The sequence below is a fragment of the Pan troglodytes genome, chromosome 2 (genome assembly GCF_028858775.2).
Source record: "Pan troglodytes isolate AG18354 chromosome 2, NHGRI_mPanTro3-v2.0_pri, whole genome shotgun sequence".
Lineage (NCBI taxonomy): Eukaryota > Metazoa > Chordata > Mammalia > Primates > Hominidae > Pan > Pan troglodytes.
Window position 1 is genome coordinate 137285473 of NC_086015.1, and position 288358 is coordinate 137573830.

The 288358-nt window shown below is 42.0% G+C and overlaps 1 protein-coding gene and 2 long non-coding RNA genes across 11 annotated transcripts; 1 reads left to right on the forward strand and 2 right to left on the reverse strand.

The window, feature by feature from the left end:
* Positions 1–19334: 19334 nt before the first annotated feature.
* LOC134809598 (uncharacterized) lies at positions 19335–24646 on the reverse strand. 2 transcript variants are annotated; one of them, XR_010155795.1, is made up of 4 exons: positions 23446–24646; positions 22267–22972; positions 20516–20609; positions 19335–19783 (listed from the first exon to the last, which is right to left on the reverse strand). It is a non-coding gene; the product is annotated as an uncharacterized LOC134809598 (long non-coding RNA). The 2 variants fall into 2 exon arrangements; XR_010155796.1 differs by having other exon boundaries at positions 22267–22975; positions 23446–23795.
* Positions 24647–76238: 51592 nt separating this feature from the next.
* Positions 76239–205637, reverse strand: RYK (receptor like tyrosine kinase). 7 transcript variants are annotated; one of them, XR_008547108.2, is made up of 18 exons: positions 205198–205637; positions 177220–177341; positions 166335–166434; positions 164521–164655; positions 162301–162354; positions 157583–157727; positions 149903–150004; positions 146671–146804; positions 143672–143758; positions 137842–137911; positions 132782–132914; positions 130775–130884; positions 130454–130613; positions 114095–114231; positions 112977–113120; positions 109998–110226; positions 107066–107342; positions 76239–84262 (listed from the first exon to the last, which is right to left on the reverse strand). XR_008547108.2 is itself a non-coding variant. In XM_054681043.2 (16 exons), the coding sequence occupies exons 1-15, from the start codon at positions 205430–205432 to the stop codon at positions 113009–113011; spliced, it is 1836 nt and encodes a 611-aa protein (XP_054537018.1). In that variant the 5' UTR covers positions 205433–205637; the 3' UTR covers positions 76239–84262; positions 112977–113008. The 7 variants fall into 7 exon arrangements, 4 of the variants coding, with proteins under 4 accessions (XP_054537018.1, XP_054537019.1, XP_016797460.2 ...); XR_008547106.2 differs by having other exon boundaries at positions 108659–110226; XR_008547107.2 differs by lacking the exons at positions 76239–84262; positions 107066–107342 and adding an exon at positions 107503–109660.
* Positions 205638–267881: 62244 nt separating this feature from the next.
* Positions 267882–276908, forward strand: LOC104005754 (uncharacterized). 2 transcript variants are annotated; one of them, XR_001713645.2, is made up of 3 exons: positions 267882–268119; positions 275776–275863; positions 276657–276908. It is a non-coding gene; the product is annotated as an uncharacterized LOC104005754 (long non-coding RNA). The 2 variants fall into 2 exon arrangements; XR_679199.3 differs by lacking the exon at positions 267882–268119 and adding an exon at positions 269191–269362.
* The last annotated feature ends 11450 nt before the right edge of the window (positions 276909–288358 follow it).

Genomic DNA, 288358 nt, shown 5'->3' on the forward strand with positions numbered 1-288358 from the left:
AGATCCTGAATTCTTCTAATTTCCTCCAATAGTTGGCTATGACTAAATGTTGATAAAGCCCCTGGCTCTCTTCTCTCATGCAAAACTAGAGATGCTTCAAGGACATTCAAGGGACATTTTTCCCTACTCAAAATTAACCAACCAGGAGAATTGGATATTAAAATTGGAGACAAACTAATCAGAGCTATGGTCAACACTGGAGCTATCTTGTCCATCCATCCTTAACCCTGATATGCTTTCAATGAGCCCTCCTTCCCAGAGTTCTGAATTCATCCAGATGGTCAAGGTGGCCAATCAGGCTATGATGGTCCCTAAATCTCTACCTATCCCCTTCCAACTAGACCCCTCACTGGCAGTCATTGCCTTTTGCTTGTCCTGTTGGTCCCCATGCACTTCCTGGAAAAGACTTCTAAGAAAGTTACCAGGCTCGTATTTCCTTCTTCCCAAAAGGGGAAATAATGCTGAAATTATCCTCATCAGGAGATTTTGCCACATAAATGGCTTTTACCCAAATTTCCATCTTTTCAGTTAGCCTCACCAATGCTACCTGCCACCCTGCTCTCCAAGAGCTAGCTAAGAGTCTTTGGGCACAATCCAACACCAATGATAACCCTTCAGATCATGAAGATAATAGTTGTGTGGATACTCTCAAGGACACTCTCATTTACCTGGGAGTGATGGGGAGATTAACCCTAGTGAAGAAACTAGATGGGCTTGGCTTGAACTAGGCCCTGCTTGGAATGAATATCTATGGTCAGAAACCTTTCCCACACTATTAACAGAATTGCTTGCCCTGCTGCCTGAACCATAAGGACAAAACAGAGGTCCCTCAGATTCCCTTGCTTATGTGGTCTTCGATAACCACATTGCTTTAGACTATCACCTCACCACACTGGGTGGTGTTTGTGCTGTCACTAACACTTCTTGCAGTACCTGGATAAATACTTCCAGTTATGTTGAATTGGAAACATCTAAGAGCCTAAATCTGGTTAAATCTCTAAAAGGGACATCTTCAGAAAGCCTTCTAGCTGGACTTACTGGACTAGATTTCCAATTTCCAGATATTTTTCAACTGGCTTTGCCCTGGTATAGAATCCCTTCTGCTTTCTACCCTAATGATCCTCTTCATATTTGGGCTAAGCATTTGGCTCCTCTTTAAAATTGTTCTAGCCTGTTTTAACCTCCACTAGGATTGTGCTAACTTGACACCATGAGACTTTAAACTTGCTCCATCCAGACCAGAACAAACTTAACCCAAGATGCTTTAGTCAAATTTGGCAGGTACCTGAGTGCCTCTTATAAGTGGCTCTAATTGCTCAATTGGTCACTGTCCTGCCGTTAGAATTCCTGAACAAGACTAGATGAACCTGGAGCACGTAGCCAACCACTCCAGTGCCACAATGATTGGTTGAACCATCACTGATGATTGAACCAACCTATTCAATCATCAGCATGTCTGCCAACAGGTTTTGATCAAAATGGGGGAATGTGAACAAATGTGAACCTGGAAGAGCCAGTTCTTCAAGATGGATTCCAAGTGGCTAACAGGGCCTAAATTTTAAATAGAGCTAAGTGACCATTTGCTGACTAGAGGTCATACTACTCGCAGTTCCCTGAAAACCCACATCTCTGTGTAACTCTGGGACTTTAGGATCTCAGTTGTATCAACCAATCAGGGCTCAGTTGTATTGACCAAACAGAACTCAGCTATGTTGACCAATCAGAACTAAGTAAGTTTGAATCCTTCACTTGCATAACTAGACCTGATTGGGAACCTGGGCAAGCACTTTCTCTATAAAAGCCAAACCCAGAGGGGCATCGTGGCTCCCACTTGTAATCCCAGTACTTTGGGAGGCTGAGGTAGGAGGATCACTTGAGGCCAGGAGTTCAAGACCAGTCTGGGCGACATAGTGAGACTACATCTCAAAAAAAAAAAAAAAAAGAAAAAGACCATGGTTGCACGTGCTTGTAGTCCTAGCTACTTGGGAGGCTGAGGCAGGAGGATTGCTTGAGCCCAGGAGTTCAAACCTGCAGTGAGCCATGATCATGCCACTGCACTCCAAACAGAGTGAGACCTCATCTCAAAAGTAAATAAATAAATAAATACCAAACTCTTCATTTGTTCTCTGGAGTGCACCTTTATTTTACACTTTAGTCTGTGTCTCCCCAGTTTGCAAACTGTTCCCTGGAATAAAGTCTCTTTCCTCCAAATTCCTTTTCAGAGACCTTTTGTTTATACTCTATTCCAAAACATTTCCTGGGTAACTTGTTTACTTGTCCCTCTCACAAATATTTATTGATCACCTGCTATGCACACAACACAATTCCTGTTCACAAAGGAGATACAGAGGACGTGTGAGAGACCAGCACACTCCGGCAACTCATACCACAGCTCAGCAGTCTCAAAGGGGAGTGTGTGCACCCTGGTGGGAACACAGGACCATTTCTTGGGCAGAGAGCAGAATAGATCACAATGTTTATTTAGAGGTATTTGCTGCCATCTCATAATTTTAAATTTATACTTTTTATACATTTTATAATATACATAATATATTGCTATAGTAATAGCCACATAAAACATATGTGACAAATCCTTGATTGGTGTATAATCAAAAAAGTTTAGGCTGGGTGCGGCGGCTTACGCCTGTAATCCCAGCACTTCAGGAGGCCGAGGCAGGTGGATCACCTGAGGTCAGGAGTTCCAGACCAGCCTGGCCAACATGACAAAACCCTGTTTCTACTAAAAATATAAAAATTAGCTGGGTGTAGTGGCGGGCACTTGTAATCCCAACTACTGGGGAGGCTGAGGCACGAGAATCACTTGAGCTGGGGGAGCAGAGGTTGCAGTGAGCCAAGATCACACCACTGCACTGCAGCCTGGGCGACAGAGCTAGACTCTGTCTCAAAAAAAAAAAAAAAAAAAAAAAAGTTTAGGAGACCCACCAATTTTATTTATGACTCCAATATACATAAAACTGTAAAATAAAAATGCAAGGTTATTTGGAGATTAAAATGAGAAAGAATATAGTAAGAGTTCAAGGGTCAGCGATGCTCAAGAAAGACTCTCAGAGAAGGTGGGACCTGAGTTAGTTAGGGTGGGTGGGCTTTATTCAAGAGAAGAAGTTATCAAAGGCAACAAGAAACAGTCATCAACAGAGGCTTGACTTTGGTGATGTACTGGGCATAACTCAGGGAATGTGATCACAACACTGGCCTGGGACATGGCCCCAAACACAAGGCCTTCAGTTTCTGATCCTCTGCCTCCTTCACCCCTAGACTCCTCTATGATTCCTCCCAGACCCAACCTCCCACTGCCCTGCCCCTTCCAACCCCTTCCCAGCCCCTTGATCCCTGGGTCCACGGTCCATTCCCCACCTCCTCAGCCTCTGCCCCTTCTGCTCTTGCCGCCTTCATCTCTGCTGGAACCCAGCTGCCCTCAAGGGCCCTGCTCCCTGTGTCCTTCTGAGCAGAGGCTGCTCTTTCTCCAACACTCAGGGCCAGGAAGCGGGTGGGGTGTGGGCTTTTACCTGGCTCTCTGAGGCCCCTTCCCACACTGTTTCTTGATCCCTGTCTGTGAGGCTCCACACCCACCCTTCCCCTGTTTGCCGTGAATTTCTCCCCAGGTCCCTCTCTCTCATCCTTCCAGGTTGAGGTTGTAACCTAGAGCACTTCCCCTCAGCCTCCACTCACACCACTGCCAACTGGGCAATGTCCGCGTCCTCAGGGACCGCCATCTCCTGCCCATACCGTCAGTCCCTTGACTTCTTCCGCTTCGGAGGCCATCACCTCCAGGCCATATCAGTCACCTGCACTCACACCCAGGGGCCCGCCCCCACCAGGAGGCACCCCACCTCTGAAATGCCCACACTTTGCTCTCTGGCCTTATTCCACCTGAAGCTGGAATTGCACGTCATGGAGCCATGCAGGGCTTTGGCACCTTCAGTTCTCCCATCTATTTATCCTTCCTATTTTCACTTCCTGTCTGGCCTACAGAGAATTCAGTGGAAAGACAGTCCCCCTTCTTGACTAAGGGCAGCCCCTTGAGCTGTAATCTGGATCCATTCTCCTCATTCTCCTTTCCCCCTCTCTCTCTGTTTCTTTTTCTTCCTCCCCAAGCAAACTTGTTTATGTCTCCATATTAATAACCAAACAACCCTCCACCCCTTGGCTCCCTCTTGCACTGTCCTGTTTGTTGCTGTTTTTGTTTTTGAGACAGAGTCTTGCTCAGTTGCCCAGGCTGGAGTGCAGCCTCGGCCTCCCAAAGTGCTAGGATTACAGGCATAAGCCACTGCACCTGGCCTGACTGTACTGTTTTTTTGTCCACCTTCTATTGTCAGCCTTCCTAAAATTGTCTCTACTTTTCTCACTTAATATTCTCTGCTCAGCCTGCTGCAAACTGGCTTGGAGATTCCCCATGACAATGGAGTTACTGTTGACAAAATCAACAGGGACCTTCTAATCAATAGATCCATGGACACCTATCCCAACCCATTGCAGCTCACACAGCCTGGATCATCCCCTTGTGGAAGGTTTCTCCCCACTTAGTGCCCATCATGCCTCTCCTGCATCTCCCGCCCCCATGCTGGCTGCTTCTCATGCTTCCTCCCAGCATCCTCATCATGCACACCACCTAACCATTGGTGTCCCTGGGCTCTGGTCCTCTCCTTTTCTACTCCACATCCCGTGACTCTGCTAGTAGCCACCTACTGCTAGTGACTCACAGCCATCTCTGTGAGTCTTTAACCCAGACCCTCTCTGACCTCCAAACCTTATGCCTAGGCCTCTGGACCTCTCACCTGGGCAACCCACAGATTCCTGAAACTCAGCTGAGTGCATCCCTCTTCCTCCCCCAAAACTCTTCATCCTCTTGCTCATGTGTTTCCAACCAACAACTCAGAGGCAGAAATCTTGGTGTCTTGCTTGACTTCTCTCCCATGCTTCCCAGCCAAGCAGTTGTAACAGTAGCAGACAGTAGTGGTAACAACCATGGCATTGTTCATCCAAATCTGGGATAACTCATTCTCTGGAACTGAGCTAGAATATCAAGTGTGAGTCTCACTGCCCAGACTGTGAAGATGCCTCCTTGGTGGATATTACATGACCCGGAGGGGAGTGGCCCACATGGGACCCCTCTGTACCTCATGACACCCCCAATCACTCTCCCTTCTGTCTTTTAGAAACTCATTCCAGGCCCGGCGTGGTGGCTCACACCTGTAATCCCAGCACTTTGGGAGGCCAAGGCAGGCAGATCACTTGAGGTCAGGAGTTTGAGACCAGCCTAGCCAGCATGTTAAAACTCCGTCTCTACTAGAAATACAAAAAAATTAGCTGGGCATGGTGACAGGTGCTTGTAGTCCCAGCTACTCAGGAGGCTGAGGCACAAGAATTGCTTGAACCCAGAAGGCAGAGTTTGCAGTGAGCTGAGATCACACCACTGCACTCCAGCCTGGGTGACAGAGTGAGGCTCTGTCTCAAAAAAAAAAAAAAAAACCAACCAAAAAAAAATTCATTCCATTGAAGTCTGCACTTCCCCAAAAGTTAGCAAGTTCACATTTTCCCACTCCTTATAAACTTCCACAGACTCTGCTGTGGGGTTTGAGTCTTCACCATTCTCTCTTTGTACAGAAGCTTCATTAGCCTAGATGGAAGGCGACATCAACTCCTCATGATGGAAGACGGTGGAAAGCTGTCAGAATATCTACTCTGGCTGCAAATTGCCTCTCCCCCTTTTGCTGTGCCTGAAGACCTAAAATATATTAGGGGTAGCTCTTGTGCCAGAGGTAATTCTTTCCAAAGTACAGGAGATTCATACCCTCAAGTCACCTAACTTTGATCTTACTATGCAATCAGGCCATCTGTCTTTTCTCTGACCTCGGTTTAGCTTGCAAAGCTCTCCTACCAGTCTCTTAGAGAAAGCATCATGGTTCTATGGAAGGTGGGCCCATCTGGTCTCTAGAGGGGCACATCTTGGGTTCCGATTGTCTCTGCTGCTCTGTGTTCCTCACTTCCATGGAATTTCAGTAAACGTTGGTGAAGAGAGAAGCCCGTGGGCAGCAGCAGGGCCCTGGTGAGTTCAGAGACTCAGGCCACTGCTGAACCTGGGGATCTGGGTATTCTGCCCTGGAAAGTCCGTGTGGAAACATTTGTGCGGCCTGGCATAGGTGGCTATGAAGAGATGAAAGCAGGGTGCCCATGGAGAGCGTTGGTGCTCATACTTGGGTGTGCATCAGAAACCCCGGAGCTTGTTCAAACACATGGCACGAGGCCCTGCCCTGGGGTTTCTGATTTAGTAGGACTGGAGTAGGGCCTGAGATTCTCCATTTCTTTTCTTTCTTTCTTTCTTTCTTTGTTTCTTTGTTTCTTTGTTTCTTTTCTTTCTTTCTTCTCTCTCTCTCTCTCCCTTTCCTTTCCTTTCTTTCCTTTCCTTTCCTTTCCTTTCCTTTCCTTTCCTTTCCTTTCCTTTTCTTTTCTTTCTTTTCTTTTCTTTTCTTTTCTTTTCTTTGCTTTTCGTTCTTTCATTCTTCAGGGTCTGACTCTGTTGCCCAGGCTGGAGTGCAGTGGCATGATCTTGGCTCACTGCAACCTCTGCCTCCTGGGTTCTAGCGATTCTTGTGCTTCAGGCTCCTGAGTAGCTGGGACTACAAGCGTGCATCACAACACTGGCTAATTTTTGTATTTTTTTGTTGTTGTTGTTTTAGTAGAGATGGGGTTTCACCATGTTGGCCAGGCTGGTCTCGAACTCCTGCCTCAAGTGATCCACCCACCTCTGCCTCCCAAAGTGCTGGGATTACAGGCATGAGCCACTGCACCTGGCCTCTGCATTCCTTTCTAACAAGTCCTCAGGTGTAGCTGCTGCTGCTGGCCCAGTGACCATGCTTTCAGAACCTCTGTTTTAGAGGAAAGCACCTTGTCCCGCCCCCACTCAATGCATACAGGAGGCTCATACACAAGAGGGCCCACTCCAGCCTGAGCTGGAGGGATGGTATTGGCTTACTGGCAATGGCGAGTCCCTTGACACTGGTTTGCTTCTGTGCCTGGACTTTCTTGGCCCATTTTCTAACTTATTCTGGGTCATTGTTGCTGTGGCTGAAGAGCAGAAAAAGGAATTAATGGTGTGCAAGGCCTAGGCAAATGGCAGCGATGGCCATCAGAAGGGCGATCTCCCTGCACCACCCTCTCCTCCCTCAGCATCAGACATTCCTTTTATGATTGTTCTATTTTTCTCTACGCCTCATTCATGTGTATTTTAGAGGACACAAAGCCACACTTCTGCAAAGGCCTAAAAATGTTATGAATTACATCCAGAATACTTTTTCAGTTTCCTCTATGCTCCCTGAGCTCCCCCCAGCACCCACATTCCGGACTGAGAGTCAGAAGGACTTTCCACATAGGGAAGATGCCAGCCCTGGAGAGGAAACGGAATAAACACATTTGCTGATGTAGGAGCAGGAGGACAGCCTCCAAACTGAGGTCAGCATCACTCCCCAGGGGCACAGCCTCAGAGCCACCCTGGCTCCTTCCTCCCTGCCTTTTGTCTGCCCCAGGGACTAAATAGATGGCTTTTACCTTGAGCTCCTTGCCAAATGTCTGCCCTGTTTTCCATAGTCGGCTAGGGCTGATCACATCTGCACAGGAAGAAGGGGGATCATTCTCAGAGGGCTGAAGACATATATAGGCATGACTGTGTGAAGCAGTTGAAGAAGGGGTTGTGTTTCTGTGGACAAAGCCTAAAAATATTATATATATATATATAACACTGTAATAAAATGGTCCTCACTTTTCTACCAAGTCCCGGATCAGATTTAATCATTGAAAACAGCTACACTTTAATAAAGTGGTTGGCGCAGGTCCTGGATCACTGCCTGGCCCTCCAAAGGTGTTCATAAATATTTGTTGAATGAATGAATGTGTTCATCCCAGGATTATCAATCCTGATTTGAGAGGATCTGATGTGATCCTGGCTACTGTCATTTAAACTGAGTTCTTGTTTCTTTTAAGGTTCTCAGATGAGGCATTAAACAAACCATCTTTCATCCTGCAGCTGGCTGCCAGGGGACAATGGAGTGGTCACTCAGCAATGCAGAAATTTCAAAATTCCCCAAGCATGGGCTTCCTGCCCATTTGAAACCCAATCAGCCCTCCACTCCATTGCATCCTGATATGGTCTGGCTCTGTTTCCCCACCCAAATCTTATCTTGAATTATAATCCCCACATGTCAGGGGAGGGACTTCATTGGAAGTGATTAGATCATGGAGGCGATCCCCTCATGCTGTTCTTGTGACAGTCAGTGAGTTCTCATGAGATCAGATGGTTTTTATAAGGGACTTTTCCCCCTTTGCTCAGCTCTCATTCTCTCTCCTGCCGCCCTGTGAAGAGGTACCTTCCGCCATGATTCTAAGTTTCCTGAGGCCTCCCCAGCCATGTGGAGCTGTGAGTCCATTAAACCTCTTTTCTTTATAAATTACCCAGTCTCAGGCATTTCTTCATAGCAGTGTGAGAATGGACTAATACACCCCAAGTCCTACCCCACCTTCTGATGGCTCCCTAATGGGATGCAAGCATCCAGGGCTACCTGCCCTTCTCTGGATGTTTATGTGTCCAGGAATCTGCAAGGGGAGGGCTGTCTTGTAATGACTGTGAAGGCATCCCTACCCTTGTAGGTTCCTGAGTCTGGGGTCCCCTGCCAGTCCCCAGGCCTCAGAAGGTTTGGGGCTTGGAAGACAACTAAAGAAGGGCCAAGGATGGAGGCCAGGGGTCAATAAAGAGCAGATGAAAGATGTTTTTAAAAGATTGATTTGAGCACCAATATGTAAAAACCAACCTGCCTTGTCCAGGGCCAAGAGTTGAAAAGATTCACTTCTAGCTATGTTTCTTTTCATGCCTGGTTCACCTTGCTTATTGAGCTCTCTATGCCAGATCCAAGGGGATGCCACAGAAGTTTAGGAATAGGTCATTTCCTTAAGGAATTCACCATCTCCCTGGGGAGGTAAAGCCATGTTACTTAAAATGGCTAAATAATATGATGATGTGGCATAGGCTGAACAAATCACTCTGCAATATACCATGATATAATAAATGATTATTGTTGATATTAATGTCACACTTTTCTAGTTTACATTAAAATAAACTCATAACCATTCACAAAAATACTACAGTTTGTTTGTGTATGTTAAACCATGTCCATTACTCTCCCCCTGCCGCCATGGGATGTACTCTTCTTTGTGAGATGTTGTTACAGGCCAACGGCCCTGGAAGGATTCCCATGTGTTGCTCCAGCAGATGACTATTGTCTCCCAGGTCCAGCCAGGCAGAGCGGAGTAAGGGGAACAGCTCATGCTAGATGGGGTTGGGTTGTGCTGCCTGTCTGTATTATATGGCCTAAAGGCACAGCCCCAGGCTTCCCGCTCTTTTTTTTTTTTTTCTCTTGAGACGAAGTCTTGCTCTGTTGCCCAGGCTGGTGTGCAGTGGCACAATCTTGGCTCACTGCAGCCTCTGCCTCCTGAGTAGCTGGGACTACAGGCACATGCCACCATGCCCAGCCAATTTTTTGTATTTTAAGTAAGAGGCGGAGTTTCACCATGTTGATCAGGCTGGTCTTAAACGCTTGACCTCAAACGATCCACCCATCTCAGCCTCCCAAACTGCTGGGATTACATGCATGAACCATTGCGTCTGGCCTCCCTCTCTGAACTCAGATGCCAAAGTCATTTCTCAGGGCAGAGCCCCAAGGGTAGAGTAGACAGGTAGTCCATTCGTCAAGTCTACCAAAGCTGGGGTCCACCTGCTGCCCTCCCGTTCTGACCCTTTGCCTGCACAAATAAAAGGCATTGCAACCCCTTTATTCTCTACTGGCTCTTTCACCATCTGATCTAGCTCATGGCCCAGCTTCCTTGGGGAAACCACGTCAAAAAGAAATGCGAGGCTCCCAGCAGGTTTCTAAATCAACTAGCCAAGGCTGCTGTGGAGGGAAACTGTGGCTGCTGACCGGCTCCAAGCTGAGGAGTGGGAAGCCCACAGCAGACTCTCTGAATCAAGGGAAAGAGTTCACATCCATGACCCCCTCCCAGGGCCAACCCAGGTATCAACACCCCCCCCCCAAAACACTGAACAGGCAAACAGGACAGAGTGTGCTACAAACATTGTATTAGGAAGCAATATCCATCCCAAAGAATTTCACAAGCATGTAGGTAAACAAATCAGTCAAAAATTTGACACTTTATAGGATCAATTAACAAGGTTAATCTAAGTTCTCAAATGTTGAACATTTTTCAATAAATATTGATTTTGTTTATATATCTTCAATCCACAAGTATTATTAACAAGTCTCAGAGGTGTTATTGAAGACTAAGAATCAATACATTTTATTTATTATTTAATTGACCGATGTGTACCAAGGTGTCATTAACCTGAATAATGTTATGCAAAAGTCCAGCTCTGCCCTTTCAAAGATGGTCATGGTGTCATCCTTGCTTGTGTGCAATGTCAAAAGGTGGATGCTCTCCTCATGCTGTCTTCACTGGGCTTGCCTTCTTCCTTTCCAAAAATGTATTCGTGGGCCAAGAAGAGAAAGAAAAACACAAGCGGCTATGGAAGTGTGAGCTCAAAGTACCATCCAGCTAGAAACTGTCCTATAAGGCCATGCAATGACCGCTGGGGGCCTGAGGGCTGGGTATCAGTGGGGTTGACCAGAGGTAATCCCACTCTCTAAAACCTGAGACAGCGGGGTTACTGCCAGGAGAAGCCCTAGGCCACACTCTAGTGTAGACCATTGACAAACTCAGCTCTTTGCTATGGGGGTTGCAAGTTCCTTGCAGAGCCTATGATGTGTGATGGCTCATGACAGCGGGTGTAAGCACTAGGTTAGGACCACCAGGTCAAACGTTGATGCCTGGTTCAATTTGAATTTTAGATAAACAACCATTTCTTAGCATAAGGATTCCATACTTAGCAAATATTCCATACTTGGGATATACTTATGTTTAAAAAATTATTTATTGTTTATCTAGTATTATTTATTATGTTGAGCTGAGTGCCTTGTATATTTTCACTTGCTAAATCTGGGGCCCAGTTAATTCATTCCACCAGTGAGATGTCATCATGCTGGCATTTCATTTCAGACACACGAAGAATTTCAGTTGGATAAAAGTAAACACCAGCCAAATTTAATGTGAAGATTAAGGTTGGTAAACTGAGTCTAGATGCTTTATATCAAATGTGTGATTGTTTCTTGGTTCGAGGCTGCAGATGTGAAACATTTAATAGAAGGACTTAAAGAGAGAGAATTCTTACTATTAACTTGATTTCTCCTGTGAATTGGGAAAGACTATCATTGTTTTATCTGAAATGCAGAACATACTCATTCTAACTGGAAGAATGTCAAGAACGCACCAGGACGCATGTTGTTAACACAGGCTGGAAACGCAGATAGTGGCCCAGGAGGGCGGCCTGGGGCAGCCAGCAGGGCAAGCTTCAGGCAGAACTGAACAGTTTACAATGGCCATGAGACAGGGCAGTCAGCAGGGGAGGGGAAGGCCTGAGGCTGCACAGCACCTATAAAAGGTGGGAGAGTGTGAGAGTGCATGTGTGTGTGTGAGCATGTGTGAGAATGTGAGTGTGTGAGTGGGTGTGTGGGGGTGTGAGAGAGAGAACAAGAGAGCGTGTATGTGAGCATGTGAGTGAGCGTGTGTGTTTGAGAGAGTGAAAGTATGTGTGTGAGAGACAGAGAAAACGAGAGTGTGAGCATGTGAGTGTGTATGAGAGTGTGAGTGAGTGTGCGAGTGTATGTGTTTGAGAGTGTGAGTGTGTGAGAGAGAAAGAGAGCGAGAGAGCGTGTGTGTGTGTGTGTGTGTGGTGTTGGCACTCTGGGGCATGCGGAGTCCATTATGAGTGTGCAGCAGGGTCCAGGCACACTCAGACTTGGGAGCAGGGGGAGCTGGGGATTCATAACCCAGGGGAAAGCTGGGTCTGCTGCCATGGCCTTTGCAGGAGGGACCCTACAGGGAACAGGCAGGGCCTGTCTGAAGGGTTGAAGTCTCAGGCTGAGAAGCGGGGGTTGATTACCCTGGGAGAAGCCTGTCAGATGATTGGGGCCCAATTGGAAGTGGTTGGGGCCTGTCCAGTTGGCTGGGGCCTGCCTGGCACCTGACCAGGCATGAAGGGACAGTGAGGGCAGGAATGAAGTGGCCAGGGAAGGCCAGGAAGGCATCTCTGGGTGGACAGAGGTACTGGGAGCTATGCTGTCTGGCATAGGCTGTTATTATGTAGGATAGAAATTTAGCTCCTACCTCTACCTGCTGTTGGCCAATCAGCCAGATGTCTCCCATCAATACTAGGCCTGACAGCTGGCTCTCACACGAACCGTCTCTTTGGATGAATCATGTCTTTCCTCGGAAGCTGCTTTCTCATCAGCCCAAATGACAGGACCCAGAGAGTTACAGTTTGGTGTGCTTGGGGAAGTCACAGCTTCTCTCCTGGATGGGCTGGCTGATCACAGCAATTGGCATGGATCCGCAGGCAGTCCCTGAACCTAGAATGTCTCCATGCAGGATCACCTGACTTGGCCCTGCACCCTCACAATAGTGCCTGAGACTCGGGCACACATCACAGCAGTCCTGCCTCACCTTTCTCATGGAGTCTGAAAGTGAAAATAACTGGCAAGAAAAGTGAAACTGCTTCTCCTCCCTCCCTGGGGGAAGGGACAAGGAGCAAGCAGCAAGCCTAAGTGGCGGAGGAGGCAAAGGTCAATTTGTGCCCCTTGAAATGGAAACCCAGAGGAACCTTTGCGACTTCCTCATTCCTAGTCTCATCAGCTGTTCCTGAATGGTTCTGGTTCCTGGAACACAGCAGGCCCCAAAGGCTATCATTAGAGCCCTGTCAGCCAGGTGACCCTGGTGGCCTGCCCCGCCCATTCTACATGAAGGCCAGCTGAGCTGCTGAAGGTAAAGAGAGTGGCTGTGCACACGAGCCACGGGCAGAATCACATACACACTTGGACATGCGTGGCCATGCTCAGGATCAAACACGCCTGTGTACATGCATCCATTCTCAGGTGCACACAGCTGGAGACACCCTCACCCACAGCTCTCCGACACCACACACACACACACGCACACACACACACACACAGCTCTCCCTAGGTACAAGCCCACACAGACACACATAAACATGCTTTCCCCCCAGCCCTGCCTGAGTAGCATCTCTCCTGGCACAAACACACAGGCGCCCATGGCCACGGGACATAGCGCACTCTTGCATGTACACCTTTTCCTGTCCACACACATGCCCAGTTGCCCAGTTCATAGACACACAGTCAGCTGTGCAGCTTCACTGCTGACATCAAGCCACAGGGGTGCTGCTGTGACTTGATGTCAGCAGTGAAGCTGCACAGCTGGCTATGTGTCCTCTGGACAAGAACACCAGCTTCTCCCTCCCCTCCAGTCTGGAAATGGCCTCCACCACGTCTCCACTGGGCAGCAGAGCAGTGCCCCATAACTGCATTTTGTCCAGTTTGCACTGACCCAAAGGGCACTTGAGATCCAGGCCCTTCAAAGCTCAAGCCAACCATTTGCTGGCTGCTTTTCCCATGTGGGTTTAAATGCAGAGTGGCTACCTGGGCTCTCTGGTATTGAGAAAGTTTTCATTTCCATGCTAGAGAGGCTCTTCCAAGCTGCGATAAACACAGGCACACTCCAGTTACTTTGAGTCACAAATGTTTACTGTAAAGGAGAAAGGACAGACAGATGGGCAGGACACTATCAGTGCAGTTAGGACATAGGGTTTAGGATTCATTCAAAGGCAGCCTTAACAATGATGATAGCTGGCAATTGTTGAGCATTTCCTCTTCCTGAGTGCTAGGCATGGCCCCAGATACTCTGTGGGCTTTATGCTGGATGCTGGCAACAGTCTTTTGGAACAGGTTGTCATCAGCATCCCGATTTGAGGAGGAGGACGTTACGGCTTAGAGAGAGAGGTTTGTAACTTGCCCAAGTCCCACAGCTAGTAAGTTCAGGGCTAGGGTGCAAACCTAGCTGTCAGGAGCCCATCAATGTACCCCAGGAAAACCACTCTGCAGAGGAGACCCTCTATTTTGCTACTGCCCAGACGCTGGCATCCATGGCTCCTGCCCTGGGGGATCTGTCATTCTTATGACACGGCTTCCCTCTGTGTCTCTCTCTGCTTCCCACTCTCCTTCTCTGCTTCTCACTCTGTGTGTCCCCAGTTCAAAACTCCCTGAGAAGCCCTTCAAGGTCAGTTGGATTTCAGCACATGTAGAACCACTCTGAGGCAAAGGAAAGTAAACACTTGCCTAGCTAAACCCACGTGCCTGGGGCTGCCTCACCATCTAATGGCTGCCTTTGGGTGGGACAGTCAGCTGCCATCTGGGCAGCAGGTCACAGCCCATATAGGACCCCTGTGGGTGGAACAGACATCTACAGATCACAGAATGTCTGATGTGCTTTCAAATACTGTTATTGGAAATCCTTACTGAACATGTTTCTTATATTCCTGACTTTGTAAGATTTATCTAGTACACATAATTGAACTTTTAAAAATTGGTCCGGATTGTATGACTCCCAGGATATCATTCTGAATTCCAACTGGATCAAGCTACAAAAGTAGGAGGTATGGAGAGCTATTTTGTGGTGACAACGAGGAAATTCCCTAAACATCTTTTAAAAATACATTCCTGCTTGGTTATTTGCCCTCATTTTAATGTGGAGGCAACAATGAGAAGGAAAAGTCCCTGGCAATGGGCTCCAGGGAACTTCGGCTTCATGGTGGAAGCTGCAAATGCAGACAGGTCCCAGCAGATGTGGCTCCCTTCTCCCAGGTGCTTCCAGGCAGGCTGCTGAGAACCATCTGCCCTGGGGGTCTTCCAGGGACTCCTCAGACATGTGGGCTCCAGGCCAGCTCCTTTGTTGCCTCCCTACCCTGGAGCTGCCTCCACTGATAGAGGACAGAAGATGGATGTCTCTGGTCGCTCCAGCCCCACAACACCCACAAACACAGGCTGCTAATCCAGTCTTGGAACTGTCAGGAAAAGCCCATTTTCATTTGATCCTTTGCACAAATAGATGAGAGGCCACAGACCTTGACGTCTGAGCATTGTTCAGCTTGTGTTAGAAAACATCCATATTTAGGGCGGTTGGGAGAGGCACTAAGGAGGGAGCAAAGGTCCAAAACACTCACTGAGAAGACTTGACCAGGACTGAACATTCACACCCAAAGCTAAAGTCTGAACTCTGAGCGCCATCCTATGTCAAAAAGGATCCCCTGTGGACCTGAAACACCCAAAACCAGCAGCTACTGGGGAATGAATGCTTTTCCAGGATCATCAGCTCCTTTTGGGCTCATCCCTTCCACGCTGACTGAGCTTGGGTGGCTGACCTTTTGTTTTCTTATATGTGGGAGGCAATTGAGAGCAAGGCTGTGAGGCTGGAATTCAAACCCCTCTCCCCATGGCCCCAGGGTGTGTCCATGTGGGGCTGCCAGATACACAGGAAAGGAGAGAAGAGCTGGGAAATGTTGACTCTGGATTTTAGGCAGCCTGGGTCCTCCCTTTTTCCTAAATCAGGACCCAGTCAAGTAAGGAGATTGCCTCTGACCATGTGCTGCAGCTTGACAGTAACATGACAATAGACCAAAACCCACAGTTACTCGAGGCAAACCTAGATTTTTAAGGGGAGTGTATGTGGGTGGCCTTATTTTACTGAGAAAAACCTTGTTTTGTTTATATTTTTCCCCTTACTTTGCAGAAGAAATAAGATCCCTTCTACCAAGGTTGTGCATGATTTCTACTTCATTACTTGACTTGGAAACTCTCCCAAGAGGGTTGATATTCACAGTGTTGACATGTCGGTCTTGTTCTCCTGACCTTTAGCCTATATTGTTGACCAAAGCTGTTTAAAGGGCTCCCTGTGTGAAAAGAAGCTGGGGTCGGGCGATTCTCGGGAAGGCAAGAGAACAACACCCCATCTCATGACTAAATCAAAACTCAGCTCAGGACAGGAGGATCTAGGGCTGAGTGGCTGCAGCAGAGAGATGATCCCTAAGTGGAGAAGCGAGTCTGGCCCTGGCCAGCAGCCTCCCGGAGCCCTTTGCCCTCACACGGGTGATCTGAACATCTGTGGCTCAGAGGTGATCACTTGACACAAGCAGATCTCCCAGCCCAAGGAAGCCAGCGTGTCCATACAGGACATCCAGAGTGCGAGGAAGGACGAGGGAGTTTGGGCCCTGGGCCCTGGGTGCCTGCCCAGCCATATTCAGGGAATTCAGCCTTCTTCTCTCTTCTACCAATGATAAAAAGGAGAGAAGAGGCTAAACTTTTCCTCTCAATCAATGCGACCAAGGCCCTTCCAGAAAGCTCCTGCTTGTGCAACATGGTGTGTTCCTGAAGGTCCCTGCTTAGGGACAGCCTAAGGTGCTATGGGGACTCGTTTTGAGCTACCAGATCTTTCAGGCTGAGAGACCTAGCTGGAAATCTCCAGGACCAGGGAGGCAGGGGCTGGATGGCAGGGGTTGGATGTTTGAAGCAAATGTGTATGCAGAAGGGTCTGAGTGGGAGAGAAGTGAGCAGCGTGGTTCTCTGGGCGTGCTGACATCTGTTGCATTCTGTCCAGGCGTACTGTCTTAGTTTCCCAGGGCTGCCATAACGAAGTACCTCCAACTGCATGGCTTCAAAAAGAAATTTCTGTCTCACGGTTCTGGAGGCTGGAAGTCCAAGATCGGGGTGTTGGCAGGATCCGTTTCTTTTGAGCCCTCCCTCTTTGACTGGTCGATGATCACTTTCTTCCTATTTCTTCATGTTATCTTCCTTCTGAATATGTCTGTGTCCAAAATTCCTCTTCTTATAAGGACACCAGCCATATTGGATTAGAGCCCACCCTAATGACCTCATTTTAACTTAATTACCTCTGTAAAGATCCTGTCTTCAAATATGGTCACCTTCTAAGGTGTACTGCAGGTGAGGACTTCAATGTATGCATTTCGGGGGAACACAATTTGGCCTGTAGCATCTACCTAGAGCAGAAAGCATCTTATCCCAAATGAGCAGCTTCGTAGCCCTGCTGCCAACCGAAGCCATTTCACCCATAAAGGCACAGTCCTATACTGCTCACGAAGCATTTGCACTTGTGATTTCTCCTTTAATCTCTCTGACCCTTCTGAAGTCAGCAGAGAAGACATTCTTGTCCCATTTCACAGATGAGAAGAAAGAGTTCCTGAGAGGTAAAGTATGTGGCCTTGAGCCCCACTGCCAGGAAGTGAGAGAGCTGAGCTGAGACGTGGTATCTCAGTCTGTTATCTCTTGCTATAACAGAGTACCAGGCTGGGTAATTCATAAAGAAAAGAAATTTATTTCTTACAGTTCTGGAGGCTGGGAAGTCTAAGAGCATGATGCCAGCATCTGGTTAGGGGCATCCCATGGCAGAAGGGCAGAAGGTGGAAGTGGGCATGTGAGACAGAGAAAGGAAATTGGCTGAATTCATCCTTTTTATCAGGAACCCAAAACTGTAATAATCAGCATTAATCCATTCACCATCATGACTTAATCTCTTAAAGGTCCTGCCTCTCAACACAGCTGCTTTGAAGATTATGCTTCCAACACATGAATCTTGCGGACACAGTCAGACTGTAGCACCCAGCCTCCTCACTCCTCCTGCAGAGCTCTTTCAAACTCACTGGGTCTGAACCAGAACATTCCCCCTCAAGGAGGGAAGAAAATATTTCATCTGAGAGCTTCCCATCCAAATCAAGTGTGGTGACACTCTGCTTGTCCTGTTTAATTTGCCAGAGCTTTACCACAACATTTATTTGTTAAATAAAGTTGCTGCTCTCTGATGTTAGCCCGAGTCCACTGCTGTAGGCCAGGCACTCTTCTAGGCACTTCATCTGCATTATGTCTCATAGTAGTCCAGTGAAATCATATTTGTGGATGAAAAAGTGGGAACATAAGGAGGTAAAATAAAGCAGCTAGTTAGTGCTGGAGGGGTAAACTGAACTCAGATAAGAGTAAGTTAGAATCCCTTGTTCTTTGCAGGGTAGTGGTCTCTGATAAATTTATTAATTCAATAAGTATCTATTAAAGATAGCTTTATGCTAAGCACTGTCGAAGGCTACTCCAGATGCTTAGGATCAATCAGTTTACAAAACACACACTGGTCCCTAGCCTTGGGGAGCTTATATTCTACCAGGAGGAGACAAATAATAAATATAATAAATGAGTAAATTATGTTACATATTAGAAAGTGAAAAGTGCTATGGAGAATACAGGTGCAAGGCAGGGGTGATCAGAAATACTGGGGGTGAGGGAAAGTTGCAATATGATACAGGGTGGTCAGGAAGTCCTCAAGGAGAAGGTGACATTTAAGTAGTGGATTAGGAGTCCAGCAACCTGCATTCCTGCATCAACTCCAGCTTGGTTTCTCAGTGTACTTGAAAAATGACTTCAGCCAGGCATGGTGGCTCATGCCTGTAATCCTAGCACTTTGGGAGGCCAAGGCAGGTGGATTGCTTGAGGCCAGAAGTTCAAGATCGGCCTGACCAACATGGCGAAACCCTGTCTCTACAGAAAATACAAAAATTAGCCAGGTGTCGTGGTGTGTGCCTGTGGTCCCAGCTACTCAGGAGGCTGAAGCAGAGATCACTTGAACCCAGGAGATGGTGATTTCAGTGAGCTGAGATCGCACCACTGCACTCCAGCCTGGGTGACAGAGCGAGACCCTGTGAAAGAAAGAAAGAGAGAAAGAAAGAAAGGAAAGGAAAGGAAAGAAAGAAAGAAAGGAAGGAAGGAAGGAAGGAAGGAAGGAAGGAAGGAAAGAAAGAAAGAGAGAGAAAGAGAGAGAAAGAAAAGAAAAGAAAGACTTCTCCTGGGCCTCAGTTTCCTCACCTGTCAAATGTAGGTGTTGATCAAGATCCCTGTGCTCCTCTCCAGCTCCCTGGAGGTTTTCTGTGCCTGAAGAGAAGCCCATGCAGTGTGGGGCCATGGATTTACTCACCTACTTATTTTTCCTACAGGATTTAGCCCGATTTCCTGGCATCCCCCTCTCCCCAACTAACCTCTCAACTTGGTCTGAGCCACTTCTGCAGGAAGGCTGTTGGGTTGAGCTGAGCTCAGAAGAGTGCTGGAAGAAATCTGGGTCACACAGTACCACTGCCCCCCACCCCAGGAGGGGAGCTCCTTCTGAGATGTGGGGAGCACAGTCATGGTGGGCATACACAGACCCAACTGGAAGGTCCCTTAGAGACCCCTGTTTCACTAATTGAGCAGCTGAGGCTAAGAGAGGGGAAGCAACTAGTCCAGGGTCTCACAGAGGTCACTGAAAATATCTGACTTAAAAAAAAAAACAGTTTTATTGAGGCATAACTAGCACATATTAAACCACACATATAGTGTACAATTTATTGTATTTTGACACACATATACACCCACTCAACCATCTCCACAGTCAAGATACTTCACATTCCCATCAGCTTCCAAATTTTCTCCTGTTCTTTTGTATCCCCCTTATTCCACACTCCAAGCCCCTCGAATCTATTTTCTACCACTATCGTTTAGTTTCTGCATATATTTTAAAATAGAGCTGACAGGACTGGCTGACAGATTGGGTGTACATTTTGAAAGAGAAGGGTCTAGAATGACTCTGAGAGTTTGGCCTGAGTAACCAAAAGCTGGAGTTGTCATCATTTGAGTTAAGGGTGGAAGGAACCTCAAGCAGCTCCCCATGTGGAAAAGGCATTGGTGGCAGCTTCCAGAAGAGCCTGGAGTTGCAGAGACAGTTTGTCCTGGAGAACAGAGATGGAACTGAAAGTCAGGGCTAACTAAGCCAGGCGTGGTAGCTCATGCCTGTAATCCCAGCACTTTGGGAGGCTGAGGTGGGTGGATCACTTAAGCCCAGGAGTTCGAGACCTCACTATGTAAAGACATAGCGAGACCCTGTCTTTACAAAAAATAAAAAAGTTCTATGGGTCTGGTGGTGTGTGCCTGTGGTCTCAGCTACTTGAGAGGCTGAGGCAGGTGGAATGCTTGAGCCCAGGAGGTGGAGGTGGCAGTAAGCCACTGCCCTCCAGCCTGGGGAACACAGGGAAATCCTGAATCCAAAAAGAAAGCCAGGACCTGAGGGAGGTCTCCAAGGATCAAGGGTACCTGGAGACAGAGGCTGGCTCTGGATGGCTTGTGGACCATCTCTCTAGAAAAATGCACTCTTGTCCACAACTCTGCTCCCCAAAAGGAGTCACAGAGTCCCTGAGCCCTGGAAAGGAGCCCTTCCAGGGCAGACCTGTGTCATTCCATCTTAATGTTTCTTCCAGGGCAGACCTGTGTCATTCCATCTTAATGTTTCTGGTGCCCACACAGTGCCTGGCCCTGGTAAGAGCTTGTACATGCTTATTGAACCACGTGGCTGGAAAAATAAAGGGAAAGTTTTCCCTTCTACAGTTAGGAACCCTCTTCTGCTTTCTTCCCAGAAGGCACACCAGAGGCCCTGAGTCACATGAATAGGATTTGCAGTCCTTTACCATCAGCTGGAGGGCGATTTCCCAGTCTGTAATGACCACTCTCAGGGACTGGGAGAGTTTCCCTTTCTCCAGTTCTCACCTCTGGCCTGTGATTCTGCGAGAAGGAAAAAGCAAAATGACGTTTGATTCAGTAACACCTTTCAAGAACTTTCCCTCAGCTGACCACCCAATAACCTTGCCAGTTAGCTCTTATCATCCCCACTTCACAGATGAGGAAAGGGAGGCTACAGAGAGAAGACAGGAGCAGGTTTGAACCCACTGCAGCCTCCCTGCAAGGAGGACGTTCTGTTGAAGAAGGGGCAGCACCCTTGGTGGCATTGTACAAAGGCTTGAGGGACTCTGCCTCTCGTTTGAGGGTCTCCTCACTGGGCACCGCCCCTGAACAGGTCTCTTTTCACCCCTGCAAACATATATAAGACATTGTGTACCAGGTGGACGACTGCCCCTCTGACCCACCTGCCCAGCACCCTACCCTGGCCTGTTCTCTCATGTCAGCCCCACATCGTCCAGGCCCTAAACTGCCTCCTCCTACCCCGGCTGTATGCAGGACCTCATGGAAGTACCTTCTGAAGACCCCAATCCTGCTAAAACATTCCATTGTCTCTGCTTCCCCAGTAAGCACGGGTGGGCACTCCCACTGTGTCTGGCCAGCACACAGGCAGCAGGCACTGTCCCAGCCCTCCTGCAGCCGGAGTGAGTCAACGGACCACCCCCAAAGAGTCACGGTGGCCATGAGGAGTGCTGCAGAGAAGTCCAGGGCGTGGGACAGAGGGACCAGCCCTCCGGGAGGTCCATACAGGCATCCCAGGGATTGAGGGGAGAGCTGGGGCTGAGGGATGAGGAGAGAGCGGTCCAGGCAGAGGAGAGAGCTGACAGAGGCATAAGGGGAGGAGAGGCCTGTGTGCCTGAGGGTAGACCAGGAAGACCAGAGAGGATGTCTGGAGGGAAAGCAGAACAGGAATCTGTGAGCCTTGGACACCAGCAGAGAAGCCAGCCCAGTAGCTGGGCCCAGGCACTGGGGTCTAGCAGGGGCCTTGTTTTGTGTGTGTGTTGGCAGGGAGTCCAGGCTGGGTGGTCACATGGCAGGCCCCAAGAGCTTTGCCCGTCAGAGAGGAGGCTGCTGATGTCCCCACCCAGTTTATCTCACAGTTTATCTGTGGAGAAGAATTTCTGCCTTGGTCAAAAACTCTCAGTGGACTGTAGCCCAGGCCTTTGGTCTGCTGAGAGTTTTTGACTGAGGCGGAAAGGCTGAGCCCTGGAATGTGCTGACCTCTGACTCCTGCAAGGCTCAGGAGCTGAAGCTCATTCTTTCCAGTGCCAAAGCCCTGCTGAAGATGAGGGTGGGCAAGGCCCAGAGCCGGGCAGGGCTGCTCAGAAGCATCCACTTCCCTTTGGATGGTTCACACAAAGGCCTGGACTCTCCCCAGAGCCTCCTCCCTCCTCCTTGGCATCCTTTCCTGATAAGGAGAGGAAGGCCTCTGAGGCCAGGGTCAGCTATAAGCACACAGCCAGGAAAGTGCCAGCTCATTGCTTCCTGGGCAGAGCCCTGCCAAGAGTCCTGGAAGCCAGAGCCTTTCAGGAAACTTTGCCGTTGGTTTTTGGAAACCTGTCCTGCGGCCGCATAGGAGCAGGGCACACATGGCCTGCGTCGGGAGGGAAGTCCCAGTGGCTGAAGGGAGTGGGGTCTTGGGGGAAAGCTGTCAGGCTGTGCCCCGGGTGTGGGGAGGGCACCAGCCTCAGAGAGACCTCACCCTTGAGCACCATTCGCCCTCAAGCCTCTGGAGCCTCATCTGTAGGATGAAAACCATAGCAGGTCTGCCAGCGCCCATGGAGAGGTTTGAGACAGTAGGAGGAACTAAGGTGCTTTCAAACTGTGAAGGGAGACTCCCCTAGTCCTGTTACCCTGGGGAGAGACACTGAGCTCAGCCAGGAACCACAAGCATCCATGGGAAGCAGAGAATTGGTGAGCTGCCTGGGGCCCTCAGGGACCCACAGCGCCAGGAGTCAGGTGAGGGCTGATGGAGACTTCCTCCACACTAGTGCCCTTGATTCTGAAACCCAGTGTCTGGGATTCTTCTCCACAGATAAACTGTGAGTGCTGAATGCCCCTGTCACGCCAAGACTTGGGCTTGCGTTTGGGCTGGTGACTCTTAGCTGGATCCGTTGAGAGTCTTCTGCAGGGGCAGGGGATGCACACACGCGCATTCTGGGAGTTCAGACTCTCCCCGGGGTGAGGAAGGCACAGGGAGGCTGGCCGCAGAGCCCCGGGAGGTCAGTGTGTGGGTGTGAGGACACAATTGAGAACAATTCCCAGGCAGTTCCCATTGCTCTCTACACTCTGTTCTGGGTCTGCCTCGGTGGACTCTTCCCTGTGGTGAGTTCTCAAGGGTGTGGGTGTGGGTGTGTTTCCTTCTCCTTAGAGCTCAGAGTGTGGGTCACAGAGCAGGACCTCCGCATCTGCTGGGAAGATGAACAGAACACACTCACGAAGAACTCTCAACTCAAGCCTCTTTGTCTCTAGCACCTAGCACAGCATCTGCCATATAGCAAGTGCTCAATAAATACCTGCTAGCTATCTGCTCCCCCAATAAACCCTGGTCCACAGTCTATTACTATTGGACATTTCCCAAACATGCCTCTTGTCTTCCAAACATGCCTCTTGTCTTCTAGCTTCCCAGCCCTGTTCTTTCTGCCTGGGGAAAGCCCCTCTTCCAATGAACATTTGGAGTGTCCTTCATGGGCCTCCTTTTCTGGGCTGACTTCTCTGACCTGTCTGACCCAGACTCAACACCACCCCCAGTCAAAGACCCCCAAGGACATTCCTCAGTCTTACTGACAACTTCCTTAATCTAAGTGCTCACTCACGCCTCCCAACCCCAGCCTTTTCCCTGGCCCTCACCCTAGTCTCAGCACCTAACTAGGGTACATACCAGCAGATGATGTCCAGCAGTTTGCAAAGACGCGTAGGTGTGCACGTGCCCTCTCTGACTTGCAGGGGTACATATTATCAGTGCACACATGCACATGCTCGCTGCTTTTCAGGAGACACCAGGCTGGCTAATAGAGGTGAGAGGTGCTCGACACGTCACCTCCCTCCATTGGAAAGTAAGTGGTGGTTTTAGAAGAGCACAGAGCTGGCTCCAGGAAGCCTAGGCAGGTGACCTTGGAAAAATCACCTCCCTGAGCCTCAGTTCCTCCATCTGTAAAATGAAGGCGTGGGATCAGGTGATCTCTAAGGTCTCTCTTGGCACCAGAGGTCTGACACAGGGACACTGGGTGATCACATCATAAGAATGGGATTCCCCAGGCCGGGCGCAGTGGCTCACACCTGTAATCCCAGCACTTTGGGAGGCCGAGGGGGGTGGATCACCTGAAATCAGGAGTTCGAGACCAGCCTGGCTAACATGGTGAAACCCCATCTCTACTAAAAACACAAAATTAGCTGGGTGTGGTGGCACGCGCCTGTAATCCCAGCTACTTGGGAGACTGAGGCAGGAGAATCGCTTGAACCCTAGAGGCAGAGGTTGCAGTGAGAGCCGAGATTGGGCCATTGCACTCCAGCCTGGGCAACAGAATGAGACTCCATCTCCAAATTAAAAAAAAAAGAAAAGAAAAGAATGGGATTCCCCAGACTGACTGCGTGGGGAAGGGAAGGAGAGAAAGGGGAAAGGCAGCCGGCAGCGTCCCTGCACTCCATGCTCCCTAGGCCCTTCTGTCCGGAATTGGTGGGTTCTTGGTCTCACTGACTTCAAGAATGAAGCCGCGGACCCTCGCAGTGAGTGTTACAGCTCTTAAGGTTGCGCGTCTGGAGTCTGTCCCTTCTGATGTTCAGATGTGTTCGGAGTTTCTTCCTTCTGGTGGGTTCCTTCGTAGTCTCGCTGGCTCAGGAGTGAAGCTGCAGACCTTCGCGGTGAGTGTTACAGCTCTTAAGGTAGCGCGTCTGGAGTTGTTCATTCCTCCTGGTGGGCTCGTGGTCTCGCTGGGCTCAGGAGTGAAGCTGCAGATCTTCCCGGTGAGTGTTACAGCTCATAAAAGCAGCGTGGACCCAAAGAGTGAGCAGTAGCAAGATTTATTGCAAAGAGCAAAAGAACAAAACTCCCACAGTGTGGAAAGGGACCCCAGCGGGTTGCCAATGCTGGCTCGGGCAGCCTGCTTTTATTCTCTTATCTGGCCCCACCCACATCCTGCTGATTGGTAGAGCCGAGTGGCCTGTTTTGACAGGGTGCTGATTGGTGCATTTACAATCCCTGAGCTAGATACAAAGGTTCTCCAAGTCCCCATCAGATTAGTTAGATACACAGTGTGGACACAAAGGTTCTCCAAGGCCCTACCAGAGCAGCTAGATACAGAGTGTCGATTGGTGCACTCACAAACCTTGAGCTAAACACAGGGTGCTGATTGGTGTGTTTACAATCCCTGAGCTAGATATAAAGACTCTCCACGTCCCCACCAGACTCAGGAGCCCAGCTGGCTTCACCTAGTGGATCCCACACCGGGGCTGCAGGTGGAGCTGCCTGCCAGTCCCGCGCCGTGCGCTCGCACTCCTCAGCCCTTGGGTGGTCGATGGGACTGGGCGCTGTGGAGTAGGGGGTGGTGCTCGTCAGGGAGGCTTGGGCCGCAGGGGAGGCCATGGAGTGGGTGGGAGGCTCAGGCATGGCGGGCTGCAGGTCCCGAGCCCTGCCCCGCGGGAAGGCAGCTAAGGCTCGGTGAGAAATCGAGCACAGCGCCGGTGGGCTGGCACTGCTGGGGGACCCAGTATACACTCCGCAGCCACTGGCCCGGGTGCTAAGTTCCTCATTACCCGGGGCCGGCAGGGCTGGCTGGCTGCTCCGAGTGCGGGGCCGCCAAGCCCACGCCCACCCGGAACTCCAGCTGGCCTGCAAGCACCGCACGCAGCCCCGGTTCCTGCTGGCGCCTCTCCCTCCACACCTCCCTGCAAGCTGAGGGAGTGGGCTCCAGCCTTGGCCAGCCCAGAAAGGGGCTCCCACAGTGCAGTGGTGGGCTGAAGGGCTCCTCAAATGCCGCCAAAGTGGGAGCCCAGGCAGAGGGGTGCCAAGAGCAAGCGAGGGCTCTGAGGACTGCCAGCATGCTGTCACCTCTCACTTCCATCCTGTTAGTCCCTAGCCAGGCACCCGCCGAGAACCACCCCAGCGGCTGAAGAGACAGCTAGCAGATAGCCAGGCCCCCTGTCAGGCCTTTGCCTCGTTTTACTGTGTCCATTATAGATCCCCTGGGGTGTGGTGAGGAGGGACCTGTGGTCAGCTGTCCCACTGCATTTCAGGCAGATTTCCTGAGGAGCAAGCCCTGGAGTCGGCTTCTAATTTCAGAGAAGAGAGAACAAATGGATTCCAGTGAAGGGCTGCTCTTTCAAGAACATGAAAGCCAGCTGTTGTTTCTGCAGCCTGCAGACTGCCCCCCTCCCCTGGCAGCTGCTCCCCTGAGGAGGCCGGCACCCCTCACCCTGTCCTTAGAAGCCGGGTCCCAGAACGCCCTCTCAGTTCCAACCAGCAGCACTTCCGGCTGGGATTCTCCATCTTGGACTTGCTCCCGGGAATTTCTGGAAGCATCCAATGGTGCAAACAGATTGTTTTCATTATGATTATTCTGGGTTTAACCTACTGGCCTTGCATCACCAAGATTATGGGCCCGCTCTTAGCACTGCGTGAGGCCAGGGGCCTTTCTTTCCTTCTGCTCACCACCTGAATTAGTCTTTATTTTCCTCAATCCAACCCCGGCCCCTGCCTTGAGAGGCCTCGAGCCTTCCACACACCCTCTTTGCCTCCTCTAGGCTATGTCTGAGGAAGTTGAAAGGCCTGGGGACGGCAGAGAGGCCTGCAAGGCCCTGCCCTCCTGCCCTAACCTGTGACCCTGATGAAATCCTCTTTCTCTCCAAGCCTCTTCCCAAAGGGCTTCCAGGGGCTCTGCCAACATTTACTTTGAATGTTTTTTACTGTGATGATTTTGCTATTCAAAATTGTAATAAATACAACACACCCACACAAATGTGTTATGTATAAATTTTAGTATATTGAAAACTACCAACACATTAACTTGGGCCACTGCATTAATTTGTTTTTTTTTTTTTTTTGAGAAGAACTTAGAATAAAACTCCTGTTTAATTAGAGGTGGTCCTGGGAACATCAGGAGAGCTGATTAAAAATAAAACTAGGGGCTGGGCGTGGTGGCTCATGCCTGTAATCTCAGCACTTTGGGAGGCCGAGGCGGGCGGATCATGAAGTCAGGAGCTTGAGACCAGCCTGGCCAACATGGTGAAACCCCATCTCTACTAAAGATACAAAAAATTAGCCGGGCATGGTGGCAGGCGCCTGTAATCACAGCTACTCGGAAGGCTGAGGCAGGAGAATCGCTTGAACCTGGGAGGCGGAGGTTGCAGTGAGCCGAGATGGCGCCAGTGCACTCCAGCCTGGGTGACAGGGTGAGACTCCATCTCAAAAATAATAATAATAATAATAATAATAAAATAAAAATAAAACTAGGCCAGGCGCAGTGGCTCAGCCTGTAATCCCAGCACTTTGGGAGGCGGAGGCAGGTGAATCCCCTGAGGTTAGGAGTTTGAAACCAACCTGACCAACATGGTGAGACTTCATCTCTACTAAAAATACAAAAATTATCCGGGCATGATGGTGGTCACCTGTAATCCCAGCTACTTGGGAGGCTGAGACAGAAGAATTGCTTGAACCTAAGAGGTGGAGGTTGCCGTGAGCCGAGATCACACCATTGCACTGCAGCCTGGGCTACAGAGTGAGACTCCATCTCAAAAATAAATAAATAAATAAATAATAAAAATAAAAGCATCTTACCAATTGTAAGTACTTCACCATGCAAAACAGGATTTCTTGATATTGCACAATGGAGGTAGACAGCAGTGGTTCTCAAGGGGCGATTTTGCTCCCATACCCCCACCCCCAGGGACATTTGAGTGTCTGGAGATGTCTTTTTGGTTTTCACAAGTGTTGTTACTAATTGCATGAGGTGGGTAGAAACCAGGGTTGCTGCTACACATCCTTTAGGGCACAGAGCAGCCCCACGACAGAGAATTATCTGGACCCAATGGTAATAATGCCAAGACTGAGTACCCTGATATACGGGAAGGCACCAGATGCCTGGGATTGGCACGAGACTCTGTTCATCAAAACTGCCTTAATAAGTCAAGGCGACAAATGGCAGCAAATAATGGTATGTAATAAAACACTGTTTATATGGGATTTCAGGTAAGTTTCCTTTAAAAAAATGTCAGTAACTGAGAAAGTGTGACTGGCTGAGCCGGTTGCTATTTAAGGCACTCCTGACAGCCTGACCCCGCTGTGTGTCCACTCAGCCACTCCCTCGGCTGCAGGGGAGACACAGCCCCTTAGGGTGAGCCTTCCGCGTGGACAGGAGAAGTGGGTTTCTCCTATCACTAGAGTGTGCACTGCACAGGGGCAGAGGTTTTGGTCTGCTCTGTGCCTGGTCCAAAGCAGGCGCTCATTAAATACTCTGAATGGAAGCGAAACTTATTCCCAATGCTTCCAGGACCTGGAGGTTCTCCCTCCATTTGAATGGTGGGAAAGGGGTTAGGCTGTCCTGGGAAGCTCTCTCCTCTGCCACCCGGCTGCTCTTGGCCCAGCTGGGCATGTCAGCTGTGCACGGGAGACTTGCTGCTCGCAGGAACTTCTTGACATCACAGGCACCTTGCCTTCTCCAAGTCCTCTGGTCAGGGAGGGTCAGCATGGACACCTCCAGGAGTGCGCCTTGAGGCCTCCCATTCATCTTTGAAGGCTCCTCCCAGAATCCCATGCACTGTGAAAATCCACTCCACACCTCAAGAGCCTCAGTCTGGTGGGCTTGGGGCTGGTGCTCAGGGGCACATTAGTCCACAGCATCTAAAGGTAAGCAATAAAAATTTCTAAGTTGCCTTCCCTTTCCAGGGCACAGGACAGGGCCCTGGCAAGTCATGGACAGAATCTACCTGTTATTTTTGGAGCCTTCTAGGGTGACCGTCTTGACACAGCTGCCATGGTGACCATGCAGCAGCCTCTTTCCCCCAGTGTGCGAAGCCCCTGCTAGGCACCACTAGCACAACAGTCAATGCACTCATGGCTCACCCCACTGAAGTTCACCATTAACCATTGTAGGGAAGAGTCATAGAGTTCTAAGCCCCCAAAGGCAAGTATCCCAGCCCTGTAATGTTAGCCTCCTGGCAAAATTTGTTTCTTTATTCTTGATCATCCAGGAGCTATTACCAGACAATTACCTGCATGGTGGCAACTGTCAGAGTGGTGGGCTTAGCTCATGGTCTTTACTCTGCTAGACCATGAGCTCTCTGAAGGCAAACTTTGTTCCATTGATCCCTGAACTCCAAGAGGGACCCTGTGAGTGTGTGTGGAAGGTCCTTGTACTGTGGTGCCAGGATGGCGGGTGCCCTAACAGATTCTGGCACTCCCCTACCCTGGCCAAGGGTGGCTGTCACCATGAAGGTGCACATGTTGGGCCACTCAGCTTTCCACCCTGGCCCCACCAGTCCCAGACCTCAGACACAGCGCTAATCTCTCCAAGGCTAGATTTCCTCAACTATCATATCACCCACCTCCTTTGTCAGCCATGAGGATTACACTGGATTATCTGTGTGAAGTGCTTAGAACAGTGCCAGGCACATAGTAAGTCCTCAGCAAATGCTAGACACCACCAGCGCTGCATTCCTGCCAAGTCCAGCAGCCTTCAGGTCAGCATTGGCCACAGGAAGATACCTGTCTGTCCCCCAGTTAGGATACCCTTTTATTCCTTTGAGTCCAGAGCCCCGACATGGTCTCTTAAAGGAGGAGCATGGAAGCATCCCCCCATGGGAGAGAGCTGGTGCTGCTGAGTGGCCAGAACAAAGTCTCAAGCCACAATATCCAGAGACTCAGAGACTGGACGATCCGCCACCTCCCCACACTGGCAGGTCTCCCCACTTCCTCACGGGTCATGCCTGGGAGTGTGGAGCTGCTGTGGGCTCAGCCCTGACCTCTGACTTAGGAGAAGAGCCGCTCCTCAGTTGTCACCGCTGCTATTCAACTTGCAGAGATCTTGGGGGAGGGAAGAGGGGATATCCCTGCCAGGACATCCAAGAGGAAAGGGTGCTGTTTCCATTTCAGCAGGCCCTATTGTTTCAAAGGACACAATGCTTCCCCACTGTGGAAATGTGGACGTTTCCCACAACGGCAGGATTGGCTCAGAATTCCTCATGTCTTGCAGTTGAGGCTGGGCTAGCTGGGCAGTGTGTCTATAACAAAAGTCCTCACCAAATTTGCCATCTAGTGGAGCCTAAACATTACCTTCCAGTATCAAATGTGAGAATTTTGGTCCAAATATGGCAACTGAGCTTATTCGCTTCCAGTGGGGCTCCTGTAGGACAAGAATAGGCTTCATCCAGCTGTTGGAGTCAGAAGAGCAGCCAAGAGGGCCCTCCTCCCCTTCAGGAGACTACAAAGAGAGCGGCACCGCATGGTGGAGCCTAGAAGGAAGGAGACCAAGACTTTGGGTTTTCTTCAAGCTTGTGTCTTTCCCCACCACCAAGACATGGGTGTGGAGAAGAAACTGAGGCCTGTTCTGGAGGCTTGCTTTGCTGCATCAGTGAGGCTGAGAGGAACTATTGGAGAGGTTATTGTAGGGTCTGTCTTTGACATCTCCATGCCTGCCCCTGAGAGGGACCGCCCCCTCCACTTAGCCTGATCCTCCCACAACCTTCCCCATCACCACCTTTCGGTGCTCAGAATGAAACCCTGGGGTTGCACTCATGCCTCTCTCACTCTCACACCCCTATCTCATCCATCAGCATCCTGCTGGCCCTTCCTGCAGCATCATCCCAGAACCAGCCCATCTCACCCCATCCACGGCGGCCTTCCCAGGCCAGGTACTTCTTCCCCTACCTGGGCTATTGCCATGGCCTCCTCCCTGGTCTGGTTAAAAGCAATCATTTTAACATGCAAGTCCAATGTCATCACTGGCCTAGGATACTCCAGAGTCCAGACAGACCTTCCCATCTCACACAGGGAAAACTCCAAAGTCCTTTCTGTGGCCTGCACAATCTGCACCCCCATCCCCACCCCACCCCGATCCCCAGCAACCTGATCTAGGATCCCATATCATATCTCTGTCCCTCGCTTCTCCATCTCCAAATGCACTGGGCTCTGTCAGCCATGGGGCCTGTACTGCTGCCCCAGGCTCCACTCCCAGACATGGCATGGAACCCTTCCTCACTTCCTTCAAGTCCCCATTTAGGTAACCCCTCATCAGAGAGGAATTCCCTGAGCACCCAACAAAATTCCTGGTGCTCACTGCACAGCACACCCTAGCCTCTTGTACTATTCGCTCATAGCATTGCCAACCCACGAGCTGTGTGTCTATTGCTTGTTTATTGTTTGTCTCCCTAGAGTATCAGCGCCTTGAGGGCTGGACATTCTATGGTTCTTGGCTGTGTCCCCTGTGCTTAGCTATCCATGGAAGGAGCTCAAGCAATGCTTGTTGAAAACGTGATGATTAAATAAATGATGCTGAGACGTCAGCTACAGACACCCATGTTTCGGCTCTCCCGCTTCCAGCTTATTGGGTTGGGTACCACCAATCCCCACATAGGCCAGCAACAATAGCATGGTCTAGTGGGGAATGCTCAGCCCATGCAGATGGTGGGGATTCTCTGGACCAACCCCAGGTCTGCCTTTTAGCTCCCTCTCTCTCAGGAGTTTAGAGAGGACTAGCCAGGCAATAGCAAGAAAAAGAAAGCATCCTTAGTTGCAGATGGGGGCTCACCATGGAGAGACCACAGGCTCCAGGACTGGGCCCCCAGGCCAACCCAGTTCTCTGGTTCCAGGTGCCTTTGGAAGCCATCAGACAACAAGTGAAGCACTGTTTTACACATTTAATATTGTGTCACTGGTGTGGATATTGGCACTGGGGTTGTAGTACTGTTGGGTTGCTGTGTGTGTGTAAATAGGAGGGTTCAGGGAAGTCCTGTGTGAGGTAGAGGAATGCCTTCAGCAGCCTTTGGTGGGGGTTGGGCTAGTCTGGGAAAGCATCCCAGAAAGGAGGGTCAAGGAACGTGCTCACAACTTCAATAGATGACAATGGACATGAGAGGGTATTCTAGGGAGAATAAAACACAACAAGAAGCAACAGAACTGTTTCTTGGACAAGGGCTGGGAAACTGGAAAACAATTGCCCAGATTGGCCAGAGTGTAGGATTCACACTGTAGGGGCAGGGCAGGAAGAGATTCTGGAGCACCTACTATGTGCCAGGCCCGGTGCGAGGTGGTAGAGGGTGAATAAGGCCTGATATCCCCACCCCCACAGCCTGCACAGGGAAGTTGGTGTCAGCATCTCTCTCTCCTCCTCTCTCTCTTTCACACACACACACACACACACACACACACACACACACAGAGTGAAGACAATGAAATGGTTGAGTGGCCTCTGTCAAGTCTTTGAAACTGTTTCTCCCAACAGAATACAAGTAGTGGAGCTACAAGACCCACAGGGCAGCTCACAGGCTGCACCAGCTCCTGTTCTGCACTTTCCAAGGGCCACCTCTCACCTTGAAACCAATCCCTTCAGGGGGGTCCTTGTCCCTTCCTAGAAAGCACCCAACTACTTCCTCTCATCAGAAATGTTTAGAGACTCTCAGATATGTTGTTAGTGGGAAAAGCAGGGTGAGGAACAGTGTGTGAGCAGCCTGGTACTTTGTGCAATGTTAAAAGTCCCTGCAACAGTGACATGTGGCTTTGCTCTGGAAGGAAAAAAGATATGTGGGGTGGGGACGAATGGATATTGGATTCTACTGTGTTTTATTACACACATTTGGAACTGTGTAGCAGGCTTATGTTTTATTTAATTGAAATAAGCAATTCATTAATTTTTTAAAGTTTTTTTTCAATTCTCAGGCTATGAGGAGCCAGACTGTTTGTTTCATGAGCAAGTCCTCAAGTGTGGTGGCCCACAGGCCTTCCTTACCATTGGGCATCTGCCAAGTGCTGCAGCCCCAGGCACACCACGGCTGCAGCCAACCATGCACAGAGCATGTGAGCTGGAAGGCACATGGCTGCCCATGGAGGTCGGAGCCTGGACAGCCAGGCTGTATCTGGGCCCCTCCGGCAGTTGCAGCCCAAGTGGGCTGAAGTCTATACATCCGCTCAGACCTCCTGCCATTCTCTTGGAGAATCAGGGGCCCAGGAGAGGAAGTCTCATTTTCCATACCTCAGCCTGGTGCCTACCCTCAGCTGTATTAGAGTGAAAACAGGCAGGGCCTGGGGCTGGGAGCAGACATCCTGCCACACCTGGGAACATCCCTACCAGGGCTGCCCCAGCGGGAAGGCTTCATTCACTAGAGGAAATTGGGTGCTATTAGGTGCCAGGAGGGGTGCCAGGCCACTAAAAGTGGCTGAACATTCTCCCAGAGGGATAATGGAACACAATGCACTTGAAACTGCAGGGAGAAAAATGCAACGGTGTTTGGTTGGATCAAAAGGAGCATGGGATGAGTAACCAGTCACAGGAGACTACACTCACTTCCCATTGACAGACTGCCCTACGAGGGAAGGAGTCCAGAGCTTTGAAGGATTTGTTCAGCTATTTTGAACGTGAAGTTATAATTTCAGAGGCAAGTAATGGGATTTGGGATGTATGACTCAAGTTATAAATCTATTGGGGCTAAAACCTCAAGGAGCCTGAAGAGCCACGCCTGAGACTGTTCCTTGGCTTCTAGCGGGAACCAAAGAGCCAGAGGCCGAGAAAGATCCTCGCCAGTTCAGCAGCCCTCCAACATTGGAAAGGGTGGGTGGATCCAAGCACAAGCCCCACTTTCTGGCTGAGTAGCCTACTCCTTGGCAATCTTGGGGTATCCCACAATCTCTGAAAGGACATTTTTCTATCACGAAAATTTTGAAATAATTGCAGCTGCAAGATGCCATCAGTGACAAATCTGGCATGAAAACTCCTGCCATGAGTCCTAAAGGTCAGGCTACCAAATACCAGTGTTCTCACTCACTTGGTCAGTATTAAACAATGACTAACCCCAATGAATAGAGATGATTAGATCAGTTTCAGGGGACTGCTTTTTATTACATTAAAACCCAATTTCAGAATAGCTAATAAGCCAACTATACACCTCACTATAGTTATCAATAAAACATTAACCTCAACCAATCTTGGACAGAGAAGAGGGTATTCAGTTACAGTTGATATCAAAGGCCAAAAGCCTTGTCAAAAACCTTTCCCAGCCACAGACTGGGAGAAAGGAGCCAGGTGCCCCTGTTTTCCCTGATGGTTCATCCTTTCAAGAGGGCCCTGTTTTCACTTTAAGACATTTCTGGTCCCTTCTGTGACAGAAGTTATGCTTGTTTTGTCCTGCCATGTGACCTTTTGAGAACAGTGGGGTGGAGCTGTCTCCAACCTCTGGCAGGAGTATCAGGGGCCCCTTGACCCAGGCCTGTCTTCCCAATAGGGTGATGAAGTGTCCCAGTTGACCTAGGACTAAGGGGACCCCAGGGTGTGGGACTATCAGAACTAAAACCAGAAAAGTTCAGGACAAACTGGGACAAGTTGCTCAACCTACTTCCTAATCACTCAGTCCTATCATAGCTGCCTCCTCCCCTTGGATCCACGAGGACTGGGACTGAGGAGGGACAGTGCGGTGTCTACAAGAATAAGTCAAACAATTTCTCCCACGTGATGTTCCTCTTGCCCCAGACTCTGTGCCAAGGACTTTTCATGCATTATCTCATCTTACACTTTCCACAAATGCTTTCCCCATGAGTCCCAGAGAAGTTAAGCAACTTGTCCATTGTTACTCAGCCACCAGGTGAGAGGCAGGGGACACAGGTCAATGTGATGTCAAAGCCTCACACTTCACCCAGGAGCCATACAAATATAAACCAAGCAATCATTCTACATTTTCAGACACTAGTTGTCTTTAAAAATCTTTAAAACTTTTTTAAAAATCTTTAAAATTTGTCTTTAAAATTTTTGATTGAGAAACCCTAAAAGTTTTTTTTTGAAAAGCATTGTACTTGCTCAAAATTACATGCAAAGTATTTTATCACAGTATAAATTGCTCCAAATATACAATTTCTGATATATGGTAAACATTAAATGAAATTGTCACATTGCTCTTTAAAGTATATCCAAAGTTGGGAATGCAAAAATGGTCTAAACTCTATGGAGGTGAATTTGGTAACATCTAACAAAATTACAGAAGCATTTTCCCCTTTACCCAGAAATTCCTGTTTCTAGGAAACTGTTGCAAGGATACACTGGCAAATAATGTAAAATGACACATCATAAGGCTATTTACTGAAGCACTGTAATAGCAAAAGATTGGTAATACACATTTTGAGTGATAGGAGACTGTCTTAGTAAATCACAGCATGTTCACACAATGGAGTGCTATGCAGCTTAAAAAGGAATAAGGAGAATTGCTGTATATGTTTTTGGTATAATCTTCAGGGCATATATTATTAAATGAAAAAAGCAAGGTGTAGAATCATGTGTGTAGTATGCTATCTTTTATGTAAGGGCTGAGGGAATATAAAGATTCACATTTGCCTATATTTTAAAATGAAAGAAATAATATTTGAAGAGTAAATGAAAATGGTTTCCCATATGGGAAGGGAGTGTAAAGAAATTAGGAGAAGAGAATGGAAGCTGAATTTCTCTGGCTGTACCTTGCTTTATAGTTTTGACTTTAGAATCATATAAATATTTTACAGATAATTAAGCAAACTTAAAGCAAAAGAAAATATCCCTAAAAATCAAATACAAAACAAAACAAATGAACCTAACTGGATATCAAGTTGGTGGCTTAACCTTACAGAGAATTATTAAAGTGATTTTAAAATACAATAATTTGGTGAATATTCCAAATAAGACATACAGTAAATGAACTGCAAAGAAATCTTAAATTGATTACTTCATCATATTGTGGTACTAATATTAGTAATGTTATGTTGAAACTATTATATATTAGGATAAAATGAATAATTATGTTAGTAAAAATCAAAATGTTCAATGTAAAAGAGATACAAGTACAAAATTTAAAAAGTTAAGTCAAATACCGTAATCTAAATTTTTAATCTAAAATATTAATATTGACTCACAAAATATTTTTATATTTCAAAACAAGTATCTATTTCCTCACTCAGTCTTCTGAAAAGACCTGGAATCAATGACCAACCCAACAGCAATGAGCACCCCTAGCTCCCAGATTATGGTCTCTAAATCCCATCTCCCAAGGAAAGATTCCTTGAGAAAATGTCTGAAGGTCTGAAGCAGAAAATGTACAGGGGAAGCCCACAGCACTTCTTCAAACTAAAAGGCAAGGATGTTATCCAAGACTACTGAGGTCATGTCAAAAGATCACAGGAGCCAAGTCAAAGTGGCTCCACTGGCCAGAGATGGGACAATTTGAGTATTGAAAAGAATAATGACCACAATGAAGGGAAATATATCAAATATATTTTAAAACAACTGAGTCCATACACAATAATATGAAAAAACAAAACACTGTTAGTCTTATGCCATGGGCCCTGAGCACCCTTTCACGCATGCTCAGTATGTAAAGAATGCAAGGCCTTGTCCACTATTTACCCAGGCCATTTAGCCATCTATCAGGGTTATGTTTGCAGACAGTAGCCTTGAGGAATGAGCAATGTCACCCTGCAGGACAAAGGGGAATCTCTCCTATCTCCCAAGCTCAGTGTTTCTCAGCTGCTATGCAACCCTGCTTCTTGTACAGCATCTACCTGGGCCATGCCACATTGCCCTTGTGGAGCTGGGAAACAGGGGAATTGACGTAAATATGAAGTTCATGCTGCTTGCTGTGCTGTGAGTAATAAAGTTCTTTGTCTCTGATCCAGGAATTGCAAGTCTTCTGCTGACATCCATAAAACTGGCAGGATAACTTGGTGGCTTTTAGAAAGAAGAGATCCCAGATACTGACACCCATCTCAATGTCACCTTTGAAAATTATTAGGACACCAGCTCATTATTTTGAAAACTGGTAAAAGGCAAGTATTTCTCTTCAATTCCTGCACAATCTATATTTCGGGGTAACCAAATAGTTGATGTAGAAAAGTTCTTTACAGAAGAATTTTAGCTAATAAATTCAGGAGTGGATAGATTTTGAAAATCACCATTTTACATACCCTAATATAATAATAGATCTATAATAATAGGCAATGCTCACTAATGGCCATCTTTTAAAACTACCAGCTGGAATGTTTATGAAAAACTCTACAAGGAATGCCTAACAAAAACAGAAACAACAGACATTATGTGACTACCAGTATGATAAAATAAGAATGAAATCATGCCATTGTTGAGATATCCTTATAGAAACTTTATCATGAATTTGATTAGGCCTCCAGATCTAACTACCACTGACAAGAAAGACAGGGAATAGAGGAACATGTTAAAGACTCCAAGAGGGAGGTAATCAACAAACTCCAGAATATGGAAAATTCTACAGCAGTGGTCCTCAACCCCTGGGCCTGTTAGGAACCAGGCCGCACAGCAGGAGGTGAGTGGCTGGTGAGTAAGTGAAGCTTCATCTGTACTTACAGCCGCTCCCCATCACTCACATTACCACTGCAATGATCAGCAGCAGCATTAGATTCTTATAGGAGCATGAACCCTATTGTGAACTGCGCATACAAGGGATCTAGGTTGTGTGCTCTTATGAGAATCTAATGCCTGATGGTATGTCACTGTCTCCCATCACCCCCAGATGGGATTGTCTAGTCGTAGGAAAACAAGCTCAGAGCTCCTGCTGATTCTACAACATTATGGTGAGCTGTATAATTAATTATATATTATAATGTAATAATAGAAATAAAGTGCACAATAAATGTAATGTGCTTGAATCATCCCAAAACCATCCCACCCCTCCTGCCTCCAGGTCTGTGGAAAAATTGTCTTCCATGAAACCGGTCCTTGCTGCCAAAAAGGTTGGGGACCACTCTTCTACAGGACAGACAACTTGGTTTCTTCAACAAATAAGTCTGGGGGACCCTCATCAGTACTCAAGGCCTGAGCAGGTTCTGGAGCTCAGCACCCTGAGGGTTGGCCCTAAGATCTCCATGACTTGTAGGAAGCTACTTGCTAGTGTTTGAGGGTTTCCAACCCTTCGTGATAACAGGGCGATAGACCCCTTTCCCAGGACTCCAGTTCCCACAAAGGAAAAAACAAAATTTGGGAGTCTTAAAGAAACTTAAGAAAAATGTCAGCCAAATGCAATCAATGTGTGAGCTGTGTTTGGATCCTGATTTAAACAAACCAACTACAAATGGCCATCAGTGAGGCAACTAGGGAATTTAAACTAGAGATATTTGATGATATTGAGGAATGATTTTTAACTTTTAGGTGTTATAACAGCATGTGGTTATGTTTTTGAAAAAAGAGTTCTTACTTCTTAGAGGTACTGAAGTATTTACAGATGAAATGATATGTGTCTGGAATTTGCTTTAAGTAATCCAGTGGCCAGAGGCAAAGGAAGAAGTGGGAGAGGGAACTGGAGATGAAACAAGATTGATCATATGTTAAAAATGTTTAAAGCTGGTCATGGACACATGGGAGATTTTCTCGATTATTTTCTCTACTTTTGTGATTGTTTGAAAATTTCCATAGTAAAAAGATATTTTTAAACAAATTGGTACTATTCCTTAGCTCCTTAAGTAATGCACCTAATGAAATCCACGTACATAGTAATTATGTAGTTGGCAGAACGAAAACAGTACATCAAATCAGAGAAGAAGGCATTAATCCTATTGAAGCAAAGCTGACTTTCTAAAGATTCTGGGCATTCCATTCCTAAATAGCATTTGGGAACTTTTTGTCCCATGCCCATACCTAAGTAGATGGTCTGCTTTTAATTTACATTTTGGAAACTGTTTGCATAAAGGGAAGGTTAAAATATTACTACTGTCAATCTTATGAAAGAAAACAGATATTTGGATGTCAAAAGAGTTGATTCACTTGAAAAGACTGGAACCCACTAGATGGGGGCTAAGCGGGAGTATGGCCTTTCAGGCACTATCTCAGCTTCCTCTGCCCCGTCTCTGAATCCACTGGGTGCCATCACTCTGCCTCCCAGCCTGCACTGTGAACTTGCCATTGAGCCCTCTGGGGCCAGCATGCTCATGTCAGCCTTCCTTCTCTCCTCTGCTGGTTTGCCTTTCTCTCTCCAGCTCCTGTCTCAGCCTGCAGCCATGGCATGTGGCACAGTGTGGGAAGGGGCCAGACTCCTGACCCTGCTGTAAATCTCCCTGCGAGGAGGGGCTCAAGTTCTCACTTTCCCTTCTCTGAGTCTACAGGTAGCCTTCCTTCACCAGCCTTATCCAGGAAGGTAGGCAGCCTCCTGTGCCCTCCTGGCCTCCTGGGAAGCTGGCCAGGCTGGAACCCACCACCTAGGTCCTCCCCACCCTTTGTAGGGTGCTGCCCTGGATGGAAGGAGAGTGAGGAGGTGCACACAGAATCAGACGGGCAGAGTAGAAGGCTAGCAGAAGAGAGCATGTGGTGGAACCAAAAGGATGGGCTTATATACCCCCAAAGTAGGCACAGGCACAGTCTGCACACACTTGAAGAATGAAAAGGTGAGTGAGTCCAAAATATGGTCAGCCTGATGACAGGGAGAGGCAGCCTGGGAAGGGAGTCAGCCAGTTACTGATTCAATCTTCTAGAAAATAGAGGCTGTGAGCCAGACCCTGGCTGAGCAGCTGGGGTCTGCAGTGCTTGGGACATGACCCTACAGCTGAAGGCTCCCTATTTAGATGTCACAGCTTGACACCTAAAGGACTATCATCAGAGCATCGGCCTGGGAAATCCTAATTGGGGTTCAGGGCCTGGGGGACCCTCATCAGTGCTCAGGGCCTGAGAGAGCAGGTTCTGGAGCTCAGCACCCTTGAGGGTTGGCCCTAAGAGCTTCGTGACTTGTAGCTACTTGTTAGTGTTTGAGGGTTTCCAATCCTTCCTGATAACAGGGCCATAGACCCTTTTCCCAGGACTCCAGTTCCCAAACAGGAAAGGTTGGCTGCCAATGTAGTGAGATCAGGCCAGGTAAGAGGAAAGGAAAGGCCTCCCCAGGACTCTTGCCTATAACCAGCAGCTGAGCCAGCCTCACCCTGCAGAGAGGAGGAGCACCCCCCAGGTGAGGGACTGTGAGTGCAAAAGTTGGCAAAGCACTGCCCTAAGTGGCTCTGATGCCCCTGTTCCCTGACCTCCTCAGCTGGGCTCCCTAAGCTGTGGCAGCATGAACAAGGAGAGTGAGGGCCAGAGGATACTAGGTCCCCAGGAGGAGACCCTGTGAGTCCAGCCAACCCAACACATCCCACTCAGAGGCAAACAGAACCCGACATGAACTCCTAGTATCTCTTTGACCCCACCCCACTTCTGGTTTCTCTAGGGCAGGGTGGGGACATAGCCCAGGAAGTCAGATTTAAGAACAGGCCACGCTAAAGCGCAAACATTTTGATCAGACTGGCAAATGTGCATGCTGTGGCCCGCACTGGCCCTGCGGACCTGCCTTCCTCTGTCCCATTGGATCCTGCACATAGTCTGCCATGACCATTCAACCGTTTGTCATCCATAAGAGTGTGTCACATGTGTCTCATCATGAGTTCCTTGACTCAGCGGCAGCACAGGGCCTGCCACAGAGGCACAAATGAGAGAAGTTGAGTCAATAAGAGGGAGAGAGGAGTGGACGATGCTTGTAGCCTTGGGAGCCCTCTGGGAAGTGCCCTGCTTATTTGGCCGTTGGCTGTATAGCTGCAAAGGAAGGTGGCATTTGGCCGAGCCCAGAGGGTTGCAAAGCCAGACTTCCCAGGAGAAAAGTTCCAAGGGCTGAAATTCCTCAGTCCAAGAAGCAGAGGCTACCCAGGGACTGGAATCAGCTTTCCCAGGATGTGCTCAGCTTCCATCCAGATGTGTGATGAGCAAGGGCCTCAGATGTGCCTTGGCTCTCTAGATGACTCATGCAGCCAGAGTGGGCATCAGAAGTCCACTGAGCAGAGGCCCCATTGGCTCAGGCTCCTCTGCCTGCCCTGGGGATCCCATTTCAGAACCTCCTGCAGGGTCAGGAAGCATGTGGCAGAGGGCAGGGTGGGAGCAGCAGGACTTTATACCATACAACCTGAGTGGCACACTGGAATCACATTTTTAAAAATATTAATATTCTAGTCCCACCCCAGACCAATTGAATCAGAAGCAGTGGGGTGGGGCCCAGGTGTTGATAATTTTTTGAAGTTTGCCAAGGGATTACAGTGTGCAGCCAAGACAGAGAATCCTGGGCCTAGCTCTAATTGGCTCTAACTTCTCATGAAATAAAATGCAAAAAAGTAGTGAGAAGGAGGTGCTTGGAGGTGAGCCTCTGGCCATGGCATCTATGGCGACCTGACTTAGGCTTCATTGTCATCTCTCCTGGACCATGCATTACAGCATTACCTGCCAACTGGTCCTTGTCCCCAAGATAAAATGCAAACTCCTGAGCCTGGCACACAGCAGAATGCCCACTGCCCAGAAAACAACCTTGAGTCATGCAGGGTTTGTTCTGGGAGTACTGCTGGGTCTTGGCTCCTAATGGCGTCAGAGGAGAGGAGAGAGAGTGGATGGCAGGCAGTAGACTGCAAAGGTAAGAATGCAGGCTTTGGGATCAGTTTGGTTTCAAATCAGACACTATGACCTTGAAAAAACCTCCCTGAGCCTCTTTTTCATCTGTAAACTGAGGACAATGATTCTGGCTGCCTCAGACATTGAAGGTGAGAGATTTAAGGAGGAGTCCTCAGTTTTGCCTGATAGCAGGAAGGGCTTGATGAAAGGGAACTGCCATTAACATTAATGTGGGCCCAAACATGTTACTTGCCACAATGGCGAGCTCTCTGGGGGAAAAGTGGTGTTGGCCAGTCTGCCTTCCCTGTGAGTGGCCAACAGAGTTTTGATTCCCACGAGGCTTACGGTGAAGGTGGTACAGCTCACCTGAAGAGGTTTGCTTGCCATAAAACTGCCCCACCTGATTCCACTTAAGGCTGAGTAAGACATCTGCCTGGGTAAGGAAAAGTATGGGGACATTTATGGAACCCACTGAGTCATAGCCTGGGCTTTTGCAACACCTGGGACTTAGAGGCTGCCAGGGTACCACTACAAATGTCACCTTCCCATCCTCAGGTGTGTCAGAGGGCTCGAAGGTAGATCCTGAAGTTTTGTGGGAAAAGCTCATGCTTTGAAGGCTGACAGATCCGTGTGCAAATTCAGGCTTGGCTTCTTCCTAGCTCTGTGGCCTGGAACAAAACTGAACACTTCTGAGCCTCAGTTTTCCCATCTCTAAAGTGGAGGTAATAATACCAACCTCACAAAGCAGCACTGATGACAAGGGATCACACATATGATGCACCCAGCATGGCACAGGGCATACAATGGATGCTCAACTCCCACCAGGACTCCTTTCCTTCCACCTGTGCTGGGAATAAGAACCACAGTTCTTGGCCAGACTGCTAGCCAAGGATGCTGACTCACATAGGATGGCCATGTGGTGTAGGTGTGGTAAGAAGTGGGTGACAGTGCTCAGCTTATCAGAACTGCTGGAAAGCAAACCCTTTGAGTTTCTCACTTCCACCCCTAAAGAAATCAATGAAGTCTGACGCAACGTTTATTCTTCAGAAATTGGGTTATGGCCTTCCTGAGAAGATGTCCCGATTGCCTGCCACAACCCCAGAGTGAGGTGGGTGAGTGCCCACGAAGGGCCTGCTGCTCTAATGTTTGCCCCATGGCCGTTTGCATGTCTGTCTCCCCACTACGTGGTGAGTGCCATGAGGACAGGGCTGTGTCTCATTCATCATGGTGTGCCTAGAACCCAGCACAAGGGTTCTGCCAGTGTAGCCTCTGGGCCCCCAAACATAGAGTGAGAACATTCAAATACCAGGATGGAGCCTGTCCTCCAGATGGCACAGGCAGACACCCTCAGCTCTGCTAGCCAAGGACCATATAGAGTTGACCCTCCATCAAGAAATCAGCCAATTTGGTTGCTGGGCAGACAGGCCTTGTTAGGGTCGCCCCAGCCTCCCCAGCTTGCTGACCTGCCTGTGAGGACAGTCTGTGTGCCCAGCACCCCTTTGAGACTGGCCTGTGTGCAGTGGCAAGGCCCTGTCATCTCAGAGAAGGAACAGGAGTTTGGGCTGCGCAAGAACACACTTCCTGGAGGGGAGGGCAACCTTGCAATGGGAGAGAGCAGCTACCCTTACCTGTTCCCAACAACTCATATAAGGCTTCTTTCTGGCTGAGCTACTGCACTCCCTGTAGCCTACTCCCTGCATAGGAAAGTGTCCTTGAGTCCCCCCAGCTTGGACAAGCAGGCTTTTGTAAGGTCTTTGACTATTACTCTGAATGAAATGAGAACCACTGGAAGGCTTTGAACTGCAGAGTAATATGTTCTGTCTTAGTTTTAACAGGATCTGTCTGGCTGCTCTGTTGAGAATAAACTGAAGGGTAACAGGCTGGAAGTGTGAGACCACTTAGGGGGTTACTTGATACAGACAGTGTGCATTTCACATGAACCAAGGCTTAATCCTCAGCCCAAAAATCTATGAAGTAGGTATAATTATAATCAATCTTTTTTTACACATCAGAAAACTGAATCAAAGAGGTTAGGTAACTCCCCAAATATAAACAGCCAGTAACTGGTAGAGTCAAGATTTGGACCCAGGCACTCTGGCTCTAGAGTCCATGTATTTAATCAGTTCACTATATAGCATGTGTAAGAGGTCATCTGACTCTAGAGATATTTCAAAGGAAGAATTAATATGATCAAATAATAATGTGGTATAAGGTATCAGGAAAGAAACCAAGAATGATCTTAAGGTGTACTTCTCACCACTTCTGTTCAATATAATACTGGTGGTACTAGCCTGGGCAATATGGCAAGAAAAAGAAATAAAAGGGTAAAGATTAGAAAGGAAGAAGTAAAACTATCTTTATTTGCAGACAACACACTCATGTACACTGAAAACCCTAAGGGATCTATAAAAACAGTTGCTGGAAGTAATAAGAGAACTCAGAAAGGTTGCAGGTTACAAAATGAGTATACATAAAATATATATGTTTTATTTCTATATACCAGTAATGAATAATTGGAAAATGAGATTTTTTGAAAAAAACAATTAGGTAGAATCAAGAAATATGAAATGCTTAGAGATAAATTTAACGAAGTACGTAACAAAGTATGTGCAAGCCTTGAAAACTAGAAAACATTATTTTTTTATTTTTTTTGATACAACTTATTTTATTTTATTATTTTATTTTTTTTGGAAGGTTTTTTTATTACTATTATTATTATACTTTAAGTTTTAGGGTACATGTGCACAATGTGCAGGTTAGTTACATATGTATACATGTGCCATGCTGGTGCGCTGCACCCACTAACTCATCTAGCATTAGGTATATCTCCCAATGCTATCCCTCCCCCCTTAGCAAACATTATTAACAGAACCTAAAGAAACAAAAAGATATATCACTTTCATGGATTGGAGGACTATATTTTTAAGATGTTAATTCTCACCCAGTTTTTTCTATGCAACGCCAATCAAAATTCCAGCTGGTTTTTCTTATAAGAGTAGGCAAACTAACATTAAAATGTATACAGAAATGCTAAAGACCTATACAATCTTGAAATAGAATATATTTGGTGAACTTACACTATATTTGATTTTCAGATGTACCAGAAAGCTATAGTAATCAAGATAGTGTGGTATAGGCATAAGATCAAAGAAACAGATTAGATAGTCCAGAAACAAAACTAAACATATGGTCAACTGATACTCAACAAAGATGCAAAAATAACTCAATGGGAAAAAGGATAACATCTTTTCAACAAATGATTCAGGAAGAACTGAATATTTGTAAAGAAAAATTTTAAGGAATCTCAATTCTTACCTCATACCATACACAAAAACTAACTTGAAACGGAGCATATACCCAAAGGTAAAAACAAAAACTATAAAGTTTATAGAGGAAAATATAGGAGTAGATATTTGTAAACTTAGGGCAGGCAATGATTTTTCAGGACATAAAAGGTACTGACCATAACAGAAAAACTATCACTTAGATTTTATCAAAATTAAAAACTTCTCTTCAAAAGACATGTTTGACAAAAGGAAAAAACAAGCCACAAGCCAAGAGAAAATATTTACAATACCTAAAATAGGCAAAGGGTTTGTATACAAAATATATAAATAACTCTTACAACTCAATGATAAGAATGATAAACAACCTATTTTTAATGGGCAAAAGATTTGAACAGATACTTTACAAAATAAAATGTACCAGTGACCAGTAAGCACATGAAAAGATACTCAACATCATCAGTAATCAGGGAAATATGAATTAAGACCACAACCAGATACCACTAAACATCCAATGGAATCATTAACATTTAAAAACTAATAACACCGAAGGTTGGCAAGAATATGGAGCAAACAGAACTCTCATACATTGTTCATACATTGTGCAAGTGTAAAATGATAAAACAGTCTACACATTTCTTATAAAGTTAAACACATAGTAGCCATATGACTCAACAATTCCACTCCTAGGTTTTGAGAAAAAGGAAAACATGTTCACAGAAAGACTTGTACACAAATATTTATAAGATTAGAAAGGGAGAACTAAAACTAGTTTTATTCATAATAGCCCCCAAACTGAAAGCAACCCAGATATACCTCAGCAGATAAATGAAGAAACAAAGTATAGTATGTGCCTACCATGGAATATTACTTAGCAACCAAAATGAACCAACTAACAATTCTCTACAACAGTATGGTCAGCAAAAGAGCCAGAGGCAAAAGAATACAGACTGTCTGATTTCATTCATATGGACTCCTAGAAAGGACAAAATTAACCTACAGTCACAGAAAGCAGATCAGCAGTTGCCTGTGACTGGAGCTGGGGAGCAACTGGCTACAAAGGAATCTGAGGGAACTTCCTGGGGGTGGTGGAAATCTTCTCAGTGTTGATTTGGGTTGTGGTTATCCAAGTGTATACAGTTTTTTAAAATTCATCCAAATGTACACTTAAAATAGGTGCATTTTATTATATGTATATCATAAACGCATTGTTAGGTGATCTCATCATTAGGCTGATCTCACACTAGGGTCTATGGAATAGCCTATTGCTTCTAGGCTACAAACCTGTACAGCATGTTACTGCGCTGAATACTGTAGGCCAGCGGTCCCCTTCCATGTACTAGGGGCAGAGGGATGGTTTCTGGATGAAACTGTTCCACCTCAGATCATCAGGCATTAGTTAGAGTCTCATAAGGAGCATGCAACCTAGATCCCTCGCGTGCACAGTTCACAACAGGGATTGCACTCCTATGAGAATCTAATGCCTCTGCTAATCTGACAGGAGGCGGAGCTCAGGTGTAATGCTCCCTCGCCTGCTGCTCACCACCTGCTCTGTGGCCCTGTTCCTAATAAGCCACCACAGACCGGTAAGGTCCATGGCCCGGGGGACCCTGCTATAGGCAATTGTAATGCTATGCTAAGTATATGTATATCTAAACATAAAAAGGTACAGTAAAAATGCAGTGTAAGAGATAAAAACTGGTATACCTTTGTATACTTGGTATACCTTTGTAGGGTACTTACCATCAACGGAGCTTGCAGGACTAGAAGTTTCTCTGGGTGAGTCAATGAGTGAGTGGTGAGTGAACGTGAAGGCCTTGGATGTGACGGTACACTACAGTAGATATACACTTAGGCTACACAAAATTTATTTTAAAAATATTTTTCTTTCTTCAATAATAAATTATCCTTAGCTGACTGTAACTTTTTTTTTTTTTTGAGACGGAGTCTTACTGTTGCCCAGGCTGGAGTGCAGTGGCACGATCTCGGCTCACTGCAAGCTCCGCCTCCCGGGTTCACACCATTCTCCTGCCTCAGCCTCCCAAGTAGCTAGGACTACAGGTGCCCGCCACCACGCCTGGCTGTTTTGTATTTTTAGTAGAGACGGGATTTCACCGTGTTAGCCAGGACGGTCTTGATCTCCTGACCTCGTGATCCACCCACCTCGGCCTCCCATAGTGCTGGGATTATAGGCGTGAGCCACCGTGCCCGGCCTACTTTAAAACTTTTAAATTTTTTTAACTCTTTGACTCTTTTGTGATTACACTTAGTTTAAAACACAAACACTTTGTACATCTGTAAAAAATATTTTCCTTCTTTATACCCTTATTCTACAAGCTTTTTTTATTTTAAAAATTTGTTTTGTTTTTACTTTTTAAACATTGTTGTTAAAAATGAAGATACAAACTCACATATTGGCCTAGGCCTGCAGAGATGCTACATACAGTAGGTGTTATTATATTAGCAAAACAGAAGCCCCATGTAGCTCTGCTCGGACCCGTTCTCTGTTCTGGATCTGACCTAATGAGCACACACATGTCCCTGGCTTCTGCCCCCCTGTTCTGCTGTTCCTGACATTCTCTGGCTGTGGAAAGCAAGGGCGGCCGCCAGCCCCTGGGTGAAGGTATGCTGTTTGTCTCTCTGTGGCTGCCTAATGGACAGGGATGTGGGATGTCTAACTAGAGTGCAGCCCAAAGAGGCTTGGCCAACAGGCTCCTGATGTAATCTCCACTGCCATTCTTCTCAGGGAATGTCTAAGATTCTTCAGATGGGAGTGGATGACACCCAGGACTTTCCCTTTGGATATACTGTCTGTCCCAACATCCGAGTCCTCTCCAGAAGCAGAGCTCCTGTCCTTTGCCCTATAAGCGGTAAGTATGATTTTTTAGTACACAGAGATAACAGTGGGCAGGGAATAATGACCCTCAGTTATGCTCCTGGTCTAGACTGCATTCCCAGGAAGGAGGAGAAGGCCAGGGAGGGTTACAGATGCAACAAGTGGGGTGGAGCCATAGAGGTCATCTGGCCCTGAGTTTTCCAAGTGTGATACATGAGATCATTGTGGATAGTATAGGATTCATTCTGTTATTTTAAATATGTTTGTTTTTGTAGATACTCTATTTATTCTGGTTTTCCATTTATCATAGTCATACATGAAGTTTTCTTTTTAATAGGCCTTTTTAAAGAAGAGTGTTAAGCAAATAATGGAACCAATTCTATGCAAATGTAGCAAAAATCACAGATAGCATGCAAACAACTGAAATCTAGAGAACATTGATAGAACAACTCCCCATCTGTCAGATGAGGGCATGGGGGCTTCCCAAGATCACACAGCTGTCTTTTTTTTTTTTCTTTTTCGGCTTCAACATTTATTTCTCACAGTTCTAGAGACTGGAAAGCTCAAGATCGAGGTGCCAGCAGACCCAGTGTCTGGCCTGGGCTCTCTTCCTGGAATTTGGTCAGCTGCCTTTTTTTTTTTTTTTTTTTTTTTGAGACGGAGTCTTGCTCTGTCACCCAGGCTGGAGTGCAGTGGCGCAATCTTGGCTCAATGCAGCCTCTGCCCCCTAAGAATCCAGCAATTCTCCTGTCTCAGCCTCCCAAGTAGCTGGGATTACAGGCGCCTGCCACCACGCCGGGCTGATTTTTGTATTTTTAGTAGAGACGGGGTTTCACCATGTTGGCCAGGCTGGTCTCAAACTCCCAACCTCAGGTGATCCGCCTGCCTCTGCCTCCCAAAATGCTGGGATTACAGGCATGAGCCACCGTGCCTGGCTGGTCAGCTGCCTTTTTGCTGTTAGTGCAAACCCAGAGGCACCTTGGAGCCCTGATGCATAAAGGCAGTAGGCAAAGAGGACCTGAGAGGCAGTGCTGAGCTGAGCAAGGGTGTAAGAGGAGGGGCCCAGACCCAGCTGGGCTCTGTCAATGTCAGGGCTACCTCCAAGACCCCCAGAGCATCTCTCAGGTTGCCTGGCCCCTTTGCCTTGGCACCCTGGCTGTTCTCTGACAAGCATGCTTTAGCCACAGAAAAAAAAGTCACTCATCCTCAAGTGTCTCTCCCTTGTCCCCAACAAGGGCCTTGTTCAGACTGGTGAGAGAAGCAGTGTTGCCTTTGAGGTACTCACTCTCTGCTGCCTGAGTGTCTAAGGCCCAGAACCCTAGGAGATCATCTCAGATCAATCCCACTTTTCTCGGCTTATCTTCTAAAGGATCCCAAACTCTTAAAAAAAAAAATCATCTCCATGCAGGGGGCCTCTGAAGGCAATAAGACCTCCCAAACCACTGGCCCAGCCAGGGAGAAGACCCTGTTTCCACAAGGCAGCAAAGAGACCATCTTGGGGTCACCCAGGCATGAGTTTGAATTCCCGCTGAGACACTCACCCATTGTGTGCCTGCAGCCATGTTAATTGATCTCTCTTTGTCAATCTACCTACCTATCATATTGGAATAATAACGCCAACCTCAGAGGGTGGTTAGAAAATATGTAACTGCTGTAGCACAGCTCCTGGAACATGGCATGTGGTCAATAAATCAACAGTAAGAGCAGTCACTGTAGCAATTGCACTAGGGTTAGTCATTCTTTTTTTTTTCTTCCATAGCTTCTAGACCCTACACTTCACTCTCTCTTAATTGGTATCCTAGCTGTCTGTGAACAAACTTTTTAGGGGGGGTCTACAGTAGTCTCCCCTTATCACCAGAGATATGTTCCAAGACCCCTCCCTATGGATGCCTGAAACTGCAAATAGCACTGAACCTTATCCAATATGTTTTCTCCTGAACATACATGTCTATGCTAAAGTTTAATTTATAAATCAGGCACAGTAAGAGATTAACAACAATAACCAATACTAAAATAGAACAATTATAACAATATACTATAATAAAAGTTATGTGAATGTAGTCTCTCTCAAAATATCTTACTGCACTCACCCTTTTTCTTGTGATGATGTGAGGTGATAAAATGCCTATGTGATGAGATGAAGTGAGATGGATGATGGAGGCATTGTGACGTAAATGGAAAACTCCAGAAATAAACAACTCGTAAGTTTTACATTGTGCACCATGCTGAGTAATGTGATGAAATCTCGCAGCCTCCTGCTCTGCTTCTCCCAGATTTCTCCCAGATTGCCTTTAGTCACTGAGTAGCCCTCTGGGTTATCAAATAACATTAATCTTACTTAATGCCCCGAAGTGTAAGAGTAGTGATATAATATTTTTGGACCATGGTTGACTGCAGGTAATTGGGACTTTTGGATAAGAGAGAGTGTGTGTGTGTGGCGGGGGAGGGGGTTAGTGCGTATCTTTGTTTTGCTCTATCTCTTCCTGAAACACAATCCCCCTCTCTTTTCATTTGCCTAAATTTTTTCCATCCTTCGTGGCACAGCTTTTTATGGACCTTCCTTAGGGAAGAAATTGAATTGGAATGAAGGAGCCAAGGACCTGGACATTAGTCAGGCAGCAGATGAGGGACTAAAAACCAGGGCCTGGAGGCCTGGGAGAACATGAGACCTGAGCACCTATGTACTCATCACCCACCCACTGGCCTACTCACCTCTCACCCAGCCACCTGGAAAATCGCCCACTTGCCTGTCTACCTAACCGCCCAGCCACCTGCATCATACCCACGCACTGCCCACTCATCCAGCTGTACATACTTGGGGTAGGCTATCTGCTCAAGCAAGTGGAGTTGTAATATCATCTGTGCTCTGTTTGTTTTTCTCTCTTTTTCTGGTGCCTTCTTTTGGATCGATTTAGAATTTTTCATCTTCTTCTTTGTCAGCTTAGGAGCAGTAACTCTATGCTATTTTAGTTGTCCTTTTGAGTGTAGAGGATACATATAAGATTTGTCATAGTCTGTTTTCAAAGTGATGTCATACCCCTTCATGAACAGGTTAAGACCATGAAATAATATATTTACATTTTTCTCCTCCAGGCCTTTGAGCTATTTTTGTCATACATCTTATTTCTCTATATGTTATAAACTCCACACTACATTGTTTTTATTTTTGCTTTCAAAACATCTTTTAAAAAGATTTTAAAAATAGTTTTTATATTTACCCACATGGTTATTATTTCTGATATTCTTCATTCCTTTAGATCTAGATTTCTAACTGGTATCATTTTTATTTTGCTTGTCAAAGGACTTCTTTTAGTATTTCTTTTTCTTTTTTTTAATTATACTTTAAGTTCTAGGGTACATGTGCACAACGTGCAGGTTTGTTACATATGTATACATGCGCCATGTTCATGTACTGCACCCATTAACTCGTCATTTACATTAGGTGTATCTCCTAATGCTATCCCTCCCTCCTCCCCCAACCCCATGACAGGCCTGGGTGTGTGGTGTTCCCCATCCTGTGTCCAAGTGTTCTCATTGTTCAATTCCCACCTATGAGTGAGGACATGCGGTGTTTGTTTTTTTGTCCTTGTGATAGTTTGCTGAGAATGATGGTTTCTAGCTTCGTCCATATCCCTACAAAGGCCATGAACTCATCCTTTTTTATGGCTTCTATCATTGATGGGCATTTGGGTTGGTTCCAAGTCTTTGCTATTGTGAATAGTGCAGCAATAAACGTATGTGTGCATGTGTCTTTATAGCAGCATGATTTATTATCCTTTGGGTATATACCCAGTAATGGGATGGCTGGGTCAAATGGTATTTCTAGTTGTAGATCCTTGAGGAATCGCCACACTGTCTTCCACAAAGGTTGAACTAGTTTACAGTCCCACCAACAGTGTAAAAGCGTTCCTATTTCTCCACATCCTCTCCAGCACCTGTTGTTTCCTGCCATTCTAACTGGTTTGAGATGGTATCTCATTGTGGTTTTGATTTGCATTTCTCTGATGGCCAGTGATGATGAGCATTTTTTCATGTGTCTGTTGGCTGCATAAATGTCTTCTTTTGAGAAGTGTCTGTTCATATCCTTCGCCCACTTTTTCATGGGGTTGTTTTTTTTTTGTAAATTTGTTTGAGTTCTTTGTAGATTCTGGATATTAGCCCTTTGTCAGATGAGTAGATTACAAAAATTTTCTCCCATTTTGTAGGTTGCCTGTTCACTCTGATGGTAGCTTCTTTTGCTGTGCAGAAGCTCTTTAGTTTAATTAGATCCCATTTGTCAATTTTGGCTTTTGTTGCCATTGCTTTTGGTGTTTTAGACATGAAGTCCTTGCCCATGCCTATGTCCTGAATGGTATTGCCTAGGTTTTCTTCTAGGGTTTTTATGGTTTTAGGTCTGACATTTAAGCCTTTAATCCATCTTGAATTAATCTTTGTATAAGGTGTAAGGAAGGGATCCAGTTTCAGCTTTCTACATATGGCTAGCCAGTTTTCCCAGCACCATTTATTAAATAGGGAATCCTTTCCCCATTTCTTGTTTTTGCCAGGTTTGTCAAAGATCAGATGGCTGTAGATGTGTGGTATTATTTTTGAGGGCTCTGTTCTGTTCCATTGGTCTATATCTCTGTTTTGGTACCAGTACCATGCTGTTTTGGTTACTGTAGCCTTGTAGTATAGTTTGAAGTCAGGTAGTGTGATGCCTCCAGCTTTGTTCTTTTGGCTTAGGATTGTCTTGGCAATGCGGGCTCTTTTTTCATTCCATATGAACTTTAAAGTAGTTTTTTCCAATTCTGTGAAGAAAGTCATTGGTAGCTTGATGGGGATGGCATTGAGTCTATAAATTACCTTGGGCAGTATGGTCATTTTCATGATATTGATTTTTCCTATCCATGAGCATGGAATGTTCTTCCATTTGTTTGTATCCTCTTTTGTTTCGTTGAGCAGTGGTTTGTAGTTCTCCTTGAAGAGGTCCTTCACATCCCTTGTAAGTTGGATTCCTAGGTATTTTATTCACTTTGAAGCAATTGTGAATGGGAGTTCACTCATGATTTGGCTGTTTGTCTGTTATTGGTGCATAAGAATGCTTGTGATTTTTGCACATTGATTTTATATCCTGAGACTTTGCTGAAGTTGCTTATCAGCTTAAGGAGATTTTGGGCTGAGATGATGGGGTTTTCTAAATATCATCTGGAAACAGGGACAATTTGACTTCCTCTTTTCCTAATTGAATACCCTTTATTTCTTTCTCCTGCCTGATTGCCCTGGCCAGAACTTCCAACACTATGTTGAATAGGAGTGGTGAGAGAGGGCATCCCTGTCTTATGCCAGTTTTCAAAGAGAATGCTTCCAGGTTTTGCCCATTCAGTATGATATTGGCTGTGGGTTTGTCATAAATAGCTCTTATTATTTTGAGATACGTCCCATCAATACCTCATTTATTGAGAGTTTTTAGTATGAAGGGCTGTTGAATTTTGTCAAAGGCCTTTTCTGCGTCTATTGAGATAATCATGTGGTTTTTGTCTTTGGTTCTGTTTATATGCTGGCTTATGTTTATTGATTTGCATATGTTGAACCAGCCTTGCATCCCAAGGATGAAGCCCACTTGATCATGGTGGATTAGTTTTTTGATGTGCTGCTGAATTCGGTTTGCCAGTATTTTATTGAGAATTTTTGCATCAATGTTCATCAGGGATATTGGTCTAAAATTCTCTTTTTTTGTCATGTCTCTGTCAGGCTTTGGTATCAGGATGATGCTGGCCTCATAAACTGAGTTAGGGAGGATTCTCTCTTTTTCTATTGATTGGAATAGTTTCAGAAGGATTGGTACCAGCTCCTCCTTGTACCTCTGGTAGAATTTGGCTGTGAATCCGTCTGGTCCTGGACTTTTTTTGGTTGGTAGGCTATTAATTATTGCCTCAATTTCAGATCCTGTTATTGGTCTATTCAGGGATTCAGCTTCTTCCTGGTTTAGTCTTGGGAGGGTGTATGTGTCAAGGAATTTATCCATTTCTTCTAGATTTTCTAGTTTATTTGTGTAGAGGTGTTTATAGTATTCTCTGATGGTAGTTTGTATTTCTGTGGGATTGGTGGTGATATCCCCTTTATCATTTTTTATTGCATCTATTTGATTCTTCTCTCTTTTCTTCTTTATTAGTCTTGCTAGTGGTCTATCAATTTTGTTGATCTTTTCAAAAAACCAGCTCCTGGATTCACTGATTTTTTGAAGGGTTTTTTGTGTGTCTATCTCCTTCAGTTCTGCTCTGATCTTAGTTATTTCTTGCCTTCTGCTAGTTTTTGAATGTGTTTGCTCTTGCTTCTCTAGTTCTTTTAATTGTGATGTTAGGGTGTCAATTTTAGATCTTTCCTGCTTTCTCTTGTGGGCATTTAGTGCTATAAATTTCCCTCTACACACTGCTTTAAATGTGTCCCAGAGATTTTGGTATGTTGTGTCTTTGTTCTCATTGGTTTCAAAGAACATCTTTATTTCTGCCTGCATTTCCTTATGTACCCAGTAGTCATTCAGGAGCAGGTTGTTCAGTTTCCATGTAGTTGAGCGGTTTTGAGTGACTTTCTTAATCCTGAGTTCTAGTTTGATCGCACTGTGGTCTGACAGACAGTTTGTTATAATTTCTGTTCTTTTACATTTGCTGAGGTGTGCTTTACTTCCAACTATGTGGTCAATTTTGGAATAAGTGTGATGTGGTGCTGAGAAGAATGTATATTCTGTTGATTTGGGGTGGAGAGTTCTGTAGATGTCTATTAGGTCTGCTTGGTGCAGAGCTGAGTTCAAGTCCTGGATATCCTTGTTAACTTTCTGTCTTGTGGATCTGTCTAATGCTGACAGTGGGGTGTTAAAATCTCCCATTATTATTGTGTGGGAGTCTAAGTGTCTTTGTAGTTCTCTAAGGACTTGCTTTATGAATCTGGGTGCTCCTGTATTGGGTGCATATATGTTTAGGATAGTTAGCTCTTCTTGTTGAATTGATCCCTTTACCATTATGTAATGGCCTTCTTGGTCTCTTTTGATCTTTGTTGGTTTAAAGTCTGTTTTATCAGAGACTAGGATTGCAACCCCTGCTTTTTTTTGTTTTCCATTTGCTTGGTAGATCTTCCTCCATCCCTTTATTTTGAGCTTATGTGTGTCTCTGCACATGAAATGGGTCTCCTGAATATGGCACACTGATGGGTCTTGACTCTTTATCCCATTTTCCAGTCTGTGTCTTTTAATTGGAGCATTTAGCCCATTTACATTTAAGGTTCATATTGTTATGTGTGAATTTGATCCTGTCATTACAATGTTAGCTGGTTATTTTGGTTGTCAGTTGATGCAGTTTCTTCCTAGCCTCAATGGTCTTTACAATTTGGCATGTTTTTGCAGTGGTTGGTACCAGTTGTTCCTTTCCATGTTTAGTGCTTCCTTCAGGAGCTCTTGTAAGGCAGGCCTGGTGATGACAAAATCTCTCAGCATTTGCTTGTCTGTAAAGGATTTTATTTCTCCTTCACTTAGGAAGCTTAGTTTGGCTGGATATGAAATTCTGGGTTGAAAACTCTTTTCTTTAAGAATGTTGAATATTGGCCCCCCCACTCTTCTGGCTTGTAGAGTTTCTCCTGAGAGATCAGCTGTTAGTCTGATGGGCTTCCCTTTGTGGGTAATCCGACCTTTCTCTCTCTCTGGCTGCCCTTAACATTTTTTCCTTCATTTCAACGTTGGTGAATCTGACAATCATGTGTCTTGGAGTTGCTCTTCTTGAGGAGTATCTTTGTGGCATTCTGTGTATTTCCTGAATTTGTTTTTTGTACTTTTTTTTTTTTTTTTTGAGATGGAGTCTCACTCTGTCGCCCAGGCTGGAGTGCAGTGGCACAATTTTGGCTCACTGCAAGCTCCACCTCCCGGGTTCAAGCCATTCTCCTGCCTCAGCCTCCTGAGTAACTGGGACTACAGGTTCCTGCCACCACACCTGGCTAATTTTTTGTATTTTTAGTAGAGACAGGGTTTCACAGTGTTAGCCAGGATGGTCTCTATCTCCTGACCTCATGATCTTCCCGTCTCAGCCTCCCAAAGTGCTGGGATTACAGGCATGAGCCACCGCACCTGGCCTGTATTTCCTTAATTTGAATGTTGGCCTGCCTTGCTAGGTTGGGGAAGTTCTCCTGGATAATATCCTGCAGAGTGTTTTCCAACTTGCTTCCATTCTCCCCGTCACTTTCAGGTACACCAATCAGACGTAGATTTGGTCTTTTTACATAGTCCCATATTTCTTGGAGGTTTGTTTGTTTCTGTTTACTCTTTTTTCTCTGTACTTCTCTTCTCACTTCATTTCATGAATTTGATCTTCAATCACTGATACCCTTTCTTCCACTTGATCGAATTGGCTACTGAAGCTTGTGCATTCGTCACGTAGTTCTTGTGCCATGGTTTTCAGCTCCATCAGGTCATTTAAGGACTTCTCTACACTGGTTATTCTAGTTAGCCATTTGTCTAATCTTTTTTCAAGGTTTTTAGCTTCTTTGCGATGGGTTCGAACTTCCTCCTTTAGCTCAGAGAAGTTTGATCATCTGAAGCCTTCTTCTCTCACCTTGTCAAAGTCATTCTCCGTCCAGCTTTGTTCCATTGCTGGTGAGGAGCTGCGTTCCTTTGGAGGAGGAGAGGTGCTCTGATTTTCAGAATTTTCAGCTTTTCTGCTCTGTTTTTTTCCCATCTTTGTGGTTTTATCTATCTTTGGTCTTTGAGGATGGTGACGTACAGATGGGATTTTGGTGTGGATGTCTTTTCCGTTTGTTAGTTTTCCTTCTAACAGTCAGGACCCTCAGCTGCAGGTCTGTTGGAGTTTGCTAGAGGTCCACTCCAGACCCTGTTTGCCTAGGTATCAGCAGCGGAGGCTGCAGAATAGCGAATATTGCTGAACAGCAAATGTTGCTGCCTGATCGTTCCTCTGGAAGCTTTGTCTCAGAGGGGTACCTGGCCGTGTGAGGTGTCAGTCTGCTCCTACTGGGGGGTGCCTCCCAGTTAGGCTACTCAGGGGTCAGGGACCCATATGAGGAGGCAGTCTGTCTGTTCTCAGATCTCAAACTCCATGCTGGGAGAACCACTACTCACCTCAAAGCTGTCAGACAGGGACATTTAAGTCTGCAGAGGTTTCTGCTGCCTTTTGTTTGGCTATGCCCTGCCCCCAGAGGTGGAGTCTACAGAGGCAGGCAGGCCTCCTTGAGCTGCGGGGGGCTCCACCCAGTTTGAGCTTCCCAGCCACTTTGTTACCTACTCAAGCCTCAGCAATGGTGGGTGCCCCTCCCCCAGCCTCGCTGCCACCTTGCAGTTAGATCTCAGATTGCTGTGCTAGCAATGAGTGAAGCTCTGTGGGCGTGGGACCCTCCCAGCCAGGCATGGGATATAATCTCCTGATGTGCCGTTTGCTAAGACCATTGGAAAAGCGCAGTATTAGGGTCAGAGTGACCCAATTTTCCAAGTGCTGTCCATCACCACTTCCCTTGGCTAGGAAAGGGAATTCCCTGACCCCTTGCACTTCCCAGGTAAGGCAATGCCTCACCCTGCTTTGGCTTACGCTTGGTGGGCTGTACCCACTGTCCTGCCCTCACTGTCTGACAAGCCCCAGTGAGATTAACCTGGTACCTCAGTTGGAAATGCAGAAATCACCCGTCTTCTGCGTCGCTCATGCTGGGAGCTGTAGACTGGAGCTATTCCTATTCAGCCATCTTGGAACACTTTTAGTATTTCTTATAGTGCAGGTCTGTTGGTGATTCATTCTTTTTGGACTTTTATACCTAAAAAAGTCTTAATCTCACCACTTTTGGAAGATATTTTTACTAAGTAAGAGTCTAGGGTGTCAATTCTTATCTCTCAGTGCTTTAAAAATGTTGTTAGACAATTTTTGGTTTACATTTATTCCAACAAGAAATCTACTGTCTTTTTTTCCCTCTGGCTACTTTTCAGATTTTCTCTTCATCTCTTGTTTTGTGCAATTCAATTAAGTATTTTGGTGCAGTTTTCTTCTTGTTTTTGGTGCATGGGGTTTGTTGTGTTTCTTGAATATCTGGGCTTATAGTTTTTGTCTAATTTAGAAAATTTTTTTTCTTAAAAATAATTTGTGTCTTCACCCCTTTTTCCTTTTCAAGAACTCCAGTTCTGTGTATATTAGGGTGCCTGAAGTTGTCCCACAGCTCACTCATTCTCTTTATTTTATTATTACTTTTTGGAGTATCTTCCTCTTTGTAGTTCACTGTGGATGATTTTTATTTTTCTGTCTTCAAATTTATTAATTTTCTCTTCTGCCATATCTAATCTGCCCTTCATAACATCCAATGCACTTTTTTATCTTAGGCATTATAGTTTTCATATCTATAAGTTCAACTTCAATCTTCTTATATTTTCTGTATCTCTACTTAATACATTCAATTGTTCATCAATCTTCCTGAACATACATAGTTGGAATAACTGTGTTAAGGTCCCAGCCTACGAATTCTATCATCTATGTAATTTCTGGGTTAGTTTCTACTGATTAATTTTTCTCTTCATTATAGATCATATCTTTCTGCCTTTTTTTTTTTTTTTCAAAGAGACAGAGTCTTCTTGCTCTGTCACCCAAACTGGACAGTGGTGTCATCATGGCTCACTGCAGCCTTGACCTCCTGGGCTCAAACAATCCTCCCACCTCAACCTCTTGAGTTGCTAGGACTACAGATGCACACACAACACCTGGCTAATTTTTAAATTTTTTGTAGATACAGATCTTGCTATGCTGCCCAGGCTGGTCTTCAACACCTGGCCTCAAGAGATCCTCCTGCCTCAGCCTGAGTGTTGGGATTATAGGTGTGAACCATCATGCCTGGCCTTACTTCTTTTCATATCTGGTAATCTTTGAGAGTATGCCACCCATTTAAATTTTACCTTATTGAGGACTAGATGTTTTTGTAATCCTATAAATATTCTTGTCCATTGTTATGGAGTATGATTAAGTTACTTAGAGCCCATTTAATTCTTTTAGGATTTGCTTTTGGGCTTTTGTTGTTATATAGGACCAGAATAGTATTTAGTCTGGAGCTAGTTTTTCCCCATTACTGAGGCAAAGTTTTCTACGTATTCTACTGGATGCCCTGTGAATTATGAAATTTTCCACTCCAGATGGTGAGAAGAGGCATCATTTCTTTCCCAGTGTGAGCTATAGGAATTTTCCCTGATTTTTTTCAGATGATGCATTTCCCTGACTTGTGAAATTTCTTCATATGCATGCACTTGTGTCAGTACTCAGTTGAATACTTCAGGGACCTTCCATAGATTTCTAGAGTTTTCTCTCTGTGCAACTCCTCCTCTCTGATAATCTCCCCTGCAAACTCAAGCCGCCTTGGCCTCCCAGCTCCATCTTTTCAAAGTGGAGACTTCTAAGCTCTCCCTAGACTCCCCTCTAGGCATTAACCTGGGGCATGATAGGGCTCACTTCATTTATTTTCCATCTCTTAGGGATCACAGTTCTTTATTGTCTAATGTTCAATGTCTTAAGAACCACTGTTTTGTATCCATGTTCAGTTTTCCAGTTGTTTTGGATAAAAGTAAACCTGGCCAATTAATCCATCTTGTTCAGGATTAGAAGTCTCAAATGTTCACCTTTTAATATTGTAAGTTTGAAATTACTATTAGTCATCCAAGTGAAGATGAACATCCAAAGATTTTATGAGTCTAAGACTTTGTGGGGAGTCAACATGTTCAGTCCATTATGAGTTGTCTGTTTCCTTGGAACTTCCTGCAAACGTCGTGGCTGCTGACAGATAAGAGAAGATCCCAGGATGTTCTGTGCTTGGAGGAATGTGGGGTCCAGGCTTGCTTCTCACTTTGCTACACTGCCACTCTGCTGATTGTTTTGTTTTGAACAGTCAAGGCCATTTTTTTGTCCAGGCTTGTGGTAGCTTATAAAATATAATTCCTTCAAACACTTACTGCGTTGCTAATCTCTTTGCTTTCAGTTCCATGTACTAATCATAACCAAAGTTCTTTCCTGGTCATAGTTCTCAAATCTTGAAATTTGCTTTCTCACCCCCTCCTCTGCATTTCTCTCAATGTAAAGCTGAAGGGAGAGAAAAAAGGGGATGCCAGAAGGGAGGCATATCTTATGCCCATCTAAGATGAGCTTGGCATGACCTGAAGGACAACTCCAGGAGAAGGGGAAAAGTTGTTTGGCATCATAATCTAGACTGCAAGTGTGTACTTGATCATCCCATAGCCAAATCCTACAGAAATGAATTCTTCCCTCTGGCTTCCAGTGTTCAGGGCATAGCAAAGAAGTCACTAGAGTAATTTTGCTAGCATTCAATCTGGTGATGCCAGACTCAGAGAAGAGTCCAAGCAAGTCCCTTGGTGCCATGATGAGATCTATCTGGAAACCTTTTACTGCTTGGGTGGCATCACAAGACACAAAGAGCTTATAAGAACCACCTGAAGGAAGACTTCTTCAACGGAGGAGCCACTGTCCCAGGAAGGGCCAGGGCAGCCTATCTCTCCTCTGGCACTTGAAGCAACACTGCATGTGTCCCTGACCACACAGAATCCCCCAGCGACACCAAAAGAATGTGGATGGCTGACTTAGTCCATTTGTGCTGCTATGCCAAAATACTCAAGACTGGGTAATTTACAATTGACAGACATTTACTTCTCACAGTTCTGGAGGCTGGGAAGTCCAAGAACAATGTGCCTGCAAAATCAGTGTCTTGGGAGGGCTGTTCTCTGCTTGCAAGGTGATGCCTTGTTGCTTCTGTGTCCTCCAGAGAGGACAAATGCTGGAGGAACACATGGCTGAAGATACAGAAGGCAGAAAGGGCCAAGCTAGTTTCTGCCATCCCTTTCATAAGGTCACTAATCCCATTCATTGGGGCTCTAAGAGTCACAGGGGCTCTGCCTTCATGACTTAATCATCTCCTAAAGGCCCCACCTCTTAACACTACTTCATTGGCAATTATGTTTTAACATGTGAATTTTGTGGGACACATTCAGATCATAGCAGTGGCTATAGTGGGGATATGGCTGGCTTTAACATGTTGCATTGGGAGAAGGCTTTTGTAATACAGACAAGTGTTTGCACTTTGGGTACTGCTGAGAGAAAAAAGGAGACACCCACAGCTTTACTTCTATGATATGGTGGGAGTCAGGACATCCGTGAAAAAAATCTCCAGAAGTTCCAGGAACTAGAATGATCTGTCATCCATCCCTTGCATGGCACCAAGCCCTGACTGAGGTCTCAAATATGAGTGAGGGCTAAGATATAAGTCCCCTGTGTAAAAGGGCTTTCTTTGACAAAATCCCACTGGGGCATGCTGGGACTGACTTCAGACTGAGATCCAGGGTGACTCTCCACTTGGTGAGTGGGTAGTCACTGGGAGGTTGCCCTATTCCTCTAGTTCCCAGGACCATGGCCCTTTCCCTGCAGTAACTGCCTCTCTGCCTCCACACCTCATCCCTGTGTCAGCCTCAGTTTCATTCTGGTGCAAGTATCAGTTGCTCCACCTTCCAAAGGGCTGCCTCAAGGCTGTGGTGCCCACTGAGAGCATATACCGTCCTGCACACACAGGTGAGACTGGCTGGCTCTATCTTAGCCTGCTGAGAAAAGGTTCCTATGGAGACCTCATGAGCTAAAAAGCCAAACAAAATAAAACAAAACAAAACAAGAAAACCCAGGGCAGTATGCAGTAAAACCCAAAGATCCTCCAAAGCATGCATCCTAAATGTTAATGTGCAGACTAATCTGACTTCAAATCACAAAGATCTTGTTAAAATGCAGATTGGGATTCAAAAGGAACACCCAGGTGATGCTGACACTGCCAGATTGCATACCACAAAGGAACAATCCTAAGGAAAAGCAAAGCAGGCAGCTGGGAGCATAGCAGGGCCTCCCTCCAAAGTTACGGCTGGACAGGGCCCTTCTCTGAGCTTAGACAGATGCCACCAGGTGGGCAACAGCCCAGGCAAAGGGGCCACAGGTCCCATTTGGAGGGGTGTTCTTCAGGGGGCTGGGTCCTGTTGCTCATAGAACCCAGCTCTCTACTGATACCCACTCCTCAGCCTCTTCTAGTCTGAATTCACTTTCCTTAAAACAAATTCTGGTGGGGAAACTTTTCTGTCCACATTTTTCTACCCTCTGCTTCTCTTCCCTGATTATTAGCAACTCAAAAAGAGAGACAGATTTACCGATCTGATTGACCATAACTCAGACTACTCATTAACCTTCAAGGTCAACTTTGGCTGTGCTGTTTCCTCCATGCCCCTGGCATGAAGGAAATTGGACACTTCTCTTTTCAGTGCGAGTCTGGCCATGACTATCTTTCTGTTTCATTTCCTCTGCACTTGTAATGGGGCTGGGGAGTTATCTGGGCCTGTTCTGCATGCCCAGATATCTTACATTCACTTGGACCTTGAGGCTGAATCTTCCTTCTCCAACCTTCTTTTCTTAAAAGGCCTTGCACTAGGGTGTACCAGGTATTTTTCCAGTGGTTTTTCGGGGCTTTTTTTGTTGTAAGTGACAAAATAAAACAAACAATCAAACAAACAAAACCTGACTCACCTGGTATAAATAATCCAAGGAACTGTATTGGATAACAAATCAAAATGTCTAGAGGTAGGACCGGCCCTGGAATTAGGGAAGGACACCAGGACTGAGGGACAGAACACAGAACAGGGAATGGAGAGCTGCTGATGGACTGGAGAGCACACTGGAAATTTTTAGGAACATGCCCAGTGATGGAGACTGCCAGGCTACATAATGTGTGGAAGGTGAACTAGCCAAGGGTAAGGGGACAGACACCCAGGGCACCAGCTCCATGGCCTCAGCTACTCTGCCTTGCCTCCCCCAACTGCCCATGGGCACCTGGATCCAGCTCTGCTCCACTCCATATGTGCTGTTCCCTCAACCTAAAAGCCCTTCCTGTCCCATCCTCCTTTTCTCTGGCAACACTGTCTCACCTTTAAGGCCTCCCTCATGTTCTTCCCTGATCCCCCAGGGAGCACTTGGGGCTCAGTCAGCTGCCCACAACCATTCACACCTCCAGTATCATCTGCCCTGCAGGTCGAGCCTGTATCACACTGTGGATCATCAACAGTAAGCCTCCTTCACCACAGCTGGCTCTTCCAGTCAGTCAGCATGTTTAATTGACTCCTGAACCCCAAGGCTTGGTACACAAACAGCCAGTAATGAATGGACAAGGCAAGGATCCAATCATAACTCTAATTCCCTAATCAATAAAATGGACGCATTGATATTTTGCATGTCTATTTCTCAGGGTTCTTTCAATAAACAAAAGAGGTTGTATCTATGAAGGTACAGTGTAGATGGAAGGCATTTTTTGTAATGATTAGAATATAGGTGAGAGAGTTTAATAAAACTACCCCACATTGGTTTCTGGTCCAAGGCCCCAGTCTCATTTCTCCCCAGTCTCTACCTCTTCCTTTCCAGACTGACTCTGATTATCTAATGTGCAAATGTTCCAAAGATCAGAAGTGAAGGTGTTGGTTCTGTGGCACACAAGATCTTAAGCTATAAAAGGAAGTGGAGATAAAAAAGAAAGTACAAACTGTATTGTTTTGATCCTAATTATACAGACAATCGAATCCAAGCAGTAAGAGTATGATTAAACCCATAGTGTCACAGGGTCATCAGCTATCAAGAACTATCAGGATGGGAGATGGTATTTGTTGTGATCATTCTTTGCTGCCATGTTAGGAAAATTCTTGAAAGCTTTGCTGAGCCAAATCTCTATCCATCATCTCTCCTCCTTACCCTCGACTCCAAGGCTCACAAGGCAGCAGACATTGTTCTGGCCAGCAAATCTGGCTTAACTAAATGTGGCAGAGTCAAGTTAAGGGGTGTGTGTGTGTGTGTGTGTGTGTGTGTGTGTGTGTGTGTAACAGACACAGACATAAAGACAGAAACACAGAGATTAAGGGGTGGAGATAAGAAATGGAAATAGATTCCCAAGATAGCTAGGTAGCAAGAAACATGTGAAGAGATAGCATGTATTTGGGAAAGACAACACACACACACACACACACAGATGGAGAGAGAGAGAGAAAGAGAGCGCTTTACTATGTTGATATCCACAAGTCAAAGACCACCAGGAGCACAGGTTTCGTTGAACAAAATTATTGGTCTTTGTTGCAACAAGGGAGACCACATACCATGGGGAACTTTGGGGTGTTGCCCTTGTTGCAATAAGTACCAATAAACCAAACTTTGTTTGATGACAAGCCTATTTCTGTTGGTCTTTGGCTGGTAGGCATCAACAACTGTAATGAGATATTAATAATCATGATAAATGTAACTGGGATAAATTCACCTATTTTAAAAAGGCTATTGGGTTACATTTTTAAAATTAAAATTACATAGTTTTGAAAACATAGCCTGCTAAAACAATCAAGGATAGGTAAAGATATAACATGCAAACGCTAAGAGGAAGGCAAGTATAGCATTATTAGTATCAGTCAAAACAGTAAAAATCACAAACTGGGGCAGAGGAGGATATTTGATAAGAGGTATAATAAGAGGTACTTGATAAGTACAATAAAAGGATTATACCCCTCATTAATAAGAAAACATGGCAGTCATAAACCTTTATGCACCAAACATGTTTTGCAATACGTGAAATAAAAACTGGCAGGTATAAAAGGCCAAATTTACATATCTATTATCATAGTGATAATAGATATGTCCCAAAAATCTGAGTCCCAAAAATATTCCTCAGTTTCTCTTAGAAACTGGCCAATCATGTGGTTGAAAATTATAAATAATAATATAGAGAATTTAAAAAGCAAAATTAAGAAGCTTAGTACAAAAGATAAAGTTAGAACTTTGTACTCAAAAAACAGAATACACATAGAACTTCCACAAAAGCTTACCAGGTAATAGGCCACAAAGGAAATCTCCAAAAGTTCTCAGAATAAGAAACACACATGCCATATTTGCTAACCATAATTCAGTATAATTAGAAAATAGAAATCACACAAACACACACACACGCCTACTTGAAAATAATTCAATTTTCTTTTCTTTTCTTTTTTCTTTTTATTTTTTAAGACTGTCTCGTTCTGTCACCCAGGCTGGAGTGCAGTGGCACAATCTCAGCTCACTGCAACCTCTGCCTCCCAGGTTCAAGGGATTCTCCTGCCTCAGCCTCCCAAGTAGCTGGGACTACAGGCATGTGGCACCACACCTGGATAATGTTTTGTATTTTTAGTAGAGACAGGGTTTCACCATGTTAGCCAGGATAGTCTCGATTTCCTGACCTCGTGATCTGCCTGCCTCCGCCTCCCAAAGTGCTGGGATGACAGGCATGAGACACCGCGCCCAGCCAAGAATTCAATTTCCTAAATTATTTGAGGTTTATAAGAACATTCAATCAAAGTCATACCTTAAACTATTTAGAAATGAGGAAAGTGACATCAGCAAGATGATAGGCTAGGAAGCTACAGACCCTCTTTCCCACACAGATATACTGAGTTATCAACAATATATGAAACAGAATACCTCTGTGAGAACTCCAGAGACCAACTGAAAAGCTACAGCACCCACGCCATTGTAAAATCAAAAAGGGATTCCAGTGAAAGCTGTAGGAAATTTGCAGTGTTTGGTGGGCTATTCATGCCCTTCCCCCTGCATAGCACAGAGCAAGCAGGAGGAATCCCCCTCAACTGTCACCATACAAGAGCTCCTCCCTTAGAATAAAAACAAAAGATCAGGGCTGGGTATTGTGGCTCAAGCCTGTAATCCCAGCACTTTGGGAGGCTGAGGCGGGCAGATCATTGGAGGTCAGGAGTTTGAGACCAGCCTGACCAACATGGTGAAACCCTATCTCTACTAAAAATACAAAAAAATTAGCCGGGTGTGGTGGCATACTCCTGTAGTCTCAGCTACTTGGGAGGCTGAGGCAGGAGAATCACTTGAACAGAAGAGGCGGAGGCTGCAGTGAGCCGAGATCAAGCCACTGCACTCTAGCCTGGGTGACAGAGCGAGACTCCATCTGAAAAAAAAAAAAAAATAGATCAGAACATATGTCCAATATTATAGCTTTTCTGGGCCTGCCCAAGGGACTGGTTTCTGTCTCACCTGACTCAGAGTGCTGACAAACTGGAGCAAGATTTTGGAAACCACTGTAAACAGAGGCAAGCATCACATTAGAGCTATAGCTCTACAGGCAGATACCAGGAATAGCAAGAGATCAGAAATTCTTTGAGAGGTCCAGCTGGGCTGAATGATGAAGACCTTCCTCTGCCTGATGCTGATACAAAGCCTGGAAGAGGTGTTTGTTTTTTTTAAATGCCCAAATCGCAGCAAAAAATTACAAGACACACAAAGAAACAGGGAAACATGGCCCAATCAAAGTAACAAAATAAACCTCTCCCAAAAAGCCTAAAGGAAAGCACATCTATGAGTTGCCTGACAAAGAATTTATAATGACTGTCATATACAGAACATTTACCCAACAAAAACAGAATATACATTATTCTCAAGTGTACATAGAACATTCTCCAACATAGATCACGTAATAGGCCACAAAACAAATCTTAACAAATTCAAGAAGGTTGAAATCACACAAGGCATCTTTTTAAACACAACGGAATGAAACTAGAAGTCAATAGAACAAGGAAAACAGTAAGTCCACAAATGTGAAAATTCACACACTCTTAAACAACCAATGTGTCAAAGACAAGGTCAAAAGAGAAATTAGAAACTATTAAAAATAAGAACACAACATACCAACACTTATGGAATGCAGTGAAAGTGCTATGAGGGAATTTCATAGCTGTAAACATGTATATTAAAAAGAAGAAAGATCTCAATTCAGAAAGCCTAATTATATACCTTAAGAAACTAAAATGAAGAACACACTAAACCCAAAGCCAGCAAAGGAAGAAAATGAGTTGGTTTTTTGAAAGATCAACAAAATTGACAAAACTTAACTAGATTAAGAAAAAGAGAGAAGACTCAAATCACTAAAATCAGAAGTTAAAGGGAGACATTACAACCATTGCCACAGAAATAAAAAAAATTATTAGGGAATATTATGAACAATTATACATGAAGAAATTGGATAACCTAGAAGAAATGGATAAATTCCTAGAAACACACAAACCACCAAGACAGAATCATAAAGAAACAAAATTTAATCAGACCAATAAAGAATAAAGAGATTAAGAGATTAAATGAGTAAATCAAAAAACTCCCAAAACTTCCCAATACCAGATGGCTTCAGTGAAGAATTCTAGCAAACATTTAAAGAATTGGCATCAATCCTCTGGAAACTCTTTCAATGAATTGAAGAGGGAGGAACTCTTACAAGCTCATTCTATAAAGCCAGCATTAACCTGATACCAAAGTCAGACAAAGACACTATGAGAAAACTACGGATCACTATCCCCGATGAATATTGTTGCAAAAATCCTTGGCAAATACTATCAAACTGAACACAACAGCACATTAAAATGATCATATGCCATGATTAAGTGGGATTTATCACTGAGATGGAAGGATGGTTTAACACATACCAATCAATAAATGTGATGCACCATATTAGCAGAATGAAGGATAAAATCATATGATCATCTCAATAGTTGCAGAAAAAGCATTTGAAAATATTTAATATCCTTTCATGATTCAAATAATTCACCAAACTAGGAATAAAAGGAAAATACCTCAACATAATAAAGGGCATTTATGAAAAACTCACAGTAAACATCATACCCAATGGCAAAAGACTAGAAGTTTTTCCTCTAACATCAGGAAAAAGACAAAGGTGCCCACTCTCACGACTTCTATTTGACATAGTATGAGAAGTCATCTCCAGAACAATTAGATAAGAAAAAGAAAAAATGGCATCCAAATTGGAAAGGAAGAAGTTAAACTGTCTGTTTGCAGATGATATGATATTATATGCAAAAAACCTGAAAGATTCCACTAAAAAAATCTATTAGAACTAGTAAGCTAATTCAGCAAAGTTCCAGGATACAAAATCAACATACAAAAATCAGTTGTGTTTCTATACACTGATAATGAACAATCCAAAAGGAAATTAAGCAAACCATTCCATTTACAATGGCATCAAAAAAATAAAATACTTAGAAATAAGCCTAAGCAAGGAGGTGAAAGACTTATACACTAAAAATTACAAAACATTGCTGAAAGAAATTAAAGAAAACACAAATAAATGAAAAACATCTTATGTTTTTGGGTAGGAAAACTTAATTTTAAAAAAATGTCCACACTACCCAAAGCGATCTACAGACTCAAAACAAATCTTATCAAAGTCCCAATAGTTTTGTTTTTACAGATATATAAAACATTATCCTAAAATTCATACAGAATCTCAAGGAACCCTGAATAGCCAAAAGAATTTTGAAAAAGGAAAAAAAAAAGTTGGAGCACTCACACTTCCTGATTTCAAACTATGACAAAGCAAAATAATAACAAAAAGTGTACTGCCATACTGATATAAAGACAAATAGACCAATGAATAGAATAGTCTGTCATAAAGACAAATAGACTAATGGTACTGCCATAAAGACAAAATAGACTAATAAACAGAATAGAGATCCCAGAAATAAACCCTTGCACATAAAGTTAAATGATCTTCAACAAGTGTGCTAAGGCCACACTCAATGGAAAAAGAAGTCTCTTCAATGAATAATTCTGGGAAAATTGGATATCTGCATGCAAAGGAATAAAGTTGGGCTCTTATACCATATAGTATTCCCCCCATATTTAAGGTTTTGCTTTCTGTGGTTTTAGTTACCTATAATCAACAGTGGTTTAAAAATATTAAATGGAAAACTCCAGATATGGACAATTTATAAGTTTTAAATTGCACATTTTTCTGAGTAGCATGATGAAATCTTATGCTGTCCCACTCTATCCCACCTGGGACATAAATTATCTCTTTGTCCAGTGTATCTACACTATATGTGCTACCCATTCATTAGTCACTTAGTAGCCATCTCAGTTATCAGATTGCCTCTTGCAATATCACAGTGTGTGTATTTGAGTACCCTGTATGTTACTTAATAATGGTCCCAAAGTGCAAGATTAGTGATACTGGCAATTTGGATATGCCAAAGAAAAGCTGTAAAATACTTCATTTAAGTGAACAGGTAAAAGTTTTCAACAACAAAACAACAATAGTAAGTCCTCACATATAAAATTATTTTAAATGTAAGTGGATCAAATTATCCAATCAAAAGACAGAGAATGGCCAAATGGATTTTTTTAAAAATTCCAACCATATGCTGCCTAAGGAGACTCACTTTAGCCTTAAGGTATACACACAGACTGAAAGCAAAGGAACAGAGAAACTGAAACGCTTTACGCTGTTGGTGGAAATGTAAAATGGTAGAGCCATTATGAAAAACAGTATGGAGGTGCCTCAAAAAAATTAAAATTAGAACTACCATATGATCCAGTAACCCCACTTCTGGGTATATAGCCAAAGGAAATGAAATCAGGATCTCAAAGAGATTATATGCACCTCCACCCCCACCCCCATTCACTGCAGCATTATTTACAATTGCCAACATATGGAAATAATCTAATTGTCCACTGACAGGTGAACAGATCTTAAAATTGTGGTACAAATATACAATGAAATATTTTTCAGCCATAAAAAAGAAATCCAGTAATTTGCAACATGAATGAAATTGAAGGACATTATATGTTAGGTGAAATAAGCCAGATACAGAAAGACAAATATTGTATGATCTTAATATGTTGTCTTGTAACATATAAGTGGTGATGCTATAAGAGAATACCTGAGACTGGGTAAATTATGAAGTGAAGAGGTTTATTTGGGTCTAGTTGTAAAGTCCAAGATTGGGTAGCCTATCTGGTGAGGGTCTCATGCTGCATCAAATCATGGTAGAAAATAGAAGAGGAAGTGGGTATGTACAAAGAGACCAAATGTGAGAAGGAACAACCCATTCTTGAGGTGACTAACCCAGTCCCACAAAGACAAGAACTCACTGTCAAGAGATTGCATTAATCTATTAATGAGAGATCTGTTTTCATGATCTAACAACACCCTGTAGGGTCCAACTTCCCAATGCTGCCACATTGAAAATCAAATTTCAACATGAGTTTTGGTGGGGGACAAAACACATCAAAATCACAGCATATGTGATCTATAAAAAAGTTGAACTCATGGGAACAGAGAGTAGAACAGTCGTTGCCAGGGGATAGGGGTCAGGGGAAATGGGGAAATGTTGGTCAAAGGGTATAACTTTTCAGCTATAAGATTTATAGGTTCTAGGGATCTAATGTACAGCATGTATAGTGATAGATTTGTTAATTTGATTGTGGTAATTATTATATAATATATACATATATCAAATCATACATTATATACCTTGAATATATTCAACATTTATTTGACAAATAAATATTTTAAATTAAAAAGAAATGTAAATCAAAACAATGAAATATTACCTCACACCCATTAGGATAGCAACTATGAAAAACACAGGAAATAAGTTTTGGTTAGGATACAGAGAAATTGAAACCTTTGTGCACTGTTGGCGGGATTGTAAACTGGTCTAAACACTACGGAAAGAGTGTGACCGTTCCTCAAAAAATTAAAAATAGAATTACCATATGATCCAAGAATCCTACTTCTGGGTACAGGTCAAAATAATTGATTGGGAGGCCGAGGCAGGCAGATCACCTGAGGTCAGGAGTTCGAGACCAGCCTGGCCAACATGGTGAAACCCCATCTCTGCTAAAAATACAAAAATTCACCCAGTGTGGTGGCATGCGCCTGTAATCCCAGTTACCCAGGAGGCTGAGGCAGGAGAATCACTGGAACCCAGGAGGCAGAGGCTGCAGTGAGCTGAGATTGCACTACTGTACTCCAGCCTGGGCGACAGAGCCAGATGCTGTCTAAAAAAAAAAAAAAAAAAGAAAGCATAATTTAAAGGGATATTTGCACACTCAGGTTCATAGCAGCACTATTCACAATAGTCAAGAAGTGGAAACAGCCCAGTGGATGAATAGATAAACAAATGTAGTAATATACACAATATTTTTCAGCCTTAAAAAAGAAGAAAATTCTGTCATATGCTAAAAACACAAATGAAACTTGAGGAAATTGTACGAAGTAGAATAAACCAGTCACAAAAGCACAAATTCTGTATGATTCCATTTATATGAGGTATCTAAAGTAGTCAAATTTAAAGAAAAAGAATGTAGGATGGTGATTACCTGGAGCTGTGGGGAGAGGAAAAAGGGGAATTGTTTAATGAGTATAGAGTTTCAAATTTGCAAGATAAAAAAAGTTCCGGAGATCTGTTTCAAAACAATGTCAATATACTTAACACTACTAACTGTACATTTGAAAATGGTTAAGATGATACACTTTATGTACATGTTTTTTGCTTCAATTGAAAAAAATTATTTACAAATGAATAAAAATGAGAGCACTCACAAGATTATAAAACCTATGATTTGCAGCCAAAATATATTGAAAGGAAAATTTGTAGTCTTAAATGCACTGATTAGAAAGAAAGTTTGAAAATCAATGAACTAGGCTCTAAACTCAATAAAAAAGCTAAAAAAGAAATAATAACATAAACCCAATATAATAGAAGAAACATACTAAAGTGAATAAAAGCAGAAACAAATTAAAAAGAAAAAATTTAAAAACAGAAATGCTCAATAAAACTAAAAACTGGTTGTTTTAAAAAGACCAATAATAAAAGACAAATCTTTAGCTACTATGACCAAAGGAAAAAAATGAGAAAACAATTTTAAAAACAGTATCAAGAACAAGATATGAAACATAATTTGTAAAGATAAAAATATTTAAAAATTATTAAAGTATTCTAAGTATGATCATATATCAAAATCAATGAGTAAACCTTTTTGGAAAACATTTTGAGTAATAATTACACAAGTGTATATATACTTGTTAAAACTCATCAAAATAAACCCCTAAAATCTTTAAATTATACTTTAATTTAAAAAACATAAATAATAAAAATTTATTATCCTTCAGCTCTTTCCCTCTACAAAAAGCACTAGGCTCACTACACAGAGAAAAATCTACCAAACTCAAAACAACAGATGACAATAACTATGAGCTTACAAAGTTATTTAAAATGTTTCAAATTTCGCAATACAGCTTGAATATCCCTTATCCAGAATGCTTGGAACCAGAAGCATTTTGGATTTGGGATTTTGGAATATTTGCATTATACTGCTTAAGCATTCCGAATCCCCAAATCCAAAATCTTTCAGCTCCAATGAGCATTTCCTTTGTGGGTCCTGAGAGTACTCAAAAAGTTTCAGATTTTGGATTTGGGGTTTTTAGATTTGGGATGCTCTACCTATATAACCCTGAAACCAAAAATAGCAAGTGTAGTTCAATAGAACATGAGCATAGAGTAAGTGCACTTATGAACTTAGATTAAATGTTTTAATTGTTAAGAAATAAAATCTGGGATTATATAAAAATAAAAAATAAATTATGACCAAGTAGAGTTACTCCAGAAATATATAAGTGGTTCAAAATTAAATAATTTAAAAATCAACTTACTCTATTAAGAGATAGAAGAATAAAGAGGAAGTGCTCTTCTCAATAGATGCTGTAAGCTTGTTTTATTTATTTTTTTACATTTACTTTTTATTGGTGGGTTTCTTTTTTTAAAAAAGTTGTTTATTTTAAAAATAAACACTTTGGGAGGCCAAGGCAGGCAGATCATGAGGTCAGGAGTTCAAGACCAGCCTGGCCAACATGGCAAAACCCCATCTCTATTAAAAATACAAAAATTAGCCGGGCATGGTGGTGGGTGCCTGTAATCCCAGCTACTTGGGAGGCTGAGGCAGGAGAATTGCTTGAACCCAGGAGGTGGAGGTTGCAGTGAGTCAAGATTGCACCACTGCACTCCAGCCTGGGTGACAGAGCAACATTCTGTCTCAAAAAAAAAAAAAAAAAACCCATAAAACTTGTTTATTTAAAAATTTTTTAAGTTCATTTTTATTTCAATTTTTATATATGTAGGAGATATGAGTGCAGATTTTTACATACATATATTGCATAATGGTGATGTCTGGGTTTTTAGTGTACCCCATCACCTGAATAGTGAACACTGTATCCAACAGGTAGTTTTTCAACCCTCATCCCCCTCCAAACCTCCTACATTTTGGAGTCTCCAGTGTCTATTCCACTCTGCATATCCGTGTGAACCTACTATTTAGCTCTCATTTAAAAGTGAGAATGTGAGGTATTTGACTTTCTGTTTCTGAGTTATTTCAGTTGTGATAATCGCCTCCAGTTGTATCCATGTTGCTGCAAAAGACATGATTTCATTCTTTTTTATGGCGGAATAGTATTCCGTAATACATAATACCACATTTTCTTTAATCCTCCATTGATAGACACTTAGGGTGATATCTTTGCTGCAATAAACATGAGAGGAGATATCTTTCTGATACTATGATTTCTTTCCCTTTGGGTATATATTCAGTAGTGAGATTGCTGGATTGAATGGTAGTTCTATTTTTGGTTCTTTAAAATGTCTCCATACTGTTTTCCACAAAGCTTGTACTAATTTATATTCCCACCAGCAATGTATAAGCATTCCTTTTTCTCAGCATCCTCACCAACATCTGTTGTTTTTTGACTTTTTAATAATCACCATTCTGACTGGTGTAAGACAGTATCTCATTATGGTTTTAATTTGCATTTCTCTGGTGATTGTTGATGTTGAGCATTTTTAAATGTTTTTTGGCCACTTGTATGTCTTCTTTTGAACAATGTATGTTCATGTCCTGTGATTACTTTTTAATGGGATGATTTGGTTTTTTTCTTCTTGAGCTGTTTGAATTCATTTTAGATTCTGGATATTAGCCCTTTGTCAGATGCATAGTTGGCAAAATTTGTTTCCATTCTGCAGGTTGTCTGTTTACTCTGTAGATTGTTTCTGTTGCTATCCAGAAGCATTTTAGTTTAATTAAGTCCCATTTGTTTATTTTTGTTGTGTTGTGTTTGCTTTTGAGGACTTGGTCATAAATTCTTTGCCTAGGCCAATGTCCGTAAGTTTTCTCTAGGTTTTCTGCTAGGATTTTTATACTTTCAGGTCTTACATTTAGGTCTTTAATCCATCTTGAGTTAATTTTTGTATATGATGAGAGGTATCGGTCCAGTTTTACTCTTCTGCATATGGTTATCCAATTTTCCCAGCAGCATTTATTACTTAGGGTGTCCTTTCTCTAGTGTACATTTTTGTTGACTTTGTTGAAGATCAATTGGTTGTAGGTGTTTGGCTTTATTTCTGGGTTCTCTATTCTGTTCCATTAATTTGTGCATCTATTTTTATATGAGTACCGTGCTGTCTTGGTTACTACAGCCTTGTAGTATAATTTGAAGTCAGGTAATGTGATGCCTCCAGCTTTGTTCTTTTTGTTTAGGATTCCATTGGCTATTTGGGCTCTTTTTTGGTTCCATATGAGTTTTAGAATTGTTTTTTCTAATTCTGTGAAAAATGATGTTGGTAATTTGATAGGATTGTTTTGAATTTGCAGATTGCTCTGGACAGTATGGCCATTTTCATTATATTGATTCTTCCAATCCATGAGCATTGGATGTTTTTCCATTTGTTTATGTCATCTATGATTTCTTTCATCAGTGTTTTTTAGTTCTCCTTATAAAGATCTTTCACCTCCTTGGTTAAATATATTCCTAGGTATTTTATTATATTTTGTAGCTACTGTAGGTGGGATTGCCTTCTTGATTTGGTCCTCAGCTAGATTATTATTGGTATATAGAAATACTACTGATTTCTTTATACTACTTTTGTATCATGAAACTTCACTAAATTCATTTGTGAAATTTAAGAGGTTTTTTTGGTGAAGTCTTTAGGCTTTTCTAGATATAAGATCATCAGTGAACAGGGATAATTTTACTTCCTCTTTTCCAATTTAGATGGCTTTTATTTCCTCTTGCCTGATTTCTCTGGCAAGTACTTCCAGTACTATGTTGAATAAGAGTGGTAAAAGTGAGCTTCTTTGTCTTGTTCCAGTTCTTAGAGGAAATGCTTTCAACTTTTCCCATTAAGTATAATGTCAGCTGTGTGTTTGTCATATATTGCCTGTATTATAATGAGGTATATTCCTTCTATGCCTAGGTTGTCGAGGATTTTTATCATGAAAAGATGCTGAATTTTATCAAAAGCGTTTTCTGCATCTACTGAGATGATCATGTAGTTTTTGTCCTTAATTCTGTTTGTGTGATGTATCACATTTATTTATTCATGTATGTTGAACCATCCTTGCATCCCTGGGATAAATCCCACCTGATAGTATTTTGTTGAGGATATTTGCATTGATGTTCATCAGGGTTACTGGTCTGTAGTTTTCTATTTGTGTTGTGTTCTTGTCTGGTTTTGGTATCAGAGTGATACTGGCTTCATAGAATGAGTTAGGGAGAAACCTATCCTCCCTGATTTATTAGTATAGATTCAGGAAGATTGGTATTAGCTCTTTGTATATTTGGTAGAATTCAGTTGTGAATCCATCTGGTCCCAGGCTTTTTTTGTGTGAGGAAATTTTTCTGTTACTGATTCAATCTTTCTACTCATTATTGGTCTTTTCAGGAGTTCTATTTCTTCCTGGTTCAATCTCAGGATGTTGTACATTTCCAGGAATTTATCCATTTTCTCTAGATTATCTAGTTTGTGAGTGTATCATTGTTCATAATCGTCTCTGGTGATATTTTGTATTTCTGTGATATCAGTTGGAATGTCTTCTTTTCCAATTCTGATTGTGTTTATTTGGATCTTCTCTCTTCTTTTCTTGGTTAGTCTAGGTAGTGGTTTATCAATTTGTTTACCTTTTTGAAGAACCAACTTTTCATTTTGTCGATCCCTTGTATTGTTTTTTGGTCTCTACTTCATTTAGTTCTGCTCTGATCTTTGTTATTTCTTTTCCTCTGCTATCTTTGGGTTTGTACTTGTTCCTCTAGTTCCTTGAGGTGCAATGTTTGGTTGTTAATTCATGCTCTTTCTACTTATTTGATATAGGCATTTAATGTCATAAAATTCCCTCTTAGCACTGCTTTTGCTTTGTCCCAGAGGTTTTGGTATATTGTGTTTCCATTTTCATTCGTTTCAATTTTTAAAATTTCCATCATAATTTCTTCATTGACTCAGAGACAGTTCAGGCGCATGCTGTCTAAGTTTCATGTATTTGTATAGTTTCTGAAGTTCCTCTTGGTATTGATTTCTACCTTTATCCCCCTGTGGTCTGAGGAGATACTTGACATAATTATGATTTAAAAAATTTCTTAAGACTTGTTTTGTGGCCTAACATGTGGTCTATCTTGCAGAATGTTACATGGGCTGATGAAAAGAATGTATATTCTGTAATTGTTGGGTAGAATGTTCTGTAAATGACTGTTAAGTCTATTTGGTCTCAAGTCTAATTTAAGTCCAATGTTTCTTCGTTAACTCTCTGTCTTGATGATCTGTTTAGTGTTGTGAGTGGGATGTTGAAGTCCCCTACTATTATTTGATTGCTGTTTATCTCTTTCTTTAGGTCTAGTAACACTTGTTTTGTGAATTTGGGTGCTCTGATGTTGGAGATATATATATCCAACACATACACATATATATGATTGTTATATCCTCTTGCTGAATTGATACCTTTATCATTATATAATGATTTTCTTTGTCTTTTATTGCCATATTTAATTTAAAGTCTGTTTTATCTGTAAGTATAGCTACTCCTGCTTGCTTTTGGTTTCCATTTGTGTGGAATATCTTTTTCTACCCCTTTACTTTGTCTATATATGTCTTTATGGGTAGGGTGAGTTTCTGGTAGGCAGTATATAGTTGCATTATTATTTTTAAAAAATACATTCTGCCCATTTCTATCTTTTAAGTAAGCATTTAATCTATTTACAATCAAGGTTAATCTTGATATGTGAGGCTTTATTCTTGTCATATCATTAATTGTTTTCAAGTTGTTTTATAAATGCTTGTTTCATTTTTTTTCTCTTTTTGCCTTTGTGGTTTAATGAAATTTGGTCATGTTGCCATTTAATTCCTTTCTCTTCCTCCTTATTGTAGTTGTTTTATAAGAACTGTGAGTTTTATATTATGTGTTTTCATAATGGTGAACATTGACCTTTAATTTCCATGTTTTAGACCCCTTTAAGCATTTCCTGTAGGGCCTCTCTAGTGGTGACAAATTCCCTCAGCATTTGCTTGTCTGGGAAAGACTTTTTTTCCCCTTCATTTACGAAGCTTATTCTGGCAGGGTATAAAGTTCTTTGCTGATTTTTTTTTTTTTTTTCTTTCAGCACTTTGAAAATGCCATCCCATTCTCTTCTGGCCTGTGAGGTTACTGCTGAAAAGTCCACTGTGAGTCTGATGAGGTTGTCTTTATAGGTGACTAGGTGCTTTTCTTTTTGTAATTTAAAACTCTTTCTTTCACTTTAACTCTAGACATTCTGAATATAATATTGCATGGTGAAGTCCTTTTTGCAATGTATTTGCCTGGGGATTCCTAGGCCTTGTGTATCTGGATGTCTGTCTTGTTAGACTTTGGAAGTTTTCATCAATTACTTCCTTAAATAGATTTCCTAAACTTTTTGATCTCTCTTCCCCATTTGGAATACCAATAATTCATTAGTTTGGTCACTGCATGCAGTCCTAGACATCTCAAAGGCTTTGTTCATTCTTTTTTATTCTTTTCTTCCTTATTTTTCTCCGACTAGATTATTTCGAAAGATTTGTCTTCAAGTTGTGACATTCTTTCTTCTGGTCTAGTTTATTACTAAGGTTTTAAGTGTATTTTATATTTCCTTCAATGAATTTTTTAATTCCAAAATTTCCACTTTTTTTAAAAAGAGATAATTTATTGGTAAATTTCTCATTCATATCTTGAATTTATATTCTGATTGCTTTGTATTGATTTTCAGATTTCTCTTGCATCCCATTAAGCTTCTTTAAAATCAGTGGTTTGAATTATTTACCTGGCATTTTGAGAAATGCTTTTTTATTAAGATCTATTGCTGGACAATTGTTGTAGTAAATTGGTGCTGTCATATTTCCCTGTTTTTTCATGTTTCCTGTGTCCTTCCATTGATATCTGCACATCTGGTGTAGCAGTCTTTTGTTCCAGCTTTTGAAATTGCTTTCATAGGGTAGAAATTTTTCCTGAACACGTATGTATGTAGTTGGTTGAATATGATGATACTTTGGCTTTGATTTTGGGTGCCTGTGATAATGTGATCTTAGTATGACTTCTCTGGCAGCACACAGGGTCTGTGGTATCTGTGACTTCCTTGGTGGCTTCAGGAACAGTGATTAGCTGAGGTTGTGGTGAAATTTTCTGGGGACTTCAATGACAACTGAACTAGTCTTCACCCAACAGCAGCAGCAGTGGGGTGAATGTGACTGTTTGTAGGCTCCAGAGCAACTTGCACTGGCTCCAGTATTAGTGGGTTCTAGAGAGCTGATTCTTGGGCCTCCAGGCGGCTTGTTTAGAAGTTGGTAGTGACAGTGGTGGGCCAGGTGTGTGGGTGGGTTCTCAGTCCAATGGGCAGCTGGTGTTGTGTGGGTGGTGACAGTAGTGGTGGTGGAACATCCAACTTGGATCCAAGCAGTCTGTGTTGTTGCTGGAAGCTGTTATGGGTTGGGTGGGCTAGTCCCCAGGTCCTCAGCCTCCTGCAGCAGGGCAGTGGATATTGTCCTGAATGTTCTTAGGAGAGCTTAATCTCTCCTGTCCCTTTCCCAGCTGGGTGGCAGCTGCAGTACATCGCTTATAACTCAGCTCAAGGATGGGCCCATCCTTAAACTCATTAAACTCAAAATGGTGCCACCTATGAGTTTCTGAACAGATAGGGTGGGTAGCATGGGCTAGACGCTGTGGACAGTGTGTCCCACTCAAGTCTCAGTCTCACAGCAGCCTATAGCAGGGTGGTGGGTATTGTCCTAGGAACATGTAGGAGAGCTTGGTTTTCTTGTCCCTCCTCAGATGGGTGGCAGCTGCAGTTTCATCAACTTGAACTCTGCCTGAGGGCAGGACATAGCCCAACGTTAAACTCTCAAAATGGTGTCAGCTGTGGGCTTGTGACCAGAGAGGGCGGGGCTTCTCTCAGGCAAACAGCAGAAGCAAGAAGCTGTGAAAGCGCAGTACCACTCGTGTCTCAGTTTCACAGCCGCCTATTGTAGGGCAGTGGGTTTTGTCCTAGATGTGCATAGGAGGGCCTGGTTTCCCCAACCCTCCTTGGCCAGGCAACAGTTACTGCCAGGTAAGCCTGAACTCAGCCTGAGGGCAAGGCACAGCCCAGTGTCAAACCCTCAAGGTGGCACCTTGGGCCTGAGACTAGAGAAGGCGGGGTCCCTCCCAAACAAGCAGCTGCAAGGAGTGCAGTCTGCTCACATTCCATTCTCAACAGCAGCCTCAGTAGGGTGATGGAGACCCTCCCAATGGTGCATGGGAGTGCCTAGTTTCCCTCACACCCTCCTTGGAGCAATGCAGTGGCAACAGCCATCATATGTAGATCCCCCGTATCTAAGCTCTCAAAATGGCACCCAGCTGAGGCTGCTCAGGGCTCAGATGCCTGTGAGAGTTCCCTCTCTGGAGCAACATCTCTCTGCAATCTTTAGGCAGCTCCTTATGTTACGCCCAATTTCATAGTGGGTTTCTCCTGTGGCCAAGATTGTAAAAGCCAAGCCCTGGGGGTTTCCGTCTTATTGCTTCCCTGCATCCAGGAGCCTCTCACGATTCTGTCAGTCCTCTGCCAGGCAAGCTGCCTGCCTCCAACCCTCTCCTTACTTCTGGTGATTCCTAACTCTTCTCTGGTGAATCCTAGCATTCTCTTCTAGATGCTCTGCTTGAAATGTGAGTATTGTACTATTCTGCTTCCTCTCCTTAGAGGAGGTACGTACTACCTGCGTCTAGCAGCCATCTCGATCCCTCTCCTGTAAGAACATTTTTAAAATTCAAAATCTGTTTCTGATGGAAACTTTATGATAGTAAGAATGATGAAATTGGAAAAAAAAAAAAGGGATTTCCCAGAAAACTACAGAAGACATCATAGTAAGTGGTGAAACCGTGGAAGTGTTCCCACTAATGTAAAGAACAATGCCAGGATGAAAGTTATCACTGCCAATATTAAAGATTGTCCTGAATGTATTTGCCAAGAGAGAAAAAAGAAATAACATATAAATCCAGACAACATATAAACAGACAAAACTGTTATCTGTTGGCAACATAACCATATACATTGAAAATTCTATAAAACCAACTGTTAAATTGTTAGGACAAGTAAGAGAGTATAGCGAGGGAGCTTAGTATCAAATTTAAGAGTCAGTTATTTACTTTTATATCGGCAAAACCAATTTTAGGGCAACGACTTTTTAAATCCCCATTCATTTTTTCAAAAATCTATAAAATTTCTATTTCTAGGTTCATAATGTCTTAGTATAATATAACAATAGCTAATAATAAAATTTGGAATTATTAAAGACCTATATAAAACAAACAATAAAATTTTGGAGAACATTCAAAAGTTCATTATAATGGGAAAATATGCTGTGATACTGAATAGGATGATTCTAATTGTTAACATGTCAATTCTCTAAAATGTAATTATTATCTACAATTACAATAGAAATGTTTAAATGAATTTTATAAGAGATTCCAAAATTCATCTGAAAAAGAAAATGTGCAAGAATAGCCAAAATTATTTGAAAAGAAAAGAAAAAAGCAGTAAGAGAGGAATATATTCTATAATATTAAAAAGTATACTATCAAACTATAATTATAACTACATGGTACTGATTTGGGTATAAATAAGTAGATAAACTAAATACAAAATAGATAATAAAACTCATACATGTATGGAAATTGAGTACAGTAAAAGCAGCATTGCAAATGAGTTTTTAAAAGGATGGAATATTCAGTCAATGATTTGGGGAGAAATAGCTATCTATTGTAGAAGGACAAAACAGAATCAACTTACCTTTTCTCCTCACAAATATAAATTGTGGGTAGATTAAAAAGCTAAATATAAAACAAATAAAACATGTATGAAAGTACAGGGAGAAAAGTTAGGCTGTGTTTATAAACAGCAGAGAAGGAGGAGTTCTTAGGACATAGTGCAAAAACCACAAAAAGAAAAAAACTGAAAAATTTGACCATAACACTAAGTTAAAAAAAAAAACTAATCATAGACTGAAAATATTTGCATAAGTACAAATACATGCTAGACAATAAATAACATTCAGAATATATAATGAACTGCAGTGAAAATAAGAGACAAAAGAAATAAGCCACCCAATAGAAAAAAAGGCAAAGGTTATAAATAGAAAACTCCAGGAAAGGATATTTAGATAAGCCTAAAACTTTGAAGTGAGGAGCCTTACTCTTTTATTAGAATATCTATGGTCCCAAAAGTGTCCCAAGAGGGTGAGGCAAACTCCTATGGTTGTTGTTGTTTTCTTTCTGTCCTCCTGCCACTTGGCCTAAGATTTTGGTGCAGTTATGGGAAGCAGGATAACTAAAGCCCTAGTGTTAGTTTCCTAGCCAGACAAGCAGAATGAGGAATCCCGGGGAAACAGGAAGTACAAAAGAGATTGCAGAGAGGTAGGAACTTGGGAAATTAACCCCATAGAGTTGTTTATGAAATCTTGGGTTCACCTCTAACTATGCATGCACGGTTTTTATTTTATGTGTATTTTGCCACAATAAACAGCTTACCAAAAAATTTGAGAACTAAATTAGGAGATAGACTGCTTCCCAGGACCCAGACTGCCCACTGGGTGGCACACATGCAGGACAAATCTGAATAGCCCTGCAAAGGTTTTGTAAATAGAATTCATTTGAAACCACCAACTACAGAAGCCTGGTTAAAACCTGCAGCCTGAACTCAACTGAGTTGACTGCCCCTAAAAACAAAGTATCAATATTCTCCAGAGAATTTAAATAAGACTCAGAATTCCATAACATAATATTGAAAATGGCCAGGACACAATCAAAATCACTTGGCATACAAAAAAACTGGAACATCTCAACTCTCATGAAAAAAGGCAGTCAACAGATGCCAACATCAATGTGACATAAATATTAAGATTATCTGACAAAAACCTTAAAATAGCTATTATAATATGCTATAAAAGTAAGGATAAACACTCTTAAAATGAATGGAAGATAGTCTCAACAACGACAAAAAAGTAGCAGATATAAAGAACCACATGGATAGTCTGGAGCTAAACAATACAAGAACCAACAATACAATAACAGAACTAAGCCTTGTTCTGGGTTTAGTAACAGAATGGAGAGGACAGAGAGAAAAAGCAGAGACCTTGAAGATAGGTCAGTAGAAATTATCCAATCTGAAAAACATAGAGAAAAAAAATGGAAAAAAGTATATAGAAAAAAAGTACAGAGGCTGGGTGAGGTGGTTCACCCCTCTAATCCTAGCACTTTGGGAAGCCAAGGTTGGAGTATCACTTGAAGCCAAGAGTTCAAGACCAGCCTGGGCAACAAATGCTGCATGATTCCAATTATATGAGGTACCTAGAGTAGTCAAAATTACAGAGACAGAAAGTAGAACAGTAGTTTTCAGGGAATGGAGGGAGGAGAGAATGAATGGTGGAGGGTTATTTAATGGATGTAGATTTTCAGCTTTGCAAGATGAAAAGAGTTCTGGAGATGGATGGTGATGCTGGCTGCACAATAATATGAATATACTTAATACCACTTAAGTGTACACTTAAAACTGGTTAAGATAGTAAATTTTATGTTATGTGTATTTTGCCACAGTAATTTTTTTATATAATGTGTTGATGGAAAAGATGAAACAAGATTGTCATTATTTGCAGATAATATTATTATATGGAAAATCTAAAAGAATCTATAGAAAAAGTAATACAATTAATAAGAGAGTTCAGCAAATTTGCTGGGTCCAAACTCAGTATAAAAAATCAATTACACTTCTCTAGCAAAGTTGCTGGATACAAGATCAATGTACAAAAATCAATTTCATCTCTATACACTAGCAATAAATAATCTGAAAATGAAATTAGGAAAATAATTCCAGGAGGCTAAGGTAGGAGGAGTGCTTGAGCCTGGGAAGTTGAGGCTGCAGTGAGCCATGATTGCATCACAGCACTCCAGCCTGGGCCATAAAGTGAGACCCTGTCTCAAAAAAAAAAAAAAAAAAAAAAATTAACTCAGTTTGGATGACAGATGTAAATATTAAGAACTAAAACTATAAAATTCTTGGAAGGAAGCACAGAAGTAGATCTTTGCAATCATGGGTGAGGCAATGATTTCTTATATACAATGAAAAGCACAGTTATTAAAAGAGAAGATTGATAAGTTGGACTTCCTCAAATTTTAAAACTTTTGTTTTCAAAGAACATTATCAAGTAAGTAGAAAAGCAAACATAGATTGAAAAAATATTTGCAAATTATATATCTGATAAAAATCTACTATACAGAATATATAAAGAACTCTTAAAACTCAATAATAAAAAGACAACCCAATTTTAAAAATGGGCAAAGATTTGAAGAGAAACTTCTTGAAGAAAGATATACAAATGGCTCATAAGCACATGAAAAAGATGCTCATCATTATTAGCTATTAGGGGAATGTAGATCATTTTTTAAATTTTTTATTTTTTGAGACAGGATCTCTCTTCATCAACTAGGCTGGAGTGCAGTGGTACAATCATGGCTCGCTGCAACCTCCACCTCCTAGGCTCAAGCAATCCTCTCACCTCAGCCTCCTGAGAAGCTGGAACCACAGGCATGCAACACCATGTCTGGCTAATTTTTTTGATTTTTTTTGTAGAGATGGGGTTTCACTATGTTGCCCAGGCTGGTCTCCAACTCCTGGACTCAAGGGATTCTCCTGCCTCAGCCTCCCAAAGTGCTGGGATTTTAGGGGGAAATGTTAATCAATCCCACAATAAGATACCACTTCATACCCCCTATCATATGGGTATGATGAAAAAAAAAAAAAGAAAGCCAATAACAAGCATTGGCAAGGATGTGAAGAAACTGGAAACCTTATACATAGTGGGAATGTAAACTGGAAATCTTATACATAGTGGGAATGTAAAATGGTGCAGCCACTTTGGAAAACATTTTGGCAATCCCTCAAAATGCCAAGAGTTACCACATGAGCCAGAAATTCCATTCCTATATATCTACCCTAAAGAAATAAAAACGTATGTCCACAAAAGAACTTATACGTAAATGCTTATAGTAGCATTATTCATAACAGCCAAAAGCACAACCAACCAAAATGTCCATCAAATGATGAATGGATAAACAAAATGTAGTAGATCCATACAGAGGAATATTACTCAGCTATACAAAGGAATGAGTTACTGATACATGTTACAAATGGATGAACCTTAAAAGCATTATGCTAAGAGAAAGAAGGCAGTTATATATTGTATCAGTGATTCCCAATCTCTGCCACCAGGGACAGGTTTCATGGAAGTCAGTTTTTCCACAGATGGTGTGGTGTGTAGCGGGGTGGTTTCAGGATTCAAGCAAATTACATTTATTGTGCACTTTATTTCTATTATTATTACACTGTAACATATAATGACAATGTACAACTCACCATAATGTAGAATCAGTGGGAGCCCTGAGCTTATTTTCCAGCAACTAGACACTCCCAGTCTGGGGTGATGGGAGACAGTGACAGATCATCAGGCTTTAGATTCTCATAAGGAGCATGCAGCCTAGATCCCTCGCATGTGCGGTTCACAATAGGGATCATGTTTTTATGAGAATCTAATGCCGCTGCTGATCTGATAGGAGGTGGAGCTCAGGTGGTGCTGCAACTGATAGGGAGCAGCTATAAATACAGATGAAGCTTTGTTCCTTCCTGCTGTGTGGCCCAGTTCCTAACATGCCATTGGACTAGTATCAGTTCGTGGTTCAGGGGTTGGGGACGCCTGTAGAGTATGATCCCATTGATATGAAATGTCCAGAATAGGCAGATCTGTAGAGACAAAAAGTAGATTAGTGGTTGTCTGTGAGGGAGAAGAATGGGGAATGATTGCTAATGGGTAATAAAGATTATCTCCTCAACCAAACTCTCTAGTCAGGCTCCTCTGAGCCCTCTTCTCAACTAGGCATCCACCTTGGCCTATACAGACTTGAATTAAACACTAACATGGTTTCCAAAAGTTCAAGGCCACATCTCTAGGATGACCCTGCACCCCCTTATAAAGTGTCTGCTTGAGAAAAGTCAAGGCTGCCAAACAAATTTACTGTTGTTGCAGCAACACCTGAAGATACAGCCCCTGTCTCCCAGACTCTGTGGAAGGGTAGGAATCTAACTTGTTCAATAAGTGCCAGTTAGCAAACCCAGATGAGTTTCACATGGACCAAGTGCCCCTTCCAGCTTTTTGTAATTTTTCACTTCCCTGACTCCACTGAGTTCCCCTTTCCCTGTTCTGTCATTGTTCTTTAAAATGCCCAGTCATCTCTGTTACAAGTTTTTAGTTCACACTGGACTCTTCCCTATTACAATAGTTATTACTGATTAAAACTTGTCCTTACCACTTTAACTACTGTCTAGCTTTGTTTGTCTTTGACATAGGTACAAAGTTTCTTTCTGGTACAGTGAAAATATTCTAAGATTATAGTGATGGCTGTACAACTCTGTAAATAGAACAAAATTACTGAATTGTACACTTCAAATAGATTAATTTTATAGTATGTAAATATCAATTAAGCTGTTAAAAATCAATATTTTTATATTCCAGCAATAGTTAAACTTTGAAAGAAGATATATTTATAATAACACACAAATATCAAGTACCTAGGAATAAATCTAATAGAAGATTTGCAAGACTCTTTAGAGAAAATAATAAAACTTTTTAAAGAGAAATTCAGAAGACCTGAACAGAAATGCCATGTTCACTGGCTGGAAAACACATATTAAAAGGATGAACCTCCAGTTTCTGGTTTGTCAAACAAAGAGCTTGGAAGTTGTCACCCCATCCTCACACAAGAAAAAAAGTTGAACAAACTTAAAATCAACAACTCTTCTTAGATTCCTCAGAGAATTGAGGTCACAGGGCAAACTGCTACCCTGAAAACTAGAGAGATAGACAGGTGGATACAGAGAACCACAGCTCACCAGGAGAAGCTCAGAAGGAGAAGCCTGCAGCTGGAGGCAACACTGATAGCAATCCAGATGCTCCTCAACTCAGATATGGCAGAGATGTTGGCATTATCAGAGCAGAAATTTAAAGTAACTATGATTAATATGTTGAGGGCTCTAATGGGAAAAATGGACAAGATGCAAGAACAGATGGGTAATGTAAGCAGAGAGATGGAAACTGTAAGATAGTAATAAAAGGAAATGCTACAGATTAAAAACACTACAACAGACATGAAGAATGCCTTTGATTGGCTCATCAGTAGACTGGACATGGCTGAGGAAAAAAATCAGTGAGCTTGAAAATATGTCAATAGAAACGTCCCAAACTGAAAAGCAAAGAGAAAAAATGAAAAGAAATGGGACGGAGCCTCCAAGAATTGTGGGACAATTACAAAAGGTGCAACATATGTGTAACAGGAATACCAGAAGAAGAAAGAAAGAAATGAAATATTTGAGATATGTATGGAATGTCCATTCTTATCAGGGGACCTGCCCCTGATAGTCACATAGGTTCTTTTCTATTTTCCCTAAGCATCGGCTGGGTTGAGAAATAAAGGGACAGAGTACGAAAGAGAGAAATTTTAAAGCTGGGTGTCCAGGGGAGACATCACATGTCGGTAGGTTCCGTGATGCCCCAAAAGCCGCAAAACCAGCAAGTTTTTATTAGTGATTTTCAAAGGGGAGGGAGTGTATGAATAGGGTGTGGGTCACAGAGATCACATGCTTCACAAGGTAATAGAATATCACAAGGCAAATGGAGGCAGGGCGAGATCACAGGACCACAGGACCAGGGCAAAATTAAAATTGCTAATGAAGTTTCAGGCACCATTGTCATTGATAACATCTTATCAGGAGACAGGATTTGAGAGCAACCGGTCTGACCAAAATTTATTAGGCGGGAATTCCCTCATCCTAATAAGCCTGGGAGCGCTATGGGAGACTGGGGCTTATTTCATCCCTACAGCTTCGACCACAGAAGACGGCCACACCCAAGGGGCCATTTTAGAGGCCCACCATCAGGGGTGCATTCTCTTTCTCAGGGATGTTCCTTGCTGAGAAAAAGAATTCAGTGATATTTCTCCCATTTGCTTTTGAAAGAAGAGAAATATGGCTCTGTTCCACCCGGCTCACCGGTGGTCAGAGTTTAAGGTTATCTCTCTTGTTCCCTGAACCTTGCTGTTATCTTGTTCTTTTTTCAAGGTGCCCAGATTTCATATTGTTCAAGCACACATGCTCTACAATTTGTGCAGTTAATGCAATCATCACAGGGTCCTGAGGCAACATACATCCTCCTCAGCTTACGAGATGACAGGATTAAGAGATTAAAGTAAAGACAGGCATAGGAAATCACAAGGGTATTGATTGGGGAAGTGATAAGTGTCCATGAAATCTTCACAATTTATGTTTAGAGATTGCAGTAAAGACAGGCATAAGAAATTATAAAAGTATTAATTTGGGGAACTAATAAATATCCATGAAATCTTCACAATCCATGTTCTTCTGCCATGGCTTCAGCCGGTCCCTCCGTTCGGGGTCCCTGACTTCCACAACACATTCTCCCCAATTTGATCTCTAGATTCATATGTTCTCAACCAAAATGTACCATAGAGTTTTTAAAAATGTTGTTTTGTAGAACTTGACAAGCTGATTCTAAAATGCACACAGAAAATACAAAGGGCTATGTAGAGCCAAGATCTCTTAAAGAAGACAAAGTGTATAAAACACTTGCTGTATCAGATAGTAAGACACTACAAAGCAATAACAGTACAGACAATGTGGCATAAGCACAAGCCAGTGGAATGGAATACCGAGCCAAAAAACATATATAGGTAGATTAGATTCCAGACAAATGTGGCACCACAAAACAATGGAGAATGAATGGCCTTTTTTGGTAAATTATTCTGGAACTATAAGATACCATATGAATTACAAATGAAATTTAACTCCTATATCAAACCATGCACAAAAATCAATTCCAGGTGGAATATGGACCTAAATGTAAAATGTAAAACAATAGAGATTTTAGAAGGTAATATAGAAGAATATAACTGTGGATAAAGATTTTTATAGCACAAAAAGCACTACCATAACAGCAAAGATTGATATATTTGACTACCTTAAGGAAAGAAATTTGTTCAGCCAAAGATGCCATCAAGGAAATGAAATGGCAAGCACAGTATAGCAGAAAATATCTGTAGTACATATAACTGGCAAAGGGATTGCATATCTGATATAGAATTCCTATAATTCATAAAGGAAAAGGCAGACAACAGAAAAAGGAGCAAAAGGGGCGAATGGGCATTTAAAAGAGGATATTGAAATGACAGAAAAAGAGACAAAAAGGTTTTTGACCTCATTAGTAAACACAGTGAGATATTACTATACCCCCACATGACTGGTTGAAATATAAAAGTTTCACAAGACCATGGAGAAAGAGAGAATCACCAGTGCATGGTAGAATGTGAAAAGATCAAGCTGCAGGACAGAAGACATACTAAACAAACAATGGTGATAACCTAGGATGGGAGAGATCAGGCCATGCTGTAATAACTCATGGGCTTACAGCCAGTCTGCCTAACTGTAGAGAGCCATGTTATCCCACGTGAATACAGATGCAAGTGTAAACAGCACTTCAGGAACTGGTTTCTGGAAACAACATCTGAAGACTGAAGTGGAGAGCCCTGAAATCCCTTCCCATGGGTTCTCCCCAGAGCCCTTGATTCAGCCTCCAAGAAGGGTGTGGAAATTCTCCTGACATGGGCACTGGGAAGGGTTCTCTCCTTCTTTGCCCCAGGCACTGAGATGAGCCCTTCACGGTGGGAGGCAGGGAGGACCAGGTAGCCTTTTATTAACTGCTTAAAACCAATTCTTTCTCTGAGCAAAACTCCTGCTCAAAATGTATGATGAGTTGATGATTGTTACTAATTGAAATATAATGGGAGAAGGGCTTGCAATGGTTATTTCTTGTGTGCTAAGGCAATCTACAAAGAAACCAGTGGAACAAGTTGTTTTGCATTTTAATCCAAGCAAATGGACAACTTGTCATGCAATATGAAGCACTGTTATCTCTTCCTATAAGTGTGTGTGTAGAAGGGTCGGGGGTATTTAAACACTCTGGTAGAGGTTTCCTACTTTTGGAAGCTAGGGACGAATGTAGGCTTCCTGGTAGGGACCTGGACCAGTAGGAGGCAGGAAATTCTAGAATAGGCAAGAAAGCAGAAAAAAGCCTTCCCATAGCACAGGGTGTAATGGGCACTCAATGAATGGCAGTGATGATGATGGTAGTGCTGTGATGATGCTAATCAATGGGGGGGGTGTGGGAAGAGAAGAGAATTGGTAGAGATGATAGCGGCAATGGTTAATGGTGATAGTGATCAACAAAGTTGATCATGACAATGATGGCATGTTGTAGGAGTGGAGGCAAGTGAGGGCAGGTGGTTGGTGGTGATGGTGATGGAAAAGTCTTTACCCCTGGTGGGAAAATTGTGACTGGGTCCATCAAGGCCACAATGGCTAGGACAAAGAAACCCAGAGAGACCCATGCCACCCTGCCAGGGAGCTAAGTATAGGCTCTGTCTTAGTTCAGGCCTCACTGTCATTCACACTGGCACCCATCCCCTATGGTACCCCTCTGCTTGCATGGTTCATAACCCTCCAAACTGCAGTCCCACACAGCTAGGCATCCAACAATCTTAGCCAGGAGGCATTCAGAATCATCTGGAGAATGAAGGGAACCCCTGGCACTAGGGTCCTCTGACACTTGCCTGGGAAGAAACAAGAATGCCTGGTGCTTCTTCAGTGTCCCACCATGAGTCACAGACTTCATAGTACAAAGGGCCTTGGAGGAAGTAGTCTGAGACTCCAGGCCCTGACTGGGCCCTGCCCCACAAGGCCATTAGGGACACCTTTATACAAAACTGCATGGCCTAGCACAGCGTGAACCTAGCTCAGCCCTCCTGGGCTACATGGAATTGGCCTGCTAATCCCACAGAAGCAGGCTGCTGCAGCTGAAAGGAGGAGGAGGGGTTCAGTCTCAGGGCTTGGTGCTAGCAGATGTGACATTCAGGAGCTGGAACTGCCAGGCTGCCCTGCATACCTGGCACGGCAAGGCTGTGTCAGCTCCAGGGAGGGCTGGGGGTCCTGAGTGAGCAGAATGAGGAGCTCTGCACTATCCTTCAAGGCCTGGCCACACCGCCCAGGAAGTATCACTGATCTGTTCACCTGGGTCCTGTTCCACCTCTCAGGTAAAACTTGGCCAGTCTCTCTCTCTCTCACACCACTCTCTTCTGGGTTGTAGCAATAAAAGTCAGTAACATGATGGCATTTTATTGCGTACTAAGGCCCTCCCATCACTGAGCTCCTGGACTGGGCTGCCCACATCCCAGGGCCCTCCCCCAGCTCCATGCCCAGAACACTTTTAATTTTGACATCAGTTTTTGCTCAAAGATTTGGGAGGAGGACAAAGTTATGTGACATTTTAATGTTAAATACAGATGTAATATAAAGTAAAAGCAAACTTCCTTAAAGCAGAGGCTTTGAGAATTCTCAAGCTTGCCAGGGACTCTTAGCTGCATACCTCCTCACCCCGAAGGGCTTACCCCACTAGGTTCTTGGGCTGCTTCCAAGGAAAAGTATGACAGTGCTGTTTGACACCATCACACCAAATCCTATTAATAATCCAGATGATTTGCATCACTATATCCATTCTCACAGTGAGGATGCTTGGGGTGGTCATGGGATTTGCCCAAGCTCCCAGAGCCAGCAGAGTCATGACTGGTCTGCAAGCCTCCTCGTCCAGCCTCCTTCCAGGTTTCTGGCTGGCCTCCAGCAGAGCAGGCCCTCACCAGCTCCACCCATGGCTAAGTCCCACAGCCAACTCAGGAGCTGTCACATCTACTATCTTCAGGCCAAGGTTGGGCTAAGGGTCAGTGGCAAAGGGCAGCTAGATGGCCTCAAGCTCCCTATCTCCATAATGCCTCCCAATTAATCTCAAATAAAAATAATCATATGTGACAACGGATGTTTTCTCAGTGTTATGGGCAGCATGAGATACCTTTAGAAATCCTGGCTATGTTTGTGGATCTGTGCTTCTTTGTGAATCAAAGAAAGAGAATGCTGCTATGTGAACCCAGTTTCATGACCAGTCCCCCAGTCCGTTCAGATGCCACCCAGACCTTCTGTGCTGATATGGGTGAGTGAGATCATTCCATTTTTTGTCCTCAGAGCACTGCATACTTTTCAGTGGTGTTTATTACTTGTTATAATTAATTACCCCTTACTTTGAACAAGTGGGACAACAGAGGGTACAAGCAGAAAACATTTTTATTCCTGCCCCTAAATCTCCAGTAGTCTCATGGCTTTCCAAACCACTCTTGAATAAAAAGCCTTCCAGTCCCTTCTAATATCAAAATCCTACAATAAAGATGACCAGTCCAGTGCAATCATCAAAACTCCAAACTCTGTTAAAGGATAAGGCTTCTCTCCTCCTCAGCTCAGGCCTGCTGCAGCCTGAGGAGCCTGCAGTGGGTCCAGGTCTCTTTACTGTCAGCTTCTCCTACGCTGCCTGGCAAAAACTGGTGTTCTGGAAGTGTTTTGTGGGATGGATTCTCCATTCTCTAACCTGCAAAATGGAGGTATTACCACTTGCACTGCTTATCTCACAGGGTTGAGATGTAAAATAAGGAGGATAAAGTGGCTGAGCAAGTCATTTCCTGAATATGTACCCTGCGACATCTCTCCAGAACTCTGTAGTATGCTCTCCAGCTGGAAGACTACTCCCAAACCCCTTTCTCCTGGCCAACTCCACTCTCTCTAAAAATTCAGCTCTTGGAAAGCCTTCCTGACAACCCCATGCTGAGTCTGGAGTTCCACTACCCACCATGCTGCTTGACCACTGTTTGTGCTTGTGTTTTCTTATTCTCTGAGATCCACCATCACATTCAGAAGTGGTGTTTGTTGAATAAAAGGAAGGGAAGAAGGAAGGGAGGAAGGAAGGGTGGAAGGGAGGAAGGAAGGAAAAAAGGAAGGAAGAAAGGAAGGGAAGGAGGGGAGGAGAAAGGAGTATAATTGTCTTGTATCAATGGTGATGAGAATTTACCAATGTGAGGTTGGTATTATGTGCAATAAATAATAAAGGGCAGAGGCAAGAAATAAAAGCAGAAAAAGGGAAGAGGCAGGGTAGGAGAGAAAGGGGAAGTGGAGAACCACAGACAGAACCATTTTGTGCAGAAGAGACGGTGAAGGGCAATCTACCAGGATCCACAAGCTTAAAGTGAGAATACACAGAGCAGAGTGGGTGGGGACCAGCTGCTCCCTGGATCTTCTAATGACCAGCAGTAGGAAAGGGGACGGAGAGCGGGGAAAGACTGGGGTTAGAGGGCTGGTCAGATTCTTTCTTTCTCCGCTTCTCACCCTCCCTCTTGCTCACTGGCCTCAATCCTTTTGGGGCTGGCATGTAGGCAAGTGGGTAGGAATTCAGAACAAGATTACCTCTGAAGAAATCCTCCAAATGCCTTCTTTCTCACCCTTCCCTCATATTCTTGAAATGGAACATTATGTGAACATTTTCTTGCAAATTCTACATGTGGTGATCTGTCTCAGACTTGCCTGGAATCTGTCACATTGCTGCTTCAGTCAAACTGAACAGGACAAGAAGAGTCCCATTTTAACATCTATTACACTAGTAAAGAATAGCAAAAGGAAATAAATATTACAGCACTAAGTGTGGGAGAGGGAACCCTCAGCAGGGTTTGATGGATATCAGATAGAACCATCCTAACGGACTAAGTGGGGCAGAGAAAGCAACAAGTAAAGGTGCTGGAGGTGCCTGCAGGTGGTGAGAGCTGCTGCTCACCGAGGTCCTAGGGAGACTTCGTGGTCATAAGGTACAGGCACAGAGGGCAGGAGCCAGCAGGGAGGAAAAGTCAGGGTGAGTCCTGGAAGTGCGATATGCAAAGAGTTGTATCAAAGAGCACATCCACACTACGCTTGCCCCTCTCTTAAGGAGGAAGAACAACAGACAGATGGCATCCAGCCCAGGCCAAATCAGAAGGTGTCCTCTTATAGATATTAGACAGGATCCTCAAGGAAGACTAGAGCTTCTGATGCCTGTGTTGGCATCCCCAAAAAAGGCTTCTGTATTTTATCATGGGTGCATCAGGGGGTCCTGGCCATGGCCCCTTAATGGAATCCTGCAGGTCAATATGCCCAAGCCTCCCACTTAGGGGAGAGGGCTGTTGAATCCCTCTCTACATGACAATCCACATGGTGGTAGAGAAAACCAGCCATCTATATTAAACCACAAATCCTACAGTCACAGATATAAATGGACAGCCAAGGATCCTTAGATCTTTCAGTAAAACCAACAGCCCAACAAAAAAAGAATGAAGATAAATAGAAAAGTGAACTCAGGAGAAATAGAGATAGTTTAGGAAATAACTTTAAAAAAAACCTCCTGTGTATCTTTAGTGAGATTCTAGGTTTTTCTTCCACAGACAAGAAAAAAAGAAATAAGAGAAAATAATAAAATGTTCTTAGAAATTAAAAATGTAATTGTCAACATTTAAAAAGCAATCAAAGAATGGAAAGACATACATGAGAACAGTGGTTCTCAAAATGTGATCCCCAACCAGTAGCACCAGCATCACCTGGGAACTTACTAAAATGAAAATGTCTGGGGTTCCAGCCCAGATTATTGCATCAGACACTCTAGGGTTGGAGCCCAGTGGTCTGTATTTTAATAAGGCCTCCAGGTGATTCTGATGCTCACTCAAGTTTGAGGACCACTGATCTACTTGGAAGGGAAAAAGGAGTTCTTGAGAAGGCAAGAGGGAGTGAGGACTAGAGAACAAATAGAGAGGCTGGCCTTTCTAAGACCAGGGACACCTTCCCATTCTAGCAGGAGAAAAGGCAAAAATGATAAAAATGGGTACAGATGGGCTTATAGATTTAATAGTAGAAAGGAAAAATAAGTTTCCTTCCTACGTCTTCTACACTATCCACAATAATAAGCTGAGGCTAAAAGTGAGGCAGGGGAGGAGAACTGTAAGAAAATGTTTGAAGAGAGAGATAGAGTGTATTGAAATTGCCTAACAAAATGAGGGCCAATTTGAAGTTTGAGGTCTTGAATTAAAAGTGAAACCAACACCAAATAGGCTAATCAATCAATCCTTGGCAAAAAGAATACAACTGGAGGCATCACACTACCTGACTTCAAAATATACTACAAAGCTATAGTAACCAAAGCAGCATGGTACTGGCATAAAAACATACACATAGACCAATGGAGCAGAATAGAGAACCCAGAAACAAATCTATGTATTTACGCCCAACTCATTTCTGACAAAAGTGCCAAGAACATTCACTGGGGGAAAGGACAGTCTTTTCAATAAATGGTGCTGGAGAAACTGGAGATTCATATGCAGAAGAATGAAACCAGACTCCTTTCTTTCACCATATGTAATATAAAAGTAAAGTAAAAATGAATTAAAGACTAAAATGTAAGACCTGAAACTGTAAAACTATTAGAAAACAGGGGATATGCTTCAGGACATTGGTCTGGGCAAAGATTTTATGGAGATCTCAAAAACACAGACAACAAAAGCAAAAACAGGCAAATGGGATGACATCAAACTAAAAAGCTTCTGCACAGCAAAGGAAGCAATCAACAGAGTGAAGAGACAGTCCAAAGAATAGCAGAAAATATTTGCAAACTATTCATCTGACAAGGGACTAATATCCAGAATATACACAGAACACAAACAACTCAACAGCAAAAAAAAATAATAATAATAATAATAATTCAGCTTTAAAAAAATGGGTGAATGATGTGAATAGATACCTCACAAAGGAGGCATACAAATGGCCAAGTATATGAAAAAATATTCAATATCACTAATTGTCAGGGAAATGCAAATCAAAACCACAATGAGATCTCATCCTAATTTGCATGGCTATTATCAAAAAGATTAAAAACAACAAATGCTGGTGAGAATGTGGAGAAAGGGGAATGCTTATGTTCTCTTGGTGGCAATGTAAATTAGTAAAGCCATTATGGAAAACAGTATGGAGGTTCCTCAAAAAATGAAAAATAGAACTACCATATGATCCAGCAATCCCACTATTGAATATTTGTCCAAAGGAAAGGAAATCAGTATGTCGAAGAGATCTCTGCAGTCCCATGTTTACTGCCGCATCATTCACAATAGTCAAAATACGTCGTCAACCTAGGTCTTTTCATCAACAGGTGAATGGATAAAGAAAATGTGGTATATATAGAGGAGTCTGTTCCAAGATGGCTGAATAGGAACAACTCCAGTCTGCAGCTCCCAGCGTGATCAACACAGACGACAGGTGATTTCCACATTTCCAACTGAGGTATCTGGTTCATCTCACTGGGACTGGTTAGACAGTGGATGTAGTCCATGAAGGACGAGCTGAAGCAGGGCATGGCATCACCTCACCCGGGAAGCACAAGGGGTCGGGGGATTTCCCTTTCCTAGCCAAGGGAAGCTGTGACAGACTGTACCTGGAAAATCGGTACACTCTGCCCAAACACTGCACTTTTCCCATGGTCTTAGCAACTGGCAGACCAGGAGATTCTCTCCCGTGCCTGACTCAGCAGGTCCCATGCCCATGAAGCCTTGCTCACTGATAGTGCAGCAGTCTGAGATCAACCTGTGAGGCTGCAGCCTGGTGCGGGGAGGGGCATCTGCCATTGCTGAGGCTTGAGTAGGTAAACAAAGCGGCTGGGAAGCTCAAACTGGGAGAAGCCCATCACAGCACAGCAAGGCCTACTGCCTCTACAGACTCCACCTCTGTGGGCAGGGCATAGCTGAACAAAAGGCAGCAGAGGCAGCAGACAACTTCTGCAGACTTAAACATTCCAGTCTGACAGCTCTGAAGACAGCAGTGGTTCTCCCAGCACAGCGTTTGAGCTCTGAGAACAGACAGACTGCCTCCTTAAGTGGGTCCCTGACCCCTGTGTAGCCTAACTGGGAGACACCTCCCAGTAGGGGCCAACAGATACCTCATACAGGTGGGTGCCCCTCTGGGATGAAGCTTCCAGAGGAAGGATCAGGCAGCAATATTTGCTGTTCTGCAGCCTCCACTGGTGACACCCAGGCAAACAGCATCTGGAGTGGACCTCCAGCAAACTCCAACAGACCTGCAGCTGAGGGACCTGACTGTTAGAAGAAAACAAACAAACAGAAAGGAATAGCATCAACATCAACAAAAAGGACATCCACACCAAAACCTCATTTGTAGGTCACCAACATCAAAGACCAAAGGTAGATAAAACCACAAAGATGGGGAGAAACCAGAGCAGAAAAGCTGAAAATTCTAAAAACCAGAGTGCCTCTTCTCCAAAGGATTGCAGCTCCTCGCCAGCAACGGAACAAAGCTAGATGGAGAATGACTTTGACAAGTTGACAGAAGTAGGCTTCAGAAGGTAGGTAATAACAAACTTCTCCAAGCTAAAGAAGCATGTTCTAACCCATCGCAAGGAAGCTAAAAACCTTGAAAAAAGGTTCGACGAATGGATAACTAGAATAAATAGTGTAGAGACCTTAAATGACGTGAGGGAGCTGAAAACCATGGCATGAGAACTTCATGATGCATGCACAAGCTTCAATAGCTGATTCAATCAAGTGGAAGAAAGGATATCAGTGATTGAAGATCAAATTAATGAAATAAAGTGAGAAGACAAGTTTAGAGAAAAAAGAGTAAAAACAAATTAACAAAGCCTCCAAGAAGTATGGGACTATGTGAAAAGACCAAATCTACGTCTGATGGTATACCTAAAAGTGATGGGGAGATTGGAACCAAGTTGGAAAACACTCTGCAGGATATTATCCAGGAGAACTTCCCCAACCTAGCAAGGCAGGCCAACATTCAAATTCAGGAAATACAGAGAACACCACAAAGATATTCCTCAAGAAGACCAACCCCGAGACACATAATTGTCAGATGCACCAAGGTTGAAATGAAGAAAAAATGTTAAGGGCAGCCAGAGAGAAAGGTCGGGTTACCCACAAAGGGAAGCCCATCAGACTAACAGCAGATCTCTTGGCAGAAACCCTATAAGCCAGAAGACAGTGGGGGCCAATATTCAACATTCTTAAAGAACAGATTTTTCAACCCAGAATTTCATATCCAGCCAAACTAAGCTTCATAAGTGAAGGAGAAATAAAATCCTTTACAGACAAGCAAATGCTGAGAGATTTTGTCACCACTAGGCCTTCCTTACAAGAGCTCCTGAAGGAAGCAGTAAACATGGAAAGCAACAACTGGTACCAGCCACTGCAAAAACATGCCAAATTGTAAAGACCATCGATGCTGTGAAGAAACTGCATCGATTAACAGGCAAAATAACCAGCTAACATCATAATGACAGGATCAGATTCACACATAACAATATTAACCTTAAATGTAAATGGGTAAATGCCCCAATTAAAAGACACAGACTGGCAAGTTGGATAAAGAGTCAAAACCCATCAGTGCGCTGTATTCAAGAGACACATCTCACGTGCAGAGACACACATAGGCTCAAAATAAAGGGATGGAGAAAGATCTACCAAGCAAATGGAAAAAAAAAAAAAAAGCAGGGGTTGCAATCCTAATCTCTGAAAAAACAGAGTTTAAACCAACAAAGTTCAAAAGAGACAAAGAAGGCCATTACATAACGGCAGAGGGATCAATTCAACAAGAAGAGCTAACTATCCTAAACATATATGCACCCAATACAGGAGCACCCAGATTCATAAAGCAAGTCCTTAGAGACCTACAAAGAGACTTAGACTCCCACACAATAATAATGGGAGACTTTAACACCCCACTGTCAATATTAGACAAATCAAAGAGACAGAAGGTTAACAAGGATATCCAGGACTTGAACTCAGTGTTGCACTAAGCGGACCTAATAGACATCTACAGAACTCTCCACCCCAAATCAACAGAATATACATTCTTCTCAGCACCACATCGCACTTATTCTAAAATTGACCACATAATTGGAAGTAAAGCACTCCTCAGCAAATGTAAAAGAACAGAAATTATAACAAACTGTCTCTCAGACCACAGTGCAATCAAACTAGAACTCAGGATTAAGAAACTCACTCAAAACTGCACAACTACATGGCCGGGGAGAATGTGAGGTCACAGTCAAGCTTATGGACCATGTGAGAAAAGAGGCCACCACGATGAGAGTCAGCAAAAGCACAAGCAGCTTTAGAAGTCCAAGAACTTGGCCAGACACGCTGGCTCACACCTGTAATCCCAGCACTTTGGGAGGCCAAGGTGGGTGGATCACCTGAGGTCAGGAGTTCGAGACCAGCCTGACCAACATAGTGAAAATTAACTTAATTTTCTACTAAAAATACAGAAATTAACTGGGATGGTGGCATGCGCCTGTAATTCCCAGCTACTCAGGAAGCTGAGGCAGGAGAATTGCTTGAACCTGGGAGGCAGAGGTTGCAGTGAGCCGAGATCGCACCACTGCACCCCAGCCTGGGCAACAGAGTGAGACTCCGTATCAAAAAAAAAAAAAAAAAAAAAGAATTTTAAGAACTTTAAGAAATGTAATTAACAGACTTAGATGACTTAAAAAGCCTGTTTACAATGATTAAAGAAACAATAAATGCTATAAAAACAAAAGCAATTACTGGGATTAAAAAGATAAGTTTTAAAAGAAAACTTTCAGGAATGAAAAATATAGACATTGAACTTTAAACCCAAATGCATTAAACAGTAGAAAGACAAAACTGAAAAAAAAAACTGAAAAATCAGAAGGTAGGTTGGAAAAAGTACACCTAGAATGCAGTACAGAAAGTTAAAAAGAAGAAAAATATTTTTTTAAAAAGAGGTTATGAGATATGGAAGATAAAATAGGAAGGAACAATATTAGCTTTCAAAAATATTTGTTTTCTCTCTCTTATTGTTAGACTTTAATTAACCCAACAATAAAGTCTGATTCTAAACCCACAGCTTGACATTTTCTCTTAGACAACAGGAAGTGAATCAAATGCTAATTGTAGCAATGTGCTAGTTATAAAATAATATTTTCCTTAGATCTTCAAAAACACTTTCAGCGCAACTTCCTGGTATCTTGTGCCTAGATAAGACAGTGTATTTTTAACAAAGGCACTGTGTACTTTATAATTTTACTGCAAAAAATTTTTTTAAACTTAAAAATAAATCAAGGAACCTAATTCCCAAGGTGGGAAAGAATAAGAGAAGTGTCATTTGTCATGAAATCACCTTCACAGTTGTTGGTACCTACCTCCCTTTCATGGTAGGACAGCCAACAGTGTCAGACCTTCATAATGACACTCTAGGTGATGTTCGTGCTGGCAAAATAGAGTAAGGAGGTGGCAATTAGTACGTGGGTTACTTCCTTAGTGGCTCATGGTCACAGGCTGCAGCCCAACCCCAGCCAGTGCCCTGTGGTCTCAGGTCTGGGTCCAGAGGTCAAGGCCATTGGGCTGAAGTTGTTACCACCACTAGAAAAGCAACTCTGGGACTCTGGCTGGATCATGTACATGCGTAAGTGTAGGTTGAGTAAATAAACACTACAAGCCTGTGCACTGCCATGGGGACACAGCTGGGGGAAAGGCACTCCAGCTGGTGGAAAGGCACTCCATCTGTGGGGCTGGTGTAAAAACTCCCAACACATGGCCATCTCGCCCTGTATGTAAACATTAAGGATATGTGTCCATGTCTGTATTTCTTTTGGGAATGTGTGTCTTAGAAACCAACCCTGTCTCTGGCAGATCTTTCTCCAAGTCTTTTGAAAGCATTTAGGTTTTTTCTGTCAGTAGGAACTCTTTGAATAACGAATTCCATATATATATATTTCTGGGTAAGCTATGGTAGGATTAGCTTTCTTTGGTCAGTAGAAGTACTCTCTCACTCCCAGAAATCATTATATTTAGTAAAGCCTAAGTGCTACAGGAAGTCACAAAGAAGCGGGTGGAGTGGTCCGTCTTCCCTTGGGGAGCTTACAACATAAAATAGGCAAAAAACAAACAAACAAAAAACCCAGTCTTTTTCACATGATTTTATGCATCCACACTTGTTGAAGGAAACCTTTCTCATGACAGTATTATGAATGTCTGAAATAAATGCTTGAGTGATATTCAAAACAGGAAAATGAAGGTAACTCTGGCAGGCAGTGTAGCATCAAGGAAAATGGGGACAGGAGGCCCAAACAGGATGTTACTGACAATGTCTGGGAAAGGGAGTGGAGAGGGTAGGAGAGGCTGGCCCCATCAACCCTGCAGGCACTCTCAAGAGGATTAGGGGCTGGACAGAGCTTGTCAGAGAGACCCTAAGCTCTACCCCTGATGTTTTTCCTGATGACTCAGGAAAAACAACCCAAGGAATGGAGGTGGCTTCCTGGGTGGTCCTGGTAGAGGGCCGGGAAGGGAAAGGATGAGTTTAGCTGAGGTGGCTGTGTGACATCCAGGGGGACAATGTCAGGAAGAGATGTCCAGAGGTCCTGGACCAGTGACCAGGTATGGGGTGCTGGGGACAGAGCAGGTATCTGAGCACAGATGGAGTCACTGAGGGACAGATGTGAGGGAGAAGACTGGGACAGGAACCTTAGAAACCCCTGATATTTTGGGGAGTGTGAGAGAGGTGGAAGCCTGTGCATAAAGTGAGAAGAAGAAAAGCCCCAAGAGAGAAGCGTTGAAGGAAGAGAGGGTTTTAAGCAGGGTGATGTGGTCGGCAGTCAGGAGGATGACTGTGAAAAGGTCACTGAATCTGGTAGCTGTAGTCTGGAGCCTGCAGAGGGAGCAGCTCCAGAAAGTGAGGGCACTGGCCCCAGGTCAGGGGAGTGGAGGGCAGGGGGCCCTCACGGCCCCACTCACATGTAGACAAGAAGAGAGTGAACAAAAATGGGAAAATCACAGATAGAAAAGACCATAAATAGAACAAGGTCTGGGGAACCCAGGGTGGAAGGGGACAGTAGTATTCACAGGAGGGACACAGGAATGAGAACATTCTTCTGAAATAGGGGCAGGCTGACTAGGAGCCCTGGATAGATTTGGAGCTGCTGACTAGAGCTGAGACAAGGCAGGGTTAAAGGGGAACAGGGGGAGAGTCAGAAAAGGAGGGTGAGGGTGAGAGGAGAGGATGAGGGGGCCAGGCAGGGTGAGAGGGTGAGGGAGAGGACAAGGACGACAGTGATGAGAGTCTGTGGGATTGGATACCAACTGGACAGACCACATCACAAACTCAAGAGGGCCCCTGGCCTTACCTGCTGCTTAGAAAATGAACCTGAGGTCACGCTGGGGCCAGCCCTCCTTTTTCTAGAGCCGTGGAGACCTTGAGGTCTACAGAGGCAACCACTCAGCTAGTGGCGGCTTTTCTGGGAACACTCCCGACAGCCCCCAGCCCAGTGAGTCCTTCTGGCTTCTTGGTTTGTTTCTGAGGCTTCCTCCCCTCACCCACACCTTCCAGGGCAGTGAGGTGATGTTTCCTGTGCAATTCCTCCTGGAATTCCTGCCCAGTCTTGTGGGAGTTTCTAGCTATCCTGGAGAGTCAAGCTGTGCCATTCTTGCCCACTGTGATGACCCAGACAGGCCCTTGGATCCCCCCATGATGGGATGGCTCTGACAGCTGTGAGAATAGGCTAGAGTTGGGGAGGCTGGAGGCAGCCCTATGAGGAAGGGTTGTGTGGTCCAGAGGGATGGAGATGGAGTGAAGAGAAGACGGAGATGCGGAGGCAAATTTATAAGTAGTGGATTTAGTACGGGGTGAGAGAAAGAAAACAAGGCTGGTGTCATACCAGTGGCATTGGATGTTGTCATCTGGACGAGAGGCTTCTGAATAAGAAGTGCACTAGGTGAGCGTGTGATATCCGAGTGTGTTTTCTCCAAGCCTGGGAAATCTCAGGGAAGAGAGCAGATGTCTGCTTTCCTGAGAGGGGATGGAAGGTGAACAGGGCCTCTGAACGACAGGATGGAGGCATGAGAGGGGCCACATCTCAGGTCCAGTCTCTGCAGGGACTTCCCTGAGAGATTTGGGGCTGAGGTCTGAGCCCAGTTCTGGGGTGGCTCTAGGAGGCCCATGCTGGTGGGACCATGTTTGTCCCAGCCCCCCATCTCCCAGCTCCTGCCCTGGAAGCAATGATAGCCATCTGGATCTGAAGGACTGGCCAGACCTCTCTCACTAACCTGAAAAAATAAATCTCTTTCCCTGACCTAGTATGATGCAGTTTTCCACAAGAGCTTTTTTTTTGTTTTTACCTCTGGGAAATAAAGCATTTGTTTTCCAAAAAACTGATTCTTGGATTAAAAGACTGGGCTTTGCAAAAAAAGTTTTAATAAAATAAAACTTATCCAGTTGATGCCAGAAGTGATTTCCTTACTCTCAGGCTGAGGCTCACTCCAGGGTGTGTGCAAAGCTGCAGTCACACCCTGAGACCAGGGTAGTATGAGGTTCAGAGATGCAATCTCTCACCACACTATTGTGTCCAATGAGAAAGCCATACCCAAGGACAGACGTGATGGCCACTTGCATAAACAGACGGCCATGCATGTCCTGTTACTAACCCACAAACTCTAGGAGCACTCCTGTCCTAGAGGCAGCAGCTCAGGCAGCTCCCTCTTAGGGCAGGGGGCTGCCTCCCGTCCAGGGATCACCTGTGTTTCTGGAGATACCCTCCCCATGTGCTTAGGCTTCCTAGGTTTTACCAGCCCTTTGGGGAAGGCTCTCTGGGGCTCAAACCCCTGGGGGTGGCCACAGCTTCAGAGCCTCTCTTCCCACATACACTGTGCCGTAACTGGCTGGTTATATACCCCAAACCACCACCTTACTCCTCCCTGCCACCCCCACCAGACAGTGAGGACAGCATGGCCTCCTTGGCTTCTTCATTCCCAGGGCCTGGCAGAGCTCCTCAACTGTTCTAGTTTAATGAACAGACCGATGACTGAATTCTCAACCAGCTGATCAAATCCCTTTTGGTGTAGTATAAACTCACTGTTCCTGAGTGGCAAGGAGACACAGCCAACTTGCATCTCTCTAAAAACCCCTCCCACACCCAAGGGCTGGCAGAAAGATAAAGCAACGATAGTGCTGTACTCCTTTGCGCCTCTGCACCCACAGGGTCATAGGCTTGGCATTGAACCCAACATGGGGAGCAGCTGGGTTAGCAGCCATCTGCCCATTCTGTCCTGCAAGTGACCTGCTAGCTATGGTCCAGTGTGAAAAGATGTGATGAGTGGGGCCAATCAGATTGCCTGTCTTGGGAATTTGGTGTGAAAATAAGCACAGCAACTGCCAGATTGCAGCAGATATGTGGTGTATATGTAGTGGTTTAGAAAGGCCGAACTGGTGTGATCGTTAATATTGAGTGTCAACTTGATTGGATAGGAGGATGCAAAGTATTGATCCTGGGTGTGTCTGTGAGGGTGTTGCCAAAGGAGATTAACATTTGAATCAGTGGGCTGGGAAAGGCAGACCCACCCTTAATGTGGGTGGGCACCATCTAATCAGCTGCCAGCGTGGCTAGAATATAAAACAGGTAGAAAAAAAAAAACCGTGAAAAGACTAGACTAGATGGGCCTGGCCTCCCATCCTACATCTTCCTCCCCTGCTGGATGCTTCCTGCCCTCGAACACTGGACTCCAAGTTCTTCAGTTTTGGGACTCGGACTGGCTTTCCTTGCTTCTCAGCTTGCAGACGGCCTACTGGGACCTTGTGATCATGTGAGTTAATACTTAACAAACTCCCCTTTTTATATACATATATATATGTATATATATATATATATATAAGGATATATATATCTCCTATTAGTTCTGTCCCTCTAGAGAACCCTAATACAACTGGCCATATGTAAGCTTAAGTTACAAACTACAAAGAAGCAGAGAAAGATGCCAGCTGATAGCCAGAGAAACAGAGTGGAGACTTTAAGAGCCTAGGGATCAAGAACAGCTTTGTGGGAGGTGGGTTTTGTAGGTGAGGAGGAGATACCCAGATGCACACGAAGTGGAGTGTGGTACAAGTATATGATGAGAATAGAGTATGTGTGTAGGCAATGTGACTGCTGTGCAGGAACACCAAACATGCTCTGTGCCTGCTTCAACTCTGGAAACCTCCAGCTCACCATGGTTGGTTTCCCAAACCATGGCTTCACTCCAGGTGTTTCATCTCTCAGAACTCTGCCACCTCTGGACTTCAACCCAGATCCTACTCTAGCCACAAATGACTAATCCCATTCCAACCACTTTCTCCCTTAGTCCCACATCTACTCTGCAGGGTTCCAGGTCCTCAATCTCCTGACCTAACTACCACGCCCAGCCGGAGCTCATGGCTATCCACCTGAACTACATCTCACCAACACCCTAAAACTCTCTTGCCCCACCATCCTCACACCTGTCCAGAAAAACTCCAATCCTGCATTAACCCCACAGCCAGCCTTCTCTTTTGTAGCAGACAATTAGCTGGCCCCTCAAATCCATTATCTTCGTCTTCCACAGTAATAGTTTTAGTTGGGTACCTGGATGCCAGCTAGACTCCTTTCTCAGAGGTCCTTGCATCTAGGTGCCTAAATTCTTGACAATAAAATGTGAGCAAAGGTGATGTGTACAACATCTCTGTTATTTGTCTAAAAGGAATTAACTTGCTTTTCACTTCTGCTCCTGCCCCCTCCCAGAAGCTGAGATGTGGTAGAGACTCAGCATTGGCCATGCAGCCACATTAACATGGCCTATGGGATGGCAGGACAAGATGGAAGGGAACTGGGATCTTGAATGTTTCTGGAACATGAACCACACCACCAGCCTGGGCCACTCTCCTCCCTTTGGACTCTCATATAAGAGACAGAACATTCATCTTATTTAATCCACTCTGTATTACAGCAGATTCTATTGCAGCCAAATTCACAGAGAAAAATGCCATAACCAGTCAGGGCAGTACTGCTATAAATTCCTGTCTCTAACCTCAGCTGACCTCACTTGCACTGTTCTTGGTCAGCTCCCTTTCAGATTTCCCTTAGAGAAACCTTCACATTCTTATGATGCTTACAGACTCCTATCCAACACCTCTCACTCTGAACCAACAATACCGTCTCTTATGTCATTAAATGTTGAGACCACCAAGTAGGCTCTCCTAACACATCCTTCAATTCTTTCCTCTCATCCCAACTGTACAGGTGTCCTGTGCGTGCTCTGGTCAGACTCCCTAGATGAGAATCACAGCTCCACTATGACCTGTGCAATCTATCTCAACCTCCATTTCCTCAACTGTAAAATGGAAATTAGTAACAATTGTTGTCAAGATTAAATGAGATCATGCATGTACAGCAATCAGTACAAGGCTGTATAGCAGGCAATGACCACCTGCTACTATCATTGCTAACACAAATGTGACTGCATCACTACCTGATGAAAGCCTTTTACTGAATCTCCAAAGCCTCCAGAACAAAGTCTTAACATGTTAGGCTCTCACAGCATCTGCCATTTACTCTTCGAATCTTCTGCCACCCTCTGCTTCAAACACTATGCTCCAATACTACCAAACTCTCCACAAATCTATTATCAACTTCCACTTATTTGACAGACATATATTAAAATGCCCACTATTGGAGTGCTGGTAAGTACTCAACAAATTAATTTCCCTTCCTGGGGAATTCCAACTACCTCCTAAAAACATGCCAACATGAAAAAAGGCCTATTTTCAATCTCGTATCTAGGAAGTGATACAGAATTCAGTTTCCTTATTTGTAAAATAAAACAGGTAATCCTCCTTTCATCTCAAAAATGTGATGCCCTGCTAAGGTGGCTGTGGAAAAAACTAATCTTTATATCTACTTTAAGTCTTAATACATTGTTTAAATGCACTTGAAGTACTACACCCTGTGGAAAGGGAATGAAGTTCCTTTAAGAGGGACATAAGGACAAGAGCCAGAAGGTGAGGCTGGCAACAGAGGGACACTAAAGAATAAAAGGTCCAGAGTGGACACAGAGGAAAATGGAGAAGGGGAAGCCCCTCAGTGGGAGCCAGTCCAGGTTTCCATGAAGCCCGGCAGTGCCAAGCTCCTGTCTCTTCCTCTTCCTGCCTTCCCAGAAGAGGTGAGAAGGACCCTAAGGGAGTACTTACCACAAGACAAGTCTGCTCAGCTGGCCAAGAATGCTTGTCAGGTCACATAAAGCTGCCCCTATCCTTTAAGCTTAGTTATCTGTGGGCCGTTCTGAGGACTGGGACAGGGGGAAGAGCAAAGGCCAGAGGGACACTGCTTAGAGATCCCAACACAAAACTTGAACACAGATTTATCAAGCACTGCACTTCCTGATAAAGAGATTATGGGTAAGTCAAACCTATTCTGGCTTGAACCACATTGGGCTAGAGGAACTTTTTTCAGGATCTTAATTCCAGTGTTTTTCTAGAATGAGGGCCCACAACCAATTCGTCACAGAGTCTCCAGGACGGTATCCTGTTCTCTAAATTAGGCAATGTCTAAAGTGTTCTTCAGATGCCTATTAAGTAATGCTATGACCAAATAGTATCAATTCAAAAGTCAAAAAACCTAGTAGGAATGCAAGTATTGTCTAAATAAAGGCATATGAAATATAGTACAATAAACCTATGTAATAGATCATTAAATATTTTTTAAGCTCTTTTAATAAGACTTTCAATGGACACACACAGCCAGTCTCTGGCTTACCTCTAAAGGCCCTAAATAGTCAGATCATGAAGCTAGCAAAAAGGTACCTGGTGGTAGATACTGTACGCCAAATATTGAAGAAAATATAACTTTGCAAGCTCAAATCTATAAGGTGGTGGCAGAATTATGAACAGGTGGAAAACAGTGGGCCAGAGGCCAAAGTAACAGCATTCACAATGGAATACAGCAGTAGAGTTTTCTGGTCAAAGACTTAGAAGCTAAAGGTGAGGTAGTAATTCCTACCAGGCTTTCATCTCAAATAATGGCAGGACTCACCAACTTAAACACCAAGCTGACTGGACACTCCCTACAGTCACTAAGACTCTTCACAATCACTGTACTTTGACAGAACTTTTGAAGCATTAAATATATTGCTAAAGGAAGCCAAATACCAGCACATTTCTACAAAGCGGCAGACACTGCTAGCCGTTCCTCAAGAGCCATCGCCCATTCCTTACCAATAGAAGCCCAATTTTGTATACAACAAGAACGTGATCAACTCAAAACTCAATTTCCTCCAATATGCATTAACTGATGAATGGTTTATATCCATACAATGGAATATCTGTCAGTAATAAAAAAGAATGAAGTACTGATACATGATACATGAAGGAATTTTGAAAATCCTATGTTAAATGTAAGAAGCCAAACACAAAAGACCACATGTTGTGTGATTCCGTTTATATGAATGGTCCAGAACAGGCAAATCTATACAGACAAAAAGTAGATTCGTGGTTGCCTAGAGCTGAGGGTGAGGGTGGAATTGGGAGTGACTGCTAATGGGTATGGGGTTTCTTTTTAGGGTAATAAAAATGAATTAGATTGTGGCGATGATTATACAACTCTGTGACTATACTAAAAATCACTGAGAATTACACACTTTAAATGGGTGATACTAGAATTATATCTCAATAAAGCTGTTTTCAAAAAATAACAAAATCTAATTTCCTGGCATTACCCACCTGTAGCGCATGGAGTGCTCATGTGCGTTCAGGATATTAAGTTGTTGGTGGAAGCATACTACAGGAAGTTAGTAGTTTCCTCACAAAAAGGTCTCAGTAACTCATGCCTCTTGCTTTTTGCCCTTGCTCATCTTCCTATCTGGAGCAAGCTCTAGGCCCTTGGGGTCCCTAAGAACCACAGCATGCTAAAGACGGCAGAGCAGCAAAACAGGAGGAGACTGGCAATGGATGACACCCTGGGATCACTGCATTAGCATTGGTTTATCTCTCTCTGGAGCTGTTATGGGAGAAAAATGACCTGCATTTGGTTAAGTGATTATGGTTGAATTTTTCCATTACTTGCAGCTAAATGCTATCCCTAATGATACAAACCTATCTAATATCAGCCTATGCTTATTCTCAGAGCCAAGAAGGCAAAAAGCAAAAAAAGACTCAGAAAGATGTAAAAAAGTTTATTGCAAATGTAACCTTAAGGCACCATAGAGTTAATTTCTTTAAGGGTAAACAGTTATTTTATTTTCAAACTATATATTTTTTCCCAGTTGTAATATACCCCCAGAGGAGTGCTCACTCCTCTAAAGACAAATCATTAAAACATGCTTTATTGTTGAAATACTGAGAAACCAAGTATGAACAAATGATGTATTTGTTCAAAGAGAATAATGTTGAACATCATCAATCCCTATTTCTTTTTTTTTTTAAATAAGTTTTTATCAGTATAACAAGAACATCTGGTCTTTGAAAAGTTAGGAGACATCTCCCATTAAAACCTATAGACCTGGTTAGCCTTAATTTCTTAAAGAACAGCGCTGTCAGGGAGAAAGCAGAGGCTCACCCATATGGTTCACTTACATATAAAATGTATGTTGTCAATATACTTATGCAGGATGTTTGTGTGTCTCAGAGAATTAAGTCCAATATTATCTTGAAATATTAAAGGTAAAAATGAAGGTAGAAAAAAATTATTAATTTAACAAGCAAGTATTTACATTTTTATTTTCTAGACCCATAAATTAAATCATCTCTTTTCTACTTTATGAGATGGGGGTGAGGCGCATGGAAGAATAACACCTGGAAAACAATCTTCCACTAAAATCAATCAATTACTTGACTTGGAATAATTATTGTCAAACTCCAAAAAAAGTTGACCTGTGGGAGTATGAAACAGAATTTACATCAGGCTTATTATTCCGGTGGCCAAAGAAATAGCAGATAGAATAAAGTAAAAAGGTGGTAGCTGGGGGCAGTGGGAGTGGACTTAAGCCAGTTTGGGGATAGGATATGAATGGTCTTTCCTACCAACCTGTCTCTTTTTATTTCAAACTTTATCAGTTTATGTTGCATCAAACTTGAACTCTTCAAATATGAGATAATGCTTTTAAGGAATTAGAAGACTTCCTTCCTGTTTAAGCCTCTCTAATTGCTCTCCTGTGCAAAATTTAGATATTTTCACTCATTCATTCATTAAATATTCACCCCTACCATGTATTGAGCACACCACTAAAGCAATGGAGATTCAGATCTGAGTAAAACACAAGTTCCTATCCTCAAGGAACTCACAGCCAAGTGGTGAAAAATAAACCTCCATCTTACCTTTGTTAAAGTTCAAATCCAGGGAAAAAGGCTGAAAAGCAACCACGAAGCCTGGAGGAGAGCAGTAAGGTGTGAGAGGCACCTTCTTGGTCCCAGGGCGGCGGTGTGGGGAGTGCGGGGAGCACATCATTCTCGGAGAAGGGGAAGGAGCATGCCAAGCGGCGGGAAGCGTGCAGGCCCGAAGTGGGGAGCAGGAGAAACGGCAGAGCTGAGTGGATACTCTGCCTAGGTCTGAAGTCTACTCTGAAGGCTCCAAGCAGGGACAGCGGCTCAGTTTTACAAAGTGTTACCTGGGCAGTTGCTGGCTAGAGGGGTTCAAGGCCGAGGCCAGGGAAGCAGCTATGGGCAATCTGGGCAAGGAAACATGACAGCTGCAAGCACAATGAGGGTGCCAGTCTGAAGTCCCAGGAAAAGCCCCTCAACAGAGGCAGGCTGTTGGGTAATGGGACGGTGGCAGTTTTGTGTACCGCCTCCCTTACCTTACCTCCCTCACATTTCTCCCCCAGTAAACACACAACCCTTATACAACAAAAGGGCTCGGGGCCAGAGTGAAAGGCTTTCATGGTTGTGGACCAAATGGCAAGGAAGAGCAGTGGCCCATACCCCAGAGGGATTTTTCTCCCTCTACCGGATCATTCCCATGAGCCCATGAAACATTTTCTGGCACTGTACCTTCATCTGGAAAACACTCTCATCCCTGTCCCTCTTCTCCCGAAAAACCCCCTTTGATCTCCTCTAGTTATTGCTTCATTTCCCTTCACAGCAGGGCTGACAGTGGTAGGCCTTTACGTCCCCACCTGTGTCCACACTTCGACTTGCTCCAGTCCCCATGCTCCTGCCAGTTAACTCCATATTGCCAAATCTGATGGAGGCGTCTCCATTTTGAAACACGACCTTTCTTGGGCTCCTGCAACACCTCATTTTCATTTTTTTGTTGTTGCTTTTATCAATTACAGTGGCTTTTCCTGTCTTTGTTATCTCTTCTTCCTTCACTAGCTGGAACTGAAGGTTAGAAAGCTCAAGACTCGGTCCTAGGACCTCCTCTCCATCTATACACTCTCTCCCTAGCAACTCCATCCAGTACCATGGCTTTAAAAATAGTCTATATGCTATACTCCTACATTTGTATGTTCAATGAGACCTTCCCTGAGCTGCAGACCCTCATCTATCAAACATCTCCATACAGATGATCACCTGGCATCTCAAACAGTCTACACCAAATTATGGATTTCTCTGGCCAATGCAAAATTCAGTTTCTCCTAGATTTTTCCCCATCTCAGTATATAGCTTGGCCATAAAACCAGATGCTCAAGCCCCAAATCAATTAGTCATTCCTCACCTCCCCGCTTCCTTCTTCACCCCACCGTCAACATCCAATGGATCCAGGTCCTGGTGTATCTTCAAAACATATCTCCAATCTGCCCCTTCTCTCTGTATCTCCTCACTACTCAAAGTGGTCCAAACCACTATCTTTTCTTTTCTGAACTACGCAACGGCTTCTTAAAGGGTCTCATTACTTCTTCCTTTGAATTCTCACAATCCAGTCTTCACAGAGGAGATGGCACAACCTTTTCAAAATGACAAATCAGATCATATCGCTACTTACTTGAAAAATCCTCAAATGAATTCCCATTGTATTCAGCAAAAAATATAAATGTATGCCACAGCTTACAAAGACCTGCTTCTTTGTACCACTCCCTTCCCTAACTACATTCTAGCCACGCTAGCTACCTTTCTCTTTTTCCAACAGCAGCAGCAGCTAGAGAATGAAGGGGAACGGCTGAGATTGGAGGCCAGCTTGCTTCTGCTTTAAGGCTTCTGCAATTATGTGCCTTCTGCCTCTGTGTTCTCATGGCTGGCTGCTTCTTGCCATTCAGATCACAATTCAAATGCCACCTGCTTAGAGAAGCTTGGCTAATTATGACATCTAAAGTAACACTCTCTAATATCACTCTATTATTTCCATCATAGCACTTACCAAAATCTTATTTATGTTCATTACCTGTTTTTCTTAACTAGAATGCAAAATCTAGAAAGGGAAGAACCTCATCTATCTTGTTCCCTGCATTATCCCGAGAGCCAGGATACAGTGGGCACTCAATAAATATATACTGAATGAGCAACCCAATCCTCCTTCTATCAATAAAAAAAAAAAAATTTCTAGAACAGGAGGATTACAAGAAAAAACAGAATAGAATGCATCTCTAGGTCACCAGAGCCAGCTTATAATACCACAACAGTGCTTTGTCAATTTGCTTCTTTTCCATAAAAATTATATTTTCTGCAAAATCAGTAAAATGTAAAACTTCAGTAACATTCACAATCTACAATAAAACTACTGGAAGAAGATGACTCAGGGAAATCTTATAACTGCTCTTTCCTTCCCAGGTCAAAGACTCCAAGCAGCTCACCAAGAAAAATCTACTACAATAAAAATATATACATAAAATAAAAGTGCTCACAAACACAAAAAGATAAGGTTACAGGCACCACACCATCCACCAAACTGAGGACATTTCTTACAATCTGCTAATTGGGAATAGAAGTCAGGTGTCAGTACTTATTTTTTTTTTTAAATAGATCATGTACATGTTAATAAACTGTGATTTCTAAACAATGCACTCACTTGAACATGAAATAAGAATGCCCTGAATACTGGAAGGGACGCTTGAGTTGAACCACTCCATGTGGAAAATACACAGTAAGTGCTGTAAATGTTGACTGAATGCCTTCTAAGAATGCAGGTTATGAATGAAAATATAATTTACAAATGGTTCAAAGGGACCTTTTAAAAAACAGTACTCCAGGGACTGGCTTCATATGAGTATTTCATAAAACCAAAGAACTGTTAATAAATGTACACAGAAAATCATGCCCTTGGCTTACTTGTGGAAAACCAGGTACTTACTGTGTGAGCTATTTTTCCCGATGTGCTGCTGATTCATAAGGCTTTTTTAAAAACAGCAAAAGCCTCCAACTGCTACACATTCTCCCTTATATACCTCTGAAGATGGGAGTAGTGGCAGGTACCTGCAGGCCTAGCTATTTAGAAAGCCCATTCAACTCTGCTTTAGGCCAACTAAAACTGAGCATAAATACATACATATCCCTTACTTGCTGGTTCTGGAGAAATGTTTCAGTGTTTTAATACTTCCTTATAACATTAATTCCAACTTTTTACTAGAACCTGGAGTCTGAGCCAGCTTAACTGTGTTAGGGCTTTGGAACTTGACTGGAACATCATGAAATAAAACACAAATGTCTAGCTGTTGAATGTTCAAAGACTTACCAGACACAATAACCAATCATTCATTATGAAAAATAATTTCAATACTGTCATAATATAAAACAAATCCTTTAATTTTTCAAGTGTTTAAAAAACAATTTTATACTTAAGCCAGCCTTGAAGATAAGCACAAAATTTATCAGTTTACATTTAAAAAAAAAGACAACAACTCAAGCACCCGCTCTGTGCATAGCACTATTCTAGGTGCAATAAAAGGGAATCTTAACCTTAGAAATATGAGTTCACTTTCTGGAATTGTATTATCTCCTTTTCCAGAGAGTAAAAATAAATAAAATCACCATTGTTTACTACAGATCTGCCCCAAACCACGTCTGGTTCACAGAAAGGCTAATTTCTGCCAAATTAAAGATGTAATGAACTCAGTTCCTGCTTTCCCAAAAACACGAAAGCAGAATTCCTTTTCACTGAAAAAAATAAACAGTTTTCCATGCAAGGGCAATTTGCTTCTAAAAAGTATTAAAAAAAAATTTTTTTTTTCCTCTAGCTTTTCTTTAAATTTTCTTCCTCTAATATTGCCTTTTCTTGTACAAGGCAGACCAGGTATCTTTTTATGCTGTTTTTCCTTTACTAAGAAAAGTATTGCATCTTGAAGACAAACCATTTCCCAGAGTAGTGATAAAAAATAACACTAAAAAAACTTTAAAGGTGAGTCACTTACATCACCTTGAAGAAGTAAAAAAATAAAAAGCAGTTGGCACTAAGATAGCTAATTCCAAATATCTGTGTCTAAACAATTTTAAAAACTGTTTATTTATTTTGTAAGAATGTACCCCTAGTCCAAAGTAAGTATGTTTTAAAAAATTTTGGCCAAAAAATTTACAAAAACCCTTTCAGTTCAACCTAATAAAAGTGATATCTAGAAAATATGCCACATTATTAAGTCTGTCTTAAAAAGTTCAGATTCTAAAGCATTTCTAAGGCACGGTGTTCTGGAAGACAAATGTGCTTCTGTTGGCGTTGTGTTAGATACAAAGCATCCCTGACAGGCTTCAAGTGAGCCCCGACAGGCACCTTCTTCCTGATGGTGTGGGATTGGAGAGGAGTCAGACGTAGGCCCCCAGGGCTGCATGAAACTCTGTTAGGCACTGTACCAGCTGCTGAAACTTGGGCCTCTCCTCTGGATCTAAGGCCCAGCAACAGGCCATCACAGCAAATCTGCAGAGTGACAAAAATGAAAATTTGGGCTAGTAAGGATACAGTATTCATAACTTTTGCTCAGTTTGATGCCAGTTATGTTGCCTGTCTATAAAGGTGGGTATGGAGAGGATGATATATTAAAAACGGATCCATTTTACTATCTGTTGGCAGCTCTAGAAAGAAGCTAAAAGAAATTATTTGGATTATGTGTGAATTTCAATTCTTCATGACAACATATCAAAATATTTCAGCAAATACAGAGATTTCATGTAAAAACCTAAAACACAGTAAAAAAAGAATGTGTGTTTTCCTGTAGTTAAATTAAGAAAAGAACTTGGAGGAAGAGAAAGTTTTATCTAAGTTCTATGAACCCTGGATCTAGAGTAAAATCAGTACAAAAGCTGCCACCTTGTCATGGTGCAGAAACCTTCAGGAGGTTCTGGAACTGAGAATATACTCATCTGTACGATCAATCACCCTGAATAGCCTCCTGTTTATCCCATTCTCATTACATGGCAAGATAAGCTATGTGATAGAAGCAGGAAACAGAAAGCAACTATTTGGCTTACTAGTCCAGATCATCTTCCCTGTATCAGCTGATACTAACTGGCAAGGTAAAATGACAACGAGAGAGGTTTTTTATAACTACTATGTCCTTTATAACTACTTTATAACTATAAAAGTCAGATACTCACTTTATATAGAATAACTGACGTAGCATTCAATTTTCTTAGTATGTCCTCTCAGACTAATTTATAGTGCTTAGATTATGCACTATAAAATAAAATGCAAGACGTTCTAATATCAAATGCATGAAAGAGTGAACCAATCTCCCTGACTTTGTGGTTTTTTATAAGAGTCTAATTTAAATCCAAAGAGTCATTATTCTCAAAAGGGAAGGCTCTGTGTGAATATGGAAACCTGCTCTTTTTCCTTTATTCCAATATAGTAAATGGAATAAAACTCATGCCTTCAAGCTCAAAAAAACTCACAATTCATCAGGACAGTTGATTGGCTGGGCTATTCGGTAACCATCTTTCAGGTATGCGGCCATCTCGAAGGGGTCAATGTCCACATAGGGCGTCTGGCCCAGAGTCATGAGTTCCCACAGCGTCACTCCAAAGGCCCACTAGTAAAGGAGCAGAAGCACAATGAGAGGACATTTAAAACAACAGTCAGGGGGCTAGTGCCCACAGCCAGCTACAGGACAAAAAATAACAGCTCAACTCATGCTTCGGAAAAGCGAAATGTTATTTACAAAAAAATGTCTATCATACACAGTTAGTTTCCCTTGCTAAGATAAAAAAGAGTGCATCCAATATTAGTATTATAAATTCTAAGTAATTAGATCCATTGGAAGTAATAGTTTACTGTTGATTACAAGCTACGTATTATGAATTATGTCCAAGATTCTTCTAATATGAGAATTTGTAACTTTAAATATTATAGCTAGTCTGCATAATTGAGAAGTGGAAAATGAGCAGAATTTTAGTTTAATTAAAGGGAAGAGCATCCTAAGTGAAATACGCAAATGAGGGGAAATATAAGAAGTCATGGATTTTTACTGTATTTAAAGTTTTAAATTAAAGCATTAAAAAAACTTCCAACCTTGCTTGAGTAAGCAATCAGGTTTATTTAAAATCAGCATGTAAACTACAGAAAGGAACAGGAATAGTAAACAGTGGCAACAGTGTCCATTCGGGGCTCCCCATTTTGGCCAATTCCTGGCTGTACTTGGCTCCTGGAGAGCGTGCAGGGGGCGGGGGGCAGGCAACGTGTCTACACAGAGCTGCTGCCACATGGGTGGGAAGGACTCAGATCCGGTACATCCACTGATCTGCCGCCAAGTATGAACCCTGAGGTCAGAACAACTGAACTTGGATGAGGAGGGGGATACCTGTGTACTGTAGTATAAGGTTTATGAGTACCTACAAATTCAAGTCATTTTGCATCCTTCAATACATTTAATTTCCTCAATAAACCTGTGAGAATCATTGGTAGCTCAATTTTACAGGTGAGAAAACTGAGGCTCAGAGAAATAGCTTGCCCCAAAATACATATTTTAATGAGTAAAAGAGAAAAAAGTGAAAAAAAGAAAAGGAAAAAAGAGAAATACCAAACGCAAGTCAAATACAAGTCTGTTTGTAAAATCTAAGCATGTTGCATTAAATTTTAGGTTATTATTTTTCAATAACAACAAAATCCCAAAATACTTTGTAAAATACACAGATTTTTAAAAAAGCCTTATAATAGTGAACAATAGCTACATTTCCCCCCAGAATCTATGCAAACAAGAAAACAATGAAATGACATATTTTAAAATATTTTAGGGCCAGGCACGGTGGCTCACACCTGTAATCCCAGCACTTTGGGAGGATTATCTGAGGTCAGGAGTTCAAGATTAGCCATGACCAACATGGAGAAACCCCATCTCTACTAAAAATACAAAATTATCTGGGCATGGTGGCGCATGCCTGTAATCCCAGCTACTCGGGAGGCTGAAGCAGGAGAATCGCTTAAACCCGGGAGGCGGAGGTTGTGGTGAGCCGAGATCGCGCCACTGCACTCCAGCCTGGGCAACAAAGTGAGACTCTGTCTCAAAGAAAGAAAAAAAAATTAAAAACTGTCATGGAAAGTTCTATATAGAGCCAAAATATACTTCAACAATGAAGATAAATACAGAGTTTTTCAGACAAATAAAAGCAGAGAGACTATGTTTCCAGCAGACCTGTAAGATGTATGAAAGCAGTTCTTCATGTGGAAAGAAAATATACCACATGGAAATCTGAGTCAACACAAAGAATACAGAGTGCTGAAAATATATTAGTAACAACTGAACATATTCTCTTATGTTAAAATTTCCTTGACAGACTATTTAAAACAAAAACAGCTAACAATATATCGTGGGGTTTATAATATATGGAGAAGTAAAAGGTATGCCCACAAACAGTTTGAAGACTGGAAGGGGATGAATGGAAACACTATATTAAACATGAAATGATATAATATTTTTGGAAAATAGAAGGTTTATACTATAAAGCCTAGAGTAAGTTTTTTAACCTCAGCACTACTGATATTGTGGGCTGGAGGATTCTTTGCTGTGAGAAGCTGTCCTGTGCATTGTAGGATGTTTAGCATTCTCCCTGGGCTCTACCCACTAGATGATAGTAGCACATCCTCCAAGCTGTGACAACCCAAAATGCCTCCGGACATAGCCAAATGTCCCTTGGCACAGACAAATGTCCTTAGCCAGAGCAAAACTGTCCCAGTTAAGAACCACTGTGTTAGACTGAACAACAACAAAAAATTTAAAATATCAGAAATAAAGGAGGGAACACCATCCTTTAAGACATCAAAAAATATTATGAACAATCCAATTTTATGCCAATAAATTCGGCAACTTAAATGAAATAAACAAATTTCTTAAAATACAAATTACCAAAACAGACACAGGAGTAAACAGAACATCTATATAGCCCTACATCTATTGAAGATACTGAATTCACAATTCAAAACCTTTCCACAAAGAAAACTCAACATTGTTTGGTGAATTCTATCAAACTTGAAAGAAAATATAAATCTGTATTAGTTTTCTAGGGCTACCATAATAACATACCACAAACGAGTAGCTTAAAAAAAAGAAATTTATTGTCCCACTGCTCTGATAGCTAGAAGTCCAAATCAATGTGTCAGCGTGGCCGTGCTTCCCCGGAAACCTGTAGGGGGACTCTTTCCTTGCCTATTCCCAGCTTCCTGTGGTTGCCGGAAGCCCCTGGTGTGCCTTGGTTTGCAGCTGCAGCCCTGCAGTCCCTGCCTCTATCTTCACGTGACATTTTCTCCTCATGTGTGTGTCTCTTTTCTTAGGGTGGATTAGAGCTCATACTCATTGAGTATGACCTCATCTTAACGTTACATCTGCAATGACCCTATTTCCAAATAAGGTCACATTCTGAGGTACTGGGGGTTAGGGCTTCAACCATTTTTTTTTTTTTTTGGTGGAGAGGCAGGACACAATTCAACCCATTACACACCCAACCCTACATAAACTTTCAGAACACAGAGGAAGGAATATATCTCATTCACTTTGACAGCAGCATTACCCTAAATACCAAAAACAGGTGGTCAGCCTTTTGGAACCTATTATCTTTTTCATTAACAGTGATCATTAACATGGAGCAAAGTCCAGCCTTGAAGTCTATGCTCTGGGAGGAGGAGGGGGCAGGCGACAGATGGAGAAGCGTGTATAGTTTCAAAATCTCCACAGAGTCTTGGAGGCTACTGAAATTTCCCTTACACCTACTGGGACATTCTATTCTGCTTAAAAATGGAAAAATGATTTCAAATTAATAAAAGTTAAAGGATGGTGCCTGCTCACATCTAGTTATTTGCCTATCTTTAAAACCTTACTGTATATGAAACTTTTTTCTGAGAAGCAACAAGATCTACATGAAATCTTAATACTGACAGTCATTAGTAAATGTAATGCTTTATTTTTAAAATCGTGTCCAATTTCCATAGAGAAGGTAGTTCCCTGCACAGATGGAACAGAGCCCAAAGAAATGAAACTGGTCAGAAGGGTGCTCCCATCCCTTCCTCCAGAGATGAAATGATTCATTCAAACTAGATTTTGGAAGAAGAAACCATGGGAATTGGTGACAAGTGCATCCTGACTCTTTGTACACAGGGAATAACCCCATCCACTGACATTATAACACCTTCTGACTTTAAGGGACTTTGATATTAAAGTTGGTGGTATTTGAGATCTGGAGTTGAATGTAAGTATTACAGCAGCAATGTAGATAAGCTTTTAAAAATTACTCCCTTCCCACTGTTTTGTTCACATTACTGCCCAACATTTACCTAAGGTTTTCATATTACAACTACAACACTAAAAGACGCCATAAAAAAGAACAGTCAAGCCAAAGGGAACAATGCAGTTTCATTTCCTTAAAAACTAACAAAAGTGATTAATTACATGTTGGCAAACCAACCCTTAAAAAAATAATCAAGACAAAATGGCACAGAGATGATTTGTGGAAAACTTGCTCTCTAAAGTCTTCTGATAACCGAACCATTTAAAATTTAGACAGACTTATTCTATAATTTCCTTCTGTTTGACGTCGGTGGAAAGGGGGCAATAAGAAGGTCATGCTGTTCTTTCCAGAGTTTTACGAAAGATTGTGGCTATCTCCATTTAAAGAACATTTAGATAATTATAATGTTATTCTATTCATCTTATTCCTCTCCCCAGAACATGTTATTTTACAGCTTCTATATATAAGATGTAAAACAGTTTTTCCACTAAAACATATTATGAATGTGACTTGTCAAAAAGTATGTAAGTAAAATTCCTTTTTTCTTTTAGTGCAGCATTAACTAAAGATGGAGCTACTGAATTAAGACATTTCCAGTGATTACTTCAGGAACTTACAATGCAAGGCTCACTTCAGTAAACTATAAACTGAAAGGAAAATAATTCCATTCAATTGTAAATTATCTTATCTGACCACAGTGGAAGCATCATCAGGTGGTCCATGGCTAGGCCTTTCTGTTCATATTAGAAACCTAATATCCCTTTCTCACATAAAGACATGGCTGCAGGTTACCAAAGTGCAATTAAATGAACCTGGGTTAAGTGTTTTATAAGAAAGAGAAGAATTATCTGGGGTGCTTGCTAAAAAGTCCAGTTCCTCTGTCCTATCTTAATAATTCTGAAGCCTGGATCACATTATTTTATTTAATTAATTATTTATTTGTATTTTTAGCAGAAATGGGGTTTTACCATGTTGGCCAGGCTGGTCTCGAACTCCTGGTTTCAAGTGATCCACCAGCCGTGGCCTCCCAAAGTGCTGGAATTATAGGCATGAGCTACCATGACAGGCCTGGATCACATCACTTTAAACAAAAGTCCTTGGTGGGTCTTAAGATTGGGTAAATTTAGCAAGTAGTCCTAGATTTGTTAGCAGCAGTGATCAGACAGTAAAGACAGTTTTCATTTATTTTTATTGTAGTACAGCTGACACATAAGAAACTGCACATAAAGTATTCCACTGGATAAGTTCTGATATACATAAACACTCCTGAAACCACTGCCACAACCAAGATAAGGAGCATATCTATCACTTCCAAATGATTCTGTTTTGATCCTTTCCTTCCACCCCTCCCTACCACCAGCACTACCATCCCCAAGTACCCACTAATTTGCTTTCTGTCACTAGATAGTTGGCGTTTTCTAGAATTATATAAATAGAATTATTCAAGCTGTATACTGTTTTCCTAGCTTCTTTTACTCAGAATGATTCTGAGATTCATCCGTGATGTAGCATGTACCAACAGTTCATTCCTTTTTATTTAGTAGTATAGCTCGTTATATGAATACTGCAGTTTACCCATTTACCTGTTGATAAGCATTTGAATTATGTTCAGCCTTAGCTATTAAAAATAAAGCTGCTATGAACATCTGTGTAGTGTTGGTAAGAACATGTTTTCATTTATCTAAGAGCAAAATGACTGAATATGGTACATACATATTTAACATTTTAAGAAATTGCCAAGCTGTTTCCCAAAGTTTGGAAATATCCCATTTTACGTTCCTGCCAGCAGTGTAAAAGAGCTCTTGTTCTTTCATATCCTTATCAATATTTGGTATGGTCAGACTTTTCAATTTTAGCCAAACCAACAGTATCTCATTGTGGTTTAATTTTGCATTTCCCTAATGAATGACTAATAATGTTGATAATATTTTTCAAACTTGGAGAGAATATCTTGAGTTTTCTGACCAAGGCAAAAAGGGTGTACCTCTCCTATTGTGTATGTATTATTTAATTTCTCTCAGCAATGTATTGTATAGCTCTTTCACATTTTTTGTCAGATTTATTCCTGAGAACTTTTGATATTCAATTTTTGATATTCTTATAAACTTTTTAAAAACTTTATTTTTCATTGTTAGTGTTCAAAGATACAATTTATTTTTGTACGTTGATCTTGCAATCTTTCTAAACTCACTTATTAGTTTTAGTAGCTTTTTTGTATATCATACTGAATTTTCTACATAAATGATCATACTATTCTGCAAATAGTTACTTTTTTCTATCTACTCTTTTCTTCCCTTAGTGCACTGGCTATAATCTTAAGGACAGTGCTGAGTAACAGAAGTGATAAGAGTGGGCAACCTTGTCTTGTTCCTGGTGTTAAATAAAAAGAATTCAGCCTTTCACCACTAAATATGTTAGCTATAGGTTTTTCTGTAGATGCCCTTTACCAGGCCTAGAGCAGATGTCCAGAGGGACATGCCTCCTCTTAGATGCCTCTTTAGGTCTGGTGTGCCCCAAGTGCCAAAAAAGGACCTCAGTGCCTCTGGGGTGGGCTCTGGCAAACAGCCACTGAGGTACGTTCCCACCTAGCTGAGAGATGATGTTCCCACCCCAGTGGACCTGAAAAGCAGAGTACGAAGCCAAAGGGAATTATTCTTGAGTCCTAAGGTTTAATATTGTTTGTTCGGTTAGGTTTTCAACTTATTTTAGATGCATTACTCCTTTCTTCTTTCCTATTTCTTCCCTTTGGAATGAGTATGTCTATCCATTATTTGTCCCACCACTGTATTTTTGAAGCACATAACTTATTTGCTTTTATAGGTTCAGAGCTAGAGAGGAATTTGCCTCAGCATAAACTGTACCTTGAGGTTCATCCATATCAGATTTAGACGATATTTAAATGACACTTTGGACTTAAGACTTTGGAGCTGATGCTAGAACAACTTAAAACTTTTAGGGCTGTTGGGATGGAATGAATGTATTTTGCATGTGAGAATGACATAAATTTTGGAAGGCCAGTGGCAGAATGTGGTGGACTGAATGTGTGTGTCCCTGCCACCATTTATATGCTGAAACCTTAACCCCCAAGTGATGGTATTAGGAGTTGGGGCCTTTGGATGGTGGTCAGGTCATGAGAGTGCAGCCCTCATAAATGGGATTGGTACTCTTATAAAAGAGACCACCAGAGAGCTCCCTCACCCCTTATGCCACATGAGGACCCAGAAGAGAGGATGGATATTTATGAACCAGGAAAGGGGCTCTCAACAGACACCGAACCTGCTGGTACCTAATTTTGGACTTCCTAGACTCCAGAATTATGAGAATTCATTGTTTGTTATTTAAGTTATCCAGTCTATGGCAGTTTGTTACAGTGGCCCCAATACACTAAGACACCAACTCAACTTCAAACATCAGCAATCTTTAAGCAGAGTGTTATACGTGATTGAAAAGTGACTACTTCTGCTATGAATCTGCCCCACGATCTGTGATTAGGAAAGACAGAGGAGGCAACATTGGATGCTAACCAGGCCATTACACATATCTGTTATTTATGGCACTTTTTGCCACTGTATCAGATGCATAGACATTACTCCATCAGAACACTGGGGCTATCTGAGGGGAATATTAAACAGAATAAGGACAAGTCTCTTTAAAGGAATGTAAAGAGTTGTTTACAAGATTTTATCAGTAAATTATCCTGAGGGAGAGCCAACGACAGAAAACACCCAGGCCAACTACTTGATCACAGGACAGCAAGTGCTCACCTCTGAAAATACAGTAACTCTTCCTAAAGTAAATCCATTTATTCCTCATTCCAAGAAAATATTAGGATGAATAAAACAATACCATTAAATAAAACTAAACAATATCTTAATGTTAAATTTTAAATTTTTATTTCTTAAAGTCTGAAATAATCCTTGCACCTCTAGATTTTTCCTGTCTTTAATATTTATTTCTCTTAATGTGAACTTAATACTTAAATAATTGTTCCAAGATTATTGTATATAAAATCTGCAACTATAAAGGAAACAAATATTGGGAATCTATGCATTACTCTAAAATTAATAATGAATAAAGTTTTCTATACTTTAAAAAATAATAAGCGCTCCATGCTCATGGACAGGAAGAATCAATATCGTGAAAACGGCCATACTGCCCAAGGTAATTTACAGATTCAAAAACTACTTTAAAGTTCATATGGAACCAAAAAAAGAGCCCGCATTGCCAAGACAATCCTAAGCCAGAAGAACAAAGCTGGAGGCACCATGCTACCTGACTTCAAACTATACTACAAGGCTACAGTAACCAAAACAGCATGGTACTGGTACCAAAACAGAGATATAGACCAATGGAACAGAATAGAGCCCTCAAAAATAATACTACACATCTACAACTATCTGATCTTTGACAAACCTGACAAAAACAAGAAATGGGGAAAGGATTCCCTATTTAATAAATGGTGCTGGGAAAACTGGCTAGCCATATGTAGAAAGTTGAAACTGGATCCCTTCCTTACACCTTATACAAACATTAATTCAAGATGGATTAAAGACTTAAATGTCAGACCTAAAACCATAAAAACAATAGAAGAAAACCTAGGCAATACCATTCAGGACATAGGCATGGGCAAGAACTTCACGTCTAAAACACCAAAAGCAATGGCAACAAAAGCCAAAATTGACAAATGGGATCTAATTAAACTAAAGAGCTTCTGCACAGCAAAAGAAACCACCATCAGAGTGAACAGGCAACCTAAAGAATGGGAGAAAAATTTTGCAATCTACTCATCTGACAAAGGGCTAATATCCAGAATCTACAAAGAACTCAAACAAATTTACAAGAAAAAAACAACCCCATCAAAAAGTGGGCAAAGGATATGAACAGACACTTCTTAAAAGAAGAGATTTATGCAGCCAACTGACACATGAAAAAATGCTCATCATCACTGGCCATCAGAGAAATGCAAATCAAAACCACAATGAGATACCATCTCACTCCAGTTAGAATGGCGATCATTAAAAAGTCAGGAAACAACAGGTAATGGAGAGGATGTGGAGAAATAGAAACATTTTTACACTGTTGGTGGGACTGTAACCATTGTTGAAGACAGTGTGGTGATTCCTCAAGGATCTAGAACTAGAAATACCATTTGACCCAGCCATCCCATTACTGGGTATATACCCAAAGGAGTATAAATCATGCTGCTATAAAGACACATGCACACGTATGTTTATTGAGGCACTATTCACGACAGCAAAGACTTGGAACCAACCCAAATGTCCATCAATGATAGACTGGATTAAGAAAATGTAGCACATATACACCATGGAATACTATGCAGCCATAAAAAAGGATGAGTTCATGTCCTCTGTAGGGACATGGACGAAACTGGAAACCATCATTCTCAGCAAACTACCGCAAGGACAAAAAACCAAACACCGCATGTTCACACTCATAGGTGGGAATTGAACAATGAGAACACTTGGACACAGGAAGGGGAACATCACACACCGGGGCTTGTCGTAGGGTAGGGGGAGGGGGGAGGGATAGCATTAGGAGATATACCTAATGTGAATGATGAGTTAATGGGTGCAGCACACCAACATGGCACATGTATACATATGTAACAAACCTGCATGTTATGCACATGTACCTTAGAACTTAAAGTATAATAAAAAATAAAATAATAATAATAAGAAGAAGAAGCATCCTCCGTAACTCTAGCTTTCTCTTTGATACCACAGTAGTTCAGCAGACTACTTTCCATGGGTATGTAATAAATGTCAGACTCTCCTGCTCAGGTCGCTCAGGATACAACAAGCACTGGGCTCCCTCCACAGCACTGGGCAAACAGGGAGTTAAAAGAGTCATACGTAGCAATGTGCTGCAGATGCAGTCTCTGGATAACTCCAGACTTCCTTTTATTTTCTAGGTGATCATTGATAGTCACAAAATAAATAATGTAAAGGCACAAGCAACACATTTTGATGTGTCCTATCCCCTAAAAACTATTCAAATACTTTTAAAAGGATCTCTTCATTGCCATAAACCATGCTGATAATATTTGGCATGGAAGTTATTTCCTTGACTTGTTTTTCTTAAGAAAATGCTTCTTAAACACAATGTAATACTATAAAGACAAGAAAACCAATAAGAAAGAAATTCCTAACTGCGTACTCCTGATTACACTTAGTAATCTCCTAATAGAAAGTAGTTCTTAAGAGCAGAATTACGTTAGCTACTATAATTAGCTAAGTAATTCAAAGAAGATGTAAATCAAGAACTCTATTTTCAAATAAAGGAAAAGAAAGTCACATAAAAAAATTTATGGTGGTATCCACATCTGATGAAAACACAATAAAAACAATATCCAGAAATTCTTAAGAATGCCTACAATGATGTCATATCTTGGAATAATATTAGACATTTATAACTAGTCAAATCTTGATGTGCATAGTTCTTAAGCTCAACAGTTAAAAGTTGATGTTAACATAAGAATCTGGACATACTGAAATATTGAATCTTTTCAGTAAAAATTCTGAAAACACAGCCCAGAGATGCAATGTATTATTTTCATGATGGAAAACATCAATGTATTTCTAAATAAATCATGTAGAATTTTTAATTATGAAGAAATGCAAAAATGTTAAGGATGTCTTAAAGGACTGAGAAAATGTTCCCTCCAAGGCAGCAGTATCATTTGTTGGGTGCTACATTTACATCTAAAAATATGTATTTCACATGTGTATAGACTCTGGTGGAAGTGTCCAAAAATAGAATATTAAATGTAACTTTTAAGCCCCCAACTTCACCCATAAAGAAAAAATGGTAACAGAATATAATGACTGTGTGTACACATTTCCAACCCAAATGTTAAAAAGCAATCTTCAACAAGTGTGCTTTAAAATATTTTAAGAATTAAAAAAAATTCAATCCCAAAAAACTAAAAGGCAGGACTTTTACACGAACAGTCACATCATAGTCATGGAAAACAGAAGGGTGTTCCTAGTCCTTTCAATTCCAATTATCTAAAGCAAAGGCGATACATACATACATATGTGTGTGTGGGATTGTATATACACACATACACATATATGGAAACAAATTTGTAATAAGCTACAAAAGAAAAATGTGAGCCTTTTCTAGGAGTTAACCACGTTAAATGCAAATCGGAGGATATTGTTAACATCACATGCTAAGTATAGCTCAGAAAATTTGGGTCAGACAGCTATTTCAAGTAAGTTTATGCCAAAACACACTGAAAGTAATTATGATGTTAAAGTAATTCTCCTGTTGAGGTGCCTTTTGTGGAGGCAGCTAGCGTGAGGCTGGGGAATCACTAAGCTACATGTCATGCCCTGTGCTGCCCAGACTCATGAACAATTCAGTCAGGGTGGCTAAAAGCTACTCCACAAAACCAAAACGCAAGATGTTTGCTTATGCCTTCTTTGTGCAGGCATACAGAGAACCTAAGAAGAAAAACCCAAAGATCCCTGTCAATTTTGCAAAATTGTCCAAAAGTACACTGAGAAGTGGAAGACAATGTCTGGGAAAGAGAAGTCTAAATCTGATGAAATGGCAAAAGTAGATAAAATATGCTATGATTCAGAAATGAAGGATTATGGACTATCTAAGGGAGGCAAAACAAAAAAATAAAAAACAAAAAGGACCTCAATGTCCCCAAAAGGTCACTGTCCAGATTCTTCCTGTTCTGTTCAGAATTCTGCCCCAAGAATTCAGACCCTGGCATCTCTATTGGAGATGTGGCAAAAAAAGCTAGGTGAGAGGTGGAGTAATTTAAGTGACACTGAAAAGCAGCTTTGCATCACAAAGGCAACAAAGCTGAAGGAGAAGTATGAGAAGGATGTTGCTAACTGCAAGTCTAAAGGAAAATCTGATGGCGCAAAAGGTCTTACTAAAGTTGTCTGGACAAAGGTGGAAAAGAAAGGCAAAGATGACGAGGAGGAAGAGGCGGAGGAGGAGGAGAATGAATAAAAAACTCTATCTGTAATAACAAACTAAATAACTAACTAAAGTAATTCTCTTGTGAATCTGCTCACCATTAAGTTAATGGTGATATTTTAAAATAAAGCTGCCACATGAACAAGCAACTAAGTATTTGGTGTAACTGCATTCTGATGATGGCAGATTCTTACATAAAATGTGTGAACTCCTGCAAAATGTCATAACCATAAAAATAACTATTTCTGATATAATTTGAAATGTTCTGCCTAACCAAACCATGTATCCTCAACATGAACTTTGCCAGCTAATACCCAGCTGAAGAGACTCAACGCTCTTGGAGCATCTTGCTTGGAGATTTATTATTAGCTATAGCCTCATTTGTTGAAAGTATATTATCTAACTTAATTTTCACTCTGTAGGTCCTACAAAATATTTAATCATAAATGTTACAAAAAATAATTCCTATCATCGCTTAATTATACAATGGTATACCTACACAGAAATAAATACGTTAAATTAAGTAATACAGGCTGGGTGCAGTGGCTCCCGCCTGTAATCCCAGTGCTTTGAGAGGTCAAGGCAGGAGGATTGCTTGAGCTTAGGGGTACAAGATCAGCCTGGGCAACACAGCAAGCCTCCATCTCTACAAAAAATAAAAGAATTAGCCACGTGTGGTGGCACACACTGGTAGTCCTAGCTACTCAGGAGGCTGAGGCAGGAGGACCACTTGAGCCCAGGAGTACAAGGCTACACTGAGCTATGACTGTACCACTGCACTCCCACCTGGGCAACAGAGTGAGACCCTGTGTCTAAGGAAAAAAAAAAAAAAGTAATACATATTTTGGGGGCCTCCACTGTGCAAGCAAATAGCACTACTTGCCATCTTGCATACCCCTTTGAAATACAAGCTATCAATGCTCCTTTTTCTAAGAGAATAATAAAAAGATTTCCAACCTCTTCAAATTACACGAAATACTTGTAGATTATCATCTAAGAATTATCTTCCATTTTCTGCCCATCGAACTAGTTTTGGTTCACCACAACAGCCATCTCATTTCAGCAAAGGCAACTATACTATATTTCAATAAATAACAAAATAAAAATTTTAAATCAACCACTGGAAATAAAAAAATTAACATCCCAAAGAGACGAGTGAATCCATCTTTTAAATCAACTATGGAATAAAATTTTCAAAGTAAACACTAAGAAAAGTTTACTTCACTTTTCTACATTTAAAAATGTTTAGATGTGAGCTTTTACTAAAGGAGTAAATTTGAGATCACACTGCTCTAATTCAACTGATATTATGTTTTAAAATTATGTTCTACAACCAAAGCCAAACCAATTCCTCCTGTCCCCTTTCCCACTCCATGAAAATAGCTTTGTTTAATGTAGAGCTGGTAAACAGTTCCAGCTACAATTCAGAATTTCTGAATAAAGATTTGGCAACTCTAAAACCAAAAACATTATCAAAGAGTAGAACTAGTCCTTACTGTCATTCAGTACAGCAGCTGTGCATTGGTCTAAAATCAAACTCTGCTTTCCCTTCATATGTCATTTGAAAAAAATAAAAATCAAAACCAAAAATGTAACCTTTCTCTCCCTAAAAAAAAGCCCAGGTTCTCATTACGTAGAGATTAAAAAAGAATATAACCTGCTTTGCATATTTGTACTGCTTTACTTGGTATGTTTAACTTCTAGACATTAATGCTAGAGAGAGATTTTTTCTTTATCATCAGAGCTCTGGAAAAACAGACCAGGACTAGTACCCCACTGCTCTATAAGCTGAACCCTGGGATTCAGTATCCAAGAGTCTGGCTTTATTTCCCTCATCCTGCCACCCATCACCCACCATGCCCGATGGCTCTCTGGCTAGGAGAGGCTGTGGACAACATGAAACAGGTTGTCATTCAGTGTTAGCTTCTGAGACTGCTCTGTGAAGCAGATCACATCCCTTCTCATAATCATTCATATTTACTTTGTTCATCTCACAAATGTCAGATAAATTGTTTTTTTGAGAATAGTTTATCTTGAGTTAAAACAAAGTATTTTGAAGATATATACAATGAAAGACCTTGATTTTAACAAAATTAGCTAGGCATGGTGGTGCGCGCCTATAGTCCCAGCTACTCAGGAGGCTGAGGCAGGAGAATCGCATGAACCCAGGAGGCAGAGGTTGCACTGAGCTGCAATCGCGCCACTGCACTCCAGTCTGGTGACAGAGCGAGACTCTGTCTCAAAAAAAAAAAAAAAAATTTAAAAATTATACAAGTAAATTGCTCATTCACATTAAGTGAACACATTTTATCAAAATACTTGGTATGTAAAAGGAGCAATATATCTGTATTAGTCCCTTCTCACACTGCTATGAATAAATACCCAAGACTGAGTAATTTATAAAGGAGAGAGGTTGAATTGACTTATTTCTGCAATGATGGAGAGGCCTCAGGAAACTTACAATCATGACGAAGGAAAAGAAGAAGCAGGCACCTTCCTCACAGGGTGGCAGGATGGAGTGAGTGTGAGCAGGGGAAATGCCAGACGCTGATAAAAGCATCAGATCTCATGAGACTCACTAGAACAGCATGGGGAAACCTGCCCCCCATGATCCAATTATCTCCACCCTTGGTCTCGCCCTTGACGTGGGGATTATGGGAATTCCAATTCAAGATGAGATTTTGGGTGGGGACATAGCCAAACCATATCAATATCAAATAGCACATAGTTTCTAAAAAGGAAAAAAAATTTATTTAGTAGTTAGAGTTAATTAAAGGATTTTTCCCCTTTCTCAAATTATTCTCATTTTAAGGATTTTAAATTAGAATATCAGTTTTTCAGTAAAGAAATTAGATCATTTCAATTATTGACTGCAGTGAACTGAATGGTAGCCCCAAAGATATGCCCATGTCCTACTCCCTGAAACTTGTAATTACCTTACATGACAAAACGTGATTAAGGATCTTGAAAGGAAAAGTTTATTCTGGATTATGTAAGTGGGTTCTAAATCATATGTATCCTTTTAAGAGGGAGGCAAAGAGAGTTTGAAAGACGTATGTGAAGAAGAAGGTGGTAGGAACTTGGAACAGAGGGATGGAACCGCAAGCCAAAGAATGCCAACAGCCACCAGAGCTGAAACAGGCAAGGATTGCTTCTCCACTAGAGCCTCTGGAAGGAGCCCAGCCCTGACTACACCTTGATTTCAGACATTTGGCCTCAGAAGTGAACCACGAGAGACTATATTTCTATTGTTTTAAGCCACCAAGGTTGTAGTAATTTGCTACAGCAGCCACAGAAAACTCATACGCCGAGGAAATGAGTATATACCAATTAATATAATTAATTAGCGTACAGTAATACATGATTAAAAGATTAATCCTTAAAACATACACACTTTGAAACAAAAGAGTAGCCCTAAATTATAAAATATAGACACACAAAATACAATGATACAGTAAGCCCAATTCTTACAGTTGAAGCTTAGAAGCAAATTATTCTATAGGATTTTACATATAACACAAACAGATTATCACTGAGTGAACATATGTGGGACCCTATAAGCAGAAGTTTTACCTAATCCCTAAATATTCTGCAACAATAATAAAGTCTAACAGGCAAGAGACAGGAAAATAAATTACACTTAGTCTTCCAAATAAGAATAATAAATCAAGTGACAGAAATTTTACATGGCTGTAAAATATGAACAAGTGAACGTGGCTTCTGAAACTGTACATCACAAAGGGCCCAACTATGATCGGGCTAAGTGGCAAAACCACCCAGAAACTTGACAAAAGGAAGAGGATGACGGGGGGGATTTACAAATTTTATGAGCCGTAACACTTAGAAGAGGTCACCTGAAAAAAAGAAAACATCTTTATGATCTGGCAACTATTGGGTCTGCCTCTTATATAAGAAAGAAATAATAATGAAATTACTGTAACCGCTCTGAGTCTCAAAATCCTCACCTTTAAAACTGGGATACCACAGCCTATCTCCTAGTGTTAACAGTGCTTCTGTCAATGGGCGTGGTGGCTCACACCTGTAATCCCAGCACTTTGGGAGGCGGAGGCAGATGGATCAACTGAGGTCAGGAGTTCAAGACCAGCCTGGCCAACATGGTGAAACCCCGTCTCTACTAAAAATACAAAATTAGCTGGGCATGTGCCCATGGTGGCACACGCCTGTAATCCCAGCTACCTGGGAGGCTGAGGCCGGAGAATCGCTTGAACCTGGGAGGCAGAGGTTGCAGTGAGCCAGGATTGCGCCACTGCACTCCAGCCTGGGCTACAAGAGTGGAACTCTGTCTTAAAAAAAAAAAAAAAAAAAAAAGTGCTTCTGTCAGAGCAGTACTGTGAGGATGAAATGAGATTACAAACAGTGCTGGCCTATGGTCTGGGTCACAGCTCCTCTCCATAAACTGGATGACTGGCAGCGAATTACACTTGCTTTCTGGATAAAAATTTCCGGGAACAGCTAGCAGATTTTTTAAAAACCCAAAAGATAAAAAGAGTAAAACATTTAAAAACAGAAAGCTGTTTCTCTATTCTTTTGCTATCTGGGGGTCCCGGCACTTACCACATCACTAGCGCTAGAGAACTCGTTATTAACCAGACTTTCAAGAGCCATCCAACGAACTGGCCTGTTTTCATTGTCCCCCAGACAGTGATAGTCCATGGGGAACAAGTCTCTGGAGAGGGCATTGTCTGTGATCTTAACTTGAAGTGTGTCATCAATGCTGAAAAGTAAAGATATGAACATCAAATGCAATCAGAGTATTAAAAAGTAGGGATCACCACCACCCTTAAATACAACACAAGTCCCACTGTGACTCGCAGAGAACCCCAAATCCAGGAAGCACTCTATATCAAGTGACAGCGTCAAGCTCATGGCACCTACACACAGTTCCTGGCAGCCAGGTCTTTGTGGATGACTTCCCTTCTGGCCAGGTAGCTCATTCCACAGGCAATCTGAATAGCCATGTGTACCAGGTCTTGCTGAGAAATTGCCTGTGGTAACAAAAAATAACATGGTTTGCAAATAGCACACAAATATGATGGCACTTTCTTACTTTTTTTATTCCACAATCCTACTCCATCCAAAAATACTGCTTTAAACCTACACACAGAATTTTTAAAAGCTATTTCTTGACCAAGACTATGTTCCCATATATCCCTATACTTATATCAACTGTAGTCCTTATTATTCTGTAATCTACCATTTACTCTGTCTCCTTTCATCTGTTAGATGTATCTCCCCAATATCCGGCACACACAGCAGCTGCTCAATACATCTGTTCAGTGAATGCTGAGTTCTCAAGGTAATATTTCAAATGTTTATAATTCAGTAATCTTTTTTTCCCCCAAACAGTAGTTTTTATTAGGAGATTCTCTCTGTGGGATTATTTTCAAATTAACACAAATCTAAGCCTGGTGCAGTGGCTCATGCCTATAATCCCAGCACTTGGGAAGGCTGAGTTGGGAGGATCACTTGAGCCCAGGAGTTTGAGACCAACCTGGACAACATACTGAGGCCCTGTCTCTACACAAAATGATTTTTTTTTAAATTAGCCAGGTATGGTGGCATGTTCCTGTGGTCCCAGCTACTCAGGAGGCTGAGGTGGGAGGATTGCTTAAGCATGGGAGGTTGAGGCTGCAGTGAGCTGTGATCACACCACTGCCCTCTACCCTTGGTGACTGAGATCCTGTCTAATGAAACAAAAAACAAAAAAACCCTGCGGCTGGGCGTGGTGGCTCACATTTGTAATCCCAGCACTTTGGGAGGCTGAGGCAGGCAGATCACGAGGTCAGGAGATCGAGACCATCCTGGCTAACACGGTGAAACCCCGTCTACTAAAAATACAAAAAATTAGCCGGGCGTGGTGGCAGGCGCCTGTAGTCCCAGCTACTCGGGAGGCTGAGGCAGGAGAACGGCGTGAACCTGGGAGGCAGAGCTGGCAGTGCTGAGATCACGCCACTGCACTCTAGCCTGGGCGACAGAGCGAGACTCCATCTCAAAAAAAAAAAAACAAAAAACAAAAAACAAAACCCACACACAAACCCAAAGTACGAACTCCTAGCTTTTTCTGCTGATGTGTTCTTCTAGGTGTATGACAGTCCTTGGGGCTGAGGAATAAAATCCTTCCCCAGGTAATGCAGATGAGCCACAGCCTCTAACCACTTGTTGAGAATCCCAGCTTTAGTCTTGTCAATTTACAAAGCATATGATACATATTAGGCCAAATACTGAATGCAGCCTTTGAACCCACTTTCTCCTGGCAACTATAATAAGCATACTATTATAAATCCTAAAGCAACTTAATGGGACAACAAGATACAGCTGACAGCAAAAAAAAAACCCACTAGGCTTTACTACCACTACCATCATAATATGCTTGGTATCTGACCTTTGCTTTACAGTTATAAACACAAGCAGGGAAGAGAAACACTCTTAGATGACTGCCATCTTACAGCCACGCATATTAACAATACATCCAATTATCTCCCACAATCTAGACCTCCAGTCATCACCAGACTTTGGTATAGTATGAACCAAATGGCTCTAGAAAGTCTGTTTCCATTCCTAAGAGGAAGATCTAGGACAAGTACCCTCAGTTATCAGGAAAACACCTAAGATGGCATTACAAAGGGTTTGAGTTGATTATGAATAAGTACACAACGAGAATATAAGGAAAACTTCAGCATCAGCACAGTGTAAGCCTCAAGGCAGGAACATAAGCCAACATTTTCCTTTAAGCCAACAGGTTATAAATATCTTGTGGTTCATTTTGAGGTTCTTTTTTGCAGGCCTCTAAACAGTTTATATTTAAGAATGTTAATATCTACTTTCAAAGACATTATCAGAAACTACTGGTAAATAATTGGTATTTGGGCAAATTTTTCTCACCTGTGGATTATTGGCCTCTACTAACTTGCACTGTCGTAAAAACAATTTAAGATTCCCCCAATTCATGTAAGGCAATATCACCATGGGCTTTTCTCCTTCTTCTATACACACATGAGTAATAGGAAGAAGATTTCTATAAAATAATAAAAAATTGGGAGAAAGACAAAGGAATCCAAAATGTTAGGGGCTTACTTCTAATAAAAATAATCTAAAACAAAACAAAATCCCCAAAATACTTAAAAACATGATTACCATTAAAAATGTAAAATTATAAGTGTTCTGTATTTTAAACCAGACTTAAGTGTCCCCCATATATGTGCATATATCCCCATATATGCACATTCTTGGTAGGGAAAAATCATAAACTCAAAGTTGCTTCCTGTGGGCTGGATTCTCTGAAGGCACATTCTAACCACACTATATCTTTACTCCAAAGGGCAATTAATCAGAGACATCTAAAAACTGACTTGCCCATGAGTGTATTATGATAACAATATCCCACTTACTCCATTATCACACATGAAAAAAAAAAAAAGGCCCAATCCAGACGATGGTCAAGAATATGATCATCAAAAAAGGTCTCTAAAAGGCTGAAACTGCCACAAAAGCCAAAAAGTTCTTAGCTGGTCACACTGGATTTAGAATCAGATTTTTGAATCCTAGATTTACCAATTACTATCAGAGTGACCATCTGTCTCTTGGCTTTGGTTTCCATTCTTATAACATAGGGACCCCACCAACCATAAAAGGTTGCTGTGATGTGCAAAATAAAACCAAGCATGTAGTGGACAATCCCGTTCCTATTTTAATTTCTATGGCATACATACATACATTTCATCCTACTGTCTAATAACACCTCCTCCACTGACATCTGGAAATAACTGCTAATTTTTCCCAAGGTTATGTAACTTTTTACATAATTATATCATCTTCCCCACTAAGCTAAAAATTGCTAGAAGACAAAAACTAAGGTAAACTCAATTTTTACACCCAACACTTTGTAATCTATGCTATATAAAACAAACATTTAATAACAAATAACAGTAACAAATAGCCTTAAAACATTCCTACTCCTTAACTTGGCAAATCCTGCTTCTAAGGATGTTTAATAAGGAAAGAATAACAGGATAATAAGTCACAATTGGTCACAATATGAGAATATAAGTAAAAGCTTATCTTACAAGAAAGTAAGATAAAAAATTCACATTTGCAAGATAATTATAAAAATGGAGAAAAATAATAATAAAGGTCTGCATGGAAATATGCAAAGAGTTAAGAGTTGTCTTTAAGTTGTAAGACTATAGATAATTTCAGCTTTGTTTTCTGTATTTCCTAAAAATTGTCTTAATTGAGCATGTATCACTTTTTAAACCCCAGTTATAAAACCGTGGCACAATCACCAATGCACAAGAGGCAAAGCTGTGCGCTCCCCTCATATTTGCAGGAGTTACTAACATGGAAAGCACTGACCCTGAGGAGGTGGGAAAATGAGGACTTAAAGATCAGTAAACCTCTAAGAGGCAACCTCTCTATAACCGCTCAAGTGGCAACGATTAGGAGTTCCACTTTATATGCAAGGAAATCCACGCTGGGAGAGAAAGTTTAGGTAACCTGCCAAGGACAAAGAGCAAGTACATGGAGAAAAATATCAAATCTTCATCTGATTCAATACCCTTTGCATTCCCCTGGACCACTAGACTTTCTCTCCAGAGGAGCAAGGGAGATCACATGGGAGATTACAGAGCTTCCTTTCCACCAACTCCCATGAATACTAAAATGACTACAGGTTTACACTAAGGATTAACTTTGGCATACCATTAAACACTGTTGCCCAATCTATGTAACGCACCAAAGATTACTTCTGTTTCTTTCTTTGTGACTGAAATTCATTTAGCAGAGTTAAAGACGTTTTATCCATTAGGTTTGCTGGGTGAAGTCAAATCTTTTATTCCACTACCACAGGATTAAAAATCCACTGGTAGAGCTAACAAACTTCATGAAAATGTTTCAAAGTACAAATGGCTGTTTTTCATTCTGCCCATCTTGTAATGAAAAGGAGGATGAAGGGGAAGGTCTGGATCTCTAAGAAGAGTGAATGAAAGCAGGAGATGCTATAGTGAAGAAAGAAGGTAGAGGAAGGGTAGGTTCTGTGGGGCTTGGCACAAGAACTGCCTCTAATTCCCAGTCTTGTTGAGGGCGCTTGCAGAGGGAGAGCTGTGAGCCATTTGGCATAAGAAGTGTTCACCATCAGGCATCTTTGGGCCAATGAAGGGGCCAAACTACAAGCAGAAATAGCGCAAGAGTACTTTGATGTGAAGCACTTCTAATGAAATTAAAATAGGTTAATATCTTTTATGTATACAGCTATTTTAACTTTTAATAAAATTATTTTCATAAATTCCAGTGGAAAAATGTGTGAAAAGAAAGGATTTCAAAATGCTTTAAAACACTTCAATACGCGTACAATCCGTAACCATGGATGTTAAAACATGAAGCAAACATGCTGTATTACATACCACAACCAGCTAAAAAGGTAAAATCTAAAAACAGGTGTCTTTTCTTGCTGAATAAATTCTATATTCTGTTGCTTGATAAATTCTATAATACGATCTCTGAAGATCATTTCATTTTCATTCTGCCTAACACAGTTCCAAGTGCAAAATGGGTACTGAATGAATTAGAATAAAAGAATGAACAAACAAATACATAAGTATAGCTATGAACAGTCTATACATATTAGGGATCAAAACAAAATGTGTGATAGGCCCTGGTCACCTTAAAAATGAAATGAACTGCTACAATGAATGGAAAGAATAATATACTTTCTACATGCTGACAATGTGTTTTATTCATTGTAACTAGGACTCCTACTATCACCTCATAGAAGGAAGAACAATTAAGCATAATCAAGCTATAACCTACCTTTACAAGACTTTCCTCAAGGACTGAATGCCCAGTATCAAATAACCCCAATTTAGTATGTAATGTCATTCAATTCCCTAAGGACCTCCTGAGACTGCTAATTCATCCTGGTGGGATGCTGCAAAACCTTACAATCTAAAACTGCATGAGACACAACACTGCAAATGCTTGCTCTGAGCATTTTTCAGCCAAGACATCTTCAAGGCTACAGTGAATATAAAACCGTTTCTTGGGAAAATCCTGGCTTTGTCTACATTTATCCCTGCTACTCACTTCTGTGCTGAAGTGATGCAAACCTTTCACTCGGGTAAGAACATTGGCTAGGTATCTAAGTAATAGGTTAACATTATATACTAGGATTAAACACCTTTGGCCCTTCTCCCTAGAGTCAGTGTAATAGACCATTAAGCACTTTCAACACTGCCAAAAAGGACAATATTCCAACTGTTTCTTTCCCTTCTGCTACTGAGATTATCAACTTTTAGTGTTTCCTTCACCCTTGGTTGCCGAGAAGCTAGGAGGTGTTTTATGTTCAGTCACAGTAAAAATATTTGTTCTCCTTACTGCTGGCTCATTTGTTTTCTTTTTTACCACCACAATGCCAAAAAACTCAGTTTCTTTTTCATTACCATTTTATTTATCTTACTGTGGCTGCCTTCTTTTTAGGTCCTCAAATCCTTCTGAATATGAACCAAAATATAACTAAATTTAAAAGTAAGGCTCTGGGTAGTCACCTTATTTTTCAGCAGAACTCAAGGAACTGTCTAAAGTATACAGAAACTATATTTTTTCAGAAGCCTATAAACATCTTCCAACAGAGATAACCACAGTTCTTTTTTTAAACATATGTGATCAAATTTTCAGTAGACATACAAATTATGTTGACTATATAGTGCTTTAAAAAAATTTGCTCTAATGTTGATACTATCACACATTATGATGTTACATTTAAGCTGCTTCTGGCTCAAAAGGTAGAAGTTTTTGTTACAGTTCTGTGAACAGGACCAATACCAAGCTTTTAAAAAAGGTCTTCATGGCCAGGCACAGTGGCTCATGCCTGTAATCCCAGCACTTTGGGAGGCCGAGGTCAGGAGATCGAGACCATCGTGGCTAACACGGTGAAACCCTGTGTCTACTAAAAATAGAAAAAATTAGCCGGGCGTGCCTGTAGTCCCAGCTACTCAGGAGGCTGAGGTAGGAGAATGGCGTGAACCAGGGAGGCAGAGCTTGCAGTGAGCCAAGATCACACCACTGCACTCCAGCCTGGGTGACAGAGCGAGACTCTGTCTCCAAAAAAAAAAAAAAAGGTCTTCATATAGAACTATAAGTAGTTTTTAAAAATCATGCTATGGCATAATGATTGTATACCAGAAATTAGTTAAATAAAATGTGGTACATCCATTCAGTGGACTACTATGTAGCCTTTTTAAATGGCTACATGGATTTACAGTTGCCAACATCAAAAGTCAGATACATTGTTTCATTAAATTAAGAAGCATGTTAACTTTGTCAAAGACAACAGTGATATTATGATTATAAAGAAAACTATCTTCTTTTTATTGAAAATACATGCTGGACATGCACTAAAAGTACTGAGATGTCTAATTTATTATAAAATAGTTATATACACAAATATATAGATACCTATATCTAGAGATATGTCTCTAGATACAGATGGATAAATATACAAACATACACAACACAGAAAATATGGCAAAATGTTAACTATCACTGCATCTAGAAGGAAGATTTATTCATGTTTATTATACTTGACTTTGAGGTCCTATACGTTCAAAAATCTCATAACAAATATTTTTTAACATATGTAAATCATCATCCTATTTTTTAAAGGGAAATGTGCACATAAATATGTATAAATTATTTCTGGAAAGATCAGCTAGATTAGCTATGATTATCCAGATGTGGGCTTACATACTATTCTTTGTTTTCTTTTATACTTTACTGTGTTTGTAAGTTTTGTGCAATGAGAATGCATTTCACTTTTATATTCAGAAAAAAAAATTAAGCTATTCCACAAAGCTTTCAATTCAGAAGTCATCACAATGTTCTACACATAAAAATGTGGCATCAAGTGTTGCCATGCTCAACACTGAAATGCTGGTGGTTTCTCCTCTCACCTGTGATGAAGACCTCGCAGCTTACAACTTTCAGTGAGCATCATTGTCACCTGAATTTCAGAAGCTTGATCTATATATAAAGAAAAGAAAATGTCTTGAATAATACTACTACATATATGGCATTAACATTTTCTGCTATTAGTAAATAATTATCTTGAACTATAAGGTACATAGGTTTTCATTATAAGTTACAGGTAAATCTAAATAGATCTAGATAAAAATTCTACTGCAGTCTCATTAAATAGGTCAATTTTCCCAGAAATTTTTATATTAAAATCAATTAAGTTTCCATAAACAAAGCAGAAAATGCAATAACAGACTGGAAAAATATATGCAACACATAAGGCATATATACTGCTAACTTCCTTTTTTCCTATTTAAATAGCTCATATAAATCAATAAGAAAAAGAGGCAGAGGATATAAACACACAGTTCACTGAGAAAATAAAAAACAAATGACACACAAGATTACAAAACGACTCATAGCCTCAGTCCTAAGTAAAGAAATGCAAATTAAACCAGTAGATGCCATTTCCCCTGTCAAATTGAGACACAAAAAATTCCACTACCTACTATTAAGAATTTGGGCAAGAGTGTGAGAAAACAGGTTCATCAATAGTAGCTTGGATAGATGGAGAAAGCAACATGTAACAAAATTTTGAAATGCAGATATACCTTGCATCATCAATCCCACTGCTAAGAGTCTCTGTTACAGATATAGTCACAAAAGCTCATCTATGTACAATGTAATAAGAGCACTGTTCAATGGCAAAAAACTCAACCACCAAAGTACCCACTAACAAAGAACTAATTAAATTGACACAATGGGATACTATGTGGCTACTTTTGAAAAATGAGATATGTACTGACAGAGGAAGATCTCTAAGGTATATTAAATTTCAAAAACAAGGTACAACTTGTGTTTACATATCCTAATATTTCTTACATATTAAGGAATTGTTTACATATGATGGCTACTTTTCAAGATGGGAGAATTTAGGTTTTGTACCTTTCTGTTCTGTTTATACTTCCTAACCTAACAAACATTACAGGTATAAAATGACTACAAAAGTTATGATTGGAGATTATGGCCTATTCTGTTGCTTTCTTCTTTTTACTTCTCTGTGGTTAAAAACAAACAAAAAGAACTAATAATACAGTAGTAAAAATATAGTTAACTTTCATATGATAACCAAAATTAGAATTATGCCATTTTAGTTTTAGTTTCTAAACTCATGGTTTTTGGTCCAAAGTAGCAAAACAGAACAAATGAACTTTTAGGTCAATGTTTTTGAAACAAAAACATGATAATGCAATTTACCAATATCTTTAAGTCTACATCTCCAAAGGAATTTTTAAGCCTTCAAATATTTGCACAAATCCACAAGGATTCCTCATCTTATAGGGACCACGACCTTAACAGTATAGAGGAATTTCTCCACTGCTTGAAAAGAATATTTCTATTATAAAATTGAAAATGCAGCCAGGTACAGCGGTTCACACCTGTAATACCACCACTTTGGGAGGCTGAAGCAGGGGGATCACTTAAAGCCAGGAGCTCAAGATCAGCCTGAGCAATACAACAAGACCCCATCTCTATTTCAAAAAGTGTTTTTAATTAGTTGGACCTGGTGGTGCACACTAGCAGTCCCAGCCACTGAGGGGGTTGAGGCTGGAGGATTGCTGGAGCCAAGGACATCAAGGTTGCAGTGAGCCATGATTGCACCACTGCACTCCAGCCTGGGCAACAGAGCAAGACCCTGTCTCCCAAAATAATAATAATAAACAAATAAGAAGTGGGTTTGAATTTTTAAAAAGTTTTTAAATGTTAAAACAAACTTAATAGTATATTCTTAAAAACCCTTTCAAAGAAACCCATAACGAATTTTTACATTAGTAGTAAAAACAGCAATAATAATTTGTAAAGCTCAGGCTGGCAACATGGTGAAACCCCATCTCTACAAAAAAAAAAAAAAAAAAAATTAGCAGGGTGTGGTGTTGCACACCTGTATTCCTAGTTACTCAGGTGGCTGAGGTGGGGGATTGCTTGAGCCCAGGAGGTTGAGGCTGCAGTGAGCTATGATTGTGCCACTGCACTCCAGCCTGGGTGACAGAGTGAGACCCCATCTATAAATAAATTAATTAATTAAATAATAATTTATAAAGCTTCGGACCAATGCAATAAGAGGAAGAGAGAAATGTAAAAGACTGGCAAAGCCAAGATTCATATTCTAGACCCACCTAGGAAAATGCTGAACCAACAATAAAACCCACCCCACTGAATTCAGATACTATGATTGTCACATTTGGTCTTTAAATGTGGAACTGTCAAAGCTGAGAAATCTCAAATTTCATTTACTTCCACATCTACCCATTGGAATCTCATTCCTGCTTCACTTCGTCTTGCTTCACTTCCATTACTTGCTACTAAGTGTCCCCTTTCCAAGCAACTTCTCTTAGTTAAGACTTTTGTAGGAATGTAAAATGGGTAGACAAAAAGCCAAGGATCTGAAACATTCGGTACTTCTTTGGAAAAGGTGCTTCATATCAATGTCTGCTGGAATAAACTCTAAGTGTCTACAAACTGCTTAAAATGTGGGATTTCTTAGTAAATAGCAAAATGTGCCTTTATTACTCTTTCTATAACCTAAATAATTTCTAATGAAATTATGGCCAGGACTACTGGAGGCTAGTAGGATCTTTTCAAGACTAAAAACTAGTAATAGTTGGAGGTCCCTGCCCAGTTAAAAAGACTTTTACCATTCCCTCAACTGGTAAGGAGATCTAAGTACAACAAATGGTAATTTCAGAATGTGTCATTTTGTACTTACTTTTTTCAAGTTTTTATTTTGATAAGCATGTTCTATTAAAGCAAAGGACACTTGAATGATGATCTAAGAAAACTCAATTAAAGATAAAATAACTTTATCCATTTAGTAAGAAAAACTCATTTTCTTGGATTCCTTTCCCAGTCTCATCCTAGTCTTTTAATTACATAATGAAAGGTCTATCTTCAAGATGTACACATTTGAAAAGGGTACTATTAAATATATTCTAAAAGTTACAAGGATGCACAAAATGATTTTTAAAAACAAACACTTGCTTATTTACAAAACTATAAAAATTTAGTAGCTATAATAAAGAAAATAAGAACTTAATACCAGTAAATCCAAACTGATTCATTTATTTTACGGAATTCAATTTCACAATATTTAGTGTGTAAGATTCGGGTTGCTAATTTCAATCTCTGGAAATTTATACTGGAGTATCTATGAAGTCTCTGTATAAAATTATGAATATTTTTAAAAGCCAAACTCCAATTTTCTGCTTATGCCTAAAGGCAAAGGTCAGTGCTTTCTAAAACACTTTTTTTTTATTTTATGCTAAACTTCTAATTGTACAACATGTAACAAAGCATACAGATTTGTGAAAGACCTTGGTCAGCTCTATGTGGCTACAACTAAAACCATAAAAACAGCATTCCAAAATAATCAATCTCAGAGACAGTCATGTGGCGCTATCTCTCTAACAAATTTGAGGCAATGCACTTCCCCTCTGTCCCCCATAAGGACTCACTGTGCTTTCTCTTATTTCCGCACAGCTCACAGAGAACATTATAATTACAGTGGTAAAGCACAGAAACAACCAGTGACTACAAGTCAAGCATATACGGAAAGAGAAGTCTTATCTTGTGAAACAGTCCAAGTACACTCATTGTGTTTTCTTATCACTATTATTTCCTTTTATCTCCCCTTCCAACCCTAAATCAACCCAATTTTGTATAAAAACCTCCTTCCTTAATTCAGAACAAGTCAATAATAGCCCAGTTCTACACAGTCTATAGAATACTTACAAACCCCGGAAGAAATATTTGAATTAAGGAGTTTCCTTAAAAAAAAAAATGAGAAAAGAGTAACAAAAGTCTGTTGTTTAATAACCTTATAGTTCAAATTTTACACTTACAAAAAGTAATATGTAAACTCTCCTAGTCAGAAAACCTACTGGGACCTAACTTACACTTGGTCTTAGCCGAAAGAATGGACCTAACACATAAATATTACCCTTTAAAAGTGTTTTTGGTGCTGGGAAGGGGTGAATGAATAAAATAAATATTGAATGATACAGTAAATTAAACCACTTGTTTAGAAAATATTAAAGAGGTGTGTGTGTATGGATGTATTTGTAGCAGCCTTAAACAAACAATTTTGTTCAATTAAAAGCAATTCCAAAGATTTTTTGTTAGATTGGTATAACCCAACTTTTTACAACCAATAAACATAAACCCTTCATACTTTCCATGTATTCCTTTAAGTAAATTTAGAAACAGTTCTTATAAATTAACTTCATAAACTGTATAAAATTTTATCACTTTCTACTCATAAAACTGAATTTAATCTTCCCTTCAGTTTCTGAAGGGAAAGTGCTAAATTTGTTTTTAGATATTATTAGCATGTCTTCTCAATTTACATCAGACCTGATAGACATTAAGCACCCTATAAATTATCACATTTTTCTTTCTCTCTAGATAAGCAAATAAGACTTACCTCAGAATTATTATCGTTTTTAAAAATTAAAACAGGATCTTGCTCTGTCACCTAGGCTGGAGTACAGTGGCATGATCAGGGGTCACTGCAGCCTTGAATTCCTGGGCTCAAGCAATCCTCCTGCCTCATCCTCCTGAGTAGCTGGGACTACAGGCATATGCTACCACACCCAGCTACTTTTTTTTTTTTTTTTTTTGTAGAGACGGGGGTCTTGCTATATTGCCCAGGCTGATCTTGAACTTATGGGCTCAAGCAATCCTCCTGCCTTAGCCTCCCAAAGCATTGGGATTACAATTGTGAGCCACTGCACCCAGCTCTTAATTCAGAACTATTTAAGCTTTCACAAGCATCTGTTGTAAGTAATTAAAATTCTAGTATTTTTTAAAGTCTTGCAAATCTACCAGTAATAGGAAATAAGCCATATGCCTGCATAAATAACACTGTAGTATCTTGATAGGGAATCTTTAATTAAATAACTTATACGCATCAATAAATTAAAAATTAGGCGTCACATTTCAAACGCTGGCCCAAAAGAAGAATATGTGAAAACAGTTATTCCGTTCATGACAATATAAACCAGTGCTATCTTTCAGAGGACAATCTAACTATATATATATATATATTTTTTTTTTTTGAGACAGAGTCTCTGTCGCCCAGCCTGGAGTGCAGTGGCATGATCTCGGCTCACTGCATCCTCCGCCTCTCGGGTTCAAGCAATTCTCACACCTCAGCCTTCTGAGTAGCTGGGATTACAGGCGTGAGCCACCACGCCTGGCTAATTTTTGTATTTTTAGCAGAGACAGGGGTTTCACCATGCTGGCCAGGCTGGTCTCAAACTCCTGACCTCAGGTGATCTGGCCACCTCGGCCTCCCAAAGTGCCGGGATTACAGGCATGAGCCACTGCACCTGGGCTCTATTAAAATTTTAAATGTACACACCCTTAGGCCAGCAATTCCAACTATGGCTATACCTGCAAAAGTATACCAACACTAAACATAGTAACAATGAAATCAAGTGGATGCAGTTTGACTTGCAATTAACTGAGTAATATCTAAGAAATGTCTTATGTCTTAATTTAACAGACTTCTGTTTTTCTATACTTAATGAGAACAACCCAAATTTCCAAAACAATTAGGCTCATATAAGACAATTTTTGTTTTCAGCTAAATTAACACTGACTGATTTAAAAGGTCTGGCACACATTGGGAAACTGAGACAGAATTTTGCTGGCAGGACACCTGAGACAGAAGAGCATCATGGAAATACTATGGAAAAAAGATCCTACCTTTAACTGTTTTGACAAATGCTTGTTTTTCTTTATTTGGATCTTTTTCATCTATTAAAATCCCATGGAAAATACGCCCAAAAGTACCTAAAAGGAAAAGTAATAATTAATGAGATCATACAACATTCATAAAATTATAGTACAAAACTTTCTGGCACAATATAATATAAAACAAAAATAACAAGGTCATATGTGATCAACAACATTACTGTAGCCCTAGAGTAAAAAGACCCAAATCTTTGGTTTTAATGACTGTTAAAAGTTTTTTGTGACTATTACACATCTTAACTTGCTTTCAGAAACACCATATCTAAACTAAGTATATGAAAATTTTCCTGAATTATACTAAATAAACTAATGATATAGCCAGGCGCATTGGAGCTCAGTAATGAGGTATCCACAATGGCATTTATGAGTTTCTAGGCTTAGCCTCAGAGAAATGACGAAAAGACAAAAATGAACTTTCCTCTCTACCGCAGAGCCTTAAAAAGTAGCTTCGAGGGAAGGCCAGGGAGTACAAGTTTTGGATCCAGACAGTCCTGGGTTCCATTCCTTCTACCACTCACTCCTCAGAAGGTCTCAGACAAGCCAATTAGACTCTCGGTTCACTGGTAAAATGTGTTCCTAAAAACTCTTAGAGTGAGAAGAGGCTGCGCGCGGCTCACGCCTGTAATCCCAGCACTTTGGGAGGCCGAGGCAGGTGGATCATGAGGTCAGGAGATCGAGACCATCATGGCTAACACGGTGAAACCCCGTCTCTACTAAAAATACAAAAAAAAAATACAAAAAAATTAGCCGGGCGTGGGAGGCTGAGGCAGGAGAGCAACATGAACCCAGGAGGTGGAGCCTGCAGTGAGCCAAGATTGTGCCACTGCACTCCAGCCTGGGCAACAGAACGAGACTCCGCCAAAAAAAAAAAAAAAAAAAAATCTTATAGTAATAAGAGAAGTTAGTTATGACCTTTGCGGGTGCTAGGGAAGGAACTAAGAAAATCCATCTAGATTTTATTACCAATTTTGTAATTGCCCATAGAAAACTCCCAAACAAGATGATCACTGAAAATGAATCTCATTTTACTCTTTCTCACTAGAAAATTGTTTACTTTCCTTCCTTCACAATTTAAAAGATAAGCTTGCAAATAGTTTCACTTTGCTGCAGATACCATGCATACAAATAGGCTTGCTCTAATGCCTTCCACTCTATGAGGTGGAGTTGTTGGTATCCATGTATCATCAGGTTTCACTGTGGCCTAGAGACAGAGTAACTTGTATGCTCAAGGCAGAAAAGACTTTGGATAATCTTCATTTAAGACATTTTGCTTGAAGCTGAGTAAATATCTTCAAACACTCTAGTCAATACATAGAGCTACACACCCTGACCTGTCTTCCTCACAAAGGTTTTCCCTTCTCTCTCCAGCCAAGTTCACCTTGCTTGACTGAGCTTCTTAACTCTCTTGCACTGAAGCACTGCAAAACCTCCTGTCTCCTCTTCCCAGTACCTAGTCCCATTTTTAAATATTACTCCCAAACACAGATTTACATATACTTAAAAACAATGGAAGTAAGGAACATACACAAAAATATATATGTACATATTACTTTACCACAATGTTACAGCAATTCACATTCCTACCAGCAATGTAAAAGAGCATGTGTTCCTCCATACCCGTCAACCTAGAAATTATCTTTTTACTTTTTCACAAACGTTAAAAAAAAAATCGCATGTAACTATTGTTTTCTTTGCATTTCTCAGATTTCCAGTGAACCTGACCACCTTTTTAAATGTTAATCAGCCACCATATTTTCTTTTCTGAAATCAAAAGAATTTTAAAATAAACTATTATGGGCCTGAAAAGACCAATAAAGAAAAACTCTACCTGGTTCAGAATTCCTTCTTCTCAAATCATACCACTACAACAGATTGCCTATTCTATCCCATTCAGAGACCAAAAGAAACTGCAAATATAACATTAATTGATCTCTCATTTTTTAAAATTCTTTAGGAAATGCTACCTGGTCTACTTACTCTCTTCAGATTGCAAAAAGATCTGCAAACTAGTTATGCTTAGAAAACAGTCAACTATTAACAAGTGGCAATCATGCATTTTAAGACATACCAGAAAATCTGCTTCCATTAATTACCATTTGCTACTGGGGACAGTTTAAGTACCTGACTTAGCTGTGATTGACCTAAATGTGTCCCAACCAGCAAAGGAATACATAAGGAGGACTCATAAGTATCCAAAGCATTCCAAACTGAATTACAGTGGAGGTAAAAAAAGTAATTCTCTATTTAACAACATGAAGAGCTCAGTGCAGTATTTTATTATTAATTTCTGTCCTCTTCTTTCAGCATCTCCCTAATCAATACCCTCCAATTCAAAAAGGAAAGCAAGGCCCAGTGAGAGGGGAAGGGAAGCATACTAACACCTGGCAAACACTATTATGTGTTCATTCATTTACTGTACCTAATTTCATCTCATCTTCATAACTAGTCTAAGAGATGACAACGCAGTCCAAATTTATAGAGGAGGGAACTGGAGACTGAAGACATTACGTGATTTCTCCAAAGCCACACAGAGAATAAAATGTGGGATTGGAACTTAGGACCAAAACCAAAGCCCAAGCCCATGTCCATTCCTTCCGCTACAACCCCCAAGTTATCCGTCAGAGAGAAAGTAACTTAGACTATCTCAGAGAGACCTGCCAGGTAGTGGCCATTTTAAATAAAAATCAAACAGAGAATACACCTTAAATATAGCCAACAATAATATACATGCTTTAATATACTTGAAAATCAAGAACTGCACCAAAGTTGTACAAGGCCCATTCAAGTATAGGAGCAAATGAAAATAATTTTTATAAAAGAAAAACCATACACTGCTTCCTATCCTTATCTTAGACACAAAATGAGATGAAATTTTTTAAATTTTTGAAAAAAGTGTCTATAGTGGTAACATTAAATCATACTTAAAAAACCGACTTTGAGATAATAAATACCTTCTTGGAGTACATCTTTTAGAGTTATCCTCTCTCTGGATATTGCTATATCCTTCACCTTGGCTTTGGCCTCCAAAAGAGTGACACTTCTCAAGTCGTTCTTCTCTATCCGCAAGGTAGGATAACCTAAGGAGCCAACAAAGCCAAACCAAGCAATATAAATACCCTTATTATGGTATTGGAGTCAACTAGTTCAGTTAGAACCTCAGGACTCAGGTCACAGGAATGAGTGTAAGAATCATAAAAGGAAACAGGCATATATATGAACTAGGAGAGTTATTTGAAGGCCACACTAAATGTTAAAGAAATGTCTCCTCACCCACCACAATACTACTCCAAAATGTTAAAATTCTGAACTGCAACAAGAAATCCTAAAAATAGTATTACCATGACCACCACTTCAATTGCCTTTTAGCCAAATGAAACAAGCTTTGATCTGTGAAATTTCATTTAATCCTTCTTATGGACAGTTTTTCTCCCAAAAGGTTTTCTAATATAGTCTCATAACACACCAACTTTTCAAATGAAGACATGTTTGAAAAGATTTTTTTCAAAGATGTCTTCATTTGAAAAGTTGTTTTGTTTGAACAAACAAAAAGTTTCAAACAGAAAGTTATTTTTGTTTGAAAAGGCTTTTTTCAAACAAAATACATAATCAATGTAATTATTCTGGTATTACCACATCCTAGTAAAACCATTGTGAGATTCAAATTTAATAAGTTCCCTTAATTCCCATTCATTCTTAATTCAATGACAGTAAAAACAGAATTTACAGCCACAAATTAGTTTTCACTTCAAGAAAAAAAAAAGTTAGAATAAAAGGAAAATCTGGCGTTAGCAAGTAGAAGTTGGAATGGCATCTCCAGATAATGGGAAGAAACCTCCCCCCAAAATTAGTGGACCTATGCAATGATCATCAATGGTTGCCAGAAGAACCACATGAAAAGTTTTGGGCAACTTTACAATGGATGTAGACTGACACCACCTGAAACCACTGATTGGCAGCAGTTTGACTGTGATAGACTGTCTAGGTGTGTGAGTATATGTGAATGTTTAATTCTACCTGGAGTTCTCTTAGTTTCCTGGATCTGTGATCTGTTGCGTTGTTATCTTAGAAAATTCTTGGCTACTATGTCTTCAAATATTTTTTTCTTCCTCTTTTTCTATCTGTAAACAAATGTATTTCTATTGACTTTTTTAAAAAGTGTTTGTTTTCAGTATATATATATGTAGTAAGTAAATTATCTAGCTCCTTACGGTAATGGCCATGATTACAAACAAGTAAATTTCTTATTGATGGCAACAATTTTTAAAAGATAAATAAATTTATTTCCCTTGACTTTTTTTTTTTTGAGACGGAGTCTCACTCTGTTGCCTAGGCTGGAGTGCAGTGGCGTGATCTCAGCTCACTGCAAGCTCCACCTCCTGGGTTCACGCCATTCTCCTGCCTCAGCCTCCCAAGTAGCTGGGACTACAGGCGCGAGCCACCACACCCAGCTAATTTTTTGTATTTTTAGTAGAGATGGGGTTTCACCGTGTTAGCCAGGATGGTCTTGATCTCCTGACCTCATGATCCGCCCGCCTCGGCCTCCCAAAGTGGTGGGATTACTGGCAAGAGCCACCACACCCGGCCCCTTTGACTTTTTTAAGAAAGTATTTTAGCATGTATAACAACAATTCCCTACCTCTTTGAGGTCACATATAACAATTAAGAATCCATTCTAATGAGCAAAGATTGATATTTAAACATTAAAAGCAATGATGTGCCTCTTCTGAGTAGCTTAAACTACTTTCACATCTATCGTATTTCCTAAAAAGCATATATTTCTTTCTTCATTAGTGGGAAGAGTAGCTGCTATTATTATTTCCCTTAAATTTTGTTTACTGTATAATGCCTTCTTCCCTCCTTTTTTCTTGCCACGGTCTTATTGAAGAAACTGGGTCGGCTACCCTGGAAAATGTTTGGCCTCTACTTCTTCAAGTAGTATTTCCTGTAAACTGTAAGTCAGGTCTATAACCTTGATCAGATCCAGGTTAACTTGTAGGGGGTGCAGCAGGGACAGAAAAGAATGCTCCATGAATGGTACATCATATCCTTGGGTACGAAATACCTAGGTCCCCTACTTTTAGTAATGCTGAGTTCATCAGTGTATTCAGGTGGTGACAGCCTGATCCCTCAATGGCAGAGTTCCCCATTTTCCTTTCAATCACTGATGATCTTTTTCTGAATCAACTATTTTATCAGGAGTTGCACATGTGATTTTCTAATTATCTAATTTCTTCCACATTTATTAGCTGAGAATCATCTGTAAAGAAAAATTTTCTCTCATCCACCAGCACCATCTGGTTAACCTGAAATACAGTTCATGTAGTCATTTGGTAGAGTAAGGTATTCACTGGAGCCTTAGTCACCTCTCATAATGAACAATTTTGTTAAATAAGGTATTATTACAAATTTGTGCATTTTTACACATTTTACGTTTTAATTCATTATAGTCATTATTCATTCTGATGATCAAATGGTCCTATCTTTAGCCAGTGGAAGCTCTTCAAGTCTTAGCTATTTCCTTGATATCTGCCTCAGCAACATGTCCCAGGCTTATCTTGTTCACTTCCTAACTCAGACCTGGAATCAGCCATTTCTCCAAAAAATCCTGGTTCTTTTTCATGGGAGACAGTACTGGAAAACCACAATAGGGCACTGGGTACAGGACAGATATTCTTAATCTTATTTTACTAAAGAATAAATGCCAGTCCAAAAAAGGATATCAGATCCGACATTCTCAACTTTCCAGTGGTAGCTAACTTCCTATTATGATTAAAAAACAATGTAAAGTCTTCACCATGGCCCATAAGACCATCAAACAATTCCTTACAGTCTAAAGTCTCTGTCTTTATGCAGCTCAATAGTTAATTCCATGTAGTTACCTGAAAAATCTTCCTTTTGAATTTCTATAGAAGTGACTTAGTAGCCCTTTTAGTATAATAAATCTATGGAAATCTCCCGAAAGCCACACCAATTCTAGCGAACTTAAATTTCATTTTTGATACCTCAATTTTAGAATGTTTCATTCAATGCTCTAGAAAGCAAAAGTTGAAGAGCATACCTAATTTTGCATACTTTAGATACGATTTACACAACATGTCCCACAAGTACACTAACCATGCAAGACCACTGGGAAGCAGCATAGACAACTTGAGTAAACTGGCTTTAGAATTAAATTAACTCTTACTGGTGATAGGAGTTGCATTGTTGGGCGTGTCTGCTCTCAGATACTGAGTCGTCTGGGTGGATGGCTGAGACAGCCCTTGGGAACTACTGCTGGCACTAATGCTGCAAACAATTTTTGAGAGAAATATTTGACAAGTCAGTTTCAATGAGAAATTTCCTTTTTCCATACATACAAAATGCACATAGCCATTAAAACCAGCCTAAAATCCTGACGGAGATCACAATAATTCATGATGTTCCAATACTGAAATTTTAATCTAACTCCTATAGAGCTCTATTTTTTCTTTCATTTCTATCTCCAAAATCATTAAGCGAGTTCATCTTATCAAAATTATTCAGAAATGTAGGTACTAGTGCTCAGACACCTCAGCTAATTGTCCTAAACTTCACACACAAATATGTTAGGGAACTACGGATCATCTCTCAAAAAAAAGAGCCCATGTCATTCAATTAGATTGCTTTTTAGAAAAGAAGAAGAAAGACAGGCCTCTTTCAATGATGGCCCAATATCAAATGACCTACAGATAAAGAAAGAGCAAACCAAATCAAATGTGCCAACATGCTCGGAGCTTAGAAAGGAGTATTGGCCAGGTGCGGTGGCTCACGCCTGTAATCCCAACACTTTGGGAGGCCAAGGAGGACAGATGACTGGAGGTCAGGAGTTCGACACCAGTATGGCCTACATGGTGAAACCCTGTCTCTACTAAAAGTACAAAATTAGCCGGGCATGGTGACGCGTGCCTGTAGTCCCAGTTACTCGGGAGGCTGACGCAGGAGAATCGCTTGAATCTGGGAGGTGGAGTTTGCAGTGAGTCAAGATTACGCCACTGCACTCCAGCCTGGGCGATAAAGTGACAGTCCATCTCAAAAAAAAAAAAAAAGTATCAAATTTGGTTCAAGTTTATTTAATCACAATACATTTTGCTTCTTCTACTTCCCCAATCCCTCCCTTTCATCCAACTTCTCGGAAATCTCTAGTACTTGAAACACTACACCATATTCTCTAAATAATACAGGACACCAAGAAGATGATAGGTTCAAATAATTGTAAACCTTGTGTTCAAGATTACTGCAAAGTAATGCTGCTCAAGCATGTAGTTTTATCTTTTCAGTGGGGAGAAACCTTGTCTCGTGGGTACATTTCGGTCTCACTGCCTTAGTTCTTATAATTTTGCAGCAGTGGAGACGTGAAACATAGAAATTCAGCATGAAGGGTGAAACCAGATGGCAGGATAGGTCTTTCAATGCCTCTCTTAGCTACAGGATCAGCAGTGCCCAATCAAGTCTCCAACTTTCCTTAATATGCAAAATCTTTTAACTGACCACTTCCCACATAATAATTCTGTATTTTCAAAAACTGGTGATTTTAAAAAATACATAATAAAGCTGAGTGCGGTGTGAAGCCTGTAGCTGCAGCTATTTGGAAGGCTGTTAGGCAGATCACTTTAGTCCAGGAGTTTGACGCCAGCCTGGGCAACATAGTGAGACCCTGTCTCTGAAACAAAACACACACACACACACACACACACACACACACACACACACACACACACGGCTGCTATGTAATCTATAACATTTATATATGAATGTTTATCAATTTCAAGAGCCCATACACAAATCTGAAAAATGTAAATATATAACATCCAGGCAATGAGGACTGTAAGTCTTTATGTAGCCTTTCTATGGCTAATAATACAATATACTACTATCTGCTATTGTAACCAAACATCTGTAGAAAGTCATAGCAAAAATTAAGATAGAAATGTCCTGCAATAAACATTTGGAGAGCACTTATAATATGCAAACCATTCTGCTCAGCACAACCATAGATCTCAAGATACATGTTTGCCTAATGAAATGCCCCCCCAGCATGCCTTCCCTGAAGATGTCCATCATTTTAGGTTATCTATTAGATTGGTGCAAAAGTAATTGCAAATTGCAGTTTTTGTCATTGCTTTTAATGCCATTGCTTTTAATGACAAAAACTGCAATTACTGCACCAACCTGATACTTCTTCTTGTGATGCTGCAGTTAGCCCTGTTTCCCCAGCAACTCTGCGAAGATACTTTGCAACTCAAAGAGACTATAATAAAGATTCATTAGGCTATCATCTGGTCAGAATGCTGGAAGAGCTTCTTTGGCTCAACGTTATTACAGAATTGATCTATATGAGTTTATAATGCAGTGGGTATAGGTCAATATAGAAAAGAGATGAAGAGCATAAACCGTGAAGTCAGAACTGCCAGTATCATCGATTACTAGTTGTACGGCCTAGGACAAACTATTTAATCCTCTGGAACCTCAAATTCCCTGTGGACAGAGTGTGCATAACACTATCCTCTGATAAGATTGCTAAAACGATTACATGAAAAATAAGTAAAGCATTTATTGCCTGGCCCTCAAACATATCTTTATAAATTATTGTTACTAATTTATAGTATACTACTATAGTTATATTAATTATGTGAATATTATGCATCTCCAGTCGTTAGAACAAAAAGGAATTACAGGACTCTGTTTTACAGTTGAGTACCACTCAAAAATCAAACCAGATATCAAAGCTGTTAGAAGTCCAGACTTCAATAATGGGGAGGGAAGAGGAGCATTACCATCCTCAAAAGGGGAGGAAATAAATGGGATTAAGATAATCTACCTCACAGGATTTTTGTGAGGCTCAAATTGTATGAGATATGTGAAAGTACTTCTTAAGTATTATCTGCAACCAACATCACTGATGACTAAGTGCACAGACACAGTCTCTCCATTAACTTAACGGTAGGTGGCACTCTTGTGCTACCTCAGAATTTTTGAAAAGACTGTAGGCACACAAAGGCGTTACAGGGACATCTATGTCAATTTTTCATTCCCTCAACAGATATTAAGTGGGTCCCTAAAATAAGCAAAGCACTATGCTAAGTGGTCAGAACGAAATTTTTTTTTGAATCCAAGACTTACTGTTATGAGAGAAGCAAGAAGCAATTAGGGACCTACCCCTGACATCCATTAAAGTCAACACCTACATAGCTATATCACAAGAGGTGGAAAATGAGATTAAAATGTATATTTGCTAGCACTTAATAGTTTATAGCCAGTCTAAATAAATTATCAATCTAAATAGATTATCTCATTTGATTTTCAAAAGCAAGTAAAATTATGTATGGAGATACTAACCCTGTCTTAGAATGAAGTCAGAACTTTGGGAAAGATCATAATTTTCCTTCAAAACACTTACAACAATTTGTACTTTTCTATTTTTCTCTGTAACTCCACTTCATCCATTCATTCCACAAATATTTATTAAGTATCTACTACATGTCAGGTACTGTACTGGGTGCTAGAGATACAGCAATGAATGCAACAGACAAAGACTGTGACCTCTACATTCCAGTAAGGATTTTTTTTGTTTAATATCTGTCTCACCCAACCAGACTATAAACTCCACAAAGGCAGGACAAGTGCCTGTTTATTCACCTCTCCTTCCCCAGCACTTATGCCAGTACCTGGCACAATAAGCCGCAAGTGGGCCAGAGTGAGCCCCAGTGACAGCTCAACTAACACTGAGTCAATCAATGAACAGAGAAAACCATGCTTCCCTGGGACAGAAAACATAAACCAGACAGAATGGTCATTTCTGACACAAACTGTTGTGAAAAAAGCAAAGAATGATTGGTAAAACAAAATGGTTTTTTTCCTCCCTCTATTCACTGGTTATTCAACCAAATAGTTACTGAGTATTTTACTATGTGTCAGACAGTTAGGCATTAAATATAAAATCAAAGATTTTAAAGGTAAACTCTGTCACCAGTAATGGCATGGGGGCGGTGGTGGGGATAATGGAAACTGGAAGAGAAAAATTAAGATGCTGCCAGATGACAAGTTCAAGCATCCCACAAAGGAGTAATAAACTTTCCTACAGTCACAAACTAACAGGGAAAGACTACAGTAGAGACACGCTGCAGACCAACCCCTCTGCAGGACTTCAGGGTGAATGTAAAGAGAAGCTCTGCCTATCCAGGACAGACTCATCAGGCATAACAAAGAGACTGAAAAGATCAATTTGCAGTGTTGAGAGAGGGAAAGCCACACACATGAGCTCCAACTGCCCTGGCATGAGCACATCTCAGGCAGTGTTAATTCTCTGCCTCTAATGAGATCTGTTTATAACAAGCAGTGGCTCCTAAGTGCCTGGAATGGAAGAATACTACCATCCCTTTCTAATGAATTCCACGGAGCCATGGGCTCCATCTAACCTCACCAGACTGTGTGAGGATTAACGGAGTTCATGAATGTAAAGCACAGGGAACAGTGCCTGGCACACAGCAAGTGTTTTATACAATGACAATAGTGGATTATTAACACATAGCTATTACAACACTGAGTCCCGCCTGCTCTGCCCTGCTCCTAGAAGAGCAATCCTGAAAAAGTTATTTAATCTCTTCAAGCCTATTTCTAGGTGGCTGTGTTAAGATAATACATATAAAGTACCTGGTACAGTACTGGTAAACAGAAAACACTCAATAAATGGTAATCCCAGTGGCCCCTATGCAGAGAGAGAAGCAGCAGATATCTCTTAAATGCTGTTGGATAACTGGATGTGAGCTTTCTGGTCACCATTGTTAGCTTGCCTGGCAGGTAATAAATAATTGTTAATAGGACAGGAAAGGGCAGAAGAACTTTGTCCATCACTATCAGTGAGAGGTGAAGCTGGCTGGGCTTCTGGGTCGGGTGGGGACTTGGAGAACTTTTCTGTCTAGCTAAAGGATTGTAAATGCACCAAACGGCACTCTGTGTCTAGCTAAAGGTTTGTGAATGCACCAATCAGTGGTCTGTGTCTAGCTGATCAGGTAGGGGACTTTGAGAACTTTTCTGCCTAGTTAAAGAATTGTAAATGCACCAATCAGCGCAGTGTCTAGCTAAAGGTTTGTAAATGCACCAATCAGCACTCTGTAAAAACAGACCAATCAGCACTCTGTAAAACGGACCAATCAGCACTCTGTAAAATGGGCCAATCAGCTCTCTGTAAAATGGACCAATCAGCAGGATGTGGGTGGGGCCAAATAAGGGAAAAAAAGCAGGCCACCGAAGCCAGCAGCGGCAACCTGCTTGGGTCCCCTTCCACGCCGTGGAAGCTTTGTTCTTTCGCTCTTCACAATAAATCTTGCTGCTGCTCACTCTTTGGGTCTGCACTACCATTATGAGCTGTAACACTGCGAAGGTCTGCAGCTTCACTCCTAAAGCCAGTGAGACCACGAACCCACCAGGAGGAACGAACCACTCCGGATGCACCACCTTTAAGAGCTATAACACTCACTGCGAAGGTCTGTGGCTTCACTCCTGAAGTCAGTGAGACCATGAACCCACCAGAAGGGAAGAAACTCCGGACACATCTGAACATCTGAAGGAACAAACTCCAGACACACCATCTTTAAGAACTGTAACACTCACCGCGAGAGTCCGCGGCTTCATTCTTGAAGTCAGCAAGACCAAGAACCCACCAGAAGGAACCAATTCTGGACATACCAGCATATTGCAACTTTATTAAAAACTTCATAAAATGCCATTTACTATACGTAGGGCTCTGTTTTAAGAGCTTACTGTATTTCATTAAAACCTCACAACATACCTACTAGGTGTGTATTTCTGCTTTACAGAGGAGAACTGAGACACACATAGGCTATATAACTTAATCCATGTAGCCCATAAAACTAGTAAACAGAATAGCCAGGCTTCAAACAGAGATGGTCTGGCTCTAGAGTCCATACTCTTGACCACTAGACTATGCTCTGAAAACATGTGATAATATAAGCTGGTTTTACTCAGGTAATGTCTGGAAACTTTTGCCCGAAAACTAAAGAGAACTGGAACACCAATTCATGGATGGTAACTAATTATTTCAGCAGGCAGAGGTAGATGCCCCATGGAATCTGAAAGTTATTGCAAAATTCTGGCCTATGTGGGCTCACAGCCCTAGCACGCATGCAAGCATTCAAGGAAAACGCAACTCTCTGGGTATATCAAGACTGACTTCCAAATGCCATGCTCTTCAGTCACCTCTCTACCTGTATCCTCTCTCAAAGTCCTATCAAAATGTTCCCTCAATCGCTTCCAAATGCCATTTCTTCCCCTGTAAAATCTAAACCTAACTTCACCAACCATCATGTACACAAAACATATTCTGAAACAAATCATATACGTACTTCCTTCTCATTCGTATCCCTTTTCTCTTCTTTCTCCACACAGAAATGGAAAATAAAACAGTGGGGACAAAGAGTACTAAGGGGCAGGTACTGAATCCATCCAGCTCCCTTCCCCTTCATATTCTTATGCCACAAATATGCTTCCCAGCTGCATGTTAAGACTAATTAGGACTGGTGACTCAACAATGAGTAAGACACACTGCTCCCTAACTGGAAAAAGCTTACATTCTAAAGGTAAGACAATTACACAAAAAATTATAGAAGAAAAAGTGCAATAACTGCTACGAGAGAGACAGAGACAAAGAGAAAGGGGTGTTTGGGAGGCTTAGAAAAGACTTCATGAAAGAGACAGCAATGGAGCTGGAATTTGAAGAACGGACGAAGTTTGGACTGGTGGAAAATGCATGGAGGCTTGTGGGAAGAAGAAAGCATGAACAAAAGTCCTGAAGGGCAAAGTGTGGGGCGAAAGTGAGGAATAAGTAATCATTTGACTGGAGCGCAAGTAAGGATACAGCAATAAGAGGAGAAAAGGTTCAAAGAGTATGGATGATACATCTCCACATAAAGGAGGGCTTTCAAAGAAGTCACAAAGCTGGGGCATGTCTTCAGGCAGCAACTGGGAATCACAGAGGAGGGAAGTAAGACGTGTTTGTTAGGAAAATAAACCTATGATTCCATCTGTACCTCTCACCCTAACTTGACTATAATGTCCTCCTTGTCATCTCTGACTCACTGAGGCTGGACAAGCACCTTTTGTATTCACACACTTTACTATACATATCACAGTCATCAAATTACATACTTTTATAATTACAGGTTAATGTAAAAGATTAAAATCTTGAAACTATAAAGTATATCATTCTTTCTTTCTGTTCCCAGCACTTAGCATAGTATCTAACCCAGTATATCTTAAACTGGCTGTACATTAGAATCATCCAGGAAGCTTTATGAAAAATACTGATCCCCAAATACTACCACAAACCAACTGCATCAAAATCTCTGGAAGGTGGACCCAAATACCAGTATGTTTTCAAAGCTTCTCCTTGACTCTAATGTGTAACCAGGTTGAGAACCAATCATTTAAATCAGAGCAGGTGCTCAATACATGTTTACTGGATGGATGGAGGGAGGAAGAGAGAAAGGGAGAATGATGAAGGCAAGATCTAGAAGGAAGAAACAGGGCTATTTTGAAAAGGCAATGGTCTGAGGTAGAGTCATGTCCAAGGGAATAGAAAAAACATACTTGTTCTCTACTTCTTCCCCAACAACTAAAAAACTAATTTCTGACTTCTTAATTTTTAAAAAATAAAAATAAAATCAGAGAAACCAGAGACAGTGATTAGGTCATCTTATTTTTCCTTTGGCTGGGGCTTAATCATCCTCCCTCCTTTCCCTGCACCACTGTGCATCGATGTGTATGGGCTCCCACATATATACAAATAACTGCTTTCATTTTTTTTCTTTCCCAAAATATGTACAATACCTGTCATCCAGTTCAATCCTTTTCATACTATGAAGGTGCAAAACAGCTAATATTATTGCTACGAGAAATATTACTGCACAACAAACCCCTACACTAATATAAAACACACGCGTAGAAGTGGTTGGAGCTGCATGTACAGGATCATCTGAAATAAAAACAAAAAGCACATTTAGCTTTTTAAACAAATATGACTGCTTTGTGACCCAATATACACAAATAAGTATTCTGTTCTTTCCATGTGCCCATTCTTTGTAAGATCAGTTACCAGTAGCATATTGGTGGAAGTTCACATAATTTTTTTGATGTTTTTGTTGTAGTTTTAAAAAAATATTTTAGGCCAGGTGTGACGGCTCACGCCTGTAATCCCAGCACTTCGGGAGGCCAAGGCAGGTGGATCACCTTGAGGTCAGGAGTTTGAGACCACCCTGGCCAATATGGTGAAACCCCGCCTCTACTAAAAATACGAAAATTAGCTGGGCATGGTGGCAGGCACCTGTAATCCCAGCTACTCAGGAGGCTGAGGCATGAGAATCGCTTGCACCTGGGAGGTAGAGGTTGCAGTGAGCCGAGATCGCTCCACTGTACTCCAGCATGGGCGACAGACCATCTATGGACTATTCTTACCAAAAGAGTTGGTTCTAAATCTAATCAAGTGCAAAATCTACCTGCCAGTTTACAGGAAAAAAAAATGTTCGATGATTTCAGGAAGATGCAGAATGTGGGAAATTCTATGGGACAAATGGTATAATTTCTTCAATAAATAAAATTAATAAAAGGGTTGGTGGTTTCTGATTAATACAAAAGCCAACAGACCTTACTAATGGATTGTACCAAAGTAGAAAGAAAAAGAAGAATGAAAAGTTTTGGCTTAAGCAATAACTTGGATAAGGGTACCTTCACAAAGATTTAAAAAAAAAAAAGAAAGAAAAAAGATTTTAAATAGAATTTTTGGCTAATGAGTATAACAGTCACTCACAAGTGGTATACATAAAACATACCAGTGCATAAAATATACTACAGCAGTGCTGTCCAACAGAACTTTCTACAGTGACGAAAATGTTCTCTAGAGTACTGTCCAATACAGTAGCCACTGGTCACCGGTGGCTATTAAGCATTCAAATATAAGTACAACTAAAGCTACTGAAATGTAGTTAGTAAAACTGAGGAACTGATGTTTTAATTTTACTTCACTGTAATTAAAGTTAAAAAGCCACATGTGGCTAGCAGTTACCATACTAGACAGTGCAGATCTATATATTCTTCATATTTCTTCAACAACAATGTTTGGGTTAGAGGAATCAGACATCATTTTGTTGCCAGGGACCACTGACTCACAGAAGACTGAGTGACAGAAGGGTCCACAAGTTTATAAAAACATTTATTCTTTTTTGAGAGTACAACAGAAATTGTTTTGCTTTTCTGTTTTTAAAGGCTCTATTCATTAAATAAAATGATACTCAGCTTTATATTATTTTAAAAAGAGAGGCAAGCTGGGTGCCGTGGCTCACACCTGTAATCCCAGCGCTTTGGGAGGCTGAGGTGGGTGATCCCTTGAGGTCAGGAGTTTGAGACCAGCCTGACCAACATAGTGAAACCCCATCTCTACTGAAAAAAAAAATACAAAAATTAGCCGTGTGTGGTGGTGCGCACCTGTAGTCCCAGCTACTCGAGAGGCTGAGGCAGGAGAATCACTTGAACCCGGGAGGCAGAGGTTGCAGTGAGCCAAAATCACACCACTGCACTCCAGCCTGGGCGACAAAGCAAGACTCCGTCTCAAAAATAATTAACAAATAAATAAATGAGAGACAAAAAGCAAGCCTCAGCAACAGGGAAAATAACCCAATGACACAGCCACAGCCACACACACACACACACACACACACACACACACACACACACGCAAACTGAGAAAAAACACACAGCAAGATACAAATGACATAAGCAGGCAGAGTGGAAGATGCAAACAGAAGTAGAACTGGTGTGACTGGAGATTCATGAAAGATTTGATCACGAGTACTCACATCATAACTCTACTGAACAAAACTTGAGGCATTTGGGGTTTATCCTAAATGAGATGGGGGATCATTGCAAGGTTTCAAGCAAAGCAATTTCACAGGGTCACTTAACAAAAAATGACTGCATGATGTGTGAAGAATGCCGTGTAGGGGAGCAAGAGCAGAAGCAGGGAACAAGTTAGAAGGTTACCAGAGTAATTCAGAGAGACAGCACTGGCTTGGACAAGAGTGTCACAGTGAAGATGAGAAGTAAGTGGATTTGGGAACACAGTCAACAGACCTTACTAATGGATTGTACCAAAGTAGAAAGAAAAAGAAGAATGAAAAGTTTTGGCTCAAGCAATAACTTGGATAAGGGTAACTTTACAAAGATAAAAATAACAGGTTGGGGATGTGAAAATCAAGAGTTTTGCCCAAGTTAAATTTGGAGTACCTAGTCTACTAACTAGGTACCTCATATCTCCATGCACAGATGTTAAACTGACAGATATACAAGTTTGGAGTTCTGGGGATAGGTCAGGATAAAAGATAAAACTTACAGCTTTCAAAAACACATGGAAATAAGAAAAATAAAACTTTTCTAAAATTTAACCTTCCTATCAACAAACAATAAATCAGAACAGATTAACGTAGACACCAAATGACTTCTAGGGCAGCTAGACTTGGCTGTAGCCTGAATGAAGGCATGACTTTCATCAAGAATTACCTTATGCCACAGGAAAGCTATTTAATCTTGGGAGGGACAGAAAAAAATTCTGAATTCTGGAGGCATATGTTAGCAGTACTGTCCAAGCACTTTCCAGAGCAGAGCCAAGGATACGGCTCTGCTGGGCAGATCCCCCTAGATGCGCCCTGCTCAATTACCTCCAAATTCCAGGCTTTCCTATGCATTTTTCCCATTCCCTCATTCATCTTTCATTTGCCACCATCTGGTCACCCTTCAGCTCTCAGAAGAGCTGTCACTGTTCTCAGGAAGCTATCCTTGGGTTCCTAAATCCCCTGTGCTTGCCTTATCATAGCTTGCCATGCTATGTTGGTGTCACTGCCTATATTGCCTCGTCTATTTCTCCCACTACATTATAAGCCCCCGAGGAAAGGATCTCTTTGCTCACAGTTTAGTCCTCTGCTTCAGTCATACCGCCTAACACACCACAGACTCTCCATAGGTACTGGGTGGATGAATAAATAGAAAGGGCGGGAAGATGAGAGGGAGCAAGGAAGACACAGACAGAGGCCAAGAATATGCAGTACTGCTCTTTGTGAGAAGTAGTATCCTACTAGCATAAAAGAAATGGGCAAAGTCACCAGAATTTTAAAAGTAAACTTTGGCAACAGTGACATTTTTTTAAATTTTTTTTTCTTTCTTTTCAGAAATATTCCAGCAAGTAGACAATATGTCACATTATTTTACAGGCAAAAAATTCCAGATACTCTGTGCCTCCCAAGGTGATGAAAAGACAAAATAGGCAGCACAGAGTACCATCTATGGACTATTCTTACCAAAAGAGTTGGTTCTAAATCTAATCAAGTGCAAAATCTATCTGCCAGTTTACAGAAAAACAAACAAACAAACATGTTCAATGATTTCAGGAAGATGCAGAATGTGGGAAATTCTATGGGACAAATGACATAATTTCTTCAATAAATAAATAATATTAATAAAAGGGTTGGTGGTTTCTGATTAATACAAAACATATATCACCCCAACAGTTGTGTAGGCTTCATTTGGATATTGATTCAGGAGGAAAAAAAGACATTTTAAAGACAATCGGGTTAATTTGAACATGCACTATCTATTGGAGATACTAAGCAACTGCTGTTAATTTTGTTATATGTGATAAATCAAAATGAATAGGTATTAGGTGATTGTGGGGGTTTTTAAAAGGCCCTTTTAAAGGAGATCTACCCTGAAATATTTATGGGTGAAATAATCTGATGCCTGGGATGTGCCTGAAAATACTCTCCTCCACCCCTAACCAACCACAAAAGGAGGGAATCAATGGAAGAACAATGGCAAAGTGTTGATCATTACTGAGGCTGGGGGATGGGCACATGGGAGTTCATCAAAGCGTACTCTGAACTTTTATATACTTGAAGTTTTCAAAACCAATTTTTTAAAGTCTACTTGCATGAAGAGAATCTAGTATCCTTTTAAGATACTGCTATTAACACTACCGCAAGAAGAGTAAGACCCAACGATGTCTTCATGTCAGAAAAAAAAAAGAAGTTTGTAATAATATCTAAACACAACGAATACCAAAAAATAAAAATCTACTTTGCATACCTGCTCTGTAGGTTTAAGTAACATAATATCTTTAAGCTTACACCTTCACCTGGATGAAATTAGCTTAAGATTAGGTCCAGACTGCAAGCCAGATTTTCTAACCCTCTGCTAATAAAGATCTTACACATATTTCATGGTCATACTTTAATTATGACTACTCAAAAATATATGATATTCTTGCTTGTAAAACTTTTTAGCTTACTCGTTACAAAATACGTATAAATTTTAGTTCTCAAAATATTCAATATTCTAACAGTTTCATGACCTATCCACCAGTCTACAAAGCACCAGCAAAATAACAGCGTGGTGTCATTATCATTTGATACCATGAGGCCTCCAAGCTTCATGCAATCATGTTTATATGCAGTCAACCATTTTTCATTTCTAATAATGGATAAAGATAATACAGTAACACTTACAAATAGTTCTGCTAGTGTTTTTGTCCAAGGCTGAAGTTTTTACTTCTTCAAGTTCTGAATTTAAAGGAGAAAAATGATGCTTTAGAAATTCTCTTTTCCATGAAAATCCTTAATTACTATAATTATCAGAACATTGCTGGAACTCAGCAACAGGTATGTGTTGCGAGATAATGAAAGCTACATTACTATTCTGATAATCACCACTACAGTCACCAATCAATAGTCTATACCACTGTTAGCCAAAGGGTGTTACTTCTAGATGCTCAGTGAAAATGTTCCTATGATCAAGAAGTTCGGGAAAAGCCACATACTATAGTGTCTCTTTGGAGCTTCACAGTGAACATTAGAATATACAGACTGAAAGGAGTTATGGGGTCACAAAACTTGTCTAACCCATAATTCCCATCCTCATATGATAAAGGAAACTTTTCTTGCTAGTAACACCTACTAACATTCCATATAGTACAGATATGTTTTCTGTTGCAGACAGTTTTTGAAATATAGTAGGCTGGAAAACCAGATAAATAAATACATTAGGATCACATAATAAATTGTCATGAGCCTGAACTGGATGACTAGGGTGGCCAAAACCATGACCAACAAATACAGAGGGCCAGAGAAAAACTTAAGTCTAAAACAGAATAGAAAATTACTCCAACACAGAATTTTAATGTTAATTTTACACACATATTAAAGGAAATGGAGAAAGTATGTGACCATTTTGAGTATCAGCTGATCATTAACCTTAGCAGATATTAGCACTGGTGGGATCCAGAGGCCACACCATGTCTGGTTATCATTCTGCCTTACTTAAGAGTAACAGATGAAGCACCATGGTACAGTCATGCCCATCTCTCTGAGGATAAGGAACTGAATGTTTTACACTCTTCACTGGCTAGCTGTGGTAGCCTAGGTGGCCAAGGGTCCAATCTCCTTATATCAAATATATAATGACTACATTGGAGTAGAGAGTCTCTGAAATCTCCTTTGTCTTTAACATTACATGGAAGTTGGTATATAACTGAATATAGTAGAACTGAAAATTGTACCAAAACACTAAAGCTGAAAGATGCTAACTTTTCTTTCTTAAAATGTCTATTCAAATGTAGTGCAGCTTTTTTATTGGCATGTACCCAGACATTAGCCATTACAACTCACTTGTTGGCCTTAGGTGTTTTCATAACACTCAGCACTGATTTCAATTGGGAAATTTATTAAAAGAAAGTTTAACAAAGAGGCTGAGAGAACAGGTCTGCATCCTAGCTGCACCACTTAGCTATCTGATCTTGACAAGCTAGATTCTCTGAAGCTCAGCTTCCTTTTCTGAAAATGAAGACAATGAGAGAACCCATTGCCTAGGGTTGCTGTAGGGATTAAACAGGTGTAATACCTGTCAAGCACTTAGAACACAGTAAGCACTGAGGGTTTGTGAGATTTTTTTAAAGTATGTTTCCCCCCCCATCTTAGATACTAACCAATTCTACCTACGTGACCTTGTAAATTTGGGTCACTGTAGCTTTGTGGAACTTACAGTGAGTGGGTTGGACTAAACTTGTAAGGAGAACTCTAAAATTCTTTGATTTATGACCTAGCATGCTGGAACTCTTTCATATCCACTCGATTTCTTCAGTAACAGATAATTCAAAACCAAAAAGAACTAACTTTGGTAAGTACCCACATACGGTATTCTAAGTTTTAGGCTAGATTTAATGAATCGTAAAAAACAACAAACCTCTGAAACAGGTATTATGCCCATTTTACAGATGAAAAAACTAAGCCTCAGAGAGGTTAAGTAACTTGTATCAATATCCTGAAAAGAGCAGAGCTGCCATTCCAACCCAGGTCTATCTCACCCGAGAGCAATGCTTCTGCATAAAAGTAACTTGATAAGGGAAACACAGTTAACATAGTTACTCAGAAGTCCCAACAGATTTTTCTTATTTCTTTACCTCTTCAACCATTTTAGCACTATTCCTAATGGAAAACATCTTAGCAATTCTGACAAAAGAATTGAGAAAGCATGGACTGAATGAGGCCTGAGTGAGACTCTTGGCTACCAACCATCTGGGATTATCTCAAAACTTCACCTGCCAGTGCTCTTTTCTCACTTGCAACTATAATCACGAGTTGGACATACTTAAATCTGTGAAAAAACAACAAACTCTATTTTTCACCTTCTCACATACATGTAAAACATATTTTGGTAAATAAATTCCTTACTTTTGTAGCACATTTTCCTTCGTTTAAAATTTAAGACGGTAAAATTTTTTGAAGAATTTACTGTCAAGTTGAGCTGCATTAGTATCATAACTTCAGAATCTACTTTGCCAGTACAGGAAAGCTCTACCCGAAACACTGTTTAAAAAAGATAAGAAAAATATTTTACATTTTCTAAAAATCAACATTAATGCCCCAAAATGATTCTTTTAAACATTTTAGAATTACTTATTTTTGCTGCAAGAAAACTAAAAGTAATACATTTAAATAAAGTAACTAAACAAAAGTTTTTAGAGATCTTCAGACTACCACACCTCTAGACATTAAGCATTTAATTCATTATGGATATAAAAGTTAGTATTAAAGAACAAACCAAGACATCAATGAAGAGATAATTGTTTTCAACTTTTGCTCATTGTTTTTAATATACCACTTTGTCTCATAAGTCCTGCTATTCCAGTACACTAAAGCTGAAGGATCATAAGGCAAACCTTAACAGACACATCAGCAATAGTAACAACAGAAATTACATGATCAAATGGAAAGACAACTCACTACCAAAATGCAAGTATGTCTGCTCTTAATAAAAAGATTAAATATAAACCTGTAAATGAATCTGATAAATTGTCAGCTATCACCTTTCTCAACAGAAATTGATTTTAATCCATAATTGTAACAATGGGATAACAGACTTCAGTGCATATAATTTTTTTCCCCAATCTTTAAGATTCTTTTCCTACAAATTTAAAACATATCATTCTACCATCTGTATGACTGCATTAAAGATATGGGCATTTCTAAATTCCTTTACTGCCCATAAAAATTTAAGCAGCCCTCCTGTGCTTTCTTTAAGCTTAATGTATGTCACTGATAACAGTGAATATGACTGCCAGAAAAAGTTTCACAACACTATTGTGGCTGATACTTTCAATTTTTAAAAATTTCCATTTCTTACAAATACCACAACTTCAAGAGCCTAAGAAGTTAGCTCAAAAGCAGTTAAATTGGTGTAAATAATACACTTATTCATTTACTCAGACTGTACTGAGTGCCTATCCTGCATCATACTCTATGCTATGCATCAAGGGAATTGCTAGATAATGTAATCAGTGCAAAAACAGTTAAATATAAGGTTCTAAGGGGTAGGAAGAATAGAAGTTAACAAATGAAAGAAGAGAAGGTGGCAGGAAAAAGACAGTGCAGATCTTGAGTCTTGCAGAATGAGTAGGATGAATAGAAAGGAGTTCACGAGCAGAAAGAGGAAAAGATGATCCCAAATACTGAGACCAGCACATGCAAAGGCTTGAAGATCAGAACTGCATGTAGTCTGGAACTGCTACAACTCTGGGGCAAGTGCAGCAACAAGGCTAGACAGGCAGGCAGGGGCAGATGGTAAAGGATCCAGGACACAAGGTGGTGAGTCTGGAATGTTCAGTTGATGGGAGTGGAGAGCACTGATGGGCTTCACGTCACAGGGTCAAATATGACCGTGCAAAGATCATCTGGGCCACAGGGTGAAATGTGGTGCCTAATCAAAGCGAAACAAGATCAGGCACAGGGACTCATGTGGAGGTAAGTACCAGCAATGCAGAAAAGGAGACAGGGAGGGCGGAGCACAGAGAGTTCCAGAAGGACAGAAAAGAGAGAATGGTTTAAGAACACAGTGCAAATATTTACAAAAATTACTTTTCACAGTACTCATACATCTTATGCCTATCAAGTAATACACACTACACATCAGTAAACTTCTGTTTTGGGGCCATAGGGGATGCAGTTGAAAAAGTATGTTAACTTTGTCTTTGAAGACTCTTACTTACCTGATAAAGTGCGTGGAACTTCCCCCTGAACAGAAATGTTGACCTGGGGCATGTCCATTGCCAAAACATTGTCCACTTGGAATCCCAGCTTATATTCAACCTGTAAAATAGACAAAAATAAACAAAATGGACCTGTGATAACAAGAAGGAAACTATCAGCTTGACTTCATTAATTGGCTCATTAATCAATGGATGAGCCTTTCATATGTACAAATAATCTAGCTATAAAAAAATGCAAATTGTCAGAAACAGTCCTAAGAATTTTCAATTGGATAAAAATTCAACCAAGTAAGCCACCCTCTATTTTAAGTCCACAACAGGACCACCACTCTTCCATAAAACCTGCCATCTAGGGTCAGAAATCCTGCTGAGAACTATGCAGCACTGACAGAGAGGCCATGGAGAGCCAGATATGAAGAACCAAAGCGGTGAGATATGTAACTGACAGACCATAAATAGCTACCAATGCCTTCTCTGGCTGAAAAATGAAAGCCAAGCTCGGAGGGCCTCCTTGTGGCTGGTGGAGGAAGGTCTGCTCTGCAGACCCACTCACACAATAAGCAGATTCCAAGGTAGATTTCTCATAGAATATCTAAGTCACATCCTCTAGTCTTGCTCTCACCAAAAAGAAAGTTCATGTTTAGATCCCCATTTGACCTCTGGATCTACTTCTCAAGTGATTCAGAATCCAGAAGGGAAGACAGGCAACCCATGAGATGTCTCTAAAACACCAATGTTATCTATCAATACTTGGCCTACCCAATGTGGCTTAACAGAACCAATCAGCATCAATAATTAAGGCTCTGTTGCTATGGAGAGTTCATGAAAGAAGCAGCTCAAACTGCAAAGCAATAGCTGAAATTCAGAATGGCTGCCAGCATCAAGACTTTCAATGAAGCCCTACAGTTCACATCACTCTCTGCCCTGCCCACAGGTTCTTGATAACTATGGTATCCCTCTCTCATTCAGTGGTCACAAAAGGTATCATTGGTGGCAGACTGAGATTTGCAGAGCCACGAGGCAGCAGGTTGGGAAAAGAGTGAGAAGAAAGATGTTCGATAAACCATTCTTCAAGAAACTTAACTAGAAGAATGGGAGACAGATGGTGAAGTGGGGGGTGTTCCAAAGCTTTTCTTTCTTTGTTTTTAGATGAGATATTCAAATATGTATATATGCTAGTGAAAAAAGCTAATGAAATGGTACATAATAAAGATGAAAGAAAAGAGGGAAAGAGTATCATCCCAGATATAAGGGAAGGGATGGCCCTTATGCTTGGGCTAAGGTGGAAGGCATTGTTACCCATGAATAAGAAGGGCTCAGTCCAGAATTTGATTCCCCTTGGGGTTTCTCCTTTCACACTCTATTTAAAGTGTCTTAGCTAAACACTGTAGGGGTATGCAAACATTAAACTCTTCCTTTGCAGTTAAGATAGGTACATAAACAACTGTTAAAGGCTGTGTTTGATAAGTGCCACATTCCCAACAAAGGAAATGTTCTTGCTGCAGCACATCAGTGACTTCGAGGTACCTTGGCTAGGAAGTGTTCACATTCACCTTAGCATATCACAATACCATTGCTGCCACCAGGGGGTGCTAGAGAGCCACAGCCAAGCAAGTTTGGGCAGGGAATGAGCAAGCTTTCCAGCAATACATCAAAGAATGCATTATACATCCCTACACCGATGCTATCTCTGAACAGGACCATACATGAAGGGTAGGTGCACAAAAGAAATCAGCACCGCCAGCAAGAACTGGGTTTGGAACCATGAGACCATGTGACTCTTAGGTAAATTAGTAACTTCTCTGAGTTTCCATATTTTGTAAAATAAGGGTAATACATGTTATGAGGATCAAATAAGATCATTAATGCAATACATACTGTTAGCCTGGCACAAGTCTCCTCTGACATCAGCAGCATCAGCAGTCATTCCAGAACAGCTACCTTATTGCCATGCTGCACTTCTCCATAATCATCAGCCCACTGCTGGCCCCAGGGATTCTGACACAAACCCTCCTGGGTCTGTCAAGAACACTGTTGCAGGCCTTCTGTTTTTTCCCCATTCTGAGAACCTCCCTATTCAGAACAGCCTCCTACACTCTCTGCCTCTTCACAAATGTCTTCCCACCTTCTCCCACAACCTGGCTTTCCTCAGAAGTCATCTGTTCCCCTTCCTATCATTCAGTTCCTACAACACCTGACCCTCAGGGCCTAGACAGTAGGGTCGGCACTCTTTAGGATCACTAGGTCCTTCCCAGACATCCCTTCCTCATGCCCTCATGCAAATCCCCTCTACTTTGAAGTTTATAACTTCTTTTTTTGAGACCGAGTCTCACTCTGTCACCCAGGCTGGAGTGCAGTGGCGTGATATCGGCTCGCTGCAACCTCCACCTCCTGGGTTCAAGCAATTCTCCTGCCTCAGCCTCCCGAGTAGCTGGTGGGACTACAGGCACACGCCACTATGCCCAGCTAATTTTTGTATTTTTAGTAGAGACGAGATTTCACCATGTTGGCCAGGATGGTCTCGAACTCCTGGCCCCAAGTGATCCACCTGTCTTGGCCTCCCACATTGCTGAGATTACAGGTGTGAGCCACCGCACCCGGCCGACGCTCACAGCTTCTACTCATAATGGCTACTTCTCATGCCATCAACACCAATAAGCCACACAGGACTTGCAGAGGCCTTGGTCTCCTGCCATGTTCTCCCTGGCTTCAATATTCAGTATTCAATATCCTGACACGCTAAAGAATTACTTCACTACCAAAACAAATGCAAAAATGCCATTCTATCAAAGATCCCATCACCACCTCTGATTCCTACAAAACTAGTTCTCTGATTCCATCACTCCAAGTCAGCCAACATTTATGAGGCACATTTATGAGCCAGGGGCTGTGTTCATAGCAGGATGCAGCAGCCAGTTAAAGCCACTTCCCTTCTCTCCAGTATAGCCGTGAACACCTAGTTTCATGTTCTCCACAGCCCAAGCCCTAAAGAAGGCAACATTACTGACAGTCATATTGGCACCTTCAGCTGGTTGACTCCTTCCAAACCCTCAAAGGGCAGCTCTAGCATCCTGACCACCCCTTCTTACTCTACTCCTGCTGCTCAGCACTGCTGAAGGAAATCCATCCTACAGAAAAGGAGCTCTTACACAACAATGACCTCCAGTCTCAGGGGAGACCCTTAGTTCTACTCAGCAATCCCTTCCTCACTGACCCTCTTTTCCCTCGTGTTATTCCAACCTTACAGGCCTTCCCCACCTCCTCACACTCAATGTTTTTGTCCCTTTCCACTAGTACAGAGGAACCCCATTTCTGCCTTTCTTTTCAACACCCCGGCAGATCTATTAGAGCATCTATTCTTTTCATTCTAGTCCCAAGGAAAGGTCCACTTTCCTCTCCAAATGTAAATCCTTCAATCCTAGTACACTAGGGTTCTAGCCCATTTCACCACTGATGGGATATCTTAATCGTCAATTTCTCTCACTCTCTCTTACCTTCAATCCCTCTCAAGTGTCCAATTACCTACTAGGCAATTCTACCTAATTATCCTACAGCCTTCCAACTTAACAAATTCAAAGCCACACTTACTATTTCCCCAGAAACTTGCTGTCTCCTTTATTCTAGGTCTCAGTTATCACAAGGAGAGAAGGAGCAGACCGGAGACCAGAACCCAAAAGTAAGCAGAGAGGGTCTGGCAAAGGGGTCCAGGGCCCTAACTGCAGTTAAAAAAGCAGCTAAGACTGGCACCTGAGCATCTCAGTGTGGCAAGGTGAAAAGGAGGAGAGAAGGGAAGGAAATGAGGCTGTGAGTGTAGCTGGCCAATGAGGGCACAGGGAGAGGTGCAAAGGGCTGAGGAGGAGATTTGAGAAGGCAGCCCCTTTGGTCCTATCAGCAGCTTAGAGGAATATGAAGCATGAAACTGTGGAAGCCTCCTTGCTGGCTCCTTTTTTGAGGAACTGTCTAAAAATGGGAGGCATTCACAAGGTAGTTCTCTTTTCCCTCTGCAGTCTTTAAGATATAAATTTTAAAACTGCAGTTTCTGAGATTAGAGAAGAAATTGCCAATTATTGAAGTCCAATTTTCTCTAGTTTGGCATGTATCGATCTGTAAGGACTCTCACTTGCCAATCATCCTTTAAAGAAACAGATCCGCTCAAAAGTTAAATGTACAGTCTACTGGGACAAAGAAATTTGAACAGCAGTTGTTTATCAGAATGTAGAGTGAGCCAAAATACTTCAGAAAAGAAACTACAGGCTAGGCATGGTGGCTCACACCTGTAATCCCAGCATTCTGGGAGGTCAATGCAGGTGGATCACTTGAGGCCAGGAGTTCAAGACCAGCCTGGCCAACACGGTAAAACCCCGTCTCTACTAAAAATACAAAAATTAGGTGGGCATGGTGGTGGGCACATGCTACTCGGAGGCTGAGGCAGGAGAATCACTTGAACCTGGGAGGCGGAGGATGTAGTGAGCCAAGATCGCACCACTGCACGCCAGTGTGGGTGACAGAGCGAGACTCAGTCTCAAAAAAAAAAAAAAAAGAAAGAAAAGGAAAGGAAAAAAAAAGAAACAAAGTACCAAAAATATAAACATTTGAATAAACTGAAAAATAAACATTTTTGCTTATGTTCCCTTACTTGGAAACAAATGGCAATTACAAATAGGAAGCTGGTAAGTAAAGCCATTTCCTTCTGGAACACAGAGAGTACAGATTTAAAGTGAATACACTTGTCTACAGCCAAATAGCCTTTTAATTTCTCTGAACTTACTAGAAGTAATGCCTTTCTCATAGAAACCTCACTCTGCAAAGGACACAGCTGCTGGCCTCCAGCAGTGCCTGCTGGAACTCTGGACAAGTTCCCTGCAACTCCTAGAAAATGATGACGAATTCCTGAAAGCACAGAACAGCCATGGGGTAAGGGTGGGTAGTGGGAATATTCTGCTACATTCTGGCAAATTTTCGCTTTTCAGATATCTAAAATAGCTACTGACGGCCAGGCGCGGTGGCTCATGCCTGTAATGCCAGCACTTTGGGAGGCTGAGGCGGGTGGATCACGATGTGAGGAAATTGAGACCATCCTGGCTAACACAGTGAAACCCTGTCTCTACTAAAAATACAAAAAACTTAGCTGGGCATGGTAGCGGGCGCCTGTTGACCCAGCTATTCAGGAGGCTGAGGCAGGAGAATGGTGTGAACCCAGGAGGTGGAGGTTGCAGTGAGCAGAGAGAGCGCCACTGCACTCCAGCCTGGGCGACAGAGTGAGACTCTGTCTCAAAAAAAAAAAGAAAAAAAAGCTACTGACACTTAACAGACACAGTTACATGTTTTTCCTGGATATTGGGAAATGTTCTGGAATACAGAAGAAACTATCTGTTAAAGCCTCTCAGTAGCCTGCTTTTAAGTGTGTGGTCTTGTGAAAAAGAAGCAATACCAGAGTTCTACTCCCAACTCAAAATGCAATTAACACAATGGTCTTTCCTGACCACTCACTAAGGCATGTGTGACCTATGCGCTAAGAGTAAGACAGCTTCAAGCCTCTGAAGAGACCACAATCTGTGCGGCAAGACAAAATGGCGAAAACACTGAGAAACACTATTACCAGAAGCTGTGATATGTGAAACTAATGTTAAAATATCTACGATGTTGAACCGACATATATCAGGGAGCCTGCAGATCTCTGGAAGCAAATATTTCATCTTCTGGCAAACCTTAAAAAGCAAGAACCGAGGGTTTCTGATAAAGTATTAGAGCTTGAGAGCCACGGCCTTCCTTCTGAAAGTTCATGATTACACCTCAGGGTTAAATGATCAGGTGACAAACCCTTCATCAAGCCTCCCCTGCCCTCACGTGTGACTTTCCCATTTCAGGTCATCTCTACCTTCTGCTTCCTCTAACCCTACTTCTCCTACCTTAAGCAAATCCCTTTCCAAATCTGGGTCTTAATTTCCTCACAGGAACTGATCAATAACCAAAGTACAACTATATAATAATAAGTAATACAGCCATTTGAAGGGGGAAAAAATACAACTCTGTATCAAGTGACAGAGATCCTTGACCAGGATATTGTTCAGTGCTCTGCAAACTGCAGAAAAGTATGTGGTATGTTAGTTGTTGAAAGATGTATATATACATATATGCATGGAAGCTTATATACACACGAACTATTTCCAAAGGAAAGACAAGAATCAGGCAACAGTGGCTGACTCAGGCAAGGGGAACTAAGTGGCTGGATTGCTCAGGGATGGTACTAGAAGGTGCAGGGGACTTATTTTTCACTGTATACCCTTTATGCTTTTTAAATTTTTACTATGTGCATATATTATCTACTCATAAGATTAATTTTTAAAATAAATAAACGTAATCAACTGTGCTAAAATCACCAGAGATTATTACCTAGAATTGGGAACTGCAATAGTGGCTGAAGCCTGAAACTAGATTAACACAGACATATTTCCTTAGTTTTTTACTAAAAAAACATCGTAAGACGGTTACTTTCCTCTAAATTTTATACCTGTTACAGATGAACTTGTGAAATCAGTTTAGGTTTATATTCAACCCACTCATTTTTCCAAACTTATAACCTCACTCTATTATGAGTAAAATATCTGAAAAATCCCATTTGTGCAACTACTGTCGAGTGTACCACCCAGCCTATATGTTTTCACACTTCCAGAAATAGAAAAGTCACCACTCCTAAAGCCGCACATCCCAACTCTGAAAAGCCCTAACTGCTCAGAAGCTCCCCATTTGTTGAGCTGGGCCCTGTGGCTTCTACCTGCACATCTCTTCTGCAGTTAGTACCACGTGCTATACCAAGCATAGAGGATACCCTTTAAGGTGCTCAGCAAGTAGGAGGGAGAAAGAAAAGAAAATCAACTATTACAATATTCTTAAAGTATAACTAGAGCTATGAGAGAGAAGGGCACTGTGCAGACAGAAAAGGGCACCTGACACAGCTGGAGGAGAGGTGACAACAGGTCACAGCTTTATGAGGTAAACAGGAGTTATTCAGGTAAAGAATGAAGAAACGGCATTTGTGGCAAACAGCAGCACTGTGACAGGTCACAGGGCATTCATGAAATTCCAAGACAGACAAAAATGACACTAAATGACTGGCTAGATAGGAGGCAGAAAAGAAAGGCCGAGACCAGATCATAAAGGCCTCCTACGAAATCAAGAGCTTTATTCCGGTAGCAACAGAGAAGCCTAAGGTGGCTTTGTGGAGGGTGCAACAAGAGGTCAGTCCAGAGGAAAGGAGACCAGTTAGAAGACCACTTCCGAATCCAGCAAGAAACAATGAAGGCCCAAACTAAGTGTGAGGCATTGGGTCACAAAAGAGGTAGGAAACAAATTTAAGATGTAATTATTAGAGAGAATCAACTAGATTTAGAAAGTATAGGAGAAGGAAACTAGGATCCCTTCTACATTTCTGGCCTAGACATGAAAATAAATGGTCATACCCTCCAAAAAAAATCAGGAAACTTCTGCCTCACAAAGAATATCATACCAGCAGTGGCAGCCCAAATGTGCACTAATAATATTTATATCTGCCAAAGAGGTAACTTAGAAATTATGCTCTATAAAATAATGTGAATGATATGGGAGTACAGTTACAGCTATACCAAGGCTTCTCCTAACCCAAAATGTACCATGCTAACACTGCTACCCCTTCAAACATATATATTCACCTGAGCCCCTCCTACCTGCTCTCTCCCACTCCAACTTCCCCCTGTAACAGGCTCCTAAGACTCAGACACCCATTACCAGCAACATCAGGGCCCTGAGCTCATTCCAAATAACAAACGGTGTATTTTAACTGTTTTAAAGGAATCAGTAAAAGAAGGTTTTATTTTGTTCAGTCCTGACTGCCACTTCCCACATTGCCTTTGTACTCACAAATCACTACCCATACACTTGCCCAGGAAACCTTCTCATATCAGCATTCTTTTTTCCTAAGTGTGCCCAGAAATATTCACACTCTGTTCAAAGTCAATAGAAGTACCTAGAACAGAATTCTCTAATAAACCTTTCACCATTTTGAAATACATTTATTATTTGTTTTTATATGTATCAACATCAAAGGTAAGAATAACAACAAAGAATTAGCTATCAACTTCTTGGAGAATATAAGAAGCTTCTCTGCCTGAAAGATGTTCATAGAAAGACTGGACCTCAGAGTTGCAAGGGAACTTAAAATTCAGTAACAACCACTCCACAAATACTTGAATTCCTTCTATAACAGCCTTATTGAATGGTTATCCAGTGTAGGTCTGACCTCTTCCAGTGAGAGGAAACACACTACCTCACCACACCACAGGCTGAAATACGAAACTAGTTCCAAAAACAGATGCAAAAAGTAGTGGTTGAAAGGATGATGAGGAATGAGATTTTTTTAAAAGACAGTTTCAAATTATCTTCCCACAAATTACTTACTAACTATAAAGTGAAAAACTTGACAGGGGAGAAATCTGGTGACAAGAGTGTTCGGAGTTACCACCACCAGTCATGGGACAAATTGGCACCTTGTGCACTGGGAAGGACAGCACCTTTGTGGTATCACTGCCAAAGAGATATCCCTGAATCTAATCATGAGGAAACCTCAGACAACACAAACTGAGGGGCATTCTACAAAATTACTGGCCTGTAAGTTTCAAAAATGTTAAGGTCAAAAAACACAAAGAAAGGCTACGGAACTGTTCCAGACTGATAGGGAACTAAGAGACATCAACTAGTAAAAAATTAGCTATGAAGAACATTGTTGTGATAATTGATAAAATGTGACTACTGTGGATTAGATAATAACCTAATAATGTCAAATTTCCTGGTTTTGATCATTGTATTTTGGTTGTATAAAGAATGCCCTTTTTCTTAGAAAATACACACTGACGTATGGGGAGGGGGAGGGAGAGGGAGACTGGAAGGCAAGCAAGTATACTTAAAACGTTGGTATTAGGAAATGAAGGTCAAAAATAAGCACTTATTCACTGGTACATCTGGCAGTATCTTTCAAAGTTTTAAAGACACACACATTGGCCTAGCCACTTGACTTCTCAGCAGTAATTTACTATTCAGAAATAAGGCCACAAGTGCACAAAAACTTCTGAACAAAGATGTTCTTAACATATTTATATACATACACACACATATATATGTACATATACACACACAGGGATACACATTAACACACATTTTTTTCTGTGTTTCTATATTCATCAAAAGCAAAGATTGAAAAATTTTTAAATAAAAGAAATAGCAAAGGTAGAAACATCAATAAAAGATGAACTACCAATTGTTTTCATCATCCCATTACCTGGATTTTGCCTATAAAATGAAATGAGGGAAACTGTGTAATGGTGAAGGGAAGCATTGTTTGAAATAATAAAATGCTATTAAAAATCCATGTGTCCCATCAACGAGGTACTTTACAGATAGCAATATAGCATACATCCATACAATATCATATTATAAAACCACTAAAGAGAATGAGTGAGAGAAAAAGAAAGATGCATAGATAAGTTATTCTGTAGGGGAAAAAGTACTGTTCAACATACATGTCTAAAAATCCCTTTTTTGTTTAAAAAGGGAATAAAGGGGACTTTGAAGAAGTTACACCAAACTATAAACAATTACTTCTGAGTATAGAACTACAAAGTCTTAACAGTTCTTTTTCTTTTTTTTTTTTTTTTTTTGAGACGGAGTCTCACTCTGTCTCCCAGGATGGAGTGCAGTGGTGCAATCTCGGCTCACTGCAACCTCCGCCTCCCAGGTTCAAGTGATTCTCCTGCCTCAGCCTCCTGAGTAGCTGGGAATACAGGTGCGTGCCACCACACCTCGCTAATTTTCGTATTTTTAGTAGAGATGGGGTTTCACCATGTTGGCCAAGATGGTCTCGATCTCCTGACCTTGTGATCCACCTGTCTCAATCTCCCAAAGTGCTGGGATTACAGGTGTGAGCTACCACGCCAGGCCTAGTCTTACAGTTCTTAAAACATTTCTGTAATATTTGAATTTTCCCAATAATCACTGTTGTTTTCTAAGTAGAAAAAAATGAAGATTTTTAAAAATCTATATTAAAGTGGCCAATTTAAATAACTTGCAGCAAATATTATGACAGACACTACTCTATAATACTTTTTTAAAAAACTCTACAATAGGTATTCTTATTTATAGTAGCAAGACTATTTTTATTTCCTGAATAAAATCCTATTCAAAAGCCTATATAAAGCTGATAAAAGAAACTGAAGTTGGTTGGGTACAGGAGGCACCTCCATGCTCAGCCTCCGACTCTTTGACTTAGGAGAAAACTTACCATATTTCAGGGACCCAGGCAGTCAGAGGCAATGTGAAGAATTCAGCAACAAGTAGCCCAGGCAAGAGATTCTTAAGTGATTGGGTTTAGCCCTTATGGGTAAAGAAGCCTCACCACAGGACACATGGGTGGCTGCATCTGCTGTACCTTTCTTACACCGTTTCTCCATGAGTGGGAGAACTGTATCCATTCTGTCCAACATGTCTAAAAAGCCTATCTTACCAATCTCCACCCCTATACCCATCTCCTTTCACCACAGCAGCACAGGCATTATTGGGTCCAATTGTACCCTTTTCAAGCTAGGTCTGGATCTCTGTTTGAAGAGCCTAAAAGGATGTTAAGTGTTGTGTCATGTGCTAATCAATTAAATGATAGCCACCTTCGTTTTAAAGGATTCAAGAAATTTTAGAGGAATAGGCCAAATATTTGAAATATAAATCTGAAAAGACTCGGTACTATTATATCACATCACCAGCGGACCCTTCAGTACAGACAGCAGCCCAGTCCTCAAACACAGCCCTTGCCTCTGTGGCTGGGTGACCCTGTCATGATGTCTGTGGTTAGCCACTCTCTTACCTTGGACTTCGCATGCCAGGTGAAGTGCAGGAAATTTGTCTCGCTGGGTACTAACAGATTAAAGGATAGAGCGTAGTGACTAATAAGGTCATTTCTCACATAATAAAGTTCTGCATCAAGACCTAGAAAAAAATAGGAAAAAAATAATTAAACATTTAAAATATTCTCAAAATCATCCCTATCAGTATTTCAAATACAAATAGAGTGAAGATAATATTGATAAGCAAATGAACATCACAAATGGCCCTAACATGGGCTGCCTTATGAAGCAAGAAAGACACGGGGTTTTATCATCACCAAGAAAGATGAAGAAATTGAGACTTGAAACAATTAAGCAGTTATCCAGTTGAAAACAGGTGTGCTAGAACTAGATAGAACTCTGGGAGCCACTCTGTCTTCTGAGGGCCAGTGTGATGCTCTTTCTTCTGCACACAGTGCTTCTTAGAGGAACAGCTACAAAGAAATGCCCCTTCCCCAAAAAATTTACGTAGACTTAGGAAGGGAGATTCAAAATGAAAGGGAGAAAGGCCCCTCAGATAAAACGTAAGCCTGAGCCAAGCCTCAAGCCTCCAGCCAGAGATGACCTCCGCCTCCTCTGACAACACAAGGTCCTTGCTGTTCAGATAGCATTTACCATGGTACACACTTGCACCAGGTGTTTTGCAGGCACATGCTGTCTTCCCTACCAAGACTACAAAGGGAAGAACACTATGTTTTTCATGGTATCTGCAGGACACAGCTCTCTGCACAAAACATAAATGCTTGTTAACCAAGAGGTCAGTACTATAGACAAAACAAAAATAAATGAAAAGCCTGGAATGCCAGAGAAGTGACTCCGAAGTTTCACTCACTCCCATACCACTTTCTCAGCCAGGGCACATACAATCTTCCATACGTATCAGGATCTCAATTTTGTCACACCCTTTTATCCTGCCTGTATTTAATATTTTTCTTTAAAACTTATTTAATTTGTTAAAATAAAAATTTTTAAGGCAAAATTTAATCACTACTTTTCAGTGGCAAATCAACAGTTACTGTTAAAAAAAAGTTATCAAAAAAACAAAAGAAAAACACATGTACTAAACTCTAGCTCAATTCTGGTGCCTACCAAGAAGGCAGTGAACTTGAGCCTAGCTCATTGTTTATAAAAAGGGAGGAGGGAGGTATAATCAAGTGTTTTAGAAATGTAAAAAAAAAAAAAAAAAAAAATCACACAGAGGATTTCTCCATGATCATCCAAGGAACTGAAAGACTAAAAGCAGAGAGTAACTTTCTCTTGAATTGATTTACTGTTATTTAAAGTTCTATCCAGGTGTCCCTCTAGTAATACATGACATATATATTCCACAAGTTAGAGGGGGAAAGATACTGAGGAGAACAGCCAAAATGCAAATTTCACATTTACTAAGCCGGCACTATGGGGTCTGAAACCTCACAGTATGCAGAGAGGTCAAGATGGAGATCTCATACCTCCTAAGAATATAGACCTAGAAACAAATCACTCTCCTACAGGTATTTATCCTGTAAAATTAGTTTTCTCGTTTCTGAACTAGGTGTAATAAAATCATTAATGCAGAAATGAAATTTAAGGCACGCCACATAGGGGAAAGCTGCTGAACTTGTAGGGTCCAACCCTACAGGGACTGTGGGTTTTTCTCCTTGTGTGCGGAGCCCAGAGATCGTAGAAATAAAGACACAAGACAAAGAAATAGAAAAAAGGCAGCTGGGCCTGGGGGACCACTACCACCAAGATGTGGAGACCAGTAGCGGCCCTGAATGCCTGGCTGTGCTGTTACTTATTGTATACAAGGCAAGGGGGCAGGGTAAGGAGTGTGAGTCATCTCCAATGATAGGTAAGGTCACGTGAGTCACGTGTCCGACGGACAGGGGGCCAGCCCTTCCCTATTTGGTAGCTGAGGTGGAGAGAGAGAGGGGGCAGCTTATGTCATTATTTCTTCTATGCATTTCTCGGAGAGATCAAAGATTTTAATACTTTAATTCTGCTACTGCTACCTAGAAGGCAGAGCCAGGTGTACAGGATGGAACATGAAAGTGGACCAGGAACGTGATTGCTAAAGCATAGCATCGCAGGGAGACGTTTAGGCCTCCAGATGGCTGCGGGCGGGCCTGACTCATGTCAGGCCTTCCACAAGAGGTGGTGGAGCAGAGTCTTCTCTAACTCCCCCGGGGAAAGGGAGAGTCCCTTTCCTGGTCTGCTAAGTAACAGGTGCCTTCCCAGGCACTGGCGCTACCACTAGACCAAGGTCTGCTAAGTAACGGGTGCCTTCCCAGGCATTGGCGTTACCGCTAGACCAAGAAGCCCTCTAGTGGCCCTATCCGGGCTTGACAGAGGGCTCACACTCTTGTCTTCTGGTCACTTCTCACCATGTCCCTTCGGCTCCTATCTCTGTATGGCCTGGTTTTTTCTAGGTTGTAATTGTAGAACAGAGATTATTATAATATTGGAATAAAGAGTAATGCTACAAACTAATGATTAATCATATTCATATATAATCATATCTATATTCTATTTCTAGTATAACTATTCTTGTTCTATATATTTTCTTTATTATACTGGAACAGCTTGTGCCTTCAGTCTCTTGCCCCAGCACCTGGGTGGCTTGCCATCCACAGCACTAGCTGGGTAGCACTGCTTTTATTTATCCTAAAAAAGATACTGAAAGCAGAGACAGAAATGTAGACCCTTCTGCAAAAGCCTCTCCCTGCTGGCAGGAGTGTTAGCAAATATCCAGGAATGGAGGATTGGTGGTGCTGGAGAAAGGGGTTAGAGGAAAAATTGTAAATAATTTAAATTTGCCTTTTTTCTTACGTCTGGGTCTTAGTCTAGTCTAGATAGGTGCTGTTTACTTAGAAATATATGTCAGATAAATAAAAAGAAGAAAATTACATGAGACAGTACTGACATGAGACAAACTAGAACTCAAGTTGAAAGGATTTCATACTAAATGTATTAATATAAAATTTACTAATGAGTTCATATTAATAAAAAACACAAGAAGATACAGTAGTACAACTGAAAAAAAAAGGGCTTCAAATATAGAAAGCAAAAACCAACGGACAAAAAGGCAAAAAGAAACACACAAATCCACAATCACAATTGGAAACTAACATCCTCTCAGAAATTAAAAGATCAAAACAGTTGGGCATGGTGTTACACCTGTAATCCCAGCTCTTTGGGAGGCTGAAACGAGAGGATCCATTGAGGCTAGGAGTTCAAGACCAGCCTGGGCAACACAGCAACAACCCATCTCTATAAAAAACTTTTTAAAAATTAGCTGGGAGTGGTGGTACACACCTGTAGTACTAACTACTCAGGAGGATGAGGCGTGAGGATGGCTTGAGCTCAGGAATTTGAGGTTACCATGAGCTATGATCACACCACTGTACTCCCGTCTATGTAACACAAGACCCTCTCTCTTTAAAACATAAAAAGATCAAAAAAATAAAAAGATCAAAGGTCACCAAATTGAGTGTGGACATAGATGATTTGAACATATAATTATGGGACATGAAAAAGTGAGGGGGGATTAATCATGAATTAGACCACACGCATTTAAAATTTTTTTTAAATATAAAAACAGATTCAAACCAAAATCATACAGGCTACCTTCCCTGATCAAATACCATATGATAAAGATATTAACTATAAGGATGAAGCCAAAAGAGTATTATTTGAAAAGATTAATAAAACAGTTAAACCCTTCACAAGGCTGATCAAGGAAAAAAGAGAAAAAACACCAAACACAAATTACCAATACTAGGAATGAAAATGAAACATTACTACAAATCCTATAGATGTTAAAAAGATAAAAAGATTATTATAAACAACTTTGACAATAAAATCAACAAATTAGATGAAACAGAAGAACCCTTTAAAAACATAATTTACCAAACTAAAAGAAATAAAAATTTCAATTAAAAACCTATCCCAAAAGAAAGCTCCAGGTCCAAATGGCTTCATTAGTGAATTCTATCAAACATTTAGGGAAGACACAACACCAATCTTACATAAACTCTATCAGAAAATAGTTGAAGAGAATACTTCCTAACTCATCTGATGAGGCCAGCAGCATCATATTGATACAAAAAACTTACTAAAACATAATGAGAAAAGAAAATTACAGAACAACATCCCTTATGAACATAGATTCATTCTCCACAAAATATTAGCAAATTCAATACAAGAATACATAAAAGGATTAACACATCATGACCAACTATATATGAAAGGTTAACCTTTTAAAAATCAGTATAATTTACCACATTAACAAAATAAAAACCCGTATCATCTCAATAGATACAGAAAAAGCATTTGACAAAATTCAAAGCCTATTAATCATAAAAACTGTCAACAAACTAGGAATAGACAGAAACTTTCTTAGTTTGGTAAAGAACATTAAAAAAACCCTACAGCTAATATCATACTCAATGGTAAATTATTAAATCCTTATTCCTAAGATCAGAAACAAAGCAAAGATGTCCACTTCCACAGCTTCCATTCAACCTTGTACCGGAGGTCCTAGCCAATGTATTAAGGCATAAAAAGCACAAGGATGAAGTAAAACTGTCATTGTTCACAGATGACATAATCGTATGTATAGAAAACACTGTGAAATCTACTAAAATACTACTAAAACCAACTAGTGAATTTAGCAAGGTCTCAGAATACAAAGCCAATACTTTAACATCAATTGTATTTCTATATTAGCAACAACTAGAAAATAAAACTTAAAAAATCAATACTATAACATTAAAAAACACCAGGGACCCAGGAATAACTCTAAAGCTATGTAAGATCTCTACACTGAAAACTATAAAACATGGCTAAGAAAAATTAGAGAAGACCTTAGAAAGTGGAGAGACATACTGTACCATTCTCCTTAGATAAGCCTGAATACTGTTAACATGTCAAGTCTCTCATATTGATCTGCAGATTCAAAGTAATCTTAATCAAAATCTCAATAGATTTTTTTGAAAAAATAAATTAATCATGAAATTTACGTGCCAACAACAATCTTGAAAATGAAAATGCCTTGGAAGAGGAACAAGGCAATTCAACTTTAGTATTTTCAACAAGCGATGTAAAGCAACTAGATGCATAAATATACAGAGAAAAAAAAACCTTAAAATGAAAATTAAAACCACAATGAGATACCACCTCATTCCTGTTAGGACAGCTATTATACTGCTGGTAGGATTATAAACTAGTACACCATTATGAAAAAGACTTTGAAGGTTCTTTTTTTATTTTTTTTTAAGATGAGTCTTGCTCTGTCGCCCAGGCTGGAGTGCAGTGGCGCAATCTCAGCTCACTGCAAGCTCTGCCTCCCGGGTTCACGCCATTCTCCCGCCTCAGCCTCCCAAGTAGCTGGGACTACAGGTGCCTGCCACCATGCCCAGCTAATTTTGTTTCTGTATTTTTAGTAGAGACAGGGTTTCACCATGTTAGCCAGGATGGTCTCGATCTCCTGACCTCGTGATCCGCCTGCCTCGGCCTCCCAAAGTGCTGGGATTACAGGCGTGAGCCACCGTGCCTGGCCTGACTTTGGAGGTTCTTTAAAAAATTAAAAGTTAAGGCCAGGTACAGTGGCTCATGCCAGTAATCCCAGTGTGTGGGAGGCCGGGACCAGAGGATCACTTAGGCCCAGAAGTATGAGACCAGTCTGGGCAACATTAGCAAGACACTGTCTCTACAAAAAATGTTTACAATTAGCCAAGCATGGTGGTGTATGCCTGTAGTCCTCACTACTTGGGTGGCTGAGATGGGAGGTTGGCTTGAGCCCAGGAGTTCGAGGCGGCAGTGAGCTATGATCGTGTCACTGCACTCCAGCCTGGAAGATAGAACAAGACTCTGTGTGTAGGGGGAAAAAAAAGAACTACCATATGACCCAGCAATCGCACTACTGGGTATATATCCAAAGAAAATGAAATTAGTATGTCGAAGAGGTATCTGCATTCCCATGTTTACTGTAGCACTATTTACAATAGCCAAGATATGAGATCAACCTAACTGTCCAACAAAGAATGAATGCATAAAGAAAATATGGTAAATGTACACAATGTAGTATTATTCAACTTTTAAAAAAATGGACATTCTGTCATTTGCTACAACATGAATGAACCTGGAAGACATCATGTTAGGTGAAATAAGCCAGACACAGAAAGACAAATACTGCATGACATCACTCATATGTGGAATCTTTAAAAAAAAGAAAAAAAAAGTTGATATCATAGGAATAGAGCACAGCAATTATTACCAGAGACTGAGGAGGGGAGGGGAAAGTGGAGGATGGGGAAAGGTTAGTCAGTGGGTACAAACTTACAGTTAGATAAGAGGAATAAATTCTGATGTTCTAACACACAGTAGAGTCACTAGTTAACAGTAAAACACTGTATATCACAAAATAGCTAGAAGAGAGGCTTTTCAAGGTTATTATCACAAAGAAATGATAAATGTATGACGTGATGAATACACTAACTACCCTGACTGGATCATTATACAGCAGAGATATGTATCAAAACACCAAACTGTACTCTATAAATATGTACAATAATAATGTGTAAATAAAAAATAAATAAAAATTTAAAAAATAAATGTTTAAAAAACTCTTCCTAGGGTTACAAGTAAAAAAATAAATAAACCTTGACCCCTATCTTACATATCAAACAAAACCCAATCTGAGATATAAACCTCAATGTAAAAGCCAAAACTATAAAGCTTCTAAAAGAAAACGTAGAAGAGGCCCTGTCTGCCAGAGCGGAGCGCTCCCTCTCTGGGGCTCTGTCGCTCTTGCTCTCTGGCTCCCTCGCCCTCTCTCTTTTTCTTCTTCCCCCTCCGCCTCGCACTCTCTCTACTGCCTTCTCTCTCTCTCTCTTTCTCTTTCCCCCATCCCCTTCTGTCTCTCCTTCCCTCTCTCCCTTGCTCTCCTTTGGGCTGAAAAAAAAAAAAAAAAAAGTACGATAGAAAATCTTCACAACCTGGGGTAAGCAAAGATTTCCTGGACAGGTGACACAGAACATAAAGCAACCAGAAAAAACGGAAAATTATCAAAATTTTAAAACCTTATCAAAATTTTAAAATCATCAAAATTAAAAACTGAAGTTCATCAAAATTAAAAACTTCTGTCCCTCAAAAAACATTAAGAAAACGAAATTAAAGTCACAAACTAGGAGAAAACAGTCACATCTATCTAAGAAAGAACTTAGCTGGGGGAAGGGAGAGATGTTGGTTAATTTTTTTTAATGATTTGTTTCTAGAATATATAAAGAACCAAAAATTTTTTAACCAAATTAAATAACATGGACAAAAGATGTGAGCAGACATTTCATAATTATATACATACCCAATAAGCATATGAAGAGGTGCTAAACATCCTTAGTCATCAGAGAACTACAAATGAACACCACAGTGAGAGCCATTAGCACCCAAGAGAATAACATTGAACGTTGGCAAGGAGGTGGAGTAACTATTATACAACTCTTACACATTGCTAAGAGTGTAAAAAATGTTCAACTACTTTGGAAAACACAGTTTCTTATAAAGTTAAACATACACCTATTCTATGATCCAAGAATTCCATTTCTGAGTAATTATCCAAAAGAAAAGAAAACATATGTCCACAAAAAGACTTATGCACAAATATTCATATCCCTCCCCCCAAAGTTTTTATTTTTGAGACAGAGTCTCACTCTGTTGCCCAGGCAGGATCTCAGCTCATTGCAACCTCTGCCTCCCAGGTACAAGCGATTCTCCTGCTTCAGCCTCCTGAGTAGCTGGGATTATGGGCACCTGCCACCACGCCCGGCTAATTTTTGTATTTTTTAGTAGAAACGCGGTTTCACTATGTTGGCCAGACTGGTCTCCTGACCTCAAGTGATCCATCCGCCTCGGCCTCCCAAAGTACTGGAATTACAAGCATGAGCCACCATGCCTGGCCATGTTCACAGCCCTTTTATCCACAATAGCCAAAACTGGAAACAACACAAATGTCCATCAACAGATGAACGGATAACCAACTGTGGCATATATATAAATGGAATGCTAATCAGCAATGAAAATAAGAGACTTTGTAACAATAGGGATGAATTTCATAGACTGTATGAGTGAAAGAAACTACACAAGAGAGTATATACTAATATTTCCACTTATATAAAGTTATAGAATAGGCAAAAGTAATTTATGGTGATAGAAATCAGGTCAGTGGTGACCCTGGAAAGGGGAGTGGAAGGGAAACTGTTGAATTTATTACAAAGAGGCATCAGGGAATTTCTGGGGTGATGGAAATGTCCTATATCTTGGTTGGAGTGGTGGTTACATAGGTGTATGCATTTTTCAAAACTCAACCAAGAGAACATTTAAAATCTGTGTATTTCATTATACATAGTTTACCTAAATTTTTTAAAAGATGGAAAAAAGGAATTAACACTCAATGGTTTTTACCTCTCTGCTTATCTCAAGAAGCTTGCAAAATCATAGCATAGTATTTGTACTAACATAGAAAGTTTTAGAAAAAATTAATCTTAAGTGATCACCAACTTCTATATTTAAACTTCAAAACACCTTTCCCAGGAAAATAAAGAACTCTGTTCCTAATAACAATTTATTGTTATTACTGGTAATAATAACAAAAAATAATGTGTAAGTAAGTTTTCCAGACACAGTTCAAAGTATCAGGAGCATCTAGGAGTTCTGTAAATTCAACTCCATGTTAAGCTAGATAAAAAGTACCTGTAAGCAGCCAGACAAGACCAAAAAAAAAAAAAAGAAGAAGAAGAAGAAAATGCAGGCACGTCCTCAAGTCATACATGCAGTCATTTGATAATTCGTGGTTTTGTTCTACTAGAAATTTTATCTTATCTGTCAAGGAGACGGGTGGATATAGCCAATTCCTTCCCAGCCTCCTGGGAACATCTGTTCTCCCCAAATTGCTCAAGGTCTCTCTAGTTTTACCAGCCCAAACAGAAACTACCAACTTCAACAGAAACCATGCCTCCTAAGTAGGGAATATTCTTTTTGAACATAACAGAGCAACTTCACAACATTTCAACTGAAGACAGGGCAAAGACTGCAGTCAGCCAACTTTCTCAGGCTTCTAAAACCTAGTTGGACTTCAACTTGTGCTAGTAGCTTAGCACCCTGGCCGTCCACCCCTTATCCCCCTTCAATGATCTACTTCTATACTGTCACCCACTAATACCCCTCTGACTTCCACCAACCTCCTTATCCTTCTGAAGTACAACTTTCCCCTGGCCCTGTGGAGCCCAAAGGGCCCATTCTCTTACCCTCAGTGGACACTGCCCTGGATCGCCATGGCCACTTCAGATGACTGCTTGAGCACCCTTACCCAAAGTTCTGTTTCTTTAGAATCATGCTATCAAACTATGCCACCCTCTATCCTTCTCAGTATCTCAGTTACCTCATTCACTGAGGATTCTGGGACCAGTTTATACAAGTTCTATGCACCCCTCTTCTATGTCTCATTAGGGCAGACTCCCAATGTCCCTGAGACTAACCCACTTTCAATCTGCCCTTCAATGTCTCTTTTATTCCTCAACTCCAACAATCTTCATCCATACCAAAGAAACTCATTTCTATGGACAGCAGCAATATGCGAATTACTCTGCCTCTAAAATCTTGAACTATAGTATCTCAACAGCTAGTAGTTCTTCAGCTCTTTACAATTAACAACAGCTGCTCCCAGGGTCATTCTGTCTCCAGTATCTATAATCCTCTTGTTTCTCCCATTCTATTGTACCAATCATTTCCTCAGTTTCTTCTTACAGGCCTCAACCTCAATTACTTCAATTACTTTCTTACCAGTGGAGGTTTCCACTTTCACCCACCACAGCCTACGTCAGACATACACCATCCGCTCAGAAAAAAACACCCAATCTTGAACTCACTCCTCTACTTCCTGTCCTCTCTGGTGCTATAATTGAATGCTGCATAATCCTGGATTAAGCCATTGCCACAAATGACTCACTACAAGATGATGCTTGTACCCTCAACAAATAAATATTTATAAGCTGCTGACAATTTAAAGCCCTGTGATCCAAATGCCTATGAACACCTAATGACCACAAAAATAAATTGTAAATTTAAAATTCACTACCATAGACTGAGGTGTTTAAATTGCAATATAATCATTAAACACAGTTGCTGTTTTCTGACTATAGGTTTTGAAAACACTTGTTTTGAAACAGATACTCCATTCTTTATTAGCTAAGGTAGTTATTTCCAGTTTGAAAAGGTTTGAAAGAAACCAATAAAATTCTGTTCAAATTTTCATGCATCAAATTAGCAAATACAGTCTGTTATATTGTGAGACATGTTTCTGTAACACCAGCTTTTAAGTGGTTTGTAAGTAAGATCATTCCAGTATAACAAGTGGGTTCACATATTAATTTTCCTAGGCAAGGGGATCTGGAATAGCAGGAATAGAATTATAACTTTCAGTGAGAAAGAAAAAGATCCTCATTTAGCTCAGCTTCTGCCAAGCAGGAGTCCTCTCAGCATTATTTCAAGAATATTTAAAATGAGCACCTGTACCCAGGACTCCCTGCTCAAAGGAGCATTCCCATCCTTTGCACAGCAAGCTGCACTTACTCTGGTGCCCACCTTTATGGCACCCACATTGGCTAAGAAAATGACTTTCATCTGTACTGTCTCAAGACCACACCCTATATGTTAATATCTCTCACTCTCTTCTGAGGCAACATAAGCCATGCTAAGTGGTTTGACTGGGCTGCCCAAGTGATCTCACAATGTACCAATTATGCTTTTGTTGGTGCTCTGCTTTAATTGCAGAAATCTTGAGTGGCTGGCCCTTAACCTTATTTTTCTCATAAATCCTGTTACTTTTAGTGAATAGGTAAACTTGAAGGGTTTTTATGGAATACATTTGATGTTATAACAGAAATGTTTATATTATTTAAAAATAATACTGACTGTTACACAGGTTATGACACGTAATCTGTGACTCTATACAAAGTTTTATAAATATTTATACTCTTTGACCCAATAATTCCATTACTAAAATCCATCTTAAGGAAACGAAAGACAGACACAAATTTTTATGTACAAATATATTAATAAAAATTAAAACTGAAGAAAAGTAACAATATAAACTACCAGCAACAGAGCAATAATTAATAAACTGTAATACATCCAGAAGATAGAACAACCGTTTTCAACAGTTTATCTTTCTTTGGAGGAGAGAGGTGAGACCTCAAGTCATGATATCCTCTCAACTAAACTGCTCCCTGTTCATCTCTCTAACGTATTAGGCTTCTTTGAAGACAGGTTTTAATGACCAAATAAGTGACTAAAAAACACTGAAAAAAGACTATGAAGCCATGAACAAAACTGTTATAAATACTGTAGTAAAATGAGTTTTGCTTAGAATATAACAGTAAATGCAAATTACAACATACAAACTGTATACAGCAAATTTTTAACAATGTCTGGCACCTAGAATAGTTCATGCATGTAACAGGTATTCAATAAACATCCGGTGAATCAAAGTTAAATATATATTCATATGCATGTTGTGTTCCACTTTAAAAAAAGGGAAAATAGCAAAATATGTTAACAGTGGTTGAATATAAATAGTGGATTATGGATGATTTTTATTATATGCTTTTATTCTTTTTCTTCTCTTAAATTTTCTATGAAAGTTAAACTGGAAAAATAATAAAAGTGTTCAAAAACATGTTTAAAGAAATATGCATACAGCTGCGACAACTCATTAATACAAAAATACAACCAACTACTGTCTAAAATAACCCATGAAGGTTGATAAGAGATACAGAAAAGGCCCTCAAAAATAAAATTCAATTTAAAAAATCACATTTGTAAAGACATTATCTTTGGTATATTAATGTTAACACCAGTAATGATAAATTATTAATGATTAAAACACCTTCCTCCAACTTTCCCTTAAAATACCCAGTTAAACCAAATAGCAAAATTTGGCAAAGTACTATAAACTGAAGAGAAAGACCAAAAGAGAAGACCAAAACTTGGAAAAAATTTCCACATGCAACATTTGACAACGGGACTGAAATAAAATTATTGGGTTACCCATGCTATCTGAATGAGAATAACATGGAAAACCGTGAAGATGACAGGGAATGGAACAAAGCTTTAATTTTCAGGAGAAGAGGAAGCAGGCAAGGAATTCTATTTCTAGACAAACTCTCATCATATGCAAAAATAGTACTCAGAAGGCCTCAGGAAACACCGCAATTATGTATTCTTCCCAAAAAGTTTCTCTAAAACATACTGAGAGATTAATAAAACTTTTGTTTTTAATAGGGGATAGAGAACTGTTTTATACTGAGAAGAGCTATGCTTCAGGATGAAGGTATAATAATCATGAATCATCACTGTTCTGTATCAAACTATAAAGAATTTTAAAAACCAAAATAGTAGAAATATGAAGAGAACCAAATATAAGTATGACCATGGTACAAAACTATCAGTCTATGACTGATATTAGCGTATAAAAGATATAGTTTATAGGTACAGCCATAATTAATACATCCATCAAGATGGTACTCTATAGGAAATGTGACTTACTTCAAATCATCTGTAAGATATTTACAAAATGTGATCAGCTATAAGGAAAAGCATAATCAATTTCTTAAAGGAAAAAATGTATAGGCCACAATATGACCACCGGGCAATGGTAAGAAGGCAGGGAGTGAGGCAAAACTGAACATACACATTTTTAAGTACCATCTATCTCAATGAGTTACCTATATTCTTAACCATCACAAATGGTTTCAACTACCTAAAGAAAAAACAAGAACATGAAAAAAAATTGAAAATACATTTATCAAAAATTGTCAATGCATGGTTAATATATGGCATTTTTCTTCTTTACAAATATTTTCCAAATAGTCTATAATGAGTATATTTTCTAGTCTATATCTTTTCCTGTATATTTTCCAGTCTATATCTTTTCTTGTATATTTTCCAAATAGTCTATAAATGAGTATATTTTACCCTAATAATCAGGAAATAAAATTAATGAAATAAAAGAATTTTAAACAAATTTACTTTTAGAAAAAGATGAAATCTATAGAGAATATCATACTTTATCTCTCAATTTTAACTCCTTTTTCTTTCCTTCCCCATCATACGCTTGAAAAAAATTAAAAGAGAAAAGCAAAAGACACATAAAGACAGGGGCTAGATAACCTAGTTGTTTCTAATTACTATTAATTATTAGTGTTTCAAATACGACAACAGCAATCAAATGCAGTCTGAAAGCAGGGACAGTGGACAGCAGGGGTTATTACTGTCAGGGAGTGTTAAGCATCACAGAGGTTAAGTGAGTAGTGAGAAATGATTAGAGAGGCAGTGAGGGAAACAATCTATTCAGTAATGCTTTAAGGAACCAGTTCTGTGGCAAGCCAGGAGCAGGGTAACTCTTTATGAGACTAGGAAACAGAGCCTGGTTCCAATAGAAGGGAGTGACTGAGAAGGAAGGTAGGTGTGCTATAGTTAGGAAATTCCAAGGGCTGAGACAGATCACTTCTAAGGTGGTCATTCCAATGAGTGCCTTATTTGGGAAAAAAAAGAAAACTGGGAACTGGGACACCCGCATGGTCAAAGGAAAAAAAAAATCAGGGTAGGTTCTAATATCCCTTTGGGATAAAGGGAGGGAATAAATGAAAATTAGAGTCAGGGAAATAAAGTCACTGAGTATCATTTTGTAGAGGTCTGGTGACTCCAACAATCCTAATGAGTCAAAGGTTATGTAAGTAAAGATCATAGAAATCAAAAGAAAAGAGAATGCTGAGACACTGTAGTGGGCAAAACAATCCAAGTAGGAAAGGAGAGATATAATGCATAATAAGAGCTGGTCCCTCAATGAACAATCCAAAAAGGAAATTAGAAAACAATTCCATTTACAATAGCATCCAAAAGAATAAAATACTTAGGAATAACTGTACACTGAAAACTACAAACATTGCTGAAAGAATTAAAGACCTAAATAAATGGAAAAACACCCATGTTCATGGACTGGAAGACTTAACACTGTTAATGTAACAATACTACCCAAGTGAGCTACAGATTCAGTAAAATCCCTATCAAAATTCTGACTCCCATTTTTGCACAAGAGTAAAAGCAGATCCTCAAATTAATATGAAATTGTGAGCAGGCCAAAATAGACAAAACAATTTTTAAAAAGAACATAGTTGGAGGACTCACACTTCCTGGTTTCAAAGCTCACCACGAAGCTACTTTAATCAAAACAGTGTAGTACTGGCATGACAGACATGTAGACCAACAGAAGAGAACTGAGAGTCCAGAAAGAAAGTTACATATTTTGGGCTGATTAATTTTTGACAAGGATGCCAAGAGACAAGGGGGCTCTGCTGGAAAGCAGACAAGAACAAGAATGGACAGCCACAAACTAAAGAGGTAGCATTTTGTCATTAGAATGCATAGAATTTTTAAATTCTGATTTAGGATGAAAATACTTCAGCTGTTCAGTTACATTAAGCAGACTTAAATTTCCCATTGCCAATTCCAGCAAAGGAAAAATGTTGCTCTCTTGTTAGAAAGCATGGCATTTTTTCAAAATTTTATTTTTAAACAACCCAAATTCAAAGCTAAAAAACCAAAGTTATTCTTGCAAAACTCTTAAGGCTTATCAAAAAAAATTCATTTTTCCCTAGACAATTTTAAGTTCAAACTTATTTCAAGGTCTGTGATCCACATGAACTGGCCTAACTCAAGTTCTAATAATTCAACAGTTCAAAAATTTTTTCCAAATGATTTTAAAAGTTGACTATTGGTTTCTCAAAGCTGTACATATGGTTCATTCGTGCTAAATCAGCAAACCATCTCTCTTTATTTTAAAAGCCACCTTTATAGCACTTAACAAAACATATTTCAGGGAGTTGTTTCAAATGTCCATCTTCCTATTACCTTGCACATCTCACAAACAAGGCTGGGGTCTTAGTTTACTTGTAACTACTTAAATATTAGATGCATGAATGGCTGGCTGTCGATAAAAGTCAACTACATCAAAGATGGGTTTTAAAGAAAATGGGTTTTAAAGAAAATGATACTTTAAAGAAAATGTCAAGAACCATTAGTTAAGGCAAAAAAACAAAAGTGATGTCATAGAAAGAGAACTAAAGCAGAGTTCACAGTTCTTATTTCCCTTCCCCTGGCTTCACCAGTAGGTAGCTGAATGACCTTTGGCAACCAATTACTTAACCGCCCTCTCTAGACAACAATTTTCTCAACTACAAAACAAAAAAGTTAAACCAGATGATGTTAATGTCCCTCTCCTCAGCCGCAAAATTCTATTACTCTATGATATCATCCATGGTTTCCTAGTGTCAGCCAAAACACTATTATTTTATTATATCATCCACAGTTTCCATATGCCATTTAAACCTTAAGTAAAAATTCATTTAGTCAAGATAATCTTCTAGATTCTGAGGACAGTGGTAATATGAGCCATTAATCAGAGAAAAAACCAATATCACTTAACATGTATTAAACCACTGAATACACTTTAATGAAAGCTAAAAGGAAAGTAAACAAGGAGCTCTCATTTCAAATGCTCTTAGGTTATGGAAAGTAACAAGCTGAAATCGATAAAATAACAGTTTGTTCATCAGAATGTAATAAATCTAGCTGTGGTCATATTATACCTAGAAAATTAGCTGAGACCTAATGTTTAACTACATTATAAGACAAGGAATTAAAATATTAGACTGTAGAACAGGGGCATCCTTTCCCCATAGTTGAATAAGCATGTAAATCTTCAATCCCATAGCTGTTCAAGCAATAATCTGTGGATTAAATATGATTTTTCATGTAATTCTCTGCCACATTCTTCAGCATTTCCTCATATATTTGTCCTGCAACCCTAAGTGTCTTGATAGAACTGTCTTGAGAGTGTATGTTCATACACAGAAAGGAGGATTAGAGAGAGCTTTCCAGAGAAAGAACATATGCATGACCAACAACAGCAGACAACATAAATATACCCCTTCTTCCCCTCCGTCCTTCAGACTGCCTTCTTTCTGCCTAAAGAAAAGCAGGTAAGCCTACCCTTTTGGTCCTGATAGGTGGTTTAGAAATCAGCTTCAAGAAGACATGGAAGGGAATCTCCTGTTCCTCCCAAGGAAAAGCCAGGAATCTGCAGGCACTAACTTTTCCTAACTGTGCCACTTCAGGAAGTAAACATGATATGTCGTCAAAATCAACACAGAACAGGCACAAATGTTAGAATACAAGCAAGGACACTGAAACAACTATTATACCTGTACTCCACATGGTCAAAAAGTTAAGTAGAATCATGGAAAATACAAAAAGACCCAAGTCAAATTGCCAGGGCTGAAAACTATACTGTATATAAGATGGAAAATAGACTGGATAGGACAGCAGGTTACGCATTTTGGGGAAAAAAAATTAGAAATTGTATTTCCTAGCTTTTCATTACTGATAAAGGCTTTTGCCGGAATCTCTCTTGAATACTTCACATCCTCCAATTGTAGCGTGGGCCAACAGTCTATTGAGAGACTGCTCTGTGCCAAGCCATAAGGTAGCCTCGGTGCAGTAGGGGAGAGACAAAATATGATGGGTGCAGTGATACAGGTCTGCTTATGCAGGGTATGGAGCTATGGAAGTCGACATGGGAGGCGCCTTACCCAGAGACAGCAAGGGAATGGGAGAGGCAAATTAGGCAACTCCAAAGAAAGTAAGTTATCAAGACCAGGCATAGTGGCTCACACCTGTAAACCCAGCACTTTGGGAGGCCAAGGTGGGAGGATCCCTTGAGCCCAGAAGTTTCAGACCATCCTGGGCAGCACAGGGAGACCTCATCTATACAAAAAAAAATTTTTTAATTAGTGGGGTATGGCAGCTCACACCTGTAGTCCCAGCTATTTAGAGGCTGAGACAGAAGGATCACTTGAGTCTGGGAGATCAAAGCTGCAGTGAGCCGTAACTGCATCACTGCACCCCAGCCTGGGCAACAAAGAGAGACCCTGTCTCAAAAAGGGGAAAAAAAAAGAAAAGAAAAGCAGCTATAAAAAATTAACATATGTAAACTTCCATTAGTAAGTATAGCTTCAGTCTAATTTCCCTTTTGGATAATAACTAAGCAGGCCATGGGAAATGATCAACAGAATGATGACTCCAGTAAGGCACAGGATAGTGAATTTTTTTGTAAGTATGATTCACTTGTTTACTCATTTGTTCCACTTTTAATGAAAACCTACTACATGTCAGGTACTGTTTTAGGTGCTAAAAATAGAAAGTGGAACAACCTAAAAAGTGTCTATTCAAACAGAACTTTCACTAAAGGAGATGGAAACAACCAAAAAACTATCAGATGCTTAAAACATTGTGATAGCACAGAGAGGCACTGGGGATCAACCCTAGGAAGATGAGCCTCTCTGGGGAATTGACATTTTAAGTTGAGATCTAGAAAGTACCAGCCATGGTACAAGATTTGGGGAAAGAACGCAAGGCAGAGGTGCCATCTAATGTAGACTCCAGGGTGAGAAGGAGTCTGGCACCAAGGGAACTGAGTGGTGCAGGGACGGGCAGGGATAAGAGTGGATCCAGGTCATAGGCAAGAGTCTCTACATATACATTTACATATTTATAAATCAGGAAAAGCTCAACAGCTTAGATATTTGATATTTATAAATTCTTAATTTCTTAATAATGTGCAATAATGGTTATTTTAGATTTTTTAAGAATTTCAGATATACATATTGGAATATTTTTTATGAAATTATGTCTAGATTTGCTTCAAAATAATCTAAGTAGAGGATAAGGAGAGTGAGGGCAAATGAGTGGAGTAGGGGTAAGGTGGTAGAGATGAAACAGAATTGGCTATGAGTTGAGAATTGCTGAAGCTGGATGACGGGTATACAGAGATTCATTATATTATTATGCCTTATTTTGAATTTTTGAAATGTTCCATAATAAATACATTTTTAAAGCACCTTATTTAAAATATAAGGGAGGGAGTATTTATAAATACAAATGCCCCATTCACAGGGGACTTTTTAAAGGTGCAAACTACTGTCTATGATACTGTAGTGGATATAGGACACTATGCATTTGTCGAAACCTACATAACTTTTCAACAGAGTGAATCTTAATATATGCAAATTTTCAAAAAAATTCATGTAGGAGGTCAGATCTTAGGATGTAAAACAGAATATGACATATACCAGTTTTTGTGACACTCAGGTATACCCATTAAGCTTTTCATCAGGAGTCCCTCAAAGGCCCCAAAAGTCTAGAGGTCCTAGCACAGTATACAAATTTTAGTATGTGTGGACATTCATGCCTTTTTCTAGGGAAAGGGCCTAAGGCTTTCACAAAAAAAGGCTGAGAACCACTGACATTTCTCCTTGCCTGCAGCTTCTTGGCTGAAAAGTAACCTTGCTATTGCTGTTAATCTAATGACAATATCTCATTCATTTTATGGTTTCCCTGCAAGGGCATTACTACACAGCTATTGCTGTAAGCAAATAATAAATACCACCAGTGAATTTTACAATTCTGAAAGTTGTGACAAACACATGCATATGCACATAAAAAAGGTGGAGGCCTGGTATGGTGGCTCACACCTGTAATCCCAGCACTTTGGGAAGCCCAGACAGGGTTGGTTGGGGGGGGAAATCACTTGAAGTCAGGAGTTCGAGACCAGTCTGGCCAACATGGTGAAACGCCATCTCTACCAAAAAAAAAAAAAAAAAAAAAAAAAGATACAAAAATTAGCCAGGCATGGTGGTGCACACCTGTAGTCCCAAGCTACTCAGGAGCCTTAGGCACGACAATCGCTTGAAGCTGGGAGACAGAGACTGCAGTGAGCTGAGATTGCACCACTGTACTCCAGCCTGAGAGAAAGAGCAAGACTCTATCTCAAAAAAAAAAAAAAAAAGAAAAGTGACAAACTATGTATTTAAGTTCCCTTTACAGTATCACCTTTTTATAATATCATATTTCATTTAATCTAAAGTACATCCTTATTTTTTGTGCCACTAAGAAAGAAAAAAGCTATTAACTGATGACTCTCCACTGATTATAACATGGTTCTGATTTCAGAGATGTTCAAATGTGGAAAACCTGTACCTCCTGTAATCAATTAAACATGGCATTCAAAACGTTAATTTACCTGAGCCCCATCTCAGATCAATTCAACAAATTGCTCAGGGTAGGTCAAGGAATCTGTAGTTTGTTAAAGCTTCTCAGATGATTTTGGTTAAAGACTAAGTAAACTGTCAACCTTCAAAGGCAGCACAGTAGAGAAAGCACGCACTTTGGAGTCACATAGCCCCACACATCTCTGTGACCTACAGCAAATTCTGTTAATTGCCCACAACCTCAGCATCTCAGCTTTATCTGTTTAAAAACAAACAAACAAAAAACAGTCAATGCCACCGACTTCCTATGGTTGATAAAAGAGAACATATGTAAAGTACCTGGCATACAGCAAGATACGCTCTTCCTCCTCCTCCCTAAATTACAGGTGATCCCTAACTAGAGACTTGTGTGCTGTCTATTCCAGCTTAAAATTTATATAAGAATGAGAATGAGGCCGGGCAAGGTGGCTCAGGCCTGTAATCCCAGCACTTTGAAAGGAGGCCAAGGTGGGTGGATCACCTGAGGTCAGGAGTTCAAGATTGGACTGGCCAACATGCTGAAATCCCATCTCTACCAAAAATACAAAAATTAGCTGGGAGTGGTGGTGGACGCCTGTAATCCCAGCTACTCAGGAGGCTGAGGCAGGAGAATTGCTTGAACCCAGGAGGCAGAGGTTGCAGTGAGCCGAGATCATGCCATTACACTCCAGCCTGGGTGACAAGAGCAAAACTCCGTCTCAAAAAAAAAAAAAAAGATAAGAATGAGACCTATGAAATCCACTCAGCACTATCACTGCTGAACACACAAAAAGAATCATTCAACAACTGTTTATTATGTAACTGAGCAATACACACACATTTATTTTGGCACATTTTAAGAGACCTTCACAAATGAATGCTGTTTAATAAAATTTTTATTAGAAAATATTGTACTTGATTTACATCAACAACGCACAAAAATGTATACCTTTAAGTGTGACATAATTTTAGAGTAGCTAATGGTTCTGTTTCATGTAAAAGTTTTTGTTTTGCTTTAGGATGTGTAGCTGCCAAGATTTTTCAGAACATTGGCATAACTGCATCAAAACACCAAAAGTAATGCTATGGAACTTCTCAACTCAGGTGCCTGAATAAATACTCACATGTTTGATTTGTCCCAAAAGTGATCCTTAAAATCCAAACAGCATTTTAGGCAGCACCTTTGGAATTGACCAGTCAACTCAGGATGTGACTCACAGGGGACAGGTTTAGCCATAATTGGATAGAGTTCTCTCACATGTGTAGCATGAGGAAAAAAAACAACCCTCAAACCCACAATTGCACAATGTCTCTGCCTGTCTCCCAATGAAGAACACATGGATTCAAATAAATACCAACTCCACCAAAACGCCTAGGGTTAAGGATTTGCTGCAGAGTGCTAACCTCCCAAAAACCCACCCAGGATCTGGGCCCTCTGGCAGGTTATGCCAGACTCATGGGCAGAGGACGCCTTCAACCCTCCACCCCTCCTACCCACCAAGCATGGGCTCTGAGATTTAGGAGAGAGGGGTGCTGGGAGGAGAGGAATACATGGTTCATCTCCTTTTTCTTTCCCTTGACCAACCCCTTCTCCCAAAAGGAAAGGGTCCTTTGGTTCAGTTGCCCAAATCTGAAACCCTAGATTCCTCTGTGACTCCTCTCCTTTCTTTAGCCCTAAAGTCTCTTCTACTAAGTCTTCTCCAAACTCACCAAATTCCTCACAAATCCATCCCACCCCTTCAACTGCCTTAGTTGATCCCTCTTATCATCACAAGGTTGGCTCTATCCCATTTCCCAGATCCAGCATTTCATTCTCCAAAGCCATCCTTTTCACTGGGGCCAAAGTTATCTTCCCTATAACCCAGACCTGACTGCGCACTCTCCTAGTCTGCATTCTTTAGCAGCTCACTGAAGAATTCACCTATAAGAGTTCAAATTCCTACTCTAACCTCAGCCTACCTTCCAGCTTTATCCTGTGGCGCTCCATGGCTTTGCTAATTTTTCACCTCAGCCACATTAGATTTTTCCTACCCCACAATTTCACACAGCTGCTTCCACCCTCTATGCCTTTGTTCACACTACTTTCTCAGCCTGGTATGAACTGCTCTTTTCTGCCTATCAAATTCATCCTTCAAGATGAGGCTCAAATGTCTTTTTTTTCCCTGGGACAAGTTTCCTAAACTCTCTAAGCCTCTCTCCCCTCCACCCTTTCCACAGTCAAAAGTAAGTGCTCCTACAATAACTTATGTCAATCAGCAATATAACTCTTATCTCTGTTACAGTCATAAATGCAAGTCTCCCCTACAAAATTCTGAGATCTTCAGGGAAAGGAATGTAATAATTTTGAATTGTCATTTTCTACCACAATATATGGTACTTGGTTTAGCTTCAAAAAAATTTTCTGGACTGATTTGGGACACAGTGATTTCAACTAGTATTGACTTGATTTTAAATAAAATGTGAACATGCTTGACTTTTCCAGAAGATATTTATTTTAAGAGGAGAAGCAAGTTATCCAAAGTGAATTTCTAACTGGTGGGAGATGGGGCCTCTTCCCAAAAGTCCCCCTGACCCCTATCATCACCACCACTGTTGGCATAACCAGTTTATACCATTCCCCCCCCTCCACCAGCATGTTCTTCCCAAGCTTCTGGCACTGCCCAGCCTTATGTCACCTTCACAGGCTCCGGAATTCCACAGAGCTCAGTACAATGAAAATTATCAATTAAAGAACATGGGAGGATGCAAGAATAATTAGCATAATAATAAAGACCACAAACAAGCACCTGTGGCAGGAGGCTTGCGGTTCTACTCTTTGAGTTTTTGGTTAATTGCACTCCTCCAGAGCTGATAAAGAGACAGTATGAATTCAGGTCTCAGACAGGACTGAGTCAAGACCTGGCCTTCTACTCACTGTCCAAAAGGCCCTGAATCAGGGTCCTCATCAGTAAAATGCAGAAATGAATGCCTACATTGCAGCCTGTTATGCAAGTAACAGGCTTGTAAATGCAAGCGATGAACCAGGGCCCAGGAACACAGGAAGGCCAACCAGAGTTTAAAAGCTTCTGAAGCTTTCGGTGTTTCAGAACAGATACACTTCCATCAGGACTGCGTGCCCTACTACTACCAAAAAACCAGGCTAGTCATTAATACATACCTACTCTAAGATTATTGTTTTCTCATTTCTCTGTGTCACCCCAAAATTTCTATGTTGAAATCCTAACCACTAAGGGATGGTATTAGCAGGTAGGGCCCTTTGGGAGGTGATTAGCTCATAAGAGCAGTCCTCATGAATGGGATTAGAGCCCTTATAAAAAAGACGCAGGGGAGCTCGTTTGCCCCTTCCACCATGTGAGAACACAGGGAGAAAGCAGTATCCATAAACCAGAAAGAGGGCTCTCAGCAGATATCAAATCTACCAAAGCCTTGATCCTGGACTTCCCAGCCTCCAAAACTGTGAGAAATAAATCTCTGTTGTTTACAATCCACCCAATTTATGGTACTTTGTTACAGCAGCCTGAGCAGACTAACACTCATCTATAAAATGGAAATGACAGTACATAACACAGGGATGACCTCTATGCCCCACACAGACAAAAGACAGCACTTTTAAAAGTGTCAACTACTACTACAACCACCATTAACTACTCGTAATATTGTTCATATAAAAAGACTGCCACACGTCATCTTCAATAGTTAAACCCAAACCCTAACTGCCATTTACACATTGTGGAATGACCATAATCCCTTACCTCCATTTCCTTCCAAAATTCCTCTAAAATGATAGTTAAAAAAAAAAAAATCACAAAGACATCAAACCATAAGGACAAACAGAAAAGGAAAGACAACATGCTTTTTTAAACAAACTTTTGCAAGATGGCAAAGTACTTGAAGGAATGGTCACTGCCCCTCAGGACCTCCAAGAGGCTCAGGTCTTGAGGCACCAAGGAGATGCCAAAGGCTGATGTGAGGCTTAGCCTAGACAAGGGGGGAGCCACCGAAAGAGGTGTTCAAAGCTTTTGGACCCCCAGTTCCAGCAGGAAACCCAAAGTTTTTTCTGAAGAAACTGAATCACAGTGACAGGAGAACTGTAGCCAGAAGTCGAAGGCTACAGCCTCCATCCCTCCCTCAGCCAGGTAACCCAAACCCTGGCAGCTGGCATATCACCAAGCATACCAGAGGCAGGAGATGATGATTTCTTCATTGTGAACACTGGCCCCAAACGAGATGTAAAGGTGTTGATATTCGGGGCAGACTCCCAATGAAAAGTCCACCTGAACTCACAAGTCACTAGACCACCAATACACACATGTTCTCTCCTCTGCAATCAGCTCCTCAGGATCTTTTTCCTCATTATAGACAGTCAAGGATCACCAGATATTTATGACTTAAACAAACAAAGAAAAGATCCCTGAAATGAATAACCACACTGGAGGAAACAGAAGAAATATTAAAAATATATTAAACACAAAGAAAAAATAAAAATACACACATCAGAGATAAGTAAAGATAATACATCCATAAAATAAGATGCAATGAAATGGAAACAGAAAAAGATTCTAAAATTTAAAAACATGATCATTAAAATTGAGAACCATTCCCCCCCCCCACTCCTTCCAGTACAAAGAAATACGTAAGAGGTGAGATTAGTTAAGAAAATTTAAAGATCATTTGTAGTGGGTTCAACAACCAAACCAACAGACATCTCAGAAAGAAACACACACACATACACACACACACAGAGAGAGAGAGAAAATAAAGGGTGGGAATTATTTTAAAAAAAAAAAGCATTTCTGAAAACTAAAAAGAGTCTCTAGATTGAAAGGACCCACTAAGGTAATACAAGAAAGAAAAGGAAGAAAGGAAGGAAAGAACCAACCAACCAACCACACAAAAACTTATAAAACTTCAGAATGCCAGAGAAAAAGAACCTGAGCTTCAAAAAAACAGAGAAAAGAAGAGGCATCAGAATGGCTTTGGACTTTTCATCAAAAACCCTTAAGACAGAAAACTGTGAATATGCCATCAAAATTATGAAAAAATGTATTTCTACTTAATATTTTAAATTCAGCCAAACCATCTATAAAGTATGAGGACAGGATAGATACATTCAGACATTCAAGGCCTCAAGTAATTTATCTCCCATCATTCCTTCTTAAGAAGCTACTGAGGATACATACATAGTAGCAAAATGAAGCAAACCAAGAAAAAGGAAGACAGGAGATCTAAAAAACAGAGGTTCCAAGACAGGAAAGAAGTAACAGGAAGTCCCAGAAAAAATAATCGTACTATCTAGATTGGAGCAAGAGGATGGAATGCTCCAGACCAAGAAGTCTCTAAGAGGAAACCAAGTGGCACTGATAGATGATTTAATGTGCTACCTGGAAAAAAAAAAAAAATCAAAAGGCATTTAACATACTTCTTGGAGTAGTTGAGGGAACACAGCCAAAGATAAATAGGTAACGAATCAAAATGCAATTTTGATAAAATGCAATTATTTGCTGTGGAAAAAACAAAAATGTATAAAAAAAATCATAAGTCACTATTTAGCAATACCTGTGTACACAATAATGTAAATACTGCTATTTTTACAAAAAAGTTACGTAACTACATTGGAGGATTTAAGAGAGAAATGAGAAAGAGCTCAGTTATGATACTAGAAAGTCAAAGACTTATTCTACATTGATTTAGAATGACGAAAGTAAAAAAAGAGGAAGAAAAAATAAACAGACCTAGTTGAGGTAGTAGCTACCCCTGGAATGTAGAGCCTGAGGGATAAAAAGGACAAAAGCAAGAGCCTGCTGTGTTTGTCAAAAGTCTTTTAAGCCGGATGCAGTGGCTCACACCTGTAATCCCAGCACTTTGGGAGGCTGAGGTGGGTGATCACCTGAGGTTGGGGGTTTGAGAACAGCCTGACCAACATGGAGAAACCTCGTCTCTACTAAAAATACAAAATTAGCTGGGCATGGTGATGCGTGCCTGTAATCCCAACTACTGGGGAGGCTGAGGCAGGAGAATCGCTTGAACCTTGGAGGCAGAGGTTGCGGTGAGCTAAGATCATACCATTGGACTCCAGCCTGGGCAACAAGAGCGAAACTCCGTCTCAAAAAAAAAAAAAAAGCCTTTTGGTTCTCTTAAAACTATATGCATATATTAACTGGATTAAAACAATTTATTCTCATATCAAGGGCAATTAGTTCAATTTATAAAGTTGTCACTATCAACTTCATTTATAAGTTTCTTACTTGGAACTCTAAACTGTCTTAAAAATATTATAAAATAATGGTTCGTTTCCTATGCCAGCGTTCAGAAGGCACAAAATCTATAGTGATTCTAAAATACGGTGCAAAGCTACTATTCCAAGAAGCCTTAAGTACCATAACAGCTTCTGTGAGAGACTGCATTCTGAGAACTCGGAGTGCCTTGTACACATCTCAGTCCTACCCACTTGGCTCTTCCCTACCTGGAGGAGCCAAGGAATTATTTTAAAGGTAGAATGTATGACGGAGATGGGAAGGGATGGAAACAACGAACCTGAATCTGGCAGGATGGAGTGACTAGAGATCCTCTGTAACAGGTCAACCCTATTTGCACTAGAGAAAATACTACTAGAAGTCTCTCTCGCCCCCGGGGATAGACAAGGGAGTTAATTGAAACAATGCTTCCTACCCTCCCAGCAACAGCATTTCTGGGCATAAATTGGATGCTCATCAATCAGGAGCTTCCTCTGCTGCAAATGCTGCTAAGAAAATTAGTTCCAGGCCAACCTTTGAATAAGGTAACAAATATATAACTCAAGTGCTAATTAGCAATGATTTATTTTCCACCATGACATAATCAAACTTCTACAGACAAAATCTTCACTTCATTCGATAAAACTTTGCAGCCTATGTCAACACTGTTTCATTTTTTTCAAAAATATGAACTAGGCCAGGTGCGGTGGCTCACACCTGTAATCCCAGCACTTTGGGAGGCCGAGGCGGGCAGATCACGAGCTCAGGAGTTCAAGACCAGCCTGACCAACATGGTGAAACCCTGTCTCTACTAAAAATACAAAAAATAGCCAGGAGTGGTCGCTACTTGGGAGGCTGAGGCAGGTGAATCACCTGAACCCGGGAAGCAGAGGTTGCAGTGAGCCGAGATCGCGCCACTGCACTCCAGCCTGGGTGACAAGAGCGAGACTCTGTCTAAAAAAAAATGAACTGTGTGACCTTGAGCAAGTTACTTAAAAACCCCACTTTCCTCATCTCTACAATAGGAATAATGCCACCTACCTCACTGGGCCCCGAGAAAATTAGAAGAAATTATGTGTATAAAGCATGTAGGGGCAGGTATATGGCAGGAATTCAATGTCAGTCCCTGGTTGTCTTCTGTCTCCTACCTACACCTCTGACTTTGTTTACATGGGTATATAAGTGCTTTTAACCAAAAAGCCTTTACAAAACCATGCATAATACGTTAATATTTCTAAAATTAACGTATGAGTCGTCTTGTATTATTTTTCCTAAATCTTAGTCTTGTGTTCCAAGTACTACCCCAAGTAGCAGTTTTAATTCAGCTAAACTACATTCAGCTAACTCAGCTAGACTAAGAAGGATTAAGAATGAGCACGACTTCGTAAAAAGAGCATTCTTCTTTGGCTAAAAACTGCAAATCCGTACATGTAATGTCTAAAGAGTCTGCTTTAAGTAATTCCATTTCTACACTGAGTCAATCTCAACACACCTCAACAAAGTCTTATTACTTAAAAAAAAAAAAAGAATACTGACAAATAATGGATGCAATAGAGAATAATTTTTCCCCTCAAACACTCAGAAGCACCACCTTCAGATGAAATAAAGATACTGCCATAATAACAAAAGAACGCAAATGTATAGGTACCAAGGACTTCCTTTTTGGGGGGTCGTTCCTGTCAGATCTTCCTCTAAGGGGTCATTTCCAGAATCCACAAAGTCCTAACATAAGACCCCAGCAATTTTTCAAATTAATTGCCCAAACAACAAAGCTAAGCAAGTAAATGGAACCACAAACCGACCCAAGACTAAGTTCTTGTTTCCCTTCAAGATACTCAAAAGTAGGAGAGTGGCCCAGAAGTACAGTCAGTCCAAACTCCCAACACACCCAATGCAAAAACCAAAAAGGTATTGAAACTAAAAAGGTCTGCTACCTGGCGATTCATTCACTAAAAATATGCTTAGAATCTAAGCATATGCTCCAAATCTAAGTCCCAAGATTTGGAGGCTGCCACGAACATTTGGTGCCCTTATAACCTCCCCTTCTTTCTCTCTCGTTTTTTTTTTTGTTTTTTTTTTTTTTTTTTTGTAAAAGGGTAAGCACAGAGCGTGGCCTCTACTGGAGCATCAAAACCACAGCAAAGGGTTTGCAAGTTCAGTCTAAAACGTGAATTTCGAGATATTCAAAATCGAGGGCCCTAGAGTGACACACATAGAAAGGGTCAAAAAAACTTCGTGCAGCAAGGAAAAAAAGTTGTAAGGGTGACTGACTCTTCTAGGGAGAAGGGCTAAGGAGGCAGTGAGGAGGATGGGATGGGGTGAATCTGGGTCTATCGCGGCGGGGCAGCGAGGGCGGCACGAAGGCTGACCCAGAGCTGGGGACCGGGCAGGGACCACACCTCCCAGCCAGCACGGCAGGCAGAGACCGGGCCGCGAGGCGAATCCGGGCGCGCGGGGGGGGAGGGTACTCGCCCGAGGTCCACGGCGCGCAGACTGATCCGCCGGCGGCCGGAAGCTGCCCCAGCCGGCCCGACCTGCCCGCCCCGGCCTCGGCGGCCCCACTCACCGATCAGCCGGCGCACCTCGTCCTCGCTCAGGTAGAGACTCACGCTGGGCCCCGCGGAAGCCGACTGCAGCTCCGGGGCCCGCGGGGCGGGGGCGGCGGCAGCGCCAGGCGCGGGCAGCAGCGGCAACAGCGCAAGCAGAAGCAGCAGCGGCGGCGGCGGCGGCGGGGCCCTCAGGCCGCGGGCCCCCGGGAGGCAACTCCGGCCCGGCCGCCCCAGCCGCGCCGCCCCACGCATGGCCGCCGCCGCCGCCGCCGAAGAGGAGCGTCGGCCGTCCGCCGCACCGCCGCCCACCCCCGGCCCCGAGCCGCTCACAGCCCCGAGCCGGGGGCGGCTGCCCAGCTCATCGCGCCGCCGGCCCGTGGCAGCCAGCAGTGGCTTCAGACCTCCGGAGCGCGCCGCCGCCGCCTCCTCGCGGCATCGTCCGGAGTTGGGGGCTGCCCGCGGGACGCGCCCGTGCGCGCCGCCGCCTCCCCGGGAGCGCGCACGCACCTTTCGCTCTGGGCGGGCCGGGCTGGGCAGCGCGCTGGGGTTTTAAAGTGCCTCGGCGGGCGAAGGGCTCGGGTCACACTCTCCCCAAGAGCGGGTCCCCGCCCCACGCGGTCACTGCGTCTAATGTTTGCTTGTCTATTGTCTGTAACCCTCCTTTCCCGACGGACGGGCCAGGCTGGAGCCACCGGCCGCGCCTGCAGCTCAGTGGGCGCCCCAGGTCCCCGGAAACGCCTGGATGCGGCCGTTCTGGTTGCGAAAGAGCAGCATGCTTTCCTGTTTAGTGGGAAAACTCAAATAAATAGAAATCATCCTTTATCTTACCATCGGTGATCAACTTTATCATTTCCGTATCTATTATTAGAATTTATACTACATATATTTGTTTTCCAGAAAGATCTTAGCACGCTTTACTAACCCTATTTTTACGTTACAAAATTTTATTTATTTTTATATTTTTATTTATTTATTTTGAGACGAAGTCTTGCTCCGTCACCCAAGCTGTAGTGCACTGGCACGACCTCGGCTCACTGCAACCTCTGCCTCCTAGGTTCAAGCCATTCTCCTGCCTCAGCCTCCCGAGTAGCTGGGATTACAGGCGCCCGCAACCATGCCCGACTAATTTTTTTGTGTTTTTAGTAGAGACGGGGTTTCACCATGTTGGCTGGGTTGGTCTCGAACTCGTGACCTCACGTGATCTCACGTGATCAACCGACCTCGGCCTCCCAAAGTGCTGGGATTACAGGCGTAAGCCACCGCGCCCTGCCAAATTGTTATTTTTTTATAATCGTTCTGTATCACTATAATCAACCTGCCTTTGGGGTTGTTAATCTGTGGTCCATACCAGGCTTCGACAGCCTTCCAATAATATGAAACTGTGTGCAAAAGTGTATGTGTCTCCGTGCGTATTTGTGTCCACGTCCATGTTTCTGTGTGTTGTGTGTATGCTTGATTGCACACAGAGAGGTGGTATGTCATCATTTGTTCTAGGGAGTCCTTGTGCCCTCAAAGAGGTTAAGAACTGCAGATAGACCTCGTGTACTTAAAGGCGGTGGAGCCAGCCAGTGCATGGACTTCCGGGCCTCCTGATGTATTTTTGTGAGCCGCCCACCATCGCGGTCAAACTTGCACCAGTGCCCCCTCTCTTGGTGAGGCTCCAAGGGCCCCTGCCCTGTCCTGGGACACCTCGTCCTTGCGGACAGGCCCCCGTCCTGACCCCAAGGCTCTCGCGGGGCCGTGCCTCGGGGAGCAGCTGCTCTCACGCTAGGCCTGGTTTCGGCGCACAGTTGCTCCATCGCAGTGAGGCCCTGGGAAGCGGTTATTTTTATCCTCAGGGAAGGGTAGGGAAAAAGAGAGGCTGATAAGGAGGGAAGTGCTGGAACTTGATTTTCTCCCTCCCTAGCAAGATACACGGATTCCATTTAGAGATAGGCTGGCCTCAATTTGTCAAGCTTCAGCGCCTCAGCACAACATCTTACACCCTTCATCCTGCCGGAGGAGGCTGAGAAGAGGAAGAGGGAAGGAAAAGTGCTCCATCAGAGAAGGCTTTTAAGCCACAAAAGTCAGCAAAAATACTTCTGTTGGGACAGCCACTGCTGCCAGGGTTCTGCCAGGAAGGGCGTGAGGCTCAAAACATGTTGTGTGAACAGGAATCTCAATTCAGATGGGAAGCATTTTTTTAAAGGATGGCATATTCTTTGCACTTTTAAAAAAGCTCACAGTCCGCAAAGAAAGAAACTCCTAGCTTCTCGAGGTTCTTTAATTACTAGGTCTTGTCAGTGACTTCTTCAGGCGGCCTATGATGTAAACAGCAGAGAGCTCTCACTCAGGCCTGGCTGGGTTCTGGTACTTGTTAATCCTGTGGTCTTGGGAAAATTAAACTCTCCAAGCCTTGGTTCTCTCATTGATAAAAATCCCGGGATAATGCCCGACTCCCAGGGCTTTTACAGGATTTAATTGGAGAGAGATACAAGTAAAACATCTAGGCAGACACTGGGTAGGTGTCACACCTGTTGTTATTGTAATTACAAGGAATCCTTTCCCTTTAATGACCACTTCCTGTGAAAGTTTCATCACCAATTACCTCCAAACAGTTCATACCTGGGACCCTCATGAACCTCATTCAATAGCACCGCGCCTGGCCCAGAGCCTGAGCTCGATGAAGACTCGTGCCAGGCATCACGCTAGGCACTGGGGACACAGGAGCGAGCAATGTGCTTCCTTGAGAACTTTGATAAACAAATGTTTTCATAAATTCTACAAAGACAAGTTCTCAAAGTGTGGCCCCCAGACCAGCAGTATCATCACCTGGGAACTTGTAATGTAAATTCCTTGGACACTGCCCATACTAACAGGTAGCAGCTCCAGGGCTGGGGCCCAACAATCTGTTTTCCCAAGCCTCCTGGTAATTCTGATGCTGCTGGTCACTCCATTAATATCTCAGCTCTCCTGTCTCTCTTTTGGTCAGCTGCAGTTGCCTGCTTTCTCCCTTACTCGCTCAGTCTGTTCCCAACACAGCAGACAGAGGCATTCTGTTAAACGTCAGCCTGATCATGTACTCTCTGGCTTTCAGACCACCAGTGGTTCCCCAACTCACCTAGAATAAAAGGCAAAGTCTTCCCAAGATGTCAAGGTAGTTCTCACTCTCCACCTTTCTCCCTTCCCTCTGACCTTATCTTCTGCTCACCGCCTACTCCCTTAGTTCCTGCCACACCACAAAGGCTTCCTTTCTGTTCTTCCAACAAACCAGACACAATCCTACCTCAGGGCCTTTGCACTGCTGTTCCCTGTCTCTGGAATGCTTCTGTCTGACACCCACATGGCTTCATCTCTTACCTCCTTCAAATCTATACTCAGATGTTAACTTCTGAATAAGATTGCAAACTTCCCCACACTTTAATTAAACCCTTGGAGAAGGAATTGATTCCCAGTCTCTCTCTTGCTGTCTCTGCATGACACTTGGTCTCACACAAAGGTCTTCCCACAATCCCCAACCCATCCTGAAGAGGAAGTTTCCTCTCCCTCCCCTAACAAGGTGTGGGTGGCAACTTCTGAAATTTCCCAAAAAGCCTCAGCATGAAAATGAGAAACCATGACCACAGCCTCCTGAGGTTTCTTTGCCTTGGGGAAATGAAAGCCACAGTCATCAACACAATCCACACACTGGCCCTCCGCTCTTGGTTTTGTTTGTCACAGTGGTTGACCTTATTCTCCTCCTCCAGGAGACATATTTCAGCATGGCCAGGAAATACCTTCAGCAGGACTTGTACTTTAAAAAGCCAGTCTTGGACTTGAGATGCCATGGGGTAGATGGGTAGGTGGGAGCGTGGGGTCAAAGCTACATAGAGATGATGGGTGTTCCATGTTTGACCTCTGGTGTGGGCTGAGAATACCTGGTGCCCGCGAGGACAGACACCCAGAGACAACTCAGCAACATGGACCTGACCCGACCACTCAGCTGGGTGGGGGTGGGTGGTTGGAGAAGGGGTAGCTCCAAGTCCTGAAATCAGCCTCTTCTTTTGCCAGGAGCAGTTGGGAATGTGGCTCTCTCTGTAAACCTTCTCCTTCCACAAGTAATATATTAAACCATTTGCATTGTAAAAGAGTCAAGCAGCACAGAAGTATGTGAAATAAAATATAAATGTGTCCCTCCACACACACCCTCGTCTCTCTTACCCACTGCCCAGTTTGGTGTATGTTCTGAGAGCCCTTTCTCTAGGCAGTTACTCACACATATATGGGTTTAAACACACAATTGTATGTGTGTGCTCTTTTTCAGTCTTATAGAAATGGACAACACAACAAAAAGTTGTGATCTACAGGATTTGGTTTTTTGACTGATCTAAGTAAGTTGAGATCTCGAGGATGTTCTCATGACAGGGCATACAGAGGCACCCCTGTGGTGTTCTTTTGGTTGGGATGAACTGATGGATTTTACCAGTTCTGGTAATACACATCAAATCCTTGCACATACATCTTTGTACATATGTATAAATATTTAGAAGAACAGATTCTCTGAAATGGAATCTTTAAGTCCAAAGGAGTTATGTTTTAATTTTGATAGATTCTGCTGAATTGCCTTCCAAAAGATTTTACAAATATACATTTCCAAATGTGGCATAAATGAGAGACACAAGGTAATAGGCCAGTGTTTTTCATTTTGCTGTTGACACTCTAGTGAAAGAAAAATAGCTTATTGTTGTTTAATCTGCACTGCCCTCATCACTAGTGCGGTTAAGCATCTCATATACTTATTGCATATTCAAATTACTCTTTGAAATATCTGCCCACCTATTCTATTTTTTAGTTAGCTTATTTGTCTTCTTATTGATTTATGGATGTTTTCTTTTACTGTATCCCTTGTCATTTAACTTTTCTTATGATGTTCTTTACTTAACTTAAATTTTGGGTTTCTATTTTAGATAAATCTGACAATCTTTTCCTTTATGGCTTCTGCATTTTGTGTCTTTCAAAGGTCCCCCAATTAATACTTTTTGTATTTTATACTTTTTTCTCTTAAAAAAATAGCTCCTTAATCTATCTGGAATTTATGTTTATGTATGGCACATGATACAATTTTATTTTTTCCATATGGTTAACCATTTGTACCAAACACTAGTTATTACATTTACTGAATGTTCCTTAGTGGCCATATCTAACTTTAAACAAAACAGGAATTTCAGCCTGCTTTCACTTCCCTCTTTCTTCACATACCTTTCACATTGAGATCATCTAGTTCTACACTGGCCAGTATAGCAGGCACTAGCCACATGTGGCTATAAAGTACTTCAAATGTGGCTGGTAGGAATTGAGATGTGCTGTAAGTGCAAAGTACACGCCAGATATTGAAGACTTGCTATTAAAAAAAAGAAGAATGTAAAATATTTCATTGATAATTTTTATATTGGTTGAATATTAGAGTGGTAATATTTTAGATATATTGTGTTAAAATATATTATTAAAATTTATTTCATATGTTTCTTTTACCTTTTTTGACTTTACTAGAAAATTATTATGTTTATGGCCTGACATTTCTATTGGGCAGTGCTGATCTAGATATTAGTTCCAGGTTGTTCAGCATTTCATTTTAAAAATTACATTTTTCATAGCACTTTAAACAATTGACAAATGGCATTAGCTGCAATAACTGAAACTAAAATAGGCAAGTGATCCTATGAGAAGTCACAGCATTATAGGGGATCTTCACTTGTCATAAGCATTTTTTTTAACCACAAACCTCAATGTTGAATTGGTTAGCTCAAATGTGCAAAATTTCATTCTCCCCAAGGTGAAAAAGAAATTCTGCAAAAATGATGTCTATCATCAAAGTAAATTTTATATTGGCGTGTGAAATATGAAAAACATTCCTTATTCAGTGTCTTGGGCTGAAAGCCTGGAGAAGCCTCTTTATTATCCTACAAGGGAGCCAGGGATCTTTGCTAAGCTGGAAGAAAGTGAGCATCTCACAAAAGAATCAGGGTGGCCACCAGAACCTTGTAATGGGGATGCACAATGTGGGGCCAAAGCGAAGAGACTTCCTTGGGCTGAGGGGACTTAAGAATCTACAGAATGGGTCATGCAGGTGATGGACACAAATTGTCCCCTGAAATCTGTTCTCTCCTTTGTCCATACTCGTAGAATTTTTGCTGTGCTGGTTTCACAGCCTTCCCTGTATTTCACTAAATTCTTTCAAGTAGAATGTGAGCAAAAGTGATACGCGCAGCTTCTGCTTCCTCACTTTCTGTGTGAGTGGCGATGGTTCACCTTGATTGCGGAGGTAAGCAGGGTGCCTCGAGGGAGAAGAGCAACATGGTGGACGAACTCAGAAGCCTCCGGGGCCACATGAGCACAACCTACTGTCAGCTGAGACTGGCCGGACTCTTATGTGACAGAGAAATAAACTTTTATCTTATTAAATCCATTTGGAGGTCTCTTTGTTACAATGGCTTTGTCTTAACCTAATTTAATGTATTTAGTCTGGCCTCTCAGAAGACAGGACCTTATTCCTGGAGAAAACCTAGAATTGTGAGGAGGTCTCCACGGTTGAGGAAAAGGTACAACTGATCGAGGGCGACGCCATCATTAGTTTTTTGTTGCTGCTGTAACAAATTACTACAGTCCTCATGGTAATAAGAGCTTATTCTAACACAAGCAGTAAGCCAGATTTCGCCAACCTTCTTATCGTGACAGCATATTTCTCTTTTTTCTGTAATTTATTTTGTGTATTTATCTATTTACTTTTAGAATTTCTGCTCAGAAGCTTTTAGGTCTTCCACAACTGATAATTTCTGTTCGTTTCATTCTCATATTGGTTTCAAGTCACCTACATTTGCAGAGTCATGTCTTTCTGCTTAGAGAACATTAAATGTTTCTATTTTATGCTATAATACGTTTCAGGCATTTTCCTTTTTTGTTGTTGTTTTTGTTTTTGTTTTTTGGGTTTTTTTTTGAGACGGTCTCACTCTGTCGCCCAGGCTGGAGTGCAGTGGCGCGATCTCGGCTTACGGCAAGCTCCGCCTCCCGGATTCATGCCATTCTCCTGCCTCAGCCTCCTGAGTAGCTGGGACTACAGGTGCCCGCCACCACACCCGGCTAATTTTCTGTATTTTTAGTAGAGACGGGGTTTCACCGTGTTAGCCAGGATGGTCTCCATCTCCTGACCTCGTGATCCGCCCGCCTGGGCCTCCCAAAGTGCTGGGATTACAGGCGTGAGCCACCGCATCTGGCCCAGGCATTTTCTTTGTTTAAAAAATTAGGGCTTTTTGTTGTTGTTGTTGTTTGTGTTTTTGTTTGTTTGTTTTTGAGGCAGCGCCTGACTCTATCGCCCAGGCTGGAGTGCTGTGGCGCCATCTCAGCTCACTGCAAGCTCTGCCTCCCGGGTTCAAGCAGTTATCTGCCTCACCCTGCTGAGTAGCTAGGTTTACAGGTGCCCGCCACCAAGCCCGGTTAATTTTTGTATTTTTAGTAGAGACAGGGTTTTACCATCTTGGCCAGGCTGGTCTTGAACTCCTGACCTTGTGATCCACCTGCCTCAGCCTCCCAAAGTGCTGGGATTACAGGCGTGAGCCACCGTGCCTGGCCTGTTAATTTTTAACAAAATTATATACAAATATAGTTTAAAGAGTCAAATAGTTTGTTTTGTTGTTGGTTTATTTATTTATTTATTTATTTTTTGAGATGGAGTTTTGATCTTGTTGCCCAGGCTGGCGTGCAATGGTATGATCTCAGCTCACTGCAACCTCTGCCTCTCCGGTTCAAGCGATTCTCATGCCTCAGCCTCCCAAGTAGCTGGGATTACAGGCATGTATCACCATGCCCAGCTTTTTTAGAAGAGTTGGGGGTTTCTTTTTCTTTTTTTTTTTTTTGAGATGGAGTCCCGCTCTGTTGCCCAGGCTGGAGTGCAGTGGCGCGATATCGGCTCACTGCAAGCTTCGCCTCCTGGGTTCACGCCATTCTCCTGCCTCAGCCTCCTGAGTAGCTGGGACTACAGGCGCCCGCCAACACGCTGGGCTAATTTTTTGTATTTTTAGTAGAGACGGGGTTTCACCGTTTTAGCCACGATGATCTCTATCTCCTGACTCTCTATCCGCCTGCCTCAGCCTCCCGAAGTGCTGGGATCACAGGCGTGAGCCACCGGGCCCGGCCCCCAAGAGACGGGGTTTCACCATGTTGGTCAGGCTGGTCTCAAACTCCTGACCTCAGGTGATATGCCTGCCTCGGCCTCCCAAAGTGCTTGGATTACAGGTGTGAGCCACCATTCCACAAGGCATATTACCAAGAAACAACATTACCACTTGTTCTCCATTCTCACCTGGCAGCTGCTTTAAACCCCTTTAGCTGTTTATTCACTTCTATCACTTGAAATAATATGTTTATATGACCGACCTGTTGGTTTTTCTATTTTGGGCATTATGTATTAAAATGATTTGCTCCTTCAGAAAACTATGTATATTTTGCTCTCTTTTATACCCTCCAAAATACCACACACATATAACTGCCTGTTCTTACTACCATCATACCATAAACACTGTTTATATAGTTATGACTGTGTAAATGCTATTCATAGCTTAGCCATGTGACAATAATTTTTCCTTTCTTGCACAGCCCTTTTCCCCACTAAAGTTAGCATGTAGTTCACTTGCTTAGGTTTCTACGTATTCATCAATAATTCATGCCCAAACTCATCCCTCGGTTGTTTAAAACTTCTCTCAATGTATTCAAACACATCAGCTGATCCATCAGTTTCATCATCTTGGACATTTGGATTAATTATTCCCTAGATGCTGTAAAGTCATCATCTTGCAATGTTCCATCATGCAGGGACCTCCCTGTGTAACTCTTTTTAGATTCCCTGTTTCCTGGATAGCGTCCTTTTTCTTGATTTGCCTTCTTTATATAGTGGGCACTTCTTCCAGCATTTCCCTAAGAAAGTATACATGGAAGATAAGTATTTTGAGAGTTTGCATATTTGAAAGTCTTTATTCCAAACATCTTTATAAACACTTTATTCATAATACTGACTAAGCATAGAATTCTATGTTAAAAATAACATTTCCTTAGAATTTCAAAGGTATTTTTACATCGTCTTCTGCCTTTCAGTGTAACTTTTGGAAAGTCAGATGCCATTATGATTCTTGACCCTTTGTATAAAACCTTCTCTCCCTCTCTCCTTTTCCTCCCCTTGCCCTCTGCCCTCTGGAAAATTTTGGAATACTTTATTCCTGATATTCTGAAAGTTTTTAATGTGCACCTTGATGTGTTTCTATTTTAATCAGTTGTCTAGAGTATTTTGTGGATCCTTTGAATCTGCAAACACTGGCTATTCAGTTCTGGGATGTTTTCTTGAATTATGTCCTTGATGATATCCCCACTCTGTTTTCCATCTTCTTTCTAAAATTCCTATATTCTGGCTGTTAAAGCATCTCTTTGCTAATCTTTCTAACTAATTTCTTTAATTTTATCTTATAACTCTTCTCGAATTTTTCGTTTCTGCTTTCATTTTTAATTTCCCAGAGCTTGTTTGTTCTCTTAAATGTCCTTTTTAATGGTGTGTGTATATATATATATATATATATATATATATTTTTTTTTTTTTTTGAGACGAAATCTCGCTCTGTCACCAGGCTGGAGTACAGTGGCACAATCTCAGCTCACTGCAACCTCCACCTCCCAGGTTCAATTGATTCTCCTGCCTCAGCCTCCCGAGTAGCTGGGACAACAGGCGCCCGCCACCATGCCCGGCTAATTTTTGTATTAGTAGAGACGGGGTTTCACCATGTTGGCCAGGATGGTCTTGATCTCTTGACCTCGTGATCCACTCACCTCGGCTTCCCAAAGTGCGGGAATTACACGCGTAAGCCACTGCGCCAGGCCTAATGGTATATTCTTGCTTCATAATAATTATCTTCTCTTACAGCTCTGATAGTAATAATATATTTTTAAAACACTTTTTAAAAACTTTTGAAAAAGTTTTATTTCTCTGTATAGTTTTAATTTTCCGTTTTCTTTTGTTTGTTTTTAATCTTAGTCTTTATTGTTAGACCAGTTCCTGAAATCATCCTTGCCTGGTTGCTCATTGAAGAGAGGATCACTAAAAATTGAACTGGAAACTGTATAGATATGGATGGAATCTGTTGACTATGAAATTCTCAGTGGCTCATCTGGCCACTTATTTAGGAATCCCCAATGTCCATATCTTTCCACGTATCTTTTGGGCTGGTCTAATTTCCCACGGAATATTTTCCCCATCTCTTGACCAAAGAGTACAGGCCCAACTAACAGCATTCCAGCAGCCAAGGGAAAAGAAGGACCCATAATCCTAAAATCAATATGTAGATAGAATGTCTCAAAATCTTCCTATTTTTAATATGGTACTCTTGCCTTCAACTTAGCCCTTAGTTTTATCCTCTCCAATATTTAAAACTCCAGTACTTTGCCAGATTTGGGGAGGTGGTGTGAGACATCTTGCTGTGCTGAGTTGGGGAGGTGTCTTAGTGCATTTAGTGTTGCTGTAACAGAATATCTGAGACTGAATCGTTTACAAAGAAAAGAGGTTTATTTGGCTCATTATTCTGGTGGCTGGAAAGTTCAAGATTGGGCATCTGCATCTGGTGAGGACCTGAAGTCGTTTCAACAGTGGAAAGTAGAAGAGGAGCCAGCATGTGCAAAAGGGTCACATGGCAAGAGAGGAAGCAAGTGGGGGTAGGTGCCAGACTCTTTTTAGCAACCAGAACTTGAAGGAACTAACAGAGAAAGAATTCACCCCCAGGGAGAGCATCAATCTATTCATGAGGGATCTGCCCCCATGACCCAAATGCCTCTCACCAGGTGCCACTACCCAACCTTGCAACATCAGGAGTCAAATTTCAACATGAGGTTTGTAGGGGACAAACACGCAAACTATAGCAGGAAGGTATCTGGAGGTTTAACAACCTTTTAGCTCTTTAATCTATTTAAACAACTCTCTTATTTTCAATACCATCTTCATTTTCACTTGCAAAGTTAACTGGTTCCACCAATTCCTGAGTCTTTTGGATTGATTCTCTGCTTTCCCTATTTCTGCCTTAGAATTCCTCTTTCTCAGATCAGCGAAATAAGTTACTACATGTCCTGCTTTCCAGCTTTGAACATCTTCCTGCTATTGTCTCCTCTGCCACATTTTTTGTCCTTGTTTGTTTATGCCTTTAAAAAATCTCTTAATGGTGGTTTTAAAGGGATTTTAGAAGAGATTGTAGATTAATGCATGTTCTTGCTCTACTATCTTTAATCAGAAGTTTCCGTATTTGCTTTCTGTGTTAGTCAGCTCAGGCTGCCATAACAGAAGACTATAGACTAGCTGACTTAAACAACAGAAATTTATTTTCTCACAGTTCTGGAGGCTAGAAGTCCAAGATCAAAGTGCTGCCAAGATGGGTTTCTGGTGAGGCCTCTCTTCCTGGCTTGTAGACAGCCACCTTCTTGCTCTGCCCTCACATGACCTCTACTCTGTGTCCCCACAGAAAAAGAGAAATCTCTGGTGTCGCTTCCTTTTCTTATAAGAATAGAAGTTCAATTGGATTAGGGCCCCCACTATTCTGATCTTATTTAACCTTAATCACTCCCCTAAAAAGTTCTGCCTCCAAGCACATAGTCACATTGGGGGTTAGGGCTTCAACAAATGAATTATGGAGGGACACAATTCAGTCCATTACACTTTTCATTATAACTTTCTGGTGAATATAGCAAAGAGGTTCATATTGCAACTTTTCAATTGTTCTTCCTCTTGTACCTAGCTGACATCTCATTATTCAGTTAGCATTGGAAATGGTTTCTAATCACTTTCTGTTAGAGTTAATGGAGTTTGTTTTTTTGTCCATCATCTTTGAGTTGTTAATTTTTTTTACTCTGGGGATCCTCCAGTTCTTCTAATTGTGGAATACAATTAGTCCATATTTCAATTTCATTCTCTTCTTCTAAGCCTTTAGGATTTCAGCTATTACATGATTAATTCACTGAGTGCAGTATGTCACTTCGTCATGTCTCCTGGTTTCTATAGTAAGTATTCAGTACTCTTAAGTCTAATGTTTTCTTTGAGGTATTGGAAGTCAGACTTCTTTTTTTCCCCCAAATACTTTAGCTTCATTAGCTCATATTTTCTTTCTGAAAGTTTTTAAAATTCCTCATAGAAACAGACAGGTTTCCATAGTTTTCTAGCTTCTCAAGTTGATACATACGTAAACTTAATTGATATATAATTTGCATGCCACAATTCACCTAAAGTTAAAAATTCTATGAGTTTTAGTATACTTATAGAGCTGTGCAACCACTATCACAATTCATTTTAGAACAGATCAGTACACCTTTCTAGGAATTCTTTAGTTGAAACTACTGAACTTTCCACAGCTCTGAGACATGGTAGTTCTGTTTTTGTCTCTAGGTCAAATTCTAAGGCTGGGCATGGTGGCTCATGCCTGTAATCCCAGCACTTTGGGAGGCCGAGGCGGGCGGATCACCTGAGGTCAGGAGTTTGAAACCAATCTGGCCAACATGGTGAAAACCCGTCTTTATTAAAAATACAAAAATTAGCCAGGCGTGATGGTGGGCATCTGTAATCCCAGCTACTCGGGAGGCTTAGGCAGGAGAATCGCTTGAACCCAGGAGGCAGAGGTTGCAGTGAGCCGAGATCACGCCAGTACACTCCAGCCTGGGTGACAGACCAAGACTCCGTCTTAAAAAAAAAAAAAAAAAAAAAATTCTAAAAGCTTCACAGATACTAGCTTTGGGCTCAGATATCAATCTTTAGAAAGTTGGCCCGGCATGGTGGCTCACGCCTGTAATCCCAGCACTTTGGGAGGCGAGGCGGGCAGATCACGAGGTCAGGAGATCAAGACCATCCTGGCTAACGCAGTGAAACCCCGTCTCTACTAAAAATACAAAAAAATTAGCCGGGTGTGGTGGTGGGCGCCTGTAGTCCCAGCTTCTCGGGAGGCTGAGGCAGGAGAATGGCGTGAACCCAGGAGGCGGAGCTTGCAGTGAGCCGAGATCCTGCCACTGCACTCCAGCCTGGGCAACAGTGCGAGACTCCATCTCAAAAACAAAACAAAACAAAACAAAAAAATTAGCCAGGCGTAGTGGCAGGCGCCTGTAGTCCCAGCTACTCAGGAGGCTGAGGCAGGAGAATGGCGTGAACCCGGGAGGCGGAACTTGCAGTGAGCGGAGATCGCGCCACTGCACTCCAGCGTGGGCGACAGAGCGAGACTCCGTCTCAAAAAAAAAAAAGAAATTTGTTAAAGCTAGATTAATGGTGTAGCATGTCGTTTAATTCTCATAAATGTTTCATGTGAAAAGTATATATGCTCTACAATAGTTGAGAGCGAAGTTCTGTGTAATGTGCATTACTTCAACCCCTCAACCTTTTTATTGTGTTGATCAAATGTTCCTTCTTTTTACTCTTCTGTTTTTGCCTGATCTCTTACTGTGACAACTGTATGCAAATTTCTCCTTAAGATAATAGATTTATCTGTTTCTTCCTGTAGTTCCGTCCGTTTGAGCTTTATGTATTTTGGAACTATATTATTAGTGACATGGAAATTTTAAAGTGATATGTCTTCTGGAAAATTTGAGCTGTTTATTCTTATGTATGACTCATTTTATCTCCATTGATGCTTTTTGCCTAGAGTCTATTTTGTCTAAAATTAATAAAGCCATACCAGCTTGCCAGCTTTCTTCTTGTTAGCATTTGCCTGTATATCATTTTACATCCTGTCAGCTTCAACATTTCTGTGTCCCAATGTGTTAAGTGTGGATTTTGTTTTATTACATATGACAATATTTGTCTTTAACTTGAGAATTTAGTTCACTACATTACTGGAGCTACAGGTATATTTGGATTTATTTCAACTATTTCATTACAAATTTTCTATTTTCTTTCTTATGCTATTCTCCTCCCATGCCCCCAACCAATTTTTGCCTTCTTTTGGATTGATTTTCCTTCTCATTTTACTTTTTTGTCTCTACTTTTTTTGGAAGTCATATGCTTTATGGCTGTTCTTTTAATGATTGTTCTGGTTATATTAAACTCATACTTAACCAGGTCTAAATTTAATCCATATATTTACCCTTCTCCTGAAGAACGTGAGAACATTAAAACACTTTATGATCACCACCACCCCCACTCATTTGCTCTTATTGTCAACAATTTTAGTTCTAGCCTATGCCTACATGCACAAAAGTTTAATGCTATTATTGTTGATTTTGTCAGTGCTTGCTTAGTTACACTTACAACCATTCCTTTTCGTATCTCAGAACTTCCATCTGGAATCATTTACATTTTGCCTGAAGTTCATCTTTTAAATTTTCCTTTATGGTGATCTTTTGTGGTAAAATCTCTCCGCTTTTATTTGAGTAGAAATGCCTTATCTTATTCGAAAGGAAAAATAGTTTTGCTCATTACAGAATTCAGAGTTGCTAGAACATTGATGATATTTCACTGTCTTCTGGTTTCCATTATTCCTTCTGAAAAATTAATTGTAACTCTAACTGCCACTTTGATCACCTGATACATTATCTGCCTCTTGTTTTCTTTCTTTTTTTCTTTTTTTGAGACAGAGTCTCGCTCTGTCACCAGGCTGGAGTGCAGTGGCACGATCTCGGCTCACTGCAGCCTCCACCTCCTGGGTTCAACTGATTCTCCTGGCTCAGCCTCCCTAGTAGCTGGGATTACAGGCACCCACCACCATGCCCAACTAATTTTTTATATTTTAAGTAGAGACGGGGTTTCTCCATGTTGGCCAGCCTGGTCTCAAACTTGTGACCTCAAGTGATCCGCCCACCTCAGCCTCCCAAAGTGCTGGGATTACAGGCGTGAGCCACCATGCCTGGCCTCCTTATGGGTTTTTAAAAGGTTTTTTAAACTGATGTCTACAGTTTCTCTGGCATGTATGAAAGTGGAGTTATTGAGATTCCCAGAACTGGTGTCTTTCAGAAATTCCAGGAAATTCTCAGTTTCATTTGTAAAATCAAGGAGAGAAAGGAAGAAAGAAAGAAAGAGAAAGAGAGAGTGAGAAAGAAAGAGAGAGGGAGGGAGGGAAGGAAGGAAGGGAGGGAGGGAGGGAGGGAGGGAGGAAGACATTATTCTGAACTATTTGAGAATAGGTTGCATACATCAAGCCTAAATACTTCATTGTGTATTTCATAAGAACAAGGACATTCTCTTTTATAACCCTAGTGCCATTATCAAAATTAAGACAGTTAACATTGATATAATACTATTTTCTAATCCACAATTCACATTCAGATTTCATTAATTGTCCCAATAAAGTTTTTATAGCTGTTTTTTTCCTGGTCCAGGATCCAATCCAGGATCATAAATTGCATTTATTTGTCATATCTTTTTAGTCGCCTTTAATCTGAAAGAGTTTCTTAGCCTTTCTTTTGCTTGAATCTCTTGCCCTTGACCAGTTATTGTATAGAATGTTGCTCAATCCATGTTACCTCATGTTTCCTTGTGATTAGATTCAGGTTATACATTTTGGCAGGAATATTGTAGAATTGCTATTTTCTTCTCAGTGAATCATGCGTTATTGGCTTGGCCCGTTACTGTGATGTTAACTTTAAATACTTGTTTAAGGTGTTCTCCGATACATTTCCTCACTGTGAAGTTATTTTCCCTTGTAATTAACAAGAAATTTGGGGGGAGATACTTTGAGATTATATAAATCTCCTGTTCCTCATCAAACTTTTATCTACTAGTTTGATTACCTACTGATGATTTTTTAACTTTCTAATTTCTTCCATATTTAGTTGGCATTTAACCATAAGGGAGAACTTTCCCTTTTCTTCCATTTATTGATATATTTATATCAACTGAATTCATGGATTATTTTATTTGGTGGATTGTAATCCATTACTATCATTATATATATTTTTTTGTTTGAATTGTCTCAGATTTGGCCAGTGGGTCTCCTTGCAGCTGATTCCTGGGTCCTTTTGATATGTCTCTAGCATTCACTGAGCATTTTCTTACTTTTTAGAAAAACAAAATATTTTTATCTCCTCTTGCACTTTTCTGCCCCAGCCCTGGAGTCATTTTTTCTTAGCAGCCCTAGTTACTTTTCATAGAGAATGGTCTTTAGAAACCAAGATTTGGGAACTAAGTGTGCTCATTGTATATTGTTTGCAGGTCCTTTCAGGAGACAAAGCAGGGAAACAAATGTATTTATGTATGTATATGTCTGCGTATGTATGTACACATATACATACATACATCCATAACATCCATGAGTTCACATCAGTACTTCTGATTCCAGTGCCACACAATTCCTTCCTCATTTCCTATTTGTAACTCAAAAACCGGGCTCCCATTATCCTCAGTGGATCGGCTTATTTGCTTGATCCTTCCATAGGTAAACAAACTTCTGGCCCTACCTACTGAAAGTTCAGCCCAGGCACACCAGTCTCTACCCCCACTTTCACCTGCAGGCATGTCAGTCAAAAGCTCTGCCTCCATGAAGGGGAAAGGAAGGAAGGAAAGGCCAGTTAGAAAGCTTGGCCCCTCATACACCAACCCCCACCTCCTGGGCACATTGGCTAAAATCTCAGTGACTAATTCACTTTTTTTTTGAGACAGAGTTTCATTCTTGTCGCCCAGGCTGTAGTGTGATGGTGAGATCTCGGCTTACCGCAACCTCCACCTTCCCAGTTCAAGCGATTCTCCTGCCTTAGCTTCCCAGGTAGCTGGGACTACAGGTGTGTGCCACCATGCCCAGATAATTTTTGTATTTTTAGTAGAGACAGGGTTTCATCATGTTGGCCAGGATGGTCTCGATCTCTTGACCTAATGATCCACCCGCCTCAGCCTCCCAAAGTGCTGGGATTACAGGCATGAGCCCTTGCGCCCGGCCCACTTTTTAATCTATTATATGGTTCATTCATCTTTCTCATTTATAAATTTGCCATACATTGATTTTCATTTCTATATTCTCACATTTTTGCTTCTCTACTGCAGCCAGTTCTTGCTTTTTACAAACAATAATACCGTATTGAACATGTATTGAGTACTTATTATTACCTCATTACTGAGGTTTGTTTTTTCATGATTATCTCATTTAAGTTTTAAAATAATCCTATGAGATTGGTATTATTCAAATTCCCACTGTACAGATTAGAAAACTGAGGCACAACTTTCCCCAGTGCTATCCATACATCTCAGAGCAGGATAGAAATCAAAATTGATTTCAGGCAGTTTGTTTCCTGAGCCCATGTTCTTAACCATTCTGAAGCAATTGATTAGAGATATTTGAACTCTTCTCTTTGCTCTTAACTCTTTCCTCAGACATCAATCTTTCTGTTTGTTAGTCTGCTGTTCTCTTTCAGGGTATCGGTTTTCCTCAGATACTTCCTGACTATTGATCATCTGCTCAACCTTGTTTTTATGACGCCATATTGGTTTTTGCGGATGGTGGTGAGAGTGTGCCTCTGCTGAGTGTGGAAACCTCTACTAGCTTATCTTTTGCCATGAGGTTTTTCTTGTCTATCCTGGGGGTGACTTGTTGCCAGGACATCACTCTGCATCTCTGGCCTCAGTACCCAAGTCACTGCTTTACCCTGGAGACAACACTGCTGCTAACCCTTGCTCAGCACAAGAGGAGCAGAGAAAAGGGTTTCACATGGCCTGTTGCTCCAAATTGCATATCCCAGTGGTTGCCCCAGGGTACCACCCCTTTTTTTGGGTCCATTGACTCTGAACTAGGAGCTGTTCCAGAACAACTTCCATTCCAAAAGCAGGACTGAGGGTATTTTAGGCTGTGGTTTTCTCTGATCTTGCTTCTCTGTTAATTTGATACCATCTGTTTTCTGTCTTTTAGAGGATGTCTTCATTTTTCTAATTCATTTATAGGAAATAAAATACTCCGGCATGACAAAACAACCATAAACAAAGTCAAAAAACAAGAGGCAAACTGAGAGAAAAATCTTTGCAATTCTTATCACAGTCAAAGCACTGTGCTGTATGAAGAAATGCACTGCCTCTTCCTCCTCCTCCTTCTTTTCCTTCTATACCTCTTCTCCATTCTCCCCTTTCTTTTAAATGTTGTCCACTTTGTAGAATTTGGTGCTGGGGGGAGGAAAAGTAGATATGGGCACCTAGTTTGCTACCTGGTTCCGTTCTCATGTCTTTAATTCTTAATCTCTAGTGGACACTATAATATTCAAAATAGCATAAGCCTTTTTCATTAGTGATGATTCTCCCCTGAAACAGATCAATAGGAGATAGAGATTCATTTTAAGGAATTGGCTCATGCAGTTGTGGAAACTGGCAAGGGCAAAATGTGTAGGGCAGGCTTGCAGGCTAGAAATTCAGAGAATAGTTGGTGTTGCTGTCTTGAGTCTGAGTCTGCAGGCCATAAGTTCAGGCAGAGTTTCTGTCTTGCAGTTTTGAGACAGAATTCATTCTTCTTTTGGAAACCCCAGTTTTTGCTGTTAAGGTCTTCGGTTGATTAGATTGAGGCCCACCCACATTATCAAAAGTAATCTGCTTTACTCAAAGTCTGCAGATTTAAATGTTAACCACATCTTTAAAATACTTCAACAGCAACATCTAGACTGGTGTTTGACAAAACAATGGGGCACCCTAGCCTCGCCAAGTCAACACATATAATTAACCATCACATGGGCCAGGTGCAGTAGCTCATGCCTGTAATCCCAGCATTTTGGGAGGCAGAGGCGGGCAGATCACTTGATGTCAGGAGTTCGAGACCAGCCTGGCCAACATGGTGAAACCCCATCTCTACTAAAAATATAAAAATTAGCAGGGCATGTTGGTGGGTGCCTGTAATCTCAGCTACTAGGGAGGCTGAGGCAGGAGAATCACTTGAACCCAGGAGGCAGAGGTTGCAGTGAGCTGAGATTGTGCCACTGTGCTCTAGCCTGGATGACAGTGAGAGACCCCATCCCCCACCCAAAAAAAATTAAATAATAATAGTAATTAGCCATCACAGCCAGCCTTTCTATTCTTTTCCTTTTTATTGGTCATGATTATTTATGTTATGTATTGTTGTGGATGTCAAGTGAGTTTATAGCATGTTGACTCCTGTGCTCAGCTACACAATACTTCCCAGGCACCTGTGCTATAATAGTGATCACATTAGAGTCATTCTTACTCATGTGTCGGAATCACTCCAAGGTTTTTTCAACCCCACGTGGAGAGAAGCTCCATAGGGAGAAGGGTCTTATTGGAGTGAATTTCCCTTCCCTGACTTCATTGCTTTACCAAATTTGTCTCTAACATTTTCCTATCTTTTACTGCAAATATAATCATAGCAAATATAATGGCCTTGCTTGTGTATTTGGTGTATTTGTAACATGATACATTCTTGAGAAAAATCTTTTTTTTCTTTTTTTTTGAGACCAAGTCTCGGTCTGTTGCCCAGGCTGGAGTCCAGTGGCGTGATCTCGGCTCACTACAACCTCTGTCTCCCAGGTTCAAATGATTCCCATGCCTCAGCCTCCTGAGTAGCTGGGACTACAGATGCACACTGCCACACCTGGCTAATTTTTGTATTTTTAGTAGAGACAGGGTTTCACCAGGTTGGCCAGGCTGGTCTGGAACTGCTGACTTCAGTGATCCACCCACCTCAGCCTCCCAAAGTGCTGGGATTACAGGTGTGAGCTACTGCGCCCAGCTGTTTTTTTTTTTTTGTTTCGTTTTTTTTTTTTTTTATGGAACTATTAGGAGTGCCTGCTGTGGATTCATTAGCCAGAGAAAGATGAGGCATTTTTCCTCCCGATTCAAGGGGGTATGTAGCTCATGCTCTCCTTAAATGTGTAAGGTCAACCTGACTCCCCAAAACCCAGAAGATCATTATTAGACACATGCTCTCAGAGCTTGGTTAAAGAAGCTAAATTGGATGAATTGGGAGTGGGAGCGGGCCCGAAGTTTGGGCTTCCAGGGAAGGAGGGATGTATCCAGCTGCCAAGAAAACTTCACTGAGGCTGGGAAGAGGAGTATCTCAGATACTGTAAGGAGGCTAGATGTCTGTGGACACCAAGTAGTGGCCCTGGTTACCACAGGGGTCTCTGTAGCTGATGCCTGTCTGTGATGAAACCCCTGGGAGGGCCATTTTGGCGTCCTGCCTGGAATGGCAGTGCTGGTCCAAGCTGGAGTCCAAATTTGCACAGGAGTTACACTAGTGGTTCTCTTGGGTATCCACCATGACCAGAGTTGGCTCTTCCCCAATTGTTCTGGACTAGACAAGCCCCAGATGCTTGTATGACCTGAAGGAAGGGGTAAGAATCACCAAAAATGGGCGGGGGGTGGGTGGCTCAGGCCTGTAATCTCAGCACTTTGGGAGGTCAAGGTAGGCGGATCACTTGAGGTCAGGAGTTTGAGACCAGCCTGGCCAGCACAGTGAAACCCCGTTTCTACTAAAAATACAAAAAATTAGCCGCCATGGTGTTGTGCCCTGGTAATCCTAGCTACTTGGGAGGCTGAGGCATGAAAATCACTTGGGAGATGGAGGTTGTAGTGAGCCATGATTGCACCATTGCACTCCAGCCCGGGTGACAGAGTGAGACTTTATCTCAAAAAAAAAAAAAAAAAAAGGAGTCACCAAAAATAAAAAATGTCTAGTATAAGACTTCTTGCCAATCACAGTGGGTAGGCCTCAAAGCCAGATTTTATTTGAGAAAAATAAAGGTATATCATCCTTGTGCTTTGAGTACTGTAAAGCAGCCCTTTCTGTTTACTACATTTTCTTTTGTATCTGGCCTCATTCTCAGAATCCTTCAGCTAGATCTTGTCCTTTCTCCCCAAGCCTGTTCTGTGGAGTTCCTTCCTTTACTCAGAATATCCCTTCTACATAGAGTCTGTCTCTACTCATATCTACCAGGAAAAACGTGAGCTCCTGCAGGACTTCAGGAGTTCCTCATCCTTCCTGCAGGAAATATCATCTTTATGGGTGGTCAGTTTGCATTACTTGAAACCCTTGCTGAATGTAATGCCTGTATTTCCTCAAAGCAAGGATTTTTCTGCAAAGTAAGCCAGAGTTCCCAAACTCTGTTCCACAATACACCAGCTTGATAAGAGGCTCATCATTGTTCCACCAAACTCTTTGTCCAATAAGTTTGGGAAACGAGCATACCAACACCTGCTTTTGGCAAATGAAATGTACAGTAATATATTGAAGCTTGTGAGAAGCTCTATTTAACTTTAACTCAATAATGTCCAGATTTATTTAACTGCAGGATACTTTTCTCATGGCACACTTATTGGCATCACCAGTTCTGCAGGCCCAGTTTGGGAAATGGGTGCAGTGGAAGGAACCTTAGACTCACAATGAAAAGAAATATCCTCGTTCACTTGGCTCCCTTGGTGTCCCAGTTCCCTGCCCTTCCTTGGAGCAACGCTTCCAATTTGCAAAACAAGTGAATAGACCTGATGTTTTCATTCAGACCTGTGACTGGATCTGACTTTTTATATGACCACGATTAGAAAATTGGAGCCAATGGGGAAATGCTGAGAGTTTATCTAAGAGAAAGGAGACAGCTCTGAATGACGGCAAGAATACATAGATCTGCTTTCAGACCCCAACTCCCTGACCCCTTCCAACTCTGTGACTCCAGGTAAGTGGTAGGTCCTAAGTTGTAAATGGACCCAATAATGTCAACTCTGTAGCAGGCCTTAGGAGAGGATGGCATGAGATTGTGCATTCAAAGCAGCCAACCCATTGCCTGACCCAGAGAAAACATCTGCCACATTATGGCCATAGTGATGAGATCACGCCAAAGAGCCTGGTGACACTTTTTAGAAATTTAGGTATAATTGACTTGAACACCCACCTTTGTTTACATCAGGTCCTCCCCGTCCAAGCCCTTTGTTCCTAGAGTCTGCAGGCTCCAATTTCATCCTACCTGTAATTTCCAGAGTCACAGGGATGCCCTCCCACCTCTGCTCTCAGTTCTGTGTTCCTAGCAGATCCTCATAGAACATCACCCCTTTCCTCCATTTATAGGACCATGAGAGGCAGTGTTTATGTAATAAACTTTATTAAAGATGTAGGGCAAAGGGCAGTGGGGTTGAGGGCATGCCTCCAGCCTCCCACTGAGATGGTGAGGTAGCAACCCTCCTAAGGCTTTCCTCAATTCTCTTCCCTCTCTAGATGCCTGCCAGCCCCCAAATCCCAATTTATTTCCTGCAGAGGAGTTTAGCTATCTCTTTGTTTTAAATTCCCACCTGTTCACCTTCTGTGTCTACCCAGGTGTTTTTTGTTTGTTTGTTTTGTTTCTTTGTTTGTTTTTTGAGATGGAGTCTAGCTCTGTTGCCCAAGCTGGAGTGCAGTGGCGTGATCTCGGCTCACTGCAGACTCCGCCTCCCAGGTTCAAGCGATTCTCCTGTCTCAGCCTCCCAAGTAGCTGGGGTTACCACGTGCATCACCACTTCAGGTTAATTTTTGTATTTTTAGTAGAGACGGGGTTTCGCCATGCTGGCAGGCTGGTCTTGAACTCCTGACCTCAGGTGATCCACCCGCCTTGGCCTCCCAAAATGCTGGGATTACAGGCATGAGCCACCAAGGCCGGCCCCACCCAGGTGTTTTGAAACAAAGAGCTCTGTGCTCAGAGGCTTGCAAGCCTTTGGGGATGATGCAGCTGCAGTCTGTTATGATTTTAAATATTAGCTTTTCTCTTCTCTGTTCCAATTATAATTGTTACTGAAATATGCCTGGGAGAGATGTGATCTGCTCAGACAAGCATGTTAGAGGATCGTTTTGGAGAAGATGTAGAGGATGGACTGGAGGGGAAATGGTAAGGCCAGAGGCTGGGACACCAGGCAGTGTGGCTTTCCGACTTTCAAATAGACTGGGTAACAGAGGATGGGGACTGAACAGGGCAGGGCAGTGAGGGTGGAAATGGGGGCAGGGGAGCAGGTAGAGAGGGTCTGATCTGAGGGATATTTATGGAATAGGATCAATAGCTTGATGATAGGTTATAAAGTTTGGGGAAGTAGGAAGTGAGTGGCAAGGGCCAAGGATGAATCCCAAGTGTTTGGACTGGAAATAGGTGGTAGTGGTGCCATTCTGATGGATAGAAATTAGTAGCAATATTAATGCTAACCCTCCTCCCCCTCCTCTTCCTCCTGCTGCGACTACTAATGATTGGGGACATTTCTTGAACATGGACAGATGTCAGACACTCTAATGCATGATTAACATATGTCTTAGTTCATTTTATGCTGTTATAACAGAATACCACAGACTGTGTAAGTTATAATGAACAAAAATGTATTGGCTTATGGTCTGGAGGCTGGGAAGTCGAAGACTGAGGAGCTAACATCTGGCAGGGTCTTCTTGCTATGTCATCCCATAATGGAAGGGCAAAGAGAGGGCAAGAAAGAGACAAGATGTGGCCAAACTTGTCCTTTTATAAGGAACCCACTACTGAGATAATGGCACTAATTGATTCATGAGAATGGTGCCCCCATGACCCAAACACTTCTCATTAGGCCCCACCTTCCATCACTGCTGCATTGGGGATCAAGTTCCCAACATATGGACTTTGGGGACACATTTAAACCATAGCAACATGCATTATGAGATACAATAAGATCACGTAATCCTATAAGAAACTACAGAAGAAGGAGTAACCAGAGATTTAGGAGAAGCATGAGGGTAGTCATGGTGTTCAGAAAAAGAAGTGTGTTAGGGAGGCGGTGGTCAATTGTGCTAAATGCAATGAGGTAAGCCATGAATAGAGGCATGCTCAATGCCTCTGCTGACAAAATGGGCATTGGTGAGGGAGACTCCATGGGAAGCAAAAAGCTGACTGCAAAGGTCACAGAAGAAAGTAGAGGCAAGGAAGTGGAGACCATGAATTCAGAAGATGTTTGATATAGTTTGGCTGTGTCCTCACTCAAATCTTAGCTTGAATTGTAGCTCCCATGATTCTCATATATTGTGGGGTGGATCTTGTGGGAGCTAATTGAATCACAGGGGCAGTTTCCCCCATACTGTTCTCCTGGGAGTGAATAAGTCTCATGAGATCTGATGTTTTTATAAGGGGTTTCCCCTTTCGCTTGGCCCTCATTTTTTCTGTCTTGTCTGCTGCCATGTAAGACGTGCCTTTTGCCTTCCACCATGATCATGAGGTCTTCCCAGACACGTGGAACTGCGAGTTCATTAAACCTCTTTTTCTTCATAAATTACCCAGTCTTGGGTATGTCTTTATCAGCAGTATGAAAACAGAGTAAATACAATGTTTTCAAGAAACTTGATGTAAGAGTAGGGAGAGAAGGAGCAATATCTCCATAGGGATTTAGAGGGTTTCTTTTAAGATGAAAAAAATCTAAGCTCTTTCTAAGCCAAAAGGAATGTGCCAAAGTGGCCAGGTCCAAAATGAGGCTGCTCTTATACAATATAAGAGTATGGACAGTTTTCTAAAGAAGAGATACATGCAGCCAAGAAGAATATTTTAAAAAGCTCAATATCACTGATCATTAGAAATATGTAAATCAAAACCACAATGAGATACCATCTCACACACTATTTAGTAATGGCTATTACTAAAAAGTAAAAAAAAAAAACAGATGCTGGTGAGGTTGCAGAGAAAAGGGAACACTTATACACTGTTGGTGGGAGTGTAAATTAGTTCAACCATTGTGGAAAGCAGTATGGCAATTTCTCAAAGAGTTCAAAGCAGAACTACCATTCAACCCAGTAATCCCATTACTGGGCATATGCCCAGAGGAATATAAATCATTCTACCATAAAGACACATGCATGAAAATGTTTATTGCAGCACTATTCACAATAGCAAAGATATGGAGTCAACCTAACTGCCCTCAAAGACAGATTTGATAAAGAAAATGTGGTACATATACACCACGGAATACTATGCAGCCATAAAAAGAATGAGATCATGTCTTTTATGGGAACATGGGTGGAACTGAAGGCCATTACCCTTAGCAAACTAATACAGCAACAGGAAACCAAATACCACATGTTCTGACTTATAAGTGGGAGCTAAATCATGAGGACTCATGAACACAAAGAAGGGAACAACAGACACTGGGGCCTCCTTGAAGTGGAGGGCGGGAGAAAGGAAAGGAGAAGCAAAAATAATTTTGGGTACTAGGTTTAGTATCTTGGTGATGAAATAATCTGTACAACAAACCCCCGTGACACGAGTTTACCTATGTAGCAAATCTGCACATGTACCCCGGAACCTAAAACAAAAGTTAAAAAAATAAAAGAATATAAGATAAGATTATAAAAATAAAAGGGGATAGCTGATGGAGCAATGTCCCAAAGAGGCAGGAAGAACTGGGACTGGAAAGCACAGTGTGGTCTGCATGTAGGAGGGACATCTCAGGCAGCTTCATAAACAGAGTCTGTTACGGTGCTGGGGCCAGAGATTGCTGAAGAGGGCAGTCAGGATGGGTTCAGACGTAGACATGGGGTAGGGAAGGAGGAGAAAGAAGTTAAGGAAATTCGCATTTTGTTGCTTCTATTCTCTCTGAAATATCAACAAAGGTCATTTCTGGGTGAAAGCACAGAATAGTAGGGTAGAGTTGGAGACTGGATAACAGGGTTGAACATATGTAATTGTTGGTGAGGTGGACAGAAGATAGTATTGACCAGGGCTCTTCAAGTTCTGGGCATTGTTTGGAGTGAAGCCAAAACTGATAAGCGAAGTCTTCGAGGTAACACTAACCTATGTGTTGAGCAGTTTGTTTGCAAAAGGAAAGAAGATAGCCTGTGGAATAATTCATATTTGCATGCAAATCCAGAGCAGTGGAAGGAAAAAGGAACAAGCTTGTAGAGGATGTTTAAAGTGACACATTACGGCATCTAGCTTGGATAGTTCCCAAATGAAACCAGAAGGGGCTAAAATAGAATGAGACATTTTTGCTTAAAATTGCAGATTAAACACAACTTTTATCTCTCCAATTTCCCTAAACTCTACTCAATTGGCAGGAAACGGATTTTTTTAAGGGCATAAGCCAAATGACAAAGGGAATGGGAGCAGAGACAATGGTAACTACATTTTGGAAGCTGAAAGCAGAAGAACAGTGGCAACTGACTGACTTAGCAAAAACATAAGTCAGGAGTTAGAGACACCAGGTATCTCTGAAAGGAGGAATGCAGGAAGGACTAAGGATAGAAGACATAATTATCTCTTTGAGAAGCATACAGATGCCCAGCTTCTCTCCCCAGCCCAAACATAAAACATGAAGTCTATGATCTGGAAATGATAAAGCAGAAGTCTTTCAACTGGAGGAGATGCCCATAGATAGAAACAGAGGACATCCCCTTGGTTGCAAGAATAATTGCCATGACTCTTTTTGTGCCTTTTTGCTAATAAATATGTGAACATTTGGCAGAATTTAACATTGATCGCCAAGCAAAGTGTGGGAAGAGACTTTAATAGCTATAGGTCATGGATATTTGCCAAAATAATCTAAAAGATGTAAAATGCTCATTATCAATAGATATTGCCTAAAATGGAGAATCAAGCAGCAATATAATCCCATTAATCAGCAATGTAGATGAAAAGATCAAAAGAGTCAACTGAAGGAATACAGTGAGAATGGGAGGGGAGGGCAGGAGAGGAGACCAGAAGACTGCTGTCTTTCTAGCATTTCAGATAACTATTTCACTTCTTAAACTATATGTGTATGTATAACTTTGACAAAAACAAAAGTGACATGCAAAGATTGGAATGGTAAATAGAAGGGTCCAGTGGAGCACAATGAATGGGCCTCTGCCCACTCCGTGCACTGAGCAGCCTGGCTGACCTCTTTCCTATGCACTAACTTGGTAAACAACCACATAACTTGTAAGACAGATGGAACAGGAAGTATTCATTTATGGCAGACTAATAGCTGAGACATAAAAAACATGTTCACCCTCTCAGCATTCACAAATGGCCTGCTACTAACAAGAATGGCACACTTTCTTAGCTTCTCAGTTCAAAGAAGTTTTGTTCTCTGGTGGATGGGAGACAAAATAGCCTGCAAGGTATGCATAAATTTGGAGAACTGGTTTTCACCCTGTGTGTGTGTGTGTGTGTGTGTGTGTGTTTGTGTGTGCATGCACGCGCACAGGCACACATATCCCTTTCACCTACATAAAAAGAGCTTTGTGCTGGGGAGGAGAAAGAGGAGACAGAATTATACAAAAAGAATAGAATGACAAGTATTGGAACACTCCCCCCACAACATGAGCTCTGATGTGAAGAGAAAGGGAAGGAGGAAAAAAGGAAACTTTCCCAAGGGAGATGAGGGGTACCTAAGAGAAAGGAAGACTTGCAGTCTCAGTTTCCCCCCTGTAGTTGCTCAGATGGGTCCTGCACCTGGGGATGGGAGAGACATCAAATGCCAAGATGTCCACCAAAATCTGAATGACTCAATGTTTGTGAGCCAAGAGGTCCAGGAGAGGATGGAAGAGGTCAGGGAGAGCAAATATCTTTTATTGGGATAAGCTTCTGGTAAGGGGAAGCAAGAGGAATGGTGGCATGATGCATTTAGACATGAACAGGTCCCAGTTTTTACAGGTCCAAATGTGGCTTGGAGGGCTTCTGTAGCTCATAGTGAGCCACAAGTTGGCTGGTAGTGAGAGCCAACATGGTCCAGGTCAGGGGAGAGACACCTACCCACTGGGAGGATGAGCTTGGCCTGTCCCCAGAAGTAAGGGAGGAACAAGCCTGACCCCTAGAAGGGAGGGGAGGACAAGACTGAAGACTGTAGGATGGAACAGAATGTGCCACTGACGAGAGCTGTCAGAGCTGTGATCTCTGAGAGCACCATGGGCTGCAGGACATCAGTAGCAAACAACAACTTGGGTCCCTAAAGCATAGGGGACCTAAAAAGGGACCCACTTCTCTCTCCTTGAGGTGACTATGCAATGAGCAAAATTCTTAGATTATATCAAACAAGAGAGAGCAAGAGAGAGGAAGTAAAGACTGAGTTCCAAGTCCAATTTGTCATCCCAAATTTTGCTGAGAAGTCAAGCCGTGGGACTGCATGCACCAGGGTCAGGTTATCTTCCAGGGGCCACGCTGGAGTCACTGAGTTGGAAATTAAGACAAGCTGAAGAAATTAATAAGGTTCCATTTTGCACACTTGAGTTTTGTAAATGGCTGTAACTGGCTATTATTTATTTTATACTTGTAATACCTTTTGACTTGAGAGGTCACAGAGGCCTGAAAACCTAGTTGTTGTAATAGTTTAAGAGCTATTGGTTATCGTTCACTGTCGTTTACTAAGGGCTAAGTACTTCACACCCAGAAGCTCATTTACTTCATAATATGGTTTGGCTGTGTCCCCACCCAAATCTCATCTCAAATTGTAATCTGAATTGTAATCCCCACATGTCGAGGAAGGGACCTGATTCGTGATTGGATCATGGGGGCGGTTTCCCCTATGATGGTCTTGTGGTAGTGAGTGAGTTCTCAAGAGATCTGATGGTTTTATAAGTGTTTGACAGTTCCTCCTTCACATTCGCTCTCTGTCTCTCCTGCCGCCACGTGAAGAAGGTTCCTGCTTCCCATTTGCCTTCTGCCACAATTGTAAGTTTCCTGAGGCCTTCCAGCCATGCAGATGAGTGAGTCAATTAAACCTCTTTTCTTTATAAACTACCCAGTTTTGGGTATGTCTTTATAGCAGTGTGAAAATGGACTAATACGCTTCTCATACACCCAGTGAGGTAGGCCCAATACAGTCTCCATTTTATAGGCGAAGGAGCTAGAGCTTAAGCAGGTAAGTTAACAGACTAACAGAAGCTTAGGTGAAACAACGTGACTAAAGTAGGTAGTAAGTAGCCAAGCCAGAATTCAGACTCAGTCTGCACTGATTCCAAAACCTGTGCCGACTTTAAAGAATGATGTGTCCAAACACTGCTTATCCACAGAGCCTGGTTCCCTAGAAAACAGCCAGTGTCTGGACATCAGGGAATGAGTGCACACATTTGTTTTCTGGAGCATTTGTTAGCAATGCAGAATGGTGCTGTTGAAGCCAGGAAGGTATGGCCAGTGGTATGGAATTGCAGCCAGGTGAAAGCCCTTATGTGCAATTTGGTGCTCAAACCTGTTAACAGTAGCAGTATTAAACTAGAGACCCCTGAAAGCCTTCAAGCTCAAGGCATGCTTTTTCCTGTGATTTTGAAACAGTTGAGGAATTTTCTAACTTTGGAATGTGTTTAACAAATTTCTATTAAGTGAAGTATTCAGCTCAAGTTCTTTAAACTTGTGCCAAAGATCTGTCAACTTAGATCACAAGGGATCATAACATTCAAAGCTCTCTGTTCTGGCAAGATTCATCAAGCCCTGTTCATTTTCCCTGTTAAATTCTTCCACATCTGTCTTCTCTCTCCTTTCCCAGATCCCCACGTCGGCTTTCACCTTTATCACTTCCAGCCTAGCTAGCTGCAACAGACTCATACCTACAGCAGGTTCAGATTAAGCTCCACTCTGGGTCAGGAGACAGGCTCATTCTTAAGGACCAGCAAGTCTCCCTTGGGTTCAGTGCAGTGATGTGACCAAGTTCTTGACAAAAACCTGTGAAGGAGGTGATATGGCCACTTCTAGGCCTAGGGCATCAGGCCTGCCTCCTCCGCCTGTCTTCCCTCTTCCAGACTGGCTGGAACCCAGATTTGGTGGTGACCAAGTTTCTATAAAGCAGTTGATGAATTTACCAAGGAGGATAGTGGAGCAATGACTTGGAAGGATCAGGGTCCCTGAATGACCATGAGGAGCAGGTCTCACCTTCTGACTTTTTTATGGGAGAGAAAAAGGAACATCTACATAATTTAAGCAATTGCATTTTGAGAAATCTTTGTTGTAGACACTTACCTTTACCCTAACCATAACAGGAATATTTAATTTAAAAAATAGCATCCCAAAATATTCCTGGTGCTACAATTAAAGTGGAAAAAAAACAGTTTAAGCAAGGCAGAAATTAGGAAAATGGAAGAGGAGGTGGCTGCCTGGCAGAGGGTACTTGAACTGAATCTTGAAAGATGAGTGTTCTCAATTAGCTCTATTCATATTTCTCATCTACTCATCATTGTTTTGGTTTGCCATTTTTGTCCATGTTACTTCTTTCAGATATAAACTCTTCTCATTCCTACTTTCTCTCTGAAGGCTTTACTGGGCTAACTATTCAAGATGGCTCACTCATATGGCTAGCAGTGGATACTGCTGTTGGCTGGGAGCTCATCTGGTCTTATCAACCAGATGAGAAGAAGGCCTACGGTTGGCCTCCGCATGTGGCTTGGGCTTCTCACAGAGTTATGGCTGGATTCCAGGAATGAATGCCCAAGAGGACCCTGCAAAACTTTATGACTTAGCCTCAAAAGACCTAGAACCTCACTTCCATCACATTTAGTGGTTAAGCAAGTTACTAAGGTTAGCCCAGGGAGAGGATTTAGATGCTACATCTCAATGTGAGGAGCAGCAGTGGATTCAGGGACATAAGGGATTGGCAACAGCCTGCTGGGCGCGGTGGCTCACACCTGCAATCCCAGCACTTTGGGAGGCCGAGGCTGAAGCGGGTGGATCACAAGTTCAGGAGTTCAAGACCAGCCTGGCTGACATGGTGAAACTCCGTCTCTACTAAAAATACAAAAAAATTAGCTGAGCATGGTGGAGTGTGCCTGTAATCCCAGTTACTTGGGAGGCTGAGGCAGAAGAATTGCTTGAACCGGGGACCTGGGAGGTGGAGGTTGCAGTGAGCTGAGATCATGCCACTGCACTCCAGCCTGGGCTACACAGCGAGACTCTGTCTCAAAAAAAAAAAAAAAAAAAAAAAAGGAATTGGCAACAGCCATCTTTGGAGACTATCTCACTATACCACATAAGCATGGGGATCTGGAGTTATGATTGGTCCCAAATCGAAGTAGGTGACCGTCTTGCATTTCTTCATCTGCAAATCAGAGACCCAGGGAGATGATGCTTTTCCTCCTCCCTGTGTCAGTGAGAAGACGCCAATGTTATTCTGGGGATGGGAGAGACATCACATGCCAAGATGTCCACCAAAATCTGAATGATTCAATGTTTGTGAGCCCAGAGGACCAGGAGAGGATGAAAGAGGTCATGGAAAGCAAATATCTCTTAACTGGGGATAAAGGTGTCTGCTTATCTTTGTTTCTTCTGACAATCACTCACCACCCACCTTTGCCCACCGAATGTGGAGGTTAAGGTCAAGAATTGGGGCAGAGCTAAAATTGAGAAAGGATGGCATCATGCTAAACTTGGAGAAAGGTTTTCCTTAGCCCCTTTGCCACCTATTCGAGTCAGGCTTAGGACCCAGCATGGCCTCTCTCCTGTGTTGTCTGTGGCTACAGGAAAAGGAGACCATTCTTCCCCAAGCTACTGCTAGCCGCATTGGCCTTTGAACCCTGTGGTAGACTGGATAATGCCCCCACAAGGTGTTCATGTATTAATCTGCAGAAACTGTGACTATGTTGTTATATGGCAAATAGGAATTAAGTTTGCAGATGGCATTAAGGTCACTAACTAGCCAACTTTAAAATAGGGAGATTATTCTGGATTTTCAGGGCCAGCTGATATAATCAAAAGGTTCCTTAAATGTGAGAGAGAGAAGTAGAAGAAGAGCCAGAGTCAGATAAAAAGATTGACTATGAAAGCAGGGCTGCAGTGATGCAATTGCTAGCCTTTGAAGATGGCAGGGGGTCATGAACCAAAGAATGCAGTGGATTCTAGAAACTGGAAAAACTGCAAGAAAACAGATTTTCCTCTTAAGCCTCCAGAAAGGAATGCAGCAGCCTTCCCCACACCTTGATTTCAGCCCAATGAGACCTATTTTGAACTTCTGAACTACAGATCTGTAAGATACTACATTTATATTATTTTAAGTTGCTCAATTTGTGGTACTTTGTTACAGCAGCAATAGGAAACTAATACAAACCCAGAGGACTTCAGTAAATAAAATGGGAGTCCCATCACTGGGGAGAGTGGGCCCTCACATCTTTTTTTGTTTGTTTGTTTTGTTTTTGTTTTTCTCTCTCCCAGGCTGGAGTGCACTGTCACAATCACAATCACGGTTTCATGGCTCACTGCAGCCTCTGCCTCCTGGGCTCAAGAAACCCTTCCACCTCAGCCTGGGACTGTAGTAGCTGGGACTACAGGCATGTGCCACCATGCCTGGCTAATTTTTTGTGTTTTCTGTAGAAATGGGGTTTCACTGTGTTGCCCAGGATGGACTTAAACTCCTAGGCTCATGTGATCCACCCGCCTCGGCCTCCCAAAGTGCTGGGATTACACGCATGAGCCACCGTGCCAGGCCCCTCCGATCTGTTTTGACAGATAACATTCAAGTGCAGGAAATATGTTGTCAGTACCAGTCAGGATGGCTGGAATGAGAGGCAGAGGAGCAGAAGCTGATAGCAGGCCAGGCTGTTCTGCCTAGGAAAGCACAGAAGAGAGGAGAGGAATGTGAAGAGAGAGCGCCAGTGGCCAGAGGAGGGAATCGAGTGTGTTTTATGAAGCAGAAGACTTCCCCTCTCCACAAGAGGCGGGGCTGGGAGAAACTGCTATGTTGGGTGGCATAAATTTTTCTGTATTGCACCTTTTAGTAAAACATCCAGTGAAAGCTGCCTTAACTCTACAAACTTTTGGAGATGGATTTGTTTGTTCTGAGTGGTCTGCTGGGCCAAGTATGGCCTCAGAGCTGCCAAAGTAGCTGATTTAATAAATGTCTCATTTCCTTGACTAAAGAATAGATATTAGGGCAGGTGTGGTGGCTCACGCCTGTAATCCCAGCACTTTGGGAGGCTGAGGCAGGTAAGTCACCTGAGCTCAAGAGTTCGAAACCAGCTGGGCCAACATGGTGAAACCCTGTCTCTTCTAAAAATACAAAAAATTAGCCAGGCATGGTGGTGGGCACCTGTAGTCCCAGCTACTCAGGAGGCTGAGGCAAGAGAACCGCTTGAACCTAGGAGGCGGAGCTTGCAGTGAGCCAAGATTGCACCATTGCACTCCAGCCTGGGCAACAAAAGTGAAACTCTGTCTCAAAAAAAAAAAAAAGAAAAAGAAAAAAAGAATAGCTACTAAGGCCTGTCTGAGCAGTCCCTGCCCAAAGTCTAAGCAGGAAATTTAGAAAGCCAGAGGGACAGAGCAAGCAGGTGGGCAAAGAGGAATCAGAGAAGTGGTCATGCTACACAGTTCAGTTTGCTTGAAATAAGGAGCAGAGTTATCCCTAATTCCTCAAACCAACAATTTCCAACAACTTAATACTTGGTGCCTTGGGTTTAGAATTCAAAACCCAAAATAAGTTTCTTTACCTCTCAGAACAGTTTCCCCTACCAAGGCTGATTAAAAAGATGATGTTGGTGGCTTTTTTTTTTTTTTTTTTTTCAGAGACAGGGTCTCTCCCTGTCACTCAGGCTGGAGTGCAGTGGTGCAATCATAGCTCACTACAGCCTCAAACCCCTGGACTTAAGCGATCTTCCTCCCTCAGCCTCCCGAGTAGCTGGGACTATAGGTGCATGCCACCACACCTGGCTATTAAAAAAAAAAAATATATATATATATATATATATATATATTTTTTTTTTGTAAGACCAGGCATGGTGGCTCACACCTCTAATCTCAGCACTTTGGGAGGCCAAGGCGAGTGGATCACCTGAGGTCAAGAGTTTGAGACCAGCCTGGCCAACATGGTGAACCTCCCTCTACTAAAACTATAAAAAATTAGCCGAGCATAGTGGCACATGCCCAGCTACTCAGGAGACTGAGGCAGGAGAATCGCTTTAACCTGAAAGGCAGAGGGTGCAATGAGCTGAGGCCGAGCCACTGCACTTCAGCCTGGGTGACAGAGTGAGACTCCATCTCAAAAAAAGAAATTTTTTTTTTGTAGAGACTGGGATCTTGCTATGTTGCCCAGGCTGGTCTTGAACTCCTGGTCTCAAGTGATCCTCCCGCCTCAGCCTCCCAAAATGCCAGGATTACAGATGTGAGCCTGGCCCACGTTGGTGGCTTTTAAAATGAATGTTCATTATTGCCTCTGCTCTCTACCTGTCTTTACTGAAGAACACAGGGTGGGGCGGGGGTGGGGCAGGGGAGAAGTGATGCTGTTTCTGCTTCTTCTCAGTTTCCCCACTGTTAGTGACAGAAGACCACCCTCACCCAGCATGGAGGACTGCAGCTACTGGGGACAGTTCTGGCTTTGTCCTTGATGAGGGGAAAACAAGGCACTGGTCACAAAATGCTGAGGTGGCAAGTGTTCCTGAGGCTGCTCCATCTCAGGGCAGCCCGCTTCAAGGGCTTGTCCACTCAATTAGGTGGTAGGCAGACCCTCAGTCTCAGCTGTCAGATGCTCTGCATGAGATGGAGCTCGATTTCCATCACCCCTCATTTTTCTATGCTTGGCGTCCCCTGCCTTTGGAGATGATTCTTACTTTTCAAAAGCTCAAAACAATCCTAAAAGTTATATAGAACCATGAAAGCCCCAGAATAGCCAAAGCTATCCTGAGCAAAAAGAACAAAACTAGAGGAATCACATTACCTGACTTCACATTATACTACAGCACTATTGTAAACCAAAACAGCATGATACTGGTATAAAAACAGACCAGTGGAACAGAATAGAGAACCCAGAAATAAATCCATACAGCTACAGTGAACGAATTTTCCATAAAGATGTCAAGAACATACACTGGGGAAAAGACAGTCCTCAATAAATGATACTGGAAAAACTGGATATCCACACGCAGAAGAATGAAACAAGACCCCTCTCTCTCACCATATGCAAAAATCAGAAATTACAGGCGTGAGCCACTGTAAGTCAAATCAAATCAAAATAAATTAAAGACTTAAATCTCAGACTTCAAACTATGAAACTACTGAAAGAAAACATTGGGAAACTCTCCAGGTCATTGGTCTGGGGAAAGATTTATTAAGTAACACCCCAAAAGCACAGGCAACCAAAGCGAAATATGGACAAATAGGATCCCATAAAGCTGAAAAGCTTCTCCACAGCCAAGGAAACAATTGGCAAAGTGAAGAGACAACCCACAAAATGGGAGAAAATATTTGCAAATTATCCATCTGACAAGAGATTAAAAACCAGAATATATAAGGAGCTCAAACAACTCAATAAAAAAATCTAATAATCTAGTTCGAAAATGGGCAAAAGATCTGAATAGATATTACTCAAAAGAAAACATACAAATGGGAAACATGTATATGAAGAGGTGCTTAATATTATTGATCACCAGAGAAAAGCAAATCAAAACTACAGTGAGATATCATCTCACCCCAGTAACAATGGCTTTTATGCAAAAGATAGGCAATAACAAATGCTAGTGAGGATGTGGAGAAAAGGGAAGCCTTGTACACTGTTGGTGGGGATGTAAATTAGTACAGCCACCATGGAGAACAGAATGGGGGTTCCTCAAAAAACTGAAGGCAAAACTGCTACATGATCCAGCAATTCCACTACTGGGTATTTGCCCAGAGGAAATGAAATCAGTATGTCAAAGAGATATCTGCACTCTCATGTTTATTGTAGCACTATTCACAATAGCCAAGATTTGGAAGCAACCTAAGTGCCCATTGGCAAACAAATGGATAAAGAAAATGTTGTGCATATATACAATGAAGTACTATTCAGTCATAAACAGAATGAGATCCTGTCATTTACAACAACATAGATGGAACTGGAAGACATTATGTTAAGTGAAATAAGCTACACACAGAAAGAAGAACTTTGTCTGTTCTCAATCATTTGTGGGATCTAATAATTAAAACAATTGAACTCATGGAGATAGAAAACAGAATGATGGATACCAGAGGCCAGGGAGGGCAGTTTTGGCAGTGGGGGGTGGGGGGAGGGGAAGTTGGTCTAAGTGGAAATGATTAATGAGTACAAAAATATAGTTAGATAGAATGAATAAGATCTAGTATTTGATAGCACAGCAGAGTGACTACAGTCAACAATAATTTATTTTACATTTTAAAATAACTAAAAGAGTATAATTGGAATGTTTGTAACATAAAGAAATGACAAATGCTTGAGGTGATGGATACCCCATTTACTCTGGTGTGATTATAACTCATTGTATGAGTAACATCCATCCATCCTATATCAAAATATTTCCATCCTGTGTCAAAATGTTTCATGTACCCCATAAATATATATACCTATTTTGTACCCACAAAATTAAAAATAGGCCAGGCGTGGTGGCTCAACGCCTGTAATCCCAGCACTTTGGGAGGCGGAGGTGGTTGGATCACGAGGTCAGGAGACCGAGACTATCCTGGTTAACACGGTGAAACCCCGTCTCTACTAAAAATACAAAAAATTAGCCGGGCGTGGTGGCGGGCGCCTGTAGTCCCAGCTACTTGGGAGGCTGAGGCAGGACAATGGCGTCAACCTGGGAGGCGGAGCTTGCAGTGAGCGGAGATTGCAGTGAGCAGAGATAGCGCCACTGCACTCCAGCCTGGGAGACAGAGCAAGACTCCATCTAAAAAAAAAAAAAAAAAAAAAAAATTATAAAAAAGCCAACAAACAAAAAAACTCAACCCCTAATTTAGACTTAACATTTTTAGCTAATGCTCTCCTCTGCCATTGTTTAGCTGGTTAAAAGATAATACATTTTTAAAATATGAAAAATGTAAGACAAATTACTTCCTTCTTTGTAGTCTTCACACAAAGTAACCTGTGCTCATGAACTCAATTTTCACAAATTTTCACAGCTTCCTGAACCACAGCTAGACTCAATTAAAAATATTGTACGTAGATAGGGGAGATGAGGGGTGTGGATTCTTCCCAGCCATCTCTCTATTCTACATCCTCGAATAATTTCTCAAATGCATTATCAAATTCACTGTTTTCATTTCCTAGCCTCTCACATTCATTTGCTAATCCATTCCAATCTGGCTTCCATCCCCCTGCTCATTGCACTGCCTGTCTTAGTTTGTTTTGTGTTGCTATAACAGAATACATGAACTGGGTAATTTATAAAGAAGAGAGATTTATTTTTACAGTTCTGGAGGCTGGGAAGTCCACGGGTCAGGGGCCTGCATCTGGGCCTTCTTGCTGCACATCCCACAGTGGAAGGTAAAGGGTGAACAGAGGGTGAGAACAAGAACAAGAGAGAGGCGAGAGAGAGCCAAACCTGCTTTTACAACAAGCCCACTCCTGGGATAATGACATTAATTCATTCATTCATGAGAACTTTGCTCTCATACCTTTATCACCTCTTAAAAATCCCACCTCTCAACACTGCTCCATTGGGGATCAAGTTTCCAACACATGGCCTTTGGGGGACAGGTTCCAATCATAGCATTGACCATGACTCAGTCACCAAGAACCTGCCTGCTACCATATCTAATGGTTACTTCTCTTTTTTCAGCTTACCTCACTTCTCAGCAGCATTTCATAGAGTTCTTCTAGAATTCTTCTGGTATTCCTCCTACCTCAATGATGGCTGCTCCTCAGCCTCATTTGCTGGTTTCTCCTTCTTACCTGACCTATAAGTATTGATTAGCCCTGGAGCTCAGCTCTGTGCCCTCTCCATTTTTCTGTCTATATTGTCTCCATAAGTGACCTCATCCAAATTTGTATCTCTTGCTCAACTCCTTCTACCCAAGCTCCAGATTTGCCTTCAGGAATGCCTTTGTGACAACTCTACTTGTGTCCTCAATAAGTAGCTCAAGCTTAATATGGTTCAAAGTCAAACTTGGTTTCCCTTGAATCCTGTTTCTCCTCACTATTCCTCACCTTGATAAATGTACTTTTTGCTATTACTATAGCCACATTCAGTCTCTTCCCTTTTGCTCTCCTTCTCTTTCTAATGCATTAGCAAGTCCCATCTTTTCTATCCAGAAAACATATCCTTAATTCCTCGCACTCCCCCACTTCTCCAACTCCATCCTCTCTGTGGCGTGCTTGCCCCTGACTCCCCACTGCACACCACCTAACAACATGCACAGACATATACGGTCATGCACACACCTTCTCCCAGTCTCTCTCCTCACTCCCTCTTGATTCTCCATCACTTTGCCTTTATAGCATTCATACCATTCTGTAATTGCATTATCTACCTCTTGACTGACTTCTTGACGTTCCCTCTCCCAAAGGCCAGGACTAGGGTGAGTTAAGAATGGCACTTGTCTCAGATGTAAAACTTAAGGGGGTTCCAAAAATACTCAGTAATCAAGATAAGCAATATTTTAATGCAATATACTAAAAAGTCAAAGTGCAGAAAACTTCCTGATGAGCAAACCAAATTCTAAGATCACTTAGTTTTATTTTATTCATACATTCTTCAGTATATATCTCTACAGATAAGAACAACAAAAAAGCAACCACAATTCCATTATTACATCTAATAAAATCAATATAATTCCTGAATATCATTTTACATTTAATTCATTTTCCTTTTTCTCCCACCTCAGCCTCCCAAGTAACTGGGACTATAGGCTTGTGCCACCACGATTGAATTCTCCGAGATTTACTAGATTTTATTTATCCCTATATCTCATGACTACTTTTAGAGTAAAATTTGTATTGGTGACTAAAAATATGTATTAGCATTCTCTATATATTAGCAGTAAGCCATCTCTCCACCTTCACTTAAACAGACAGACCAGGTGCAGTGGCTCACACCTGTAATCCCAGAACTTTGAGAGGCTGAGGCAGGTGGATCACGAGGTCAGGAGTTCGAGACCAGCCTGGCCAGCATGGTGAAACCCCGTCTCTACTAAAAATAAAAAAATTAGCTGGGCATGGTGGTGCATACCTGTAATTCCAGATACTTGGGAGGCTGAGGCAAGAGAATAGCTTGAAACTAGGAGGTGGAGGTTGCAGTGAGCTGAGACCACACCACTGCACTCTGCACTCTAGCCTGGATGACAGTGCAAGACTCTGCCTCAAAAAAAACAAAACAAAGCAAAAAAAAAAAAACACCCAAAAACCAAAAACCAAACCAAAGAAACAAAAAAAACCCAAACAGACAAAAAAAAAAAAAAAAAAAAATCAAAGTGAGTGTTTGTTCTTTGTAATGAACTACCTGGCCTATACACCTCTTGGGTCCATCCCCTACTCAATCTTCATTTTAAAAGGATTTCCTGTGGACTGCAGCTACATAGCCTTCTCAATGCAGAAAACTGAATGTACCTGATGATGCAAATCACAGTATTAGTCTGTAACATAAACTGCCATTCGCTGTTATAGACAGCTCAAGAAAAAGAAAACCTCATGAATCTGGAAACAAAGGTCCCTGCCCTAACTACCCCCATACCCTCCAACAACAGTCAACCCTATAGATGTTACACTCAAAAAAACAAACAAAAAAAGAAGGGCCAGCGTGGTGGCTCACGCCTATAATCCCATCATTTTGGGAGGCCTAGGCTGGTGGATCACTTGAGGTCAGGAGTTCAAGACCGGCCTGGGCAACATGGCGAAACCCTGTCTCTACTAAAAATATAAAAATTAGCCAGGCGTGGTGATACACGCCTGTACTCCCAGCTACTTGGGAGGCTGAGGTACAAGAATTCCTTGAACCCAGGAGGCAGAGGTTGCAGTGAGCTGAGATTGTGCCACTGCACTCCAGCCCGGATAACAACACGAGACCCAGTCTCAAAAATAAAATAAGGATTTTAGCAGTTGGACTTCATTCTGTGTCCTCTGAAGAGGACCTGATGGAAAAGAGGTTATTCAAATGGGCCGTTTCCAACCCTGTCTATACTTTAGAAACACTAAGGGTTCAAGAGAACTAAACAAAAATTCTATTTCAGGCCCACCCCAGTCCTCACATGCCCCAAGATACTTTTGGACAAACTTCACTTTTATTTGTTTATTTATTTGGCTTAAGGAATTGCAGGAAGTCTTATACCTCCTACTTTTTGGAAAAATAAATGCCATAATTCTAAACTAAGTTTTATTTGGATTGCAGATTTAAGTGTCAAAAAAACCAACTACGGAAGACAAAGGGAAAAAAATAGAAGCAAATATTAATCAAATTTCAGGACAGGAAATATATTTGTAAGCTTTGAAGTGAAAACCAAAAAGAAAGAAAAACAAAAGAAAAAAGGAAGAAACCACCAAAGAAAAGACCGATGAATTTGAGTAAATACAAATTTAAAACTTCTTCACTACAACAAAAATGATGGAAATAAAATAACCAAAATGAAAAAGCAGAGACCAGAATGAGGATGATGAGGTGGAGACACAAGGCTGCTGTTACCACAGACAGAAAACTAACATCTTTGTTACATAAAGAATTTATAAAAATTGGTTTAAGAAATTAAGGCTTGAGTAAGTAAGGAAGCCAGCATCTGTGCTCACAAATTACACAAGTGGAAACATTGTTATAAACAAATGTGGCAAAAGATTAAAGCCTGCCATAATCACATAAATACAAATTAAAACAAAGAAAAAATATGATTTTTGCTCATCAGAATGGCAAAATCTAAAATAATCACTCCTAATCTTGGTGACAATGCAAGGGACAGATAATGATAGACAGTGCTTATTCACCATGCAAATCTTGGAAAGCACTTTGTCAACTTGACTTAAAAGCCATACAAATATTATTATACTTTGAGCCAGTTATTCCACATCTGGGAATTTATCCCAGGGAAATAATCTAAAAGAAGGAAGAAATTCTTCTTGGGGATGTCACTGAGTGTTACTGATATCTCAGAGGGTTCTTAATGGTCTGGCTGTAGGTCCGCAATGCTTCTAGCAGGTCTGGGATCAGGGAGTGGAGAGGGAGGCAAAATTGGTGCCTGCTTCCCCCAAGAAATCATCCTGCCATTTGGCCCTGTTCAGGTGCTTGGAGCTGGCTTATATTTGATCTCTTCGTCTTGTGTAAGCCAGGCCTCATTTGAGTTCTGCAAGCTCTGGGAGGTGGAACGGGTGAATAGATAATCATCTATCTCTGAACAGACCCCTCACCTTTGGGGAAGATATGTCTCCTCACTCCTTCCCCAGAATTGTGCCTGGGAAGAGACATTAAGTTTTTACAGGATAACTATATGCCCTCCACCTCTCCTAGGCCTCTGGAAACTGTGTGAAGCAATGTGACTGATTCTGGTCAATGAACTGTGAGTGAAAGTGATGGCCTTCACTTCTGGCCTGATGCCTTTAAGAACCAGTATGTCCCTTCATCTTTCTCTTTTCCTGCTCTGAAGGGGTGATCAGATGATGCAATCACACTTCAGAAAAGCCTCCATCAGCCTGGATCTCTGAGACACTGAATTGCAGAGCCCCTCCCAATTCATTTTGGAAATGTGGCATGAGTAAGAAGTAAAGTTCTGTTTTATGTGACAGATTTGGGGGCTGTCTGCTACCAAAGCAAAGCCTGTCCTCTCTTCTCCTGGCTAATACACGCTGTTGAACTGGTGACTCTCTGCAGGGAACATGAGCCTGTGAAGGGACAGAAGGGAGACGTTTTGTGGCATTTGCTCTTGGCTGTCAGAGTCCTCCCAAATTACCCCTCCTTCAGTCTTGGCCTATTCAGAAAATAAAGTTATATTTTTAGAAATATTACTCTTTTATTTAAAAAATTTAAAACACCAGTAGAAAAAGAGATGGGGAGAGAGGGAGGAAGAGAAAAAAGGTAGGGAGAGATGTGAAAGAGGTGGAGCTGAGCCAATCAGATTATCACTGTCTTTGAAAGCACCTCTGAAAAGCCCTAGTGAGGCCTGGGATGGTGGCCAAATGGGGCCTTCAGCAAGAAGAGTAAGTGGAGAAAGATCAGAGCAAGGCTGCCAAGGAAGAAAAACAAAAGCAAAACATGCCCTTGTTTCTGAACTTCCCTGGCTGTCCTTCCTGTCCTGGGTTTCATCATTGGTTCAAAAAATATTTCAACAAATATATATATGTGTATATATATGTGTGTGTGTATATATGTGTATATATATGTGTGTGTGTATATGTATATATACACGTGTGTGTATATATGTATATATGTGTGTGTGTATATATACATGTATATATGTATATGTGTGTATATATACATATATATGTATATATGTGTGTATATATACATATATATGTATATATGTGTGTATATATACATATATTATATATGTGTGTATATATACATATATTATATATGTGTGTATATATACATATATATTATATATGTGTGTATATATACATATATAATATATATGTATATATGTGTGTATATACACACATATATGTATATATGTGTGTATATACACACATATATGTATATGTGTATATACATATATAATATATGTATATATGTGTGTATATACATATATAATATATATGTATATATGTGTGTATATACATATATAATATATATGTATATATGTGTGTATATACATATATAATATATATGTATATATGTGTGTATATACATATATAATATATATGTATATATGTGTGTATATACATATATAATATATATGTATATATGTGTGTATATACATATATAATATATATGTATATATGTGTGTATATACATATATAATATATATGTATATATGTGTGTATATACATATATAATATATATGTATATATGTGTGTATATACATATATAATATATATGTATATATGTGTGTATATACATATATAATATATATGTATATATGTGTGTATATACATATATAATATATATGTATATATGTGTGTATATACACATATATAATATATATGTATATATGTGTGTATATACACATATATAATATATATGTATATATGTGTGTATATACACATATATAATATATATGTATATATGTGTGTATATACACATATATAATATATATGTATATATGTGTGTATATACACATATATAATATATGTATATATGTGTGTATATATACATATATAATATATGTATATATGTGTGTATATATACATATATAATATATGTATATATGTGTGTATATATACATATATAATATATGTGTATATGTGTGTATATATACATATATAATATATGTGTATATGTGTGTATATATACATATATATGTATATATGTGTGTATATATACATATATACATATATATGTATATATGTGTGTATATATACATATATAATATATATGTATATATGTGTGTATATATACATATATAATATATATGTATATGTGTATATATACATATATAATATATATGTATATGTGTGTATATACATATATAATATATATGTATATATGTGTGTATATATAATATATGTATATATGTGTGTATATATAATATATAATATATGTGTATATATACTGTATATTATATATGTGTATATATACATATATAATATATGTGTATATATACATATATAATATATATATATATGTATCTCTCTCCACCTTTTTTCTCTTCTTCCCTCTCTCCCTATCTCTTTTTCTACTGGTGTTTTAAATTTTTTAAATAAAAGAGTAATATATATATATTTATATATAATATATATTAATTATTTATATATATTATATATAATATATATTAATTATTTATATATATATTATATATATTTGAGATGGAGTCTCACTCTGCTACCCAGGATGGAGTGCAATGGCGTGGTCTCAGCTCACTGCAACCTCCGCCTTGCAGGTTCAAGTGATTATCCTGCCTCAGCCTCCCAAGTAGCTGGGACTACAGGAGTGTGCCACCACACCTGGCTAATTTTTGTATTTTTAGTAGAGATGGGGTTTCACTATGTTAGCCAGGCTGGTCTTGAACTCCTGACCTCATGATCCACCTGCCTTGGCCTCCCAAAGTGCTGGGATTACAGGCATGAGCCACTGCGCCTGGCCTCAACAAATATCTATTGAGCATCTGCTATGTGCCAAGCAGGGTCTGATGCTGGAGATTTGGCTTGAACAAACATAGTACCTGCCCTCATGGACCATAGTTTTTAGCGGAGAGACAGAGAGCAAACCAATCTGTATGTATAATGTGTTATGCTAGAAGGTGGCACACATGTTATGGAGTAAAAGCAGGGAGAGGGGATAGAAGATAGAAGATAGGGTAACTGCAGTTTTTAAAAAGCTTTCAGAGAAGGCCTTCCTGAGAAAGTAATATTGTCTGAGCAAGACCTGCAGAAGGAGAAGGAGCTAGTAATGTGGTTTTCTGGGAACAGTGCCAGGAGTGACAGGAAGCCAGGGTGGCTGGATTGAGTGGACAAGGGAGAGCGTAGTAGGAGATGAGAGCCTAGAGGCTCTGAGGAAGGCAGATCTCTGGAACGACTTTGGCTTTATCAGCACTTTGAGCAAAGATGGGAAGCTATTGGCAGATTTTGAGCAGAGGAGTGATATGAGCTAATTTGTATTTTATTTATTTATTTATTGAGACTGAGTTTCGCTCTATTGCCCAGGCTGGAGTGCAGTGGCGCAATCTCGGCTCACTACAATCTCTGCCTCCTGGGTTCAAGCAATTCTCCTCCCTCAGCCTCTCAAGTAGCTGGGATTACAGGCGCCCACTACCATGCCCGGCTAATTTTTGTATTTTTAGTAGAGTTGGGGTTTCACCATGTTGGCCAGGCTGGTCTCAAACTCCTGACCTCAGATGATCCACCCACCTTGGCCTCCCAAAGTGCTGGGATTACAGGCGCGAGCCACCACGCCTGACCTAATTTGTATTTTAAAAGAATAACTCTGGTTGCTGAAGAATAGGGTTGCCAGAGCCAGCAAATAAAACTACATGGTGTTGAGTGAAATTTGAATTTCAGATAAATGCATACTTTTTTTAGTATAAGTATAGCCCACGCAATGTTTGTGACATATTTATACTAAAAAGTATTCATTGTTTATCTAAAATGCAAATTTAACTGAGTGTTCTGTATTTTATTGGCAATCTGTACCTGGAGAAACATTGAGGGAATAAAGGTGAAAGCAGGAAGATCAGCCGGGGGTATTGCAATAAACCAGGTGAGAGATGAAGACAGTTCAGACCAGGGAGGTAGACGGAAGGTGGCAAGAAATGGTTGAATTTTGGATATACGAGATCAAGTGTGTAATCACTCTCTCTCTCTCAAGCCTTTTGTGTGAGCCAGTTTGATTCATTTTACCACCAAAAATAGAGGAAAGGGGTGGTGGTCAATGGGGAGGATGTGGGTGTAGGCCTTCTGGCATATGAGAAGGATGTGGGTTACACCACAAGTTTCATATCGTGTTAGAGAATACTTGAGAATAGAATTAGTCACTCAAAGGTAGAAAAAAGCCCAAGGTCAGGTGACAGTGCAGACAGAGCTCCTCTTCTACTCACTCGGGGACATGGGGATCAGACTCTGGGATGTAGCAGTAAAAACTTTGGCTGTGACACTTTCTTTTTGGTGTCTTCCCCTTTAGCTGGATGCCAGCAGACATCTGCTGGATGGAGGAAGAGTAGGAGAGAGCCTGTTGAGGGAATGTTGACTTGTGACTTGGTCTTTGCATTTAGATCTTTTTTTCTGAGCCAATGTGCTGAAAATTCTTACAGGGCAGAATCAACATCTTATAGGTTGCTGGAATTGAAGAGAGGTAGGAGCTCCTGTAGGAATGTGCTAAGTGCCAGCAGGTGTGTTGCTCACGAGCCAGATTTAGACATTATCACCCCTTTTCCAAGGATGAGAGTTTGGTGCAGAAAGTTCTGGCAACCTTCTCAGGGTTACTTTGGAGAACTTGTTTGATTTCCCATCATTATCACTTGTCTAAGTCAAACAAACATCCCTTGAGTGCTAAAGACCTGAGAACCTGAAAGGAGAAGATAAGACAGCTGTACAGTTTTTATTCTATGAAGAGTGTAAAACCAAGTGTTTGGTCAAAAGAGACCCACAAAAACATAATCCTTACCAGATGACTTTCCTCTCTGTATGCCTCCTGCCTCATTCATTCAATTGTTTAGCAAAAATGTATTGAGCACCTTTTATATAGCAGGTTCTAGACTAGGCCAAGGATACACTGGTAAGCAAAAGATGGACTGTAAAGTCGAGGTTGGAAGAAAGAGGTAACCAGGTTAAGGATGAGGGATAAGGAAGATGTTCCAGAAGGAAAGCTTGTGCAAATGTCCTGTGGCAGAAGGGAAGGTAGATGATACCAGGGGATGAACAGAGAACAGAAGGGAGACATGGAGATGCCAGAAAGCTATGCGAGAGTGTCTGGCAGGTCATATTAAGGATTTTAATTTTCATCCCAAGTGCAAGGGGATGTTGTGGAAATACTTTAAGTAAGACTATGACAGGACCAGATATACATTTTGAAAAGATAAAATCCAAATATCTTATATAGAAAACCCTAACGATTCCACCAAAAAAACTGTTAGAACTAATAACTAAATTCAGTAAAGTTGCAGGATATAAAAGCAACATATGAAAATCAGTATTATTTTAATACACCAACAATAAACTATCCAAAAAAAAGAGATATCAAGAAAACAATCTCATTTACAATAGCTACAAAAAATATTTAGGAATCAATTTAATCAAGGAGATAAAACACTTGTACACCAAAAACTATAAAACAATGAAAGAAATTGAAGACACAAATAAATGTAAAGATATCTTGTGTTAATGGATTGGAAGAATTAATATTGTTAAAATGTCCAAAATGATCTATAGATTCAATGCAATCCCTACAAAAATTCCAATGACATTTTTCACAGAAATAGAAAAAAATTTCTAAAATTTGTGTAGAACCACAAAAGACTCCAAATAGCCAAAGTAATCTTGAGCTAAAAGAACAAGGCTGGAAGCATTACACTACCTGACTTCAAAATATACTACAAAGCTATAGTAATCAAAACAGCATGGTATTGGCATACACACAGACACATAGACCAATGGAACAGATTAGAGAGCCTGAAAACAAATCTACACATTTGTGATTAATTGATTTTTGACAAAGATCAAACAATGGGGAAAGGACAGTCTCTTTAGTAAATAGTGTTAGGGCAACTGCGTATCTACAAAGAGAAGAATCTCACACCATATGCAAAAATCAACTCAAAATGGATTAAAGACTTAAATATAAGACGTGAAACAGCAAAACTACTGAAGAAAACATACAGGAGGAGCTTCATGACATTGGTCTGGGCAATGATTTTTTGGCTATAACTCCAAAGCATAGGCAGCAACAGCAAGAATAGACACATGGGATTCTATCAAACTGAAAAGCTTCTGTACAGCCAAGGAAACAACCAGCAGAGTGAAGAAACAATCTACAGAATGGGAGACAATATTTGCAAACCATACATCTAATAAGAGGTTAATATCCAAAATATGTAAGGAACTCAAATAACTTAGTAAGAAAACAAAGAGCAAGGGATTTGAATAGACATTTCTCAAAAGAAGACATACAAATGACCAACATGTATATGAAAAAAATTCTCAACATCACTAATCATCAGAGAAATGTAAATTAAAACCACCACAATGAGATATCACTTCACACCAGTTAAACTGGCTATTATCAAAAGGACAAAAGATAACAAGGGTTGGGGAGGATGTGGGGTAAAGGGAACACTTGCTCACAGATGGTAGGAATGTAAATTAATGTGGCCATTATGGAAAACAGTATGGAGGTTCCTCAAAACTTAAAAATATAACTACTATCTGATCCAGCAATCCCACTACTGGGTATATATCCAAAGGAAATGAAATCAGTATGCTGGAGAGCTATCTGGACTCCCATGTTTATTGCAGCACTATTCACAACAGGCAAAATTTGGAAGCAACCTAAGTGTCCATCAACAGATGAATGGATAAAGAAAAAGCGTTTTATATATATATATATATCTCAAAAAAATCATAACCAAATGAAAATAGAAAAAATGACTTTGCTAATATGCAATTTTATTTTATCTTATTTATTTATTTTTTTGAGACAGAGTCTTGCTCTGTAGCCTAGGCTGGAGTGCAGTGGCGTGATCTTCGCTCACTGCAGTCTCCACCTCCTAGGTTCAAGCAATTCTCCTGTCTCAGCCTTCCGAGTACCTGGGATTACAGGCATGGGCCACCCCACCCGGCTAATTTTTTGTATTTGTAGTAAAGACGGCATTTCACCACACTGGTCTCAAACTTCTGACCTTGTGATCCGCCCGCCTCGGCCTCCCAAAGTGCTGGGATTACAGGCGTGAGCCACCGTGCCCGGCCCCTGCAATTTTAAAAAAATGAAAACAAAAACAGAAAGCCCAGGTGTCTATCACTAGAGGACTGGTTAGACCAATTAGATTATACACATATGGGGAATAGCAGGTATCTGTTCAAAAGAATGAATATAACCTAATAGCACGATCTGTAAGAAATATTGTTTTAAAAATATATGGTACAGAACAGTGTGTACTGTATACTATCATTTGTACAGGAAATGCGTGTATATAAATACTCAATTCTCATTATTTGCAGTAGTTATAGTCTAATACTGCTCAAAACACTGAATTAGTGAATACTGAAACATTTGCTCCTGAGAGAAATACAGGGTTAGGTTTCTATGACCCTGTGGTCACAACACTTTTGTAAACCCATCAATACATAACCATGTTTTATGCGTGTATTGTTTATCCAATACATTTAATACATAATATATTATTCATTTAATAAATATTAAAATATATTGTTGATTCGTTGACAATATGTTTAAACTCATTGCCAACACTGAACTCATGGCCAGCAGCACCATAACTCATGCCTGAATGAAGCTCATCTAACACATACATTTTCTCCTAAGGCACATCACAGCCTTCTTCTGCTTAGGAATGCTAGACAACATTTCAGCACTATGCTTGGGGACCATTTTAAACAGCAAAATATCAACAAAAGGCACAAAAATGTGAAAAATGTGGTGCTAAACAGACCATAGAAAGGATAGTTTTTTATAGTATGAGAGCCGAACCAAGAAGGCAGAGTATTTCCTGGTTAGACCTCAGTTGGTAACATGTATATTGGGTGACTCAAATTTTTTTTCCAGCTCTACACATGTTTGCAAATGGCTATGAGTACTGGTTTTGGGGTTACAAAAAAACTTAAGTGATTAGGCGAATTTGCAAATGCAGAATCTGTGAATAAAGAAGATTAACTTTTTTTTTCCTGGAAGTAATATTAAACATGACTTGCAAAAATAAAAGTAGTACAAGAATACTTATCAACCCTTTGTCCATATTCACCTATTGTTAACATTTTGCCCCATTTGCTTTCTCTTTTGTGTCCTTCTTCCTCTTCCGGTGTACAAACACACAGACACACACACACACACATTTTTTCTTGAACGACATGAGGGTAAGTTATATACATCAGGGCCCTTTACCTCTAAATAAGTCAGTATTTATTTTTAAAAAAGAAAGACACAAACAAACAAACAAAAAGGATAGCCTTATATAACCATAGTAGACTTATCAATTTCGATAAATTTTTTTTATGTGTCCCCGCTTCAACTTTGGTAAATTTAACATGGATGCAATACTTTAATCTACCATTTCCCTTAATTCCAGAACACATCCACAGCCTTTCTTTGTCTTTTGTGATATTGATTACTGATGCTTTCAGATAATACCATTATTCCTCTAACACATGCTTTAAAAAATAGAATATTTCTTATTTTGGGTTTTTCTGATACTTCCTCATGGTTAGATTCAGGTTATGCATTCTCCCCTGGAATACTACACAGGTGATGATATAAAATGTATTTGCTTTAAAACATATGGAGTATCTATGAAGAACAAAGAAACTCATAACTGGGATTATCTTTGGGGAAGACAGCTGGGAGCCTGGAGGAGAGAAGAGAGAAGGAGAGCTATTTTTCACTGTGTACCCTTATATACCCATAGAATTGTGGACTGTGTGTGTATAGTACTTACTCAAAAACAAAATTTAAAAAAATTTTGTAAGGTAGGTGAGTCTGGTATTATTGCCTCCATTTTCCACACGGCGCAACAGGTTCCAAGGATAAATGTGAAGCAGGAAGGCCTCCACTCCAGGCCTGTGGCTCCATGGCCAGTGCAAGGCCTGCTGTCACTCAAACTCCTCCTCTGAAATTGGGTGTGTGCAGGTTGCAGTGAGTACTCAGAGGAGGGAAAAGTGAAAGTGGGGGTGTCAGGGAAGGCTTCCTGGGAGAAGAGAGCCTGAACTAACTGTAGAAAGGCGAGAAGTTAGCCAGATGTCCAAGGGTTACAGGAGTAGGGATGGAATGAGGGAAGCAGGAACAGGAAGAATGATATTTCAGACAGAAAGTGATTTGGATCTGAGGATAGCAGGTGTGCAAATGTGCATGCCCCATTCAGATCTGCCAGGAAGATTAGGATCTTCTTTACCAGCCCCACACTATTGTGTACTGGGGAAGCCAAGGTTTGCCTTGAACAATACACACGTCTTTTCTCCTTTCAGTCTCCTTTCAGACTGAATACTCAGACCTTTTGGAGTTGAACTCCCTCATGTGGCTGCTTTCCATAGACTCAGAAAATTCAGTGTCTCCAAGATCTGTCTTTCTGAGCTCTGTCTGATCTCCCTTCTTCTCCCCAAGATGCCTTCTGTGTATCTGGGTAAATGAGGGCCCTTACTGTATCCCTGAAGTTGGGTGGTGGGTGGGGGGGGCCTTCATATACCTGGGTCCTCTGGCCCTTTGCTGTTCCCACTGAAGAGAGGGGCATCTTGCTCCTGGCAGTGGACCTGAGAGGTATGACTGTTCCATGTGGCATCCTGCGATAATGTGCTGCCAAGTTGGCTACATCATTTGCAGGGCCCTATGCAAAATAAAAATGTAGAATCTCTCATTCAAAAGGCAGGAAAAAAGTACTACTAAAGAACCTAAAATATAAAACATTTTCCTTTCTTCTGGTTTTTCTCTCTTGATTTGTTGTGGTGTTTTCTTTTTTAGTTGTTGAGATGGCGTCTCGCTCTGTCACCTCCTGGAGGCTGGAGTGCAGTGGCATGATATTGGCTCACTACAACCTCCGCCTCCTGGGTTCAAGCGATTCTCCTGCCTCAGCCTCTCAAGTAGCTGGGATTACAGGTGCTCGCCACCACACCTGGCTAATTTTTGTGTTTTTAGAAGAGAGGGGGTTTCATCATGTTGGCCACGCTGGTCTCGAACTCCTGACCTCAAGTGATCCACCCACCTCAGCCTCCCAAAGTGCTGGGATTAACAGGTGTGAGCCACCGTGCCCGGCCTTTTGTGGTGTTTTCTATTTGCTGTTTAATGTCATTCTAAGTAAAGAAAAAATACAATTTTATATCATTAGTAGGAATTTTACTTACTAAAACCAAGTGTGGGCCCTTCTGAGCCTGAGGCCTATGCAGTTGCACAGGTCCATGAAGCTGGCCCTGTGCACTGGCTCCTCTGCTGGAGCAGCCAAGTCCCTGCAAGTGGGCACTTCTGGCCATCCCTGGGACTCCGCCACTCCGCAGGCCCTCTCAGCAACGGAGACAGTTGTCCTTCTGTATCTGTCCTTCCAATTAACACCCAATTTGTAACTGAAGACTACATATCCCCACTTCTTTTCCAGCTGGGTATTGTCAGCTGACTAAGTTTTAACCAATAGGATACAAGTAGATAAATGTGTACAGTTTCGGGGGGCCGGGGGGGTCTGTCTTTCTTTTTTTTTTTTTTGAGATGAAGCCTTGTTCTGTCGCCCAGGCTGGAGTGCGGTGGTGCTAGCTCGGCTCACTGCAAGCTCCGCCTCCCGGGTTCACCCCATTCTCCTGCCTCAGCCTCCCCAGTAGCTGGGACTACAAGTGCCTGCCACCACGCCCGGCTAATTTTTTGTATTTTTAGTAGAGACGGGGTTTCACCGTGTTAGCCAGGATGGCCTCGATCCCCTAACCTCGTGATCCACCCGCCTCGGCCTCCCAAAGTGCTGGGATTACAGGCATGAGCCACCACGCCCCGCCGAAGGGTCTTTAATAAGAGGTGGAGAGGGGTGCCTTCCTCTGCTTACCTCTTCCTGGGGGCTGGATGTGGTGGACATAATGGCAGCACCCCAGCAGCCAGCTTGGACCATGTGGACGAAGGCCACACTTAGGAATGGCGGAGAGGAAAGCTCAGACACGCAAGGGTCTCTCACACTTTACCGGCACTGCATGGGCCACCTCCAGGATTTTACATGAGAAAATCCATCTATGTGTACGTTCTAAGCCACCATTAAACTGTGTTTTTAGGCTACTATAAAGCCAAACCTAATCATATCTGATAAAGTACCTTTGTGTCCCCTTTGCATGGGACATAGGAAATTCTGGATCCCCCTCAAGCTACTTGGAGGCCAAGGGGACCTTGGCCAGGAATGGGACCTCTGGCTCAAATATCCTGCTACGCAGCTGCCTCCAAGTGTGGCTGCAGAGCCGATTTCTGTGCCATATCTGAACTGTCCTCCTGTGGAATTTGTCTTAGACCAGGAGTTGGCAAATTATGGGCTGGCTACCTGTGTTGTAGATAAAAGTGTTAATGGAACACAGCCATGCTCCTTCATTTAGTATTGTATACGGCTGCTTTTGAGCTGTAACAGCAGCATTGGGTAGTTGTGAGATACTTACTATTTGGCCCTTTAAGAAAAAGTTTGCTGGCCGGGCGGGGTGGCTCACGCCTGTAATCTCAGCACTTTGCGAGGCCGAGGCGGGCGGATCACGAGGTCAGGAGATCGAGACCATCCTGGCTAACACGGTGAAACCCCATCTCTACTAAAAATACAAAAAATTAGCTGGGCGTGGTGGCGGGCGCCTGTAGTCCCAGCTACTGGGGAGGCTGAGGCAGGAGAATGGAATGAAACCGGGAGGCGGAGCTTGTAGTGAGCCGAGATCGCGTCACTGCACTCCAGCCTGGGCAACAGACTCGGTCTCAAAAAAAAAAAAAAGAAAAAGAAAAGAAAAAGTTTGCTGACTCCCGTTTTAGCAGATTTCCCCATCTAAGAATGCCACTAGCTTCCCCACAACCCATCTAGGCCTGAGGGTCTCATCACCAGCTTCCACCACCTTCATCTCCGCGCAATTCTTCAATTCTTCAGGTCTGACTTTCCCAGGACCATGCTGGCAAGTATTGAACAACTGGCTCCTCTATGGGGGGAAAAACAAAAAGCCGTAATGTAAATATTGTGTAAATATTCCGAGTATGGTTAATTTCAAGCTAACAACATGATGTTAGCTTGAAACAACATCATGTTATTAGCTTGAAATTAACCATAGTAAGAATGGTTGGGAAGCAATGAAGACACTCAGCTCTAAGGAGCAGTAAGACACAGCTCCCATACATCACTAGAGCCACTTACTTTACATTGGGGCCTGGGTTCTTCTCAATTCTGCACTGAATGGAACCCTAAAATCTAATCAACCAGGCCTGGATTTTGATATGCGTATGTATAGTCTCCAACTTACAATCGTTCTAACTTAGAATTTTTCAACTTTATATGGTGTGAAAGTGACATGTAGGCAGTAGAAATCATACTTTGGATTTTGAATTTTGATATTTTCCAGGGTTAGCAATATGCTGAATGATACTCTCTTGCCATGCTGGGCAGCTGCCAGTCAGCCACATAATCAGCAGGGTAAACAACTGGTACTCTACAGTGTACTGTGTTGCCCAGCTGCAGGCTAATGTAAGGGGTCTGAGCACATTTAAGGTAGGCTAGGCTGAGCTATGATGTTCAGCAGGTTCGGTGTATTCAATACTTTTTGACTTATAGTATTTTCAGCTTAGGATGGGTCTATCAGGATGTTAACCCCATCAAAAATTGAGAAGCATCTGTACTAATTGCAGCTAAATGCATTTACAGAATATAACTCCCTGGCTGGCTGTCAGCACTACTTTTCCCTTTACTTCATCAATGTTTATAATATTTACATTCTGTTCTGTTCCTTTTGTTTTGTGTACAGATTGGGTCTAAGATATTAAACCCCATATAAATAACATTATTGTAACATGCAATTATGATTTTATATTGTATAATTATTTGCTGCAGGATCAAGTAGCATGGCTGCAGCTCTGAAGAAGAAAATGATCTTCAGTTATTAAGTATCTGCAGGCCAAAAGAGAATGTCCCATGTATCAAAATGTAAACTAGTAAACTAGCTCATTTTGTTCCATGTTTATATTTCTTCTCATGCTCAGATTCTATTTCTTAAAAATCTCACTTACTCTTTTTGGAATTACGGAATTACTTTGTTTTAGTGAGACATCTCCTTGAGTAATTTCTTCATATGCAGTGCATGAGTAGTAAATTTTCTGACTCCCTGAATTTCAGAAAATGTCTTTATTTTGTCTTTCCTTTGGGTGGTAATTCAGCTGACTATAGAATTCCAGATTCAAATTAATTTTCTTTCAAAACTTGGAAGATGCCGCTCTTTGTCTCATAGCATCTAATTGGTGTAAAAATCTGATGTCAGGCTGAAACTTATTTATTTATACGTACCTATGTTTTTCTTTCTGGAAGCTTATATGATTTTCTCTTTATTCTTGAAGTTCTGAAATTTTACCCAAGTGCATTTATTTATTTAGAGATGGAGTTTCCCTCTTGTTGCCCAGGCTGGAGTGCAATGGTGCGATCTCGGCTCACCGCAACCTCCTTCTCCCGGGTTCAAGTGATTCTCCTGCCTCAGCCTCCCGAGTAGCTAGGATTACAGGCATGCTCCACCACGCCTGGCTAATTTTGTGTTTTTAGTAGAGACAGGGTTTCTCCATGTTGGTCAGGCTGGTCTCGAACTCCCGACCTCAGGTGATCTGCCCACCTTTGCTTCCCAAAATGCTGGGATTACAGGCGTGAGCCATCGCACCCGGCCACCCAAGTGCATTTAAATGTGATATTTCTTTACTCATCCTTATTGCCCTCAGTGGGTCCCTTAAAACAACTCAAACAAAACAAAATACTTATTTGGCTTAGTACCAAAAAATATTTCGAAGCAAACAAAGATGGCTCACAATACCACCAGCCAGATAACTCCAATTAACATTTTTAAAGCATAAAATAAGCCAGATGTGGTGGCCCATGCCTGCAATCCCAGCACTTTGGGAGTCTGAGGTGGAAGGATTGCTTAAGCCCAGGAGTTTGAGACCAGCCTGGGCAATTGAAGGATGAGAATGGGTGGAGAAGAACTTTATTGAACAACAGAACAGCTCTCAGCAGAGGGGGAATGCAGGGGGTAGTCCCCCACCCCCACAGTTAGGTGGTTTCTCTCCCTGTGTGGCTGGGTCCAGGGCTTTTCATGGACTCGGAATGGGGAACGTGTGCTGATTGGTTTGTGAGTATGCAAAAAAGGTTAAAGCAAGGATATCACTCAAAGGTGGGCACAACAGTGTAGAAAACCAATTAGGAGAGGGTAGGTATATGTCAAATAGGTGAAGGGAAGGAATCAATCAGGAAAGCATGTCAAACGGGATGACAGGTTCTCAATCTGGTCTGTGGATTTGACTTGTAGCTTGACTTTCAGGCTTTAAACAGTTGTTTTTGGCTTGGAGGTGGGGTTTTACTGGGGATCCATCCCTATCTGCCTAGGTACTTGCCTGCCTCCTGCTGCTATGAATTATAGATATCTTGACATACTTTAATGAGTTTATGCAAGGGATGAATTCCTAATAATGACAGTGCTGGAATAAAGAGCAAGGGCATTTTAAATTCTGATTTTTTTTCTCACCAATTTGCCTTGCGCAAACTCAGCACCATTGCATTCTCAGTAACAGATTATCAAAGTGCTGATTCTCCATTTACTTATTAATATTGGGTAATTTCAAGGTTTCAAAGTTTTACCCATCTGGGTAGGTGAAAACATCGGTGTTTTAATATGCATTTTTTTTTTAGCTGTGTGTGTGGCTTATATTGTTCCCTATGTTTATTGGTCATCAGTGTTGGTATTTGTTTGTTTTTCTTGATTTCCCTATTCATATTCTCACCTTCAATGGATCCTTTTCTCTAATCATCTGTGTCTTTCTTTGCCTTAGGAAAATGTCTTTTGGTTACTTCCTCAGTTGTTTCCTCCCCTCCTGGATCCAGACATCTGGGTCTAGATTTATTTTCATGTTATTTTATTTTATCCTATGTTTTCCATCTCTCAGTCTTTACACTCTGCCTTAAAGGAGATATTTTTCAACATTATCTCCCAGACATTCGGCTCTCTTTTCAAAAATTCTAGATTATTATTTTTGAAAATCAAAGTAGTACATGAGGATTGTTTTATGAGCAAAATATAGCTTATATAGTTTATAGTAAAAATCACACTGTCCCACAATTTCTTATTCCTGTTCCTCTCCCTAAACTTTTTTTTTCTTTTTTTTTTTTTGAGTTGGAGTCTTGCTCTGTTGCCCAGGCTGGAAAGCACTGGTGCTATCTTGGCTCACTACACCTCTGCCTCCTTAGTTCAAGCGACTCTCCTGCCTCAGCCTCCCGAATAGCTGGGACCACATGCGTGTGCCACCACACCTGGCTAATTTTTGTATTTTTAGTAGAGACGGGGTTTTACCATGTTGGCCAGGCTAGTCTCAAACTCCTGACCCCCGGTGATCCATCTGTCTCAGTCTCCCAAAGTGCTGGGATTACAGGCGTGAGCCACTGTGGCCAGCCTCCCTAAACTTTTAAACTGTTATTTTCCTGGTACTTACTGCCATACTTCTCAACTCTAGATGTTATCTTTTGATTTCCTATCATGGAAGACAAAGATTCAGTGATAACACCACCACCATGTCCGTACTATCATTTTCTGCATCCTGCTATGATAGTTATGTCCCAACTTTTTGTTAAATTGTTACTATTTTTTTGGATAAACATGTGAGCTCAATTCATGGTTGAGTCCAAAAGTCCATTATGATTATGTCTCCCTTTATTTTTTCCTGGAGTTAATAGTTGTTTGTTTATTTATTGATTTGTCGCTTAGTTTTTATGTACCTTCTAAACCCTCCTAATGGAAGTGAAAAACACTTTTGAATTTGGAAGAGCCCTTGTCCGTGAACTGGCTCCTTCCTTTGTTTCTCTCCTTCTTGAGGTGCAAGGACAGAGCCAAGAAAGACCGATTAGAGTGTTAGGCAGACAAGAGAGTCAGGAAAAGGGTGGAATGTTTCCAGGTGCCTGACAAGGAAAAGGGAAAACAGATCCACAGGGATCTAGGGAGCTGGAGCTTTTGAAATCAGTTGTTTGACCTCAGAATGTCTCTACAGAAACAGGGTTTTCCATGGTGGGTGGTTCCCAGCTCGTCTCCTACTCCAACTTACCCCCAAGCTGAACAGCTGTACAGGACCTTTCCAGAAAAGTTGTAAGACTGGGCCGAGTGCGGAGGCTCATGCCTGTAATCCCAGCACTTTGGGAAGCCAAGGCTGGCAGATTGCCTGAGATCAGGAGTTCGAGACCAGCCTGGCCAATGTGGTGAAACCCCATCTTTACTAAAAATACAAAAATTAACTGGGCATAGTGGCATGCACCTGTAGTGCCAGCTACTCGGAAGGCTGAGGCAGGAGACTCGCTTGAACCCGGGAGGTGAATGTTGCAATGAGCGGAGATCACGCCACTGCACTCCAGCCTGGGTGACAGAACGAGACTCAAAAAAAGACTGTAGCAGTGTTGTTTTCCAAGTTTGCAAGAAAGTAGAAACATTGAAGCAGCAACAATTTTGCATTTACCTTGAATGGCAGTGCTGGAGGCAGAGGGAGTATTGATGTTTTGTGCTTGGTGGAGATAGCAGTGGGCCAAAGACAAGCCCTGCATCCCCCTAGATGGGTGAATATGGGTGAGATGGACAGAAGAGAAAAAGAATCCAAGGGGGAAAGGAGATTATGAGAAGGGAGAAGCCTCAACTGGGCAGAAGCCCTTCCCTGACCTTAGTACCCAGCCTTCTCCACCCCTGATTTTGCTAACCCTGCCCAGCACATAGTAGGTGTTTAATAAGTAATATAAGTAATAGGCTCTGTGAGGTCAGGGCACTTCTCAAGGGTGTGAGGATGGATATCCATAAGTCAGAAGTCTGTAATTTAGGGGTGGTTGGGAAGCACAGCAACAAATGTTTCACGTATTTTGATCTTTCAATTCACCTGTGCAGATGCGTAAATTCTTCTGGATTGCAGAAGAACTGATTGTTCCCTAAGGGCCCTGTTGGGGGTTGGCAGATCTTGCGTACCTCTTCTGGGCCACCAGACCTTCTCTTTCTTCATCACCAAACCCAGGAAGGGCTCATATCCCGTTCTGCAGGTGTGGGTAGGAGAAAGCTGGGGGAACACCCAGGGGTTACTAGCTTTTAACAAAACCACATTTTAGTTGGCTGGAATCCTAGTCATGAGCAGGGATGATCACAGAGGGCTCACCTCACACCTTATCCTGGCTTCAAATGGACTGAGTGGGCCCAAGCATGTTCCAGAGAGCTTAGTGGTGATGCAACTCCGGCAGGCCGCCAGAGCACAGAAATCCTTACTCTGCCTGGGCCTGGCTTTGTGTGTTTTCAATTGTTCTGTCCTGGTGGCTTTGGGGAATACAATTCTTAGTCCTCAGAACACCAGCCTACACTGACTCTGTTGTTTAACACTTGCCTCTGTTTGAATGTTTTGTGATAGTTGTTTGCTAAAGTTTGTTAACCTTGCCTTGCACATATTAGGTGATCAATAAGTAATTGTATGAATTAATAAACTCTGATCATTTCTCAGGGTCTAGCTCTGCAATATGCCTGGAGAATAAGTGACACTGCTTCCCTGCTGTCCCCACTCCTTCCCTCTGGGATGTATGCTGAGCACCTTCCAGAGCGCTCTGCATTTCCATGGGGAGGGTGCTTGTGCACACACACACAGGCTCATACTCACTACACCTGTCCAGGACGTGTTCACTGCTCCTCCGGGTGTGTTAGCTCAGGAACAGGAGAGTTCCTGTCCGCAACCTCTCGCTATCTCTCCAGGTCTGTGTCTAGAAAGATGTTTCAGTTGCCTTTCAGTGTCTGCAGGCATCAACATCAAGCGTCATGACCAACATCATAGCACAGGTCCTGCCTATGTGCTCGCCACTGTTTACTGCTTTTCATTTATCCTTTCATTTGCTTCTAGCAACAACCCTAAAAAGTAGGTCTGATTATCCGATTTTAATGCTGAAGATACTGCGACTCAGAGAAGCTAATTTGCCCAAGATCACACAGATGAGCCCAGATACCACCCCAGGTCTTTGCAACACATAGCTGTATAAATAATTACGCCATCTTACTTGAGCATCAAAGCTAGTTCAGCAAATAGTAAAGGAAGGAGCCGGGGTTCGGAGGCACTACATGTTAGGGCCACCAGGGGCCGCTGTTTCTCTATACTTGGGCCAGGAACGCAGCCACTCCCCTGCAGACCTCAGGAATGCAGCCTGAGTGTGGCCTTGGGAACACAAGGGAGTCCCACAAATTCACACCCAGTGGGGCCCACCCCACCTTGCTTCAGCACAGTCTTCAGCCCACCCTCACCCCCACAACTTGGCATGGGAGCATGGGGAGGCTGGCGGTTGCAGATACCAAAGTAGAAGTCTGAATTGGAACATGTGATTCTTCTGCTCTGTCAGAAATTCTTCCAGTTGTGGGGCCTGGCCGCCTGATTTTCAGGGAAATGGCTAACTGCTGGGGCGCTTCTGATAGCAGAAAGCTTTTCAGAGATGGGCTCCTGGGGTGAGAGGATCCCGGTTAGGTCAGTGGCCTCCAAATTGGGATATGTAAGATGATCTGTTGGGGGTGCAGGAAGAAAATAACAGAACCTTTATGTGAGTATTTATAATTTTAATCTAAAAATAAGAGCTGATGCGGTGGCATGGGTCTGTAGTCCCAGCTACTTGGGAAGCTGAGATGGGAGGATCGCTTGAGCCCAGGGATTTGAGGCCAGCCTGGGCAACATAGCGACACCCTGTCTGTAAAATAAGTAAATAAATAAATGACAATGTGACTTCGTTTTTTTTTTTTTTTTTTGAGACAGTCTCACTCTGTCGCCCAGGCTGGAGTGCAGTGGTGCAATCTTGGCTCACTGCAGCCCCCACCTCCCTGGCTCAAGAGATCCTCCCACCTCAGCTTCCCAAGTAGTTGGGACTACAGGCGCCCGCCACCACGCCCAGCTAATTTTAATGTTTTATATTCAGATTGGTGCTGGCTCTGTCACTGGTTTGTATTTCAAATAGTACTGAGTCGGCAAAGTGTGTGTGGTGAACTGAGAGAAGAATGGGGGTGCCCTGACAGGAACAGGCCTCAGCACAGTTGGCTTGCTCCTGCTGGATAGGATTTCTGCTGGATATACCAAACCTAACTAGATAACACATAACTGAACCACAGTCATCCTCATGGAATTGACAAGTAACTTCTAAGGATTCCTATGAAGAGTCCAAGGTTTGATGGTAAAGCGATCAGTATCTGCATGTTCGAACCAGACGAAGATGCCTGAGCTGCCACTTCCACTTTTTGTGGGGACTCTTAGCTGCATTATGACATAAAAATGACATTCTAAACAGACCTTTTAGGACACTCATCTCCCAAATTTAAACTTGTCAAAATTATTTGAAATTGTATCTATTATCACTTACAATGAACCTTGCTGTAATAATAAAAAATCGCTGTGCCTTGATACAGTAATAGCCAGTGACAGCAGCACAGGTACATGGTATGTCAGGGGTGCAGGCCAAACCCTATTTGGGGGTGGAGGCACAGATCAAAAGACCACCGGAGTATGCCGCAGCCAACAGTTCAGCGTTCCTGTCTTTACCATTCTTAGTTTGTTTTGGGCCAAGGGCCTGAGCTGTTGGGTTTGTGAAGACTTGCTGACATTGCTTAAGGGCTAGGCATTGGAACTATGACCCTTGGGGACTTTGGTTTCAATTCCAGTTGAGGCATTTCAAGTCAGGTGGTTTTTGTTTGTTTTTGGTCTACTTTACAAGTGTCCAATTCCTGTAACAGAAAGGAGGGGAGGAAGAGAAAAGGGAGGAGGAAGGGGGTGGGAGCCTTCCACTGCGTGGTGCTCTGTGGCACTCCCTGGAGTGTCGACTTTGTGGGCATTTTCCCATCTTGCACAATGGAGGGGCCTCCCTCTAGATCCCGTTCCTTAAGTTCTTCCTTTCAAGGGCAGATTTAAAAATCTCGTGGGATTTGTCTGAATCTTGACAGAAAGATGGTTCTTATTTATTTTCTTTTTCTGAGACAGGGTCTTACTCTGTGAGTGCAGTGGTACAATCACGGCTCATTGCAGCCTTGACCTCCCTGGCTCAGCGATCCACCTCAGCCTTCCAAGTAGCTGGGACCACAGGCATGTGTCACCATGCATGGCTAAGTTTTTATTTCTTTTGTAGAGATGGGGTCTCATTATGTTGCCAAGGCTGTTCTCAAACTCCTGGGCTAAAGCGATCTGCCTGCCTCAGCCTCCCAAAGTGCTGGGATTCCAGATTCGAGATAGTGAAATGAAATTTCTAAGAGGACTTCCTGAGAGCAAATGTAAGGTTGTCTGTATAAGTTCCTGTCAAAGCATCAGGATTCCTTAGGACGATTTTTTAAGCATGTAGAGTCCTGGGCCTCACTTATGGCCTCCCGGCTCAGACTATCAGCTCGCCCAGGAAAAAGAATTTTCACCAAGCCCCTCTGCCCATGCCCCACAAACTAGGGATTTTGAGAAACATTATTCTGTATCATGACATTTTTGAAAACTCTAGTCTTTCAAAGAGTTTATTATTTGAATTAATTTCTCTTAATATGGGATAGGGAAGGCCTGGGGGTCGTTTATTCATTTTAAGCACAAGGATGAAGTGAGACTCCGAAGAGGTCAGCCATTCACCTAAGTGTGTGGGAAAGGTCATGGGAGATGGGGGCTGGTCCTCCCTTGGGACCAAGCCCTCCCTGCCCAGTTCTGCTGCACACACTGGACACACCTGAGTGTGGGGAGTGCTATGACACTTCACACATCAGTGAGGAGGGCCCTGACTTAAAGCAACTCCAAGAGAAGGGGCTGAATTTCTGAGGCCAATTCATCACCGAAACCAGACCCCTACCTGGGCCCAGTGGGAAATTATAATCCCACTCATCTTCAGAAAGGGACCTTGGAATGGAAGCCTTAAATGCTATTCAGTCCAACCACATGACTGGCAAAATCCGTGGAGGTTCTTTAGCAAAACATCAGCACAATGGCATGTTGGCTGCAGAATACTAAAAAGGACTCTAGGCTGGGCATAGTAGCTCATGCCTGTAGTCCCAGTTACTCAGAGGCTGAAGCAGGAGGATGGCTTGAGCCCGGTGTATGAGGCTGCAGTGAGCCAGGATAGCACCACTGTACTCTAGCTGGGTGATAGAGGAAGACTGTCACCTAAAAAAAAAAAAAAAAAAAAAAAAAAAGGACTCTAGAGGCCAGAAAGTTTCTTCTCCTGGCAGAGCCTCCTCCCTGCCCCTACTTCCCCTGGAGAGCAGCTCCTTCCAGAAGGCCCACCCAGAGGTGGGTTCAGTACCCCTCGTGGTCCTCAAATTGCACACTGGGGCTGCTTTTGCCTTGTCATTTATCACTCTGCACTGAAATGGCCAGGAGTCTGCTTCCCCCAGGGGACAGTGAGTCTCTTGGAGGTAGGGGCTGGGTTCAGTAAGTGTCTGTAAAATGAATAGGGTCCTCATTGGGGCTTCTCTTGAGTCTGACTTAGTCATCATCACCCCGAGCACCCTCACATTCCACTGAGACAGAGCCTTGGCACTGCCATTTGATGAACTGCCAGGGTGGTGTAAAATGTCTAGAATGTCCATCTTCTGTGTCATAGGGAAGAGACAGACCTTGAGCGAGGGCTACAACCTCAAATCAGGGCTGCATGGCCACTTGCCACCTGGGCACTCTGGGCCTACCTCCAGATATTGCAGGCCACACCCCTGCCAGGTAGGAAAGGAGCCATTTTATTTTCCTGCTCTCAGAGGCTAGGAAACCAACCAAGCAAGGCAAGTCGGCCATCAGGCTCAGCCTCGCATGAAGTGCTCCTGACTTCCCACCCTTCCTCCAGGCCAGGTGTCTGCCAATCACAATCTGGGTTCTGTTTTCCCGCCTTTCCTGGCAGTACAAACCACGCTCCGGATGGTGAGCAATGCAAGTTCCAGGCATGCCTTGCTGCATTACTGGGTTCCCAGGTGTCACTTCATCCAGAGGGTGAGTCCTTCACAGGTCTGTGGGCTGATAAACATGCAAATTTCCCCACGCAAATGATGTTAGGCCGTGGCACCTTTCCCACTGAGAAAGCTCCCTGTCAACAAGCTGGGAAAATGGGTGAAAGCCCATGCTTTGCCCGCCCTGGGTAGCACACACTGGCAAGGAATCTGGGCAAGGCCCCCTGTAGGGGCAAGCGGACATCGCACACTCCCGCCTCGAGTCCCTGCGTGAAGGCAGGGACTTCCGCAGGCCTGTGGTCTGGCTTTAGGGAAAAGTCCATTTGCTCACTTGATTCCGTGGTGTTTCCACGTGAGCGCAGCTGTGTGTGTCAGCTGATGTGTGTGATCCGAGTGGTTTCTATACCGTCGTGGAAACCCTCAGCCCAGTGGTTATGGACTTTCTTGGGGCCTCAACTCTCCCCAAGAGCGTGATCCTCACTACGGGGGAGCGGCGCTTTATCCGGCGGGGCGGGTGGACACTCCTACAGACCCACTTTGACCCATTTTCTCACAGTTTCCAACCCAGAGCCGCAGGGACAGGGGCGGACTGCGTTTCCTTCCCTGAGCCCTCAGCAGAGCCTCTGGGCAAGGCGGGCAGGGCCCAGGCTGCAGCTGGGCTTCCGGCCCGAGGCGCCTGCGTGGGAGCCGACCCTAGGCGCCGGGAGCCCCGGCGGGAGCTCCAGGGGGTGCGGGCGTTAGAGAGGGCCAGGGCCGCGCCCAGGCGGGGTGCGGGGAACCCGGGAGATGAAGCCGCCCGGGGGCGGGGGTGTTTGTCACCAAGGTGCTGAGGGGCCGTGGAAGGTTTTTACCTGTTTTCATTGGGAGCAAATAACAAAACTAAAAGCGATGGAGGGGTGGGGCTGCAGAAATGGAAGCAGCAGTGTGGGGAAGCCGGACGCTTCCCGGGCAAGAGGGAGAGGGGACGCTCAGACCCAAAAGGCGGGCTGGGCGCGGAGTAGGGCAGCCGCCGGGGGGCGCCCGCACGGGCTCGGGTTCGGGGCCGGGTTTGGGGGCGGGTAGGGGCGGGCGGGGGCGGGCAGGGGCGGGCAGGGGCGGGGCAGGAGCCGGGGCTGCGAGCTGGCCGCGGCGCTAGGAATGCGGCCTTTGGCTGGTCCCGGGCCGGCATTCCGGCCGGCGCAGGAATGTGAACAGGGTGTTCACTGCGCGCTCTGAGCGCACAAGTTTGTTCTCCTCCCCTTGGAGAACGCCGGCCCGCTCTGTGCCACCCTCTCCCCAAGCCCCCGGTACGTCCGTCTGTCCGGGTGGAGGACAGGGCCCCGAGGGCCGCGACCAGGAGGGACTCGCAGGAGGCACCGGACAGGGGTGCGGCGAGAGCAGTCGCGCTGGAGGAAAGGAGGGAAGCCCGCAGTGGTCCGCTGAGGCACTGAGAAAGCCAGGCCAGTAGCTCAAAGAGGAGACAGGACCTGCCCCTCTCCATCATCGGCCTCAAGGGGCACAGGGTTCAGATCCCAAAATGTGCCCATTTAGGGGGCACATTGTGAAGGGCAAGACCTGGGGAGAGAAGAGGGAAAGCGGACAATCTAGTTTAGGATTAGGTGCTTTCTGATCGGCCAGGGAGTGACTGAATACCTAACAGCATTTAACTCATTCAATAAATATTTGCTGAGCCTCTGCTCCGTGCCAGTTCCTGAGATTAATTCTGGGGGCACAGAGGTGAAGTCATCCTGTCCTTGAGGGGCTGACATTCTGATCCTCAAGACAGTCTCTGAAACACCGAGGGAGAGTTGGGGGAAGCCCAGGGTGTGGGGGAACACCAAGGAATAACACAGATTGGGGGTGGAGATCCAGGAGGGCTTCCTGGGAGAAGCTGCAGAGTGACACGGAAGATCAGTAGGAGTCAGCCCAAAAGATGGGAGAAGAGTATTTTAGACAGAGGGAACCTTATGTGCAGAGGAAGAGCCTGTGGTGCGATTGGCCCCCAAACAGAGCATAAGTCTGCTCCTGGCCTCTCCCCATGCCTGCCAAAGGCCCAGCTGAGTCACAGTAAGGGTCAGGGTGTCCATCTCAGTCCTCTCATGATGTTGGTGGGTCTATGGAGCCCCTCTTCTGCGAGAGGCACAGCAGTGGCCCGTGAAGAGTGAGAAGAGAATCAGGACTCAGCACGCTGCTGTGGGAGTATTGTGGGGACTGATAGATAATGCCCATAAGCATCTGGAGTGGGGCCTAGCACCTAGTAGGCGCTCTGTGGACATTGGCTGGTCTCTCAGCACCTTGCCTGATTGACTGACTCCTCTTCCCCTTCGTAGTACTGATTTCTGGTTCCGAAAAGGCAGCTGTCCAGCTCTTCATCCCTGCGGAGGGGCCTTCCCAAGGGGAAGACCATGTGGGTCTGGTCATGGAACTTCCTGATTTTTGTCCCTCCCTGATTTGGGGGTGGTAGCATGCAGGACATGAGACTGGCATGGAAGAGGGCATCATAAAGATCCTGGAATACATCCAGGGCATCCGATGCTGTGGGCAAGGAGGAATTGGAGCAGAGAAGGACCTTGCTTGCAGGTGCAGCGTGGGAGATTGGCCCATGGGCTGAGAACAGGATGAATGAAGCAAAGAGGGTCAGGGCCAGGAAGGCTGAACTTGGGCAGTATCCAGAAAAGGACTAATGGGAGCTCGGAGGGCAGGGACAGAAAGCAGAGCTGGGAGGTTGTCACTGGGGTGGTAGAGGAGATCAGACCCTTCAGCTGATTAGCTGAAAGGTGGGGCCAGGACTCTAAATCTCCTACTAGATCCTCACTCGGCTTGGGTCAGTATGGATCTGAGCACATGAGGCCACACGGGATCATAGTCTCTGTGTGTCACAAATGTCACTGAGTGACGGAACAGAAATGTTTATATCCAGAAGTTCTTTGTCCCAGGAATGCACTGGGACCTAAATTCTTATGTGCAGAGGAAAAGTGCAGGCCTTGGAATGGACTCTCCAGCATTGTTCCTTGGCAAACACAGGAAGATGGGTTTCCTTTAGCTTTGTGGTGCTGACATCTGAATCCGGACCCCTCCCCCAGCCTTTGGGGTCAGGGAGGGAGGCAGAGGACGAAGCAGTCGATGGAAAATAAACACCCACCTCTGCTTTTTTGACTTATTTCATGTTCTTAGAATTTCCTCTCTTGGATTCTGGCTTTGTTATTTTAAAATTCCACACGTTGGTTAGGGTTGAGAAAACCCCCTGTTGCTATTGCTATGGAGAGGCAGCTCTACACTGGGGGCACAGAGTCTCGGCACCCCCGGAGAAGTAAGCCGGCCAGCGGGCCTGCAGCCCGGTCTCCAAGTGAGTTTCTGAGTCAGCCTGTGCGAGGGAGGCTCTTGGGGCTGGGTGTGTGTGCCGCCTCTGTGTGAGCATGTGCTAGTCACACAGCTGGGATATGGCCGTGTTTTGGTTCCAGCTCTTTGGGCTGGAGCCACGCCGCAGTAGTGATAGCTCCATTTGGGGACTTCCAAAGGGGGTTCCAGGTGGGCTTGGATAGTGCATAAACTGAGAGGGCAACTCCAGCCCACTAGAGCCCTGCCTCACGCCCACACACACATGACTCAGACTGCTGCCTCCCCTGGACTCTGTGCTGTGGACACCTGGTCCTGTGCTGTCCTTCCATTGAGGCCTCTGCCTTTCCTCCTCCTCTCTTGACACGCATTCCCTTTTCCTTCAGGGGATGTGTACAAAAATTTAGGCACAAGAATAATCATTGCAGTGTTTCCTTCCTTCACCAATTCATTCATTCATTCATTCATTCATTCATCCATCCATTCAGTCATACAACAAATATTTATTGAGTGCTTACCAGGTACCAGGCATTGTACTGGATTCTGGAAATACAGAGACAGAGAAACTGGAAAACTGGAAACAACTCAAGGATCCCAACATTTAGTGGCATAAAGTATGGAGTATCTACATGACACAGGGCTGGAATGAGGGTGAAGCAAGCGAAGTAGGGGGTACCCCAAAACCCCATAATCAAGACAAGTAATATTTTAATGCAACTTTTTAAAAATAAAGATTAATCCATGGTGAACCAAACATCAAAATTTTAAATAAAGTCAGGATCAGTAACAGTTCTGTGCTAGATCATATTTAGACCCGGGGGAAAAGAAAAATTAGTCATACAATACATTGACAGAATGTCATGCAAACATTAGAATATGTCGAGGAAGTTTGCTTATTGACGTAGAAAGAAACTCATGGCATATTGTTGAGTGAAAAAAGGGAAATTACCAAGCCATATATAAAGTATAAGCCATTTAAAATAGGTATCTAGGTACTGGAAATGCTGAAAAAGCCTATGTCCAGATGTTAACAGCTCTTTCCTCTACAATTAACAGTTATTTTATTGCCTTCCTTTCGCCTATCTGTGTTTCCTGGATATTTTAATGACAAAGATGTAATATGTGTATAATTTTCTCAAAGTTTTTTTTTTTGTTTGTTTTTGTTTTTTTTTCTGAGATGAAGTCTTGCTCTGTCGCCCAGGCTGGAGTGCAGTAGTACGATCTTGACTCACTGCAACCTCCGCCTCCCGAGTTCAAGTTATTCTCCTGCCTCAGCCTCTTGAGTGACTGGGACTACAGGCGCGTGCCACCACACCCAGCTAATTTTTGTATTTTTAGTGGAGACGGGGTTTCACCATGTTGACCAGGCTGGTCTCAAACTCCTGAGCTGGTGATCTACCTGCCTCGGCCTCCCAAAGTGCTGAGATTACAGGCGTGAGCCACCGCGCCCGGCCTCAAAGATTTTTTTTTAATACAACAGGAGCATTGGAGCAGAGTATGCTGGTCTGGAGAGACTCCCCACATCACCCCACTTCTCAGTGTTGAGACTGGGGCAGGTCTGGGATTACCCTCTCACTTCCTCCATGAGAAAGCTGAGGCTCGGTGAGGCTGAGGCATGTGGTGGCGCCAGCCTCTGAAGGCAGGCGAGTCTTCAGGGTCCACATTGCCCCATAGGATGGCTGCGGCTCTTGTGTGCCAGCTTATGAACTTTTTCTATCTTTCCCTTCATGGCCCAGCTGCTCTCCACTGGCCTACCTCTTCCACTGATGTTGTTTTTCAACTGAGAACAGAACTGTAGGAAGAAAGCCTGGATAGATGTGCCTAGCCCCGTCTCTGGGTCCTCAATGAATGACAAGTGGGCTTGTGAGTGACTGAGTGAGGGAGTGAGTGATTCTGGTTAGAAAGTATTTCCAATGTTATGTTGTTCTCTTTGGCACAGACACACCCTGCAGACTGGCATGAATCATAAGTAATTCCCTAAAGCCCCCATCTGCCTGGAAATGCCTAGTGGTATTTCCCATAGTTCAGAAGCCATCAGCCCTGCATGCCAGCAGGTTTAGCTATTCCCCACCCAGCCACAAACTCTTGCCCATCCCCTGGGGAGAACACTGGAGGGAGAGGAGCTTGAGGGAGAGGAGCTTGAGGTAAAGGTGACACCTCTGGAGACTGCAGTCATTCTGGGATTTTGCTCACAGAAGCCTCAGGGCTGCGATCCTCCCGGTTTGTGACTTAGTAGGCCTTGTGTCTTAAGCATGATGCCTGAGGGCCAGAAGAGAAGCCCTTTCTCTCTCTCTTTTTATTATTATTATTATTTTTTATTATACTTTAAGTTCTAGGGTAAGAGGTGGGTTCCCAGGCTTCAGCTCTCTCTCAGTAGCGTGTGGTCTCAGCTTGTCTGCTGAATGCTGAGAAGCAAGAGTGCTCTTGGTTCTAAGTGTGGGTATAGCAGGTTGTATTTCTCAAAGATGGTGGTGACAATATTGCAGCTAACTATGGCTACTATGTAGACATAACTAAGTTATGGCCAGTGACATGCAAGTGGAATTATTGTGTGGGAATATCTGCAAAGATGTCTTCAAAGGGAGGTGAAGTGCCTTTCTTGTTCCTTTCTCCATCCTGCCGCCTGTAATGCAGATGTGATGACTAGAGCTCTAGCAGCCTTCTTGGACAATGAAGACTTGGGGTGGGGGGACGCCTTAACAAATACCAGAAACCCAGAAGCTATGAAAGAAAAGATAAACATACTTGGCTAGATTAGAATCTTAAATTTTTGTGGCAAAAGATAGCACAAAGAATAGATGAACAGATTTGGAAACCATACTTATAAATCAGAGGACAAAGGGCACAAAGAACATTTACAAATTGCCAAGAAAAAGATAAATGATTCAATAGAAATATTGGCAATTTATGGAATGTCAGTTTCAAAGAGCCAAAAACATATGAAAAATCACTAGCAGTTAGTGAAATGGTTAGGTCAGCTTGAAAAAAATAAAAAGACTGGGAATGCTGGTGGACCTGCAGAGAAAGGGGTATTCGCGTACAGCGTTACTTGAAATGTGACTTTCTCTAGCCTTTAAAAAAGTCAATTATGTGGCCGGGTGCAGTGGGTCACGCTTGTCATCCTAGCACTTTGGGAGGCCAAGGTGGGTGGATCACCTGAGGTTAGGGGCTCCAGACCAGGCTGGCCAACATGGCGAAACCCCGCCTCTACTGAAAATACAAAAAATTTGGCCAGGCACAGTGGCTCACACCTGTAATCCCAGCACTTTGGGAGGCTGAGGTTGGGGGATCATGAGGTCAGGAGATCGAGACCATCCTGGCTAACATGGTGAAACCCCGTCTCTACAAAAAATACAAAAAGTTAGCCGGGCGTCGTGGCGGGCACCTGTAGTCCCAGCTACTCCGGAGGCTGAGGCAGGAGAATGGCGTGAACCCAGGAGGCAGAGCTTGCAGTGAGCTGAGATCGCGCCACTGCACTCCAGCCTGGGAGACAGAGCGAGACTCCGTCTCAAAAAAAAAAGAAAATACAAAAAATTAGCCAGGTATGGTGGCAGGCACCTGTAATCCCAGCTACTCGGGAGGCTGAGGCAGGGCAATTGCTTGAACCTGGGGGTGGAGGTTGCAGTGAGCTGAGATCACGCCACTTTACTCCAGCCTGGGCAAAAGAGTGAAACTCCGTCTCAAAAAAAAATTAATTATAGTTATTACATAAAATTAATAATTTTATATATTATAACCTGTACAAATTATATATCTATAAGTATATTTGACCACCAGTTCAGTCCTTTTCATCTGTCCTCAAATATCTGTACAGGATAATGTGTATTACAGTATTGTTCATAGTGTCCAAAAATTGTAATTAAAGTGAATGCTGACCAGGTGCAGTGGCTCATGCCTGTAATCCCAACAGTTTGGGAGGCCAAGGTGGGCAGATCACTTGAGGTGAGGAGTTCAAGACCACCCTGGCCAACATGGTGAAACACCATCCCTACTAAAAGTACAAAATTAGCTGGGTGTGGTGGTGCACGCCTGTAATCTCAGCTACTTGGGAGGCTGAGGCGGGAGAATTGCTTGAACCCAGAAGGTGGAGGTTGCGGTGAGCCGAGATCATGCCACTGCACTCTAGCCTGCATAACAAGAGCAAAACTCCATCTCAAAAAAATGAAAATAAGAAAATAAAAAATAAAGCGAAGCTGAATAAATTATGGGGCATTTATATTTAGGAATGTTATGCACCCATTAAAAAGAAAGAAGCAGAGATAAACCAGTGATTAATTTTTATTAGATATTTATGAAAAAGAAAAGCAAGATAAGGAAAAGTGTATACATCATTTAGGTAAAACAATGATTTAAAACCTATGTGTGTATATGTATGTTTTGTTAGTCTGAGTTCTGCAAGGATCGGTGACTAAGATGGAATTCCACTTGCAAGAGATCTATTGGAAAAAGCTCCTGTGAGTGAACAATGGGAGGTACGTTCTCAAAGCTGTAGCATATTCACACACATGGCTATGTGTGTGTATGTTTATGTATAGATATACATATCTGTATATCATATATGTGAATATGTATTATGTATGTTTATGTATATATGTGGATATATGTATGCACATACCGTGTGTATACATATGGCTATGTTTGTGTGTGTGTATATGTTCATATACATTTGTATATGTAGGCATAGAGAAAAGTATGAACGGATATACACTAGGCTATTATAATACATAGGTTATGGGGAAGGGGAGTCCTACAAAAAAAAAAGAGGGAAAAATTGCACTAAAACCCCTCACATTTCAGACTTCTATATTCAGTCGCCCATACCACATTTGAAAAGCTTTAATACTTTATAAACTGAATTCCTGAGTTTGTCTGCCTCCTCTGATCAAACCTGCAGCACCCCCACCCCCAAGTCTGATTCCTATTTCGTTCTACATGACCTGTTTTCTTCCTGCTGGAAGACTTTGGAATCTTTCCTTTATGCCAGGTGCTCTGGAATCTCCCCACCACTTGTCCTGCTATGGGTCTTGCCCCATTTATTGTACTGGGTCCTTGATAGGCACTTAAATCCTTAGGTTCTGGAATCTGACAGCCTCACTTTGGGGCTCTGTTAGGGAGATGTGGCCGAGGAGGAGTCCGAGGGGCAGCTCTTGCCCCTTCCTGGGGAAAGGTGCACAGAAGGCTGATGAGGAGACCTGTGGCTTTCTCACCAATTGGCCCATATGAGTTCTTGCCGCTGAGTCACTCTCATTATCTCCACTTTTCTAGGGAGGAGGCCTCACCACTGTGCCCAGAGCAGCACAGTGAGTCAGAGATGAAGCTCTTGTCCCACTTGCCGCAACCCTCGAGCCCTGCTTCCCAGGTCCGCGTTCCCAGGCAGCCTGCCACAGCCAGTGCCAGTGAGAGAGTGGATCAGGCTTCAGGATAGCCCAGCACTGAGGACATCCAAAACAGTCTTCATTTATTTATTTATTGTTCATAGTGTCCAAAAGTTGGAATTAAAGTGAATGGCTGAATCAATGATGGTGCATTCATATTTAGGGATGTTATGCGTCTATTAAAAAGAATGAAATAGAGGTAAACCAGTGATTAATTTTAATTAGATATTTATGAATAATAAAAGCAAGATAAGGAGAAGTGTGTATATTATTTAGGTAAAACAGTGATTTAAAATCTATGTGTGTATATGTATGTTTTGTTAGTTTGAGTTCACCAAAGATCAGTGAATCAGTGACCAAGATGAGGTTCCATTTGCAAGAGATTTATTGGGAAAAGCTCCAGGAAAAATGTGTGTATATGGATATTTTATTTCATCTAAAGTTTATAGAATAAAATATCTTTAGATGGAATAAAATATCCATATTACTTTAAAATGTTTGGATTGAAATACAGTGAAGTGAAAATTCCCCCTCCCAGTTTGGTTGCCCTTTTTTTTTTTTTTTTTTGAGACAGAGTCTTGCTCTGTCGCCCAGGCTGGAGTGCAGTGGCGCGATGTCGGCTCACTGCAAGCTCCGCCTCCCAGGTTCAAGCAATTCTCCTGCCTCAGCCTCCCGAGTAGCTGGGACTACAGGTGTGTGCCACCATGCCCAGCTAATTTTTGTATTTTTATTAGAGACGGGGTTTCACCATGTTGGCCAGGATGGTCTCGATCTCTTGACCTCGTGATCAGCCCGCCTTGGCTTCCCAAAGTGCTGGCATTGCAGGCATGAGCCACTGCGCCTGGCCTTGGTTGCCCTTTTTTAGAGGCAACTGGTGCTAGTTTCTTGTGTATACTTCAAGAGATATTTTAATGCAAAAAAAAAAAAAAAAAGGTAGATAATCTTATAGTCCACAATCCCTTATCTGGAAGCTTGGGGGCAGTTGTATTTTGGAACTGGGAATTCAAGGAGTGTAGAAAGGTAGTATGTATATTCTATCACACTCCCAGCAGAGCCTGTGATAAAATACACAAATATTTCTGCACCAAACAAAATAAATAAAGCCATAATCTGCCTTAAGTCAGTTGAGTTCAGCCAGGTTTTGCTACCAAATGTGTTTGTGTTATTTATTTATTTTTCAATTGTGTTCTTTGGAGATTTTTGAATTTTATAATTGTGGATAAGGGAATGTGGACTTGTTTTTGTGCTACTCTCCTTATTTAAAAACTTATGGCGGCATTCTGCACCTACTGGATCAGACTAAAGAGCTTTTTCATTATTATTATTATTTTGTGTCCCCATAGTATTGCATTATACACATGCACCATTGCCAGCTTAGCTTCTTCATGGACATTTGAATTGTTTCCAGTCTTCTCCTCAATGGCATCAGTGCTGCAATGAATAACATTGTGTACTCATTTAGCACATATGCAAGCATATCTGTAGGATAAATTCCTGGTAGTGGAATTGCAAGGTCAATTAATAATAATGATGGTTAACATCTGCATGGGTATTTACTAAGAGCTGGGAACTGTTGTAAGTGCTTTACAATAATTAAGGTATTTTAATCCTTGCAACAATCTCCTGGGGGAGACACTATTATCATTCCATTTTGCAGATGAGAAAAACTGAGGTACAGAGAAGGTAAAGGACTTGTAGAGCTGGAATTCAAACCGAGGTGTTCTGACTCCAGTCTGTGCGCTTAACCATTGCATTCAACTGCCTTTTGAAGGTCATGGGAATTTGTAACTTAGAGAGACACTGCCAAATTGTCCTCTGCATGGCTTTACCAATTCACGTTCCCACCAGTAGCCTGTGAGCCTGCTTGTTTCCCCGCCAACGCTGCGCTGAATCAAACTTTTTGATCTTTGCCAATCTGATAGCCGAAAACGGTGTCTTACTTGAATTAAATGGTGTTTAACTTGACTTTCTTTTACTATGAGTCAGGTTGAGTGTCTTTTCACCTAAGGGTCATTTGGACTTCCTTTCCATAAACTGTCCATTCATATCGTTTGCTCTTTTTTTTCAGTTTAGTTATATCTGTGACTTGTATTGAGCTTTTTATGTCTTAGGAAGATTAGCCTTTAGTGGTTCAAAAGGTACAGATCTTTGCCTAGCTAGTCATTTATGTTTTGATTTTGCTGGTGATGGGTTTTGGACAGAGTATTAGGAGGAGACAAATGAAAGAAAAGGACTTCAGTGTTAAGAATTGAAGGGAGGGAGAGGACAGAGTAGATCCCTGGAAAGAGGTGCCTTCTGCCTGGTGAGGCGGCGGGGAAGGAAGGTGATGGGGATAGGGAGGAGGGCCCCTTATGGGGACTGGCACAGAGGGTTCAAACATGCTACGTGTGGCCCACTGAGACTGGAGGCTGGGAGGAGGGAGGACTTCATGACAGACACGAGGATGCGTTGCCCAGCTGTGCTGCTCCAAGATGCGTGCAACAGAAGACACATTGCCCCAGTAAAAGACTGCCCAGCTGCGCCAGGTGCAGTGGCTCATGCCTGTAATCCCAGCACTTTGGGAGGCCAAGGCGGGCACATCACAAGGTCAGGAGATCGAGACCATCCTGGCTAACATGGTGAAACCCCGTCTCTACTAAAAAAAAAAAAAAAAAAAAATCAGCAGGGTGTGGTGGCACGCGCCTGTAGTCCCAGCTACTCGGGAGGGCGAGACAGGAGAATCGCTTGAACCCAGGAGGCAGAGGTTGCAGTGAGCCGAGATCGCGCCACTGCACTCCAGCTTGGGCGACAGAGCGAGACTTGGTCTCAAAAAAAAAAAAAAAAAAACAAAACTGCCCTGCTGCAAGGCTGTGCTCAGCTGGCAGCCTACCACTGTTTGCTCCTACAGGGTCTACTCAGCTTTTGGACCAAGTTTATGATTTTCTTTGAGTGTCCCTGTCCAATGACTGAGCAAGATGGTGGTATGAGGGCCCAGCCATTCCATCGTTTCCACATTTCCAACACAGGAGTCCTCTAATGGGCTGTTTTTGTTTTAGTTCACTGGATGACTGGCAGAGAGTCAGGCCTGCAGGTCTGAGAACTCCACTCTTACTTTTGCCCCATTTCATTCCCAGGCATTACCCTCGCCCTCTTTAACCTTGCATTCCTAACCCTATCTCAACATCAGCTTCCTGGAAAACCCAAGCAGCCCAGACTCTGAAATTCTTTTGGTAAAAATTGGCATACATTTTTTTAAGTCGCTGATATATATTTCATATTGTCTGAGCCTAAAGATTTGCTTTTTTTCTATCTGGTGGTGACTGTACATATCCTTTGGCTTGTACAAAAGGTGAAAATGTTGGGCTGTGTGTGAAGGCAGCTGAGGTTGGCCCTCCCAGCAGCTGGGGGGGCATCTGACCTCAGCTCAGAGCCTGGAGCAGTGGCATGGAGTGGCCAGTTAGCACTGGGTGGAAGCAAGTCTTGGGTAAGGTGTGTAGGAGCACCTTCAATGCCAGCCCCAGGTCTGAGAACACGCCACACAGGGAACGGAGCGTAGGAGCATCTTCTTTGGCAACCGCAGGTGGACCTGATAGTGGCTGGGCCACATCTCCCAGCCCTTTTCTGCCTGGCCCTTTCTCCCCACCGCTGCTCTAGTGTCCTGACGGTGTCCTGCCCTCTGCATGTTGCCAGAGTGATCTGATCACACCACTTGTTAGTTGTAGGCTTTGGATGGTAAAACCTGGAATCTACCTCCTTGGCTCATGACTCAAGCCCATTTGTATACTGGCTCCTTCTCAGTCTCTTTTAACCATTCCTCCCTACACTCCACACTCACAAGACCTCTTGCCATTCTGAAAACCAGGGAGGGCTTTGTGTCTCTCTGTCTCCATCACTGCTGGTCTCACTGGCTGGAATACCTTTTTGTTTCTCCCCACCCCTCAAGGCTCCTCAGTAGATATAAATGCATGTGTTTGGTTTGCCACATTCAAGTTTCCTCAAAAGACTGTAGCAAATATTTGAAGTGCTTTTAATTAGAAAATACCTGTCATTGCCTACTGCCCTGTGGAACTACCACAGCTTTGAAGCTGTTCAGTGCAGGGACTGGACCACCTGAGGATTGGGCTATATGGGTTATACATACCATCTTGGGAGACAGCCTGAGAGGCATTTCTTGGCCATTCTTCCTATACCATTCCTATCATATACATCTCTATGACCACAATCACTGATCACCAACAAAACCACTAATTTGAATCAGACATTCTTTCAACTCTTTTACCAAGATTGCTTGAAATGCACTAGGATGTAAGTCAGCCAGAAAACACTAATTGAGCATATAATGTGGGCAGTGAATTGTGGTAGGTGGTAGGTCAGCAGGTTGTGAGAAAGCATGATGGACAACATAGTACCTGCCCCCACAGGAATGGATTGCTCAAATGGACGGGCAAACACCTGTCAGCTGATGGCTATGTATGGCTATGCAGGTCCTCAGTGACAGGGGCCCTTGAAGAAAGGCACTCACTGCAGCTGGGGCAGCCATGGAGGGCTCCCATCAGGAGGTGGCAATGGAGATGGATGTGGAGGAATGGCAGGGATTTGGAGAGACTAGAGGAGTGAAGAGGGCCTCTAGAGAGAAGGTGGCTTGATGAATCACTCAGGAAGAGCCCTACTTGTTTTGTTTGATGAGCCTGGGATGCATCAGATATCTCTTTAAAGCACTGGTTCTCAAGCATGGCTGAATATTTTAATTACCTGGAAATTTTAAAAATCAGAGACGCCTGGGTCCTACCTCCAAAGAGTTTGATTGGATTGTTGTGGGGTGTGGCATGGGCACTGGGACTTTGACAGCTTTCCAGGATGGTCAGGTGGTGAGAGCACTCTCCTGCCAGGCCTCCAGCTCACGCCTGTCAGGCTCTGACACTTCCCAGGCGTGCCTCTCACGCCCTCCTCCTGGGCTGGGGCCACCCCGGAAGGGGCGCTGGCCTCTCTTAAATCCCACTTATACACCTGGCCTCAGGTACCCAGGAGGATTTCTCTACCTGCTTCACATTCAAGCAGTTGCAAGGTAGTCCCCTGAGCCACAGGCTGCTTAGCTTTCCCTCTGCCTCTGTGCCCCTCTTCTGGCGCTTTCCTGGAGCTCCAAAGAAGCAGTGGATGAGTTCCGTGTGGTCCAGCTGTGGCCACTTCCAGAGGGCCTTGGGCTGAGCTTCCTGAGGGCACGTCTACACACACCCGCTGAGCAGGGGACCTGTGTGCTGGCCACAGAGGTGGCACCGGGAGGGGATTTTCTCTCGCTGCATTTCCTGGCATTGAGCAGGGCCTGAATAAAGTCCAGCTCGCCTTTTGAGGCAGTCTCTGCTGAGTGGTCTCAGGAATGCCATTCCTCATTCCAGGGAATTCTGTAGGTGGGGCTGCTGGTCACCAGCCAGTGTGTCTAATGGCGAACATGCACCAGTCACAGGTTTGAGCCCCCTCCCGGAGGCCACGACTCTGTTTCCTCTTCAGCAGTGCAGCAGGCATCTGATCGGCTGCAGGAAAGAGGACGAAGGGTTGACATGATTTTCTGGCAAGAAAGATTGCTCCACTCGGGGGTTTACTGTCAAGGCAGGAGATAAAATGCCCTGACTCTTGAGGCCTTTTCATTTAGTTATTAATTCAAAAACATCTTTAGGGATTTTGCTTTTAAATGATACATATTCTTTATTTAAAAAAATACAAACAGCAATGTACCCAGAAGAAATGGAAAACCACTGGCTAGAGAAAACTACTGTCATTAATGCTTTCTGGGCCTCTGAAGAAGCCCATTTCTGCAGGCACTGAGTGTGTGTTTCTCCGGGCAGGAGCTGGTATAACATGACCCTTGAAAGCACTCGCAGCCCTGGGCTTACATAAGTAATGTGATGACTCTCTCCACAGAGCCCCTCTAGAGATCCCACCACTCCACCCTCTTGGAAAGAACATTCAGTGTCTCCCACACCAGAACCCATCCAAGGAGAGAGGATGCCGAGGTAGTGGCTCATCTTCCTTGGTCCCAGAGAGGCCTCGGAGCAGTCCTCTCTGTTGCTTCACAGCCCTCCAACTATGCTAAGAATGCGAACCATTTCCCATGGGACTGGCAAAGCCATGAAGCAATTCTGAGCCCAACCTCCCCAAATATCTGCTTTGCAAACAGATAAAACAGAGAAGCATCCTGAAAATGTGCTGTTGGGCCATTCACCTTAGGCGGTTGTGGTGTCTGCTTGCCTGCCAGGAGGGTTTCTGCTTCCACAGTCCAGCCTGGAGCTGCTGGGGAGCCAGTTTGGGATGTGGCCATGTTCCCTGAGGGGCAAAACACAGAAAACTCTCTGGAAGGGGCTTCTCAAGGAAATGGGGACCAAGCAAGGCTGTGGGCTCTGTTCAGGGATCCGGCTCCCATCCCAGTGCTGGACTCATTGCTGACCAGTCCTTGGGGTCACCTGGGTGCCCTTTGGCTCCTGAGATGTCTGGGCATGGGGCTGCCTTCACCAGCTGCAAGAGCCCAAACCCACCTCAACCAGCCTTTGGCATCTCCAGTCTGCACCAGCTGCAATTTTGTGGCCTGGGTGGGTGGAGGCAGTGGCAGGGGAGTCCATGCCAAGCCTGGCAGTGGGAAGGAAGAGGAAGAGGACTTAACTTTCTCGGTAGCTTCAGCCTCCTGAGAAACTCTAGAATGCCTTGCTGCACTATGTCAGGCATAACCAGGTCCCGGTGACCTACATAACCTTCCAGACATGGGGCAAGTGGGAGCCCTGACTCATGTCAGGGGAGCCTGACAGAGGAAGGGTGGGGGCAGGGAGGATTTACAATCCTGAGACGGTGAAACCACCTAAATATTTAGTGATGACTCAGTGAGTCACCGCATGTCCACAGGGTGGAATATTATGTAAAAGTGATTATTATTATAATAAAGACTATTTAGCAATATTGCAAGTGTTTATGATATAATATTAAGTGAACAAAAGGAAGATACATACCTTTACGGCACCTGAACAAGAGAAGATTAGAAGGGGATTTTAAAAAATAACAGTTGCTCTGCTACAGTGGTGTGATTAGGGACCTTATTCTTGGAAAAGAAAGCAGCAGCTTTACAGTCAGACAGATCTGGACTAGTAGCTTAGATCTATTTCTTACTTACTAGAAACGATCTTGACAGGTGGCTTAAATGCGATTGGTTTTCCATCTGTAAAATGGGCACAGTAATTCCTGCTTTACAAAATTCTTGTGAAGATGAATCTGATTGTGCATCTCCTCCCTTCTTGCCTTCCTTTCTTCCTCCTCTCTCTCTCTACATATTTTTCACTAATACTGCACAATCCAATTGCCCACAAAGGATTCCACAGCTGAGTCATCCTTGGGTCTGCTGAAATCTCTTTTGCTTTAGGGAAGGTGCCTTTGCCTGTTTCTGCCCTAAGCAGAGCTGTGGATGAGGAGGGGCGCTAATGATAAAACAGTCCGGGTGGGCTTGGCAAGGGGTGGCTGGGCTGGTCCTCACTCTCAGAGCAGCCACAGTGCTGTGCGTTGCCAGCCCAAGCAAAGTCACAAGAGCCTTGAAGGTAGAAGCAGGAGTAAGGGAGCCTGCCTGGCAGATACCACACTGAGCAGAGCCCGCTCCTGTCTCTGCTTCCATGGCCTGACTCAAGCTTTTTTAAAAATTTTATTTTTGTATTAACAAATACAAATCGTATATATTTATGGTAAACAACATTGTGTTTGGAAATATGTATACATCGTGGAATGGCCAAGTAGAGCTAATGAACATATGCCTTACCTTATACTAATCATTGTGTTGCGGGGGAGGTGGCGGAGGGGAAACGTGTAAAATCTATTCTCAGCAATTTTCAAGTATACAAAACATTCTTATTGTAGTCACCATAGTGTACAATAGATCTCTTGAGGTTATTCCTCCTAACTGAATAACCAACATGTTATTTGTATAACATGCTGTATCTTTTGACCAACATGTTCCCAATCTCTCCCAAATCAGACCCTCTTATCACTAGCAAGATCCATGGTTCCCCAGGCCTGAGTCACATGCCACTGATGGGCAAAGACGTGACCAATGGCAAATGGACATATTCTTTTCTTCCCTCCCTTCCCCTCCCCTTCCCTTCCCTCCCTTCCCCTCCCCTTCCCTTCCCCTCCCTTTTCCTCCCCTCCCCTCTCCTCTCCTCTCTTCTCTCTTCTCTCTTTTTTTTTTTTTTGTGATGGAGTATCGCTCTGTCACCCAGGTTGGAGTACAACCGCACAATCTTGACTCACTGCAACCTCTGCTTCCCGGGTTCAAGCGATTCTCCCGCCTCAACATCGTGAGTAGCTGGGACTACAGGAGTGCATCACCATGCCCAGCTAATTTTTGTATTTTTTAGTAGAGATGGGGTTTCACCATATTGGCCAGGCTAGTCTCGAACTCCTGACCTCATGATCTGCCCCCCTTGGCCTCCCAAAGTGCGGGGATTACAGGCGTGAGCCACTGCGCCTGGCCTAATTTTTGTATTTTTGTAGAGACCGGGTTTCACCATGTTCGCCAGGCTGGCCTCGAACTTCTGACCTCAGGTGATCCGCCTGCCTCATCCTCCCGAAGTGCTGGGATTACAGGCATGAGCCACTGCACCCAGTCTTCTCTTCTTTTCTTTTTGTGAGACAGTCTTGCTCTGTTGCCCAGGCTGGAGTGCAGTGGCACAATCTCCACTCACTGCAGTCTCAACCTTCTGGGCTCAAGCCATCCTCCTGCCTCTGCCTTCCCAGTAGCTGGGACTACAGGCCCATGCCACTACCCCGGCTAATTTTTTATTTTTTGTAGAGACGCTGTCTTACCATGTTACCCAGGCTGATTTCGAACTCCTGAGCTCAAGCAATCTGCCTACCTTAGTCTCCCAAAGTGATGGGATTACAGGCATGAGCCACTGCTGCCCACACTTTTCTTTTAAGAGTGTGGCATTTTTATGCATATATTAGGGAAAAAATGAAGTGGTGGCTATAATGGTACAATAGAAGTAACATAAAATGGTTTAAAAATGAACTAGCATAAAGAGAAATACTATGTAAGAAATGGTTCGGGTGGTCCCTGATAGATCAGGAAGGAGCAGGGGAATGACTGAAGGGTGGGGTGCCTGCCCTATCCCCTTACATCCATCTTCTAACTCTGACCCAGCCTCGGTCTCTTCCAGAGTGTGCCCCTGTCCTCTTCCCACTATGGCCAGAGAGGTCTGCCTAGAAGGAAACCCTGACAGTTGCATCCTTCACTACAGGGCAGCCACCTTAGGGAAAAGTTTAGGTCTTTCTTTGGGGAGGCCTCAAAAGCCTTCCAGGATGGACTCTGCCCATCTTTCCAGCTTCCCATTACCCTTGTCTCTTCCCATTTTAGATACCTGAACCCTGGACTTCCAAACTGAGCTTGATGGCTGGGCCTCTGAGTCTTACAGTGTTCTATCTCCTCTAACTGTGATGTCCTTTCTCCCTTGTTTATCTGAAGGACTCCTATTCAACCTTGATAGCGTTTTTAGGGGTCCTTTCCTCTGCGAAACTGTCTTGATCTCTTTGTAAAGGGTTATTCCCACCTTCCTCTCTATCTTGAATCACACATTTAATTGAATCATGCATTTAATCATGCAACTCCCAAAGCCTCCTGTTTCCTTGTCTGTCTCCTTGCTGAGGTGGTCTCTGAGGGCCTGGCACATATCTAATTTAGTTCAGGATCCTGGATTCTTATACAGTAATTGGAATAGGACAAGTGCTCAGCACTAACGAAGATGCAATTGTTATAGCTATCGTTTATGAAGTGCTCTCTGTGCATTACCCATTCAATCCTTACATCCACTCTAAGAGGAAGAAACTTTTGACACACATCTTTTAGGCATGAGAAAACTGAGGCTCAGAGAGGGGAACTCATTTGCCAACAGTAGATAAGTGGAGGAGCAGATTTGAACCCTAGCCTGACTTTTGTCCTAGGCCCTCACCTGCTCATTTCCCACTCTCCTGAGTACAAAGTTGATTCCTCAGCGGGGTGTACAGGTGACCCCTCAGTGGGGTGTACAAGTGGGCCCTGGCCTCACTGAGGTCAGGGGACTCCTGGGCACCAGGTGCAGCAGTACCCTCATGCCCAGCTACAGAGCACCCGATCCTGGGGCTGCCCTTTCAAGGTTATGGTGTTGGAGAGAGGGCTGGGAAACAAGAGAAAGGAGAAAATAGAGTTGAGTCAGATGCCCTGTGGAATTTCTGGCCTTTATTGAATTCCGGGAAGAGAAAAAAAATTGGCTGTGCTTATTCCAAGTATGTCAAGATCATAAGGAGCTCTTTACTGTTTATATGCAAAACTTTCTGGCAGCCAGCACCTGCAAGCAAGAGGCCAGGAATCTGTGAGACCCAGGCACCCTAAGCTGGAGCCCCAGGCTCCACAGAGGGGCAGCTGGGCCAGGCAAAGTGAGAAGGGAAGGGGTGGACCAGACTGTCCTCAAAGCCCCTGCATTTCCTGCAGCAGAATTTCATCCCTGACCCTGGAATGTGGGCGAGCCCTTCTTGCATGGAAAGGGAAGTGAACTGGCTGACTCCCTTTGTCCCTCTGGGCACCCCACTCCTCTCCACACTCATGAATACTTTTTTGGGGGAGGAGCACTGGGCTGTCTAGTAGTAGAGCCTCATTCCTCAGTAGCCCTCTCATCTGAGGAGAGGCCCTGCTGGCTCAGAGCTCTGCAGAAATACATTGAGTTGGTTTCAGAATCCCTGAATCCCCTATGCTACCCCTTGTTCAGGGCAGAAGTCAAAAAAGCAGAAGAGACCCAGATAATAGGTAATGGCATATTTTGGGGGGATGGGGGTGGAAGGACAGTGATAACAACAGCTTCAGGCTTCAGGCTTCCCATTCCCATTCTCTCTGGAATGCTATTTATTTATGCAATCTCAGACGTCTGAGTTGAAAACTGAAAAAAGGCAGTCAATTAGCTCTGTCCGTCCATGAGTTTAAATGTCCATGAATTCAGTCAACAAACATTTGTTCATTCATTAAATGTGTACCCTCGGGCTGGATACGATGCCAGGTGTTGAGTATTTGGAAATAGCTGAGAATGTCGAGACTGATGTTTCTCACTAGGGAGGGGGCACACATGAGAATCACATACTCATGTGGGCCCCTCTCAGGACCCTCCTTCATCCAGCCTGATAATTAAGAGTTTTGGGAAGGGGCCTGGGTATGAGGATTTAGAAAACTCCCCAGCTGATAAGGATACGAAGCTCCGTTTCAGATACATGGACCAGATTGGAAGTCTATTCGTCCAAATGTACCTACAGTGCTATCTCTCTGGGGAGGTGTGGGCATAGTCTCCTGCTTGGATTCATTCATTCGTTCATTCATTCCAGTGGAATTTTTGAGTTCTTGCCAGGTGCCATGCCCTGTTCCAGGCATTGGGTTGCAGACCCTGCCCTCCCGGGGCTCTCGCAAGACACCATTCCCATTCCCTGCAGCGCTCCCGTTTCATTCTCATAAAAGTCCAAGGCCTTACAGTGAGCCAGTGACCAGGCTGGTACCCGCCCGACCTCCTCTCCCCCTACTCCCTTCTGCCCTGCTCTCCCCCTACTCCCTTCTGCCCTGCTCTCCCCCTA

What these genes read in the sequence shown, in the direction of transcription:
- RYK (XM_054681043.2), bottom strand. Translation starts at nt 205,432, where the DNA reads ATGCGTGGGGCGGCGCGGCTGGGGCGGCCGGGCCGGAGTTGCCTCCCG. An exon ending in AAGGAAAATGTGCTACAAAA is followed by an intron (nt 162,355 to 164,520) that starts GTAAGGAATTTA and finishes CTTTAAATTCAG; the next exon opens with AACTTGAAGAAGTAAAAACT. An exon ending in AGGATTGAACTGGATGACAG is followed by an intron (nt 150,005 to 157,582) that starts GTATTGTACATA and finishes AATTGTTTGCAG; the next exon opens with CATTAGTGCCAGCAGTAGTT.